The 257,251-nt window shown below is 33.6% G+C and overlaps 10 protein-coding genes across 20 annotated transcripts; 4 read left to right on the top strand and 6 right to left on the bottom strand.

Moving 5' to 3' along the window:
• Nucleotides 1-2,700: 2,700 nt before the first annotated feature.
• LOC135137016 (Golgi apparatus protein 1-like) lies at nucleotides 2,701-4,689 on the bottom strand. The gene is made up of 3 exons (XM_064066550.1): nucleotides 3,352-4,689; nucleotides 3,191-3,291; nucleotides 2,701-3,142 (listed from the first exon to the last, which is right to left on the bottom strand). The coding sequence occupies exons 1-3, from the start codon at nucleotides 4,205-4,207 to the stop codon at nucleotides 2,975-2,977; spliced, it is 1,125 nt and encodes a 374-aa protein (XP_063922620.1). The 5' UTR covers nucleotides 4,208-4,689; the 3' UTR covers nucleotides 2,701-2,974.
• Nucleotides 4,690-8,814: 4,125 nt separating this feature from the next.
• On the bottom strand, nucleotides 8,815-12,644 carry Glg1 (Golgi complex-localized glycoprotein 1). Its single transcript, XM_064066453.1, has 4 exons — nucleotides 11,349-12,644; nucleotides 9,465-11,268; nucleotides 9,304-9,404; nucleotides 8,815-9,256 (listed from the first exon to the last, which is right to left on the bottom strand). Exons 1-4 carry the CDS (start codon nucleotides 12,492-12,494, stop codon nucleotides 9,089-9,091), a joined length of 3,219 nt encoding a protein of 1,072 aa, XP_063922523.1. The 5' UTR covers nucleotides 12,495-12,644; the 3' UTR covers nucleotides 8,815-9,088.
• Nucleotides 12,645-12,695: 51 nt separating this feature from the next.
• LOC135136959 (activating signal cointegrator 1 complex subunit 1-like) lies at nucleotides 12,696-14,120 on the top strand. The gene is made up of 3 exons (XM_064066463.1): nucleotides 12,696-13,043; nucleotides 13,092-13,182; nucleotides 13,235-14,120. The coding sequence occupies exons 1-3, from the start codon at nucleotides 12,860-12,862 to the stop codon at nucleotides 14,073-14,075; spliced, it is 1,116 nt and encodes a 371-aa protein (XP_063922533.1). The 5' UTR covers nucleotides 12,696-12,859; the 3' UTR covers nucleotides 14,076-14,120.
• On the bottom strand, nucleotides 14,065-15,586 carry LOC135136960 (zinc finger protein 239-like). The gene is made up of 5 exons (XM_064066464.1): nucleotides 15,227-15,586; nucleotides 14,930-15,179; nucleotides 14,677-14,881; nucleotides 14,365-14,631; nucleotides 14,065-14,315 (listed from the first exon to the last, which is right to left on the bottom strand). Exons 1-5 carry the CDS (start codon nucleotides 15,353-15,355, stop codon nucleotides 14,090-14,092), a joined length of 1,077 nt encoding a protein of 358 aa, XP_063922534.1. The 5' UTR covers nucleotides 15,356-15,586; the 3' UTR covers nucleotides 14,065-14,089.
• Nucleotides 15,587-15,700: 114 nt separating this feature from the next.
• Nucleotides 15,701-20,621, top strand: LOC135136956 (TBC1 domain family member 25). 4 transcript variants are annotated; one of them, XM_064066455.1, is made up of 8 exons: nucleotides 15,701-15,815; nucleotides 16,194-16,267; nucleotides 16,316-16,521; nucleotides 16,567-16,941; nucleotides 16,991-17,260; nucleotides 18,085-18,322; nucleotides 18,368-19,462; nucleotides 19,544-20,621. In XM_064066455.1, the coding sequence occupies exons 2-8, from the start codon at nucleotides 16,217-16,219 to the stop codon at nucleotides 20,129-20,131; spliced, it is 2,823 nt and encodes a 940-aa protein (XP_063922525.1). In that variant the 5' UTR covers nucleotides 15,701-15,815; nucleotides 16,194-16,216; the 3' UTR covers nucleotides 20,132-20,621. The 4 variants fall into 4 exon arrangements, with proteins under 4 accessions (XP_063922525.1, XP_063922526.1, XP_063922527.1 ...); XM_064066456.1 differs by lacking the exon at nucleotides 15,701-15,815 and having other exon boundaries at nucleotides 16,008-16,267; nucleotides 19,544-20,085; nucleotides 20,358-20,621; XM_064066457.1 differs by lacking the exon at nucleotides 15,701-15,815 and having other exon boundaries at nucleotides 16,009-16,267; nucleotides 18,368-19,055; nucleotides 19,110-19,462.
• Nucleotides 20,622-20,724: 103 nt separating this feature from the next.
• Nucleotides 20,725-26,669, top strand: LOC135136957 (BRCA2-interacting transcriptional repressor EMSY). 3 transcript variants are annotated; one of them, XM_064066461.1, is made up of 6 exons: nucleotides 20,726-21,087; nucleotides 21,138-21,312; nucleotides 21,364-21,726; nucleotides 21,781-22,378; nucleotides 22,555-22,918; nucleotides 26,361-26,669. In XM_064066461.1, the coding sequence occupies exons 1-6, from the start codon at nucleotides 21,027-21,029 to the stop codon at nucleotides 26,531-26,533; spliced, it is 1,734 nt and encodes a 577-aa protein (XP_063922531.1). In that variant the 5' UTR covers nucleotides 20,726-21,026; the 3' UTR covers nucleotides 26,534-26,669. The 3 variants fall into 3 exon arrangements, with proteins under 3 accessions (XP_063922529.1, XP_063922531.1, XP_063922530.1); XM_064066460.1 differs by having other exon boundaries at nucleotides 20,733-20,760; nucleotides 20,811-21,087; nucleotides 21,364-22,378; XM_064066459.1 differs by having other exon boundaries at nucleotides 20,725-21,087; nucleotides 21,364-22,378.
• Nucleotides 26,670-26,756: 87 nt separating this feature from the next.
• On the top strand, nucleotides 26,757-29,354 carry LOC135136958 (TBC1 domain family member 20). Its single transcript, XM_064066462.1, has 6 exons — nucleotides 26,757-27,279; nucleotides 27,340-27,459; nucleotides 27,507-27,945; nucleotides 27,994-28,320; nucleotides 28,561-28,770; nucleotides 28,823-29,354. Exons 1-6 carry the CDS (start codon nucleotides 27,138-27,140, stop codon nucleotides 28,836-28,838), a joined length of 1,254 nt encoding a protein of 417 aa, XP_063922532.1. The 5' UTR covers nucleotides 26,757-27,137; the 3' UTR covers nucleotides 28,839-29,354.
• An 11,629-nt stretch (nucleotides 29,355-40,983) lies between these two features.
• Nucleotides 40,984-124,376, bottom strand: LOC135137017 (probable serine/threonine-protein kinase nek3). 4 transcript variants are annotated; one of them, XM_064066551.1, is made up of 7 exons: nucleotides 124,242-124,376; nucleotides 105,937-105,979; nucleotides 59,352-59,489; nucleotides 50,419-50,873; nucleotides 49,955-50,367; nucleotides 42,548-42,702; nucleotides 40,984-42,501 (listed from the first exon to the last, which is right to left on the bottom strand). In XM_064066551.1, the coding sequence occupies exons 3-7, from the start codon at nucleotides 59,478-59,480 to the stop codon at nucleotides 41,167-41,169; spliced, it is 2,487 nt and encodes an 828-aa protein (XP_063922621.1). In that variant the 5' UTR covers nucleotides 59,481-59,489; nucleotides 105,937-105,979; nucleotides 124,242-124,376; the 3' UTR covers nucleotides 40,984-41,166. The 4 variants fall into 4 exon arrangements, with proteins under 4 accessions (XP_063922621.1, XP_063922622.1, XP_063922623.1 ...); XM_064066552.1 differs by lacking the exon at nucleotides 124,242-124,376 and adding an exon at nucleotides 115,443-115,527; XM_064066553.1 differs by lacking the exon at nucleotides 105,937-105,979.
• Nucleotides 124,377-133,199: 8,823 nt separating this feature from the next.
• Nucleotides 133,200-219,567, bottom strand: Tet (Ten-Eleven Translocation (TET) family protein). 3 transcript variants are annotated; one of them, XM_064066355.1, is made up of 9 exons: nucleotides 219,523-219,567; nucleotides 217,605-218,984; nucleotides 161,249-161,320; nucleotides 142,693-142,905; nucleotides 142,269-142,338; nucleotides 137,059-138,078; nucleotides 136,874-137,013; nucleotides 135,556-136,292; nucleotides 133,200-135,503 (listed from the first exon to the last, which is right to left on the bottom strand). In XM_064066355.1, the coding sequence occupies exons 2-9, from the start codon at nucleotides 218,832-218,834 to the stop codon at nucleotides 134,645-134,647; spliced, it is 4,341 nt and encodes a 1,446-aa protein (XP_063922425.1). In that variant the 5' UTR covers nucleotides 218,835-218,984; nucleotides 219,523-219,567; the 3' UTR covers nucleotides 133,200-134,644. The 3 variants fall into 3 exon arrangements, with proteins under 3 accessions (XP_063922425.1, XP_063922426.1, XP_063922427.1); XM_064066356.1 differs by having other exon boundaries at nucleotides 137,059-138,075; XM_064066357.1 differs by lacking the exon at nucleotides 161,249-161,320.
• An 8,043-nt stretch (nucleotides 219,568-227,610) lies between these two features.
• LOC135137003 (blood vessel epicardial substance-B-like) lies at nucleotides 227,611-243,908 on the bottom strand. Its single transcript, XM_064066529.1, has 6 exons — nucleotides 243,550-243,908; nucleotides 238,386-238,676; nucleotides 237,990-238,341; nucleotides 228,850-229,176; nucleotides 228,370-228,800; nucleotides 227,611-228,311 (listed from the first exon to the last, which is right to left on the bottom strand). The coding sequence occupies exons 3-6, from the start codon at nucleotides 238,331-238,333 to the stop codon at nucleotides 228,136-228,138; spliced, it is 1,278 nt and encodes a 425-aa protein (XP_063922599.1). The 5' UTR covers nucleotides 238,334-238,341; nucleotides 238,386-238,676; nucleotides 243,550-243,908; the 3' UTR covers nucleotides 227,611-228,135.
• Nucleotides 243,909-257,251: the final 13,343 nt, after the last annotated feature.

Genomic DNA, 257,251 nt, shown 5'->3' with positions numbered 1-257,251 from the left:
TTTTTTATTTTTCGTTTTCTATATTTTGTATGACAATCTTTCGTTTTTTCAAATCTTTTATTTTTTCAATGTTCCTTTCGTTACGTAATTTTTCGTTAATTTGGTATCTCAAATCTTCAAACTTTGATTTTTCAATTCCGCGATTTCCCAATTTTTAGATTTTTCAAGTTTGCAATTTTTGGATTTCTCACTTATTCGATTCTTCGATTTCTTTAGTTTTCAATATTTCGATTTTTCAATTTTTTTCATAATTTTTTATTTTTCAACTTTAATTTGGTCAATTTCTCGAGATCCAAATTTGTCAATTTTTTCTTTCAATTTTGCAATTTTTCGGTATTACATTTTTCATTTTTAAATTTTCACTTTTCCGTTTCCTCAATTTTTCAAGTTCTTCATTTTTATATTTCATTTGCTCAATTTTTTCAATGTTTCTTGGTTTTGTAATTTTTTGTTTATTTGGTTTTTCAAATTTTCCATGTTTGTTTTTTCAGTTTTGCAATTTTTGGATTTCTGAATTATAATAAATAAATAATAAATAGAATTTATTTTCCGACTTCCAAATTTTCGATATTACATTTTTCATTTTTAGATTTTTCACTTTTTCGATTTTTTTTAATTTCTTAATTATCCTATTTTCTGATATGTTTAATTTTCAATAATTCAATTTCAGAAAATTTCGTTTTTTCGATCTTTTAAGTTTCTCAATTTTTATTCCGATTTTTCAATTTTTCAAGTTCTTCATTTTTATTTTCCAAATTTTTTCATTTTTACTATCTGATTTTCTGATTTTTTTTTAACTTTCAATATTTAGATTTTACAATATTTCGTTTTTCGATCTTTCAGTTTCTCGATTTTTTAGTTTTTCGATTTTCAATTTTGCAATTTTTCGATATTATATTTTTCATTTTTAGATTTTTCACTTTTTCGTTTCCTCAATTTCTTCATTTTTATTTTTCATTTACATTTTCTGGATTTTATGTCACAATTTTTCGTTTTTCCAATTCCCTTATTTTTTCAAAGTTTCTTTCGATTTTATTATTTTTCGTTTAATCAATTTTTCAAATTTTCCATCTTTGTTTTTTCAATTCCTCCATTTTCCAATTATTAAATTTGTCAATTTTACAATTTTTGGATTTCTGAATTATCTGATTTTCCGATTTATTTAATTTTCAATATTTCAGTTTTACAATATTACGTTTTTTTAATTTTTTTTTTTCACAATTTTTCGTTTTTTCCACTTTAATTTTTTCAATTTCTCGACTTCCAAATTTTTCAGTTTTTCGTTCTTTTAATTTTTCAATTTTTCATTTTTCGAGTATCTATTTTTTAAATTTTGCAATTTTTGAATTTCTTAATTATCCGATTTTCTGATTTCTTTAATTTTCAATATGTAATTCAATTTTAGAATATCTCGTTTTTTCGATCTTTCAGATTCTTAATTTTTATTCTTCCGATTTTTCAATTTTTCGTTTCCTCAATTTTTCATGTCCTTCATTTTTATTTTTTATTTTCCGAATTTTTTCATTTTCATTTTCTATATTTTATATGACAATTCTTCGTTTTTTTCAAGTCTTTTATTTTTTTCAAAGCTTTTTTTGTTTTGTAATTTTTCGTTTATTTGATTTTTCATTTCCGCGATTTCCCAATTTTTTGATTTTTAAGTTCCTCATTTCTATTTTCGCGATTTTTTAAAGTTTTCAATTCACACTTTTGCTTTTTTTTATTTTTGATTTTTCAATTTTACAGTTTCGCAGTTTTTCAATTTTTTTTTTATTCGAAAAATTGAAAAATCGAAAAAACTTGTAAATTGCAAATCGAAAGACTAAACAAACGAAAAATGTTAGTTTCAAAAAAAAAAAACTAAAAATCGAAAAAAATTAATGAAACGATAACCTGCAAAGAAAAAACGATTCGAATCGTAAAATGATGGAATCGTCAAAATTGCAAAATCAAGAAGTTTAAAAATTCAAAATGGAAAAAGTAAAAAATCGAATAAATGAAAAGGCTTTCAAATCAGTAGTTGTAAAATGGAAAATTTCCAAAAGCTTAAAATTGAAAAAGTGAGGAATTTAAAAATATTAAATATTGCAATTGAAAACTAGAAAAACTGGATATCAAAAACTGAAGAAACGAAAAATTGAAAAATCCAGAAACTGAAAAGTGTCAAAGTGGAAAACCGAAAAAGTGCCAATCGAAGAATAAACAAAATCAAAAATTGCAAATCGAAAAATTGAAATATCCAAAAGTTGGAAATTCGAAAAACTGAAACATTTAACAATCAAAAGTAGAAGAGTTACATATCGTAAATTGAAGAAACAAAAAAAATTCAAGTTGAAAAAACAAAAATTTAAAAAATTGGGACCTTGAAAAATCGAAAAATTTTGAAAACAAATTTAAAAAACTGAAATTGTAAAAACGAAGAGTTATAAAATCGGGACAGTGAAAAATTTCAAAATGTAGACAATAAAAAACCGAAACGGAAAACTGCAAATCGAAAATTTGAAGAAATGAAAAACTAAAGAATCTAAAAATTGAAAATTTCAAAATTTGGAAAATTGAAAAACTGAAAACTTAATTTTGAGAACTCGAAAAACTGAAGAAACAAAAAAATTAAAAACTGAAGGATTGAAAAATTCACGCCGCCCGACTATAGTTAGTACGAGTCACCGTGCAACCAAAGCGGCAAAACCACACACCCTCTCCAAAATTTCTTACACTTTATTATTAAAACCTTTTTATGTATAAACAATTTAGAAAGCACTAGATGACATAGTGTATCTCTCTTATCCTAGCTAACTAAAATGGCAAATGACTCCACAATATGTACAATTCTCGTGACACTCAAATTTATAAATTTAAACAATATAATACATTTTGGCCTTGCAAAGACAATAAAATCTGTATTCATCTTTGAAAATATTTTATCACAAGTCAATTTGTTACAACCTAACTTAGCCTAAACCCTCCTCGACGATCATTTATTTTTAAGAGTCATCTGTCTCCTGAAGGCCCGTCCGAACAGTATCCCCACCACGAAAATCGACCCGAACATCATCAAAAACATCAGAAAGAAGTAGTGTTTGGCGGGCGACGCCACCACTTGGTGGTAGAGCTCGTGGAAGTCGCCGGGTGGGGGCGCCACCTACGAAAAAAAAATTAAACCCGACTAGCGACACCCGCGCCGACTTACCAGAGCCGCGTTCTCGTACATCCTCAGTCTTTTGGTTAGCATTTCGCCGCACTCGGGCGACAGCTGGTGGTTGTCCATGGAGATTCTCAGACACTTTATATCTGAAAGAAACGATTATTGTATTAATTTTAAATCCGACGCTATTTTGTGGGTTAACTTACGTCTGCCGTTCCCTTGCGGCACGTCTTTACAAAACTTGAGTAAATCCAAAGCGCACACTTGCTGCAGCAACGGATCGACGTGAATATCCGCCTGAGATTCTTCAATCATATTCGCGACTTCGACTTTACACACTGGTGTCATTATTCGATTTTCGAGGAGAGCGTTCTTCAAACACTCTTCGGTCTTGCCTGAGTCTTCGTCGCTCAGTTTACAAATCGTCTCCAGCTCGTTTTTACAAACGACTCGTATCAGAGGGTTTAAACTGACGTCTAAAGCCTGTTCTCTTAACATAGACACCATTTCGTTCTCGCACTTGTGCGAAAGTACCCCTTTTTTAAACGAACCCTTGAGACACTTGAACACCGCTTCGTTCAAGTCCTTCCCATGATTAGTATTGATGACGTTCGAACAAAACTTGTTTATATCCATCTTACAATTTTCTTGTAGCGATGGATTCAGTTGGTAATTCGAGTTTTGTTCGATCATCCTGTGTATAACTATCGATCTACACTTTTTGCTGAAGCCTTTCTGGTCTTTGTTAACCTTCAAACAATCCAGGATCGTTTCCCTATCGTGGTGTGCGCAGAACTGCTCGATTGCGTCTGCGCACATCGTAATCAACGCGTAATCGATGGAATTGTCGTAGACTTCTTGTCGCTTAACCTTGAAGACTTTTTGTTCGCAGAGTGGCGACAATTTGTCGCGCACGGTTTGCAGACACTCGAGAACTTGCGCATTGCCTTGCTCCACGTGTGGACAATACTTGGTGATGTCGGGTAAACAAACACGTTTCAACGTGGGGTCAAAATCTATATTTTCTCGTTTTAGAGATAAGAGACCCAGAGTAATCTGCATTTTCTTGGAAATTTGAATACTCAAGCACTTTATTTTTATTTATCGACGGCGATTGTGTTAGACGAAATTTAGATATAGGCGAGTGTGTTTCGTACTTGAGTAAAAGCGATCGATGTGACTAAACAATCAATCATATCTCGTCAGAGGTGATGTTATTTGTGGGAACAAGAGTTCCAATGTTAACAGTGGCCTTAAACAAATATCTGAACTTTTTGAACATTTAATTATGAGAAATTTACTGTAGATACGGCAATTTGTTCCGTCACTTCTACAGGAAAACTCGGAAACGGTGACGTTAAATTCACATTGCCTTTCAATGCATCACTGTAAACAGAACTGTCAACGTGGCGATTGTATCGGTTCATCTAATCTGTTGAGTACAAACGATTTTATTTTAAATCTTATAGATTCTTTTATAAGTTTTAAAGTAAAGTTACGACGATTAAGTTATGTTTTTTTGATTTAAAATCATTGTACAGTCATATATGTTATTTAGTAATATATTCTTACGATTAAGATTTTATTAATATATTATAAATGTATATTTATCCATTATTTGTGTATTGTGTGAATTTTATTTTCAAATAAGCAATATTTTATATGCCTCCTCACATTTATTTCACACTTTTTTTCTAGTTAACGGACCTTTGTTAGGTTAGGTTTCATCGGACCAAGGTGATTAACCGGGTTTGGTTTTTATAGAGAAGCAATAGTACAATGTGGGGCGAAGCGTGGAGTATTTAGCTAATTAACATTATTTTTTACAAAATAATCTAATTTTGTTGTTGTAGAGAATTATAATTACTGCTTATGTTGATATATAGTATACTTGTACATTAAACACTTGTACAAAATGAGTGTTTTCATATATTTGTCATGTGAATACATATGCCTTGATTTGTAAATAAAAGCCTGTCATTTATACCCAAAGGATGATTTTTTTAATCATGTATTTGTAGTGCCGCCTCGTCGAAATCGTTAAATTGGTGACATCATCTCAAAAAAACTCACTTGAAACAATGCGTAGCATGCTGCTTTACATTTACTTTCATATTTTTATTTTAAGTTATAAAAGTAATCATAAAAACGACAAGTCAAAATCATCAATTTTTCGTTTCCACAACTTTATTTCGCTTCCTCAATTTTTCAAGTTCTTGTTTTTTTTTTTTATTTTAATTTTCTCCAGGTTACACCGCAGTTTTTTGTTGCTTCATTTCCCTTCTTTTTTAATGTTTCTTTTGATTTTATTACTTTTCTTTTACTGAAATTTTCAATCTTCGTTTCTTCGATTCCTCCAAGTTTTGGATTTCTGAATTATATGATTTCTTTAATTTTCAGTATTTTTAATTTTTCGATTTTTCAATTTTTTTCATCATTTTTTGTTTTTCAACATTAATTTTTTCGATTTCTCGAGGTCCAAATTTTTCAATTTTTCGATTTTCACTTTTTCGTTTCTTCAATTTTTTAAGTTCATTTTTATTTTTCATGTTCTCATTTTTTCAGTTCCTTTATTTTTTCAAGTTTCTTTCGTTTTGTAATCTTCATTTATTTAATCAATTTTTGGATTCCTGAATTTTCTGATTTTTTTAATTTTCAATATTTCGATTTTACAATATTTTTCTCAATTTTTAATCTTTCGATTTTTCTGTTTTGTGTTCCCTTTTTTTCATAATATTCTGTTTTTCAATTTTAATGTTGTTAATTTTTGATTTTCGTTTTTTCATTTTTAGATTTTTCACTTTTGCGTTAACTTAATTTCTTCATTTTTATTTTTCATTTGCATTTTCTGGATTTTATATCACAATTTTTCATTTTTCCAATTCCCTTATTTTTTCCACGTTTCTTTCGATTTTATTGTATGTATTAAATTTTTATATTTTTCAATTTTTGGATTTCTGAATTATATCTGATTTTCCGATTTTTTTAATTTTCAATATTTCAGTTTTACAATATTATGTTTTTTCGATCTTTAAGTTTCTCAATTTTTAACCTTTCGATTTTTCTTTTTTTTTTTTCATAATTGTTTGTTTTTTCAACTTTAATTTTTTCAGTTTCTGGACTTCCAAATTTTTCAATTGTTCGTTCTTTTAATTCTTCGATTTTCACTGTTTCATTTTTCGATTTTCTAAATTTTAAATTTTTCAACTTTGCAATTTCTGAATCTGTTAATTATCCGATTTTCTTATGTCTTTAATTTCAATATGTAATTCAATTTTAGAATATTTCGTTTTTTTAGTTCTATAAGATTTTTCAATTTTTCAAGTTTTTTATTTTTCATTTTCTATATTTTGTATGACAATCTTTCGTTTTTTCAAATCTTTTATTTTTTCAATGTTCCTTTCGTTACGTAATTTTTCGTTAATTTGGTATCTCAAATCTTCAAACTTTGATTTTTCAATTCCGCGATTTCCCAATTTTTAGATTTTTCAAGTTTGCAATTTTTGGATTTCTCACTTATTCGATTCTTCGATTTCTTTAGTTTTCAATATTTCGATTTTTCAATTTTTTTCATCATTTTTTATTTTTCAACTTTAATTTGGTCAGTTTCTCGAGATCCAAATTTGTCAATTTTTTCTTTCAATTTTTCGATTTTCAATTTTGCAATTTTTCGGTATTACATTTTTCATTTTTAAATTTTCACTTTTCCGTTTCCTCAATTTTTCAAGTTCTTCATTTTTATTTTTCATTTGCTCAATTTTTTCAATGTTTCTTGGTTTTGTAATTTTTTGTTTATTTGGTTTTTCAAATTTTCCATGTTTGTTTTTTCAGTTTTGCAATTTTTGGATTTCTGAATTATAATAAATAAATAAATAATAAATAGAATTTATTTTCCCACTTCCAAATTTTCGATATTACATTTTTCATTTTTAGATTTTTCCCTTTTTCATTTCCTCAATTTCTTCATTTTTATTTTTCATTTACATTTTCTGGATTTTATGTCACAATTTTTCGTTTTTCCAATTCCCTTATTTTTTCAAAGTTTCTTTCGATTTTATTATTTTTCGTTTAATCAATTTTTCAAATTTTCCATCTTTGTTTTTTCAATTCTTACATTTTCCAATTATTAAATTTGTCAAATTTACAATTTTTGGATTTCTGAATTATCTGCTTTTCCGATTTTTTTAATTTTCAATATTTCAGTTTTACAATATTACGTTTTTTCAACTTTAATTTTTTCAATTTCTCAACTTCCAAATTTTTCAGTTTTTCGTTCTTTTAATTCTTCGATTTTCAATTTTTCATTTTTCGAGTTTCTATTTTTTAAATTTCGCAATTTTTGAATTTCTTAACTATCCGATTTTCTGATTTCTTTAATTTTCAATATATGTAATTCAATTTTAGAATATCTCGTTTTTTCGATCTTTAAGTTTCTCAATTTTTATTCTTCCGATTTTTCAATTTGTCGTTTCTTCAATTTTTCAAGTTCTTCATTTTTATTTTCTCAATTTTTTCATTTTCATTTTCTATATATTATATGACAATTTTTCGTTTTTTTCAATTCTTTTATTTTTTCCAAGCTTCTTTTGTTTTGTAATTTTTCGTTTGATTTTTCATTTCCGCGATTTCCCAATTACTCGATTCTTCGATTTCTTTAGTTTTCAATATTTCAGTTTTACAATATTTCGTTTTTCTCATTTCGTACTTTTTGGATTTATAGGTTTTTCAACTTCCGATTTTTGAATTTTTCGTTTCTTCATTTCCATTTTCAAGATTTTTTAAAGTTTTCAATTAATACTTTTGCTTTTTTTCATTTTTGATTTTTCAATTTTACAGTTTCGCAGTTTTTCAATTTTTTTTTATTCGAAAAGTTGAAAAATCGAAAAAACTTTTAAATTGCAAATCGAAACACTAAAGAAACGATTCGAATCGTAAAATTATGGAATCGTCAAAATTGTAAAATCGAGAAGTTTAAAAATCCAAAATGGAAAAACTAAAAAATCGAATAAATGAAAAAGCTTTCAAATCCAGTAATTGTAAAATGGAAAAATTCCAAAAGCTTAAAATTGAAAAAGTGAGGAATTTAAAAATATTAAATATTGAAAATGAAAACTAGAAAAACTGGATATCAAAAACTGAAGAAACGAAAAACTGAAAAATCCAGAAACTGAAAAGTCTCAAAGTGGAAAACCGAAAAACTGCCAATCGAAGAATAAACAAAATCAAAAATTGCAAATCGAAAAATTGAAAGATCCAAAAGTTGGAAATTCGAAAAACTGAAACATTGAACAATCAAAAGTAGAAGAGTTACATATCGTAAATTGAAGAAACAAAAAAAAATTGAAAAACCGAAAAAATTCAAGTTGAAAAAACAAAAATTTTAAAAATTGGGACCTTGAGAAATCGAAAAATTTTGAAAACAAATTTAAAAAAGTGAAATTGTAAAAACGAAGAGTTATAACATCGGGAGTGAAAAATTTAAAAATATAGACAATAAAAAACCGAAACGGAAAATTGCAAATCGAAAATTTGAAGAAATGAAAAATTAAAGAATCGGAAAATTGAAAATTTCATAATTTGGAAAATTGAAAAATTCACGTCGTCAAATTCCACCGCCCATGTTGTAGTACGACTCACCGTGCATCCAAGCGGCAAAACCACACACCCTCTCCAAAATTTCTTACACTTTATTATTAAAACCTTTTTATGTATAAACAATTTAGAAAGCACTAGATGACATAGTGTATCTCTCTTATCCTAGCTAACTAAAATGGCAAATGACTCCACAATATGTACAATTCTCGTGACACTCAAATTTATAAATTTAAACAATATAATACATTTTGGCCTTGCAAAGACAATAAAATCTGTATTCATCTTTGAAAATATTTTATCACAAGTCAATTTGTTACAACCTAACTTAGCCTAAACCCTCCTCGACGATCATTTATTTTTAAGAGTCATCTGTCTCCTGAAGGCCCGTCCGAACAGTATCCCCACCACGAAAATCGACCCGAACATCATCAAAAACATCAGAAAGAAGTAGTGTTTGGCGGGCGACGCCACCACTTGGTGGTAGAGCTCGTGGAAGTCGCCGGGTGGAGGCGCCACCTACGAAAAAAAATTAAACCCGACTAGCGACACCCGCGCCGACTTACCAGAGCCGCGTTCTCGTACATCCTCAGTCTTTTGGTTAGCATTTCGCCGCACTCGGGCGACAGTTGGTGGTTGTCCATGGAGATTCTCAGACACTTTATATCTGAAAGAAACGATTATTGTATTAATCGAAAATCCGACGCTATTTTGTGGGTTAACTTACGTCTGCCGTTCCCTTGAGGCACGTCTTTACAAAACTTGAGTAAATCCAAAGCGCACACTTGCTGCAGCAACGGATCGACGTGAATATCCGCCTGAGATTCCTCAATCATATTCGCGACTTCGACTTTACACACTGGCGTCATTATTCGATTTTCGAGGAGAGCGTTCTTCAAACACTCTTCGGTCTTGCCTGAGTCTTCGTCGCTCAGTTTACAAATCGTCTCCAGCTCGTTTTTACAAACGACTCGTATCAGAGGGTTTAAACTGACGTCCAACGCCTGTTCTCTTAACATTGACACCATTTCGTTCTCGCACTTGTGCGAAAGTACCCCTTTTTTAAACGAACCCTTGAGACACTTGAACACCGCTTCGTTCAAGTCCTTCCCGTGATTAGTATTGATGACGTTCGAACAAAACTTGTTTATATCCATCTTACAATTTTCTTGTAACGATGGATTCAGTTGATAATTCGAGTTTTGCTCGATCATCCTGTGTATAACTATGGACCTACACTTTTTGCTGAAACCTTTCTGGTCTTTGTTAACCTTCAAACAATCCAGGATCGTTTCCCTATCGTGGTGTGCGCAGAACTGCTCGATTGCGTCTGCGCACATCGTAATCAACGCGTAATCGATGGAATTGTCGTAGACTTCTTGTCGCTTAACCTTGAAGACTTCTTGTTCGCAGAGTGGCGACAATTTGTCGCGCACGGTTTGCAGACACTCGAGAACTTGCGCATTGCCTTGCTCCACGTGTGGACAATACTTGGTGATGTCGGGTGAACAAACACGTTTCAACGTGGGGTCAAAATCTATATTTTCTCTTTGTTGTAAGAGCTGCGCTTTCAGTTGTTGTCGACACTCTTTCGATATAGCGCTCTTCATCCCGCTCACCGTATCATTAGTGACTTTCTCGCTCAAACAAGTCACGACTTCGCTCTTAGTCTTCGCTTTTTTGCAAAACCGCATGGCGAAGCTTTTGCACGTCATTTTAAACTTATACGTGAACCTGTAGTCTTTGATTGAGATGATCTGGAAGTGCTCTATACTGACCCGGCACGCTTGATTAGCTTTAACCACTGGGTCGTTCTTGTGACTTATCAAACACTCCATGATGTCTCCTTCGTCGTTCTTTAATTCGGCGCTGCATAGCGTCTCCATTTCTTTTCTACAGTTCTGCATAATGTAGGGGTTAAGCTCCGCGTGCTGCGCTTCAGCTTCAGTGAATAGTTCCACCGCTTTTCTGCAGTCCTCCTTGAGTTGTTCTAGCTGCTTCTGCAGACAAAACATTTCTTCGCCACGCTTGGTCTTGTCGAAGCAGAAGAGGGCTAAATCGTCTAGACACACCTCCTCGATTTCTGGTTGTAAGTCTACACTGATGGCGCGCTGCCGCATCACTCTTTGTATCTGCTGGAGACACGCAGGCTTGATTTTCAACGACTCGTCTTCTTGGTAGGCGTGGCGGTACAAACACGGGAGGATTTGCGGGTCGTTCGAAGGTTGCGTCTCCTCCCAGTTGGAACTGGCGCGACAGTGCTTAATAGCGTCGTCGCGGCACGACCTATACAACTTCGGGTCAAGCTTGAAGTCGCGCCCTATGAAGTACTGGATTTGGATTAGGGCGTCTTCGCATTCCTCAGTCATGTGATCGGCGCCGATGTTATCCATCAAACACGACATGACGCGAGCGTCGCCCCCTTTCACGTCCCGACACACCGACTTGACCACCGGGTAACACGCTTGGTGGAGCACCGGGTCGACGCGCCAGTCCTCCCCAGCGTCGGTTTCCTTGATCAGAGTCTCCAGCTACCAACACAGTTTTAGTAGGTTGCGAAAGTGGCGCAGTCGGGTGGATTAAATTTTACAAAACGAGTGACAATACTTACCGCTCTTAAGCAAGTATCCCTGAGTCGCTTATTCACGTTTTTGAACCTGGCGTGGTCCATCAGGCAATGGATGGTTTTTCCACCGGTCTCGAACCCGGCACAATACGTCCGGATTTCCTCGCTGCACCCATCGACGATTTCCGGCGACAAACTAAAATCCTCCATCAACATCCTCCTGTGCTCTACCAACTCGGCTTCACAACCTGGCTCGATTTTCGTCCCGTTTTTAGACATGTTTTCTAAACACAGGAGAACTTGGGCCAACCGGATGATCTTATCGCTTGACGTTTGTTTCTTGCAGTGCGTCTTTTTTATATCATCGCGGCACGCTTTCATCAAACCTTTACTGATTCTGTAGTCTTGTGAAATCAACTTCTGTCTTTTTAGCAGTTGTTTGTGGCACTCGGTGGTGATCCGCTCCTGCGGCTGCTCCATCAAACAAGTGAAAACTCGGCCGCTACCGGCCGGGAACTGCTGACAGTACCGTCTGTGGTCCTCCACGCACGCCATATACAGCTGTCTGTCAGTCTTGATATTTTCGGCTTGCAGCTCCGACAATTTAAACACCTCTCTCCTGCAGTCATCCTGTACGTTTAAAATGTTGTTTTGCAGGCACTTGATGGTCTCGAATTGGTTCCACGACGACGGGTCTATCCTCCCACAGTGCAACTGGTCGATGTCCAACTTACAATGATCCAAAAAGCTCGAAATCCAGCGGAAATCCTGAAACGCGACGTTCACCAGCCGCCCGATCACGCTATTACACGTACTATCGTCAATCCGGTCCTTGCTATTCACTACACATTTGAGATATTCGCCCTCGCTCGAAGAATCACAGTTCAAATCCCCCAGTAACGTGCTAGGGCAATAACGGTTCAAAAAATCCCGCACTTTGCTGTTACTAATCAGGCTGCTGGTGTGATTCCAGATCACATGCTGGCACTCTAGCTTCAACCCAGTGAGTCTGGTCGGGTTCAGCGACTGCAGGCACTCGAGGATTAGGATGTCGTCGTTTTCGCTCAAGTTGTTACAAATGACTTTGACTTCCGCGCACGCGGGGTCGTCGATGATGGTTCGCGAGGGGGCTGCTGAGGCCAGGACCGCAGTTAATAACCCCACAAAACACAGGCGGCGCAATGCGGACATTTCATTCGTGGTGGACTGGAAAGTGCGGGACACGCCTCACTGCCGCGGTGCTGATAGTGATAGTGGTAATAAACAAATATTTGATGTTTACTTTCGTTTGTACCGGGTTTCTAAATAAAAAATAAAACGAACCCTCAAGGTGGACGTCAGTTTGACAGGTATCAAAACAGCAGGGCGGGCATCGACGGGTGAAAAACCCCAGAAAAGTGAGGTTATTTCCGTGAAAACTTTTACAACAACGAGTATTTTAAATCACAAACAGCGTGTACGTATTTAGTAGTAATAAATACAGCAAAAGAGGGTGACAAATAATCGGACAAACTACTCCGTTTGTACAAGTTCAGACATAACCTCAGTGTTTCACGATGGGTGACGGCGACGCCTTTCCACCTTTTTTCTTCTCGAAAGCCCCCTTACCCGAAAAGGTGAACCTAATCAACTTAAAAGACGGCAGAGATAAGCTCTACTGGATGCTTTCAGTCGACAACAAGTCGCGACTTAGCGAGCAAACAACGGGGGCTGTGTTGGCCCCGTACGACGACAACGACGGTAAGTCTCGCTTGCCGTTACTATTTCAACTAACATTATCTATAATAGCGGAAATGCTCGACTGCGGCGACTTGGAGGACAATTACGAAATCAACCCCACAAAATCTGGCAAGTTTATCACCACTTTCTACGTCCCGTCGTACGTATGCAAGTCACCTTCGCCCCAATTTTCACCCACGGTCTTCTTTCAGGTCGTTGCATTCCGTCATTGTGGGGGCCCGCGGCTCCAAACTACGCGAGTTACAAAACACCACAAATACTCTGATTAAAGTTCCAAGACCCAATGAAGAGCCCATTGTCAAGATAACGGGGCACAGTGAGCGCAGCGTGGCTTCCGCGAGGACTCAGATCGCCCTCTTGGTGCTCGCCCGACGGGAGCGACTATCCATAACCCATTTTGTGTCAATTCAAATTTACTCAGACAATATTAAACGCAACTTTTTGAACTTCAAAGATTCAATCCTCAACGGTCCGTCAACAAGGGGCATTGACGAAACTATTTTCCAAAAAGTGGAAAAGTTTCACTTAACTATAGTCACTCTAGCGTTACTAGATGAGAAAGAAATTGAAGACACCAAACAACTATTAAATAGGTGCCAAAGCACCGTTCAGAAACTCTTTCTGGGTAAAAAACCCAAAATCGTTGTAAAAGGGGTGGAAATCATGAACGACGATCCCTCAGAAGTGGATGTTTTATATGGGAAAGTCTCGCTAGACAGTCGCGAGGACGTGGAAAGTCTCCAAGAAGCGGCTGACGAGATCTTAGAAGCGTTTTATCGCAACGGTTTAGTGAAACGGCAGTTTGACAGCGTCAAGCTTCACGTGACTTTAATGAATTCGTTGTTCCGGAAAAGCGACGATTTTCAGAGGGAGCCTGGAGCGAAACGGGAGTCATTTGATGCCACTTATATCCTTGACAAATACAAGGACTACTATTTTGGGAAAACTAGTCTTGAAAAAATACACTTGTCAGTCAGATTTACTACAACTCAGAGTGGATATTACCAATCAGCTGCTACCATTACTCTTTAATTTTTTATTTTTGTTTATTTTATTAACAACTGGTGCTGTTTCAAATGCCTCTGGTAATTATTTTTCCTGTTGAAACCTTTCCCGCAGGTTGTACAACAAAACGGAAAATTCCCCGTGTGTATCACCAAATGTATTTCCAAATCTTTGTCTGTGCGAAACTGGCGATAACATTCGCCACATTGGTATCTGAGCAAGCTGTGTTCCAATTTGTGTCGGTTTAAGCCGCTTTTAGAGCTATAACTAATAAGTAAGATTGAGTTTTAATCAAGTCACAACAAGTAGTACTAACTTTTTGCCGCAATAATTACACATTTCGGTTTTTAATTTCTCTTCTTTCACTCCAGAGTGTCTGACTTCATGCTGCCCCAATTCCGACTTAGTTTTAAAGCGCGAACCGCAAACTGAACACAAAAATGGCGCTTCTCCTGTGTGTTTTCTCAAGTGGAAGTGGAGAGAAGCCCTTGCAGCGAACCTCCGGTCACAAATTGGACAACTAAGCAAGTTTTCTTTAGTGTGGATTTTTAGATGAGTCTGGAAGGAGTCGTGGACGTGAAAACTACAACCGTTTGATTAGTAGTAGAAAAATGGTTTACTAACCTACCCTTTTTCACAGTATGGGCAAAGGTACTGTTTGACCAGTGAATGGGTCCTCATGTGTTTTACCACCGCGCTTTTTGATTTATAAGTTCTCGCGCACGTGTGGCACTTAAATAAAGCACTGTTTGTGTGTCTGGATTGGTGGATTTTTAAGTCCTGTCGCGTGGTGAAAGTCTTAGGGCACGTGTCACACTTATGGGCTTTCATTTCTTCAAAAAGTTTGATTTTTCAACAAAATAAATAAAACAAATACTTACTCCGGTGTCTTTCCAAATGTATCTGCAATGACGTGTTTCTGGTGAATGTTTTGTTACACAAGTTACACAAAAATTGTGACTGGGTTCCAACTGAGTCACAAGCGTCTTCACTTAGTTGGGAGCAAGTGGTTAACAGTTCCCTTAGAAATTTGTCCACTGATTCACACTTTTCTTTGAAAGTGAAGCAATTTTGGAGTTTTTGGCTACAAAGCACGCACATGTGTTGCATTAAACCATCTTCGGTAGAAATCTGAAACGATTAGAACTGTCGGGGGGCTTAAAACGCTGCGAACTTACCGAAATCGTGGTGCACTGAGACAGCATCGTCGGGATATTTTCGTCCCCATACAAGTATATTTTGGAGTCGCTGAGTTCGTTTAAACATAGACGACAGTGGTTGGAGTAGTCTTCGAGGGATGACTGCATCGTGGGGGTTTTGTGTAACAAATTTGAGGTTATATTTATGAGTAGTTTGAGTGTCAAAAACGAATAAATAATCTACCCAAAAAACCTATTGATAGTGTGATAAAGTTGGCAGTCCTGGTAATATAAATCTGCAACTTTTTTTAACTGCGATAATGTTTTTAAAACTTGAAATTAATTCGCTTTTGTTTGTACTTTATCATTTTTGTTATCGCTTTTTCCACCATTTAAGTTCGTATAATTATTATCATTATTATTATTATTATTAATCGACCGATAGTAAATGCAAGCAATGGTTAATTAACGAGGAATTTCACGCTTTGCGTAATCTCCTGAGTGGGAAGAAAAGAAACTCCGGCTCAGTAATCGTAAATACATTATTGCGTATAAAATTCTCGTTCCACCGCCTCCGACTAACCCACTGAAAATTCGTCTAGAAATTTTCCACGAAAAACTAAATCAGGTATGTTTAGCCTCCACATTCCTAAAAAAGCCTAAAAACCGCAAATCCGTTGCGATAATCCCTTCCTTCGCCAAGTATCATGACCCACAAATCATGAAATATTCATAACCACCGCAACAGCTATTAAAAGAACACTTAAGGAAGCAGATAATTCCGTTATCGCCGCCTTTCCTGCCACCAGTCCGTTCCGAGCCTCGCTCCTCGCACCGCAAGACTCCAAATTCAAACTTCCCTCTCCACCCTTAAGTTGCCACCCCTGTGTTTTGACAATTGATAAAATGTCAGGCATATGTCACCGCTAAATGTCAACCCTTTTATTTATAATGAAACTGTTTACACCGTTTCGTAATTAACTGCTTAATGATGTTCCTGTGAAAGTACGTAAGAACAAAAGCCGAGACATGTCCGGAGTTTTCGGCTACAGCCGAGAGGCTGTCCGTGTCAAAGTCAAGGTAAACCCCGATTTAAATTTATGGCACTTTCAGACCGTCATTTTGCAGAAAATCGAAGGGTCGCAGCCCCCGGAGCTCCGCAAGTTCAGCGTGGACCCGCAAATTACGTCGTTCGAGGTGCTGCAGAGTATTTTAGCGAAAGCGTTCGACTTGAAGGGGGATTTTGCAATATGTTATCGATTGTACGATGTGAACGGGCACGAAACTTACATGCCTCTGCTGTCGGACTGGGACTTGGACGCGGCGTTTTTAAAGTATTACTCGTTGTGTGTAATTTCGTGTCTAAATGGGGTTTTTAGGGCCTACAATATGTCAGTGGGCAGCAGCTCGGAGCCTTGCTTGTGCCTCCGCGTCGACCTCAAGCCCTTCGAGGAGTGCTCCGACGACTGGGAGCTCAAACAGAACCTCCCCATCATCACCCAGATCCGCACTGCCACCTGCCAGGAAGCCAAACCGTCGCCGCGCCTCCACGGGATTTTCAACCAAATGGGCAAAACGCTGAACTTGGTTCAGAGGGCTTTCCTAGGGGACGACAGTTCGGCGCCGCTGCAGCCCCCGCGACCCCCGCTCTCCGACTCGGAATTCCGGACATTCCTCGACCCCGTGGGGCAAATCGTTTACGGAAAAGAACTAAGGAACGTTATTTATTTCGGAGGGATTGATCCGAGCTTGCGGTACGTTCATTACTGAGATTATGTTTACGCTGAGCCGATGTGGTTACAGAAAGGTTGTGTGGAAGCATCTCCTGAATGTTTATCCCGACGGAATGACGGGTCGGGAACGGATGGACTATATAAAGCGCAAGGCGGCGGAGTATGTGACGTTGAGGGAGACGTGGAAGGCGGCGATCGCCCAGGGGCCGGTGGCGGGGGAGTTGGCGTACACCACGGGGATGGTGCGCAAGGACGTGCTGAGGACGGACAGACACCACCCGTTTTATGCAGGCAGCGACGACAACCAGAACATCGCCTCGCTTTTCAACATTCTGACGACGTAAGTAGGCCGGCCAATCAGGGCGAGGGGTTTCGGCGGCGAGTTTGAGTCGGCGAATCAAAGACGTGGGTTTTGCGGGTGACGTGGCAACGTTGCGCGGTTGGACGAATGAAAGACGATTGTTTTCGCGCGAACTTTTAAATGCACCAGACGATTTAAAATAAGTTTGAAAATGTGTTTTTTATTTTCCTTTGATATACAACCACAATTAAAATTACAGTCATACAAAGTGGGTATTAAAAAGACTATATTTAGATATACAATCGCATTTTTGTACTAATTGTCATAAATTAAAAAACAGATTCTTTTTTTATCAACTGCATATAAATTGCATATTTGGCGATATTTACGATGTTTCGCTCTACATAATTCTTGTCCTTATCTGACCTTGAATGCCCCAAAAAAACTTCATTTTAGACATACTTAAGTACAAGATATGGGGGCTTTTGGTATTCCATGGACTAATGAAATGTATGAAAATGATTTTTGTATACAATATTTTGTCAACAAATTCTTTCGTTGTCACAATATTTTCAGTCGTTATCAGAATGCTTTAAATTTTAGTCAGGTTGGCGCCACCGATTTTTCTTATCTAACCTTGCCTATTCACATAAAAGGTATTTAGTTTTATCTGTTAACCAAAATAGCGCATATTTTTATACTCTTGACCTAATGCAAGCTGCAGACAGTTGCGTTACGTAAATAAACAACCTCAATAAAACGTATCGAGGGCAATTGTGGACGCGGTCAGTTGCGCCAATCAAACTTGACGATTTTGGCGGCAAATCCGAAGCACCCAGTAGTATCAGACCGTTTTTCGCTAGATACGCCCTCAACCACCCCAAAGTCAGCTACTGTCAAGGCATGAGTGACCTCGCCTCGCCCCTCCTCGTCACAATGAACGACGAAGCCCACGCTTATATCTGCTTCTGCGCCCTTATGCAACGCCTCAGCACCAACTTCATGATCGACGGCATCGCGATGACCCAAAAATTCACTCACCTAGCCGAAGGTCTCATGTACTACGACCCGGAATTCTACAACTACTTAAAACTCCACCAAGTACGTCCCTGAATTCACTATCAACCATAAAACCGAGTTTTTCAGGCCGACGATTTACTGTTTTGCTACCGCTGGCTTCTGCTCGAGATGAAACGCGAATTCGCCTTCGAGGATTCTTTGCGCATGTTGGAGGTGCTGTGGAGCTCCCTGCCCCCGTACCCCCCCGACAAGGAGCTCAAGCTCTTCGACGTACAATTCCAACCGGTGCAAGCAACGCCACCTATCAGCCCGTTGCTGAAAACTCCGCGCGAGAACGCCTACACCAAAGTGTGCGCGTTGCGCAGACAAAGCTCCTCGATTTCTCTCAGCAACTACACGTCGAAGAAAACCGTCACCGTGAAGCGCCAGAACCACAGCCTCGACGAGACTCTCACCAGATCCAAAAACAACATTTTAGACATTAAGCTGAAACACCAAAGTCTGGATGACGCGGCGCTGTCGCGCCAGCGACTGACGAAGAGCAACGAGACGTCCCCGAAGAATCCCGAAGTGTCGCCGAGGAGCGAGTTGCGGCCGCGCAGCGTCTCGCCGCTCGAGGCCAAGTCAGACTCGTTCATTTTTTGCAACGGAGTCAACAACAATCGAAAGTCGAGTTTGTCGTCAAGTATGACGAATCTGATCAAGAGCACGAAGAAGAGCGGGCACTTCAAGGAGCTGAAGGATCGGATAGCGGCAGCCAAGTTGTTTTCGTCGTTGGAGAGGTTGGATCATTCCATTAAAGAAGAAATCGAGAGTAAGCCGAAAGGGAAAATGGTGAAGAACTTGAACGAATTTTTGAGTTTTGCAGCCGTGAATAAGAATAAGATTTCGGATAAATTGGCGAAGATGGGGGGGAGCGTGGGGGATATGGATAAGCCGAAGATCTTGTTGACGAAGTCGAGCTTCGACGAGTCGGAGAAGTCGCGGCATTATTCGTCCACGTCGAACGACGACACGTTCGATGAGTACAGTCCAGACGACTCGCAGGAGTACTTTCCTCTGACGACGTCAGTAACGAGAGAATTGAGGCTGGAATTGGAGAATTTGGACCGGAAAGTTTTCGGGGATAAGTACATCGAGAGGTTGTCGGAGTCGCCTTCGACGGACTGCAGCAGCGACGTCAAGGCGGAGGAATCCGTGATGCCGAAGACCCCTCAAGAGGTAACCTACTCATTTACTAAAAATTAAATCCGTTCGACTGCGCCACTTTCGCGTCACTCTTTATAATTAAATTTCTCTAAGGTGATCACCGAGAAGCCTCCAGTCGACGCCGAGAAGCGAAAAAGCGACGACATCTTCCTCTGGGAGAACCCTCTCCTCACCAAGAGCCCCAACACCATGCAGACCCCCGACGAGCAAGCCGACATAGAGTACGACAGCGAAATGCCAACCCTCGTCAACGAAGTGTCAGACACTAAGGTCGTCACTCCTATTAAGATCATCAACACCACGTCGAAGCCGCTCAAAGTCGTTCTAGCGAAGAAGGAAGAGCCGAAAGAGGAGGAACCTCCGAGGGTGCCGCTGCCCGTCGAGGCGCCCCCAATGACGAATTCCTGCGAAGAAGTGACCGAAACCAAGTCGTCCTCTTTGCTTCCGCCGCCTCAGGAGTTCGGGGGCGGCAACCCCTTTCTGATGTTCTTATGTATAACTGTGCTGCTGCAGCACAGAAACCATATTATGACTAAGGCGATGGACTATAACGAAATGGCGATGCATTTCGACAAGATGGTGAGGAAACACGACGTCACCAAAGTACTGAATCAGGCAAGGCAGATGCACGCCAGGTACATCAAACAACACACTATAGCTCAACAGAAACAGGACTGTTAGGAAAAATCTCGTTTTATTTATTATGTACGCTGTGATATTTTCAGTTGGTTATTTATTTTCTAATTTTAGGTGGAATGTGCCTAGTACTTATAGGTCTGAGGGTGGACTCTGTTCTCGTTCCTTGTCACGGCGCGACTGTCAACGCGTGATTGACCGTCGCGACGGTGATTTTAGTTTATTTGGGCGATTTTTGGAAGGGATTGTACTCAGTTTCATTTTGTTACAGAGGGAACGAGGTGGATTTGCATTTTTTGTTGCATTTGTAAACGAAATGACTTCCAAAAAAGCCAATTATGTCATTCCCATGTTATATTGAAGCACCAAGTACGACATAGGCGGGATTGGTGCGCCTATGAGTACATCCTACCATAGCATTGTGCACAAGGAGGACGCGTCCTCAGCAATACATAACATACAGAGTTATTTATTGTCAATTGTGGTTTCATTCGATGCGATTAAGTTTCACGATGATAATAAAATTAATTCAGTAGGGATGTGTCTTATTTCTGGAGTGAAGCCGGTCCTGGAGTGTCGCAAGTCGCGGCAACGGTGCACGTGAATGTCATTCGACCACGTGGCAACCGCGCCGACTTTTTAAATCTCGAAGTTGGCGCCGTTCTCGCGATCAGGTTGTCAAACTTTCGCAGCGAATTTTTCCAAAATAAGAAAATCTTTTTAGGAAAGTCGCCGAAAAAAGCATCGACGATGTGCTTTTCCGCAATTTTCCCAACAAGCACGCGAAAACCGTGAAATTCGCCGACTGTCGCCCCGAGAAAGTAGCCTGTCGTGAACATAACCTCAAAAAATAAGACGCTGTCATTACAATAAAAATTGATTTTTTCGTCTATTTTCCATTAGGTATCGTTAAATATGACTTTAATTTAAGCAACCAACAATGTGGCCAGTGCTGTTGGATATGACAAAAGAAGAATCCATGCAGAGTTTACGAAATTTAGGTATTTATGCAAACCCTTCCGAGTCCCTAAACCCCCTCGCGCCGTTCCAGAATTGGAAGCGTACGCCCATCTGGTGTCAGCGTTGCGTGCACAAGGTCCCCTCAACCCTGACAAGCGCAAACTCCTGAAGGACACCAGCCAGGTACTCAACATCCCTCAGGACCGACACAAGGCTGAGATACGCAGAGCCGTGAACGACGAAAAGCTCAATACGATCGCATATCAGTAACTAGCGCCGTACTAACGATTCGCACTTGATATCGAGCTCAATTGTAGCGTCACGGGGTTGACGGAGTCTCTCGAAGACTGGGCGCAAGAGGGGCGCCGATCCGTGCCCCTGATTCCTAGAATGGCCCCCCAGACCGCCTACTCCGCCATCGCGGACGAGGTGGCGGAGTCCGCCAACCTGACCAACAAACAACTGCCACATCCAGCGAGCACGGAGCGCAAGAGGCCCCCGTCGCAGCCCGCTCTGCAGCTAGTGCCCGAGACGAGCAAGGGGGCCTCCTTCCGAGTTCCCGACACGCCGAAGAGCGACGACAGCAAGAAGCGGAAAATGCCGATCTGCACCGAGAACAGCAGCCTGGCGCAGCACCTGCTGGGGGCCCCCAAGATGAGCCGCACCCAGCAGATTTACAGGCAAGAATTTGTGTCTTGGACTCGACAAACGAGCGGAACTAAAAAAAATTTCAGGCAACGAACAAAGAGCGCCTTTTTGAAAGACCAAATGAAGCTGAAGCCCCAGCCCAAGCTGCCCTTCAGCCCGCTCATCCAGACGTCGAACGGGCCCAAGATCAACGTGGTGCAGAACGTGGTGGTGCCGCCCCCCGGGGGCGGCGAGGAGACCATCGAGCAGATCCAGAACGAGATCAACAGCTACAACGTGCAAAAGTCCGAGACGCAGCCGAGTTGTTCCAACGAAAATCAAGCGCCGCGCCCCAAGGTGCTCACCCCCATCAAGCCGTCGCCCCTCACCTTCAAGCAAATCACGACCACCGCCGCCAGCCCCACCGACATCAAGACCGTCAAAGTCTGCCCTAAGAAGACCATCGCCAAGTCCGGGACCCCCCTGGGCCAGAAGCTCATCGTCGTCTCCAACGCTCAAACCATCCCCAGCAGCAGCATCCTCCAGAAGACGTTGTCCATTCCCCTGGTCAAGAACATCTCCGTCAAGAACCTGGAGAAGTTCAAAATCGTGACGACGAGCACCCCACAAATCGTCACTGCCGGAAATAATATCAACTCGTTCAAGCATAAAGTCGTCACGGTGAAGACTAACCCGACCAAGAAGGTAACCACGATAATGATTATTACTATTATTATTTTATAAATGTTTGATTGGTGACGGTATCAATAAGTGATTCCTTTCTATAGCGCTGCATTGCGAATGTTCCGCGTTTGAGCCTTTCCATTTCCAGACGGCTCTCGACCGTATTCAGTATAAGTCGAAAACGTGACAATTTTTAGGTGTTCCCTTTGAGCCTGCTGAATTCCAAGGGCGGGATCAAGGTGCTGCCGATCGGCGGGAAGATCGTGGGGAAGACGACGACGACGACGGCGTCGTCGCCCCTGTACATCGTCAACACGGTGGGCCCGAGGTTGGCGGCGCAGCCGGCCGCCGAGCCGCCCCCAAGCCCCAGCAAGGAGAACGGGAAGAGTTCGGTCTTGGGGGATATCCTGAAGGCGTCGGGGGTGACGACGGACGATTTCGACACGCAGATCGAGGAGTTCCGGATCCCGAACAACCACGCGGGGGACGGGGACGGGGAGGTGCAGGAGCAGGTGGAGGAGGAAGAGACGGGCACGGAAAAGGAGGATTTTATAATTTTACGTGAGTTTTTTAATAACTACTACACTTAAAAAAAACATTGGGGCCCCCGAGACGGTTTTACATTTTTAAAAACGACAATTTAGGACCCCCGAGAAGGTTTCACATTTTTAAATAAATACATTTGGGGCCCCTGAGAAGGTTTTACATTTTCAAAACAGACAGTTGGGACCCCCGAGAAGGTTTTACATTTTTAAATAAATATATTTGGGGCCCCTGAGAAGGTTTTAAATTTTTAAAAAAGACAGTTGGGACCCCTGAGAATGTTTTACATTTTAAAAAAAGACAATTGGGACCCCCGAGAAGGTTTCACATTAACAAAAAACCATTTGGGCCCCCCCGAGAAGGTTTCACATTAAAAAAAAAAGACATTTGGCGCCCCTGAGAAGGTTGTACATTTTTAAATAAATATATTTGGGGCCCCTGAGAAGGTTTTAAATTTTTAAAAAAGACAGTTGGGACCCCTGAGAAGGTTTTACATTTTTAAAAAAGACAATTGGGACCCCCGAGAAGGTTTTACATTTTTAAAAACGACAATTGGAACCCCCGAGAAGGTTTCACATAAAAAAAGACATTTGGCGCCCCTGAGAAGGTTTTACATTTTTAAAAACGACAATTTAGGACCCCGAGAAGGTTTCACATTTTTTTTAAATAAATACATTTGGGGCCTCTGAGAAGGTTTTACATTTTTAAATAAATACACTTGGGGCCCCTGAGAAAGTTTTACATTTTGAAATAAATACACTTGGGGCCCCCGAGAAGGTTTTACATTTTTTAAACAGACAATTGGAATCCCCGAGAAGGTTTCACATTAAAAAAAAAGACATTTGGGGCCTCTGAGAAGGTTTTACATTTTTAAAACAGACAGTTGTGACCCCCGAGAAGGTTTAACATTTTTAAATAAATACACTTAGGACCCCCGAGAAGGTTTCACATTTTTTTAAATAAATACATTTGGGGCCCCTGAGAAGGTTTTACATTTTTAAAACAGACAGTTTGGACCACCGAGAAGGTTTTACATTTTTAAAAAAGACAGTTGGGATCCCCGAGAAGGTTTCACATATTTAAATAAACACATTTGGGGCCTCTGAGAAGGTTTTACATTTTTAAATAAATACACTTGGAGCCCCTGAGAAGGTTTTACATTTTTAAAACAGACAGTTGGGACCCCCGAGAAGGTTTTACATTTTTAAATAAATATATTTGGGGCCCCTGAGAAGGTTTTAAATTTTTAAAAAAGACAGTTGGGACCCCTGAGAAGGTTTTACATTTTTAAAAAAGACAATTGGGACACCCGAGAAGGTTTCACATTAACAAAAAAATATTTGGCCCCCCCGAGAAGGTTTCACATTAAAAAAAAAGACATTTGGCGCCCCTGAGAAGGTTGTACATTTTTAAAAAACACAGTTGGGACCCCTGAGAAGGTTTCACATTTTTAAATAAATACATCTGGGGCCACCGAGAAGGTTTTACATTTTTAAAAACGACAATTTAGAACCCCGAGAAGGTTTCACATTTTTTTTAAATAAATACATTTGGGGCCTCTGAGAAGGTTTTACATTTTTAAATAAATACACTTGGGCCCCCTGAGAAGGTTTTACATTTTTAAAAACGACAATTTAGAACCCCGAGAAGGTTTCACATTTTTTTAAATAAATACATTTGGGGCCTCTGAGAAGGTTTTACATTTTTAAATAAATACACTTGGAGCCCCTGAGAAGGTTTTACATTTTTAAATAAATACACTTGGGGCCCCCGAGAAGGTTTTACATTTTTAAAACAGACAATTGGAATCCCCGAGAAGGTTTCACATTAAAAAAAAAAAACATTTGGCGCCCCCGAGAAGGTTTCACATTTTTTTAAATAAATACATCTGGGGCCCCTGAGAAGGTTTTACATTTTTAAAGCAGACAGTTTGGACCACCGAGAAGGTTTTACATTTTTAAAAAAGACAGTTGGGATCCCCGAGAAGGTTTCACATATTTAAATAAACACATTTGGGGCCTCTGAGAAGGTTTTACATTTTTAAATAAATACACTTGGGGCCCCTGAGAAGGTTTTACATTTTTAAAACAGGCAGTTGGGACCCTCGAGAAGGTTTCACATAAAAAGAAGACATTTGGCGCCCCTGAGAAGGTTTTACATTTTTGAAACCGACAGCTGGGACCCTCGAGAAGGTTTTAGATTTTTAAAAAAGACAATTGGAACCCCCGAGAAGGTTTCACATTAAAAAAACGACATTTGGCTCCCCTGAGAAGGTTTTACATTTAAAAAGAAAACAATTGGGACCCTGAGAAGGTTTCACATTTTTAACCAAAATACATTTGGGGCCTCTGAGAAGGTTTTACATTTTTAAAACAGACAGTTGGGGCCCCTGAGAAGGTTTTACATTTTTAAAACAGACAGTTTGGACCACCGAGAAGGTTTTGCAATAAAAAAAAAGAAACAAAAAAATACACAATTGGGACTCCCGAGAAGGTTTTACATTTAAAAAGAAACAATTGGGACCCTGAGAAGGTTTCACATTTTTAACCAAAATACATTTGGCGCCCCTGAGAAAGTTTTACATTTGTAAAAACGACAATTTAGAACCCCCGAGAAGGTTTCACATTTTTTTAAATAAATACATTTGGCGTCCCTGAGAAGGTTTTACATTTAAAAAAAAACAGTTGGAACTCTCCACAAGGTTTTACATTTAAAAAGAAAAAGAACTGGGATCCTGAGAAGGTTTCACATTATAAAAAAAAAATTTGGGGCCCCCGGGAATGTTTTACATTTTTCAATAGAAAGGGCCGTATTCACACCTTTTCAAAAAAGTGCGGTAATTTCACCAATAAAAATTTTGTTATGACGTCAAAAACATAGATAATAGGTACACCATACGAGGGAAAAAAAGAAAAAAAAAACAAAAAAACTCATGGCCAAGGTTGGAATCGAACGCGCCACGTCTGGTCCGCATTGCTGACTCGTAACCACTATACCCCGACCGGGATGCTTTACGAATGGTAAACTGTTATTATACCGTGTATTATGTTTTAGTAAAAATGTAGACGGTTAGGGAAAAACTCAAAGCAGATTCGTACACCATACTTATGCCATTCATTGTTGTATAAAAGTTAAATCAAATAATCATAGAATTCTTTGAAATAATGTCATCAAATTGTTGGTGGGGATGATGAGCAAAATTTTAGTTAGCATTAAACCATCTACATGATATGTCTAATATACATACAAAATTTGACAACAGACAGTCCAGTAGTTTCGGAAATTACGTGTCTAATAAAAATGGATACAGACACCAGACAGACAAATAGACGGAAACGGAAGACTACTTTTTCCTTACTCTTGGGGTAATGAAACGTGGTGAAAATGTAAAAAAAAATCAGTTTGTATTTTAAAAAATTATATATTCTTGAAATTTAACATTGACGTGTGTTTTACGCAGATGAGAGTGAAGAAATCGTGGAAGACACGGAGGTGAAAAACGAAGAGATCAAAGAAAACGACGAACAGTTTTCGAACGTGGAAACAGAAATCCAGAGCGAAGACAGTGAGACAGTGATTTTCCAAGTTCAAAATTCGGAATTGACAAGTGTTAGTGATGCAACTGGTAACTGATATTTATTTATTTTCTAATTTATTCTCATTAAATTAATTAAGCCGTTATTATTTTTTTAATTAGATGCACTAGTTATTCATTTGTACATCCACTATTTTTAACGGACATGTTTTGCTCAATAAATGTTCAACTTTTTTATTCTGTGTTACCAATCAAAATTCGTCGTTCATGTATAAAATTTGTATATTTTAAGCCATTTTAATGGAGGTTTTGTACATACGATAGATAAATAGCGAAAATTAATTGAATATATTCTGTACCTTGAAATAAAAGCAACTTTTATTGACGGCGTGTTTCTGGGGTTAGGTCACCTGAGACGTCACGTGATCCATCATAACATCAACACAGCAATTAAATCGGTAAAATAAAAACGCTACTTATCTGCGTCGCTTGTGGTCGACGGACCGTTCTTATCACCACTCGTGTTGTCGTGTTATCATTATCAACCCCCACTTTGCGTCCAGTCGCCCCGCAACCTTTCCACTGCGCCGCCTCTGACATTCACGACCTGTCAAACGTCAACGACGTCCCGAAATTGAGGTTATAATCAAAATTCGTTATTTTCCGTCAATGTAAAACCCAATAAACAGCGAAATAGACGCGATGGAGTGCGACACGAGCAGCCTGGACGAAGAAACTTCATCCTTGTTGAACAACGGCTCTTCCGGCGATTTCGAGAAACAATCAGAGCTGAACGACTTCGACGAAAACGAAGACACCAGGTCCGAACTCAAGTTCGACAGAGGTAAACGCGACAATTTAGTGTTTCGTGTGTTAATTGTCGTGTGTTAATTGTGACCTGTAGAACTCGAGACGGAGGCCGAGCGCACAAAACGAGCCAAGATTGAGGAGGCCCTCAGCAACAACAACTCCGGTTTGAAGACCTGGCAGCAGCTGGCGATTGACGAGTTCGGGCTGGTTGGAGGTGAGTAGAGTCACGGTAGCGGCGTTGATTGACTGGGGGTTGTTTAGATGACTTGCGACGTAAAGTGTGGCCTTTGTTGCTTGAGTTGGACCCGGATGGGGTTGAGAAGACTCCGCTTTTGGAGGAGTTGTCCAATCATAGTGAGTACGAGCAGGTGGTTTTGGACGTGAACCGGTCGCTGAAGAGGTTTCCGCCGGGCATTCCATACAAGCAGCGTCTGGCGCTCCAAGACCAACTCACTGTGCTTATTTTACGGGTTATTATTAAGTATCCACATTTGCGTTACTATCAGGGTTATCATGATGTCGCGATTACGTTTTTGTTGGTGGTGGGGGAGGCGCTGGGGTTTAGTATCATGGAGAGGTTGAGTACTGATCATTTGCGGGAGTGTATGGAACCCACTATGGAGAAGACGTCGTACCGGTTGACGTATATTTATCCGTTGTTGAGTAGGGTGGACCCCAAGTTGTATGAATTCATGGATAGGTAAATAAATCTCTCCTGAGACTGTTTAGAATTGAGAGAAAATTTTAGAGCAATGGTGGGTACAATGTTTGCTTTGCCCTGGTACCTGACTTGGTTTGGGCACTCCTTGAACCAATACAAAGACGTAGTGAGACTGTATGATTTCTTCCTTGCGAGTCCGCCTCTGATGCCGTTGTACGTAGCGGCGTCACTAGTAGTGGAACGAAGAGAGGAAGTGTTTGAACAAGGATGTGACATGGCTAGCATCCACTGCCTTCTGTCGCAAATTCCAGATAATTTGGACTTCGAGGGTATCCTGCAGAGGGCGCTGGGGTACTACAAGAGTCACCCGCCTCAGAAACTCGAAAGTGAAGTGAAGAAACGCGTGAAGAAAGAGTATGTATATTTAACGTTTTTTAAGAAGTTGTTTTCGTTGCTTAGAAGCTTGTTTACTCTTCGCTTTTATTGGTTTTTAATATCTTCTCTGCTGTCTCGTAGTAATAAGATGAAAAATTTGTAGATTAGTGTAGATGTTTGAATAAAACTTGTGTTACTAAAATAAAAACCTGCACCTTTCCAGCTTTCTCGTGCACGTTATCGTTGTTTACATTTCTTCCATTTATCATTTATTTTAAGAGCGGAACAGCGCAAGAAAGAAGAAATGAGAATTAGGAAGAGACTGAACAGGAATAACACGATTTGGGTGAGGTTTAGTAACCGAGTGCCGTCGTGGCTGATGTTCAACTATCGAAGCAAATACGGATTGTTGTTTGCCACGGCCACGATTCTTCTTGGATATTACGCCTACTATCTGAAAACGACCAATTCCAAGCAGACCTTCCTTGGGTGAGTCTTCAACGCCACTTCCAGCTGTAATTTTTCACGATTTTCTTTCCAGGATTTTTAACACATGACATTTAATGCCCGTGGGACCCATTAAGACGATGTTACACAATAGATTTTATACAAGTTTTTAGTTTATTTATTTTTGTATCAGTCAACGTCAACTAATCGTCGCTTTCGTTTCAATAGATTAAGTTTATTCAACCACGAAATGATCGTGTTCAAGGTCACTGTAAATACACCACTATCGCTCCATGTAAATAAGAGGTCTAGGGATTGTTATGTTTTGGTCAATTCTATGTATATATGTATGGTGGTTGTGATAAGGATGGGTCGCCGGTTCTGATGAGAGTTGCATGCCAAAACCGTTAGTGTGATATTATTTTTGAATTCCAGTTGTTTATTTTTATACTGTGCGTCGAGGCAAGCTTATTTATTATTATGTTCCAGTTGTGTCGTTTCGTGTATAGGTGAAAATACAATCAGTATTTTTGTATCGTTAATTAAGTGCGCAACGCTATGTATTTAAGTGCAATCTTTTGTATAGGTAAGGTGTATACACAGTTGCAAATAAAAATTTTATTATTTGTTGTGGTTTGATTGGGAGCGCGTGAAGTCGTACCGGTTATCGGGAAGCGATAACCTGGTGTATCAAGGTCGGGGGGGAAGTGGGTGGACTGTGTGGTAAGAGTTGTTGCTAAAGGTGGCCAATGTTGTTGTTATTATCAACGGTTCGTTTTTGATGTTATTTTTATTTTGAAGGTTATCTCGGGGGTTTCCGACATTTAAGGGGACTCGCTAGACGAGGTATAACATTTTTTTGGTTTTTTGTATGAAAAAATTATATTAATATAGATGTATCATACCTCAAACTGCAGCTTTTTTCATATTCTAGGGCGCAGAGACCAGTTCAATCAACTAAAAAATTATGGCTGAGAAATATCGTAAAAAAAGCACCATTGCATGTTTTCTTTTCAAGTTTTTTGAGTCATAACCATCATAGAATCGCTTGAAAATTCGCACATGGATAAAACATCACTTTTTACAGGGCGCAGAATCATTAAATGTTTGTCAGTGGTACAATTTGTTTAAATAATAATGTGTTTATTAAAATCAAAATATACCACAAATTAATGCAAAATACGTCGAATAATTTTAACAGGAATATCAGAGGAAAATTAATGATCTATTGGTTAGCAGAGTTTTTAACTAAAACTAACAGTTATTGAAAAAAATGGGTATGAATTCGACAGAATTTGAGCAGTTAGTTCAGTACTTTGCCGATAGGAGCGCCACTAAAATTTACGGAAGCTACTTTCAGGTAAAACCCTTATCGCCTGCTTTACCATAAGCTGATTGTTAGAGTTCTCGGCTGATTTTTCTAATTTATGGCCAGGGGACTCAGTTTTATAACAAGCCGCCAGGACCGGCCGTAGTAATCTATTGTTAAGGAAATTAACTTTTACGCAATGAGGTACTATCATAAAACCGAATTAAAACTGGAGAACTATAATATTTTTACTCCACTCAGGATTCTGTATTCAATACACATGATTACTAAAAATTCATTGTAATATTATTGTTAATATATATTTTGCTTTGTTAATTAATAAAACCCATAAACATATTTATAATAATAATAAAAAATATATAAAATACAGCTTTTGTTTAACACGTATAAGTAGCTAAGTGTATCTACTACTTATCCCAGAAAGGAGGTGTTTTAAAAAAGCCCTACGCCCAGTAACTTCTCCCTTCATTGTTTACTAGAAAAAAGTGCTCGTATATGTTTTCATTTGCCGAGAGATCATTTTCAAAATATATTTATAATAAAAATATGCAAGTCTTGGTGATGAAAAATGTACTCCTAATAAATTATTAAAGTACATAAAAAATAGAAACAAATTTTATTTATTTTAAAAAAATCTCTCGCAAAGGCAGGTTCCTCTTTCTTCTTGAATCAATTATTTCGGGCAATAATGCGCCAAAGCAAAATCTGCCAAGTTTATCTGCCATCTTTTTACATATATTTCTTCGTCTTTATAAATTTTTTCTATATTTATTCCATTAGGTGTCCATACAACAAAATAAACTTGTGAAATACCCGTAACAAGCATTTGTCCCTGGACTTGAAAGTAGTAATCATGATTCTTTTTTTAGTTTCAATTCTCTGTCTGTCAATGTACAAAATTTGATTACTTTTTTTCTAACCGCTTCTTCGGGAGACAAATCTTGCGATTTTGAAGGGCATTTAATTTCGACTAATGCACTCCTATCCTCTAGAACCCTGTCTGGACTAGCCCCAAGTAAGAAAATTGTTTTGAAATAAACAAGCCACACCGTTCAGTTTTTATATTTTTATTTATTTCAAAACACTTGACAGCTTTTTCCTCACTTTGCTGTCCATAGTATGTATAACTGTTACCTCTAAATGTACTGTACAACAGAGACTCCACAGTTTTAGCTATTGCTGTAGTTGGTCTAAGTTTGTAAATACGTCCAAAATTTGAAGTCGTAACCCTAATTTCTCTTTCTTTAGCCCAAATGCGCCTGTTGCCTAGTGTCTATTTAAATTTGATGTAAATTCAAAGATAATTTTCTCAAAAAAACCTCTTTCGCTGTCACAAATGTTTCTACATCCGTGACAGGATTTTCTAAAAAATATTTAAACTATAATCGCAGTCGGGACCAGCATACGTAAATTTTTTTACGACATATTTTTTTACGAATACTTTGTCTAAAACGAACTTGTTTTATAGACGAACAATATTTTTTTGTTATTAAACCAGGACTGTTTTAATCACAATATATTTACTTATCCCCTCTAAAAAATTGATGACGTCACCTCAAAATTTTGCTGAATAAATCCTATCTAAATTGTATAAAATATGATGAGTCTCTTCTTGTGATTTATCATTCCATTGATGTTTTTTGGATTTGCATATACAGGTGACCCCAAAAATTAATGAATGCGTAAATTTATTTTATTGATTTAACTAGGAACTACAGAACCCAATGCTTTGAAATCTTGTAAATGTTTTAAGGTTATAAAGAACATAATAAATTTTTAGTCCAAATATATTTGCTTATCCCCTCCAAAAAATTGATGACGTCAGCTCAAAAGTTTGCCGTATAATCCTATTTAAAATTTACAAAATATGATGAGTCTCTTCTTGTAATTTATCATTCCATTCATATTTTTTGGATTCGGATATACAGGGTGACTCAAAAAATTTAATGAATGCGCAAATTTATTTTATTGATTTAATCAGGAACTACAAAACCGAATGCTTTGAAATCTAATGTGAAAAAAAAAACATAGCGAGGGAAGTACTGCCTAAACTCTTTAGACTAATTTTTTTGATTTTCCCATTTTTCCATTTCTCAATTTTTCAATGTTTCAGTTTGGGATTTTTTCACTGTTTCGATTCTTTAATTTTCCTTCCATTTTTAGGTTTTTCAATATTTCAGCTTTGGAATTTTGCAATATTTCGTTTCTTCAATTTTTCAAATTTTTGATATTGTGTTTTCTCGGTTTTTAAATTTTTCGATATTTCAATTTTTCAGTTTTTAAAGTTTTAGGCTTTTAGATTTCTCACTATCTCGACTTTTCGATTTTTCAGTTCCATGATTTTTCAATTTGTCGAATTTTTAAATTTTAGATTTTTTGTTCTCGATCATTCAATTTTCTGAGTTTTCAGGCTTAGATTTTTTTTGTTGTTCAATTCTTGGATTTTTAAAATTTTTGTTTTTTAAATTTTCCTATTTATCAACTTACTGGGATTTCAATGTTTTGATTTTTTGATTGTTCAATTTCTCGATTTTTTGAATTTTTAGTTTTTGATACGATTTTTTTTTCAAAAATTTTCAGTTTTTCAATTTATTAACTTCACGATATTTCAGTTTTACGATTTTAAATTTTTTTTATTTTTCAGTTTTTAATTTTTGACGTTTCTAAATTTTTCGATTTTTCAATTTTTCGATTAACTGATTTTTTGATTTTCCCATTTCTCTATTTCTTGATTTTTCAATTCTTTCTTCAATTGTGATTTTTCAATTTTACGATTTCTGGATTTTTCAATGTTTCAGTTTTGGATTTTTTCACTTTTTCGATTTTTCAATTTTCCTTCCATTTTTCAGTTTTTCAGTATTTCAATTCTGAGATTTTGCAATGTTTCGGTTCTTCAGTTTTTCCATTTTTTGATGTTTCGATTTCTCGGTTTTTCAATTTTTCGATAGGTATTTTAATTTTTCAATCTTTAGGTTCTAGATATTCCGTTAATTTTTTGTTTCCTTGATGTTTCGATTTTTAAATTGTTTAATTTTTAGATTGTTCAATTTCTCGATTTATAAATTTTTCAATTTTTCGGTTTACCGATTTTTTTCATTTAAAATGTTTCAATTTTTCAATTATTAAGTTTTCGATTTTTCAATTTTGGTGTAATTTGAAAACGGTATTAATAATACATTTAGGCGAAGAAACTAATAGACGGGCTTGATAAGCCTTGTTTGCTCTACAGTGTCTAAATTGTGTTTGAATAACATAATAATTATCTCGAATATTAAAATTAATATGTCAAAAGAATACAAGAAATGATTATTCTGTGCTGAAAGTATGTTGTGTCATAAATTATCATTATTCTTCATTATCGGCTTACGATGTTTTTATGACCCACGTCCGGTAGTCGTCTATCCCAGGTAGATTTAAAGAAGAATTGCTGGTTGCGTTTAAGGCAACAAATGGCACCCAATTCAAACTTGTGTCTCGTCTAGCGTTCCCCCTTAATAAGTCCAGCGATAATGAAGATTGAAGAAAAAGTTGGACTTGTCTGGTTGTGCTTCGGAGTTGAGGGAAGTTCTATCGAAATAACTTTGGATCAATGTTTACGTGTTGCTTATCTACAATTCTACAAATAAAAAAGATTTTTTTAAATGTATTTTAACGATTTATGATTCGGAGCCAAAAATGACGTTATAGGCAACACACAATTCACCTAAATTGACGTTAGATAAATATTCAAGTGTTCATTTCCAATATCATAGATCTAGGGAAAACCATACGATTTGTTTTTATTGTTATTATTGTGTGGGAGCATTTTTTTTTTAATCGACACCAATATGTTAATTTTACAGATTCTCCAGTTTTCGATTTTATAATTTTTTGAGTTTTAAACCTTTTCGATTTTTAATATTTCATTTTCGTGTTTTTTTATTTTTCAGCAAAAGAACAAATCTATCCAAACTGAAATAATGGAAAATCGGAAAATTCTATCTTTGAAACAAAGAAGAACACACAAATTTTAAAATGAAAAATACAAAAATTTCAAAATGAAAATCGAAAAACTAGAAAATCGAGACACCGAAAAATTGAAAAATTGTGAGAACATGGAAAAATTGAAGATAAAACTGCAAAATCGGATAATTGAAAAATTGGAAAAACGAAAAAATAAAAAACTCCGAAATTGAAACATCAAAAAATCAAAAACTAAACTATTTTGCAGTTTTTCAATTTTAAAGTTTTCAAGTTCTTGATTTTCAGTTTTAATCAAAATGAAATTTTGCAAAATCGAATAAATTTGACAAACCGAAGCAATTCTGTGATTTTTCGATATAAAATTTTTCAAATTCTCGATTTTTATTTCTTTATTTTCTCGATTTGTTACTTTTTAGTTGTTCAACAAAAGGACAAATTTATTCAAACCGAAATTTTGAATTGAATTGAAAAATCAAGAAATTGAGAAATCGAAGAATTGAAAAAATAAAGACTTGAAAAAATCGAAAAAATGAGACTTAAAAACTTGAAATATCGAAAAATTGTAATATTGAAACCTGAGAACCAAAATCGAGAAAGCGAAAAATTGCAAAAACCAAAAACAAGAAGTTCTATAAATTAAATAGTCAAAAATAAAAAAAAAAATAATTTCAAAATCCAAAAATTTTAAAATGAAAACCAGAAAACTAAAAAATTAAGAAATTGTAAAAACGAAACATGGAAAAATTAAAAAATTGTTACATCGAATAAACGAAACGCTGAAAAACCGAAAAATTTAAAAGTTGAGAAATCGAAGAATTGAAAAAATACAGAAACTGGAAAATCGGATAATGGAAAAGCCAAGAATTGTACAACTGAATAACAAAAATCCTAATAATTATTTGAAAAAAGTGAACAATCGACAAATTTAAAAATGAAACAATTACAAAATTGTAAATTTGAAAAAAAAAATGGAAAAGTTGAAGAAATGAAAAATTGAAAAACCAAACTTGAAATATCGAAAAATTGAAAAAACTGAAAACTGGGTAACGAAAAAAACAATAAAAAATGGAATAACTGAGAAAAAGACAGAAATTGTAAAATCGAAAATTTCTAACAGGGAAATTTGAAAAAGTAATAAATTAAAAATCGAGGAATTGAAAAATCGAAAAAACGAAAAATTGTAAAATTCAGCAAATAGAAAATCGAAATATTAAAAATCAAATTAGAAAATCGAAAATTTAAAATATCTACAAATTAAAAAATCGAAAAATACAAACATTTTACTGAAAATCCAACAATTTCATAATGAAAATCGAAAAACTAAAAAATGGAGAAATCGAAAAATGTAAAAACGAAACACGAAAAAATCGAAAAATTATCAATTAAAACGAAAAATACAGAAATCTCGAATTGACAAATCAAAAAATCGAAGAAATAAAATAATTTGGAATTACCTACTTGAAAGTACTTTATTTTTAATTTTTCATTTTCTTAATTTTTCGTTTTATAATTTTTCAACAAAAAGACAAATTTGTTAAACTGAAATTTAAAAAAATCAAAAAATCGGAAAATTATAACACTGAAAAATTGAAAAATCAAAAAATTAAAAACTGAAAAATCGAAAAAGAAATACTGAAAAACCCAACAATTTAAAAATTGAGATATCGAAGAATTGAAAAAATAAAGAAACTCAAAATCGAATAATTAAGAATTGGAACAGGAAAAATTGTTACCTTAAAAATGAAAAACTGAAAATTTAAAAAACAAAAAAATCCAACAATTGCAAAATCGAAAATCAAATATAGAAAAAACTGACAACTTCGACAATTGAAAAAACAACAAAAAATTTGAAAAGTTGAAAAAAAGGAAACTAAAATCTAAAAACTGATTACATGCCTACTTAAAAATCCAGAAATAGAAAAATACGGAAAACAAAATTTTCTTGGAATAGAAAAATCGACAAATTAATTGTAAAATTCAAAAGTTGAAGAATCGAAAAATTAAAATATCTAGACACTAAAAAATCGAAAAATACAAAAAATTTCAATTGATAAATCCAAAAATGTCAAAATAAAGATCGAAAAACTGTAAAATTAAAAAATTGAAGAAAAAACGAAACATTGAACAATAAAAAAAATTGAACAACCGAAATGTTGAAAAATAGCGAAATTAAAAAAATCGGATAACGAAAAAATCAACAATTGAAAAATCAAAAAATAAAAATATCTTAAACTGGAAAGATTTATTATTAATGAATATTATTGAAAATATGTTGTGTTGGTGCTGTGAACACGAATGAAAATGGATATTTTTCCGAAAAAAACTGAAAATAGGGCAAATCCGACTTCAGTTTTAATTTATCGGGTTCCGTGATTCGTTTTCTCGACAATGTTTAAATTTTGGAAAAAAAATCGAAACGGTTGAAGTTAATCGGCCAAAGCTATACATTTTCACGATAAAATTAAATAAAATTTAGACATAATTAATATTATTTATAATGATCAAATATGGTAAATAACTATTAATATATGATAATCAAACCGAAAACCGTTTTACTAAAAACAAGATGGTATTAAAAACAAAGCAATTTGTTTAAATATTGTTAAGTTAATCCTGAAAATGTCTAATTTCCCGGCCAAAATTTGAAAAATAATTTTTGCAATCTTATCGTAACGTGCGATGACGTCACTGTCACGTGAGCTACCTGTCCAAAGGTCACGTCTTTCGGTCCTTTGTGTTCAGTTATAATTTCTGTTTGATGGCGACAAGATCGTCGCGTCCTTTTGGCGTAAAAGTAGAGCAATTTCGCGAATTTCTAATTTATTATTAACAAATATTAGAGAAAATGTGTTGTGTTATTGCTGTGAACATGAAAGAAAATGGATATTTTTCCGAAAAGGACCGAAAACAGAGTTAGTAGGACTTCAGTTTTAATTTATCAGGTTCCGTGATTCATTTAGTCGACAAGTTTAAATTTTGGGGAAATTTTCAAAACGATTGAAGTTGGTCGATCAAAGCTATAAATTTTCACGATATAATTAAATAATATTTAAATATAATTAATATTATTTATAATATATAATAATTAAACCGAAACTCGTTTTCCTACAAACCCGAAATTATTAAAAACAAATCAATTTGTTTAAGCAATGTTAAATTATCCCCGAAAATGTGCATTTTCCCGGCCAAAATATGAAAAATAATTTTTGCAGTCTCATCGTGACGTACGATGACGTCAATGTCACGTGAGCTACCTGTATAAAAGTCACGTTTTTCGGTCCTTTGTGTTCAGTATTAATTTCTGTTTGATGGCGGCAAGATCGTCGCGTCATTTTGGCGTAAAAGTGGAGTGTTTTAGCGAATTTCTAGTTTATTATTAATACATATTACGGAAAATTTATTGTGTTAGTGCTGTGAACACGAACGAAAATGGATATTTTTCCGAAAAGGACCGAAAACAGGGTAAGTACGACTTCAGTTTTAATTTATCGGATTGCGTGATTCGTTTATTCGACAATGTTTAAATTTTGGAAAAATTTTCGAAACGATTAAAGTTGATGGGTCAAAGCTATACATTTTCGCGATATAATTAAATAAAATTTAAACATAATTAATATAATTCATAATGTTTAAATATGACAACTATTAATATATGATAATTAAACCGAAAACCATTTCCCGAAGAACACGAGGTTAGCAAAAACAAATTAATTTGTTTAAACATTGTTAAATTAACCCCGAAAATGTACAATTTCTGAGCTAAAATATGAAAAATAATTTTTGCAATCTCATCGTGACGTACGATGACGTCACTGTCACGTGAGCTACCTGATAAAAGGTCCATTTTCCGTTCTCTGTGTTTAGTTTTGATTCCGGTCTGGTAGCAACAACACTGGAGCTCTATTTTGGGTTAAAAGTAGCACGTGTTCGCGAAGTTCTAATTTATTGTTGATAAATATTAGCGAAAATGTTTTGTGTTAAGTGCTGTGAACACGAAGGAAAGTGGATCTTTTTCCGAAAAGGCCGAAAATCATGGTAAGTACGATTTGAGTTTTAATTTATTGGGTTCCGTGATTTGTTTACTCGACAATGTTTAACTTTTGGGAACATTTTCGAAACGATTGAAATTGGTTGATCAAAGCTATACATTTTCGCGATATAAATAAATAGATTTTAAACATAATTAATATTATTTATAATGTTTAAATATGATGAGCATTCATATGTGACAATTAAACCGGACCTCGTTTTCTTGCAAACCCGAAATTATTAAAAACAAATCAATTTGTTTAAGCAACGTTAAATTATCCCCGAAAATGTGCATTTTTCCGGCCAAAATATGAAAAATAATTTTTGCAATCTCATCGTGACGTACGATGACGTCACTGTCACGTGAGCTACCTGTCCGAAGGTCACGTTTCTCGGTCCTTTGTGTTCAGTATTAATTTCTGTTTGATGGCGGCAAGATCGTCGCTTTATTTTGACGTAAAATTGGAGCGTTTTAGCGAATTTCTAGTTTATTATTAATACATATTACGGAAAATTTGTTGTGTTAATGCTGTGAACACGAACGAAAATGGATATTTTTCCGAAAAGGACCGAAAACAGGGTAAGTACGACTTCAATTTTAATTTATCGGATTCCATGATTCGTTTATTTGACAATGTTTAAATTTTGGAAAAATATTCGAAACGATTGAAGTTGGTGGGTCAAAGCTATACATTTTCGCGATATAATTAAATAAAATTTAAACATAATTAAGATAATTCATAATGTTCAAATATGATAACTATTAATATATGATAATTAAACCGAAAACCATTTTCCTAAGAACACATAATTTTTGCCATCTCATCGTGACGTACGATGACGTCATTGTCACGTGAGCTATCTGATAAAAGGTCACTTTTTCGCTCCTGTGTGTTCAGTTTTGATTCCGGTTTGGTGGCAGCAACATCGGAGCTCCGTTTTGGGTAAAAAGTAGCACGTGTTCTCGAATTTCTAATTTTTTGTTAACAAATATTAGCGAAAATGTTGTGTTAAGTGCTGTGAACACGAAGGAAAGTGGATATTTTTCCAAAAATGTCCGATTTTTTTTGAAATTTGATGTTAATAACATGCATTCAGCACTGATAAAGTACGGCTTTAGAATATACAAAGTACTGCGTTCATAATTCACAAAATACCGTATGCATCATTTTTAAAATACGGCGTCTAAATTTACAAAATACGGTGTCCTTCACGCATGCTATCAAACCCTAGTCCTCTCTTTTAATGGCAAGACGCACTCCAGACCTCCTCGTATTGTTTGGTTCTTGCTGGGTAACAGCAACGAGCGAGCAGAGTCATCGCTCTTTGTTGGCAAACGTGGAGACATTTGTATATTGTAACTTTTGTAATTGAAGCATTTTGTACTGTATATTTTATGTGTTACTAACTTAACTTGGGTCTTGCCAATTTAGCTCCTGTGGTGCAAATGCTTTGTTTTCATGGTGCACTTGCTTGGGTATTCATTTTGCAACAGTGCATTCTTTGGTTCCGGGTCTGAATTCTCCATGTCGTCGGATGCTCTGGCCTGGGGGGTTCTGTTGGCCCTTAGATGCTGGGTCATCATCCTAAACGGATGAGGTTCATCATCCTAAATGGATGAGGTCAGTCGGCCCTGTATTTATGCGGCTGCGTTATTCCTTGGGCGTATGAGCTCTGCGACCTATAGATTTCGTTCCGGGTTCCATCGGTGTGCTTGCTTGGGTATTTTTTTTGCAACAGTGCATTCTTTGGTTCCGAGTCTGAATTCTCCATGTCGTCAGACGCTTTGGCTTGGGGGGGTTCTGTTGCCCTTAGACGCTGGGTCGCTTCATCCGATAAGGATGAGGTCAGTCGGCCTTGGATTTATGCGGCTGCGTTCTCCCTTGGGCGTGTGAGCGCTGCGACCAATAGATTTCGTTTCGAGTTCCATCGGTGTGCTTGCTTGGGTTTTCATTTTGCAACATTCTCAGTTTTTGGTGCAATTTCTTCCGGTGGTGTATTGGGTACTAACTTTGCATTTGTATTGTATCTGAATTGTATCTGTATCTGTAGTGTATTCTGTATTGTAGTTAGATTATAGGTACCTGTATTGTATTTCTATTGTATTGTACTGTATAACGTTCTATCCCTCATTAACAAATCCTAGCCCTCTCCTTTCCTAGCGAGATCTGCTCCAGACCTTCCCGTGGTTCTTGCTGAGCATCAACTATCGAGGACAGAAAATTCGAATTCAAAACCAGCAAACTTTCAAAAAAATCGTGAAAATCGCTCGTTGGTGGCCAACGTGGAGCAAAAGAAAATTTTGTAACTGAATTAACTTTGTTAACTCTATATTCTTAAGGAAACAAAAATATATTACATTTAATTTATTATTTATAAGGACAAATGTGAAGACAAGTTATTAACAAATTTTTCCTTCATTTTCCTTTTTTTCCTCGGCAACTTCTACCTTTGATAGGAGTCGTTTCTTTGACACTTGTCATCACTAAATTAGCAATGTTAGTATTTTGTGACATTACGTTAGCACTATTGATAATAAAACCTATGCTGCCAAAAACATGTTTCTGAGCATAGTTTTGTTCAAAGAATACAATGCATATTAAGAAAAAAAGGCGACATATGAAGCCCGCCCACCCACCCCATCTCAATTGTGATGATTTTTTTTATTCGTCGCCAACCAAGAGGGCGAAGATTAACTGCAAAATACTTATTTCTTTACAAGACATTAAAAAATTGATTTTAAGGAAGGCCTAAATTTTACTTCATTTAAAAGTATGTAAAACTTGGATTCGGACACCAGTTTTCCAGATGGTCCCATCCGCTCTTGGTGTGTAGTCTTCATGGTACTCAGCCCAGATCTCCCATTTCTAGGTAATTTCGCGTACACATCTAGCAGTTAATCTACAACGTCCCATTAAATGAACCCATGCATGTTACGTAAATATTATTTATTATTCATAATTACATAAAAACGTATATAAAATATTAAATACATGGTCAGTTGCATAACTGAAAAGCCATACAGTTACTCTAACAATAATACATATATTACAACCGGTCATTACTCCTTTAAAACCGACTTTCGAACAAAGCCAGCAAAAAGAACTCCAGATTTATCAAAACATCCCGAAATCAGTGTGAACCACATCACAGTTATTCTGCTTATCAACATTCGTCATGTTCAACTCGACCAAAGTATCGACGCTGTTCAAGCCCACACCCTTCAGTATCTTCTGCGCAGCCAAACTCGTAAAGTTGAACGACAAGTCATTCAAGCTCGGAAACTGCTGGTCCCGGTTATCCTTGTAGCTGATATTGGGCTCCGACCCCAGCATGTTCTTCTCGAGCTTCTTCGACGTGTCGAAACTCGAAAGAGACCCCATCTCGTTCTTGGCGTACATGTTCCCGATGGAGGAAATCGAGAGGGCGTCCGAGCTCTTCGTGGGACTCGGCGGAGTGCTGTTGTACCCCCCTTTGGGACTCTCGTGGGCTATCACCGGAGAGTCCGGGTTCGACGTGGAAGAAAACTTGTGCGAACTCGTCGACACGTTCTTGATCAAGTTGTGGAAACTCAAGCCTTCTTTATTCGGGAGTTGGAGGGACAGCTTCCGGTTGTTCTTCAAGTCTTCACCGTTCGGCAGGAGGTCGCGCGAGTTGTTGAGAGTGGTTTCTTTGGACTGGTTGGTGTTCTTGGGCACTTTTGACTCGTACTGCGAGCTTTCCGTGTCGTTGATGATCACCAGATTCGGGTTCCTGTCGTCGCCTTGTCCGTTCTCGAACGTGATCACCGACCGCACTGGCGAGTTCTGAACGAAGATCTTCGTACTGCTGCCTCCTTCCCCGTTTATGGTCGTCGTCGTCGTAGCGTTCGGCTTGTTGTTCAACTTGGAAACCCCCTGGTTCGTCGTCACTTGCAACGTAAACGAGTTACTCTGGGGAATACTCGTCGACACTCTATTATTCTGCTCCCGTTTCTTCTTCACCTTCGTGTCCTTCGTGTTAATCACCGTCTTGTGCGACTCCAAGCTTGACGGCCCGCTGTTGAACGAACTCTCCGTCTTGCTGCTGCTCTTGTGCGACTCAATACTCGAAGGCCCGCTGTTGTCCAAAGCCGGCGGCTCCAACTTCTCGCTGCTCTTTTGACTAGGTTTCACTGGACTATCACAAATTCTATTTACAAGGTCGCTCTTCTGCTCGTCGCTGTGCTGCCGCACCAAACTGCTCCTGCTGGTCTTCCGGGAGCTCTCCCGGCTCTTCTGCTTGTTGCGCGGGAGGGTGCAGGACACGTAGCTGCTGGGCTTGCGGGAGACGGGGGAGCTCTCGCGGGAGATGGGGTACGGGGGGTAGGGGAGGTCGGGGTACTGGCGGCAGCGGCGCCGAGGTAGAGTAGCCGAACGGGAGGAGGCTTTGATTTCGCACTTTTCCAGATACGAGGTAATTGAGGCGATTTCCTGGAAAACAGACAGTCAGTGGGGGCTGGAGCAGATGGGGGTTTACCTTGTCGGATGTGGAGGTTTGCGTTCCGATGCTGTGGAGGTGGACGGCTTTGGAGTTGAACCACTCGGTGGGGGGGAACTGGGCGCTGAACGAGCTTATTTGGCACTGGGATCTTTTGGTTTTCTTGAAGAGGCGCGAGAGGAGGGACTCTTTCTCTGCGGGAGGAACGTTTCGATTAAACTTCAGTATTTGTTCATCAGTATTTGCGTTTTTGAGTTTCAAAATGGGTACGAAAAAAGGTAGGGGTGTTTTTTAGGGACGTTGGAGGACGAAATGAAGCTGTGGAGAGAAAAAAGGTTACAGAAGGGACAAATGAGGATCTACAAGTCAGAGAAATGGAAAAAAGTGTGCTAGAAGGGTCAGGTCAGGTCAGGTCAGGTCAGATCAGGTCAGGTCAGGTCAGATCAGGTCAGGTCAGGTCAGATCAGGTCAGGTCAGGTCAAGTCAAGTCAGGTCAGTTCAAGTCAGGTCAGTCAAGTGGCTAGAAGGAAGGCTAAAGTGCTATAACTGGATAAAATACACTACTGTTTTGTTTTTGTAATAGTTTGAAAAGATCCCGGGGATCTTTTGTTTTGTTTTTGAAGTAATTTGAAAGAATCTCGGGAATCCTCTGTTTTATTTTTGGAGTAGTTTGAAAGAATCTCTAAGTCCTGTAATCCGTGATGTTTTGTCTTTGAACTAATTTGAAAAAAATTCTGGGATCTTTCTGGGTATTGTTTTTGAAGTCATCTATTAGAATTTTGGGAAACCCTTGTGCTTTGTTTTTGAAATATGTCATTTGAAAGAATTTCGGGACCTCTTGTCATGGTCTTAGCAATATCATGTAGATCGTAAAACACTCACCAAAATTTGTCTAATCATCCCCACTAATAATGTGATGACGTCACAAAATACTTGCTAAGATAAGACTGATTTTGGAAAATGACATTCTTTCTAAGAAAATAGGGGGCGGGTGGGCGGGGCTAGTACTTGCTAAGATACGACTGATTTTGGCAAATGATATACCCTCTAAGAAAATAGAGGGTGGGTGGGCGGGGTTAATACTTGATAAGATAAGACTGATTCCGGCTAATGACTAGCCCCACCCAGATAGAATCTTGAGGACTATTTGTGTTTTTTTTTAAGTAGTTTGTAAGAATATGGAAGTTCCTTGGTCTGTGATTTCTTGGCTTTGAACTAATTTGAACAAATATCAGAGATCTTTCTGTGTCTTTTTGAAGTAATTTTGAAAGAATTTAGAGGATCTTTTGTCTTGTTTTAGAAGTGATTTGAAAAAGTCTTGGAGTCTCGTTGTGTCTGCTTTTTGAAATAGTTCAAAAGAATCTTGGAGATATCTTGTCTTGCTTTTGAAGTAATCTGAAAGAATGTTTGGGACCCCTTATGTTTTGTTTTTGAAGTAATTTTAGAGAATCTCGGAGATCCCGTGTACTTTTTTAAGTACTTTGAAAAGATCTCAAAGATCTCTTGTCCTGTTTTTACAGTAATTTGATAGAATCTTTGGGAACCTTTGTGTTTTTTTTTATGTAGTTTGAAAGGATTTCGAAGTCCTATGGTCTGTGATTTCTTGTCTTTGAACTAATTTGGACAAATATTAGAGATCTTTCTGTGTCTTTTTGAAGTAATTTTGAAAGAATTTAGAGGATCTTTTGTCTTGTTTTTTAAGTGATTTGAAAGAATCTTGGAGACTCGTTGTGTCTGCTTTTTGAAGTAGTTTAAAAGAATCTCGGAGATATCTTGTCTTGCTCTTGAATTAGTTTGAAAGAATCTCGGGGACCCCTATGTCTTGATTTTGAAGTAGTTCGAAAGAATCTCGAGGATCTTTTGTGTTTTTTTTAAGTAGTTTGAAAGGATCTCCAAGTCCCATGGTCCGTGATTTCTTAGCAATATCATGTAGATGGGAAAACACTCACCAAAATTTGTCTAATCATCCCCACTAATGATGTGATGACATCACTTCAAAATACTTTCTAAGATAAGACTGATTTTGGAAAATGACATTCCCTCTAAGAAAATAGAGGGTGGGTGGGCGGGTCTAGTACTTGCTAAGATAATATTGATTTTGGCAAATCATATATTCTCTAAGAAGATAGAGGGCGGGTGGGTGGGGCTAGTACTTGCTAAGATAAGACTGATTTTGGAAAATGACATACCCTCTAAGAAAATAGAGGGTGGGTGGGCAGGGCTAATACTTGATAAGATAAGACTGATTCCGGCTAATGAGTAGTCCCACCCATACGCCCCCTCTTTTCTTTGAGGATATCTCATTTGCCAAAAACCAGTCTTATCTTAGCAGGTACTAGCCCCGCCCACCCACCCTCTCTATTCTTGGAAGGTATTTCATATGCCAAAATCGGTCTTATTTTAACAGTTATTAGCTCCGCCCCACACTCTCTTTTCTTACAGAGTATGTCATTAGCCAAAATCAGATTTATCTTAGCAAGCACTAGCCCCGCCCACCCGCCCTCTATTTCTTAGAGGGTATAGCGTCTGCCAAAATCAGATTTATCGTAGCAAGTACTAGCCCCGCCCACCCACCCCCTATTTTCTCGTAGAATTATGTCATTTGCCAAAATCAGTCTTATCTTACAAATACTAGCATTTTGGCAAATTACATACCTTTCAAGAAAATAGAGGGCGGGTGGGCGGGGCTAGTACTTGCTAAGATAAGACTTATTTTGGAAAATAACATATCCTCTGAGAAAACAGGGGCGGGTGGGCGGGGCTAGTACTTGCTAAGATAAGACTTATTTGGCAAATGACATATTCCCTGAGAAAATAGAGGGTGGGTGGGCGGGGCTAGTACTTGCTAAGATAAGACTTACTTTGGCAAATAACATACCCTCTGAGAAAACAGGGGCGGGTGAGTGGGGCTAGTACTTGCTAAGATAAAACTTATTTTGGAAAGTAACATACCCTCTAAGAAAATAGAGGGTGGGTGGGCGGGGCTAATACTTGATAAGATAAGACTGATTCCGGCTAATGACTAGCCCCACCCGCCCGCCCTCTCTTTTCTTTGGGGGTATCTCAATTGCCAAAAACCAGTCTTATCTTACCAGGTACTAGCCCCGCCCACCTACCCTCTCTATTCTTGGAAGGTATTTCATATGCCAAAATCGGTCTTATTTTAATAGTTATTAGCTCCGCTCCACACTCTCTTTTCTTACAGAGTATGCCATTAACCAAAATCAGTTTTATCTTAGAAGGTATTAGCCCCGCCCACCCACCCTCTCTTCTCTTAGAGGGTATCTCATTTGCCAAAATGCAATTTAATTTTGAATCTGCAAACCGACTGCTTTGAAATTTTGCAGATGTTGTAAGGTTATTGTAAACATGTAATCAAATATATCTGTTTATTCCCCCTAAGAAATTGATGATGTCATCTCAAAATTTTGCTTAATAAATTCTACCCAAAATGTGCAAGATATGATGAGTTTTTACTTGTGATTTATCATTGCATTCATTTTTATTTAGATTTGCCCCCTATTTTCACAGAAGATATATCGTTTGCCAAAATTAGTCTTATCTTAGCAAAGACTAGCCCCGCCCACCCACCCTCTGTTTCTTAGAGGGTATAGCGTCTGCCAAAATCAGATTTATCGTAGCAAGTACTAGCCCCGCCCACCCACCCCCCATTTTCTCGTAGGATTATGTCATTTGCCAAAATCAGTCTTATCTTACAAATACTAGCATTTTGGCAAATTACATACCTTTCAAGAAAATAGAGGGCGGGTGGGCGGGGCTAGTACTTGCTAAGATAAGACTTATTTTGGCAAATAACATACTCTCTGAGAAAACAGGGGCGGGTGGGCGGGGCTAGTACTTGCTAAAGTAAGACTTATTTTGGCAAATAACATATCCTTTGAGAAAACAGGGGCGGGTGGGCGGGGCTAGTACTTGCTAAGATAAGACTTATTTGGCAAATGACATATTCTCTGAGAAAATAGAGGGTGGGTGGGCGGGCCTAGTATTTGCTAAGATAAAACGTATTTTGGCAAATAACGTACCCTATGAGAAAATAGGGGGTGGGTGGGCGGGGCTTGTACTTGCTAAGATAAGACTTATTTTGCCAAATGACATTCTCTGAGAAAATAGAAGGTGGGCGGGCGAGGCTAGTACTTGCTAAGATAAGACTTATTTTGGCAAATGCCATAAATTCTGAGAAAATAGGGGGCGGGTGGGCGGGGTTAGTACTTGCTAAGATAAGACTGATTTTGCCTCTATTAATCTTGTAAAAACTTGTTAAATTTAAAAGATGTTAAATTGCAAATTTCCATAGTAACGAGTTAAATTACTAAATCTGATTGGGTATTTATTTTTTATGGTCCATTCTACTTCAGGAGCGAGGGAAGTTCTGTTGAAACAACTTTCGACCAATTTTTTTTTTTGAAGTAGTTTGAAAGGATCTCGAAAATCAGTTGTCCTGTTTTTAAAGTAATTTGATAGAATCTTGAGGACTATTTGTGTTTTTTTTAAGTAGTTTGAAAGGTTATCGAAGTCCTATGATCTGTGATTTCTTGGCTTTCAACTAATTTGAAAAAATATCAGAGATCTTTCGGTGTATTGTTTTTGAAGTAATTTTAAAAGAATTTAGAGGTTCATTTGTCTTGTTTTTGAAGTGATTTGAAAGAATCTTGGAGACTCGTGTCTGCTTTTTGAAGTAGTTTAAAAGAATCTTGGAGATATCTTGTGATCTCTTGTCCTGTTTTTACAGTAATTTGATAGAATCTTGGGGACCCTTTCGGTTTTTTTAAGTAGTTTGAAAGGATCTTGAAGTCCCATGGTCCGTGAGTTCTTGTCTTTGAACTAATTTGAACAAATATCGGAGATCTTTCTGTGTCTTTTTGAAGTAATTTTGAAAGAATTTAGAGGATCTTTTGTCTTGTTTTTGAAGTAGTTTAAAAGAATCTCGGAGATATCTTGTCTTGCTTTTGAATTAGTTTGAAAGAATCTCGGGGACCCCTTATGTTTTGTTTTTGAAGTAATTTTAGAGAACCTCGGAGATCCCGTGTATTTTTTTAAGTACTTTGAAAGGATCTCAAAGATCTCTTGTCCTGTTTTTAAAGTAATTTGATAGAATCTTGGGGATCATTTGTGTTTTTTTTAAGTAGTTTGAAAGGATCTCGAAGTCCCATGGTCTGTGATTTCTTGGCTTTGAACTAATTTGAACAAATATCAGAGATCGTTCTATGTCGTGTTTTTTGAAGAGATTTTGAAAGAATGTAGAGGATCTTTTGTCTTGTTTTTGAAGTGATTTGAAAGAAACTTGGAGACTCGTCGTGTCTGGTTTTTGAAGTAGTTTAAGAGAATCTTGGAGATATCTTGTCTTATTTTTGAAGTAATTTGAAAGAATCTCGGGGACCCCTCATGTTTTGTTATTGAAGTAATTTTAGAGAATCTCGGAGATCTCGTGTGTTTTTTTTGAAGTAGTTTGAAAGGATCTCGAAGACATCTTGTCCTGTTTTTAAAGTAATTTGATAGAATCTTGAGGACTATTTGTGTTTTTTTTAAGTAGTTTGAAAGGATATCGAAGTCCTATGATCTGTGATTTTTTGGCTTTCAACTAATTTGAAAAAATATCAGAGATCTTTCGGTGTCTTTTTGAAGTAATTTTGAAAGAATTTCGAGGATTTTTTGTCTTGTTTTAGAAGTGGTTTGAAAGAATCTTGGAGTCTCGTTGTGTCTGCTTTTTGAAGTAGTTTAAAAGAATCTTGGAGATATCTTCTCTTGCTTTTGAAGTAATTGGAAAGAATCTCGGAGATCTCGTATGTTTTTTTTAAGTAGTTTGAAAGGATCTCAAAGATCTCTTGTCCTGTTTTTAAAGTAATTTGATAGAATCTTGGGGACCCTTTGTGTTTTTTTTTTAAGTAATTTGAAAGGATCTTGAAGTCCCATGGTCCGTGATTTCTTGTCTTTGAACTAATTTGAACAAATATTAGAGATCTTTCTGTGTCTTTTTGAAGTAATTTTGAAAGAATCTTGGAGATATCTTGTCTTGCTTTTGAAGTAATTTGAAAGAATCTCTGGGACCCCTTATGTTTTGTTTTTGAAGTAATTTTAGAGAATCTCGGAGATCCCGTGTATTTTTTTAAGTACTTTGAAAGGATCTCAAAGATCTCTTGTCCTGTTTTTACAGTGATTTAATAGAATCTTTGGGACCCTTTGTGTTTTTTTTAAGTAGTTTGAACGGATCTCGAAGTCCCATGGTCCGTGATTTCTTGGCTTTCAAGTAATTTGAAAAAATATCAGAAATCTTTTTGTGTCTTGTTTTTGAAGTAATTTTGAAAGAATTTAGAGGATCTTTTGTCTTGTTTTAGAAGTGATTTGAAAGAATCTTGGAGTCTGGTTGTGTCTGCTTTTTGAAGTAGTTTAAAAGAATCTTGGAGATATTTTGTCTTGCTTTTGAAGTAATTTGAAAAAATCTCGGGGACCCCTTATGTTTTGTTTTTGAAGTACTTTGAAAGAATTTTGGGGATCGTTTGTCTTGTTTTTGAAGTAATTTTAGAGAATTTTGGAGACCCCGTGTGTTTTTTTAAGTAATTTGAAAGGATCTCGACGATCTCTTGTCCTGTTTTTAAAGCAATTTGATAGAATCTTGGGGACCCTTTGTGTTTTTTAAGTAGTTTGAAAGGATTGTCAGGTTTGTGATTTCTTATCTTTGAATTTGAACAAATATCAGAGATCTTTCTATGTCTTGTTTTTGAAGTAATTTTGAAAGAATTTCGAATTTTTGTCTTGTTTTTGAAGTGATTTGAAATAATCTTGAAAACCCGTTGTGACAGGTTTTTGAAGTAGTTTAAAAGAATCTCGAAGATATCTTGTTTTGCTTTTGAAGTAATTTGAAAGAATCTCGGAAAACCCTTGTATTTTTAAGTAGAAACAACAATGAAATCAAGTCAGTGCTTAAATTTCTATAACCCGTTATAATTGAACGGACAACAATAAGATAATGAAGGTTTTTTTAGTTTTTTTTTTAGTTATTATGAATGCACATTCTTCAAGATCACTCTTTTGTTGTAACTGTTTTTAGGTTTCTCCGATTTTAAAATAAACTAAATTAATTTATAAGCCACTGAATATATCTATAGTAAGGTACACATTTTTTAATGTCTCTACTCAAGGTGATAATTAATTACAGTTATATCATTTGTACTAAACTAATTAATTAATTGCAATAATTATTTTAAATAGTCCAGCCAAAAAAATTAATAAGCTCACCAGCCAACCTATTTCTAGAATCTAGGCCAGAAATAAGTATTTAATTGTAGATACTAATTTAACTTAATTCCTTGCAACGCAAATTTTCGCTTTTTATAGCCAGAATTAAGTAAGGTGAGCACACTCTTTCTATTTTCTCCTTGGAAGCAACCTCGCCTTGAAGAAGACTCAAAACAGTTAAAACCCACTCACTAGGACTAGGCGTCGACGGCGCCGACGTCTCCGTGCTACTGCTCGTCGTGTCCACGTAGTGCTTCGCTATCGTCCTCGTGGACGCCGACCGCCTCAGCCTCCGACTCGACCTCCACAGCCTGAAGGAGCCCCTCCGGTCCGGGCTCCTCGGCACCGACAGCGACGACGCCCTATACTTGCTGCTCCTAGGATACAACACCTTGTCACTCGGGTTCCCTCCACATATAACATCGGCCAGATTAGTCTGAATCAGCTGGTGCGTGACATCTCCGTCTCGTATAGTGGCCATGTCGCCGTGAACCATAACCAGAGCTTCTTCGGTTGACATGAGCATCGTCTTACCGGAAACTGGATCCGGCTCGGGGTCGTCGACGCGCTTGCGGCCTCTGGAGGCGCTCCGGGACCTCCTGCGTCTAAACCACGTTATTAAACTGAAGACTCTAACATACAAAGAAAGTACTTACTCCGGAGTTACGATGAAGTAGCCGTTGGAGGTGTGGTAGAGCTTGCGCTCGGTGGTGAGCTGCACTAGGGTGTCGTAGAGGGCTTGCTCACTAGGCGGGGACACGTGAGGGAAGGTCATGATGAGGGCTTCCCGGATGGTTTCGATTCCAGCGGGTCTGCCTTGACGCGACAGTTTGAGAATGACGGCGCACACGGCCTCTGGTAGGGGCGTCCATTGGGTCTGCGCCACCGGGATGCCGTAGCAGTTCTCGATGTCTTCGAGAGCGACGATTTGGTAGCCGGGGGGCGGCTGCAGGACCCTTCGGGCCCACGCGTTTTTGACTATGTCGATGGCGCAAGGCTCGGACCCTACGAGGAGGGCGCCAGGGCTGATGTAGCCATGGTAGCTGAGACTCTTGGTGGCGCCGTTGAGGCCGGTGTTCCACCAACAGACGCTGTTGGATGAGAGCAGACCCTGCAAACAAATCAGGGATTAAAACCGTCTTATACCGCAGATACTGGTCAAAGTTGCAGGAAAGGTCAAGGATGTGGGTCTAAGTTCGGGGACAAAAAGTCACAAAGAAAGGAACGGGGATGGTCGAAAGGACCCAAGCAACTTTATCGAGGATTGAATACTTAGTAGAGCGCTCGAAGCAATGAAGGAAGACGGCGATTTTGTGTGGAACACCCATCGTGGGTGGTACTGGCGGTGTTTTGGAAGATTGCACGAGAGCTCTTTTTTCAGAACATGACGTTTCCGCCCAGTGAAACCCACCAACACGCTACTTTAGAGAGAATCCTTCCGACAGCCACAAATTACAATAGGTAACTGTTTACCATCTAGTGAAACCGCAGTTGTATACCTCTAATAACAGCAGTAATTTTCATAATGCCTTACACCTCACCGTCCTGAGACATTTGCATGAAAGTCTCGTACAATGAACCCTGCATGAAATTTTCTTTCAAAAATACACACCATCATCGAAAAAAGGTAAACCATTACGAATCAGGTCCTTCAACGCTCCACTCGTTCTAGTTTCCATTGCATTCAATTAATATAATATTAGTCTGGTCGTAGAGAGGCTCGAAAAAAGTTGTGAGTAACGATTTCAATTTTCTTCAGACACTCACTAAAATCAATAATAGATTTACTGTGTCAAGGAGTCGGGAATCGTCGCACCTGCAGAAAAATTGAAAGCGGCGAGTGTTTAAGGACAGGGTCATTTACACGGTCCACTAACAGATTACCAAATACTTACCACGGAAGAATGGCTGGTTCATAATTAAAGAAACTAGGATCCGCGCAAAAAATCGAACCTTGTTGGACTCATCCAAAGATTTATAGCTGTCAGGACTGGGTTCAAATCCCCGAATCTTGATAAGCCGGCTCCCATTCGCAACACAATGAAGGCCGCTGTGGTAATAAGCCTAATTGCAAGCCGGCGCTAATGAGCAATAAATTTCTCCACAAAGATCCACAACATCCACTTTTCTTGCGTAAGGTGGTTTCGACAGTTTCACACCGCGTCCGAACAATTAGCAGCCCCCGGGTACGAGCGAAGTGAGTGGGTGTAGGCGAGCTGGCTCCGGGCTCTCGAAAGCGGTAATTTTTCGAGTCATTCACTGGATTATTGACCGTTCTAATGGCTCTTGATTTTATGCCTCGTTATGATTACTTGAGTGGATAAATAAAAGAAAGATGGATTTGTGGACATGCGACCTTCACTTGTGTGCACAGTTGTGTTTGCCAAGACTCGGACAGGCGTGTCGAAACTGCAAGTGATTCAATCGGTGCGACTATTTGATGGCTAATTTTAGAACGGGTCATCATCGAAAGTGCGTCAAGAACGGGTTTGGACAATGATGTCAACGAAGAAGTGCTGTTATTCGGGGGCCGGCGAAGGACCGGGGGTTATCGAGACAGGATTTTGAGGAGGTTCAAGAAAACAAGAGCTCTGTTGGTCGTCGTTTACTCTAAATAGGTGGAAGTAGATGATTTGGTCTTTCACTGAAGACATGTGATAGGACGTGATTGATGTTGCTTCGTTAAACTAATGATGGTGTCATGAGAGCCAATCTGCAGGATGAGCGAAATTAAAGATGAAAGGACAACTCGGAGTGGTATATGGGCAATACCTTATTTGGAATGGCTTTCCGGTCTTCTAAATTGTGGACAGTGTAATAACACCTTTCTGTTCTTTGGGGAGTTATTGTAAGATAGAAGGGAAGAGAAGTCGTCAAGTCGCGAAGTCTGGATGAGGGTCGACTCGACTGATGACTAACATTATACAATAATTTATTTAGTGGGTGTGTTAAGAACGCTATAAATATTCGTTCTTATGTTAAAAGTATATTTCCAAGACTATAAAGAATAAATCTTTATTGTAACATGCATGCAGCATTACGTAAGCATCCTGAATTGGAATCGAAGCGAGGCGCGACTCATATAAAGAAATTTTTCGCAGGGTAAAGAATTTGTTCATCTTTATAATTATATAAATTTTTTGAGGTTAACTTAAAATAGATATTTTAAAAAATGTCGATAAATATTTTCAGTTTTTTAGATCCGACTAAAAAAAAATTATGTCGAACACAGAACTTAGGGTTTTATTGTGAAGTGAGGGTCGTCATGTTTCGGTACCTACTTGTACCATTATCAGAACTAAATGATGAGCAGGAAATTAGCGTATAAAAACATTAACGTTAACATACTTATGCAAAACTTATAATTACGTAATTAATGCACAAATTAAGCTTGATGGCTGCTGTTGACAGCAACCTCAAGGTCTAACTAGGAAATTAAAGAAACTAAACATACGCAATACAAATGTAAATTAAACACATCTAGGGAATGTTCTAGAAATAAAAAGGTAATTGGCGTCATCTACCGAGTATTCTAGAAATGAAACAGTAATTGGCGCATTGGATCTTCGAGAAGGTTTCATATTCTTAAAAAAAAGAGATTTGGGTCCCCGAGAAGGTTTTATCTTCTTAAAAAAAGACCCTCTTGAAGCCAGAGAAGGTTTCATATTATTAAAAAAAACTAGTTGGGGTAATTGACAAGGTTTCATTTTCTTTAAAAAAAGACGCTCTTGAACCCCGAGAAGGTTTCATATTATTAAAAAAACCAGTTGGGATCCCCGAGAAGGTTTCACATTCTTAAAAAAAGAGATTTGGGTCCCCGAGAAGGTTTTATCTTCTTAAAAAAAAGAAAGTTGGGTTCCCGAGAAGGTTTCATATTATTAAAAAAAAATCAGTTGGGATCTCCGAGAAGGTTTCATCTTCTTAAAAAAAGACCCTCTTGAAACCCGAGAAGGTTTCATATTATTAAAAAAAAACAGTTATGGTCTCCGAGAAGGTTTCATATTACTTAAAAAAAAAACTAGTTGGGGTCCCCGAGAAGGTTTCATATTATTAAACAAACCAGTTGGGGTCCCCGAGAAGGTTTCACATTCTTAAAAAAAAGATTTGGGTCCCCGAGAAAACTTTATCTTCTTTACAAAAAGAGATTTGGGTCCCCGAGAAGGTTTTATCTTCTTTAAAAAAAAGAGAGTTGGGTTCCCGAGAAGGTTTCATATTATTAAAAAAATCAGTTGGGGGTCTCCGAGAAGGTTTCATCTTCTTGAAAAAGTGAGTTGGGTCCCGAAAAGGTTTCATCTTCTTCAAAATAAAGATCCTCTTGAACCCCGAGAAGGTTTCATCTTCTTTAAAAAAAAGGCCCTCTTGAACCCCGAGAAGGTTTCATCTTCTTAAAAAAAGAGATTTGGGTCCCCGAGAAGGTTTCATATTCTTTAAAAAAAAAGAGAGTTGGGTTTCTGAGAAGGTTTCATATTATTAAAAAAATCAGTTGGGGTCTCCGAGAAGGTTTCATCTTCTTAAAAAAAGACCCTCTTGAAACCCGAGAAGGTTTCATATTATTAAAAAAAAACTAGTTGGGGTAACTGACAAGGTTTCATTTTCTTTAAAAAAAAGACCCTCTTGAACCCCGAGAAGATTTCATATTATTAAAAAAACCAGTTGGGATCCCCGACAAGGTTTCACATTCTTAAAAAAAGAGATTTGGGTCCCCGAGAAGGTTTTATCTTCTTAAAAAAAAGAGAGTTGGGTTCCCGAGAAGGTTTCACATTATTAAAAAAATCAGTTGTGGTCTCCGAGAAGGTTACATCTTCTTAAAAAAAGAGATTTTGGTCCCCGAGAAGGTTTCATATTATTAAAAAATCAGTTGGGGTCTCCGAGAAGGTTTCATCTTCTTAAAAAAAGACCCTCTTGAAACCCGAGAAGGTTTCATATTCTTAAAAAAAACTAGTTGGGGTAACTGACAAGGTTTCATTTTCTTTAAACAAAAGACCCTCTTGAACCCCGAGAAGGTTTCATATTATTAAAAAAACCAGTTGGGATCCCCGAGAAGGTTTCACATTCTTAAAAAAAGAGATTTGGGTCCCCGAGAAGGTTTTATCTTCTTAAAAAAAAAGAGAGTTGGGTTCCCGAGAAGGTTTCATATTATTAAAAAAACCAGTTGGGCTCCCCGAGAAGGTTTCATTTTCTTAAAAAAAGAGATTTGGGTCCCCGAGAAGGTTTTATCTTCTTAAAAAAAGACCCTCTTGAAGCCAGAGAAGGTTTCATATTATTAAAAAAAACTAGTTGGGGTAACTGACAAGGTTTCATTTTCTTTAAAAAAAGACGCTCTTGAACCCCGAGAAGGTTTCATATTATTAAAAAAACCAGTTGGGATCCCCGAGAAGGTTTCACATTCTTAAAAAAAGAGATTTGGGTCCCCGAGAAGGTTTTATCTTCTTAAAAAAAAGAAAGTTGGGTTCCCGAGAAGGTTTCATATTATTAAAAAAATCAGTTGGGATCTCCGAGAAGGTTTCATCTTCTTAAAAAAAGACCCTCTTGAAACCCGAGAAGGTTTCATATTATTAAAAAAAACTAGTTGGGGTCCTTGACAAAGTTTAATTTTCTTTAAAAAAAAAAGACCCTCTTGAACCCCGAGAAGGTTTCATATAATTAAAAAAACCAATTGGGATCCCCGAGAAGGTTTCACATTCTTAAAAAAACAGATTTGGGTCCCCCCGAAGGTTTTATCTTCTTAAAAAAAAGAGAGTTGGGTTCTCGAGAAGGTTTCATATTATTAAAAAAATCAGTTGGGGTCCCCGAGAAGGTTTCATCTTCTTGAAAAAGTGAGTTGGGTCCCGAGAAGGTTTCATATTATTAAAAAAAAACCAGTTGGGGTCCTTGAGAAAGTTTCATCTCCTTAAAAAAAGTTCCTCTTGACCCCGAGAAGGTCTCATCTTCTTAAAAAAAAAGAGAGTTGGGTCCCCGAGAAGGTTTCATCTTCTTGAAAAAAGACCCTCTTGAACCCCGAGAAGGTTTCATATTATTAAAAAAACCAGTTGGGATCCCCGAGAAGGTTTTATCTTAAAAAAAAAGAGAGTTGGGTTCCCGAGAAGGTTTCATATTATTAAAAAAACCAGTTGGGCTCCCCGAGAAGGTTTCATTTTCTTAAAAAAAGAGATTTGGGTCCCCGAGAAGGTTTTATCTTCTTAAAAAAAGACCCTCTTGAAGCCAGAGAAGGTTTCATATTATTAAAAAAAACTAGTTGGGGTAACTGACAAGGTTTCATTTTCTTTAAAAAAAGACGCTCTTGAACCCCGAGAAGGTTTCATATTATTAAAAAAACCAGTTGGGATCCCCGAGAAGGTTTCACATTCTTAAAAAAAGAGATTTGGGTCCCCGAGAAGGTTTTATCTTCTTAAAAAAAAGAAAGTTGGGTTCCCGAGAAGGTTTCATATTATTAAAAAAATCAGTTGGGATCTCCGAGAAGGTTTCATCTTCTTAAAAAAAGACCCTCTTGAAACCCGAGAAGGTTTCATATTATTAAAAAAAACTAGTTGGGGTCCTTGACAAAGTTTAATTTTCTTTAAAAAAAAAAGACCCTCTTGAACCCCGAGAAGGTTTCATATAATTAAAAAAACCAATTGGGATCCCCGAGAAGGTTTCACATTCTTAAAAAAACAGATTTGGGTCCCCCCGAAGGTTTTATCTTCTTAAAAAAAAGAGAGTTGGGTTCTCGAGAAGGTTTCATATTATTAAAAAAATCAGTTGGGGTCCCCGAGAAGGTTTCATCTTCTTGAAAAAGTGAGTTGGGTCCCGAGAAGGTTTCATATTATTAAAAAAAAACCAGTTGGGGTCCTTGAGAAAGTTTCATCTCCTTAAAAAAAGTTCCTCTTGACCCCGAGAAGGTCTCATCTTCTTAAAAAAAAAGAGAGTTGGGTCCCCGAGAAGGTTTCATCTTCTTGAAAAAAGACCCTCTTGAACCCCGAGAAGGTTTCATATTATTAAAAAAACCAGTTGGGATCCCCGAGAAGGTTTTATCTTAAAAAAAAGAGAGTTGGGTTCCCGAGAAGGTTTCATATTATTAAAAAAATCGGTTGGGGTCTCTGAGAAGGTTTCATCTTCTTGAAAAAGTGAGTTGGGTCCCAAGAAAGTTTTATATTATTTAAAAAAAAAAAAACAATTGGGGTCCCCGAGAAGGTTTCATCTTCTTGAAAAAGAGAGTTGGGTCCCCTAGAAGGTTTCATATTATTAAAAAAAACCAGTTGAGGTCCTTGAGAAAGTTTCATCTCCTTAAAAAAAGTTCCTCTTGACCCCGAGAAGGTTTCATATTATTAGAAAAAAAAAACCAGATAGGGTCCCCAAGAAGGTTTCATCTTCTTAAAAAAAAGAGAGCTGGGTTCCCGAGAAGGTTTCATCTTCTTGAAAAATAGAGTTGGGTCCCCTAGAAGGTTTCATATTATTAAAAAAAACCAGATAGAGTCCCCGAGAAGGTTTCATATTCTTGAAAAAGAAAGTTACGTCTCCGAGAAAGTTTCATATTATTAAAAAAAAACAGTTGGGGTCCCTGAGAAGGTTTCATCTTCTTAAAAAAAGAGATTTGGGTGCCCGAGAATGTTTCACATTTTAAAAAAAACCAGTTGAGGTCTCCTAGAAGGTTTTATCTTTTCAAAAATACAAAGTTGGGTCCTGGAGAAGGTTTCAGATTCTTAAAAAAAAGACACTTAGGAACCACGAGAAGGTTTCACGTTATTAAAAAAACCAGTTGGGGTCTCCCAGAAGGTTTTACCTTCTTTAAAAAAAAGAGAGTTGGGTTCCCAAGAAGGTTTCATATTCTTTATAAAGAGACACTTGGGAACCCCGAGAAATTTTCATCTTCTTTAAAATAAAGATCCTCTTGAACCCCAGGATGGTTCCATATTATTAAAAAACCAGTTGGGATCTTAAAAAAAGACAGTTGGGTCCCCGAAAAGGTTTCACATTCTGTAAAAAAAGATACTCTTGAAACTAGAGAAGGTTTCATCTTCTTGCAAAATAGAGTTGGGTCCCCAAGAAAATTTCACCTTATTAAAAAAACCAGTTGGGGTCACCGAGAAGAATTCGTCTTCTTGAAAAATAGAGTTGGGTCCCCAAAAAAATGTCACATTTTTAAAAAAACCAGTTGGGGTCACCGAGAAGATTTTATCTTTTTAAAAAAAGGGAGTTGGTTCCTCGAGAAGGTTTCACATTACTAAAAAAAAAACAGTTGGGGTCCCCGAGAAGGTTTAATCTTCTTAAAAGAAAGAAAGTTGGGTCCCCGAGAAGGTTTCATATTCTTAAAAAAAGACACTTGGGCACCCCAAGAAGGTTTCATATTATTAAAAAAACAAGTTGGGGTCCCCGAGAAGGTTTCATCTTCTTTAAAATAAAGACCCTCTGGAACCTCGAGAAGGTTTCATATTATTAAAAAAACAGTTGGGGACCCGAGAAGGTTTAACCGTCTCGAAAAAGAGAGTTGGGTTCCCGAGAAGATTTTAAATGATTAAAAAAAACCAGTTGGGCACCCCGAGAAGGTTTCATATTATTAAAAAAACAAGTTAGAGTCCCCGAGAAGGTTTCATCTTCTTTAAAATAAAGACCCTCTGGAACCTCGAGAAGGTCTTTATTTTAAAGACCTTCTCTGGGACCTTTTATATTATTAAAAAAACAGTTGGGGACCCGAGAAGGTTTCATCGTCTCGAAAAAGAGAGTTTGGTTCCCGAGAAGATTTTAAATGATTAAAAAAACCAGTTGAGTTCCCCGAGAAGGTTTCAACTTCTTAGAAAAAAGACAGATGGGTCTCCGAGAAGGTTTCACTTTAAAAAATTAGATATTTCGACAGAACTTTCCTCGCCCTTGAAGTATAATAATTCGATAAATCCAACCAAAATTATAAAATTTGATTTTACGACTTTCGTTTTGAGATACCTCTGTAAACTGAAAACCAGCGGCATAAATAACATCCCCAGAGCCCCTGCACCGTACGGACAATGTAAAATATATTTAAAGCAATAAACTAACGTGACAAAATATCCTTCAGCACTAGGTAATAGCAATCTACTCAAGTATTTTGCTCTATGTTTATTCATGTTATCGAAAGGATGTCATGTAGAGGTTAGTTTGATTTGAATTAGTATGTTTTCTCAAAACAGAGGACTAAAGTTATGAATTAAACCACAATCGGACAAAATGTTCTGAATATTATAATTCTTATTTTATCATTATGAAATAAAGATGTGCGTATTCTCACGTAAAAAATTTGTCGTGACGTTATAAACATAGATAATAGACAATGCAACTTGTGCGATCCAGCGAAACTCGAACTGATTTAAAGCGAGAGTTACCTTCAATGTGAGTACGATTTCTTTTTATCAGACTCAATAAGTTACTAACTTGTTGGTCACATTTGAGTGTGATTGGGAAGTATATAATTGTTTGGATTAGCATTAACAAATCGTAGAAAAATCAGAATCCTTATCACTTGTGTCAACCGCATACTGCTGTTGAGTCTTTGTTCAGGAAACTAAAGAGAGCTTTAGGATAAGAAAAATCAGGACCAAAAAGAAAAAAAGAAATGCTTATGGTCATTGAGATGTCTTACCTGGAAGAGCAAGTACCCATTTTCATACATCCAGAAGTCCCCCGGATCCCCCCTGCACCCCTCCTTGCGCACGATGATTGCCAGGCATTGGTGGAGCAGGACCCTGCACTTGTGGCCCTTTGAGCTCATGGTTCACTCCTGCAACAAAAAACGGAATACATAAACACTGCTAAACGCTGGCGCTTCGTTCAGGTCAGCGCAATCGCCCCCAAGTGTCCTCCACCGGCCCTTATCCCCGCGGCCTCGGGCGCTCAACTGCACCGTTTTTTGCGCTCATGCAGCAAGTGCTTTCATTTCGCTTAATAGTCATACATGAAAGTCCGTTAAGAAATTTAGCTCGCAGCGTACGCACAAGAGATGACTCTCTCTCGGGTAAATTGCCGCATACAACCGCAATAAATTAAGCACGGTCGCTCGGAACGAGAGTAAATTCGATCGCCGACAACCCAATTTTCATTAATGATCTTGAAAACGCATTTTCGCGGTCGGTAAGAGGCCGGCTTTTCGTTTTGCCTGAAAAAAGCGTGAAAGCGGTGATTTATCGGGCGCTCGTGTGGTGCCAGATCCGAAAAATGGCTAATTGTGGGGCCGATCCGGCGATTTCTAATGGAGGTCGCGGATTACCATAAAAATGAGTTTTTTGCCGGTGGATCTCGGGGTTTTAATCGCGCATATTTGATCGCGCGGTTATTAATTTCGCGGCTTTCTAGTTAGCATTTTGCCTTTTTTGCGCGGTAATAAATAGGTGCCGGTTGCGGGAAACGGCGCAGTGGCGGAGATGCGCTTAAGGCGCGCTTGCACATCTTCAGACTGAACAACGCGAGCTTAACCAAGTGGCTTGCCGAAAAAACGGCTGCGTAAATCGCGCTTCAGTACTGACTGGAGCAAGGTTGAGAGAAATTTTTTATTCTTTTACCAAGAACCTGTTTTCTATATTTAGACCAGACCACAACGAAATTATTCTAAACTCAAAAAGTTCGTATTTGTTCGCACTCACTATTTTAAAACGTCTACTAGACTGAATTTACAAAATCTGCGACAACATAAAATCCCGTTACTGCTCTAACGGATCCCGCATCTACGCCACTGGGCGCGGTTTTTGCAAGGAAACCCGAGAAAAGAAAGTGGACAAGGATGGGCGGATGGTATATCACGAAATGTCGGAATTTGACGGCTGTTGCGTCACCGTGTTTTACCTTGTCTGCTTAATGACAATAACAGAATTAAAGTCTCATTAAAGCTGTCAAGGATAATTAGGTTTTTTGCACAATGGAGCCAAAAATGAGCGGTAATCGAATTTGGAAAAAATCGCGTTTTCTTGCTTCCTCGGTGTATTGTGTCTGTGTTTCGTGACAAGTAACTGTTGCATGAACTTTCGAGTGACATAATTTCGTGTGCTTCCTAATACGATAATTAGCTGTAATTGTTAATATGGTCATTATGTCTTTCACAATGGCCGGGACAGATTTTAAAAAGTTGCTGCTGCTTAGTGGCCTGCTCTGTTCTGTGTAAAGGAAAGATTGCATGAAGGAAAGTTAAATTGTTGTGTAAGGAGTACAATGGAACTTGCTCGAGGCGTGACATTCATTCGTTATAGTTCCAAATTTTGAAATGAAAAATGTTGGGTTATCGTGTAGAGTTGGACGGTTAAAGCGGGGTTTTTAGTTCATGGGAGATTATTTATCGTGTTTTTTAAATAAGTCTACTTTCAAATTATACTAACACGATCATTTATCTGATAAATCATTAATAAATTAATAAATTCTGACGTTTATTTATTTTTTTCTACATTTTATAAATTTTAATGTGAAGAAAAAAATAATGAAGCTTTTAAGGTTCTAATCACGGAAATCTGTATTTTAGATTGCAACCGAATTTGGGAGAAAGTAAAACAAAGGGTGAGTAGATGCTATTTAGGTAAACAAAAATATACAATGTGTTTTAGTGTCATTTATTTATATTTTAATTAAGATCCCTTGTTTATTTAGTCGAAACGGCAGTCGATATTGCTAGTGATCAAGCCCTGAAGTCAATAAAGTACCCGATGAGCTTTATTCACGGATTTATAACAAATGTAATTAAAAAAATAAAAATCGAAAACTGAAAAATTGAAAAATCGAACAACTGAAAACCGGAAAAATAAAAAAATTTTAAAATTGAAAACTTGAAGAACCGAAAAATTGAAATCCAAAAAATCGAAAAATTCAAAAATGCCCAAAATTGAAATGTTGAAAATTCGAGAAATTTAAAAATTGCATGTCGAAAAATTTTTAAAATCGAAAAACCAAGATGTCAATAAATCGATCATAAAATCGAAAAATGTAAAATTTAAAAAATCGGAAAACTGTAAAGTCAAAAATTTAAAAATTCGAAAAATCAAAAAATTGAAGATCGAGAAAATGAAAAATCGAAAAATTGAAAAATTCCAAAACTGAAATAACGAAAAATTGGGTAGAAATCGAAAAACTGAAAAAGCGGATCATCGAAAAATTGAAAAATCGAAAAGCCGAATAATAGAAACATCGAAACATTGAGAAACAAAATATTAACAAATCGAAAGGTTCAAGAAGTCGAAAAATCCAAAAATTCAGAATTCGAAATCGTCCAAAATCGAAAATTTAAAAATTAAATAATTAAAAAAAATCGATAAATCGAAAAATTGAAAAATTGAAAAATCGGGAAAGTCAAGAATTGAAAAATCGAGAAATCGAAAAATTGAAAAACCAAAAAATCGAAAAATTTAAAAGCCGAAAAATTGAAAAATCGAAAAATAGAAAATTGCAAAAATCAGAAAACCTAAAACCAAGAAGTCTAAAACCGAAAAGACGAAAAATCGAAGTTGAAAAATCGAAGTCGAAAAACCGAAAAGTCGAAAAATCGAAGATTCGAAATACTGAAAGATCCCAAAATTAAGAAACCGAAAAATTGAAAAATCGAAAAATTCAAGCCGAAAAACTGAAGTTGAAAAATCGAAAAATAGAACAACTAAAAACCTGAAAAATTGAAGAATTGAAAAACTAAAAAATTGAAAAATCGAGAAATCGAAAACTTAAGAAATCAAAAAATCGAAACCCCAAAAATCGTTTAATGGAGAAAATGGGAAATAGAAAAAATCGAAAATTTAGAAGCGTCAAAAATTTGAAAAATCGAAATATGGAAAAAATCGAGAAATCGAAAATTTGAATAATCGAGAAACTGGAGATTCAAAACAATGGAAAATCCCATAATTGACATATCGAACAATTGAAAAATCTAAGAAAGATTGAAAAATCGAAAAATTGGAAAATGGATAAATCGGAACATCAAAAAATCCACAAATTGAAAAATTTGACATAAAATCTAAAAATTTAAAAACCAAAAAACTGAAAAATCAAAAAATTAAGAAACCGAAAAAGAGAAAATTTCCAAAATTAGAAAAGCTAAATCCGAGAAGTGGAAAAACCGAAAAGTCGAAAAATCGAAATACTGAAAAATCCCAAAACTGAAACATCAATAAATGGGGAAACTGAATAATTGAAAAATCGAAAATTCGAAGCCGAAAAACCGAAAAATTGAAGAATTAAAAATTTGAAAAATAAAAAAATTGAAGGATTGAAAACCTTAAAAATCGAAAAATCGGGAAATCGAGAAGTCGGGTAATCGAAAAGTCGTAAAATCAAAAAAATCGATAAATCGAGAAAATGTGAGATAGAAAAATTAATTATTATTTAGAATTTAGAAGCATCAAAAATTTGAAAAACCGAGAAACTGAGGAATTGAAATAATGAAAAATCAAGAAATCGGAACATCAAGAAATCCAAAAATTGAAAAATCTAAAATTAGAAAATAGAAAAATTGAAAAATCAAAAAGTAAACGAGAAATCGAAAAATTGAAAACTTTCTAAAACTAAAAAATAAAAAATTTGAAAAACCAATAAACTGAAAAATAAAGAAGTTAAAAATTCAAAAAATTGATAAAACGAAATATCGAAAAATTGAGCAATTAAGAAATGGAAAAATCTAAAATTTAAAAAATTGAAAAATTGAAGAATCAGAATAAAAAATTAGAAAATTGAAAATTGGAAAATCTAAACATAGAAAAGCAAAACTCGAGAAACTGAGAGAGCGAAAAGTCGAGAAATCGAAAAGTAGAAAAATTCAGAAATCCAAAAATAAAAAATTGTAAAAACAGAAAATTTAAAACCGAAAAATCGAAGAATCGAAACACTGAAAAATCCCAAAACTGAAAGATCAATAAATGGAGAAAACGAAAAATTGAAAAATCGAGAACTTGAAATCGAAAAGTCGAAGTCGAAAAATCAAAAATTTAAAAAATCGAAAAATAGAGAAATTAAAATCCTGAAAAATCGAAAAATCGAGAAATCGAGAAGTCGAGAAATCGAAAAGACGAAAAACCAAAAAATAGATTAGTCGAGAACACGGGAAACCAAAAAATCGAAAATTTAGAAACATCAAAAATTTGAAAAATCGAAAATGAAAAAATCGATAAACCGAAAATTTGAAGAATCAAGAAATTGAAGAATTGAAATAATAAAAATCCCACAATTGAAATATCGAAGGATTGAAGAAACAAAAATTTGAAAAATCGAAAAATCGAAAAGTCGAAGACTCCAAATATTTAAAAATTCCAAAATTGAAATTTCAAAAATCGAAAAATTAAAATACCGAAAAATTGAAATGTTGAAAAAGTAAGAAATGGAAAATTCGAAAAATGAAAAACCTGAAAAATCGAGAAATCTAAAAAACGCAAGTCGAAAAATCTAAAATTAAAAAAAATTGAAAAATTAATAAGTTGAAAATACGAAACATGGAGAAATTGAGTAATCATGAATTGGAAAAATCTAAAAATTAAAAAATCGAAAAATTGAAAAATTGGAAAATCGAAAAATCTAAAAACCAAGAAATCCAAAACTTGAAAAACTGAGACATTTAGAAACAAAACATCAAAAGATCGAGAAATTGAGAAATCGAATAGTGGAAATTAAGTGGAAAAATCGAAAAACAAAAAAATTGCAAAATTCAGAAAATCTAAAACCCAGAAGTCGAACAATCGAAAAGTCAAAAAATCGAAGAATCCAAATACTGAAAAATCCCAAACCCAAAACACCAATAAATTGAAAAAATGAAAAATAGAAAAATTCAGAAATTGAAATCGAAAAATCAAAGTGGAAAAATCGAAAAATAGAAAAATTATAAAAACCTGAAAAATCGAAAAATTAAAGAATTGAAAAAAATAAAAACGAAAAATCGAGAAATCGAGAAGTCCAGAAATCAAAAAGTCGGAATACAAAAGAATAGATTAATCGAGAAAACGGGAATTCAAAGAATCGAAATAATGAAAAATCCCAAAACTGAAATATCGAACAATTGAAAAATCGAAGACTGAATTGAAGAAACAAAAATTTGAAAAATTGAGAAAAGAAAAATGAAATAATCCAAAAATTGAAAAATCGGAAAGTTGAAAAATCGAAAACTCGAACTACATATTTAAAAGTTCCAAAATTGAAATATGAAAAAATCGAAAAATTGAAAAATTCCCAAAACTGATATGCTGAAAAATTAAGCATTAGAAAACTTGAAAAATCGAAAAATCTAAAAAAACGCAAGTCGAAAAATTTGTAAAATCGATAAACCGAGATGTCAAGAACTCAAAAAAAATATCGTAAAATCGAAAAATGTAAAATTTAAAAAATCGAAAAATTGAAAAACCGAAAAATTGAAAAATCTATAAACTGAAAAACCAAAAATTTAAAAATTCGAATCATTGAAAAACGAGAAATGGAGTAATTGAGAAATGTAAAAATTTTAAATTTTAAAAAACTTAAAAATTGAAGAATCAAAACGAAAAATTGGAAAATCAAAAAAGGCCAAAAGTCGAAAAATCGAAAAATCAAAATATTGAAAAATCCCAAAACTGAAACATCGGTAGATTGAGAAAACCAAAAATTGAAAAATCGAAAAACTGAAATCAAAAAATTAAAAACCTGAAAAATCGAAAAATGAAAAAAATATGGAATCGAAAATTTGAAGAATCGAGAAACTGAAGAATCGAAACAATGAAAAATCCCAAAACTGAAAAATCGCAGAAAGATGGAAGAAACGAAAATTTGATGAATCGAGAAATCGAAAAATCAAAAAAACGAAAACTTGAAAAACTGAGAAATCGAGAAGTTGGAAAATCAAAAAGTCGAAAAACAAAAAATCAATTTATAGAGAAATTGAAAAATTGCTACATATCTACAAAAAATCTCAATGTTTAGGATAAAAATTCAAAGTGGATTAATAAACCACAAATGGAGTACGTGCTTTTATAAAATTTAAATAACACTTTTCGGGAAGTAAAAAATCGAAGGGAGCCACAACACGACAAACTTTGAAGCATGTTCTTCAAGGGTAAAAAAATAATTCCTGATTGTTGTCCCAATAACACTGTTCTCAAATATAAATGAGAATAATACACCAATCGATCGATATGAAGAAATTTGAAAGTTGCTTAAGGAAAAATAAACAATAAAATGAAATATTAATAATATAGTTCCGGTTTTGAAACAGTGGACTGTTACAACAAGTACAAAAATATTTGCAGACCTTGTCACAAAATCTTTTTTCACTCAGGGTTCTACCGCATTCCTTGAACTACGAGTAATTAGATCTACAAATATATTTATTTGCACACCGACTATGTTAATAAGGAAGATTTTATTGTTTTGCATTGACTGACCCAGTGAGCAGCAGACGGAAGCTCTCCTTTACAAATACAGAATTTTAAAACACCCTGTATTAAACCAGCAAAACTTTCTCACTTCGGAAAAGTCACAAAAAGCGATTTTACACCGAATTTCCTCAAACCGTAACGTAGATAATCCGTCAATAGAGCCATAACCGATTTTTCTGTCCGTTCGAGTCCACCGCCAAACAAAAAGCGCCCACAATAGCCTTCCCAAAACCCGGCAAAACCGGCTCTCTAATCACAATTGTTTGCCTACATTAACACCGATTTGTCACTAATCAATCACACATTTCCCCGAAAAGCCCGCGTTTTCGCCGTTATAACGGACCTGTGAAATTACCACCGATTCGCTTCACACAGGTCGCCGAAATCGCGTTTCGTCTTTTTCGTCCGCATCTTCAGGAAGCGGCCCGCACGCGATTGTTCGCCACAAGTCGCGGGAAAAATGTGAATAGGAGCAGTGCACGGAACTGCAACTTCCGTTACACGTCGAAGGCAAATATTTACATTTTTCGAGTGGCGTAAACGAGAGGAATGTCTTTGTTGCTTAATTGTGTGTTGTATGCACAGCGGTTAGCACCGCCTCCGTGGAAATGTACCTGTTTTTCCGGTAGTCGGACGACCGAGAGGAAAACGCTGATTCGAAAGTCGATTAAGGCGGCTTGTAATTGCCGGTTTTAAATCATTTTATTATCGATATGGGTTATTAATGCGAGTGACGGTGTAATTTACGAGAGTTGGCCGAATTTGGTTGTGTTTACAGCGATCGGGCGGGTAATTGAGGTGGACGTGAGCAGTTAGCGGCGAAATTGGGCAGAATGTTGTAATTTCGGCAAGTGGCCACTATGTAGCAACATGAGATAAATTCACGTGCATACAAGTTTTTGTGCCACATCGAGGCTTAAAATACTTAGCTATATACAACCGATACGATTAGTACAAAAATTTACCACGCAAAAATTAAGTCGGATTCATAAACCACAAGTACAGAAATATGCCACTTTAGAAACTTTAAATAACATTTACCATCAAAATTTTGAACGTTTAGCGTTTTAGAATCTACACGCTATTTCTGGAATACGTATAAAAGTTGACAACAATCGGTCCAGTATTTTCGACCGACGACAGACAGATGGAAATGGGGACCTATTTTTTCAAATTCTAGGGGTCATGGAACGTCGAAAAAACGTGAAGGTGGCAAATCGCCAGATGGACCCTATACACCCTCGGGGAGTAAAAATCGACTATGTAAGTTCATTTGCAATATTTCTAGAATTTTTAATTAAGTAATTAAATTAAATTTAAAAATTAGGATTGAAAAAATTGAAGTCGAAAAATCGAAAATTTACACAACAGAAAAATTGAAAAATTAAAGAATTGAAAACCTAAAAAATCCAACAATCGAGAAGTCAAAAAATCGAAAAGTCTAAAAATCAAAAGACTAAAAATTATTCGAGAAAACAGGAAATCAAAAAATCGGAAACTTAGAAGCGTCAAAAATTTGAAAAATCGAAAAATGATAAAATGGAGAAATCGAAAATTTGAAGAATCGAGGTAACCAAAACTCCCAAAACTGAAATATCAGACAATTGAAAAAGTCTCAAAATTGAGATGGTGAAAAATTGAAAATTGGAAAACTTGAAAAATCGAAATTTTGAAAAATTGAGAAACCTAAAAAACGCAAGTCGGAAAATATTTAAAACCGAAAAACCGAAGTGTTAAGAAATCGATTGTAAAATCGAAAAATGTGGAATTTAAAAAATCGAAAAATTGAAAAATCAATAAACTGAAAAGCAAACAATTTTAACTGCGAATAATTGAACAAAAATCGAAAAACTGAGCAATCGAGAAGGGGAAAAACCGAAAAATTGAAAAGTAAAAAAAAATCGAGAAACCAAAAAATTTCAAAACTGAAACGTCGAAAAATTGGGAAGAAATGCAGAAATTGAAAAACTAAAAAACCTGAAAATTTAAAAAGTGAAAAATTGAAAAATCGAAGAATTGAAATACTGAAAAATCTCAAAATTGAAACGTCAATAAATTGAGAAATCGAAAAATTGAAAATTTAGAAAATCGCAAATTGAAAAATTAAAAGCCAGAAAAATAAAAAAAATTGAAGAATTGAAAAACTAAAAAAATCGGAAAGTTGAGAAATCGAGAAGTCGAGAAATCGAAAAGTGGAAAAGCCAAAAAAACGACTAATCGAGAAAATGGGAAATCGGAAAATCGACTATTTAGAAGCATCAGAAATTTAAAAAATCGAAAATTTGAGGAATAGAAAAATTGAAGAATCGAAATAATGAAAAATCTCAAAACTGATACATGTATATCAAACAACTGAAAAATCGAAGAAAAATTGAAGAATTGAAAAATTGAAAAATCGAAAAAGCAAACGAGAAATTGAAAAAACCGAAAAATCGAAGACTCGAAACATTTAAAAGTTCCAAAATTGTCTAGAAATGGATTAAATAAGTAAAATTTAAATAACTGAAAAGTTTTAAAATCATGTAAGCCGAGAAGTCGAAAACCGAAAAACCGAAAATTTGAAAAACTGAAACATCGGGACATCGAAACACATCAAAAGATCGAGAAATTGAGAAACCTAAAATGAGAAACCTAAAATTCTTAATTTTAAAATAAAAAATCGATGATTCGATAAAAATTGAAAAAATGGAAAAACGAGAAACTGAACAATAAATTCGAAACATCAAACTCTCGATAAATCGAGAAATCGAAAAATTGATAAACTGAAAAATCGAACAATCGAAAAATAAAACCGAGAAGTCGAAAAATCGAGAGATCGAAAAACCGAAACATCAAAAACCTGAAAAACCTAAAATTTAAAAGATTCGAAAAATTGAAAAATAGAACTATTGAAGAACTAAAAAACTCAGAAATCGAAAAATCTAAAATTTTAAAAATCGAACAATTAAAATATCGAAACATTTAAGGATGGAAAAAATAAAAAATCGAGAAATCGAAACATCACAAAACCGAAAAATTGAAAAATCGAAAAAATAAAAAATCGAGAAATCTAAAAATTGAAAAGTCGAAAAATCTAATAAACGAAATATTGAAAAATCCCAAAACTGAAACATTAAAAAATTCAGATATCGAAAAATTGAAAACTCGAGAAATCGAAAAGTTTTAAAATCAAAAAACTGGGATATCAAGAAATGGAATAAAAACATAAAGTCGAAAAACTGAAAAAATCGGAACCAAAAATTGGAAAATCGAAAAACTTGAAAAGTCGAAAAATCGAAAAACCGAGAAATCGGAAAATCGGAACATCGAAAAATTGAAAAACTGAAACGTCGAGAAACAAAACATCAGAAGATCGAGAAACTGAGAAATCGAAAGGTCGAGAAGTCGAAAAATCAAAAAAAAGTTAAAATTTGAAAAATTAAGAGATTTAAAATAAAAAATCTAAAAACTGAAAAATTTTAAAAACCAAAAACCGAAAAATTGAAAAATAGAAAAATTAAAAAGCCTAAAAATAAAAAATTGCAAAAATCTAAAACCGAGAAGTCGAAAAATCGAAAAATCGAAGAATCGAAATACTGAAAAATTCGAAAACTGGAAATTAAGAAATCAAAAAATTGAAAAATCAAGAAATCGAAATGGAAAAGTCGAAAATTTAAAAAATCCTAGAATTGTAAAATTAAAAACCTGAAAATTCGAAAAATTGAAGAATTGAAAAATAAAAAAATAAAAAAATCGAGAAATCGAAAATCCGAAAATCCGAGAAATCGAAACATTAATAAATCAAACAGTTAAAATATCGAAAATTTGAAAAATTCCCAAAACTGAAATGTTGAAAAATGGGAAATGGAAAACTCGAAAAATTGAAAACTTGAAAGAAGAAATCTAAAAAACACAATTCAGAAATTGACCCAAAAACGCAAAATTTAAAAAATCGCGAAATTAAAAAATTAATAAACTAAAAAATCAAAAATTTTAAAATTTGAAAAACTGAGAAAAGGAAATTGAAAAATTGAGCAATCGAGAAATGGAAAAATCTAAAATTTAAAACATCAAAAACTTGAAGAATCGAAAAGCTGAAAAATCGAGAAATTGAAAAATTGGGGGAAATCGAAAAACTGAAAAATCGATAAATTTGAAAATCGAAACATCGAAAATTTGAAAAACTGAAACATCGAGACATCGTGAAATATGAAAAGATCCAGAAGTCGAAAAATTGAAAATTTAAAAAAGATTCAATAATTCGAAAAAATTTAAAAAACGTCGAAAAATCTAAAAAACGAAATACTGAAAAATCCCAAAACTGAAGTATCAGTAAATTCAGAAGTCGAAAAACTGAAAAATCCAGGAATTGAAAAGTCGAAAAATTGAAGTCAAAAAATCGAAAATTTAAAAATCGAACAATTGAAAAATCAAAAAACTGAAAAATCGAAAAACTGAAGAAGTGAAAAACTGAAAAATCTAAAAATCGAGAAATCTTGAGGTAAAGAAATCGAAAAGTGGAAAAACCAAAAAATCGATTAATCCAGAAAATGTGAAACATTAAAAATTGAAAAACCGAAATATGAAAAAATCGGGAAATCTAAAATTTCCAAAATCAAATAGTTGAATAATCGAACATTGAAAAATCTCAAAACTGAAATATTGAAAAATTGCAAAATCGGAGAAAGACTGGAAGAATTGAAAAATCGATAAATCGAAACATCAAAAAAAATCTAAAAATTGAAAAATTGAAAAATCTTAAAACTGAAACATCAGTAAATTGAGAAATCGAAAAAGTGTAAAATCGAAAAGTCGAAAAATCTAAAATTTAAGAAATTGAAAAATTCCAGATATGAAAAAGCCCATAAGTCGCAAAAAACAAAAAACCGAAACTTCGAAAAATTGAAAAACTGAAACATCCAGAAATTGACAAATCTAAAACTCGAGAATAATCGAAACATTACAAAATTTAAAATAAAAAAAATCCATATTCGAAAAATTGAAAAAACGGAAAAACGAGAAACTGAACAACCGAAAATTCGAAACTTCAAACTCTGGATAAATCGGGATATCGGAAAATTGATAGACTGGAAATCGAAAAATAAAGCTGAGAAGTAGAAAAATCGAGAGATCGAAAAACCGAAACATCAAAAAACTGAAAAATCTTGAATTTAAAAGATTCGAAAAATTGAAAAATAGAACTATTGAAGAACTAAAAATTGAGAAAAATTAAAATTAAAATACCGAAAAATTTAACAATCGAAAAAATGAAAAATCGAGAAATCGAAACATCAAAAAACGGAAAAATCGAAAAAGTAAAAAATCGAGAAATCTAAAAATTGAAAAATAGAAAAATCTAAGAAACGCAATATTGAAAAATCTAAAAATTGAAACATCAGTAAATTGAGAAATCGAAAAATTGTAGCCGAAAAATGCAAAATTTAAAAAATCGAACAATTGAAAAATCAAAAACCTGAAAAATCGAAACACTGAAGAAGTGAAAAACTGAACAATCAAAAAATCGAGAAATCTAGAAGTCGAGAAATCGAAAAATCGAAAAACAAAAAAATAGATTAATCGAGAAAATGAGAAATCGAAAAGTCGAAAATTTAGAAACATCAAAAATTGATAATTCGAAAAATTGAAAATTTCAAGAATCAAAACATCGAATCGAAATATTGAAAAATCCCAAAATTGAAATATTGAAAAATTGAAAAATCGGAGACAGATTGGTAGAATTGAAAAATCGATAAATCGAAACGTCAAACACAAAAAACGAAAAATTAAAAAAATTAAAATTTAAAAATTGAAAAATTAAAAAGAAAATATCGAGAAATCGAAAAATCGAAAAACCGAAGAATCGGAATATTGAAAAATCCCAAAACTGAAACGTTAATAAAATAAAAAATCTAAAAATTGAAAAATCTAGAAATCGAAAAGTCGAAAAACCGAAGAATCGAAATATTGAAAAATCCCAAAACTGAAACATTAGTAAATTGAGAAATTGAAAAACTGAAAAATGGAGAAATCGAAAAGTCGAAAAATCGAGATCGTAAAATCGAAAATTTAAAAAATAGACAAATTGAAAAGTCAAAAACCTGAAAAATCGAAAAACTGAAGAAGTGAAAAACTAAAAAACTTAAAAATCGAGAAATATAGAAATGGAGAACCCAAAAAATCGATTAATCGAGAAAATGACAAATCGAAAAGTCGAAAATTTAGAAACATCAAAAATTGAAAAATCGAAAAATCGAAAATTTCAAGAATCAAAAAGTTGAATCGAAATATTGAAAAATCCCAAAACTGAAATAATGAAAAATTGGAAAATCGGAGAAAGATTGGAAGAATTGAAAAATTCGAAAACCTAAAATTTAAAAATTAAAAAAATCGAGAAATCGAAAAATTGAAATGTCGAAAAACCGAACAATCGAAATATTGAAAAATCCCAAAACTGAAGCATCAATAAATTGAGAAATCGAAAAATTAAAAATCGAGAAATCGAAAAGTTGAAAACTCAATGTCGAAAATCGAAAATTTAAAAAAATGATGGAAAATTGGCGGAAATCTGAATAGCGAAAAATTTGAAAATCGAAAAAGCCGAGAAGTCGAAAAATAGAGAAATTGAAAAATCCCAAAACTGAAGAAGTGAAAAACTGAAATCTATAAATCGAGAAATCTAGAAGTCGAAAAACAAAAAATCCATTAATAGAGAAAATGAGAAATCGGAAAGTCGAAAACTTCAAAAATCGAAAATGTAAAATTCCAGAAATCGAAAATTTCAAGAATCAAAAAGTTGCCCAATCCAAATATTGAAAATTCCCAAAACTGAAATATCGAAAAATTGAAAAACTGAAACATCAGTAAATTGAGAAATCGAAAATCTGAAAAATGGAGAAATCGAAAAATCGAAAAATCAGAAACCTGAAAAATCGAAAATCTGAAGAAGTGACAAATCTAAAAATCGAGAAATCTAGAAGTCGAAAAATCGAAAATTTGAAAAACCAAAAAATCGGTCAAGTTGAAGTATTTAAAATTTGGCATTATTTATGAGCTTAAAAATATAGTCAAATATCTAAAAAAAAAACTTCGAAGATCTATTTCTTCTACATTTAGGCCCAAGGATTTTTTAAATTATTTTTTCTCTGCTCAGTAGAGAGACTTTAACAACATGTTATAAAATTAGACGCCATTTTTTGATCACCCTGTATAAAGTTTTTCAAGGGTTGCCGATTTAGAATGTTGAAAATTATTTAGTTATCTTTAAATGGTCGCATACAGTACGAGTTTTGTATTTCACTATATTAAATAAGTGAAATATTTTTAAGCGTTTTTGACTTTTTTCCATTTCTTTTTTTCGAAAATACAGGGTGTCCAGCACTAAAAAAATCATACCTACATTTTATAAAAACTCTTTTAGAACTATTTACGGTTATTAATGTACTAAGTGTTCCATTAATGTTTAAATAAAAAACAAAATAAAATATATTAGATGCACCAATAATAAAAAATCAATCTGGAAAGCCTCGATAAATTGGGCTCAAAATTAAATTAAAAAGCGAGCCGAACCGTGAAATTAATAATAACTATATTAATAATTAATGATTATTTAAATAATTACAAGATAAATATGACCAATAAATTTGCACTTATCTTATCAGAGCCAAAAACTTTACGATTTAGTCCATTGTTACGAACCCACACCAAAGCCCACAGATCATTTAGCGTCCAATTTTCGTCCGATTCATTCCACCCGAATTTTCTTCCGGACGATTTGCAATAATTTGCATTTATATGGTAATTTTTGCTCGAAATGAATCTAATTTTACAGTCGAATTTTTTCAGTGACGATTTTAAATCAAGTAAGTACATCAATTTCACGAAAGATTTAGTTTTTTGTTCAACGGATAGAAAAACCGCGGTTGACATTTTCGCAAACGTAACCAGTGGAAAAATTTCAAACGGTTTAAGAAAATTGTAAACAATCCGATTGAGGTGAAACCATCTCGTCTGGCAGTGCGGCTATTAAGGACACACAAATTAAAATTTTTCAGGTATAAAAGCGTGACGATTTTATCTTACGATCCGTATTTGCATACTAGTTCCAGCTTCGGGTGACACGAAACTGAAAAACGGTTTAAATGTTTATCGTTCGATTGGCATCTGAGCGAAGTTACGAGTATGTTTCATCGTTTTTAACCGCGACTTTAAATATCGCTCTCACTTCCTTTTCTCCCCGAGCTTTTGGTTAAAAAATCTCTTTAACTTCCCGCGCCGTGTCAAATTTTCGGCTTCTAGTTTTTCGACCTTCGTAGTTTTTTAACTCCTGTTAACTCCATTCCGCACCGTCACCGTCCTCGGCACGAAAATACGTGCTAAGAACAAAACGCGCTCGAATTCGGCGTAACTCACTTTCTTCACTTTCCCTCATTCGTCTACTTGTCCGTTTTTTCCTCTCGTGTGCGTCCACGTTTTCCTCCTGTTTTTCAGGGAATCACCCAACCGTGAACAATAAAATCCTGTCGACGTTTGAATGCGTGGACAATTCGGGCGATTACGGTCAAATTAAGAATTCACCTCGTCATAAATGACACAATAATTATTGAAGTGAATGTAATAAGAGAAATTACAATGTTATTGTGCATTACGCTACCTCTGGCGTAAAAATATGAACTAATTGACCGCACGCCGCCAAATCTTTAATTAGTTGCTCAAACCCACCCGAATTGCGCGACTCTCGGTGAAAGCGAGATAAAGCCCTGTTCACAGCGTCGTCAATGGAGCCGTCGTCGTTGAGCGGTTTTCGACAAAAGAGTCGATGCAAATTCACCCGATACGGAAGTGGATTTTTTCGCTTTAGAACGTTGGCGGCTATTGATTCGATCTTTGCATTGTCGGTAAAAATGCGAAGAAATGCCAAACGGCGCTTTGAGATCGCTAACGAGTGTAAAAACGGGCATGAAATCGCGCCTTAAAAATCGCCAATTATTGCTGTCGAAATTACATGTATCGAGCGCCGCTTTAACGACTCGACAATTGACCGTGGTTGCGCTGGTAAAAAAGAAAATTCTACGCTGGAGCACTTTAATTAAATTTCATGCAAATTGCTGTTTTTAGTTTCTAATTAAACGAATTTTAATGGCGCTAAATTTTCTCTAACAAATTATCGCACAATTTCCGTTCGATAGTTGCGGACGATCGTTTTTTGCGCTGAGTAAATTGTCAGCTTGTTTTCCTGTCGAGACGACGAATTGTCGCGTCGCCTGCACTTGTTCACACTGGGAATGTGTGGAGATATTTTTTTCGTGTTTGACGTTTCCGCATTTACTCTTCGCTTCCTCATTAGTTACGTGATGAGTTAAGTATCATCGTTTCCTCGTAAATGCAATATTTTATGCTGAATACTCATCGTTTTGTAGACGATTTGCTTATCTCATGCTAATCGTTAGAAACATCATATATTTAAGTGTTTTTCGATATTCTTGATTTCGAGATCCGTTCTTTCCCAGCAGTTTGTACTTTCCATGTTGATGCAGTTGAATAGAATTTATATTCCGAGTAATTCCCACGACTTTCAGTAATTGTGGAGAATTCGCAATAATTTCGCTCCTTCGAAATTGTCACAATTTGGTAATTCCAGTGTACTAGAGCAGTTCCAAGAGTTCGTAAAATTTTATGAAACCAATAATTCTGAAAGTAGTGTACGATGGAACTGCATTTAATAATGATACTAGAGTGGAAATACCACAAGAACAACATGTTGAGTCACTACTACTTACGGTGTGAATAATGATAGCATTTCAAAAAAATATATATCCATTGAAAATGGAATATTCTCTAGTTCACGGATTAATGGAATTATTTAAAGTTAAAATCTTGCATGTTTAACATCAATAGAAAAACTACAGCCTAACTTATTTACTTTTTCAAATTTTCCATTTTTTTTTAGAATTTTATGGCAACTTTGCCAAAAGCTCAATTTTTCAACATCCTCCTATATGGAATTTTTGGCCTTTCCCCAACATCCTCGAAAATGACCAGAAAAGATTTATTCGTTGATTTTAACCTCCAAAAGTTTCTTCGACTTAATTTTTTCGAAAATTCTACCATTTTTTTAAAATCGTCAAAATGAAATAAACGTGGAAATTTTTGAGATATTCTAAAAATTAGATTTCGAAAATCTTGGTCTAATGCTATCAACTCGCAATGTTTTTCGATTCAATGTCCCAGATTTTTTGAGAATTTTATAACAATTTTGCCAAAAGCTCAATTTTTCAACACCCTCCTGAATGAAAAATTCGACCTTTCCCAAGCAACCTCGAGAATTATCAGAAAAGATTTATTCGTTGATTTCGACTTCCAAAAGTTTCTTCGAATTCATTTTTTCGAACATTCTACCATTTTTCTAAAATCGCCAGAATGAAATATGACAATTTTTGAAATATTCTCAAAATTTTATTTCGAAAATCTTGGTCTAATGTTATCAAGTCGTAATCTTTTTCGATTCAACTGAGATTTGTATCCCAGAATTTTTTGAAAATTTTCTGGCAACTTTGAAAAAAGTTCAATTTTGCAACATCCCCCTGTAAGAAAATTTTGATCTTTCCCGAACATCCTCGAGAATTACCAGAAAAGATTTATTCGTTGATTTTGACTTCCAAAAGTTTCTTCGACTTAATTTTTTCGAAAATTCTTACATTTTTCTAAATTCGCTAAAATGGAATATGGCAATTTTTGAGACATACTAAAAATTTTATTTCGAAAATCTTGGTCTAATGCTATCAACTCGCATATGTTTTTCGATTCAACTGAGATTAATGTCTCAGATGTTTTTGAAAATTTTATGGCAACTTTACCAAAAGCTCAATTTTTCAACACCCTCCTATATGGAATTTTTGACCTTTCCCGAACATCCTCGAGAATCACCAGAAAAGATTTATTCGTTGATTTTGACTTCCAAAAGTTTCTTCGACTTAATTTTGTCGAAAATTCTACCATTTTTCTAAATTCGCCTAAATGAAATGTGGCAATTTTTTACATATTTAAAAAAAAATATTTCGAAAATCTTGGTCTAAAGTTATCAACTCGCAATGTTTTTCGATTCAACTGAGATTAATGTCCCAGATTTTTTTGAGAATTTTATAGGAATTTTGTCAAAAGCTCAATTTTTCAACACTCTTCTGAATGAAAAATTCGACCTTTCCCGAGCAACCTCGGGAATTATCAGAAAAGATTTATTCGTTGATTTCGATTTCCAAAAGTTTCTTGGAATTAATTTTTTCGAAAAATATGGCAATTTTTGAGATATTTAAAAAAATTTATTTCGAAAATGTTGGTCTAAAGTTAAGTTATCAACTGAGATTTATATCCGAGAATTTTTTGTGAAATGTCAGGAAAATTTGCCAAAAGTTCAGTTTTTCAGTACGGAAATTTGCCCTTTTTCCAAGCACATTTGAAAGTTACTAGAAGTTGATTTCCACGTCCATCAGAATTTTTTTTGGCCTCATTTCTTCGAAAATTTCTAATTTGCCCAGAATCACCAAAATGGAAAATCTTCCAGGACCATCAACATGCTATTTTTCGACTTAGCTCGTCGGGATTTAGATCCCAGATTTTTTTGTGAATTTTTTGGCAATTTTTGCTAAAAGTTCAATTTTTCAATACTCATCTACAAAAATTTTGCCTTTTTTTTAAGCACCTTTGAAAATTCCCAGAAGTGATTATTTTGTTCATTTTGATTTCCAGGTTTGTTTTTCGATTTCGAAAAATTGCTACAAAAATTGCCAAAATGAATTACGATAATTTTTCGATTGAGTTGGAGCCCAAAATTTGTTGTGAATGTTTAGGCAACTTTTCCAAAAGTTAATTTTTCATTACCCTCCTGTATGAAATTTTTGACCCATTCTTGAGCATCTTCTATATTACCACAAGATTCCATTAATTTTTTTGAAAATTCAACCAATCTTAGAAAGTACTAGTATTTTACACTCCACTAACTATCGTGATTTTTTCAGGTTGGCAACATGGGTATTTAAAATTTTATGATGGCATACCCGATTTTCAAAAATATATTTGCTGTTAACAGAAAATGTAAAACCAGTAAAGTTTCCTCCCCCTAAATTCACAAATGGATCCGTCTGGACGCTTTTACCTCTACGGAGTCCCGTTTTCGGGTTCTTCTCAAAGCATTTCCACTCTAGTTGGCTTTTTTACTCTAATTTTGGGTGCTTAGGTATTTTTCTGAACGCTACATTATTGATTATTTTTAGTTTTTCCCACTTTTATTTCTTTCTTAAAACATATACAGGATGAGCCACTAAAAGCTCGTTCCTGGACATCTCATTAATTATTACAAAAAGAAAAAAATCTGAGAATAATGTTGTGCAGTTCTTTGAAGACCGTATATTAAAATTATTTTCAACTATACAGAGTGTTCTGTTTTTAAGACGTGACAGACTACTTGGTTTTATAAAATGGAATATCCTATACAGGGTCGAAAAAAAATCCCTACAACAAATTTTTGAAAATTTAAACTCAAAGTAGAAGAATTAAGTTCATAATTTTGATTTGATTTAATGAATTGAACAGAATACAATCCACAAAGTCATTTTTTACTGTTGACGGAGTTCGTTTTTGGCAATTTTTATCGGAATTTTAGACTATCAAAATTACAAAGTTTAATATTTTCAAAAATTTGGTTCGGGAACTTTTTTCGGGATCTTCAGAGCCTTCTTAACAATGTGCTATCGCGCTTATCCGTCTTTTTTTGATCTCCCTGTATGTTTTTGCGTACTATGATTGGCTTTTTCTTAGGCCTTATAACCATAGTTTATTTTCGAAATTCCGATGCAACGTTGCCTAGTTATCCGAATTTTCTTGAATTTCTTAAACAATGGAAGGGTTGAAAAAAATGCAGTAGGATTTATTTTTAAATCTGTGTCACAATATTTTTGGGAAAAATAACTAGAGATGGACGCTTTAGTTTGCTATAGATAAAACTGAGTTTTCATTTGCGGAGGGTACTATAAAAAAATATATACAGGGTGCTGAAAAAATGGCGTACCAACTCTATCACACGTTGTTGAGGACTGTTTATAGAACAGAGAAAAATAATTTAAAAAGTTCTTCGGCTCAAAATTTACCTTTTATTTTGATATTTCAGCATATACATGGAATCAGTTATACTTCTATTATTCGAAATAATTTTGGAGGTATCGTGTTTTCATCCCCAGTTTTCTTCATTTTATAATATAACAAAAAAAAATAAAATATTGTTTAGGTTGAGTTGGAAAAATGTGGCTAATTTTTAGAATTTTTTGTCAAATTGACGTAAGGAATTTTTAATGATTTTTCCCGAACTTGGACTTGTGAACTTGTACCGTTGAGTTGGTGCGCCATTTTTTCAGCACCCTGTATAAATTATATCAATTTTCAAATATCCATATTTTAGTTTTTTCAAATAGAACACTCTGTTTTTTGTTCGTTTCCGTTTTTGTTAGGTATTTAAAGTTGATAGTTAATGAGATTTTTTACTATTTTAAGGGACACACCGCCATATTGAGAGAAAGAGAACAAAAAATAGAATAAGATGCAGCAACAAAATACAAGTGATCGGTTTGAAAAAACTGAAATATTGATATTTGAAAATTGTAAACTTTACAAATGTTTATAAACACTCTGTATATTAAAATTTATATAAGTAATTGACAACATAATAGAGCGTGTACCTCTGTTTATCTCTCTAAATAATATTGCATCAAAATTCTCAAAAATAACGTTATTGCGATTGTTTTCTTGAAGTCTTCAATTAAAAAAAAAATGAAATAACTTGGCAACGTGGCACAGAAGTCAGTTTACTTTTCATTCGTCTTTTTTCTTTCCCTTTGGCCATGATATTTTCATAATTATTATTACAGTGACACACATTATATTTTTTTGGATTTCATGGAGCTTTTAGCTTTTCCAAAAATCTTTTTCTAATCATTCGACGATTTTTTTCGTAACTTCAAAAAGCTCAAGTAAATAATTATTCAGGTAACTTTTACCTGTAAAAACTGAGGAGTAATCAAAAAGTTTTTAGGTTAGAATTGGCCATGGAAATATTTGGCATGTCCTTGATTACAATGCAAATGTCAAAAATCTAAACATGATAAATATTTCCACGGCCAACTCTAATCTGAAAACTTTTTGATTCCGTTATACTACTATATCTTGCCTGTCAAACTTGGGACATCCTGTATAGTATAAAGTGTCGTCCCCTGTATACATGTATTTTAAAAATAACCAATTGTATTTGTTTAAGCAGGAATGATGAGTCCGCAAGTTCTTAATTTACGTTCATGTCTACATTATTTCATATTTTTTTCTGAGAAATTACATCTTTAAATGTCCTTCACTGTTTACGACTAAGTGACTCATTTTGTGTTTTTCGCTTACATAAAATAAAAAAAAGTTAATCTTACCATTAAAAATTTCCATTGATTATTGTTATTTTTATTTCATTAGACGATTCTTCGACGTTCTTTAAAAATTGTTTCTTATGATTTTCCTCTTTTTTTGAGTAATTTTTTGCGAAAATTTATTTGATTTTGGGTATAGTCCTGGTCTGAAATAATGAACTGTGTGACTCCAACTCTACATTAAATTCCAAAGTTTATTTAAATATATTCTGAGAATGCTTTGCTTAAGTGTGGCGTCTCCACATTAGTAAAGTCGAGAACTACGGAATTTTTTTTAATTTCGAGGAACCCGTCGCCGAGGTTTCGCACGTGTTAATGTGTTATTTACTGTAATATTTGTTCAGTGTTTCAAGTGTCACGTTTACTTCTTCAATTAGGGTTAGCCGAGGCCTCTGTCGTAATGTTTAAACCGAATAAAAGACCTTTGTTGAGTCAAAAAACAAAATTATTACGAAACCCCCAGTGAAAATCCATACAAATAAATACAAAGTTGTCGAACTCGTTGCCTCAGCTCGCTTATTTCACACACACTGCATAGTTTCCCCCATTATTCCGCCGTTCCGCTAAATTTCTCTAAAACAAACCAACCCGTGCGAACCCGACATTCTTGCACCACAACGACCCCATAAACGCCCAGAAAAATCCGACAACCCATGCCATAAAACCGCCAGACCCAGTCGACCATACACCGGATTTTTTCCACGGGAAAACGCGTGGGTACCGCATATTTAGTACCGCTTTATCACTGGGAATTTCGCATTTTTCCGTCGTGCAGATCGGTTTCTCGTATCCAGGTCGTCATATTACGGAAGCTATTAGATTGCCGATAATCTAACAAGCTTGAATAATTGGGAACTCGTGTGAATTTTTTCTGCTCGTCTTCGGCCGTCAAAAGGCTTTGTTCGAGGAGTAATTGCGGAATGGCCGGTGGATATGCGGCTGGCCATTCAAGGAACTCCGCTCGAGAGAGAACGAGGAAAAAACGGTAGTCGGAAAAAATCGACAATGTGTTGTAAATCATCGGGAGAATGATGGGTTATAAATAACGGCAGGAAGAATCTCGGGCACTCGAGTTATGCAAGAGGCGGCGGCGGAAATCGGCGACAGTTTTATTAATCAGTTTTGGATAACTTCACCATTTGTAGAGATCTCGGCTGCGATTGGTTAATTCAAGGTCAGTTCTGACCAATTATGAATAATTCTGCAAGCAAGCCTCAGCACACTATGTTTAAGGGGGAACACTAGACGAGAGACAAGTTTGAATTGGGCGCCATTTGTTGCCTTAAACGCAACCAGCAATTCTTCTTTAAATCTACCTGGGATAGACAACTACCGGACGTGGGTCATAAAAGCGTCGTAAGCCGATAATGCAGAATAATGATAATTTATGACAGGCGGCCCACAACATACCTTCAGCACAGAATAATCATTTCTCGTATTCTTTTGACATATTAATTTTAATATTCGAGATAATTATTACATTATTCAAACACAATTTAGACACTGTAGAGCAAACAAGGCTTATCAAGCCCGTCTATTAGTTTCTTCGCCTAAATGTATTATTAATACCGTTTTCAAATTACACCAAAATTGAAAAATCGAAAACTTAATAATTGAAAAATTGAAACATTTTAAATGAAAAAAATCGGTAAACCGAAAAATTGAAAAAACTATAAATCGAGAAATTGAACAATCTAAAAATTAAACAATTTAAAAATCGAAGAATTGGAAAACCAAAAAATCTAAACCGAGAACTTGAAAAATCGAATAATCGAGAAATCAAAACATCATCAAAACAAAAAAATTAACGGAAAATCTAGAACATAAAAATTGAAAAATTAAAATACCTATCGAAAAATTGAAAAACCGAGAAATCGAAACATCAAAAACTGGAAAAATTGAAGAACCGAAACATTGCAAAATCTCAGAACTGAAATACTGAAAAACTGATGGAATGGAATGGAAGGAAAATTGAAAAATCGAAAAAGTGAAAAAATTCAAAACTGAAATCTTGAAAAACTGAAAAATGGAAAGAAAATTGAAAAATCGGAAAAGTGAAAAAATCCAAAACTGAAACATTGAAAAATCCAGAAATCGTAAAATTGAAAAATCACAATTGAAGAAAGAATTGAAAAATCAAGAAATAGAGAAATGGGAAAATCAAAAAATCAGTTAATCGAAAAATTGAAACATCGAAAAATTTAGAAACGTCAAAAAAAATAAAAAAAAATTTTAAATCGTAAAACTGAAATATCGTGAAGTTAATAAATTGAAAAACTGAAAATTTTTGAAAAAAAAATCGTATCAAAAACTAAAAATTCAAAAAATCGAGAGATTGAACAATCAAAAAATCAAAACATTGAAGTCCCAGTAAGTTGATAAATAGGAAAATTTAAAAAACAAAAATTTTAAAAATCCAAGAATTGAACAACAAAAAAAATCTAAGCCTGAAAACTCAGAAAATTGAATGATCGAGAACAAAAAATCTAAAATTTAAAAATTCGACAAATTGAAAAATCATGGAACTGAAAAATCGAAAAGTCGAGATAGTGAGAAATCTAAAAGCCTAAAACTTTAAAAACTGAAAAATTAAAATATCGAAAAATTTAAAAACCGAGAAAACAAAATATCAAAAATTTGAAAAATTGAACAAACGAAATATTGCAAAATTCCAAAGCTGAAATATTGAAAAACCTAAAAATGGAAGGAAAATTAAAGAATCGAAACAGTGAAAAAATCCCAAACTGAAACATTGAAAAATTGAGAAATGGAAAAATGGGAAAATCAAAAAAATTAGTCTAAACAGTTTAGACAGTACTTCCCTCGCTATCGGAAACGTGACGACTGCATGCCTATTATGTTTTTTTTTCACATTAGATTTCAAAGCATTCGGTTTTGTAGTTCCTGATTAAATCAATAAAATAAATTTGCGCATTCATTAAATTTTTTGAGTCACCCTGTATATCCGAATCCAAAAAATATGAATGGAATGATAAATTACAAGAAGAGACTCATCATATTTTGTAAATTTTATATAGGATTATACGGCAAACTTTTGAGCTGACGTCATCAATTTTTTGGAGGGGATAAGCAAATATATTTGGACTAAAAATTTATTATGCTCTTTATAACCTTAAAACATCTGCAAGATTTCAAAGGATTGGGTTCTGTAGTTCCTGATTAAATCAATAAAATAAATTTACGCATTCATTAATTTTTGGGGTCATCCTGTATATGCAAATCCAAAAAACATGAATGGAATGATAAATCACAAGAAGAGACTCATCATATTTTATACAATTTAAATAGGATTTCTTCAGCAAACTTTTGAGGTGACGTCATCAATTTTTTAGGGGGGATAAGTAAATATATTGTGATTAAAACGGTCCTGGTTTAATAACAAAAAAATATTGTTCGTCTATAAAACAAGCTCGTCTTAGACAAAGTATTCGTAAAAAAATATGTCGTAAAAAAATTTACGTATGCTGGTCCCGACTGCGATTATAGTTCAAATATTTTTTAGCAAATCCTGTCACGGATGTAGAAACATTTGTGACAGCCAAAGAGGTTTTTTTGAGAAAATTATCTTTGAATTTAGACCAAATTTAAATAGACACTAGGCAACAGGCACATTTGGGCAAAAAAAAAGAGAAATTAGGGTTACGGCTTCAAATTTTGGACGTATTTACAAACTTAGACCAACTACAGCAATAGCTAAAACTGTGGAGTCTCTGTTGTACAGTACATTTAGAGGTAACAGTTATACATACTATGGACAGCAAAGTGAGGAAAAAGCTGTCAAGTGTTTTGAAATAAATAAAAATATAAAAACTGAACGTTGTGACTTGTTTATTTCAAAACTATTTCCTTACTTGGCTGCTAGTCCTGACAGGGTTCTAGAGGATAGGAGTGCATTAGTCGAAATTAAATGCCCTTCAAAATCGCAAGATTTGTCTCCCGAAGAAGCGGTTAGAAAAAAAATAATCAAATTTTGTACATTGACAGACAGAGAATTGAAACTAAAAAAAAAATCACGATTACAACTTTCACGTCCAGGGACAAATGCTTGTTACGGGTATTTCACAAGTTTATTTTGTTGTATGGACACCCAATGGAATAAATATAGAAAAAATTTATAAAGACGAAGAAATATATGTAAAAAGATGGCAGATAAACTTGGCCGATTTTGCTTTGGCGCATAATTGGCCGAAATAATTGATTCAAGAAGAAAGAGGAACCTGCCTTTGCGAGAGATTTTTTTTAAATAAATAAAATTTGTTTCTATTTTTTTATGTACTTTAATAATTTATTAGGAGTACATTTTTCATCACCAAGACTTGCATATTTTTATTATTAAATATATTTTGGAAATGATCTCTCGGCAAATGAAAACATATACGAGCACTTTTTTCGAGTAAACAATGAAGGGAGAGTTACTGGGCGTAGGGCTTTTTTAAAACACCTCCTTTCTGGGATAAGTAGTAGATACACTTAGCTACTTATACGTGTTAAACAGAAGCTGTATTTTATATATTTTTATTATTATTATAAATATGTTTATTAGTTTTATTAATTAAGAAAGCAAAATATATATTAACAATAATATTACAATGAATTTTTAGTAATCATGTGTATTGAATTCAGGATCCTGAGTGGAGTAAAAATATTATAGTTCCCCAGTTTTAATTCGGTTTTATGATAGTACCTCATTGCGTAAAAGTTAATTTTCTTAACAATAGATTACAACGGCCGGTCCTGGCGGCTTGTTATAAAGCTGAGTTCCTTGCCATAAATTAGAAAAATCAGCCGAGAACTCTAACGATCAGCTTATGGTAAAGCAGGCGATAAGGGTTTTACCTGAAAGTCGCTTCCGTAAATTTTAGTGGCGCTCCTATCGGCAAAGTACTGAACTAACTGCTCAAATTCTGTCGAATTGATACCCATTTTTTTCAATAACTGTTAGTTTTGGTTAAAAACTCTGCTAACCAATAGATCATTCCTGTTAAAATTATTCGACGTATTTTCCATTAATTTGTGGTATATTTTGATTTTAATAAACACATTATTATTTAAACAAATTGTACCACTAACAAACATTTAATGATTCTGCGCCCTGTAAAAAGTGATGTTTTATCCATGTGCGAATTTTCAAGCGATTTTATAATGGTTATGACTCAAAAAACTTGAAAAGAAAACATAAAATGGTGCTTTTTTACGATATTTCTCAGCCATATTTTTTTAGTTGATTGAACTGGTCTCTGCGCCCTAGAATATGAAAAAAGCTGCAGTTTGATGTATAACACATCTATATTAATATCATTTTTTCATACAAAAAACCAAAAAAATGTTATACCTCGTCTAGCGAGTCCCCTTAAGTCGTACAGATATTTTCCGCGTTATTTTCGTGTTCGTGGTGGAAAGTGGAGCGGTGTTTTAGTAAGTTTACGCTGTCACAAATATGTTAATTGTTGCAATCTGTGGCGACGAAAATTTACGTGACGTATGTCCGAGATGTGTGTCCTGATTAAACGCCTCTGTTTCTGCACATAATGTCCACGATAACATCGGTTTAGAAAGTGTGCCGATGCGATACGAAGGAGGTTTTTGGACACCAGGGGAGTTTACGCTGGAAAACGATCGATTCCGTCCACCAGCCGGTCAAAGCGCCTCCAATTAACCTTTCGAAAACAGCGATATTTATCGCAGCTATTAACCCAAAAGTGCGAAAATAAAAAAGTAAAAGTTTTCCATAAACATCTGTTTTTCCATTATTTTAAATGTGAGCGCGTCCTTCGGGGTTTCGTCACCGGCATTGTCATTTAAATTTCCTGGAGTGCTTAACGCTGTTTCAGGCTGTAAGCCGGTGTAAGTGTGATGAAGCCGAGGCGAGGGAATTTATCTGGTTTGAATTCATAAAAAGATGCCACACCTATGGCTTTTTTCAGTCGCCGGCCGATTTTTGCAGAATTTTAAACGAAAACATTAACATACCTGCACCACTGTCACGCTAACAACAATTCCGTGTAATTAGTTTCGATTTCAACGTAAAAGTGCTATTTTGGAGCACTTTCCAAATTCCGGCGAGGTTTCAATGGTCCATTGAAAGGAAAAATGAGGGTTTTTTTGGCGGAGAGGAGGGCGTGTTCGAACGAAAGGAAAAACGTGTCGAGTTAATGAAAAATCGTAACTAGATGGTGAGAGGCAGCAAGTTTTTTTTTGGAAAATTTTACACGATGTGTAGAACCAATTTTGTCTCTTTCTCCTTTCTGGTTAAAATGTGATCATGACAAGTGTCTTATTTTTCGTCAGCTATTGTTGCTTAGGTGACGCTAATCACGTCATCGAATTTTATAAGCTGACGTTATCACCGCCCATGCGTAATCCTCCCTCATTCTTATTCAAATGTGTAACGAATTTTAATATTTTAGTTAGCATTTTTTTGCCATTCCGTTTAACACATTCTACTTAGTATTCTTCTAGCTCCTAATGCTAAAATTTTTATGGTCTCTTTCTCATTTCATTACTTTTCGAGTTGCAATTTTTCGTTTCGGTTTTTGGAGTCGTTATCAGTGTCGGTGTCGGTGTCGGTAATAAAATGTGTTCGTTTGACTGTTCCAACGACTAAATTAGGTACAATTTTGTTAAATTAAATTTAATTCTGCGTTTATTTGCCTTCTTTTTTCAACGATAAAATTTTTCAATTTTTGGATTTTTCAATTTTTCGGTTTTTCAACTTTTAGAATTTTTGATTTGCAGTTTTTCTAGTTTTGATTTTAAATGTGTAATAATAATCACTTTTTCAATTTTACGATTTTAGAGCTTTTCCATTTATTCGATTTTTCAATTATCGATCTTCTAGTATTATAGTTTTTCGACTTTAGAGTGTTTAGATTTTCCAATTTTTCGATTCGATTCGTTTTTCCTTTCCAATTTTTCGTATCTTTTGCATTTTTCCCATTTTTTTAGCTTTCGATTTTTAATGTCTCGAATAAAAAAAAATGGAAACATTGCAAAATCGTAAAAAAGGAAAAATAGAAAAATCGAAGTGTAAAATCGTAAAAACCATCGAAATATTGAAAATTAAGGAAAGCGGAAAATCGAAGAATTGAGAAATCCAACAAAATGTAAAATTGTAATATTTAGAAAATAGAGGAATTGAAAAAGCGATAAATTATAAATAAAATCGAAAGAAACATTAAAAAAAATTATGGAAATGAAAAGGGAAAAACTGTGATATAAAATTAAGAAAATGAAAATTAAAAAATCGTGAAAATGGAAAATAAAAATCAAGTGTGGCCTAAATGAAATTAAATTTTCATATACACAGTGTTCATAAAAAATATTACAATTTTCAAATGTCGATATTCCAGTTTTTTCAAATAAAAATCCCTACTGCACTTTATTTTAGTTTTTATTTTCTATGCTTTTGTTATTTATCCTTCTACGAAATATGGTAACACAGATTTTAAAATATTTCTAGTACCTATTTCAAATTTCAAGAAAATTGATACAACGTGTCAACGTCTCATCGGAATTTGAAAAGTAAACACTAGTTATAAAAGACTAATGAGAATATGTAAAAATATATAGGGTGTTTCAAAAAACTAATTTGTGTGTTACGCCTTAGAAACAGAACATTTTGTAGGTATAGCTAAAAATAATTTTAGAGCATATTAGTCCTTAAAGAATCGTACAAATTTGGTCTTTGGATTTTTTTATACCTCTAATATTAAGAAGAAATCGAGGACCGTACGCTTAGTGACTCACCCTGTATATGTCTCCACTAAATAGTTCCTGACGCAACAAAAAATATATAAAGTAATCTTACTTGAAACATTATGTACTCAGTTTAATAACCCACTTCTACTTTTCTTTTTAGAATCAAATGTTGTAAACAGGAGCGAGGTAAGTTCGATCTAAATAACTTTCCGGTTTTTAATAGATATTATTTTTTTTAATATTAAATATCAAGAAACGACAAAAATGGTGACAATAAAAAGGGCTTCAAACAAACAACAATATAAAAGAAAAACCAGAAAGCAAAACATAAGCGAAACAAAATGTGATAAAGGAGAGGCAAAAACAATGCGCGAAAAAAGTGATAAAACTCAAACTGAAGAAACGGCAATAAAAAAAGCGCAAAAAGACAAAAAAGAAAAACTCCATCAAAAAGGCGACAAAAAGGCAGTGAAGAGAACAAAAAATGTCGAAGAAACGGGACGAAACAGGGCAACGAAAATGGAAAAAGAAGCGAAGGAAAAGGTGAAAAAAGAGACAAAAACGGTGGGACAAAAATATGAAAAAAATTGATGAAAAGAACGGCAAAAATGCGTCATATCAAAGGAGATAAAAAGGATAAAAAAGCGACGAAGAAAATGGGCAAAGAAAATAAAAAAAATAGATTAAATATAAGCGAAAGAAAAGGTAATAAAAAAGTGCCAAGAAAACTCGATACATGAAAACGACAAAAAAAACATAAAATAAAGGGGAGAAACACAAGGAAAAGAGAAAAAAATGGGAATGAAAATGCATTAAAAAAAAAGATTAAACAAAAAAGGCGGTAAAAAGACAAGAAAATGACGAAGAAGGGGGTCAAAACAGGGCAGCAAAAATGGGAAGGAAAAAGTGAAAAAAGAGACAAAAAACGGTGGGACGAGAATATCATCAAAAGGGGCCACAAAAATACAGAAAAATGGCAAAAATGCGTCATAAACTAAGGAGATTAAAAGGACAGAAAAAACAGGGATAAAAGGGGCAAAAAAATCGAAAAAAAAAAAACGATTAAAAAGGAGCTAAAGAAAAAGTGATTAAAATGTGGCAAAAAAACTCGATACATGAAAACGACAAAAACACAAGAAAAAAGAGAAGAACTACCAAAAAACGTAAAAAACGAAACAAAAACCCATTAAAAAATTCAGAAAAATAGAAAAGGGGGAAAACACAAGGAAAACAGAAAAAATGGGAGTGAAAACGCATTAACAAAAAGATGACAACAAAAAGGCGGTAAAAAGGACAAGAAAATGATGAAAAAAGGGGATAAAAAGGTAAAAAAAAAAGTAAAAAGAAACGAAGGAAAAGGTGAAAAAGAGAAAGGAAATTAAAACGACAAAAAAGCGACGGAGAAAAGGGGCAAAAAATTGAAAAAAAAAACGATTAAAAAGAAGCTAAAGAAAAGGTGATAAAAAAGTGGCAAGAAAAACTCGATACATGAAAACGACAAACAACACAAGGAAAAAGAGAAAAACTACCAAAAAAACGTAAAAAACGAAACGAAAACCGATTAAAAAAAATCACAAAAATAAAAAGTGGGGGAAAACAAGGAAAAGAGAAAAAATGGGAGCGAAAACGCATTAAAAAAAAATTACAACAAATAAGGTGGTAAAAAGGACAAGAAAATGAGGAAAAACGGGGACAAAAAGGTAAAAAAAAAATGTAAAAAGAAACAAAGGAAAAGGTGAAAAAGAAATAAACGAAGAAAATTAAAACGACAAAAAAGCGACGGTGAAAAGGGGCAAAAAAATAAAAAAAAAACGATTACAAAGAAGTTAAAGAAAAGGTGATAAAAAGTGGTCAGGTCAGGTCAGGTCAGGTCAGGTCAGGTCAGGTCAGGTCAGGTCAAAAACGTAAAAAACGAAACGAAAACCGATTAAAAAAAATCACAAAAATAAAAAGTGGGGGAAAACAAGGAAAAGAGAAAAAATGGGAGCGAAAACGCATTAAAAAAAAATTACAACAAATAAGGTGGTAAAAAGGACAAGAAAATGAGGAAAAACGGGGACAAAAAGGTAAAAAAAAAATGTAAAAAGAAACAAAGGAAAAGGTGAAAAAGAAATAAACGAAGAAAATTTAAACGACAAAAAAGCGACGGTGAAAAGGGGCAAAAAAATAAAAAAAAACGATTACAAAGAAGCTAAAGAAAAGGTGATAAAAAGTGGTCAGAAAAACTCGATACATAAAGACGACAAAAAACACAAAAAAAAGAGAAAAATTATCAAAAAAACGTAAAAAACTAAACAAAAACCCACTAAAAAATTCACAAAAATAAAAAAAGGGGGAGGGAAACACAAGGAAAAGAGAAAAAAACTGGGAATGAAAATGCATTAAAAAAAAAGATGACACAAAAAAGGCGGTAAAAAAGGAGGAGAAAATGACGAGGACAGGGGACAAAAAGGCAAAAAAAAAATGTAAAAAGAAGCGAATGAAAAGGAATATCATAAAAATATAAGAAAAATGGATGAAAAGAACGGCAAAAATGTGTCATATCAGAGGAGTTCAAAAGGACAAAATAGCGACAAAGAAAATGGGCAAAAAACTCAAAAATATACGAAAATATAAGCGAAATAAAAGGTGATAAAAAAGTGGCAAGTAATCTCGATATATGAAAACAACAAAAAATACAAGAAAAAAAGAGAAAAACTACCAGAAAACGTAGAAAAAGAAACAAAAACGCAATAAAGGGGAGAAAACACAAGGAAAAGAGAAAAATGGGAATGAAAACGGATTAAAAAAAGGCGTAAAAGGACAAGAAAATGACGAAGATAAAAAGGCAAAAAAAAACGAAAAAAACAACACCAAAAGGAAGCGAAGGCAATAATAAGGCGATAAAAGTTAAGAAAAATTGGTGTAAAGTTGTTTCGACAGAACTTCCCTCGCTCCTGAACCAATGATAATTTACACGTAAAACTCATATTTTGCACATTTTGGGTAGAATTTATTCGGCAAAATTTTGCGATGACGACTTGGGCGGAATAAACACATAGATTTTGATTACCAATTTACCATGCTTAAATAACTTAAAAAAAAAAATTGACTGATGTATTAATTTTTCTGAGTGACCTTATATAAGCAAATCTAAAAACTGAGGTTCTTAATTTGATCAATAATCCGACAAATCCAGCTCTTTAAAAAATGATAAAATTTGATTTTAGGATTTTCGTTTTGTGATAACCGCTGTAAAATAAAAACCAGAGGCAACCCTTGTCCTTCAGCACTAGGAACTAGGAATCTGAAGCTTAATTGTTTATTTATGTTTATACATCGAAAGAATGTCACGTAGAAATTAGTTTGATTTGAATGGCTTTGTGTTCTTAAAGCAGAAGACTAAAATTATTAATTAAACCACAATCGAACATTTTTCTTTTCTATGAGAACTCCGCCGTCTAGTTTTATTTAATATTTAAACACATTATTCCTCAAGTGAAAAACCAACACACTTAAAAATAACAAAAAAGTCAAAATGCGTTCAATTTTCAAGTTCCTCTGACAACATTAAATTCAATCGTGGGTGTTAATAGATCTTGTCCTTTTAACAAATAAATACAAACAAGTTCTGCAGCTAATTAAGCAATTTATTTACAATCTAGTCAATTATTTCCTGGAATGCAAAACGATAACGCAAAGCAAATTTTATTTTTAAAATTGCCAAAATAGTTCAAGTTCGAACTGTAATTATTCTTATTCCGCCTCGGTTTCTCCCTCATGCCAGTTATTTCGCTCAAACAGTTCTAAAATACTTTCTATTAGCGATAGGAGGTGTGTTTAATAATTTACCAGCCTTATTTATACGAGTCAGTTTCTACATATTTCCACGTTTGAATAAGCGATGAGCAGGGTGCTGTGGCGGCGGTGTTGCCACAGGGAGCCGGACGCGGGATCACCCGAACAATATCATCCTCTGTGTATATTCCGCAACTATTGATTTCTTACCGATTTGTTGCACCCAGCACACTCTGACGCTTTCATCTAAACTGAGTGCGTTCGTCAAAGTTTGCCAACAAGGTAGCAACCGCAGAAACGTCCTTTGTTCCATCTACTTGTAAGGCGAAGTTTTTTGTTCTAAATCCGTACGGACTGATATTAATTTTCTCACGTCTATCTGCGTGCTTGTAATAACATCAGGCTAATCTTGTACGCGTTTTTATCAAAATGTATGAATAATTCAATCTCGCACCTTCGGAAAAATTATCAGACCACGTTGTAGATTTTCTCTCGATTTTCGCGCACGCACTTTTTTCGCTTAATCGCCGATTTCCTTTCCATCTCCGCAAAAACAAAAGTTTTCCACTTTTTCCATTTTCTCATTGACACTCTCTCGAAAAAAACGCGATCTTGAGTGTGTCAGTCGTAGAAAACGCGTTTCCACACTCTCAGCTCAAGAAATCGCTAATAAGCCATAGCTGCATTAATCTCGGGATTACCTCAACAAAGCCGACAAAACAATGGACATTGTTATCATGTGACCCAGGTCAGTACTGAAAAAGTCGGCCGATTTAACGCTCGATCGCAAACGTGTGAAAAGCGGAGTCCATCTCTGGCTAACGGGACGGATAAAGCTGTCATTACGTTCTTTGGTGCACGTCCATCGTGATCTTTGCACCGCCAATTAAACGAGGTTTCAATATTAATGGCGCGGATAATCGGGATTACGTAATACTCTAATTAAAAATAATTACTGCGAACACCGGTGCGGCATTTTTGAGAGGCTGGTCATAATTCGGGATTGCGAAAATGATAAGCTTTGTGTTTTTAATGGGGCGACGGTGCAACCGAATTTGCATTGTTGATAGGAACTATAATAACCGGGTTGCTGTCCATTATTGAGTTCAAGGAGAGTTCATTTTCGCTTAAGAGCTATGTAAATGGAGCGGTAGTTTTTTCTGCATCCGTATTGGCTAATTTGAATGCGAAATTGGAGTCCGCGATGTAGGAAAGTCTGGTTGGGTAGTTGAAATGTCCCGCCGTAGGGTGTTTTTGTTTTCCCGGTCGCTGATTGGACAGGGAGTGTTTCATCCCGTGCCGATTGGATAGCGAAATGTTTCACACGCTTTTCCCGAGCGTTCATTGGATAGCGGGGCAAGGTGAGAATAAACGCCAAAAAAAGAATCTAAACAAAAATAAAAAAAAACCTGACGAAAAAAATGCACCAAAAAAACGACCAAAAAAACGAAAAGAAAATGAAACAAATATGTCATTAAAAAAACAGCAAAAAAGTCGTTTTTTTGTCTAAGAAATTACGAAAAATAGATTTCAAATAGAAAACAATAAAGGAATCGAAGAAAATGAAATTAAAAAATTTCCAAAAAAAAACACAAAAAATCCTTTAAAAAAAGGCACAAAAACACAAAAAAAGAAGAAAAGAGACAAAGAAAACTATTAAAAAACGAAAGAATAGGTGATCGAAAAAAAGACAGAAAAAACTCGATAAAAACCAAGAAAAAAAAACCAAGGCATAAAAGAGGAGGAAAAAAGGCGGCAAAAATAGCGATAAAAAAAGACTAAATAGGGAAAGGGGAAAAAGCAAAAAAAAAGCAAGCGGAAGAAAAAATGATAAAAATGGGGCAAAAAAAAACTGTAAAAAAGACCATAAATAAACGGTGATAAAGAAACAAGAAAAAGAGATAAAAAATGTATCATAAAAAATCAGCAAAAAAAAGGTGAATAAAACGAAATTTAGAATTTAGAATTTAATTTAAAATTAGACAGACAATAAACAACAACATAAGACAATAAAACAAACACAAAAAAAACGGAGATAAGAAGGCGATAAAAAAAGCCAAAAAATTTCGGAAAAAAATCCGATAAAAAAGGCAAAAAATAATATATATTGATAAATAAAACAGGAAAAAATGCTACATCAGAAACGATAAGAAAGGTGACAATAAAAAAGGCGATAAAAACAATCATATAAAAACGAAACAAAACAATCAAAACAAAAACGAAAAAAACGAAAGTAAATATCATAAAGAGGCTAAAAAAAAGGCCCCAAAAAAGCGGACAAAAAACATGACAAGAACTAGAAACAAAAATTTACAATCAAAAATAGGCAGCAAAAAAGTCCTTTTTTTTGTCCAAGAAACTACGAAAAATAGATGGTAAACAAAACACAAAAATCATAAAAAAGGAAAGGAAATGCAATAAAACAGAAGCAAAAATCGCCAATAAAAGCCACAAAAAATCCCTTTAAAAGGGCCACAAATATACAAAGAAAAAAGACAAAAAAACTTAAAAAACGAAAGAATAGGTGATCAAAAAAACATACAGAAAAACTCGATAAAAACCAAAAAAAATAAGAAACAAAAGAACCGGAAAAAAAGGCGAGAAAAAAGACAAAAAAAGGGAAAGAACAAAAAGCAAACAAAAATAGTGCAAGAAAAAAATCACAAAAAAAACATAAAAAATTACCATTAAGAAACAAAAAAAAAACGCAAAAAAATTACAATTAAAAAACGACTAAGAATAGAAAAAAATGATAAAAAAGGGACGAAAGAAAAGATGACAAAAAAAGAAGCGAAAAAACTAGACTATAATTAAGAACAAAAGGCGACAAAAAAACGACGACTAGAATAAGGCGATAAAAAGAGGTGAAAAAAATTCGGAAAAAATGCGATAAAAAGGGCAAAAAATCGACTAAATAAAACACGATAAATAAAAAAAGGGCACAAACAAAAACAGCGATATAAAAAAGGATACAAAAAAAGCAAAACAGAAGCAAAAAAAATTGCAAAAGTAGATATACTAAAGTAGGGGAAAAAACATCAAAAAAAGCAGCAAAAAAAGTCCTTTTTGTCAAACAAACTTCGAAAAATAGACGACAAACAAAACACAAAAAGCAGTAAAAAAAAATTAAAGAAAACACATTAAAAAAAACAAAAAATCTCCAATGAAGGCCACAAAAATCCCTTTAAAAGGGTAACAAAAACACAAAAAAAAAGAAAAAAGACAAAGACAACTATTAAAAAACGAATGAATAAGTGATCAAAGGACAGAAAAAACTCGATAAAAACCAAGAAAAATAAGAATAGAAGGCAGAATAAGGTAAAAGGGAAAATAGCAAAAAAAAAACAAGCGGAAGAAAGGATGACAAAAACAGGCAAAAAAAACTAAGTATAGAGAAACACCATAAAGAAATGGAGACAAAAAGAAAGAAAAAAGAGACAAAAAACAGCAAAAAAATGTAATAAAAAAAGTCAGCCAAAAAAAGGCGATTAAAAAGATAAACAACGACTAAGAAAAGAGAAAAAAAGATAAAAAAGACGGCAAAAAGAAACCACAAAAACTAGTCAATAAACAACATAAAATACGATAAACAAAAGACAAAAAAAGCAACAAGACGGAGGCGGTAAAAAGGTGCTAAAAAATTTTGGAAAAAATGCAATAAAAATGGCATAAAATTGACTCAATAAAGCAGACAAAAATGCTACATGAGAAATGACAAGAAAGGTGACATTAAAAAAGACGAAAAAAAACGACACACAAAGATTGAAAAAAAGCGAAAAAAGATATCATAAAGAAGAGGCTAAAAAAACTCGACGAAAAAAAGGGGCCAAAAAATCGGACAAAGAAACGACAAGAAAAAGAGATAAAAAAATCCGACTAAAAAAAATTTAGAAAAAAAGGCGGCAAAAAAGTCCTTTTGTGAAAAATAGACTACAAACACAACACAAAAAACAATAAAAAAATTAAAGAAAATGCAATAAAAAAGAAGTAAAAAAAATCGCCAAAAAAGGCTACAAAAAAAATCCCTTTGAAAAGGCAACAAAATAAAAAAGAGACAAGGCAAAGAAAACTATTAAAAAACGAAAAAATAAGTGATCAAAAAAGACACAAAAAAAACTTGATAAAAACCAAAGAAAATTAGACATAAGGCGATAAAACAGGAACAAAACAAGTGGAAAAAAGATGAGAAAAAAGGGGGCAAAAAAACTATAAAAATGTTTAAGAAATGGGGACAAAAAAAAACAGAAAAAGACACAAAAAACGCAAAAAAGTGTGATTCAAAAATCCGCGAAAAGGCGATTAAAAAAGGACTAAAAAACGACTAAGAAAAAAAATCTAAAAAAGGGACGGAAGGAAAGATAACAAAAAGAAGCCAAAAAAAACTAGACCATAAATAATAACAAAAGACCATAAAAAAACGACAAAAAACGGCGACAAAAAATAAGGCGATAAAAAAGATGCCAAACAATTTCGGAAAATAATGCGATAAAAAAGGCACAAAATTGACTAAATAAAACACGAAAAAATGCATAAGAAACGGCGAGAAAGGTGACAATAAAAAAGGCAACAAAAAACAACGATATAAAAAATACCTAAAAAAAGCAAAACAAAAGCAGAAAAAACGAAAGAAGATATCACAAAGAAGAGGCCAAAAAAACGCGATATAAAAAGAGAAAAAAAAAAACAATGCGCGAAAAAATGATAAAATTAAAATAGGAAAAAAGGCAATAAAAAAGAGGCAAACAAAATCGACAAAGAAAGGCCACATAAAAAGGGGGACAAAAAAGGCAATGAAATGAAGAAATGCCGGAGAAAAGGGATAAAACAAAAATGGAAAAATAAGGGAAGGAAAAGATGAAAAAATTATACAAAAAATGGTGGAATTAAAAAAATCATAAAAAAGGGACACAAGAATATAAAAAATAGATGAAAAGAAGGCAAAAAAGCGTCATGAACAAAGAAGATAAAAAAGCGACGAAGGAAAGGGTTAAAAATTTTGAAAAAAACGGTCAAAAGAAGCGAAAGAAAGGGTGATAAAAAGAGATAAGAAGAACTCGATACATGAAAACGACAAAAAACTCAAGAAAAAGAAAAAAAAAACGTAAAGAAGGAAATAAAAACTTATCAAAAAAGGGGAAAAAGATAAGGAAAAGAGAAAAAATGACAATGAAATCGTCAATAACAAAAGATGACAACAAAAAAGACAGTAAAATAAGAGAAAAAACAATAACAAACAAGAAGCGAAAGAACACAGGCAAAAAAACTGCGAATAAACCAAAAACGGAGGCTAAATAAGGCGATAAAAATAAGCATTATAAAAGTTAAGACAAAATGCAATGAAAAAAAGATAAAAAAGTGGCCAAGGAAAAGTACAAACAAAAGCAAAAAAAGATTAAAAAAGGTGACGACAAAAAGGCGACAAAACAACGATGAAGAAACGGTGACAAGAATAAGGCGAAAAAAATACACTAAAAAAGAGCAAAAATTTGACAGGTAGAGACATACAAGAAACAAAAAAGACGAGAAAAATGCTGCAAAATGTGGCAGTAAAGAGGGGATAAAAAAGCAGACAAAAAAGAAAAGAAAGAAAGTGACAAAAAAAGACGAAAAAAGCGAAAGCAAAATAATGGGATGAGAAATAATTCAGAAAACTCAGCAACAAATAGGCGGCAAAAGACAAAAGCGCGAAAAAATGATGAAACAATAACAAAAAGAAAAGACAGTGAAAAGACGCCAAGAAAATCGATAGAAAAAAAGACCGAAAGAAATATTCCATAAAAGAGGCCACAAAAAAATTGCAGAAACAGATATGAAAGGGATAGCAGAAAAAGCATAATAAAAAAGGCGATAAAAAAAGATTTAAAAAAAAGTCGAAAAACAAGACGTAAGAAAGGGTAATGAGTAGAGGTGACAAAAAAACTAAAAAATGCGACAAAAGAAGCGACAAAGAAGGACAAAAAGAAAAAGATGACAAATAAAGGAAGCAAAATATCGACAAGAAAGACACAAAAAAAGCTACAAAAAAACATAAGAAGCGACTAAAACTAGGGAAAAAGAGTAGATAAGTAATGAAAGGACCACAAGGTTATAAAAATAACATAATGGGGATCTAAAAGGCACTACAAAAAGAAGAGTTTTTTGTAATTGTAATAAGTATTTGACAATTAGATTTTTATTTCGAACTTTTGAGGAAAACTTAGTTTACGTTGGCTAAATTAAAAGCAATGATTTCTTGCAGAGAGGAGGTAAAAATAAGACCATGTGCACAAATGTTCTTGCATAAACAACGTTTCAATGTTTCACGTTCTATATTAATATAAAAAAAAATTGAATATTAAAATTTTGAGTTGTAGTTATGTTACGATGAATAATTTAGCTATTTTGAACTTCAACAAACAATTTTTTTTTAATTAATTCATCGTAGTATAATCGATTTTATGTTTATTTCCCCGGCTCGTGCTAACTTTTGTCCAAATATTTTTGTCTCCGTCCCCCCGGCGGCGGCGACCGTGCTCCGTCCGTTCCCACGTCCCGCTTGGTCAAGCGCTTCAATTTCGCTTTTGCTGTAGGTCAAACTCGCCGAACGTCCTCCAGCTCGGCGGTCGTGGGGCCTCGATGCCTCATAAAGATGAATATTAAATACCAACAACGACGAAACAATGAGAGTCATTATTCCGAGATAGCATGCTAGAAATCTTGTAAGAAAGTCATAGGTCACAGTGCGATTTCTCTCCGTATACAGAGTAATTGCTCGAGCGATATGAGAAAAATGTCGTGCGACGTCTTATCCCCCCGGTTGCAAAATCGCTTATTACCGCACAAGTTCGCTAAAAGTGGAAAAAACGGGGCACTCGCAATAAGCGATCGACTCCTCCACACGTTTAGAAAGTAGGTTGAGGAGTTGATGGCGATTTCTTTGCAGATTTGTGCGATTTTTAATAGCGGCGATAAATAAGCTCGGCGCGCTGGACCCGAAGAGGCCATTAAGGCTGTGGCGGTGCTCTCACGCCGAGGTAGTCGCGGTTACGTTTTGACGAGATTAAATCGGGGAAGGAGATGTTCTCAAGGTGTGGCAGGGCTTGTAGACAGTTTTAGACCAGTTGTGAGGAGATAATATCCGAGAGCGGAGACTCTCACGACCTGGTGCTATTTGCAATTATTCTTGTTTTGTATCGGGAACGATGGAATTTGAAAAGTGCGATTTTGCTGCACGATGCGATTTGTCAGCTGTTTTCGACATCGTTGCTAAAGTTTTGGCTTTATATTAAAGATAATTGTTTAGCAAATCGCGTCAAGTTGGCCGCCGAAACGTTCACATAGGGTTCGTAATTTAATTACATATTAAATGATGACACATTCCCGGTGCTTTGTTCCGATACCGGTCGGAAATCCTGATCAGATGAAGAAATTTGGACTATTAAGTGTTGTTTTTGACATTTGTTGCACTTTATGAACAAATTTTATTTTGTCTTATAATCAATACGTTAATGATAAAATTAGATAATAGAAAAAAAATTGTTTGATGAAATTGTGACTTTCGACATTTGCTTTTAAGATTAACGGATATATTATAGACGAAACAGGAAAATTAAACTGTATTAAAAAATTAAATATTTAATTTGTTGTAAATGACTTGTATTAAACTGGATTTGTAAATTTTTAACACTCTGATTGGTTAAAATTTTAGTAGATCCATTAACAGGATTTACACTAATGGCAAAAAAGTGAACTCTAATTGTATATTTTTTAAATTTTTATCAGCAGACTAAACTTGTTTGGTTATAATGAGTACGTAACCAAGTGATTAAAGTAATAAAAAACGACAACACAACCGAAAAAAAAAATGCAAAAAAAGTAAGCAAAAAAGTGACAAAAAAGACGATTACAAAGGGACGATTAGAAAGCGAACAATAAGAAAAAAAACGACAAAAAACAGGAAAAAACTCACAAAAAAGCAAGAAAAAAATGCGGCACGAAACCGACAAAAGAAGCAACAAAAAAGGCCAAAAGAACAAGCAAAAAAAGACGTTTAAAAGAGGACCAAAAATGGCGACAAAAAACATCAATACGAAAAAAGAACCACAAAAATAAAACAAGCCAAAAAAGTAAAAAAAGATGTGAGAAAGAAGAGTCTAAAAAATTTTGAAAAATGCGTGACATAAAAGAAGCCAAAAAACAATGCGCGAGAAAAATGATAAAACTAGAAATTAAGAAAATCAATAAAAAGGAGGCCAACAAAATTGACAAAAAGGCCACAAAAAAAGGCAAACATGGAAACAGAAGCGAAGGAAAAGGGTAAAGAGAGACAAGAAACAGTGGGATAAAAATATTAAGTATGGAAAAAAAGGGGACAGAAAAACATGAGAAAAATAGATGAAAAGTACGCCATAAACAAAGGAGTAAAAAAAGGACAAAAAGCGAAGAAGAAAAAGTGAAGAAAGGAAAAGGTGATAAAAAGAGGCAAGAAAAACCCGATACATGAAATAGACAAAAAAAACACAAGAAAAAACAAAAAAAGCGACAAAAAAACGAGATAAAAAGGCTGAAAGGAAAAGCAAAAAAAAACGTTTAAAAATGGACCAAAAAATGACACAACAAAGGTAAAAAACTATTAAAAAAGCTACAAAAAAGGTCAGCTGAAAAAAAGGTACACAAAAAACCCGACAAAAATAAAGACGGTAAAAATTGACAGAAAAAGGCCAACAAAAGCGACAAAAAACAGACATAAAAAGACTCCAACAAATAAAAAAGAAAAAGGAAAGTAAATAAAAGCAACAAAGAAAGAAAACAGAAATTACATAAAAAGTTCACAAAAATTGAAAAAAAAGGAAGTAAAAAGGGCAACAAAAAATGACAAAAATAGCTACAAAAAGTTACAAAAACTGGGACAAATAAAAAAAGCTTAAAAAACGACTAAAAATAAAGTAAAAAAATCGACAGAAAAATCAACAAAACGAGCGACAAAAAAGAAATGAAAAAGGTAACAGAAAAGAGACAAAAAAAGAGAAGACAAAAAAAAGAAAAAAGAAGGCAAAAAACTTGATTTAAAAAATATCGTCAAGAAATCTGATGAAAAGGGACCAAGAGAAAAGGGATAAAAAAAACGATAACAAAATGGATCGTATAAAAGGCGGTAAGAAGAAAAAGAAGAATAAAAAAGTGACCAAAAGAATAAAAAAAATCAAACAAAAAGGCGACGAAAAATTATGAAAGAAAAAGGAAAGTAAATAAAAGCAACAAAGAAAGATCAAAAAGAAGTTACGATAAAAAGTTCACAAAAAATTGAAAAAGAAATCGATGAAAGAAACGACAAAAAAGAAGGTAAAAAAGTGCAACAAAAGCGACAAAAAAATGACAAAAATATCTACAAGAAGCTACAAAAACTGCGACAAAGAAAAAAAACTTAAAAGAGACGAATAAAATTAGCGTAAAAACTCCGATAAAAAAATCAACAAAACGAGCGACAAAAAAGTAAAAGGAAGAAAAAAGAGGACAAGAAACATGACGGAGAAAATAACGTCAAGATATCTGATAAAAAATGGGAGTAAAAAAACGACAACGAAAGTGGCTCATAATAGAAGGCACTAAGAAGAAAGAGACGAATAAAAACGCGACAAAAAAGATCAAAAAAAGTTACAGAAAAACTCAAGAAATATCGCCAAAAAACGACAAGAAATCGACAAGAAGAATGGAAAAAGGAGAATAAAAAACTAGCACAAAGAAATTCGACAAAAAAAAACAAAAAAAATCGACCAAAAAAATTAAAAAGTGAAAATAAAGTGAACCAAAAAAACCAAAGAAGAACAAGAAAAGTGGAACAAAAAAAGGCGAAAAAAAACGATAAAAAAAACAAAAAATCACATAGAACCTAAAAAAGTTACGCATGAGAAACCCTAGAAAAAATTCGATAAAAACCACAAAAGGGGCGACAAAAAGGAGCAAAAAATAAGCGATAAAAAATACATAAATATCTTTGTATAAATAAGCTACAAAAATTTGTAAAAAGACAGTTGAAAAAAAAGCAACTAAAAAATAGCTATATAAAACGATTAAAAAAACATCACAAAAAAATTTGATAAAATAAGAAAAAAAAAACGACAACAAAAGAGGCGAAGAAAAAAATAAAAAAGTGGAAAATGATGACTAACAGCCGACAAAGAAACGACAAATAAAAATCAGAAAAGGTGGGACATACAAAAACGGCCAAAAAAAGTAGAAAAAAAGCAACAAAAAAAGTCAAACAAAAAACCTAAAAAAATGCGATATAGTTTCAACAAGAAAGATGGAAAAAAATTCGCAAATTGAAAAATCAAAAAATCGAGAACTAAAGAAATCAAAAAATCGAAAAGTAAAAAAAAATAAAATTAAAACAGAACAATGGAACTGAAACTTTGAGAAATCGAAAACTAAAAAAATTGGAAAAGTCCTAAAAAATGAGGAATGCAAAAATCGAAAAAACGAAAAATCAAAATTTGAAAGGTAGGAACATTGAAAATTCGAGTACTGAAAAGTCGAGAAATTGAAAAACCCAAATCTAAAATCATCCAGAAAATAAAATATGTAGTCCTAAATTGAAAAATTGAAAAATTGTAACTTAACAAAAATCGAAAAATTGGAAAATGAAAATGTCGAAATAGCGGAAATCTAAAGCTGAAAAGTCGAGAAGTCGAAAAAAAAGTGAAAAATCGAAAATTTAGAATGCCAATATCGAAAAATTTAAGGATTGAAGAATCGAAAACTGAAAAATTGTAAACTGAAATATCGGAAAATAGAGAAATCGAAAGAAAAAAAAAATTGCAGAATCGAAAAATTTAAAAATCGGGATATTGAAAATTTCAAACCTGAAATGACGGAAAATTGGGGAAAATCGAAAAATTGAAAACCGAAAAGGAAAAAAGAAAAAAATTGAAAAATGAAGCATGGGAAATCGAAACATCAAAAGATCGAGAAATCAAAAAGTCGAAAATTTGAAAAATTGAAAAATTCAACAATCTAAAATCATCGAGAAAATAAAATATGTAATACTAAATTGAAAAATTAAAATTCAAAAAATTGGAAAATCAAATCAAAAAACTAGAAAATTGAAAATCTGAAAATCGAAAAATCCAAAAATTAGAAAATCAAAATATCGAAAAATCGAAAAATCTGAAGTTGAAAATTCGAGAAGTCGAAAAATCGAGAAATCGAAAAGTGAAAAATCAAAAAATCTAAAATTTACAACGCCAATATTGAAAAGTCGAAAAATGTAAGGATTGAAGAATCGAAAAATTGATAAATCGTAAAACTGAAATATCGGAAAATAGAGAAATCAAAAGATGAAAAAATCGAAAAATTGCAGAATCGAAAAATTGAAAAATCAAAAAATTGAAAAATTCGTAAATTCAAATAACGAAAAGTTGGGGGAAATCGAAAAATTGAAACTCGAGAAGGAAAAAAGGATAAAGTCGAAAAATTGAAAAATCCAAAAATCTAAAATCATCGAGAAAATGAAATCATGTAATTCTAAATTGAAATATTAAAATTCGAAAAACTGAAAAATTTAAACTTCCATAATCACAAAATTGGAAAATCAAAACATCGCAAAACTGAAAAATCCAAAAATTGGAAAATCAAAATATCGAAAAATCGAAAAATCTAAAGTTGAAAAGCCGAAAAGTCGGAAAATCGAAAAGTGAAAAATCAAAAAATTTAAAATTTAGAACGCCAATATTGAAAAATCGAAAAATTTAAGGACTGAAGAATCGAAAAACTGATAAATCGTAAAACTGACATAACGGAAAATAGAAATCAAAAGATAAAAAATCAAGAAATTGCAGAATCGAAAAATTGAAAAATCAAAAAAATTAAACATTCCAAAATTGAATGACGAAAAATTGGGGGAAATCGAAAAATTGAAAATTGAGAAGGAAAAAAGGAAAAAAATTGAAAAAATTGAAACATGGGGAAATCGAAACATCAAAAGATGGAGAAATCCAAAAGTCGAAAAATTGAAAAATCCAAAAATCTAAAATCATCGAGAAAATGAAATATGTAATCCTAAATTTAAAAATTAAAATTCGAAAAATTAAAAAATTTGAACATACAAAATCAAAAAATTGGAAAATCAAACATCGAAAAACTGAACAATTGAAATTCTGAAAATCGAAAAATCCAAAATTTGGAAAATCAAAATATTTCAATAGCGAAAAATCTAAAGTTGAAAATTCGGGTACTGAAAATCGAAAACTAGAGCAATTAAAAGATCGAGAAATCAAAAAGTCGAGAAATTGAAAAACCCAAAAATCTAAAATCATCCAGAAAATAAAATATGTAGTCCTAAATTGAAAAATTAAATTTGGAAAAATTGAAAAATTGAAACTTAACAAAATTCGAAAAATTGGAAAATCAAAATGTCGAAATAGCGAAAATCTAAAGTTGAAAAGTCGAGAAGTCGAAAAAAAAGTGAAAAATCGAAAAATCGAAAATTTAGAATGCCAATATCGAAAAATTTAAGGATTGAAGCATCGAAAACTGAAAAATTGTAAACTGAAATATTGGAAAATAGAGAAATCGAAAGAAAAAATAAATAAATTGTAGAATCGAAAAATTGAAAAATCGAGAAATTGAAAAATTCCAAAACCGAAATGACGAAAAATTGGGGAAAATCGAAAAATTGAAAAATGTAAAATCATCGAAAAACTGAAGAATTGAAAATCTGAAAATCGAAAAATCCAAAAATTGGAAAACCAAAATATCGAAAAATCGAAAAATCTGAAGTTGAAAAGCCGAAAATTCGAAAAGTCGAAAAGTGAAAAATCAAAAAATTTAAAATTTAGAACGCCAATATTGAAAAATCGAAAAATTTAAGGACTGAAGAATCGAAAAACTGATAAATCGTAAAACTGACATAACGGAAAATAGAAATCAAAAGCTAAAAAATCAAGAAATTGCAGAAGCGAAAAATTGAAAAATCAAATAAATTAAACATTCCAAAATTGAATGACGAAAAATTGGGGGAAATCGAAAAATTGAAAATTGAGAAGGAAAAAAGGAAAAAAATTGAAAAAACTGAAACATGGGGAAATCGAAACATTAAAAGATGGAGAAATCGAAAAGTCGAAAAATTGAAAAATCCAAAAATCTAAAATCATCGAGAAAATGAAATATGTAATCCTAAATTTAAAAATTAAAATTCGGAAAATTAAAAAATTTGAACATACAAAATCAAAAAATTGGAAAATCAAAACATCGAAAAACTGAACAATTGAAAATAAATAAATAAAATCTGAAAATCGAAAAATCCAAAACTTGAAAAATCAAAATATCTCAATAGCAAAAAATCTATTGAAAAGTTGAGAAATCGAAAAACAAAAAATCAAAAATCGAAAATCATCGGGAATAAGAAATATGCAATTCTAAATTGAAAAATTAAAACAGCGATAAATGTAAAGTAGAAAATTCAAGAAATCAAAAAGTGGAGAATTAAAAAATCGAAAATTTAGAACGCCAATATTGAAAAATCGAAAAATTTAAGAATTGAAGAATCGAAAAACTGAAATATCGGAAAACAGAGAAAGAGACAAAAATCGAGAAATTGGAGAATTGAAAAATTAAAAAATTCCAAAAATGACTCAAAAATTGAAAAAAAAATTGAAAAATTGGAAAATCGATTTCATAAACCACATGTACCGGAGTAACTTATTAGGTTAATACACATATATAATTTGACATTGCGACAAAGGGATGTCAAAAATGCGAAAAAAGGTGCCAAAAAAGGGTGAAAAACATCCTTAAATGCCCAAAAACGATGACATTGTGACATTTCTAACATTTTATAGTATTCTAATCATTTGTTGACTGTTTCTCACTAAAAAAAAACGTATATTCTCAACTGAGGATAAAAGTGGGAGTTGTTTTCGACGTTTCAATTTATATTTCCAGTTTTTATTAACACACTTACCGATTTTAGCTTGCAATGACGCGGCAAAACATCATAAAGGCACCTGCAAGCAAATTTAACGATCAATTTTGACGATTTTCAGCTAAATAATGGAAAAACAAAATTGAACAATTCAACGCAACCCAGAAAAAATCGGTTGGAATTTTCGTATGAGTCGATTTCCGATATTTTCGACAACTGGCAGGACCACCAACAGAGTGCAACCTCTCAATTTCAGTCCATTACATGGTCACTAAAACATCTGATTGATATTTCTTGTTATGAGCCTTTATTATAACGGAATAGCACGACGTACAATAAACTTGTTCACATTAGCCATTAACCGAGATTTATGTGCCAGCTTCCCACTTAAAAAATCACTAATTAATAATGGAAATGATTATCTTCCCAAACAATAATAAAAGTGTTAACGCTGGGATTAATCATCCTGCGACCATTGTTATTTTTACGACCCCTTTAACACTTTTTACCCAATTTGGAAAAGTCGAAAACATTGTTTTCTGTATTTTTTTACGTTTTTGGTGATTACCTGTGGGAATTGGAACATTTTCCATGCTTTAGTTGTCGTATTGATTGCAGTGTTTTACAACGTATTGTGGGCACGTTTTTACACTCCGGAACCGTTTTCGGATTTATGTTTGTGGTGTAAGGTTAAATGATCTACGAGCCATTCAAAGCCTGCATTGTACCTAGTCACAATTCACTCGTCTGCTGGGTCCTTGGACGTTGGAAAATTTATCATTATCGTTTTTTATTGTTTTCCGAGCGCAAATCGTGCGTTATTGTTGTTGTTGTTTGTACAGGCAATTAGAAGGTTTACGTAACGCTGATTGCCCTTAGAACTCTGCTGTGGCATCCAAAGTTCAATGAATTATTTATTAGATCGAGTTCGCAAATTGGCCGCTGCCAATTTCGGCAGCGATCAGATCGGCTTTTAAGGTTCGCGCACACGCGACTAACGGAAGTCTGAAAGCTGTCGGTAAAATTGCACGTATTTAACTAATAATTTGCGACTTTGATATTAGAACACGTGCCGCAAGACACGCCTTTAGAATATAAACCAGACCGTAGTTATGTAAAGAATCGAGAAAACGTTACGAGTGCGGACTGGTAAAAATGCCGTTTCAGGATTTCATTTGAGGGATTTTGAAAAATTTTAATCGCCGCGGTTCCGTTATGAAATACGGCTGACCTTAAACAAGTTTCGCCTAACGCGAACTATAATTTTTCCGGAATGAAATTATGAATTAATGGACGGACGCAATCGATTACTCACCGATTTGAATAAAAATGGCGGGTTAGGTAATCGCTCCTGAAAAAATGGATGGCCATTAAAGGCCGATTCGCAGTGTAAATATTTATGAGTGGTGTTCGTCTGAATAGCACACGTACGGCGAAATTATACCTTAACAGAATCGGCACCTGATTTTTCTCTCTAAGGTCGCGACCCACAAGTTTCGTTCGCACATAATTATCGGCATCATTATTTTTAATTGGCGTCATTAGGATCGTACAATATCACCAGATAGCGCCGCGGTAATGGACGTGAAAATTAATTGGTGTCACGCAAATACCATCTCTGGCGGCGACAATTAATCGACGATTTTTCCGAAATTAGATGAATTAGAGAGGAGAAATCGATTATGGGAATCTAGATCCGCGGGGGCGCCGAAAACGCGAAAGAGTTAGTTTTGGAGCTTTCGTTTTTAATTTCTTCACGATGGAGAAAAACGACACTCGGAAGTCAACATTTCTTCAAATGGTGTTACTTACGTTTCTTTATTACTCAGTTTTACGGTTATTTACGCTTTATTGTGACCACAAGTAGCTAAATTTTTCCTTTTTCACTTTTCCCATTTCTCGATTTTTGTCATTTTTCATTCTTCTGATACTCAAATTTTACAATTTTCCGTTTTTTCATAACTTTTTGACTTTTTCAATTTTTTTGTTTTTCAATTTTTCCGTTTCCCGATTTTTATTTTATAATGTTTTGTTGTTTCAGCTTAATAATTTCGGGTCTTCAAAATTGTACAATTTTTCAACTTTTCGATATTTCGATGTTGTAATTTTCCGTTTTTTTCAAATTTCCAATTGTCAGTACATACTTGTTTGATTTTTCAATTTATATTTTTCGACTTTTTTAACTACTAAATTTTTAAACATATTTATTGATTTGTCAATTTTTCGATTGTTCAGTTTTTCATTTTTCCGATTTTTGATTTTCTCGACTTGTAATTTTTCAATTTTTGATTTTACAATAAACCGTTTTTTTTTTTTAATTTACTATTTTTGGAGTTTCAGTTCTTCCATGTTTCAATTTTAGAATCTTTCGATGTTACAATTTTGGTTTTTCAATTTGTCACTTTTACAATTTTTAGGTTTTTCAAATTTTTAATTTTTTTTTTTCAATTATTCGATTTTTTAATGTTTAATTACTCAATTATTCACTTTTGCAATAATTGATTTTGGAATTTATAGCTTTGTCAATTTTTTGATTCTTCAATTTTTTCATTTTTCCGATTTTTGATTTTTTCCATTTTTAATTTTTCAATTTTTCAATGAGCTAATTTTTAATTATTCAATTTACGATATTTTATTCTTCAATTTCTCGATGTTTCAATTTCAGATTTTTTTTTTTTAATTTTTTGATTTTCCTGTTTTTCTACTTTTCGATTTTTCAGTTACTCGATTTTTATTTTTTCAATATTTGGATGTTTCAATTTTACAGTTTTGGTTTTTCAACTTTGTGATTTTTCAGATTTACATTTTTACAATTTTTCAGCTTTTCGATATTTCGGGGTTGTAATTTTCAATACATATTTGACTTTTTTTGATTTAGATTTTTCAACATTTCGGATTTTTTGGGATTTTGCATTTTTTTCAAATTTTAGTTAATTTTTAAATTTTTAATTTAATTATCGATTTATCAATCTTTTGATTGTTCAGCTTTTTAATTTTTCCCATTTTTGATTTTCTCGATTTGTAATTTTTCAATTTTTGATACAATAAACCATTTTTTTACTATTATTTATTTTCCAGATTTTCGATGTTTCAATTTTAGAACCCTTTGATTTAAAATTTTGGGTTTTTCAGTTTTTCAACTTTCGATTTGTCGGTTTCATAATTTTGTATATTTTTTTCCAATTATGTATTCGATTTTTCAGTTCTTTAATTTTTCAATTTTCCGATTTTTAGTTTTCGCCACTTTTAGTTTTTAATGTTTCGATTTTACAATGAGCGAATTTTTAGTTTTTCATTTTACGATTATTGTTTTTTCAATTTCTCGATGGCTCGATTTCAGAATTTTTGGTTTTTCTATTTTTCTACTTTTCGATTTTTCAGTTACTCAATTTTTATTTTTTTAATATTTTATGTTTCAACAGTTTCAGTTTTTCAACTTTTTGATTTTTCAAATTTACAATTTGGCCATTTTTAGATTTCGCAAATATTCGATTTTTCATTTTTTCGTTGTTCGATTTTTCCATTTATAATTTTTTTATTTTACGCTGTTTCCATGTTTCAATTTACCAATTTTGTGATTTTAAAATTTGCCAATTTTCCAATTTTTCGATATTTCGAGGTTGTAATTTTTCATTTTTTCAAATTTTCTGTTTTTCAATATTTTATTCTTCAATTCTGCAATGTTTTGAATTCTAGTTAATTTTCGAATTCATATTTTTTTTGATTTTTCAGTTTTACTATTTCGTATTTTTCGATTTTACAAATATCAAATTTTTTATTTTACCTTTACAATTTTTGATTTTTCATCTTTTCGATGTCACAGTTTTAGAATTTTTCGAATTTAATTTTTTTTTTCAATTTTTCAACTTTTCGATTTTTCAGTTTTACAATTTTGATTTTTCGATTTTAGATTTCGATCACAATTTTGAGATTTCTCAATTATCCAATTTTTCAATTTTAATTAATTCTCAAGTTTTTAACTTACTTTTTTCATTCTGTCGTTTTTAAATTTATCGATTTGTTAATTTTTCGATTGTTAAAATTTTCTTTTTCCGATTTTTGATTTTATCGATATTTTATTTTACAATAAACAATTTTTTTTTCAATTAAAATTTTTTTATATTTCAATTTAAAAATTTTGGTTTTTTCAATGTTTCACCTTTTCGAATTTTCAGTTTTTCTTCTTTTTGACTTCTCGATTTTCATTTTTCATTAGTGGATGTTTAATTTTCAAAAATTTAGTATTTTTCGACCACATTAAATTTACAATTTTCAATTTTTAATTTTCTCAATGATCCGGTTTTTCAATTTTAGTTGATTTTCAAGTTTTAATTCTCCTTTTATCAGTTTTTCGATTTTTTCGATCATTTAGTTTTTCAATTTTTCAGTCATAGAATTTACAATTCTAGATTTTTTCGAATTTAAGATTTGTCGCTTTTTCATCTTTTTGAGTTTTTCAATATTTCCGTTTATCCATTTTTTATTTTATGCTCCAGTTTTCAATTTAACAATTCCGTTTTTTATAATTTTCGATTTATTAGTATTAGATAACATAGATTTTTCAATTTTACAATTTTGTAATTTTTCGATTTTACAATTTCAAAATTTTTAATCTAAAATTTGCCAATTTTCAATTTCGACTGCATTTTTGAGATTTCTCAATTATGCCATTTTTCAATTTTAATCAATTCTCAAGTTTTTAATTTACTGTTTTCATTTTTTAGATTTTTCAATAATTGAATTTTGATTTTGCAATTTTTGGATGCTTCGATTTTAAAAATATAAATTTTATAATTTTTCGTTTCTTCTCAAGTTTTTCAACTTTTCCGTATTTTAGTTTTCCCATTTCAGTTTAACGATTTTTCGATTTTAACTCCGTTTTTTCAAATTTCAATTTCTAGATTTTTCAACATTTCGGATTTTCTATTGACTGATCAATCTGTCAATTTTTCGATTCTTCAGATTTATCATTTTTTCGATTTTTGATTTTCCTGATTTATAATTTTCCAATTTTGGATTTTACAATAATTATCTAATTATTAATTTTTCAATCTATGATTTTTGATTCTGTTTTTCGTTCATTACAGTTGTCTAATTATTAATTTTTCAATTTATCATTTTTGATTTTGCTTTTTTCGATGTTTTAATTTTGGAATTTATAGATTTAAAAATTTTTGGTTTTTTCAATTTTTCAACTTTTCAATTTTTCAGTATTTCCGCTTTTCGATTTTTCGCTTTTAAAATTTAGCAAGTCTTAAATTTTTCAAATATCAATTTGAATTAATTCAAATATTTAATGTTCCTTTTTTTCTTTGATTTTTCAATTTTTAATTTTTGATTGATAAATTTAAAATCATCAATTTTTCTATTTATCGATTTATCAATTTTTCGATTTTTCAGATTTTCCAATTTTCCTATTTTGAATTTTCCCTATTTATAATTTTTCAATTTATGATTTTTGATTTTTGAATTTTTCAAAGTCTCATTTAAGAATTTTTCGATTTTAAAATTTTTGGTTTTTCCAATTTTTCAACTTTTCGATTTTTCAGTTTTTCTGCTTTTCGATTTTTTAATGTCTTCATTTTACATTTTTTTATAGATTTCTCAATAATTATCCGATTTTTCAATTAGTTAATTTTCAAATTTTTAATTTTCCCCTTTTTTCAACTTTTAATTTTTCAATGAAGAATTGAAAATCATTCATTTTTGAATTTATCGATTTTCCAATCTTTCAAATGTTCATTTTTCACATTTTTCAGAATTTCGATTTTTTAATTTTTCCAATTTCCAGTTTTTCGATTCGTCGATTCTTGAGTTTATTGATTTGCAACCTTAGAACTTTTCCTTTTTTGTTTGCTTAATTTTTCGATTTGCAATTATAGTTTTTCAATTTTCATTTTTCGAATTTTCAATTTCTTGATTTTTAATTTTTCAAATTTTACAATTTTTGGAGCTTCAGTTAATGTTCAATTCCGAAATTTTTCATTTTTTCGATTTTTCTATTACTCGATTTATATTTTAACAATATGTTAATTTTTCAACTTCTTGATTTTTCAGTTTTTCTGCTTTTCGAGATTTCGTTTTTAAAATTTTGCAATTTTTAAATTTCTCAATTATCCGAGTTTTCAATTTGAGTATAATTTTCAAATTTTTAATTTTCCATTTTTTTTCGACTTTTAAATTTCTTTCAGTGATGAATGTTTCGATTCTTCAGTTTTTTCGATTTTTGAATTATAGAATTTTCAATTTTTCATTTGTTCAGTTTTTCTACTTTCCGCTTTTTTATTTCGCCATTTCATAATTTTGTAAATTTTTAGATTTCTCAATATTTATCCGATTTTTTTAATTAATTTTCAAATTTTTAATTGTCTTTTTTTTTCAATGCTTCGATTTTCGACTTTCAATTTATCAGTTGTTCTATTTTTCATTCATTTTTTAATTTATCGATTTGTTAATTTTTGGATTTTTAAAATTTTTCATTTTACCGATTTATCATTTTCTGGTTTAAAATTTTTTAATTTTTGATTTTACAGTTATCTAATTTTTCGATGTTTTAATTTTAGAGTTTAAAATTTTTGGGTTTTCAATTTTTCAACCTTTCATATTTTTTAGTTTTTCCGCTTTTTGATTTTTCGCTTTTAAAATTTTGCAATAAAATTTTTAAATTTCTTAATTATCCGACTTTTTTTTTCTAATTAAGTTAATTTTTAAATATTTAATTTTTCTTTTTTTCTTCGATTTTTCTATTTTAATTTTTCATTGATGAATTGAAAATCATCAATTTTTCTACTTATCGATTTTTCAGTTTGTCCAATTTTCCTATTTTGAATTTTTCATTTTAGAGTTTTTCGATTTTAAATTTTTTTTTTAGATTTCTCAATAATTATCCGATTTTTCAATTAGTTAATTTTCAAATTTTTAATTTTCCTCCTTTTTCAATTTTTAATTTTTCAATGAAAATCGATTTTTGAATTTATCAATTTGCCAAATTTTCAATTTTTTTATCTTCAATTTTCGCATTTTTCAGAATTCTGATTTTTTAATTTTTCCAAGTTTCAGTTTTTTAGTTCGTCGATTTTTGAATTTATTGATTTGTTAATTTTTGGATTCAGTTTTTCGATTTTGCAACCTTAGAACTTTTCCTTTTTCGTTTGCTTAATTTTCGATTTGCAATTATAAAGGTTTTCATTTTTTCGAATTTTCAATTTCTTGATTTTTAATTTTACAATTTTGCAATCTTTAATTAATGTTCAGTTCCGAAATTTTTCACTTTTTCAATTTTTCTATTACTCGATTTTTGAATTTAACAATTTGTTAATTTTTTGATTCTTGAATTTTTCGGTTTTCCTACTTTAGAATTTTCAATTTCTGTTTGTTCAATTTTATGATTTTCAATTATGCGAATTTTCCTTTTTTCGATTTTCAATTTTATAATTTTTCAGTTTTACAATTTTACAAATATTCGATTTTAATTTTTTTTGTTTTTTCAATTTTTCAGTTTTTTCGTTTTACGATTTTTCATTTTCCGACTTTTATTTCTTCCATGTTTCGATGTTTCACTTTTACAATTTTGGTTTTTCAATTTTTTTATTTTAATTTTTCAATTTTTCGATTTATAGCTAATTTTAAATTCCCCGTTTTTTCAGTTTTCTGATCTTCAATTCTTGAATTTGGGATTCTAGAATTTTTGAATTTTCGTATTTCGTCTGTTCAATTTTTGAATTTGTAATTATGCGATTTTCATTTTTTCAATTTATATATTTTCAACGATTCCTCAATTTTTGGATTTTTCATTTGTTCGATTTTTAATTTTTCCAGTTTCAATATCTGTCTTTTCCCCATTTTTTTCAATTTTTCAACTAAGAGAACCAATTTAAACAGAAATTTTGAAAAATTGCTAACAAAATTTTAGATTATACTTATTCTCCCCGGCATTTTCTTCGAAAAATAAAAAAATTGAAACCTAGAAAAATTCAAAAATCGAAAAAATCAAAAATTTAAAATTTGAAAATGGTGACAAAAAAAGACCAAAAATTAGTGCCAAAAAAGCAAGAAAAAAGTGACCAAAAAACACAACAAAAAAAATGTTTCGATTGCAAAAGTTTTGCAATTTTTAGATTTCTCGATTATCCGATTTTTCAATTTTAGTTAATTTTCAAATTTTCAGTTTTCTTTTTTTTGGATTCTTCAATTTTCTAATTTTTAATGTTTCAGTGAAGAACAGAAAATCATCGATTTTTGAATTTATTGATTTGTCAATTTTTCGATTCTTCAGTTTTTTGATTTTTCAATTTTTCGATTTTTTGTTTCCAGTTTCAATTTGTCCTTTTTTCAATATCTCAATGTTCCATCTACTATAACAAATTCATTCAAACACTAATTTTGAAAAATTGCGAAATTTTGGATTGATTATATTTCCTGATAGACGTAGCATTCCTACACAAATAAGATTTTTTTGTCTTTTCAGGAAAATCAAAAAACTGATCGCTGGAAAAATTAAAACAACGATTATTTGAAAAATCTAAGAAATCTAAAATGGAAACATAATAAATGGGGGCAAAAAAGACTAGAAGAAAACAGCAACAAAAACAGCGACAAAAAAAGCAAAAAACTTGACTAAAAAATGCAAAAGCTAAAATAAAACTACAAAAAAGGCGAAAAAGGGGACAATTACTTACATATTGTTTGTTAATAAAAATTCGAAAAACAAGGTCATAAAAAGAGACAAAAGAACTAATAAATACAATATAAAAACACAAAAAAAGTGCAAAAAAATTACTTACAACAAAAAAAACAAAAGAAGTTAGAAAAAAGACGGTACAAAATTGACGTAAAAAACCAAAAATTTTGAAAATCTGTATTTTGGGCCAATTTATTCATAAAATTCACTAAAATCTTTCTGTATATTTTTTTCTTTAAGATGACATCTGATCGGCATCGGAACGAAACCTCAGTAATGCGCTATCATTTAAAGCGAAATCACGAAACCACTGTGATCGATTTTCTCACTATATGTTATCGGATTTTGGCGTCAATTAGTGGCCGATTTTTCCAAAACGAGATTAGAAATCGGTCATGGGAACCCAAACCCGCGCGAGCGCCACCGGCGCCTCGCCCTCTCCATCTCACTACCGCCTCGCTTCCACTCCGCTTCAAATACCTTCGCACCCCGCGTGGGCGCGGCCGCATGCACTCTTCGAAGAAATTTCGTCTCACGTCTCCAAAACCGTTACTTCACGTCCGCGCTTCCGGTCTTCCGGTGGGAACGACGCTTTCGTCCGAAGAAAGTGATTAGTCTGAACTTGGCGATCTTCAAGGTGAGATTTCTTCATCTGCCTACCGCAGAACAATGCCATTATTACGATCGGCTCGAAACCGTACACCGTTGTCCAAATTAAAATCGAATCAGGCGGTTCTGTGGGAAGCTCGGCTCCCATTGTTCGAATTTGCGGGAAACGCGCGTTTTGGCCCGATTTTTCGGTTAATTGACACCCCGCGGCCAAGAAATCGCTTAATTAATCGGAGGTCAACGGACGCGGCATTACCTGTTCATTGTTTCGGCGGGCTGCGGCGTCTTCACTTCGACACTTAGTTTTCCCGACCGGATCGATACCGCCCGATCCGCACGCGTTCGGAGTAATCACTGAACATCGCCAAAGAGTTTCCCCCTGTTGGGGCACGTGACGAAATTGCCAATTGAACGTGAAGGAGATGTTCACCGAATTAACTGGACGAAAATAAATTCCCATGCGTGGAGACGGCGGCAATCGATGGAGAGGCTCCAGGCGGTCTGCTCTTAAAAGGCTTGAGGGTGTTGTTTTTCATGGAAAATTCACGCTAAGCGGCTTTGGAGCCGGCGACGATCGATTTTTATTTTTGGAAGGGTCTGGCGCTTATCGGTTATTTTTTTCAAGTGGTTTGGAGTGCGGGGAATGTGGACAGGTGGCTTGTAGGAAGTTCAGGTGTGGAAGTCTCATTAACATGCATTGCTGAGCAGCTGAATGCCACTTGAGATATTTATGCTACTTCCGACTTGGTCGACCTTCGAAATTTTCAAATTGTATGCTAATTTTGATAACTGTGTTTGGGTGTAGGTGGCGCAGAGAATGGGTTTTCTAGGGTGGCTAGATCTCACGTATGACATTTAGTGCATATTTGAGACAGAATATATCTCTATTCTTTCTAATTTGCTGCTTTTTAGACAGCAGGGTTTTTTTGTCGTCATTATAGCGATTCTGCACCTGTCATTAGGCTGTTTTTTGACAGTTTCCACAATGGTACCAAGCTCACGTTAAATAAATTACTATTCTCGTACCATTTTTGTCTAAGTTTTTTAAAAGTACCGCGTGATCAGTAATTGTGTGACGGATATGTCAGTCGTGACATGCGATGAATTTAGGTTATGTTTTGGACATATTTGGCAAATTACAAATGTCAACAATCTGTCAACCGTGACAGCTGACAACCGGAAATTACAGAAAACATCATGATACCAATTTCGATTCAAAATCCAAGATTGCCAACAGACTCAGTCGTTTCTGGTCACGCGGTAATAAAAGATCTAGTTCCTTTGTTTTTCTCGGAACACATTAACTCCGCATGGGTCACACCAATCACAATGAAGCAAACTGGCGCATTCCAATATTATTGGTTTCATCGTGTTCGATGTTAGAATTTTTGGTTATTTTAGTTTTTTGAATTTTCAGTTTTGCAGCAAATTTTTCAGTGTTTCGATATTTCCATTTTACATTTTTCATATTTTACAGTCCACAACTGAATTTTCAGATTTTTTTAATTACTTTATTGTTGGATTTTTATTTTGCAATTTTTCCGTATTTCAGCTTTTGAGTTTTTCATTTTTTCCACCTTGCAGTTTTGGTTTTTCGATCGAAAAAGTAAATATCGAGGAACTAAAAAAACAATTATCGGATTTTTCAAACTGAACCAACGAAAATTCAATCCAAGAAACAAAAAATTTTATAAATTGAAACACCGAAGAACTGAAGAATCGAAAAATTGACCAGTGGATAAATTCAAAAATCGAATAATCGAAAAATGGAAAAACTGAAAACTGAAACATTGAAAAAACCGGAAATGTTAAAATTTCTAATTTTTCACCTTTTCAATGTTTCAATTTATATAATTTTTCGATTTCAGAATTTTCGGTCTTTTCAGTTTTTCAAATTTTTTGTTTTTCAGTTTTTCTGTTGTTTAATTTTTAATTTTTTAATTTTTCGAATTTTCGGTTTTTTGAATTATTGATATGTGTATTTAGGTTCTTCGATTTTTCAATTGTTGTATTTATTGAATAAATCTTCGAATCATTTAAAAATTAAAAGTTGAGAAAGTGAAAAAGCGAAAAACGGAAAAATTGAAAAATCGAACCGTTGAAAAACTGAAAAAATTAAAAAATTAAAATCGGAAAATTATAACAATTCAAACATTGAAAGTTTCAAAATCGAAGAATTGATAACATTAAAAATCGAATTGATTGAGAAATTTAAAATTTTCAAATTTGTAATACTGAAAAATCAAAAATTGAAAATCCGAAAAATTGAAAAACACCATAACTGAAAACGAAAAACTGAACAAATGAAAAGCGAAAATTAAAATTAAAAATTCAAAAATCGAAAAACTGAAACATCCAAGAATGAAAAAATGAAAAAACCGGAAATGTTAAAATGTTTCAGTTTTTCAAATTTTCAATTTTTCAGTTTTTTTGTTTTTCAATTTTTGATCTTTCCAATTTTTAATTTTGTAATTTTTCGAATCTTCGGTTTTTTACTTTTTTGATTTTTTTGATTTGCAATTATAAGTTTTAATTTTTTCGATTTTTCAATTTCTTTATTTTTAATTTTTAGAATTTCTCCATTGCTAGCTAATTTTCAATTCCCAGATTTTGTAATTTTTCAGTTTACGATTTTTGGTTTCTCAATTTTTCGATGTTTTGATTTTTCCGCTTTTCAATTTTTCAATTTTTCGGATTTTCGATATTTCATTTTTTCGAATAAATTGTAAAATTGAAGCATTGAAAAATTAAAAATCGAGAAAGAGAAGAACCGAAAAATGAAAAAATTAAAAAGTTGAAAAACTGAAAAAATTTAAAACCGAAAAATTGTAAAATCGCTTATTTGCATATAAAAAAATTAACCAAACGAAAATTGGAAATTCTAAAAGTAGAAATTTAAAATTTACAATTCCGTAAAAAAAACATCAAAAATTGAAAAAGAAAAATGTAAACTGACAAACTGAACAACAAAAAAATCTGATAATTGTAAAACCGAAAAATTGAAAAAATTAAAAATCAAAATATTGAAAAAGTGAAACGTTTATAAATTGGACAATTGTAATCCAGAAAAATCGAACTAACGAAAATGTGAAAATTTTAAAACTCCAGGATCGAAAAATCGGTTTTTTGAAAATTGAAAAATTGGAAAACCGAAATGTTGAAATATTGAAAAATTTAAAATTTTATCCCTGAGTAATCGAAAATCTGAAAAATGAAAATATTGAAGAATTGAACAATTGACAAATCGGTATTTTCAAAAATTGAAGGATCGAATAATGGAAAAATTGAAAAATTTGAAAAGTGAAGAATCGATAAATTGCAAAATTGTAAAATTGAACAACCAAAAAATTAAACAATCTTGAAATTGAAAAATTAAATATTAAAAAATCAAAAAATTAAAAAAAAAATACAAAATCGAAATACTGAAGTGTAAACATTTCAAAATTTTAAAATAAGTTAATTGGAAAATATAATATTGAAAAATTAAAAACTTATAAAACTGTAAGATGGAAGCATTGAAAAATTAAAAACCGAGAAAGTAAACACCGAAAAAAAGAAAAATTGAAAAATCCAAAAGCTGAAAAAATTAAAGATCTAAAATCGAAAAAATGAAAAAATTTTAAATCGAAATTTATAAAATTGAAGCATCAAAACATTGAAAGCTTCAAAATAGAGGAATTGACAACTTTAAAAATCGAATCGATTGAGAAATCGAAAATTAGCAAAATCCTAAAACTGAAAAATCAAAAAATGGAAATTCGAGAAATTGAAAAATCGCATAATTGCAGATCGAAAAATTGATCAAATGAAAAATGTAAATTCTGAAACTGAAAAGCGAAAAACTGAAGAAGTGAAAAATTGACAAATGGATAAATTGAAAAATCGAATAAATTTGCAGCATCGAAATATTGACAATTTAAAAACGGATGAATTGAAAAATTAAAAATCAGAATGATAATTGAAAATCTACAAGATTTAAAAAATGAAAAAATCAGAAATTGAAAAACGAAAAATTGTCAAACTGAAAAATAAAAAAATCGAAAAATCGAAAAATTACAAAATAGTAAAACTAAAAAATCGAAAAATTGAGTAACTAAAAATTGAAATATTGACAAAGGGAAACATTGAAAAATCGGACATTTGCAGCCTGAAAAATTGAACAAACGAAAATATGAAAATTGAAAATATGAAGAATCGGAAAATCGGATATTTGAAAACTGAAAAATTGGAAAATCTCAGATTCGAAAAAAGGAGAACTCAAAAATTGAAAAAACTAAAAACTTACTAAAATTCGAAAAATTAAAAAATTGAAAAATCAGCTAATTTGTAAATCGAAAAATCACCAAACTGTAAAAATGTAAAATTGAAGCATTGAAAAATTAAAAATCGAGAAAGGAAGAACCAAAAAATGAAAAAATTAAAAAGTTGAAAAACTGAAAAAATTTAAAACCGAAAAATTGTAAAATCGCTTATTTGCATATAAAAAAATTAACCAAACGAAAATTGGAAATTCTAAAAGTAGAAATTTAAAATTTACAATTCCGTAAAAAAAACATCAGAAATTGAAAAAGAAAAATGTAAACTGACAAACTGAACAACAAAAAAATCTGATAATTGTAAAACCGAAAAATTGAAAAAATTAAAAATCAAAATATTGAAAAAGTGAAACGTTTATAAATTGGACAATTGTAATCCAGAAAAATCGAACTAACGAAAATGTGAAAATTTTAAAACTCCAGGATCGAAAAATCGGTTTTTTGAAAATTGAAAAATTGGAAAATCGCAGATTCAAAAAAAGGAAAACTAAAAATTTACTAAAATTCGAAAAATCAAGAAATTGAAAAATGAAAAACCGAAATGTTGAAATATTGAAAAATTTAAAATTTTATCCCTGAGTAATCGAAAATCTGAAAAATGAAAATATTGAAGAATTGAACAATTGACAAATCGGTATTTTCAAAAATTGAAGGATCGAATAATGGAAAAATTGAAAAATTTGAAAAATGAGGAATCGATAAATTACAAAATTGTAAAATTGAACAACCCAAAAAATTAAACAATCTTGAAATTGAAAAATTAAATATTAAAAAATCAAAAAATTAAAAAAAAAAAATACAAAATCGAAACACTGAAGTGGAAACATTTCAAAATTTTAAAATAAGTTAATTGGAAAATATAATATTGAAAAATTAAAAACTTATAAAACTGTAAGATGGAAGCATTGAAAAATTAAAAACCGAGAAAGTAAACACCGAAAAAAAGAAAAATTGAAAAATCCAAAAACTGAAAAAATTAAAGATCTAAAATCGAAAAAATGAAAAAATTTTAAATCGAAATTTATAAAATTGAAGCATCAAAACATTGAAAGCTTCAAAATAGAGGAATTGACAACTTTAAAAATCGAATTGATTGAGAAATCGAAAATTTGCAAAATCCTAAAACTGAAAAATCAAAAAATGGAAATTCGAGAAATTGAAAAATCGCATAATTGCAGATCGAAAAATTGAACAAATGAAAAATGTAAATTCTGAAACTGAAAAGCGAAAAACTCAAGAAGTGAAAAATTGACAAATGGATAAATTGAAAAATCGAATAAATTTGCAGCATCGAAATATTGACAATTTAAAAACGGATGAATTGAAAAATTAAAAATCAGAATGATAATTGAAAATCTACAAGATTTAAAAAATGAAAAAATCAGAAATTGAAAAACGAAAAATTGTCAAACTGAAAAATAAAAAAATCGAAAAATCTAAAAATTACAAAATAGTAAAACTAAAAAATCGAAAAATTGAGTAACTAAAAATTGAAATATTGACAAAGGGAAACATTGAAAAATCGGACATTTGCAGTCTGAAAAATTGAACAAACGAAAATATGAAAATTGAAAATATGAAGAATCGGAAAATCGGATATTTGAAAACTGAAAAATTGAAAAATCTCAGATTCGAAAAAAGGAAAACTCAAAAATTGGAAAAACTAAAAACTTACTAAAATTCTAAAAATTAAAAAATTGAAAAATCAGCTAATTTGTAAATCGAAAAATCACCAACCTGTAAAAAGGAAACACCGAAATGTTGAAAAATCAAATAGTAATAAGTCGAAAAATTTAAAATTTTATCCCTAAATAATCGAAATTCTGAAAAATAGAAAGACTGTAGTGGAAACTAGCAAAAAAATGGAAGAATTGGAAAAGAAGAAAAATAAAATTTGAACAAATTAAATTTAAATAAAAATTTTTAAAATTTGACAACAGGAGTCGAAAAATTTAAAAATTGTAAAATTGAAAGCCAAAAAATTGAACAATCGGGAAATTGAAAAATTGAAAACTTGTAAAATTGTAACATCGAAACATGGAAAAATTAAAACTGGAGGAAATGAAAACTTGAAAATCGGTTAATTACAGAAAAATCAAAAGATTGCAGAATTGTAAAACTGATAAATCAAAACTTGAAAAATGGAAAAATTTTAAAATCGAAGCTTCTAAATTGAAAAAAGATCAATGAACCGAAAAATTAAAAATTTGATAACTGAAAAATTAAAAAGATAAAAAATGAGATAATTGCAATTGGAAAAATTGAACAAACGGAAATTTGTTAAAAACAAAAATTGAATGATCGGTAGACTGAATAGTTAATTGAATACTGAAAAATCGAAAAATTACAAAAATTACAAAATCAAAAAACTGAAAAGTCGAAAAATTAAAAAAATTTTTAAATTAAAAAATTGAAATATTGCAACAGTGCAAAAATTAAAAAACTGTAAAATTATAAAATCCAGAAATAGAAAAATTAATATTGGAGGAAATGAAAAATTAAAAATCGGATAATAATTGACAAATCGAAAAATTGAAAAAATGATTAAATTTGAAGTATCAAAACTTGAAAGATTAAAAAAACGCTAAAATCGAAAATTCTAGAATCGAAACAACGAAACAAATCAAAAATCTATAAACCGAAAAATTAAAAATCGGATAATTGAAAAGTCAAAAAAGTTAATACATAATCGAATAATTACAATTGAAAAAATTGTAAAAACTGAGGAATTAGAACATCGAGTAGCCAATAAATTAAAAATTGAAAAATGAAAAACTGGAAAATCGAAGATTAAAAACAAATTGCAAAATTGTAAAACTGAAAAATTAAAAAGTTGAACAACCTGGAAATTGAAAAATTAAATATTGAAAAATCAAAAAACTAAAAAAAAAACAATTAAAGAATTAAAAACCGAAAAATGGAAAAATTGAAAACTTGTAAATTGAGAAATTAAAATTGGAGGAAATGAAAAATTGAAAATAGGTTGATCATTATAGAAAAATCGAAAGATTGCAAAATTGCAAAATTGTAAAACTGGTAAATCAATACTTGAAAAATGGAAAAACTCTAAAAACGAAACTTCCAAATTCGAAACATTGAAAAAAATAAAAAGTCTATAGACTGGAAAATTAAAAAAATTAAAACTGGATAACCGCAACTGGAAAAATTTAACAAGCGTAAATTTGAAAATTCTTAAATTGAAAAATCGAAAAATTGAAAATTCTATAACTAAAAATTCAAATTGAGAAATCGAAAACCGCAAACTGCGAAACTGACAAACCGAGCTTTCAACTGAACTAAAAAATAAGAAAACCGAAAGCTCCATCGTGATTGGCCGCCACTGGTGCGGAAATTAACATATGCCGCTTTTCTCGTGTATGGATAAGCCGACTTCTTTTTATAGACCCGGGGAGCAATAGCATGAACGCGGAAAGTGTGTTTAGTTAATTGCTACGTGCTTTTAATTAGGAATACAGATTGAGTCAATAGTGAGAGATTGTACGACGTTTCCTAGTTGTTTAATCAACGTACACAAACGCGTCTTAAACCCACACTTTCGGCAAATAGGAGTGTTTTCGGCACACAAGGCGAGATTTTTGCGAAAACAGATAACGAACAAATATCAAGTCGTCACTATGGAACGGAAGATACCGGATGTTTTCCATAAATATATCCCTCAGCATCACTATAAACGACTCTTTAGCACTTCTGGAACTGTTGGAAGAGTTTCAAAAAATTCTTTTGATGTTTTTATTTTTTAATCAATAATAAAAAACGTTCTTTATTTATATCTTTGCAACGTTTCGAGGGTCATTGTTCTCATTTTCAAGGCTAATAAAATTAATACCAGTGTACAGATCAATTGCAAAATCATTAAATAGACGTTAATCACACGAACCAACATCGACCATAAACGCATAGGCGGGAAACAATTGCAAATAACCTCACTTTTATTGACATATAAAGATCGCCAATCTGATTTACGAAGTGTGCAATTGAAGTGACAGTTTTATTCTTTAATTAATTTTATTTTAATGGAGATATTTTCTTCGAGCTTATAAAAAGCTTCAAAATATGTTATCGTTCTCAAATTAAAATTGTGAGAATTGTTGATCCTTGAACTTTGCAAAAATTTTCTCCAATCTCTTTCGTCTCTTCAAAATCTGCAGATGTTTGTGTAAATCGGATTTTCGCCACTCTTGGCAACCTTACCAGATTTTGTGGCTGGAATTTCGGCAATGGTGTGTCAAAACGCGCACCCTACCCATTTCGCCATTTAGATTTAGGAATTTAGATCACCGCCTTGGTCCTTCCATTTTGGGCCCCCATTTGAAAAGTCGTCCGAAACAACCGAAGACCGGAAACGTCTGAACGCAGCCTCCCATGTCTATTTAAGTCTTTTATTCTTCAAGCGGTGCATCTCTCCGCTTTCGTCAGCCTCCCTCAGTCAAAATCTCGGAAGAATTTTAGCGAGCGTGGGTCGCAAACCAGAAAAACGACCTATGCATTATGCAAAAACTCTAACCCGAGTGTGGGAGCTCTTCGCCACCTGTTGGAGATGACATTCGCCAGTAAATCGGAATTCGCATGATTTACATGGCAATTATGCCTTATAAGCCGCATGAATCATGTGTGTCAATGCTGGCTGGAAGGCCCCGGCCATCTGCATCTCACCGTTTGTCTTGAAGACGCCACCGAATCAGTTCCGGTGGTACCGAAACCCGCGTACCCCGACTTACCGGTCTTTGCTCGAACATCCCCACAGACGAAGTCGCGACGAACAAACTCCAAGCACTAACAACAAATCTAGCACAGAGCGTACACCTGTTACATCCTTGAAAGTAGAACCAAGACTAAAGAAATCGGTGTGGTAGCAGCGAGACTTGCGTAGCAAGCGCTCATTGGAATCTGTATAATTTTTGAGAGAATGTTATGCAGGTAACCGGTTTCGCTAAGATTCTATTGCGTCCGTTTGTTGGTGGTTGGATTAGAGTTCATTTTTTCGGCAATGGGATGTAAACATTTGATCTGGAGGCTCTCGGGTCGCCAGTTCGCCGGCGCGAGGCGAGCGTCGGGCCCATTATGGGCATGGAGGTGCAACCTTGCAGTACCCGGTTATCATAATTCATACGTGGATTTTTTTTGCAAATTGCTGACTGTCAATGACCTTACGTCCAAGGTGATGGTCGGTGCGTGCAGATGGGTGCTTTATCTGCATGGGACACCCTTGGGCACTTCCGCGTGCAATGACAACTATCAAGTCGGGAATCAACGGTGCTTGGGATAAGGAATGCTGATTACGCAGGATGGATGCGGAAAAAATTGGTGCAGCTGAGCAGCCATGGGGTAATCCCTACTAGATTCTTATTACATCCAACAAATCAAAAAAGAACGTAATCACCAAGAGCTTTGGTACAAATTTCACCCTGTCAACTCGTCTCGTCTTGGTCTATTATTATATTCGTACTTTATTCCCCTTGGTGTTTTTTTCCACCATTTTTTCAAAATTTTAACACAGCCATGTGAGTTGTGTGAGCAGTAGCATCATCCTGCCGAAAGCTACAATTTCGGTATCATTTCCAAGTCTAAAGTCCGTGACTTAAAGCAGATGATGAGAGTCCGTTAAAATCCAAAAACTGGCGGAACTGAGAGCCAGGTCAAGACATGTCAGTCGTGGACGCCGGAAGTCCGAAATTAGAAGATGTTTATTTTATACTGAAGAGCAACCGGCTACCGTTATACTAGAAGGCGTGATTAAAACCGGAAGAATGTCTATGAACCTGAAGATAGGCAACAGAAAATTCACCTCTTGTAATGTTTCACACAAAAAAGGTTGCTTCAAAGAAATTCAGAATAGGCCCGCCCACCCACCCGGTTTTCTTTCCGATCGGTCGTTCTATTGGACAAAAAGGTGATTTTATGGTGACAAACAATGAAATCTGGACAAAAAGTTTAGAACTAATCCCACCCACGACCGCTTTTGAATTTCATTGGTTTCTTTTGATTAAGTAGATGAAGACTGAATTTTACTGTGTCAAGCGGTGAACTTGAACCCGGTTTTCTTTTGGTCACTCATTTTATTGGACAAAAAGTGCAGTGGAATGTAGACAAAAAGCTAAAACTAATTCCACCCGTCTTCGGTTTTGAATTTCATTGGCTTTTTTGATTAGGTGGAAATTGAATTTTATTTTGTCGTGTGGCCGAATCTAGCTCGTAAAATTTGAAATGGCCCCACCCACCCACCCGATTTTCATCTTGATCACTCATTTTATTGGACAAAAAGTGGATTTTATATTGATACACAGTGGAATGTAGACAAAAAGGTAACACTAACTCCACCCACCTCCGCTTTTAAATTTCATTGTTTTTTTTTTTATTAAATGAAGATTGAATTTTATTTTGTCAAGTGGTCGAGTGTACGCTTAAAAAAATCAATATTTTCCTAAAATTCGGAGTGAAATGCGAATTTTTTGGAATTTTTAAAAATTGTTTTGTTTTTGAAACGGTTTGAAAGAATCTCAGGGACCACTTTTGTTTTGTTTTTTAAGTAGTTTAAAAGAATCTCGGAAATTCCAGAGTAATTGGAAAGAATCTCAGGCGCCCCTTGTGGTTTTTTAAATAGTTTGAAAGAATTTCGAATTCACGTGATTCGTGATCTCTTGTTAATTTGAAAGAATCTCGGGGATTTCTTATCATGTGTTTGAAGTAGTTTGAATGAATCTCGGGGACCCCTTGTGGTTTTTCAAGTAGTTTGAAAGAATTTCGAATTCGCGTGATCCGTGATGTCTTGTTAATTTGAAAATATCTCGGTGATTTCTTACCATGTTTTGGAAGTAGTTTGGAAGAATCTCAGGCACCCCTTGTGATCTATTTTTGAAGTAGGCTGTAGAAATCTCAGGGACCAATTGTGGTTTGTTTTCGAAATAATTTGAAAGAATCACGGGAATCTCTTGTCATGTTTTTGAAGTCGTTTAAAAAAAATCACGGGGTTTCTTGGCATGTTTTTGAAGTCGTTTGAAAGAATCTCAGAAACCAATTGTGGTTTGTTTTCGAAATAGTTTGAAAAAATCTCTGGGATTTCTTGTCATGTTTTTAAAGTAGTTTGAAAGAATCTCAAGGACTATTTTTTTTTTCGAAATAGTTTGAAAGAATCTCGGGAATCGCTTGTCATATTCTTGAAGTAGTTTGAAAGAATCTCAGGGATCAATTGTGGTTTGTTTTCGAAATAGTTTAAAAGAATCACGGGAATCTCTTGTCATGTTTTTGAAGTAGTTTGAAAGAATCTCAGGGATCAATTGTGGTTTGTTTTCGAAATAGTTTGAAAGAATCTCGAGAATCTCTTGTCATGTTTTTGAAGTCGTTTAAAAAAATCACGGGGATTTCATGACATGTTTTTGAAGTACTTTGAAGGAATCTCAGAGACAAATTGTGGTTTGTTTTCGAAATAGTTTGAAAGAATCTAAATGACTAATTTTGTTTTTTTTTTTTCGAAATAGTTTGAAAGAATCTCGGAAATATCTTGTTGTGTTTTTAAAGTAGTTTTGTAAGAATCTCGGGGATTTCTTGCCATGTTTTTGAAGTAGTTTGAAGGAATCTCAGAGATCAATTGTGGTTTGCTTTCGAAATTATTTGAAAGAATCTCGAAAATCGTCTTGAAGTAGTTTGAAAGAATCTCGGAGATTTCTTGTGATGTTTTTGAAGTAGTTTGAAAGAATCTCCGGCACCCCTTGTGATTTATTTTTAAAGTAGGTAAGAATCTCAGGTATTAATTGCGGGTTGTTTTCAAAATAGTTTGAAAGAATCACGGGGATCTCTTTTCATGTTTTTAAAGTAGCTTGAAAGAATCTCGGGAATCTCTTTTCATGTTTTTGAAGTACACAGTTTAAAAAAATCGAAGGGATTTCTTGGCATGTTTTTTAAAGTAGTTTGAAAGAATCTCAGAGGCCAATTGTGGTTTGTTTTCGAAATAGTTTGAAAAAATCTCTGAGATTTCTTGTCATGTTTTTGAAGTAGTTTGAAAGAATCTCAGAGATCAATTGTGGTTTGTTTTCGAAATAGTTTGAAAAAATCTCTGAGATTTCTTGTCATGTTTTTGAAGTAGTTTGAAAGAATCTCAGAGGCCAATTGTGGTTTGTTTTCGAAATAGTTTGAAAAAATCTCTGAGATTTCTTGTCATGTTTTTGAAGTAGTTTGAAAGAATCTCAGGGATCAATTGTGGTTTGTTTTCGAAATAGTTTAAAAGAATCTCCGGAATCTCTTGTCATGTTCTTGAAGTAGTTTGAAAGAATCTCGGAGATTTCTTGTCATGTTTTTGAAGTAGTTTGAAGGAATTTCGGGCACCCCTGATGATTTATTTTTAAAGTATGTAGAAATCTCAGGTACCAATTGCGATTTGTTTTCGAAATATTTTTAAAGAATCACGGGAATATCTTGTCATGTTTTTGAAGTAATTTGAAAAAATCCCTAGGATTTTTTGTCATGTTTTTGGAGTAGTTTGAAACAATCCCGGGCGCCCCTTCTGATTTAATTTTAAAGTAGGTAGAAATCTCAGGTACCAATTGCGGTTTGTTTTCGAAATATTTTTAAAGAATCACGGGAATAACTTGTCATGTTTTTGAAGTAGTTTGAAAAAATCCCAAGGATTTCTTGTCATGTATTTGAAGTACTTTGAAAGAATCTCAAAGACTAATTTTCGAAATTAGCCTGAAAGAATCTCGGGAATCTATTATAATGTTTTTGAAGTAGTTTGTAGGAATCTCCGGGACCAATTGTGTTTTGTTTTCGAAATTAGCCTAAAAGAATCTTGGGGATCTCTTTTCTTGTTTTTTAAGTAGTTTGAAAGAATCTCGGGGATTTCTTGTCATGTTTTTGAAGTAGTTTGAAAGCATCTTGGAGATCCTTTGTCTTGTTTTTGAAGTTACTCAAAAGAATCTCGGGGATTTCTGATCATGTTTTTGACGTAATTTGAAAGAATCCAATAATTGTGGTTTGTTTTCTAAATACTTTGAAAGAATCTCGGGGATTTATTGTCATGTTTTTGAAGTATTTGAAAGAATCTCGGGCACCCCTTGTGATTTATTTTTGAAGTAGGTTGCAGGAATTTCAGGGACCAATTGTGATTTGTTTTCGAAATAGTTTGAAAGAATCACGGAAATATCTAGTCAGTTTTTGAAGTAGTTTAAAAGAATCTCGGGGATTTATTGTCATGTTTTTGAAGTAGTTTGAACAAATCTCGGTAATTTCTTCTCATGTTTTTAAAGTAGTTTAAAAGAATTTTGGGGATTTCTTGTTATGTTGTTGAAGTAGTTTGAAAAAATCTCGGACACCCCTTGTGATTTATTTTGGAAGTAGGTTGTAGGAATCTCAGGGACCAATTGTGGTTTGTTTTCGATATACTTTGAAAGAATCACGGGAATCTCTTGCCATGAATTTAAAGTAGTTTGAAAAAATCTCAGGAATCTTTTGTCATGTTTTTGAAGTAGTTTAAAAAAATTACGCGGATTTCTTGGTATGTTTTTGAAGTAGTCTGAAAGAATCTCAGAGATCAATTATGGTTCGTTCTCGAAATAGTTTGAAAGATTCGAATCTCGGGGATTTATTGCGAGTTTTTGAAGTACTTTGAAAGAATCTCGGGCACCACTTGTGATTTATTTTTAAAGAAGGTAGAAACCTCAGGTACCAATTGCGGTTTGTTTTCGAAATAGTTTTAAAGAATCATGAGAATCTCTTGTCATTTTTTTGAAGTAGTTTGAAAAATTCTCAAGAATTTATTATCATGTTTTTGAAGTAGTTTGAAAGAATCTCAATGACTAATTTTGTTTTTTTTTCGAAATAGGTTGAAAGAATCTCGGAAATCTCTTGTTATGTTTTTGAAGTAGTTGTAAGAATCTCAGGGATTTCTTGTACCATGTTTTTGAAGTAGTGTGAAAGAATGTCGGGAACCAGTGTGATTTATTTTTGAAGTAGGTTGTAGGAATTTCAGGGATTAATTGTGATTTATTTTCGAAATAGGGAGTTCGGAAATTTCTTGTCATGTTTTTGAAGTAGTTTGAAGAAATCTCGGTAATTTATTGTCATGTTTTGAAGTAGTTTGAAAGAATCTCGGGGATTTCTTGTCATGTTTTTGAAGTAGTTTGAAAGAATCTCGGGCACCCCTTGTGATTTATTTTTGAAGTAGGTTGTAGGAATCTCAGAGACCACTTGTGATTTGTTTTCGAAATAATTTTAAAGAATCATGAGAATCTCTTGTCATTTTTTTGAAGTAGTTTGAAAAAATCTCAAGAATTTATTGTCATGTTTTTGAAGTAGTTTGAAAGAATCTCAATGACTAATTTTGTTTTTTTTTCGAAATAGGTCGAAAGAATCTCGGAAATCTCTTGTTATGTTTTTGAAGTAGTTTGTAAGAATCTCAGGGATCTTGTATCATGTTTTTGAAGTAGTGTGAAAGAATGTCGGGGACCACTTGTGATTTATTTTTGAAGTAGGTTATAGGAATTTCAGGGATTAATTGTGATTTATTTTCGAAACAGGGAGTTCGGAAATTTCTTGTCATGTTTTTGAAGTAGTTTGAAGAAATCTCGGTAATTTATTGTCATGTTTTGAAGTAGTTTGAAAGAATCTCAATGACTAATTTTGTTTTTTTTTTCGAAATAGGTTGAAAGAATCTCGGAAATCTCTTGTTATGTTTTTGAAGTAGTTGTAAGAATCTCAGGGATTTCTTGTACCATGGTTTTGAAGTAGTGTGAAAGAATGTCGGGGACCACTTGTGACTTATTTTTGAAGTAGGTTGTAGGTTGTAGGAATTTCAGGGATTAATTGTGATTTATTTTCGAAATAGGGAGTTCGGAAATTTCTTGTCATGTTTTTGAAGTAGTTTGAAGAAATCTCGGTAATTTATTGTCATGTTTTTGAAGTAGTTTGAAAGAATCTCGGGCACCCCTTGTGATTTATTTTTGAAGTAGGTTGTAGGAATCTCAGAGACCACTTGTGGTTTGTTTTCGAAATAATTTTAAAGAATCACGGGAATCTCTTCATGTTTTTAAAGTAGTTTGAAAGAATCTCGGAAGTCTCTTGTCATGTTTTTGAAGTAGTTTGAAAGAATCTCAGAGACCAATTGTGGTTTGTTTTCGAAATAGTTTGAAAGAATCTCGGGAATCGCTTGTCATGTTCTTGAAGTAGTTTGAAAAAATCACGGGGATTTCTTCGCATGTTTTTGAAGTAGTTTGAAAGAATATCAGGGATCAATTGTGGCTTGTTTTCGAAATTATTTGAAAGAATCTCGAGAATTTCTTTGAAGTAGTTTGAAAGAATCTCGGAGATTTCTTGTCATGTTGTTGAAGTAGTTTGAAACAATCTCGGGCACCCCTTGTGATTTATTTTTGAAGTAAGTTGTAGGAATTTCAGTGACCAATTGTGGTTTGTTTTCTAAATAACCTGAAAGAATCACGGGAATATCTTGTCATGTTTTTGAAGAAGTTTGAAAGAATTTCGGGGATTTTTTGTTATGTTGTTGAAGTAGTTTGAAAGAATCACGGGCGCCTCTTCTGATTTGTTTTTAAAGTAGGTTGTAGGAATCTCAGGGATCAATTTTGGTTTGTTTTCGAAATAGGTTGAAAGAATCACGGGAATCTCTTGTAATGTTTTTGAAGTAGTTTGAAAATATCTCACGGATTTCTTGTCATGTTTTTGAAGTAGTTTTTAAGAATATTAGGGATCCATTGTGATTTGTTTTCGAAATAGTTTGAAAGAATCTCGGGAATCTCTTGTCACGTTTTTAAATTAGTTCGAAAGAGTCTCGGAGATTTCTTGTCATGTTCTTGAAGTAGTTTGAAACAATGTCGGGCATCCCTTGCGATTTATTTTTAAAGTAGGTAGGAATCTCAGGTACCAATTGCGGTTTGTTTTCGAAATAGTTTTAAAGAATAACAGGAATCTCTTGTCATGTTTTTGAAGTGGTTTGAAAAAATTTCAAGAATTTCTTGTCATGTTTTTGAAGTAGTTTGAAAGAATCTCAAGGACTAATTTTGGTTTTTTTTCGAAATATTTAGTTTGAAAGAATCTCGGAAATCTCTTGTCATGTTTTTGAAGTAGTTTGAAAGAATCTCGGGGGTTTCTTGTGTTTGGTTTTTGAACTAGTTTAAAAGAATCTCGGGCATCCCTTGTGATTTATTTTTGAAGTAAGTTGTAGAAATCTCATAGACCACTTGTGGTTTGTTTTCGAAATAATTTTAAAGAATCACGAGAATCTCTTGATATGTTTTTGAAGTAGTTTAAGATAATCTCAGGGGCCCATTGGGTTTTGTTTTTGAAGAAGTTTAAAAGAATCTCAGGGACCAATTGCGGTTTGTTTTCGAAATAATTTGAAAGAATCTCGAGGATCTCTTGTCTTGTTTTTGAAGTAATTCGAAAGAATCTCGGGAATTTCTTATTTTGTTTTTGAAGTATGTTGAAAGAATCTCGGGGATTTCTTGGTATATTTTTGAAGTAGTTTGAAAGAATCTCAAAGAGCAATTGTGGTTTGTTTTCGAAATAGTTTGAAAGAATCTCGGGGAACTCTTTTCATGTTTTTTAAATAGTTTGAAAGAATCTCGGGGATTTTTTGTCATGTTTTTTAAGTGGTTTCAAAGAATTTCAGGGATCAATTGTGGTTTGTTTTCGAAGTAGTTTGGAAGAATCTCGGGCAACCTGTGTGATTTATTTTTAAAGTAGGTAGGAATCTCAGGTATCAATTGAGGTTTGTTTTCGAAATAGGTTGAAAGAATCTTGGGAATCTCTTGTCATGTTTTTGAAGGAGTTTGAAAGAATCTCGGGCACCCCTTTGATTTATTTTTGAAATAGGTTGTAGGAATCTCAAGAACCAATTGTGGTTTGCTTTCGAAATAATTTTAAAGAATCACGGGAATCTCTTGATATATTTTTGAAGTAGTTTAAAAGAATCTCAGGGGCCCATTGTGTTTTGTTTTTGAAGTAGTTTAAAAGAACCTCAGGGACCAATTACGGTTTGTTTTCGAAATAGTTTGAAAGAATCCCGGGGATCTCTTGTTACGTTTTTGAAATATGTAGTGTCAACTTGTCTTGTTTTTGAAGTAATTTTAAAGAATCTCGGGGATTTCTTATTTTGTTGCTGAAGTAATCTGAAAAAGTCTTGTCTTGTTTTTGAAGTAGTGTGAAAGAATCTCGGAATCTCTTGTCTTATTTTTGAAGTCATTTGAAAGCATCTGGGGGTTATCCCTTGTCTCGTTTTTGAGGTAATTTGCGCCTTATAGCCTTAAATTTTACTTTATTTAGAATTATATAAAAATTGGATTCGGGCACCGGCGCTCTGGTATACCACGGGTACTCTGGCAAATTCCCGACTTCTAGATGGCTTCATCCGTCCCTAGCTTTACCATGAACCAGAACCATTCGAAATTGTCTTAAGGTACTTAATTGAAGAATCAGGGCTATGTCCAAGCTCTTTTACGTTTCGATTTCTTACCTTCTTCTTTGTTTTCTTCAGGTCTCACTTTCTAAATATATTATCAATTGATGAAAAAGGCATTACTAGATTCTGTGGTGTGCCAGTTACGGTTTACACCAGACTACTTTCGAGTAAGAAGTTATCTGGCTGTAAAAATTAACAAGAATGACAATGTGAAGAGTGAATGGTATATAAATGGGATGATGGATGGATGTGTGTTTGAAAGAAATCGAGAATGTCTAAGTAAGAAAGACATTTATGTTATATAAATGTATTCACAAGACAATACACATATTAATTTGTTTCTTAATACTAAACTAAAAAATCTATAACTAGAAATACAAATGATTTTGTTCTTTCATCAAAGACATATTAGTGAGCGGGTACTTCCATGTGATATGAATTGATCAATATTGCTTCATTAAACTAATGGTAGTCGTCATGATAGTCAATTTTACAAGATGAGCGAAATTAAAGATGAAAGAACCCCCTCAGTGGCAATATGTACAGTATTTAGGATTGCTTTTCGGTCTTCAATTTAATAAATATTCACTAAAAAATTGTGTAAAAATATATGTACAATGTAATAATATTTTTTTGGGTAATGGAATGATTTTGTTAAAGAACCTTTCTGTGCGAGACGGTACGCTTTGGGAAGTTATTGCACGATAGAAGTGAAGAGAAGCTGTCAAGTGGACGAAGTCTGGATGAAGATTTGGCTGAAGATGCACAAAAAGATTTTTAGCAAAACCACAAGTCAAAAAAGCCCTACAAGTTAAAAGATGCTATGCTATTTTTTACATAAAAAACCGTGGCTGCCTATACTGGCCTGGAAGAAAGGTTTTCATCGAATAAATAATAAATTACGAATTTTTTAATAACTAGCTTAAAATATTTGGCATCATTTTGTTTTTTCTCTTTATTATCGTTAACATAATTATAAAATTATTTTTTTTTTAGGATCAAGTTGACTGATGACTAACACTATACAATAATTTATTTTGTAGGCATGTTAAGAACACTATAAATATTCTTTCTTTATGTCAAAAATATATTTCCAACACTACAAAGAATAAATCCTATATCGTAAAATGCACACAGCATTACGTTAGCACACCTGAATTAGAATCGAACCGAGGTGCTACTCAATCTATTATACAAATTTTTCACAATATAAAGAATTTGTTCATCTTCAATACCATGTTCACGTGTGTGGGCAAAAATATATATCTTTAACGTGAAGCAAGGTTACAAAAGGCAAAACTCCGGAACCGCCGTTCCAAATAAATCTCTATTCACAAACATGAAAACAACATTTAGGGATTACTAAAGATGCTTTTCATTCACTCTCTTCGGCTTTGATTCGTGTGCAAAACGCGTGGACCAACAATACCTACACACATCATACGGGGGGACAAAACCTACGACTCGGTCACAAACTAAACCCTAAATATATAAACAAATCCGCACTTAAAGTATGGCAGTCGTATCATCACTAAAACAACAATTTACAGGATAAATATAAATTAACTAAGAATAAATTAATAAAATCATATAAAAATGCGAACATTCGATTGTTTGTAGAACGGAATACTATATTTGTACTTGTGGGAAATTTACACTCGACTTTTGAGATCATAGAGGCACTGTTAACTTGAATTTAGTCATAAACTTAAAACCCGGTCAAAATCTCATACCTCCAAACGTCATCTTTCCATAGGGACCTGTAACTATGCAAGGGTACATCGGAAAGAGGGTCGTCAGACTCATCGTCGTCAGCGTGGGCGACCTGATCATCACCTCCGCGGGACACCAATACCCCGCGTCCACGTCCACCTTCTCGATCTTCATCTTCTCGATATACTCGTCCCACCCGTGCCGCGTCTTGTTCAAATTCCTGTGCTGGTAGAAAACCAGCGAGATCCTCGTCGGATTCTTCCTGTTCGGCTTCTTCAGCGCCGTCGTCGCGTGCAACTCGTGCCTGGCGCACTCGAACAGCACGCTCCCGTGCTCCAGCGCGATCGCGACCCCTCCCATGTTCGAATCCCTGAAGCAGTCCGTGTTGTCGCTGAAGGTTTGTACTTGATTCAGTTTCGATGATGACAACAAGTTCTCTACTTTTGTACTAAACGCGTAACTGTCGTCGAATGGATTGCAGACGTTGTAATATGGCAGGTTTGAGAATCCTGAAGAGTAACAGCCGTTGGCTTCATTTGGAGGTATCTTGTAATCACAAGGTTGTTGCTGGCCGTCGTTGAACAGCTTCTTCTTGGCGTTGTTCAACTGGTTCACGTAGTACGGGTCGGAATACTGATACAGACTCCCATTGACTAAATAATTATTGGAACTGAACGGAAAGTAAGGATAATTGTTGGTGTAGCCCCAGTTTACTTCGTTCGGTGGCGTGTCGAAGACCGTGCTCGTTATCTGGTGGTTCTGGATCTGGTCCGGAGGCGTGGACGAAACGCTCTCGTCCTTGCGCTTCTTGGTGCGTTTGCAAGGCGGCGTGGGGTTCGGGTTGGCTCTGATCTCCGTCTCGTATCTGCAAAACATCAAACTTTATCGAACGACCACCCAAAACACCGAGCGCTTACTTGTTCAACACCTCGATGCTCCCCATCCTGATCTTCTCGTCTTGGCTCTCCTTCGAGTCGAACTCGTCGGTGTTGTCCACCACGTACAGCGGCAGCACGTGCAGCTGCTCGTCCTCCGGCTTCTGCAGCTTCCTGTGCTTCGTCAACGTCACCACCACCGTACACCCGTTCACCATATTGTGCGAATCCTTGTGGGAATGAGCGCAGAAATCCAAGCAAGCCGTCACCCCCGAGAAGGGTCTACCAGGCCTAAGGCCCAATCTACAATCCGCGGCGATATGTTCATAGAAACACTGATTGTGGAAGGACTGCGGCGCTAAACATCGATAAATCGGGCTGAGGTGCGAAGCGAGCCGTTGCAACTTCTCCTCGATCACTTGCTCCTCGGACTGGACGCTCAGCCGGAACTTGCGCACCATCTTCGACCTGGTGAACTTGCAGCCGTTGTAGTACATGGACCACGAGCAGCCGAAGGAGAAGCTCGCACCGCAGTTGTCGGGATCGAGCCCTTGGCAGGCGCAGCTCTTGAGCTCGTTGGTTCCGCAGCGCCGCTTCGTGGCGATCCCGAACTTGGTGAGCTTGTCGGTGAGGAGGGAGTAGAGGTCGTCGGCGGTGGGCTGCTGGACGCCGTCCCACATCACGATGCAGACCACGATGAAAGCGGAACGGCAGAAATGGCCGGTGCGGTGTTTCACGATTATCAGATACTTCTCGTGCACGCCGGATCTTCGGATTATCTAAACGAGAATCGGTGAGGAAGGAGGCGGCGGCGTGGGGCAGTTTGCGGCAGATCGATCACCGAAGAGGGACCAGAGGGAGCTAAGGGCCGATTTTTAATCCTAAATGCGACGTTTCGGGCACCGGGCGAGATTTTATCGGTTTGTTTCGCTTTCGAAGCGGTACGGGCTTTCCCATGACGGTGAGACGCCATACATTATTGAGCGGAAATCGTCGCAAGAATAAAACCCAAATGGGAGAAATATTTAGGGTCCCAACTAAAAGAGGCAAGACCAAGTCGGTATTACAGACGGCATAGCATCCGTTTTTGGATGAAAGACAATCAAAAGGTTACAGGACTGCGTCCCTGGAAGGGCAGTTCTGGGAACTAAAACCCGGCTTGTCAAATAGGGGACCAACAATTTTCGGTCCAAATCTTTTTTACAGAAAGTATAGCATCCTTTTTTGGAAGAAACGCAAGGAAAAGGACAATTCTCGGAAGTAAAACCTGGCTTGTTAAATAGGAGCCAAGTCGGGACGACAATTTGTTCTGGAGGTGCGACTTCACCGATCGATCTGCATGGGCCGGCCCGGGACTTACCCATTTGGCGATGGGGCATCCCTGCGCCGTTTTCCCCTCCTTTCCCGTGTATCGTATTTTTTCGATGCGGATCGCTCGTCCGGTGACTCCGGTTCGGTTCTCCAAGTCGTGTCGTAAGTTGATCAGATTGTCCGAGCAGCCTGCAAGTCTCCGTGAGTTTGTGCGACCAGAAAGTACCGCCTTACCTAAATGCGTGTAGTACGTTCCGGGTTCGGCCGGGAGTTGTTCCAGGTGGTTGAAGCAGTTGCATCTGGGTATTTCCGTCTCGCTGATTTTATTAGGACTAGGATTATCGTGTTTTGGTTTGGGAACAGGCTTTGGTTTGGGTTTGGACTGAATCCGGGGAGTGAAGCCACCACCATCGTTCACTTTATCGAAACGATGATGGTGGCTATACCATAAAAAATGACCGGTGGCATTTTGTTGCTCCGCCTTCTTCTCGTCCGCGCTCTCCTCCACTTGCTGCTTGCTTAATATCATCGTCTTGATGCGCGTGTTCAAGTTTACCCTGTCTGCTTGCGAGAACTCGCTTTGTGCCTCGTGCTGCGCCTTGCTTTCGAACTGCTCGAACTGCTCCTTCATCTCCCCTCGCTCCCACATCATCCCATCTCCCCACATTTGATTCTGACTAGCTCCGCTGTATTGTCCGCTGCCTGGGTATCCACTAGAGCTGTGTGAAACTAGCTGCGGGCTGCTGTTCACTTGTGGATACCCAGGCTTGGCGTTTCCCGAACTCACGTTCACGTAGTTGGGCGAGTTGGGGCTGAAGGCCGCCGAAGACACCGCCGTGAAGCCGGCGCCGCCCTGGCCGAACTGGTTGTTTTGATTGTTCGCCGGGTTGCTGATGGTGCTGTTGACGGAGCTCGGCCGGGACACGCTCTCGGCGTTCCCGGACGGCGTGGTGGCGGGCGAGACGAAGTTTTGATTCTGCTGGTACTCGGAGTACTGCCGGCCGGAGGCGGACTGCGCGGGCGGCGCCGGGCTCGGCGTGTGCGAGTAGTTGGAGTTGGGACGCGGCGTCAACTGCCCGGCCTGGCTAGGCGCACTAGGGGGCCGCGCGTTGGTGAGCACCTGCACGGCGCCGGTGTAGAAGGTGTTGGTTTCGAACGCGGGCTGCTGGTACGTCGTCTGGTAGATGCCGTTGGGGTACTGCTGGTAGCCCTCGGCGGGGATCTGCTGGATGAACTGACCCTGTGGCCACGCTGCTGCAAAAAGAAAACAATAATTAACGATTTCGTCTAATACTAATAGTAGATTGTCAGCCTCAATGGGATGATGATGGAACATGAGGTCGGGTTGAGTCAGGTTAGGTCAGGACAGGTTAGGTTAAGTCAGGTCAAGTTCAATCAGGTTAGGACAGGTTAGGTCACGTCAGTAAAGTTTTAGAATTTTTATAAAACGTAGAGACAGTTCTCAGCCTACATTCATTAATTTTTAACCTCAACTTAGAGAAATTGGATATAGTTTTTGAACAGGGTTAGGCAGTTTTATAAAAGATCCAAACTCTGTTATTTACTTCGTATTCTGAAAGAGGATACATACTTTCACTAACAATAACCAGGGTTTTTCTATTCACTATCGATGGACACTTTATATCGATAACAACGGCCACCTACTTTGAATATTTCTTTCATCTTTCTAAGCAGAGGTTTTAAAATACACTTAATTTGTCATTACTAAGGTCCAGATTCTACGCAAAATGCACACTACAAGCGTATTTAGCATATTTTGCCACTTTTTTCCATTTTTTTCATATTTCGAAGCAAAAACGCGTCTCCGATCGGACAGTAAAAATAATTTGGTTTTATTCGCTTAAGATAAGTCAAGACTAATATTTCTTTATTTAAAATCATAATGAGTGTTGAAAACCGTGCACATTTTTTAAAATGTATGCATATTTCTGAATTTGTGGGTGCATTTATATGCGCATATCTCAAAAAAATTGTGTGCATATAAATCCGTACTTGGTCATTATTTATCCGATGAAAGATAAGTTGGTTGCCTAATTTCACAAAATGTAGGGGAAAAGTGCCTAAAATGATCCCCTCAGGTCAAATGATTCCCATCAATTGTAAGAAAATTTGTGGCTCCATCTACCAAACATAACTGTCATTTGATTAAGCGCTCTGTAATTAGTAGCTTCTGAAAGTTTGATGGCGTTCTGTGTATTCTGCACAGTTTTGTGCCAAAATATGTAAAATAAGCACCTCTGATCTAAGGTAAGATATATTTCAAAAGTCCATTCTTCCATTTGAAAGGTCTTATAGCGGTGTAGTTGTTTTGACAGAATTAGATACATTTCAGTCGTAGGTTAGTTATGATCTTTTTACCGCATGTAAAAATTGAAGGTTAGTTTACAATTTTTGAATGCGGATATGCTACCTAAGGCGAAATGATCCCTTGTTCGTGAGGCAAAATGATCCCGGATCATTGGGCGGGGCTAGTACCTGCTAAGATAAGACTGATTTTTGCAAATCATATACCCTCTAAGAAAAGAGAGGGTGGGTGGGCGGGGCTAGTACCTGCTTAGATAAGACTGATTTTTGCAGATAACATATCCTCTAACCCCGCCCACCTACTCTTTATTTTCTTTGAGGGAATACCATTTGCCAATATCAGTTTTATCTTAGCAAGTACTAACCCCACCCATCCGCCAGTTATTTTCTTAGAATATATGTTATTTGCCAATATCAGCCTTATCTTGCCAAGCACTAGCTCGGCCCATCCGCCCTTTATCTTGTTAAAGGGCTAGTACCTAATAAGATAAGACTGATTTTCGCAAATGACATATCCTCCAAGAAAAGAGAGGGTGGGTGGGCGAGGCTACTACCTGCTAAGATAAGACTGATTTTTGCAGATGACATATCCTCTAAGCCCGCCCACCCACCCTTTAGTTTCTTCGAGGGAATACCATTTGCCAATACCAGTTTTATCTTAGCAGTTACTAGCCCCACCCACCTACTACCTGCTAAAATAAAACTGATTTTCGCAAATAAAATACCCTCTAAGAGAGGAGAGGGAGGGTGGGTGGAGCTAGTACCTCTTAAGACGGGGAAATTTAAATAATTTAAAAGAATTTTAGGGATTTTCGTGTTCTATTTTTGGGAAATTCTCAGTCTTAAGGGCCGGTTTATCAATGCTCAGTTAAAAGTGTCTCTTAAGTAACTGTCAGATAAGGGTAACTAGCAGTTAACGGAGGTAAAGTGTTTGTCAATGCACGATGTTTCTTCCAGTTTCGTAGCTCGAAGTTTAGCTGTTACTCTCTTAAGTTGGTAACGTTCACCCCACTGGAAATGAGTTGTGATTGGTCAGTTCAAAACTACCCCGACCTTGAAAGTTCCATCAGATTCGATCCGCATTCGGTATTCAACGATTGTATATCGCGTTTCACGTGATCAATCATGAAAAAGCAAAATTTAGCATTAGAAAAAAAGTATTGGAAATTAAAAATGAAACAAGTAGGTACACCTATAAATAAATACAGAGAGATCGAAAAAGAAATTAGTCAAAGTTGGCCATGCACAAAAAGGCGTTTGTCTTAGTTTAAAATATTTTTTTATTAATCGTCACGTTGACAAAAGTAATTGCACTGTTACCAAACGAAATTAAAGCTTTTTTGTTATTAGAATCTTCAGAAATGGGATAAATTTTAGACAAAATTGGAAAACGGTGATTTTAATTCATTCTTATGTGTTTTAAAAGTAGGCGTCTTAATGCTAATTTTAAACTGTCAATTTGACATTTAATAAAAAAAATTAAATTACCCTACCACCGTGATTACGACAAACGGCTTGTCGTGCATGGCCTACTTCGATTAATTTCTTTTTCGATCTCGCGGTATTATTAGATAGGTTTTTAATTTTTGGTACCTACATTAGACCTGGAAAATAATCAGCTAATAATAAGTGTTTTTCTCATCTTTTCTCTGTCAATTTGTTGCACAACATAAGTCCTCATCAAAATATTGTTAAATTCATAACAGATTTATTTGGATTTGTTAGGTTATGTTGCCACTAACTGGTGGATAACGCTTTAACTGACAGTTTGAACTGTCAGTTAATTTATCAGGCACTTTGACCACCAGTTTTGAGCTAGCGGGTAATGATAAACAGGTTAACTCACAGACAAGCTTTAACTGCCAGTTACTTTAACTTAACTGCGTATTGATAAACCGGCCCTAAGAGGTACTAATCCCACCCACCCACCCTCTCTTTTCTTAGAGGGTATATCATTTGCCAAATTCAGTTTTACCTTAGCAGTTAGTAGACCCGCCCACCCGCCCTCTCTTTTCTTAAAGGCTATATCATTTGCCAAATTCAGTCTTATCTTAGCACTTACTAACCCCACCCACCCACCCTCTTTTTTCTTAGAGTGTATGTCATTTGCCAAATTCAGTTTTATCTTAGCAGTTACTAGCCCCACCCACCCACCCTCTCTTTGCTTAGAGGGTATATCATTTGCCAAATTCAGTCTTAACCTAGCAGTTACTAGCCCCACCCACCCACCCTCTCTTTTCTTAGAGGGTATATCATTTGCCAAATTCAGTTTTATCTTAGCAGGTTGTAGGCCCGCCCACCCGCCCTCTCTTTTCTTGGAGGGTATCCCATTTGGCAAAATTAGTCTTATCTTAGCACGTATTGATGACTAAAGTATTGTCTCAAACTCTTCCAGAAATTATAAACCCCGTATTTTCGGTGCTTTTCAAACTTTTTTTGTTTATTTTTTTTAAGAATTTATTTTTTTGTTAATTTTTGAAATAAAATATTTATCAGTTATGTCATGATTTGATTTTTCTTGTTGATGCTGTCCCCTTATGGTCAAAATTCAAAGGGATCATTATGCCCATGCCGAGGGATCATTTTACCCTTGGGGATGCCTAAAATGATCCTTTTGTAAGGTCCTGGAAAAGCGTTAATAACTTTTTTTATATTTATCGAATCACCAATTCGCTTATACTGTTACCTAGATAAATCAATGTTCTTACAAATAATGCTACAGTTTTACAAGAATAATAATAATTTGTATTTGTTAAAGAATTTTTCCCTTAGGGGGATCATTTTAGGCACCTTTCCCCTACTATTTAAATTGACTTGCTTTAACAATAATAAAAAGATGATAGTTTAACAAAAAAATAAAGACATCTTCTGATAACACGTTATAGTTTTGTCTTAAGAAAGTCGTTTTTCGGTTTTTGTTAATTTATTTTTTTAGTGATTTTTTTTCTTTTGATATAAAAGTAACTCTTTAAGTGTTGTCATAAGGATAAAACTGGAATGTTGTTTTGCCTTATTTTGGCATCTTTCAGCGCGCGTAAGTAGATGCCTTAAGGTAAAGCACGTTACGTCATCAATGGCATTCCAAGAGGTCGGGATATTTGGGTCTCGTCCCTACTCACCCTGCGTGGGGTCGGCCTGCCAGACGGGCGTGGGGAACCTGTTGGGGTCCGCATAGAAAGGCATCGGAGTCTGCAAAAAGAATAATAAGGTGAAGGGCGGCGGCGTAAATATCGGAAGCAACAAGTCCTCCGTTTTGGGAGAAAATGGCGAAATTGTTGTTGTGATGTCGAGACGGGAGTATTGAGGCGTATATTTGGTTGTCTATCCCGGAGGGGTGCCTCCGTCTTGTCTGCATCAACCTTGCTCCGTTTGCGCCCCAATAAAGAGGGAATTTTGTGTAATCCACCCGGAGCGGGATCAGATATACCGCCCCCGCCGTTGAGGCAGGTCAGTGCGGCGTCACCCTCCCCGAATGGTCTTAAATCAATTCCCTTTCTGTCCTCTCGACACAACATTTGCCTTCACGAACGTTACCCTACGTACCATTGGTGATTGTTGCTGGACGGGTAGCGCTTGTTGTTCGGGTTTCAGCATGTGCACGGCGCCCGCCGCCGCCGGCTGGGGGCTGGGCCGGGCCACGGGCTGCTGCTGGTTCGAGATGATGGTAACGTTACCATTGGGTTCCGTCGGGACGACGCTGGGCGGGCCGGAAGGCACCGACGAGATGGGGCCGCTGGGCTTCCTTCCACGGTAACTCTGCAAACAAAACCACCCATATACATCTACACAGACACGCTTAACTCCGTTATCACTACGACCCGTGTGTTCCGAAATATCGCCATAAAAGCAAAATGGAGACTCAACGCAAACCACTATCAACAGTATCAACACAACTTAATTTAATTTATTCAGTGCATTTCTTACCATTTCGGGTTAAATTCCAAACGCAAAACGTCAAAACGGGTGTTATTTTTGGGTCTGCACTGTACGCGGTCGCTCAAAACGCTCAAATTTGGCGACGTTTCAGTTGCAATGTAATCTTCAAGAAACAAACAACGATAAGGAAATAGGAAATCAATCGGACGCTAGCGAAGCCTCCGACCAACTGGGTCAGGTACCTGCGAGACCTTGGGTACCATCCCATCCAAAAATCCCATACTCATCGCGCGCTTATAGATTTATCGATTCCCAGAGCGTGTTTACTACACGTATCGCTTGTACTCGGCACGTTTACAACCAGATAAGACCCACTCGAGCCCGACCAAAACAACATACTTACGTCCATCGCTCTCTCCAGACCTGAACCTCGTCGACACGTTATGTAATTTTCATGAATGAAACCTAGCGACTTGGTGTCTTAGGTGGTCGCTGCGAATCGAAAAATTCCGAAAAAAATACGCACTATACACAAATAGCCCCTACATTGACTAAACCCAAACCTCCTGCCTAGCCCCTCCCACAACGCCTTATGTAACGATTAAGGTAGGCCCCGAAACCTAGCGCTCCACTTGTTTTTTCACGTGGCACGCCAATCACGCACTTCTGTGCTTGAACCGTCGGCGGAGCACACCGACGGGGGCCGACCTTTGACGAGGCGAGGTTGTTATCGCGTTATCACGGCACATACGCACGGCTCGCTCGATTTTCATTATTTACAAAGCAATTAAAATGATATATTGTCGAATATGGAGCATTTTCATATTTCGTCGATAGCGGAAAGTCGGCCATCGGAAGTGCGGGCAGTGGCGTGCGGAGGGGGCGGCCCGAAAAAATCGAAAAATCCATATTTCGGGGAATTTCGCTTTGAGGGAAAGTGACGGGATGACGAAAGCGAGTTTCCGGAAGTTGGAAGAGACGCTCGCGTGACCAATATAACGGCGATTACGTGGGAGGGAAGCCCTTAGCCCTTAGGACAAGGTGGATGCACGTCTGCGAGGCGGGTTAATGCCGCAAATGATTACGGGGTCGGTGCGACGACATATATCGACTGAGGGAATAATAGATGCCGATTGGGGGAGGGGGCGCGGAGAGAGACATTTTCAATTTACAGGACGCCGACCAAGGGGGCGGTTTTTAAGTTTATCGCGAACTTATTGTTGGTTTCTTTGACGGTTGCGTCAAAGTAGATAAAATAGATGCGTGACGTCATTGCGATTGACAAGTTGAAAAAATGTTTTTACGATTTAAAAGCGCCATTGCTTCGATAGTGACGCCGATAAACTTCAAGGCGAGGAACGTTATCACACAGTTCGTGGAAAAACAAAGAATCACCGGTAAGTCCAGACGTGGACTAACTTATTACGACTAAAGAAAACGACGGGTTTTATTTTAGGCACGAAATTTACGGAGTCGACCCTGTGGAACGATCGCACAACTTTCAAGGATTTGTTTTAATGTTGGTAGATATCTAAAACATGTGCGAAAAGTTATCGTTTAAAAGTCTGACAGTTGGGAATACTGGCGACAGTTGTCTATGACACGAAGGGACTAACAGAAGTAACCATGAGAGAGCGGCAAATCAATAGAATTGAACGACTCATGACTCCGGATTAGAGATAGGATTTGTGTCGATTTATAAGAGAAAAAAACTTATTTACAGTGATGTAACATACAGGGACTAAATATTCCACGCTTTTATTTCCAGATTTATGTGACAACTAGATCTAGACATATATGCAGTGACGTACATCAAGACTTGCAAATTTTTATTCTACGCACACTATTTCTATAACACTCTAACAAGAACAGATAGGTACAGCTTTATACGGTTTTGTTCAGCGTTTGACAACCAACAAATATCGAAAAAGAGTTATGTGCTTATAATTTTATAGATTCGGGGCTTTGACGCTTTAAACTTTATGTTGCAAAATTTTATTAGTATACAAAAATAATATAGTTGCATAGTTTCTATTTAATGATTTAAAATACAATTGACGAGTCCTACGATCATAAATAATCTAAGGCTGAGATCCTTTCAAACTACTTCAAAAACCACACACAAGAAGTCCCCAGATCTTTTCAAACCGGTTCAAAAATAAAACAAAAGTGGTCCCTGAGATTCTTTCAAATCAGTTCAAAACCAAACACAAAGGAGCTCCGAGATTCTTCAAACTACTTCAAAAACAAAACAAAAGTGGTCCCTGAGATTCTTTCAAACTACTTCAATAACAAAACACATGGGCGCCCCGAGATTCTTTCAAACTACTTCAAAAACCCAACACAAAGGTGCCCCGAGATTCTTTCAACCACTTCAAAAAACAAACACAAAGGAACCCCGAGATTCTTTCAAACTACTTCAAAAATCAAACACAAGGGCGCCCCGAGATTCTTTCAACCACTTCAAAAACCAAACACAAAGGAACCCCGAGATTCTTTCAAACTACTTCAAAAACCAAACTCAAGCGCGCCCCGAGATTTTTTAAACTACTTCAAAACCAAAACAAAAGGGATCCCCGAGATACTTTTAACCACTTCAAAACCAAACGCAAAAGAGCCCCGAGATTCTTTCCAACAACTTCAAAAACCAAACACAAGGACGCCCCGAGCTTCTTTCAAACTACTTCAAAAACAAAACAAAAGGAATCCCCGAGATTCTTTCAAACTACTTCAAAAACCAAACTCAAGGGCGCCCCGAGATTTTTTTCGAACTACTTCAAAAACAAACAAAAGGGATCCTCGAGATTCTTTTAAACTACTTCAAAAACCAAACACAAAGGAGCTCCGAGATTCTTTCAACTGGTTCAAAAACAAAACAAAAGTGGTCCCTGAGATTCTTTCAAATTACTTCAAAAACGAAATAAAAGGGATCCCCGAGATTTTTTTAGCCTACTTCAAAAACAAAACAAAAAGGATCCCCGAGATTCTTTTAAGTACTTCAAAAACCAAACACAAAGGAGCCTCGAGATTCTTTCAAACTAATTCAAAAGCAAAACAAATGGAGTCGCCCAGATTCTTTCAAATTACTTCAAAAACAAGATATCAAGCTCAGGGGAGTATGGGACCTCCTGGATATCAGAAATTTTCCAGAGGCACCAGTAGCCGTGATATCCAAATCCAAATTTTATATAATTTTTCCCGGACTTTCAAATACTTTAAACACGAGAGAAGAGATAATCGAAATTCTTTTAAACTATTTAAAAAACAAAAAGCAAGAGGTTCCCGAGAATCTTTTAAATTAACAGGACAAGGAATTCCTAAGATTCTTTTTCAAATTACTTGAAAAACTGGGCACAAGGGGTCTCCCAGACTCTTTAAAATTACTTCAAATATAAGACAAAATATCCCCTAGATTCTTTCAAACTATTTCAAAAATATGACAAGAAATCCCCTAGATTCTTTCAAATTACTTCAAGAACAAAATAAGAAATCCCTGAAATTCTTTCAAACTACTTAAAAAGCAAGAAAAGAGATCCCAAAATTACTTCAAAAACAAAACAAAAGGGATCCCCGAGGTTCTTTCAATTTACTTCAAAAACCAAACAAATGAGGCCCCCGAGATTCTTTCGTTACTACTTCAAAAATAAAACAGCGGAATTCTTTCAAATTACTTCAAAAATAAGATATCCAGCGCAGGGACGTATGGGACCAATAGCCGTGATATCCAATTCCAAATTTAGATACCTACTTTTAAATGAAGTAAAATTTAAGCCTTTCAGGTGCCGGTCCAATTTTGTCAGGGCTTTCAAATACTTCAAAAACGGGACAAGAGATAATCGAAATTCTTTCAAAGTATTTAAAAAACGAAAGGCAAGAGGATCCCGAGAGTCTTTTAAATTACTTCAAAAACAAGAAAAGAAATCCCCAAGATTCTTTAAAATGACTTTAAAGACCGGGCACAAGAGGTCTCCGAGATTCTTTAAAATTACTTCAAAAACCAGACAAGATATTCCTTAGATTGTTTCAAACTACTTGAAAAACATGACATGAAATCCCCTAGAATCTTTGAAATTACTTCAAAAACAAAATAAGAAATCCCCGAGATTCTTTCAAATTACTTCAAAAACAAGATATCAAGCGCAGGGGAGTATGGGACCATCTGGATATTGGAAATTTTCCAGGGACACCAATATCCATATCCAAACTTTATATACATATTTTTAAATGAAGTAAAATTTAAGCCTTTCAAGTGCTAGTCCAATTTTTCCTGGGCCTTCAAATATTTCAAAAACGAGTCAAGAGATAATCGAAATTCTTTCAAACTATTTAAAAAACAAAAGGCAAGAGCTTCCCGAGATTCTTTCAAACTACTTCAAAAACAAAATGAGAAATCCTCGAGATTCTTTCCAATTACTTCAAAAACAAGATAAGGGATCTCCGAGATTCTTTCAAACTACTTCAAAACATGATAAGAGATTCCCGAGGTTCTTTCAAACTACTTCAAAAACAGAATATAGCGCAATTCTTTCAAATTACTTCAAAAACAAGATATCCGGCGAAGGGGAGTATGGAACCATCTGGATAACGGAAATTTTTCAGGAACACCAGTACCCGTGATATCCAAATCCAAATTTTATATACTTTTAGATGAAGTAAAATTTAAGCCTTTCAGGTGCCGATCCAGTTTTGTCTGGGCTTTCAAATACTTTAAAAACGAGACAAGAAATAATCGAAATTCTTTCAAACTATTTAAAAAACAAAAGGCGGGAGGTTCCCTAGATTCTTTCAAAATAGTTTAAAAACCCGGCGCAAGAGGTCTCCGAGATTCTTTAAAATTACTTCAAAAACAAAATAAGAATTCCCCGAGATTCTTTCGAATTACTTCAAAAACAAGACAAGAATCTCCGAGATTTTTACAAGCTACTTCAAAAATATGACAAGAAATCCCCAAATTACTTCACAAAAGGGGTCCCCGAGATTCTTTCAAACTACTTCAAAAACAGAACACAGTGGAATTCTTTCAAATTACTTCAAAAACAAAATATCACGCCTAGGGGAGTATGGAACTATTTGGATATCGGGAATTTTCCAGGAAATCAGTAGCCGTGTATCCAAATCCAAATTTTACATACTTTTAAATGAAGTAAGATTTAAGTCTTTCAGGTGCTGATCCAATTTTTTCTAGGCTTTCAAATACTTCAAAAACGAGACAAGAAACAATCGAAATTATTTCAAACTATGTATTTAAAAAACAAAAGGCAAGAGGTTTCCGAGGTTCTTTCAATCTACTTCAAAAACAATATAAGGAATCCCAAGATTCTTTCAAATTTCTTTAAAAACCTAGCACAAGGGATCACCCAGATTCTTTAAAATTACTTCGAAAACAAGACATGATATCCCCTAGATTCTTTCAAACTACTTGAAAAACATGACAAGAAATCCCCTAGAATTTTTGAAACTACTTCAAAAACAAAGTAAAATATCCCCGAGAATCTTTCAAATTACTTCAAAAACAAGACAAGGGATCTCCGAGACTCTTTCAAATTACTTCAAAAACAAGATATCACGTCTACGGGAGTATGGAACCATCTGGATATCGGGAATTTTCCAGGAAATCAGTAGCCGTGTATCCAAATCCAAATTTTACATACTTTTAAATGAAGTAAGATTTAAGTCTTTCAGGTGCTGATCCAATTTTTTGTAGGCTTTCAAATACTTCAAAAACGAGACAAGAAACAATCGAAATTATTTCAAACTATGTATTTAAAAAACAAAAGGCAAGAGGTTTCCGAGGTTCTTTCAATCTACTTCAAAAACAATATAAGGAATCCCAAGATTCTTTCAAATTTCTTTAAAAACCTAGCACAAGGGATCACCCAGATTCTTTAAAATTACTTCGAAAACAAGACATGATATCCCCTAGATTCTTTCAAACTACTTGAAAAACATGACAAGAAATCCCCTAGAATTTTTGAAACTACTTCAAAAACAAAGTAAAATATCCCCGAGAATCTTTCAAATTACTTCAAAAACAAGACAAGGGATCTCCGAGACTCTTTCAAATTACTTCAAAAACAAGATATCACGTCTACGGGAGTATGGAACCATCTGGATATCGGGAATTTTCCAGGAAATCAGTAGCCGTGATATCCAAATCCAAATTTTATATACTTTTAAATGAAGTAAAATTTAAGTCTTTCAGGTGCTTATCCAATTTTTCCTGGGCTTTCAAATACTTCAAAAATGGGACAAAAAATAATCGAAATTATTTCAAACTATGTATTTAAAAAACAAACGGCAAGAGGTTTCCGACGTTCTTTTAATCTACTTCAAAAACATGATAAGGAATCCCAATATTCTTTCAAATTACTTTAAAAACAGAGCACAAGGGATCTCCCAGATTTTTTAAAATTACTTCGAAAACAAGACATGATATCCCCTAGATTCTTTCAAACTACTTGAAAAACATGACAAGAAATCCCCTAGAATTTTTTAAACTACTTCAAAAACAAAGTAAAATATCCCCGAGAATCTTTCAAATTACTTCAAAAACAAGACAAGGGATCTCCGAGACACTTTCAAATTACTTCAAAAACAAGATATCACGTCTACGGGAGTATGGAACCATCTGGATATCGGGAATTTTCCAAGAAATCAGTAGCCGTGATATCCAAATCCAAATTTTATATACTTTTAAATGAAGTAAAATTTAAGTCTTTCAGGTGCTGAACCAATTTTTCCTGGGCTTTTAAATACTTCAAAAACAGGACAAGAAATAATCGAAATTATTTCAAACTATGTATTTAAAAAACAAAAGGCAAGAAATTTCCGAGGTTCTTTTAATCTACTTCAAAAACATGATAAGGAATCCCAAGATTCTTTCAAATTACTTTAAAAACCGAGCACAAGGGATCTCCCAGATTTTTTAAAAATACTTCGAAAACAAGACATGATATCCCCTAGAATCTTTCACACTACTTGAAAAACATGACAAGAAATCCACTAGAATCTTTGAAACTACTTCAAAAACGAAGTAAGAAATCCTCGAGATTCTTTCAAATTACTTCAAAAACTAGACAAGGGATCTCCGACATTCTTTCAAATTACTTCAAAAACAAGATATCACGCCTACGGGAGTATGGAACCGTCTGGATATCGGGAATTTTCCAGGAATTCAGTAGCCGTGATATCCAAATCCAAATTTTATATACTTTTAAATGAAGTAAAATTTAAGTCTTTCAGGTGCTTATCCAATTTTTCCTGGGCTTTCAAATACTTCAAAAACGGGACAAAAAATAATCGAAATTATTTCAAACTATGTATTTAAAAAACAAACGGCAAGAGGTTTCCGACGTTCTTTTAATCTACTTCAAAAACATGATAAGGAATCCCAATATTCTTTCAAATTACTTTAAAAACAGAGCACAAGGGATCTCCCAGATTTTTTAAAATTACTTCGAAAACAAGACATGATATCCCCTAGATTCTTTCAAACTACTTGAAAAACATGACAAGAAATCCCCTAGAATTTTTTAAACTACTTCAAAAACAAAGTAAAATATCCCCGAGAATCTTTCAAATTACTTCAAAAACAAGACAAGGGATCTCCGAGACTCTTTCAAATTACTTCAAAAACAAGATATCACGTCTATGGGAGTATGGAACCATCTGGATAACGGGAATTTTCCAGGAAATCAGTAGCCGTGATATCCAAATCCAAAGTTTATATACTTTTAAATGAAGTAAAATTTAAGTCTTTCAGGTGCTCATCCAATTTTTCCTGGGCTTTCAAATACTTCAAAAACGAGACAAGAAACAATCGAAATTATTTCAAACTATGTATTTAAAAAACAAAAGGCAAGAGGTGTCCGACGTTCTTTTAATCTACTTCAAAAACAAGATAAGGAATCGCAAGATTCTTTCAAATTACTTTAAAAACCGAGCACAAGGGATCTCCCAGATTCTTTAAAATTACTTCAAAAACTAGACAAGGGATGTCCGAAATTCTTTCAAACTACTTCAAAAACAGAACACAGTGGAATTCTTTCAAATTACTTCAAAAACAAGATATCACGCCTAGGGGAGTATGGACCCATCTGGATATCGGGAATTTTCCAGGAAATCAGTCAAATTTTATATACTTTTAAATGAATTAAAATTTCAGCCTTTCAGGCGCCGGTTTAAATTTTTTCCGCCCATCCACCCCTGTACTTCTGGGTCTGTGTACACAGGAATACAATTTTTCGTCATAGTGAGACATATTATTATCATAATGGAAAGCGGATATTTAAATTATTAATTATTTAATAATGATTAATTATGTATTTATTTCCAGGTGTGAATTCCGTGTACATTTTTTGGCTGTACGCAACTGTCGTGGGGAATGAATATGCATCGTCACTCATCAGTTGTTCTTATTGTTTTTGTTTTTTTTTCCTGACTTTGTAGTATATGTTGTAGTTATATTTACAAGAACTCAATTCTGACAAATAAATGATGAAAATACGTTATTCTATCGTCACTCTATGCAAATTTTGACGATTTTTTTAAATTATCAGCTCCAATTTGTTCTTATTGCCCGACGTGTCTGAGTTATGTGGGTACGTCATTAACATTTTACACCGATAATGATAAGCAAAGCACTGTGTATCATAGTTGGCTCTGCATTTAAAAGCACGTCCTGTATAAGTAAATTTCTTGTTTTTGACACCAGTGTCGAAAATAACGAAATTACTGGACGCAATAAAGCGAAACCCGTGTTAATTACAAAATTTAGAATCACAAAATCGTGGTGCAGTGCAGCAAAACAGAATTAACGCAAAGTCGTATAAAAGCAGAACCGACAAAAACCATCACTGGAAGGATTAAGTAATAACAGATGGCGCACCGAGCGCACCCGCGATTAAACTAACCGTTGCACCTTAATAAATTTTTGAAAATAGAAGGATTTTGCAAACTATATAGGTGTATTAATTTTCATTCGTGATGAAACATTCTGTATAATATACAGTTCCGAGATTGTTCGTTGAACTACAACTATAAATAACAAGTTGAAAAGCGCACAATAAATACATTTGTGGAAACAAATAGACATCGCCACCGTACGATCCGGCCTAAAATTAGTCTCATCAATAATTAAAACAAACGAGCGACGTCCAATTAAAGCTACATCAGGTTTGTCTGTGTTAATTTTTTGTGTGAGTCGCTGTGTATAATTTATTCGGGTAAGTCTGACCAAAAAACGAATCGTAATGACATTTGACAAATGTCACCGAATTGTCAAACAGCGCCATCTGCATCGCGAACCGCCGCAGCCTTAGAAATTTCAAGAACTGTATCTTAATTAGCATTTTATGAATCAATTACGTCGTTGGTCATAGATTTAAGGCGCTAAACCTGTTAGCCAAAACCGCCTGATATTTATGAGTGTTTTTCGAAAGCTCGCAGCCCACTAGTCATGAAATATACATAAAAGCGCCATAAGTCCACGATAATGTGGAGCAAGAAAAATAGCCATTGGAAATCGTAGTAATAAAAACCTCCACGGTCATAATAAAACATCCTCGCGCGATCAATCTCCCGCCTCCGGTAAAAACTGCGGCATAAAATGCATGCACGTTGCGCGTTTATTTATTGTAAAAATGTGGCGCGAAAGCATGAATGAACCCGGAGTGGAGTGTTTGGGTCCGGGTATCCTCCAGGGTGCAAGAGCCGCTTCCGCAATTTTTCGAAGGGTTGCTTGTATCCGTCTTCGGCAAAACACAGCCAGCCCTGTAGGTACATTTAGGAGCGTATTTATCGTCATTTCGTTGTATGATGTTCGTACCCAGTGTGAGTATTGATTAATGTAGTGCGCATGCTCGATGCTTGAACACATTTTCTACAAAATTTACAATTACCGTGTACAGCTCATCACAAAATTATTCTCTCGTACAGCTCTGATAACGTTTTTAATAACATTTTAACCTCGGCGAGGGGCTGCACGAGATTTGATTAAAAACAAATTGCTCTCATAGTGCGAAATCACGTAATGCATAAAATTATGCCCTCGCGCGAATTATTTCGGACGCTAAGTTGGCAATTAGGTTTTTAATTGAAAGGACGCAACCGACAGATCGGCTGAAACGGAAAACGAACGCTTAGATCGGCGGTTTCTTAAAGGTTTTAAATAAGTTTTTGGGTTTACAGGTAATTTGGGATTTTTGGAGTTACATGTTTTTGCTATTAGGGTGGTGTAGATGACACTATGGTTAATATTCGCACTTGTTTCACAATTTATTTATATAAATCGTGATTGTAATCTAATTATATCTCAGTGCGTTGACAAAACACGATTTCGAGTATGGAATTTGCTAGTGGTAGTTTCGGAAAACGCCAATTCTAGTTTTAAATACGAAACTAAAGCAAATCTAACACTTTGGAACCTCACATTTTTTTTATTTTTTCAAATGTACGCAGTTTTTGTACACATTTATTTGTGTTTAGCAAATCGCGTCAAAATGGCTTCCCAAAGTTTTTTTAATTATGGCGTTGAAATTTCACGGATATTTTAAATTATAAAAGTTTGTATATATAAAATGATGAAACATTTCTGGTGCTTTGTTGGATACCTATAAGAGGTTTTTTTGAAAAGAAATGCAAAATTGTTTGTGAAAAACATAACCTGAATTTTAAAATTGGGTATTTTACTTATTGTTAGAAATATTTAAGCCATTTTACGATCAGAGAAAATTTTTCTGGCTAATTTTCATTTGTTGCGATATTTTTTTTATTTATGGAGAATTGTGGTGAAAATCCTGATTTCAATTTAAATAAAAGATAAAAAATATATCCATTCCACAATAGCAAGTCAAATATAAGACTACAAAATACAAAAAGTCACTTAATTTTCTTTGGAAAAACGATTTTTTTGTCAAAATTCCTTTTTATTTTTCAAGAACAGTAGCGAAAAAACTAAACACAATTTAAATAAAAGAGGCTTAAACATGAATTCTTTTCAAAAATCGTAAGTCAAAAATTATACTACCAAAATTAAAAAAAATTATCTCATGCCAATTTTTGGACAAAACGATAATTTTTTTCAAAATTCATTTTTCACTCTTCAAGGATTTCGACGCAAAGCTGAATCCAATTTGAACAAAAATGGTTTAAAAAAAATTTGTTCCAAAATCGTAACTTCGAAATAATCAAAAAAATAAAAAAATCTCATGTTAATGTTCTTTGAATAAATAATAATTTTTCCAAAATTCGGTTTTGTTTATGGAGAATTGTGGTGAAAATCCTGATTTCGATTTAAATAAAAGAGAATTAAAGAAGATTTCCATTCCAAAATCGTAAGTCAAATGTAAGACTGCAAAATACAAAAAGTCACTTAATTTTCTTTGAGAAAACGATTTTTTTTTCAAAATTCATTTTTATTTTTCAGGAACAGTGGCGAAAAACTGGAAACAATTTAAATAAAAGAGGTTTAACATAAATTCTTTTCAAAAATCGTGAATCAAAAATAATACTACCAAAATTAAAAAAAAAAATATCTCATGCCAGTTTTTGGACAAAACGACAATTTTTTCCAAAATTCATCTTTTTTTCATCAAGGATTTGGATGCAAAGCTGAATCCAATTTGAACAAAAATGGTTTAAAAAGGTTTTGTTCCAAAATCGTAACTTCGAAATAATCAAAAAAATTAAAAATATCTCATGTTAGTTTTCTTTGAATAAACAATAATTTTTCCAAAATTCGGTTTTATTTATGGAGAATTGTGGTGAAAATCCTGATTTAGATTTAAATAAAAGAGAATTAAAGAAGATTTCCATTCCAAAATCGTAAGTCAAATATAAGATTACAAAATACAAAAAATCACTTAATTTTCTTTGGGAAAACGATTTTTTTTTCAAAATTCCTTTTTTTTCAGGAACAGTGGCGAAAAAACTGAACAGAATTTAAATAAAAGGCTCAAACATGAATTCTTTTCAAAAATCATAAGTCAAAAATTATACTACCAAAATTAAAAAAAAATTATCTCATGTCAATTTTTGGACAAAACGATAATTTTTTCCAAAATTCATTTTTTACCCCTCAAGGATTTCGATGCAAAACTGAATCCAATTTGAACAAAAATGGTTTAAAAAAATTTTGTTCCAAAATCGTAACTTCGAAATAATCAAAAAAATAAAAAAATCTCGTGTTAATTTTCTTTGAATAAATAATAATTTTTCCAAAATTCGGTTTTATTTATGAAGAATTGTGGTGAAAATGCTGATTTCGATTTAAATAAAACAGAATTAAAGTAGATTTCTATTCCAAAATCGTAAGTAAATGTGAGACTACAAAATACAAAAAATCACTTAATTTTCTTTGGGAGAACGAAGTTTTTTTTCAAAATTCCTTTTTATTTTTCAGGAACAGTGGCGAAAAAACTGCACAGAATTTAAATAAAAGAGGCTTAAACATGAATTATTTTCAAAAATCGTAAGTCAAAAATTATACTACCAAAATTAAAAAAAAAATTATCTCATGCCAATTTTTGGACAAAACGATAATTTTTTCCAAAATTCATTTTTTACTCAGTAAGGATTTCGATGCAAAGCTGAATCCAATTCGAACAAAAATGGTTTAAAAAAATTTTGTTCCAAAATCGTAACTTCGAAATAATCAAAAAAATTTAAAAATTTCATGTTAATTTTCTTTGAATAAACAATAATTTTTCCAAAATTCGGTTTTATTTATGGAGAATTGTGGTGAAAATTCTCATTTCAATTTAAATAAAAGAGATTTAAAGATTTTCATTCCAAAATCGTAAGTCAAATATAAGACTATAAAATACAAAAAGTCACTTAATTTTCTTTAGAAAACGCTTTTTTTTTTCAAAATTCTTTTTTATTTTTCAAGAACAGTGGTGAAAAAACTGAGCACAAATTAAATAAAAGAGACTCAAAAACGAATTCTTTCCAAAAATCGTAGGTCAAAAATAATACTACCAAAATTAAAAAAAAAAAATTATCTCATGCCAATTTTTCGATAAAACGATCATTTTTTCCAAAATTCATTTTTTACTCATCAAGGATTTCGATACAAAGCTGAATCTAATTTAAACAGAAATGGTTTAAATAAATTCTGTTCCAAAATCGTAATTTCGAAATAATCAACAAATTTAAAAAATCACATGTTAATTTTCCTTGAATAAACAATAATTTTTCCAAAATTTGGTTTTATTTATGGAGAATTGTCGCGATAATCCTGATTTTAATTTAAATAAAAGAGAATTAAAGAAGATTTCCATTCCAAAGAGAATTAAAGAATAATTCCATTCCAAAATCGTTAAGTCAAATATAATTTTACAAAATAGAAAAAGTCATTTAATTTTCTTTGGAAAAACGATTTTTTTTCCAAAATACTTTTTCACTTTTCAAGAACTTGCTGAAAAAATTTAAGACAATTTAAATAAAAGAGGTTGAAACAAGAATTTTTTTCAAAAATCGTAGGTCAAAGATAATATGTATTACTAAAATTAAAATAAAAATATGTCATGCCAAATTTTGGACAAAACTATTTTTTTTTTAATTCATTTTTTACTCATTAAAGATTTCGATGTAAAGTTGAACCGAAATTTAAAAATCACATGTCAGTTTTTTTTGGATAAGCGATAATTTTTCCAAAATTTTGTTTTATTTATGGAGAATTATGGTGATAATCCTGATTTTTATTTAAATAAAAGAGAATTAAAGATTTCCATTCCAAAATCGTAAGTCAAACACTCGTACTACAAAATAAAAAAAGTCATTTAATTTTTTTTGGAAGAACGATTTTTTTTCCAAAATCCATTTTCACTTTTCAAGAACTTGGTGAAAAAATTGAAGGCAATTTAAATAAAAGAGGTTGAAACAAGAATTTTTTCAAAAATCGTAGGTCAAAGATAATATGTATTACGAAAATTAAAAAAATATGTCATGCGAAATTTTGGACAAAACTATCTTTTTTTAATTTCGATGTAAAGTTGAATCGAAATTTAAAAATCACATGACAATTTTTTTTTTTGGATAAACCATAATTTTTCCAAAATTTTGTTTTGTTTATGGAGAATTGTGGTGATAATCCTGATTTTCATTTAAATAAAAGAGAATTAAAGAAAATTTCCATTCCAAAATCGTAAGTCCAATATAATACTACAAAATAAAAAAAGTCATTTAATTTTCTTTGGAAAAACCATTTTTTTTCCAAAATCCTTTTCCACTTTTCAAGAACTTGGTGAAAAAATTGAAGGCAATTTAAATAAAAGAGGTTGAAACAAGAATTTTTTTCAAAAATCGTAGGTCAAGGATAATATGTATTACGAAAATTAAAAAAAAATATATGTCATGCCAAATTTTGGACAAAACTATTTTTTTTGAAAATTCAGTTTTTACTCATTAAAGATTTCGATGTAAAGTTGAATCGAAATTAAAAAATCACATGTCAATTTTTTTTGGATAAGCGTTAATTTTTCCATAATTTTGTTTTATTTATGGCGAATCGTGGTGATAATCCTGAGTTTAATTTAAATAAAAGAAAATTAAAAAGATTTCCATTCCAAAATCGTAAATCAAATATAATACTACAAAATAAAAAAGTCATTTAATTTTTTTCTTTGGAACAACGATTTTTTTCCAAAATTCATTTCCACTTTTCAAGAACTTTGTGAAAAAATTGAAGGCAATTTAAATAAAAGAGGTTGAAACAAGATTTTTTTTCAAAAATCGTAGGTCAAAGATAATACTACCAAAATTAAAAAAAAAATGTCGTGCCAAATTTTGTACAAAACTTTTTTTTTTATTCTTTTTTACTCATTAAAGATTTCGATGTAAAGCTGAGTCGAAATTTAAAAATCACATGTCCAATTTTTTTTTGGATAAACGACAATTTTTCCAAAATTTGGTTTTATTTGTGGAGAACTGTGGTGATAATCCTGATTTTAATTTAAACAAAAGAGAATTAAAGAAGATTTGCATTCCAAAATCGTAAGTCAAATATAATACTATAAAATAAAAAAAGTAATTTAATTTTCTTTGGAAAAACGATTTTTTTCACAAACTCCAGTTCCATTTCTTAAGAACTATGGTGAAAAAACTGAAGGCAATGTAAAAAAAGAGAATTATTTTCAAAAATCGTCGATCAAAAATAATACTACCAAAATTAAAAAAAAAATTATCTCATGCCAATTTTTTGACAAAACGATATTTTTTTCCAAAATTCATTTTTTGCTCATCAAGGATTTCGATGCAAAGCTGAATGGAATTGAAATAAAAGCGATTTAAAAATTTGTATTCCAAAATCGTAACTCTGAAATGATACAACAAAATTAAATAATCACATGTCCATTTTTTTTGGATAAGCGATAATTTTTCCAAAATTCGGTTTCATTTGTGAAGAATTGTGGTGAAAATCCTGATTTCAATTTAAATAAAAGAGAATTGAAGAAGATTACCGTTCCAAATGGTAAGTCAAATATAATACTACAAAATAAAAAAAGTCACTTAATTTTCTTCGGAAAAACAATTTTTTTTTCCAAAATCCATTTCCAGTTTTCAAGAACTGTAGTGAAAAAATTCAAGACAACTTAAGTAAAAGAGGTTGATACAAGAATTTTTTTCAAAAATCGTAGCTCAAGGATAATATTACCAAAATAAAAAAAAAAATTATATCATGCCAACTTTTGAACAAAAAGTTTTTTTTTTTAAATTCACTTTTTACCCATTAAAGATTTCGATGGAAAGCTAAATCGAAATTTAAAAATCACATGTCCATTTTTTTTGGATAAGCCATAATTTTTCCAAAATTTGGTTTTATTTATGGAGAATTGTGTTGATAATCCTGATTTTAATTTTTATAAAAGAGAATTAAAGAAGAATTCCATTCCAAAATCGTAAGTCAAATTTAATTCTACAAAATAGAAAAAGTCATTTAATTTTCTTTGGAAAAACGATTTTTTTTTTCAAAATCTAGTTCCATTTCTTAAGAACTATGGTGAAAAAACTGAAGGCAATGTAAAAAAAGAGACTTAAACAAGAATTATTTTCAAAAATCGTCGATCAAAAATAATACTACCAAAATTAAAAAAAAAATTATCTCATGCCAATTTTTTGACAAAACGATATTTTTTTCCAAAATTCATTTTTTGCTCATCAAGGATTTCGATGCAAAGCTGAATGGAATTGAAATAAAAGCGATTTAAAGATTTCTATTCTAAAATCGTAACTCTGAAATGGTACAACAAAATTAAATAATCACATGTCCATTTTTTTTTTTTTTGATAAGCGATAATTTTTCCAAAATTCGGTTTCATTTGTGAAGAATTGTGGTGAAAATCCTGATTTCAATTTAAATAAAAGAGAATTGAAGAAGATTTCCGTTCCAAATGGTAAGTCAAATATAATACAACAAAATAAAAAAAGTCACTTAATTTTCTTCGGAAAAACAATTTTCTTTTCCAAAATCCATTTCCAGTTTTCAAGAACTGCAGCGAAAACATTGAAGCCAACTTAAGTAAAAGAGGTTGATACAAGAATGTTTTTCAAAAATCGTAGGTCAAAAATAATATTACCAAAATTAAAAAAAAATTATGTCATACCAACTTTTGAAAAAAATCGTTTTTTTTTTAAATTCACTTTTTACTCATTAAAGATTTCGATGTAAAGCTGAATCGAATTTTAAAAATCACATGACCATTTTCTTTTGGATACGCGATAATTTTTCCAAAATTTGGTTTTATTTGTGGAGAACTGTGGTGATAATCCTGATTTTAATTTAAATAAAAGAGAATTAAAAAAGATTTCCATTCCAAAATCGTAAGTCAAAAATAATACTACAAATTAAAAATAGTCACTTATTTTTCGTTGGAAAAACGATTTTTTTCCAAAATCCAGTTCCATTTGTTAAGAACTGTGGTGAAAAAACTGACGGCAATGTAAATAAAAGAGGCTTAAACAAGAATTATTTTCAAAAATTGTCGGTTAAAAATAATACTACAAAAAAAATATATATATCTCATGCCAATTTCTTGACAAAACGATATTTTTTTCAAAATTCATTTTTTACTCATCAAGAGTTTCGATGCAAAGCTGATTAGAATTGAAATAAAAGCGATTTAAAAGATTTCTATTCCAAAATCGTAACTCTGAAATTATACAACAAAATTAAAAATTCACATGCCCATTTTTTTTTTTTTTTGATAAGCGATAATTTTTTGAACGCAATTTAAATATAAGTAGCTTAAACAAGTTTTCTATTCCAAAATTGTAAGACAAAAATTATACTACAAAATAAAAAAATCATTGTCAATTTTTTTGGACAAACGATTTTTTTTTACAGTTTACGAAGATATATATTATATTTTTTTGAATTATAGCACTTTAGAAGCAAAGTCAACTTAAAACAAAACATTTTTCATTCACAAAAATTTATATTTTTGTTACCAGAACATTACAACTTTTATTTTGAAATTGAAAGAAATTAAGTGCAATTTTGGACGTAGAATGGTCACTGCGAAAAATTATTGCATTACGTAATACTTACTTTTTTTAATAAATAAATAAATTTCTTTATATTACGTAAAAACCTATACTTTAAAAGTCATTTGTTCTATGATACTTATCGTCAAATTAAGCTTTTATACCACGCTGACGTGCAGAACTAATGTCCGAGAAAAAAATCAGACACCCGATATATAAGAAGTAAATTGGTGTTCGTGCGCAACTTATTTTCAAACCTTTCATTCCATATAACAATTTTCTCGAAGGTTCGCAGAACTTCTAGAAAATTATCTACTACAGAATTCTGAGAACTATCGCGACGAGTGTCTCATATTTGATTGGTTCCTTTTTTTTTGGTCAACTGTCATCTGTTAACGTCACTTAAAAACTAACCACAATCTCATCTACAGTGACTTATTACAGACCACAATAACGGTATAATGTAGAAGATAATAATATATAATATTATAAATAATTTGCCCCAAAACGCCACCTAGGCGTGACAGCTTTATTTTAGCGAGCGTTTTAAAAAACGATATAGTCACTGCAGCTGAGAAGGAAGAGAACAGCAGCGCCCCGCGCCGCTTCCGTTAACTACCGAAAAAACTATTCCATACACGAGTGCGCTATCGATCGGCAGCGGCGTGCGTTCCGAATTAAATGCAATAAATCACCAATAATTTGAGTGAGTCATGTGTTAGATCCAGTTGCAACCTACCCCAGCGCCTCGGCCCTTTCCCCGTCCCCGTCTTGACTCTCCACGAAGGTAACTCGCATCTCCGTACAGATTCTAAAACAAAATAAAAACGAAAAATAAATCAAAACAAAATCAAAAAAATAAAGCGAAAGAGCAGCCCCCGTGGCGGCCGGGCGGGCGGGCGGACCGCCTCCCCCGTCACCATGGAGACCGATTTAAGCCTAATAATTCGAGAAATAAGCGCGCAGCATCGATCTTGACACATGTCAAAGATCGCCCAATCGAAGTCTGACAAGCGGGCGATCGATGCGTGACCTTGGCGCGATCGACCAATCGCGCCTTGACATGTGTCAGATCGCGCGAATCGATGCGTTCGGTTTGGCGTGTGACCTTGAGAGGGCGAATGCGCTTCCGTCGCGACGTTCGGGCGAAATAAAGTTGTCAATAATGACATTGGCTGGTGCGAGCTCAGACATGACTTAAGCAGAAATGTAAGCGGAGATTTCGGAGGTGCGACGGCTGAATGGCGATGGGAGTTCGCACTGAGCTGCGAGGGCGAAATGAGGAATTTTAGCGTCGTCTTCTCCCCCGTTTCCGATGGATATAACCATTGATTTTTAAGTTTTTTGGGATAGATGGACACATCCGCGCTTTTATGGGGCCTGCGTCGGGTTTTATTGCGGTTAATAAAAGTGCAGCGGCGGGTTGGAGAGGTGGGGCGGGGGCGGCTGGCGTGGGAAAGTCGAAGAGAGAAATTGAGGATTGGATTTGGCGGTTTCGAATTTTATTAAAAAATTGGGAGGAGAGTGGAGAAATGGTTAGGAGATATGGCATACGTACTATATGGGATACGTGACGATAAGAGAAATAAAATTTTTAACATTTGGGGTTCTTCTTATTCGAAATTAGTGTAGCACACAGATTCGTTGTCAAATATAGGTAAGAATAAATTAAACAAAATTTATAAGTAGAAGCTTTAAAAGTCCGTGTCTTGAAGTTCGCAGCCAAGCTTCTGGATCTAAAACACCAAAATTTCACAATGAATATTAAAATTTTGAGACATAAAGTGGAATCTTTGAGATAGATATATGTGGAAACTTCAAGCTTACATTCACACATTGAAGTTTCAAAATTTAAGCATTACGCATTCAGATGGTAAAGCTAAAATTACGTGCATTAACAATGAGTTATAAGTAAGTTGTAAGCAAAGTTTTGCTAAAGTTTCCATTTTTGTTGAAGCTTTCAACTTGAAAATCATAGGTTATGTCGACACTAATGTCAGTAGTCAGTAATTAAAACCGAAAGAGATTTTGTAAAATTTTTGGAATTTTAAATTGCAAGCTTCGAGATAATAGAGCTTTTCATTTTGGACTCATAGTTCTATATTTGAAAATCGATGCTTGAACATTGAGTGAGCTTGATGTTGAAATCACCGTTGAATGTAAAGCTTTCGAAATTTTAAGGTTAATTATAGCATCCTAACATTGAAAAATTGGAAATGTTCTAACTAAAGCTCAGAACTATCAAATTAAAAGCTCATTAATTAAAATCGAAAACTTCAAAATTTAAAACTAGAGCGTCTGTTTTTGAAGTAAAATTGGGGAAAAATTTGATAGGTTCAGAAAAAAATATCAAGATTTAGTAGTCAAAAGATTGGAACTATAACGAAATCCTATAACTAAATATTCAGATTTACTGACTACTACGCCATTTTCGCAATTTTAAGGGAAAAGCTCTAAAATAATTGTGGGAGCTTTTAAATTATAAACTTAATTAATCTTTTCCCATCTAAAATCGGTTATTTAAAAATTGGAACAATGAGAGACTGTCAACATTTTAAATTTAAAGTGTAACCTGAAAAATTAAAATTAATAACAAATCTTCAGATCCATGTGACCATTTTAGAAATTGGAATCGAAGATTTCCAGTTGTAGGTGGAAATTAAAAACTAAATAACAGTTAAAACAGAAAATTTCAATATTTAAAAAGTTTCTAGATTTCGAAGCTGATGTTTTTTCACTTAAGCAAATATTTGAAAATTCGGCTTAAAACTTCATAAGTTTTCAGTTTATTGTTTAAAAAATTGGGTTATTACGTCGTTATTAAGATTAAAATTTCAAATTTAGTAAGTATTGTAAAATTTTTGGAATCTTAAATTGCAAGCTTCGAGATAACTAATCGAGCTTTCACTTTTGGACCAATAGTTCTATGTTTAAAAATAGATATTTAAACATTCAGCGAGTTTAATGTTGAAATCACCAATAAATGTGAAGCTTTCGAAATTTTTAGGTTAACGAGAAACATTAAAATTAATTGCCAAAATTTTGAAAGCTCTAGCGACCCTATACATTGAAAAATTAGAAATGTTTTAAAAGAACTTGAAACTATCAAATTAAAAACTCAGTAATTAAAACTGAAAGCTTCAAAATTTAAAACTGATGTATAATAGCGTGTGTTTTTGAAGTAAAATTGGGGAAAAAATTGATAGGTTCAGAAAAAAAAATCAAGATTTAATAATCAAAAGACTGGAATTATAAAGAAATCCTATAATTAAATATTCAGATTTACTGACTACTACGCCATTTTCGCAATTTTAAGGGCAAAGCTTCGAACTAATTGTGGGAGCTTTTAAATTCTAAACTTATTTAATATTTTCCCACTTAAAAACGGATATTTAAAGATTGGAACAATGAGAGACTGTCAACATTTTAAATTTAAAGTGTAACCTGAAAAATTAAAATTAATAGCAAATCTTCAGATCCATGTGACCGTTTTAGAAATTGGAATCGAAGATTTCCAATTGTAGGTAGAAATTAAAAACTAAATAATAGTTAAAACAGAAAATTTCAAAATTTAAAAAACTTTTAGATTTCGAAGCTGATATTTTTTCACTTACGCAAATATTTGAAAATTCGGCTTAAAACTTCATAAGTTTTCAGTTTATTGTTTAAAAAATTGGGTTATTACGTCGTTATCAAGATTAAAATTTCAAATTTAGTAACTATTGTGAAATTTTTGGAATCTTAAATTGCAAGCTTCGAGATAACTAATCGAGCTTTCACTTTTGGACCCATAGTTCTATGTTTAAAAATAGATATTTAAACATTCGACGAGCTTAATGTTGAAATTACCATTAAATGTGAAGCTTTCGAAATTTTTAGGTTAACGAGAAACATTAAAATTAATTGCCAAAATTTTGAAAGCTCTAGCGACCCTATACATTGAAAAATTAGAAATGTTCTAAAAGAAGTTGGAACTATCAAATTAAAAGCTCAGTAATTAAAACTGAAAGCTTCAAAATTTAAACCTGATGTATAATAGCGTCTGTTTTTGACATAAAATTGGGGATAAATTTTATAGGTTCAGAAAAAAATATCAAGATTTAATATTCAAAAGACTGGAATTATAACGAAATCCTATAATTAAATATTCAGATTTACTGACTACTACGCCATTTTCGCAATTTTAAGGGCAAGCTTCGAAATAATTGTGGGAGCTTTTAAAGTCTAAACTTATTTAATATTTTCCCACTTAAAAACGGATATTTAAAGATTGGAACAATGAGAGACTGTCAACATTTTAAATTTAAAGTGTAACCTGAAAAATTAAAATTAATAGCAAATCTTCAGATCCATGTAACCGATTTAGAAATTGGAATCGAAGATTTCCAGTTGTAGGTAGAAATTACAAACTAAATAACAGTTAAAACAGAAAATTTCAAAATTTAAAAAGTTTCTAGATTTCGAAGCTGATATTTTTTCACTTAAGCAAATATTTGAAAATTCGACTTAAAACTTCATAAGTTTTCAGTTTATTGTTTAAAAAATTGGGTTATTACGTCGTTATCAAGATTAAAATTTCAAATTTAGTAACTATTGTGAAATTTTTGGAATCTTAAATTGCAAGCTTCGAGATAACTAATCGAGCTTTCACTTTTGGACCCATAGTTCTATGTTTAAAAATAGATATTTAAACATTCAGCGAGCGTAATGTTGAAATCAGCACTAAATGTGAAGTTTTCGAAATTTTTAGGTTAACGAGAAACATTAAAATTACTTGCCAAAATTTTGAAAGCTCTAGCGACCCTATACATTGAAAAATTAGAAATGCTTTAAAAGAAGTTGGAACTATAAAATTAAAAACTCAGTAATTAAAACTGAAAGCTTCAAAATTTAAAACTGATGTATAATAGCGTCTGTTTTTGAAGTAAAATTGGGGATAAATTTGATAAGTTCAGAAAAAAATATCAAGATTTAATAGTCAAAAGACTGGAATTATAACGAAATCCTATGATTAAATATTCAGATTTACTAACTACTACGCCATTTTCGCAATTTTAAGGACAAAGCTTCGAAATAATTGTGGGAGCTTTTAAATTCTAAACTTATTTAATATTTTCCCACTTAAAAACGGATATTTAAAGATTGGAACAATGAGAGACTGTCAACATTTTAAATTTAAATTGTAACCTGAAAAATTAAAATTAATAGCAAATCTTCAGATCCATGTGACCGTTTTAGAAATTGGAATCTAAGATTTCCAGTTGTAGGTTGAAATTAAAAACTAAATAATAGTTAAAACAGAAAATTTCAAAATTTAAAAAGCTTCTAGATTTGGAAGCTGATGTTTTTTCACTTAAGCAAATATTTGAAAATTCGGCTTAAAACTTCATAAGTTTTCAGTTTATTGTTTAAAAAATTGGGTTATTACGTCGTTATTAAGATTAAAATTTCAAATTTAGTAAGTATTGTAAAATTTTTGGAATCTTAAATTGCAAGCTTCGAGATAACTAATCGAGCTTTCACTTTTGGACCAATAGTTCTATGTTTAAAAATAGATATTTAAACATTCAGCGAGTTTAATGTTGAAATCACCAATAAATGTGAAGCTTTCGAAATTTTTAGGTTAACGAGAAACATTAAAATTAATTGCCAAAATTTTGAAAGCTCTAGCGACCCTATACATTGAAAAATTAGAAATGTTTTAAAAGAAGTTGGAACTATCAAATTAAAAGCTCAGTAATTAAAACTGAAAGCTTCAAAATTTAAAACTGAAGTATAATAGAGTCTGTTTTTGAAGTAAAATTGGGGTTAAATTTGATAGATTAAAAATAAAATCAAGATTTAATAGTCAAAAAACTGGAATTATAACGAAATCCTATAACTACATATTCAGATTTACTGACTACTACGCCATTTTCGCAATTTTAAGGACAAGGCTTGGAAATAATTGTGGGAGCTTTTAAATTCTAAACTTATTTACTATTTTCCCACTTAAAAACGGATATTTAAAGATTGAAACAATGAGAGACTGTCAACATTTTAAATTTAAAGTGTAACCTGAAAAATTAAAATTAATAGCAAATCTTTGGATCCATGTGACCGTTTTAGAAATTGGAATCGAAGATTTCCAGTTGTAGGTGGAAATTAAAACTAAATAATAGTCAAAACAGAAAATTTCAAAATTTAAAAAGCTTTTAGATTTGGAAGCTGATATTTTTTCACTTAAGCAAATATTTGAAAATTCGGCTTAAAACTTCATAAGTTTTCAGTTTATTGTTTAAAAAATTGGGTTATTACGTCGTTATTATTAAAATTTCAAATTTAGTAAATATTGCAAAAGTTTTGGAATTTTAAATTTCAAGCTTCGAGATAGAATTAATGGAGCTTTTATTTTTGCCTTCATAATTCTATATTTGAACATAGACGCTCAAAACATCAGGAAGCTTAAAATTGAAATCACCATTTTGAAGCTTAAAGGTTAATGTCAATGTTTTCAGATCAATGAGCCATTTTATGGAATTAAAAATCAAAGCTCCAAAGTATCAAATTTAAAACTCACTAATTATAACCGAAAGTTTCAAAATTTAAAATTGAAGATTAGTTAACGTCACAGTTTAGATTTAAAATAGCGAAAAAATGTTCTGGTTTTGTTAACTATTAACAAAAAAATTTCAGTTATCGAACATTTTTGTTAAAAAATATCAAGATTTCTATCTAAATCTTGAAATCAGATACTCATATTTACGTCATTTTCGCAACTTGAAGGGCAAATCGTGGGAGCTTTTAAATTCTATATTTAATTAGTCTTTTACTACCTAAAAATGGTTGTTTAAAAATTCAGGTTCACCATTAATATTGAATTCGTTGGTTCTAAACTTGGAACAATGATACAATGTCAAAATTATTAAATTTAAAGGTTAACCTGACATAGTTAAAACAGAAAATTTCAAATTTTAAATTATTAAATTAAAGCAAGAATAAATCCAGAGCTAAAAGTTCAGCATTTAATAATAATTTATCACTTCAGGATAATACATACATTTCCAACTTAAGAGGACGATTTGGAATAAAAGCTTTGAGATTAATGTAGAAGTGTTCCGAAATTTACGTGCCGAAAAATTTCATAATTACATATTATTGCCAAAGTTTTCAAGTTAATTTTGAATCTTCCGTTCAAAAGTTAAAATTACAATATTAACATCAAAACTGCACACGTCAAGTTGTGAGAATTAAGTCCCGAAGAACTTCAACTTTAATTAAAATTTAAATATTCAGCCATCGTACCGGCGAAACCCAAAATTTCGCCCTCATTACGTGAACAAAAATGCCAAGATTTTTTTACACAATTTTCAAAATTTTTTCATGTAATTTAAAACTAAAAATCACGCAACATCACAACGTTGTGCGATATTTCGCAATCGCCACCCCACCCATAAAATAATGAATTCTATCAAACAATTACGTTTTATCTTGAACAGGTTTTAAGTGTAAACAGCAGGGTATAAACGCTGCATGACTATAATATGCACTAGGGGAGATAGGGTTAAGCTCATAATACGTCGAGATTGCCGCAAAAACTGCACCCACAACCTCTTCCGAATTCGTTCTTCCTCAAGCTCGCACCTCGAGCCGGGAGCGCCACTTACGCCCATTTAAACCGTCTAAAATTAGCCCCGTCCATAATTTAAACAAACGAGCGTCGTCCAATTAAACTTGCATCAGGTTTGTCTGCGTTAATTTTTCCGTCGACACCCTGTATGTATAATTCATTGCCCGTCCAGACGCCAAGAGTGCGAGTGACCGCCGGTCGTCCTCCCGGCTACCAGTACTCACTTTATGCAACAACATGGTTTCCAGCAAAAAAATCCAATAGGCAGTTGCGGTCCAGCGCCATCTGGCGGCGCGTTTTAATTGCGGGTATTTTTATCCGCCGCCCCGCGTATAATTTATTAGATCACAATTTCGGAAAAAAATAGGAACCATAAAAACGCATACCATATTGGGTGCAAGAGAGTAGAGAACGAGAACAACCGTCTGTCTGCTCGTATATCCGGTAGCAATAACCAGGTGCGCGTGTTTCCAGGGGTGTCCAAGCGGCGGCACGCCAGGCCCGGCGGCAGGGCCGTTCGGCCCCGATCGATGCCCGCCCGACCGAGACGGAGCGCCGGAAAATCGGGCCGCCGCCCGGACACCCCTGACGAAAAACACGTGGTCTATGTATCGCTGACAGCTGGCCTAAACTCCACCCACCGTGGATCTTGCCGTTATACTAATTCACCACGCTGCCGGGCGACAATAATCATTTTTACATTATTAAAAGTCTCATTTGCATTATTATGGCGATTACGGGGATGATTGCGGGCGCGAGATGGAATTATTCAGGGGCGATCGCCGATACCGCGGATTCGGCGGCTAGTTTCGCTAGTTCGGGGTGGTTTCATTTTTTAAATATGGATGCTTCATTCGGTTGGTATAGTGGAAATGGCGTAATAAATTGCTGGGCTCGACAGGAAATGTGTGAATTTTTGTAGTGTTTCATATTTCAGAGAGTCACGCAACTTCGGGCCCAGCCAGGTCTACTTTCCACTCGGGTTTTTGTCGCTGAGGAAATAGGGTTTGGAGTGACTTTTTTGTGCAAGTGTGCGGAAATTTATTAAAACGGAATGCTGGGTGACTGCGTGGTTTGGGTTTGGGGGGCGCGGGTGACTGCGATAGCACCCAAAACTAGTACAAGGCACTTGCGAAGGAATAATCCCTTTGACCCGGTTATTCAAATAGTTTATGGTCTGTTTACGATTATGTATTCTCCACCCAAAACATACATTTCTTCAAGTTAAAGATCTGCTAAGGCGATTATTCAAATTCTATGGACCTATTTATACGACTCGCTGAATTAAGATACTTTATACAGTGGTGTTTAGTGTTTAGGGTAAAAAGAAGCACTTCCAAAAAATAAATCACGATGTCTCTCTATGGTAATTCGATATCACTAGAGTATTAATTTTATCACCAAAATGAAATTATTTTTTATACCAAACTCGTTGTAGTAAGCTTATAAGCTTTAGATACAAGGAAGTATTATTATTAATATTACTATTATCTATGGTTCTTATATTTTTTCAAAATTGGTGACACGATTCTCTCTCGATATTAGTTCAGCGAGCGAAGTGAGCTGGATACTATGACACCCTATAAAGAATAAGAATCCTGTTATACCATCTATAAAACGATAATTCAGTTCTCCCGCAATATATTTTCAGCGAGCGAAGCGAGCTATATTATTTTGTTTTTGTAAAAATAAATTTGCAAAAATTCTTTCTTGAAATTCTTCCCCGAGGTTCGTTTTGTATTCCAATTACTTCTAAAAATGATGCAATAGTTTTCTCCGAAATACATTCACGAGTATGACAAACTCAATTTATTACCTCTAAAAATGATGATTCAGGTGTCAAGTACATTTATTTCGCATGAGAAGTGTCCTAAATTAACCTACTTCAAAAAATAGAAGTACAAATTGTCCTCACGAGATTCTTAATAGAAGAAGACGGACAGTATTGACATTACTTTTAAAAATGATGCTCCTATCCTTTCCCGAATTCTCTCAAGAAGTAAAATGAATTGAATTATATAACAAGTACTTCTAAAATGATACTTCAGCTTCTCCAGTATTCTTTTAACAAGCGAAGCAACTTTTATTCATAGTACTTCTAAAAATTACGTAACATGATTCTTCCCCGAGGTTCGTTTTGTATTCCAATTACTTCTAAAAATGATGCAATGGTTTTCCCCGAAATACATTCACGAGTATGACAAACTCAATTTATTACCTCTAAAAATGACGATTCAGGTGTCAAGTACATTTATTTCGCATGAGAAGTGTCTTAAATTAACCTACTTCAAAAAATAGAAGTACAAATTATCCTCACGAGATTCTTTCTAGAAGAAAATGGACTGCATTCACATTACTTTTAAAAATGATGCTCCTATCCTTCCCCGAATTCTCTCAAGAAGTAAAATGAATTGAATTATATAACAAGTACTTCTAAAATGATACTTTAGCTTCTCTAGTATCCTTTTAACAAGCGAAGCGACTTTTATCCATAGTACTTCTAAAAATTACCCCACATGATTCTCCCCCCAGGGTTTTTTTGTATTCCAATTACTTCTAAAAATGATGCAACAGTTTTCCCCAAAATACATTCACGAGTATGACAAACTGAATTTATTACCTCTAAAAATGATGATTCACGTGTCAAGTACATTTATTTCGCATGAGAAGTGTCCTAAATTAAGCTACTTCAAAAAATGGAAATATAAATTACCCTCACGGGATTCTTAATAGAAGAAAACAGACTGTATTCACATTACTTTTAAAAATGATACTGCTATCCATCCCCGACATTCGCTCAAGAAGTAAAATGAATGGAATTGTATAACAAGTACTTCTAAAATGATACTTCAGCTTCTCCAATATTCTTTAAAAAAGCGAAGCGACTTTTATTTATACTACTTATATATTTCCCCTAGAAACGACGAGTTAGGTTTCAAGTAACATTTATTTCGCATAAGACGCGATCTAATTTACCCTACTTCAAAAAATAGAAATATCAATTGTCCTTACGGGATTCTTACTGGAAGAAAACTGGTTGTAGTCACACTATTCTTAAAAATGATGCTGAAATCCTTCCTCTACATTCTCTCTAGAACTAAAACGAATTAAAAGTACTTCTAAAACGATATTTCAGCTTCTCTAATATTCTTTAAAAAAGCGAAGCGACTTTTATTTATACTACTTCTAAAAATTTCGCAACAGGATTCTTCGCCGAGATTCTTTTTGTAATCCAATTACTTCTAAAAATGATGCAATAATTTTTCCCCAAAATGTCTTGGCAAGTAAAACAAACTGAATTTATTTTCCCTAGAAACGACGATTTAGTGTTCATATAACATTTATTTCGTATACGAAGCGATCTAAATTACCCTACTTCAAAAAATAGAAGTATCAATTGCCCTCACGGGATTCTTACTGGAAGAAAACTGGTTGTAGTCACACTACTTTTAAAAATGATGCTGAAATCCTTCCTCTACATTCTCTCAAGAACTAAAACGAATTAAATTGTATTACAAGTACTTCTAAAACGATACTTCAGCTTCTCCAATATTCTTTAAAAAAGAGAAGCGACTTTTATTTATACTACTTCTAAAAATTTCGCAACAGGATTCTTCCCCGAGATTCTTTTTGTACTTCAATTACTTTTAAAAATGATGCAGTATTTTTCCCCAAAATGCCTTTGCAAGTAAAACAAACTCTATTTATTTCCCCCAGAAACGGCGAGTTAGGTTTCAAGTAACATTTATTTCGCATAAGACGCGATCTAAATTACCCTACTTCAAAAAATAGAAGTATCAATTGCCCTCACGGGATTCTTACTGGAAGAAAACTGGTTGTAGTCACACTACTTTTAAAAATGATGCTGAAATCCTTCCTCGACATTCTTACAAGAACTAAAACGAATTAAATTGTACTACAAGTACTTCTAAAACGATACTTCAGCTTCTCCAATATTCTTTAAAAAAGCTACATTCTCTCAAGAACTAAAACGAATTAAAAGTACTTTTAAAACGATATTTCAGCTTCTCCAATATTCTTTAAAAAAGCGAAGCGACTTTTATTTATACTACTTCTAAAAATTTCGCAACAGGATTCTTACCCGAGATTCTTTTTGCACTCCAATTACTTTTAAAAATGATGCAATAATTTTTCCCCAAAATGCCTTTGCAAGTAAAACAAACTCTATTTATTTCCCCCAGAAACGACGAGTTAGGTTTCAAGTAACATTTATTTCGCATAAGACGCGATCTAATTTATCCTACTTCAAAAAATAGAAGTATCCATTGCCTTCACGGGATTCTTACTGGGAGAAAACAAAGTATATTTACAGAACTTTTAAAAATGAGACTGCAGTTCAACATGATTTTCTTTATGTACTTCAATTACTTCTAAAAATGATGCAAATATTTTTCTGCGAGATGCCTGTATAAGTAAAGTAAACTTGATTTATGGCCTCTAAATATTATGATCAAAGTATGATTAACATTTATTTCGCATGAAAAGCGATCTAAATTATCCTACTTCAAAAAATGGAAGTATCAATTGCCCTCACGGGATTCTTACTTTGAGAAAATGAAGTAAATTCACGCTACTTTTAGCAATAGGGCTGCAATTCAACATGATTCTTCCTCGAGTTTCTTTTTGTACTGCCATTACTTCTAAAAATGATGCAATGATTTTTCCCCGAGATGCACTCATAACCAAAGCAAAGTCGATTTATGACCTCTAAAAACGATGATCAGATTTCGACTAAAATTTATTTCGCATGAGAAGCGACCTAAATTAACCTACTTCAAAAAACGGAAGTATTCATTACCCTCGCGGAATTCTTGCTGGAAGAAAACAAAGTATAATTACAGAACTTTTAAAAATGAGACTGCAGTTCAACATGATTTTTCCTTCAGTTTCTTTATGTACTTCAATTACTTCTAAAAATGATGCAAAGGTTTTTCCGCGAGATGCCCTCATAAGTAAAGTAAACTCGATTTATGACCTCTAAAAACAATTATCAAGTTTCGATTAACATTTATTTCGCATGAAAAGCGATCTAAATTAAGCTACTTCAAAAAATGGAAGTATCAATTGCCCTCACGGGATTCTTACTTTGAGAAAATGAAGTAAACTCACACTACTTTTAGAAATGAGGCTGCAATTGAACATGATTCTTCCTCGAGTTTCCTTTTGTACTTCGATTACTTCTAAAAATGATGCAATAATTTTTCCCCGAGATGCCCTCATAACCAAGGCAAAGTCGATTTATGACCTCTAAAAACGATGATCAAGTTTCGACTAAAATTTATTTCGCATGAGAAGCGATCTAAATTAACCTACTTCAAAAAACGGAAGTATCAATTGCCCTCACGGGATTGTTACTGGAAGAAAACAAAGTATATTTACAGAACTTTTAAAAATGAGACTGCAGTTCAACATGATTTTTCCTTCAGTTTCTTTATGTACTTCAATTACTTCTAAAAATGATGCAAAGATTTTTCCGCGAGATGCCCTCATAAGTAAAGTAAACTCGATTTATGACCTCTAAAAACGATGATCAAGTATCGATTAACATTTATTTCGCATGAAAAGCGATCTAAATTGAGCTACTTGAAAAAATGGAAGTATCAATTACCCTCACGGGATTCTTACTTTGAGAAAATTAAGTAAATTCACACTATTTTTAGAAATGAGGCTGCAATTCCACATGGTTCTTCCTCGAGTTTTCTTTTGTACTTCGATTACTTCTAAAAATGATGCAATAATTTTTCCCCGAGATGCCCTCATAACCAAAGCAAAGTCGATTTATGACCTCTAAAAACGATGATCAGATTTCGACTAAAATTTATTTCGCATGAGAAGCGATCTAAATTAACCTACTTCAAAAAACGGAAGTATTAATTACCCTCACGGGATTCTTACTGGGAGAAAACAAATTATATTTACAGAACTTTTAAAAATGAGACTGCAGTTCAACATGATTTTTCCGTCAGTTTCTTTATGTACTTCTATTACTTCTAAAAATGATGCAAAGATTTTTCCGCGAGATGCCCGCATAAGTAAAGTAAACTCGATTTATGGCCTCTAAAAACGATGATCAAGTTTCGATTAACATTTATTTCGCATGAAAAGCGATCTAAATTGAGCTACTTCAAAAAATGGAAGGATCAATTACCCTCACGGGATTCTTACTTTGAGAAAATTAAGTAAACTCACACTACTTTTAAAAATAAAGCTGCAATTGAATATTATTTTTCCTCGAATTTCCTTTTGTACTTCGATTACTTCTAAAAATGATACAATAATTTTTCCCCAAAGCAAAATACCTTCCCGAGTAAGGCAAACTCAACTCATTACCTCTAAAAACGACGATGTAGGTTTCAAGACGGGACTTAAATTACCCTACTTCAAAAAATAGAAGTACCAATTACCCTCTCGGGATGCATTATGGGACGAAGTACTTCTAAAACGAAGCTTCAGCTTTTCCAACGAAGCAAGTTTTATTCAAACTACTTCTAAAAACCTTCAAACACGAATTTTCTCCGAGATTCTTTTTCGTGTAAAGTAAGCTGTATTTTATTAAAAATTTAAAAACCGTATCTTAGATTTCTATGAACATTTGTTTAGCGAGTTGTATTATGTCACTTAAATAAACTTTATCACCCTCCCGAGATCGTTATCAGGAGCAAACCGAGCCGAATTTATTCTTCTTCTACAAATGAAGTCACAATAATTCTTTCCCGAGATTTAATAATTCCTTCTAAAAACGATGATTCTGGAAGCTCAAGCATTCACTTAATGCTGCAGGCTTGAACCTCTATGTTTTCCTTTATCATGTAGTCTTCACAGAAAATTCCTCAAGCCAGTTTTATCGTGCCAAAAATGTAACACGATGGAAAAACTAGGCAAATTTATCACCAGCTTGTCAAACTTTGTTTGATGATTTTCCATTATCATTCCAAAGTATATTTTTAAACCTAAACAAAAATTAACCCATTTTCCTTAGTTTCTCCCCGAGATCCTTCCACCGATACCCCAACTTTCCCCCATTCCACGTCCAAAACAGCCACATTAAGTGCGTCGGAGTGACCCATCACCCAGGGCACGCGCTCGCCCGGACCCATCGCACCCATCCCACCCATCCCCCGCCCATCGCCCTCGTGTCCAACACGTGGTCGCCGTCCCTCGCCGCGCGCTCGTCTATTCTCCTAACCCAAATAAAGCATCGCCCGTCTGGCACGTCTGCACCACCCTTGATTGCGTGAATCCTTTCGGGTAAACAGGGCGAGATTTCCCGGAACAGGGAACAGCAGAGCAGACAGAGCCGCCACCGCCGCAAAGTCATATCCCCGAGCGGCCATCCGAGCGCTCGACGGTCGGCCGTCTGGTCCGCGTCTAGCCGGCCCTAACGACCCAACTGACCGCCGCCGCCGCCTCCGCTCGCCTCGGAGGACCTTTACCTCAGACAACGCACACACGCTCTCGCACTCCACCCCTTCATTTTCACGTCAACCGACTTCATAGATCACTGTCAATCTTTTTGCGGTGCGGCACGAGCGCGACGAGGGGTCAAGGGGACCCTTCGGCGACGATGAGACGATTTAATTTCCGGGCGGAGGGAGGGGGACTGACCGGAAGGGAGGGGGTGAGAGGGCGGCGCGGGGCGACGGGAGCGCGGAGGGTTTTTCGTGGACGACGGAATTGCTACACATACTCGCTTTACATGACAACATAGCTGCGAACATTATGCAGAGGATTTTATTACATTTACGTATTTTTTTTTAGCTGGTTAAACCTCGGCTTTGTGAGCTTTACTTAATTCAGTTTTCCGAGCTTGGAAGCTGCTTTATGATTTCAGTTCTATTGTCAAAAGGCCACACTAAGATGCTACAGATTACTAAACGTATTTTTCGTAACAGTCGGATTCTCAATTCCAACAATATCAAATTTCTCATTATTGTTCAGTTCTGCAATAGTTCTTGCGAGAAATGGCATCCAGAAATCTGGTATTTGTGATACTTCCGAGATGAGGAACTATTCAATTTTTTTTTAAATTTGATTTTTACGAGTAAAAATTGCGATGGTCGTGGTTATTGTGAATCTATAAATATCTAGATTTCTTGGAAAAAACCGGTTGATGAATTTCTTGGAATTACCGGACGTCTCGATTCTTAGAATTCGCCGACTCGAAAATGGGTCGCCGAGGGGGGCGGGAGGGGGTATGTAATGCATTGAAACCAGTATTAACGAGTTCTCGGAAGTGGATGTATGTCTTCGATTGTGAATTAATTAGATGGACTTTGAGACATTTTTGAAAAGATATTTTGGTTTTTGGTGGACGGAGTGTTTAAATGAAGTTTAAATAGTTTTTGAAAAATTTCTTTTGGTTTTTGGTTGTGGTTGAAGTGGTGGTGGAAGGAGGCTGTGTTAGAGGCAAATTTGTAGTGTTGGAACTGTAAGTACAATAGTTTCCACATAATTTTTTTTTACTGATTTCCACGTTTCTCATCCCGAATCGGCGGAATGTTTCCATGACGTCACGTACAGATTTCCGCCAATTTTAAGCCACTTTATTAATTTTGATAGGAGAAAATTTCATGATTATGACACCTTCTGAGTGTTAAAATACGTCTAAACCATTTTCTGTAACTATGAAAAAATTACAGGTAAAAAGCGATACGGCTCTGTATGGGGCTCCCACTGACTTAGTGGCTTCCGGTTTATGGTGATAAAATATCGATTGATATCAGATAAATTCAAGGAGTTTCCTGTTCTAAGTTTGGTGCAGAAATCTGATTTCAAAGCTGGCGTTTCAAAAAATCAAAACTGGCTTAATTCGAAAATTTTGACCGGAATATTTCCGAATTTTTTTCCAAAAAATAAACGTGTTTCAATCTGCGTCAAATTAACCCTTGAGACTAATTTTGCCCAGCTGATTGCCTTTTTATCACAGATTGTTGAAAATTTTCGATATTGTAAACGAAATCCTCTTTAAACTAAAACTCAAAAAACCAAAATTGTGATCTGAACTAACAATGAGAGCGTATTTAGGCTTCCACCACTGGATTTCCTATAGTTTTCTGGGTACAGAAGTGTATTTTTAGCTATGTATCTATGTCCTTTTAGAATCTATGTACACATATATCGAAGGGTGTCATTTTCGGGAGACTCGAATATTAAAAAATTAAAAAAAAAATCAAACGCTCTTCTACAAATTTTCTGGTCCCAGATTCTTATTCAGGAGGATCGACTTAGGGAAAGGAGTAATTTTCAGACAAATCGAGATCCGTTTAACCGAGATAGCTTGATTTGACCGAAATTCGAAAATTTGACCGGAATATCTCCGGAAAAATTTCCCAAATAATAAACGTGTTTCGATCCGCCTGAAATTAAGTCCAAAGACTAATTTTGCCCAGCTGAGTTCATTTTTGGCATCGGTTATTGAAAATTTTCCTTATTTGAAATGAAATCTTTCTTTAACCAAAACTCAAAAAACCAAATTGTGAGTATGACGGTCCATAACTTTTGAACTGACAAAGAAAGCGTTTTCCGACTTTTACCATTCGATTTGCTATATTTTTCTAAGCATAGAATTATATTTTCAGTCAGCTATCTACGTCCCTTTTGAATCTATGTACACATTTATCGAAGGGTGTCATTTTCTGGAGACTCGAATATTAAAAAATTAAAAAAAAAATCAAGCGCACTTTTACAAATTTTCTGGTCCCAGATTCTGATTCAGGAGGATCGACTTAGGGAAAGAAGTTTTTTTTGCAGACAAATCGAGATCCGTTTAACCCAGATAGCTTAATTTTACCGAAATTCGAAAATTTTGACAGGAACATCTCCGGAAAAATTCCCCAAAAAATACACATGTTTTAATCTGTCTGAAATTAAGTTTCTAAGCTAATATTGCCCAGCTGAGTACATTTTTAGCATCGGTTGTTGAAAATTTTCCCTATTTTAAACGAAATCCTTCTTTAACCAAAACTCAAAAAACCAAATCGGAAACATGACGGTCTATAATTTCTGAACGGACAAAGAAAGCGTTTTCCGACTTTGACCATTAGATTTGCTATATTTTTCTAGATGTAGAATTATATTTTCATCCAAGTATCTGTGATCCTTTGGAATCTATGTACACATTTATCGAACGGTGTTATTTTCCGAAGACGCGAATTTAAAAAAAAAAAAAAAATCAAGAGCTTTTCTACAGTTTTTGGGTTCCAGATTCTTATTCGGGAGGTTCGAATTAGGAAAAGGAGTAATTTTCAGACAAATCGAGATCCCTTTAACCCAGATAGCTTAATTTTAACGAAATTCGAAAATTTTGACAGGAACATCTCCGGAAAAATTCCCCAAAAAATACACATGTTTTAATCTGTCTGAAATTAAGTTTCTAAGCTAATATTGCCCAGCTGAGTGCGTTTTTAGAATCGGTTGTTGAAAATTTTCCCTATTTTAAACGAAAACTTCCTTTAACTAAAATTCAAAAAAACCAAATTGGAAACATGACGGTCTATAACTTTTGAACGGATAAAGAAAGCGTTATCCGACTTTTGCCATTCGATTTGTTATATTTTTCTAGCCATAGAATTATATTTTCAGTCAGGTATCTATGGCCTTTTAGAATTTATGTACACATTTATCGGACGGTGTCATTTTCGGAAGACGCGAATTAAAAAAAAAAAAATAAGAGCTTTTCTGCAGTTACTTTGGTTCAAGATTCTTATTCGGGAGGTTTGAATTAGGGAAAGGGATTATTTTCAGACAAATCGAGATCCGTTTCACCGAGCTGGCTTGATTTGACCGAAATTCGAAAATTTTGACCGGAATATCTCCGGAAAAATTTCCCAAAAAATATACATGTTTTAATCTGCCTGAAATTAAATTGCTAGATTTATTTTGACCAGCTGAGTGCGTTTTAGCATGAGTTGTTGAAAATATTGACTATTTTAAATGAAATCCTTCTTTAATTAAAACTCAAAAAAACCAAAATGTGAATTAGACGGTCCATAACTTTTGACCGGACAAAGAAAGAGTTTTCCGACTTTCCCATTCGATTTCCTATATTTTTCTAGATATAGAATTATATTTTCAACCAGGTATCTATGTCCCTTTAGAATCTATGTACATATTTATCGAACGGTGTCATTTTCGGGAGACTCGGGTATTAAAAATATTTAAAAAAATCAAGAACTCTTCTACAATTATTTTGGTCCCAGATTCTTATCCGGGAGGTTCGAATTAGGGAAAGAAATGATGTTCAGACAAATCGAGATCCGTTTCACCGAGCTGGCTTGATTTGACCGAAATTCGAAAATTTTGAGCGGAATATCTCCGGAAAAATTTCCCAAAAAATATACATGTTTTAATCTGCCTGAAATTAAATAGCTAGATTTATTTTGAGCAGCTGAGTGCGTTTTAGCATGAGTTGTTGAAAATATTGATTATTTGAAATGAAATCCTTCTTTAATTAAAACTCAAAAAAAAACAAAATGTGAATTTGACGGTCCATAACTTTTGACCGGACAAAGAAAGAGTTTTCCGACTTTTCCCAGTCGATTTCCTATATTTTTCTAGATATAGAATTAAATTTTCAACCAGGTATCTAAGTCCCCTTAGAATCTATGTACATATTTATCGAACGGTGTCATTTTCGGGAGACTCGGGTATTAAAAATATTTAAAAAAATCAAGAACTCTTCTACAATTATTTTGGTCCCAGATTCTTATCCGGGAGTTTCGAATTAGGGAAAGGAATGATTTTCAGACAAATCGAGATCCGTTTCACCGAGCTGGCTTGATTTGACCGAAATTCGAAAATTTTGACCGGAATATCTCCGGAAAAATTTCCCAAAAAATATACATGTTTTAATCTGCCTGAAATTAAATTGCTAGATTTATTTTGACCAGCTGAGTGCCTTTTAGCATGATTTGTTGAAAATATTGACTATTTTAAATGAAATCCTTCTTTAATTAAAACTCAAAAAACCAAAATGTGAATTTGACGGTCCATAACTTTTGACCGGACAAAGAAAGAGTTTTCCGACTTTTCCCATTCGATTTCCTATATTTTTCTAGATATAGAATTATATTTTCAACAAGGTATCTAAGTCCCTTTAGAATTTATGTACATATTTATCGAACGGTGCCATTTTCGGGAGACTCGGGTATTAAAAATATTTAGAAAAATCAAGAACTCTTCTACAATTATTTTGGTCCCAGATTCTTATCCGAGGAGGTTCGAATTAGGAAAAGGAATGATTTTCAGACAAACCGAGATCCGTTTCACCGAGCTGGCTTGATTTGACCGAAATTCGAAAATTTTGACCGGAATATCTCCGGAAAAATTTCCCAAAAAATATACATGTTTTAATCTGCCTGAAATTAAATTGCTAGATTTATTTTGACCAGCTGAGTGCGTTTTAGCATGAGTTGTTGACAATATTGACTATTTTAAATGAAATCCTTCTTTAATTAAAACTCAAAAAAAACAAAATGTGAATTTGACGGTCCATAACTTTTGACCGGACAAAGAAAGAGTTTTCCGACTTTTCCCATTCGATTTCCTATATTTTTCTAGATATAGAATTATATTTTCAACCAGGTATCTATGTCCCTTTAGAATCTATGTACATATATATCGAACGGTGTCATTTTCGGGAGACTCGAGTATTAAAAATATTTAAAAAAATCAAGAACTCTTTTACAATTATTTTGGTCCCAGATTCTTATCCGGGAGGTTCGAATTAGCGAATGGAATGATTTTCAGACAAATCGAGATCCGTTTCACCGAGCTGGCTTGATTTGGCCGAAATTCGAAAATATTGACCGGAATATCTCCGGAAAAATTTCCCAAAAAATATACATGTTTTAATCTGCCTGAAATTAAATAGCTAGATTTATTTTGAGCAGCTGAGTGCGTTTTAGCATGAGTTGTTGAAAATATTGATTATTTGAAATGAAATCCTTCTTTAATTAAAACTCAAAACAAAACAAAATGTGAATTTGACGGTCCATAACTTTTGACCGAACAAAGAAAGAGTTTTCCGACTTTTCCCAGTCGATTTCCTATATTTTTCTAGATATAGAATTATATTTTCAACCAGGTATCTATGTCCCTTTAGAATCTATGTACATATTTATCGAACGGTGTCATTTTCGGGAGATTCGGGTATTAAAAATATTTAAAAAAATCAAGAACTCTTCTACAATTATTTTGTCCCCAGATTCTTATCCGGGAGGTTCGAATTAGGGAAAGAAATGATTTTCAGACAAATCGAGATCCGTTTCACCGAGCTGGCTTGATTTAACCGAAATTCGAAAATTTTGCCCGGAATATCTCCGGAAAAATTTCCCAAAAAATATACATGTTTTAATCTGCCTGAAATTAAATTGCTAGATTTATTTTGACCAGCTGAGTGCGTTTTAGCATGAGTTGTTGAAAATATTGACTATTTTAAATGAAATCCTTCTTTAATTAAAACTCAAAAAAAACAAAACGTGAATTTGACGGTCCATAACTTTTGACCGGACAAAGAAAGAGTTTTCCGACTTTTCCCATTCGATTTCCTATATTTTTCTAGATATAGAATTATATTTTCAACAAGGTATCTAAGTCCCTTTAGAATTTATGTACATATTTATCGAACGGTGCCATTTTCGGGAGACTCGGGTATTAAAAATATTTAGAAAAATCAAGAACTCTTCTACAATTATTTTGGTCCCAGATTCTTATCCGAGGAGGTTCGAATTAGGAAAAGGAATGATTTTCAGACAAACCGAGATCCGTTTCACCGAGCAGGCTTGATTTGACCGAAATTCGAAAATTTTGACCGGAATATCTCCGGAAAAATTTCCCAAAAAATATACATGTTTTAATCTGCCTGAAATTAAATTGCTAGATTTATTTTGACCAGCTGAGTGCGTTTTAGCATGAGTTGTTGAAAATATTGACTATTTTAAATGAAATCCTTCTTTAATTAAAACTCAAAAAAAAACAAAATGTGAATTTGACGGTCCATAACTTTTGACCGGACAAAGAAAAAGTTTTTCGACTTTTCCCATTCGATTTCCTATGTTTTTATAGATATAGAATTATATTTTCAACCAGGTATCTATGTCCCTTTAGAATCTATGTACATATTTATCGAACGGTGTCATTTTCGGGAGACTCGGGTATTAAAAATATTTAAAAAAATCAAGAACTCTTCTACAATTATTTTGGTCCCAGATTCTTATCCGGGAGGTTCGAATTAGGGAAAGGAATGATGTTCAGACGAATCGAGATCCGTTTCACCGAGCTGGCTTGATTTGACCGAAATTCGAAAATTTTGACCGGAATATCTCCGGAAAAATTTCCCAAAAAATATACATGTTTTAATCTGCCTGAAATTAAATTGCTAGATTTATTTTGACCAGCTGAGTGCGTTTTAGCATGAGTTGTTGAAAATATTGACTATTTTAAATGAAATCCTTCTTTAATTAAAACTCAAAAAAAACAAAATGTGAATTTGACGGTCCATAACTTTTGACCGGACAAAGAAAGAGTTTTCCGACTTTTCCCATTCGATTTCCTATATTTTTCTAAATATAGAATTATATTTTCAACCAGGTATCTATGTCCCTTTAGAATCTATGACATATTTATCGAACGGTGTCATTTTCGGGAGACTCGGGTATTAAAAATATTAAAAAAAATCAAGAACTCTTCTACAATTATTTTGGTCCTAGATTCTTATCCGGGAGGTTCGAATTAGCGGAAGGAATGATTTTCAGACAAATCGAGATCCGTTTTACCGAGCAGGCTTGATTTGACCGAAATTCGAAAATTTTGACCGGAATATCTCCGGAAAAATTTCCCAAAAAATATACATGTTTTAGTCTGCCTGAAATTAAATTGCTGGATTTATTTTGACCAGCTGAGTGTGTTTTAGCAAGAGTTGTTGAAAATATTGACTATTTTAAATGAAATCCTTCTTTAATTAAAACTCAAAAAAAAAACAAAATGTGAATTTGACGGTCCATAACTTTTGACCGGACAAACAAAGAGTTTTCCGACTTTTCCCAGTCGATTTCCTATATTTTTCTACATATAGAATTATATTTTCAACCAGGTATCTATGTCCCTTTAGAATCTATGTACATATTTATCGAACGGTGTCATTTTCGGGAGACTCGGGTATTAAAAATATTTAAAAAAATCAAGAACTCTTCTACAATTATTTTGGTCCCAGATTCTTATCCGGGAGGTTCGAATTAGCGAAAGGAATGATTTTCAGTCAAATCGAGATCCGTTTCACCGAGCTGGCTTGATTTGACCGAAATTCGAAAATTTTGACCGGAATATCTCCGGAAAAAATTTTCAAAAAATAAGCTTGATTCAAGCTGCCTCAAATTAAGTTTCTGGACTAATTTTGACCAGCTGAGTGCGTTTTTGGTAACGGTTGTCGAGAATTTTGAGTATCTTAAATGAAATTCTTCTTTAACCAAAATAAAAAAAAAAATTGTGAGTTTGACGTACCATATATTTTGCGCAGGAGTGGATGCCACTTCTTGAGCAATGGAAGATCTTATCAGTACATGAACGTAGGATCACTATAAGCAGTTTTAAAACTCATTCGAGCATATTTGTTTACTGTAACAACTAGACTCAATGCTACAATGTCGTCGCTTTTTTGTATCAATGCCATTAAAACGTGTCGTAATAAATTCGTATGGTAAACCAGGATCTCGAATTTTAATAATTTCTATGAACCCATTTGCGTCCCCCGTCTCAATCCCATCCGCTCACTTAGCAACAATTCGGCGTTTTCAGTTTCAACCCAACTAGATAATGGACAAACATTACGTATTATGTAAATACGCCATCATCGCGCGTATAAATTTGAATTTTCCTAATGTAAATTGAGTCATTCATTTAATGTAAATTAGCGGCCACCGTGCGTGACAAAAATCCAAAGAATCCTCCGGCGCAATGGCGACCAACGAGCACCATCCGCACGATCCGCGCTACCATCACCCATCCAGCCAGTCAAAACACACCCCCCTTCCACCCCAGCACCCTCGAGCCAATTCACCAATCTACACCTCTCTAAAAATAACCAAATTGATTCGCAGCGCAATTTTTATATCTAGAACATTATATAATTTATGAGAATACTTTTACAGAGGAAGTACCCAGTCGGATGCAAGTTCAACTCTGTTAGATTTAACAATCTATTTCCTAAATTAAGCCCGACTCGGCTACTTTGAAACGCGAGATTGCTTTGTTGACGGCTGCATCGGCCATTTTCCACTGCGGCGGCGATTTTTAGCGACTGATTCTGCTTACATCTGGACTTAAATTCGAAACAACTGGGCTGAGAGGAAATATTTTGAAAAAATGGGGGCGTGGGGTGCTTTTTGCGGAATAATGGGGCCAAATTGGGGCACCGGTGGAAAGTTTTTGTTTTTGTGGTGGCGGAAGTGGCGCATCCGCCATTTTGTGTCACTGAAGAAGGATTTTTGAAAAGAATTGAGTCTGTAACAGTTACAAGAACAGAATTTTTTCACACATAAATATATATTAAAATGTCGTTAGTTTTAATGTTCTCCTTATTAAAAATAATTTAAAATTTATCGTTGTCTTCATGTTCTCTCGACGTTTAATAGCTTATAGAAAATGAAAAGTAGGTCTTCGGTTTCCAACTCTCGTAGTCTGTTGATTATTTTCCCAAAAAATGTGAAATTTATACGTAAAATGGTTATTCCATTCTGGTTGTCTGTGCTTAAATAATGGGATATATTTGTCTTTCCGTATGTCCAAATTTTTTTGGCGACCGAAGCGAGCTATATTTTATATTTTTAAAAACAAGACATATTTTGAGGTACCAGATTTTTTCAAATGATTGCAAAGCCAACTGTCAAAGGATCTCAAGATTATTTCAGATTATTAAAAACAAAAATTACAGAGATTTTCAAATTAAAATTTTTCCAAAAATAAAACACCAGGGGACCCTAGATTTTTAAAAATTTTTTTTGCAAATCAAACACCGGGGGTCCTCAAGATTTTATCATTTTCTTTCTAAATTTGAAGAGCGCTCGATATTCTTTAAAATTCTTTCAAAAACAAAACACCAGAGATGTTCAACATTTTTTCAATTTCTTTAAAAAATTAAAGCACCAGGAGGGCCTAATGTTATTCAAATTTTTCTAGAATTAAAATCAGACCTCAAGTCTTTGAAATTCTTTCAAAAATAAAACACCAGGGGTCCCCAAAACTGTGTAGATTTTTTCTAATATAAAACACGAGGGACTCTCGAGATTCTTCCAATGTTAGAACACCAAAATCTCCCAGATTTCTTCAAATTTTTCTAAAATAAAACACCAAATCCCATCAAATATTCCTTCAAATTCTTTCTATAACAAAACACCCAGAACTTTCAAGATTTTTTTCAAATTTAAAGCGCCACAACTGTTAAGATTACTTTAGATTTTTTCTAAAATAAAACACCAAGCCTTCCAAGATTCTTTCAGATTCTTTATAAAAGTCTCCAAGATTCTTTCAAGTTCTTACTAAAATAAAACATCAAAGGCCTCGGAAATTCTTTCAAATTCTTTCTAAATTTGAAGAGCGCTCGATATTCGTTAAAATTCTTTCAAAAACAAAACACCAGAGATGTTCAAAATTTTTTCAATTTCTTTAAAAAATTAAAGCACCAGGAAGGCCTAATGTTATTCAAATTTTTCTAGAATTAAAATCAGACCTCAAGTACTTTGAAATTCTTTCAAAAATAAAACACCAGGGGTCCCCAAAACTGTGTAGATTTTTTCTAATATAAAACACGAGGGACTCTCGAGATTCTTCCAATGTTAGAACACCAAAATCTCCCAGATTTCTTCAAATTTTTCTAAAATAAAACACCAAATCCCATCAAATATTCCTTCAAATTCTTTCTAAAACAAAACACCCAGAACTTTCAAGATTTTTTTCAAATTTAAAGCACCACAACTGTTAAGATTACTTTAGATTTTTTCTAAAATAAAACACCAAGGCTTCCAAGATTCTTTCAGATTCTTTGTAAAAGTCTCCAAGATTCTTTCAAGTTTTACTAAAATAAAACATCAAAGGCCTCGGAAATTCTTTCAAATTCTTTCTAAATTTGAAGAACGCTCGATATTCGTTAAAATTCTTTCAAAAACAAAACACCAGAGATGTTCAAAATTTTTTCAATTTCTTTAAAAAATTAAAGCACCAGGAGGGCCTAATGTTATTAAAATTTTTCTAGAATTAAAATCAGACCTCAAGTCTTTGAAATTCTTTCAAAAATAAAACACCAGGGGTCCCCAAAACTGTGTAGATTTTTTCTAATATAAAACACGAGGGACTCTCGAGATTCTTCCAATGTTAGAACACCAAAATCTCCCAGATTTCTTCAAATTTTTCTAAAATAAAACACCAAATCCCATCAAATATTCCTTCAAATTCTTTCTAAAACAAAACACCCAGAACTTTCAAGATTTTTTTCAAATTTAAAGCACCACAGCTGTTAAGATTACTTTAGATTTTTTCTAAAATAAAACAGCAAGGCTTCCAAGATTCTTTCAGATTGTTTATAAAAGTCTCCAAGATTCTTTCAAGTTCTTACTAAAATAAAACATCAAAGGCCTCGGAAATTCTTTCAAATTCTTTCTAAATTTGAAGAGCGCTCGATATTCGTTAAAATTTTTTCAAAAACAAAACACCAGTGATGTTCAAAATTTTTTCAATTTCTTTAAAAAATCAAAGCACCAGGAGGGCCTGATGTCATTCAAATTTTTTTAGAATTAAAAGGAGACCTCAAGTCTTTGAAATTCTTTCAAAAATAAAACACCAGGGGTCTCCAAAACTGTGTAGATTTTTTCTAATATAAAACACGAGGGACTCTCGAGATTCTTTCAATGTTTGAATACCAAAATGTCCCAGATTCCTTCAAATTTTTCTACAATAAAACAACAAATCCGATCAAATATTCCTTCAAATTCTTTCTAAAACAAAACACCCAGAACTTTCAAGATTTTTTTCAAATTTAAAGCACCACAGCTGTTAAGATTACTTTAGATTTTTTCTAAAATAAAACACCAAGGCTTCCAAGATTCTTTCAGATTCTTTATAAAAGTCTCCAAGATTCTTTCAAGTTCTTACTAAAATAAAACATCAAAGGCCTCGGAAATTCTTTCAAATTCTTTCTAAATTTGAAGAGCGCTCGATATTCTTTAAAATTCTTTCAAAAACAAAACATCAGAGATGTTCAAGATTTTTTCAATTTCTTTAAAAAATTAAAGCACCAGGAGGCTCTAATGTCTTTCAACCTTTACTAAAATTACAAGGGAACCTCAAAAGTTTTTGAAATTCTCTCAAAAATAAAACACCAGGTAGATTTTTTTAATATAAAACACGAGGGACTTTCGAGATTCTTTAACGTTAGAACACCAACATATCCCAGATTCTTTCAGATTTTTCTAAAATAAAACATCAAAGACCTCGGAGATTCTTTCCAAATAAAATATCAGGGAACGCAAAGATTCCTTCAAAATTTTATAACTTTTCGTGTACTAATACCATCAAACCCATCACTATGTTTTTTAGTCAAACTCCCGTTACCAAGCTCCCAAAACCCCATCCCTTTTCTTCCCGTTATCACGAAACGTTTCAATTTTCCGAATGGCGGAAAAAATGACCAGACATATATTCTCCACATACATCAACCCCGAACCCGTGGGCCGATTGCGCCAAACGCCGCCAAGACAATTTATTTATTTTCCGGCACGTTCGATCGAGCAGGCCGCGGGTCATAGGTGACCGGAAGTGGAAGTTTTCTCCGCATGCTGCATCCGCCGCACATGGAGGCACCCCCGGCAGCCCCGTGACGTCACGTCCGGCGCGCTCTTTATTGGATGCTGATGGCGCGGCGGCGGCTTCAAACGCCGAAACGCGGCCTTGGGCGAATTGCGATGCAATGGGGTGAAGGGTGAAGGCACGAGCGAGCCACTTTTGTTTTCGTTGCCCCCGACCGGCAAGGTGGGGGCGGAGGGTTGGCTGGGTTGGGGACCGCACGACCTTGGGCCGATGTGCCGTTAGGGAGTGCGAATGTAACGGGACGGCGCGAGAGGCCGAAAATTCGGCAGGTGGGGTGGGCCCGTTATGGGTGACCTAAATTGGGGCGGGCGAGATTTCCTGAGGTGGACGGGATTGAGTCGGCGACGTCGGCTGGCGAAACGGAGGGTTTTTGTGCGGTCGCAGCTTGTTAAGTAGGGGGTGTTTTCGTGGGTGCTTTACGATGTTTGGGGTTTTACGTTTTATTTAAATTTAAATTGGGTTTTTACAAAAAAAAAAAATTGAGGAAACGCAGCAACTGTCTATCAAATTAGTTTCAATAAATAGTAATTACTGCATATTATGTTATTATAATTTTGATTTTTTACTTCCTGAGCGTAAACTAAGGACGTCTAGAGTACGAAAAAAGTGGTCCCCCGTTTCCGTTTGTCTGTCTGTCTGTGGTTTGTATCAATTTTTGTTAAACACAGTCTCCGAAACTATTGGACCGATTGAATTTTACAACAGTAATGTTACTTAAATTTTATAAAGTAACATATTCCTCAATCCATTCTGATTTATTTTTACCCTTGACATCCAGAATTTTGGAAAACATTCAAAACTGAATAACAATATTTTGCAATAACTTTGAAACTGCAAAACCGATTGCTCTGAAATCTTGTAAATATTTTAAGGTTATCATAATCGTGGTAAATCATTAAGCAAATCATTTGTTTACACCGTCTCAAAAAAATTATGAGGTCATCTCAAAATTTTGCTGAATAAATACTATCCAAAATGTGGTATGTCTCAGTTGTGATGATTTTTTCAATCGTTGTCAGATCGAGAGGCGGGGCTTAATTGCAAAATCCATATTTCTTTACAAAAATGTACCATTTTAAACACGGTATACGTTCCTAAGAATAAAAAAATCATCACAATTGAGATGGGGTGGGTGGGCGGGGTCTATATTTTGCCTTTTTTCATAATATACATAGCATCCTTTGACCAAACAATATACTCAAAAACATTATTTTAATTTCTTGTAAAGAAATAAGTATTTTGCAGTTAAGCTCCACCCTCTTGCTTCACGGCGAATAAAAAAATCATCACAATTGAGATTGGGCGGGTGGGCGGGCTTACATTTTGTCTTTTTGTTTTAATATGTGTAGACTTCTTTTCACAACATGAAACATAAAATATGTTTAAAATGGAAAATTTGTACGAGGACATATTAGGCTCCGCCCTATAATTGCAAAATCCATATTTCCTTGCAAAAGGAAAAATGTACCATTTTGACCATGTTATAAGTTTCTTGTTGTGAAAAGAAGGCTATGTATATTAAGAAAAAAAAAAAACAAAATATAAATCCCGCCCACCCGCCCTATCTCAATTCTGATGATTTTTTTTTATTCGTCGTGAGCCAAGAAGGCGGAGCTTAACTGCAAAATCCTTATTTCTCTACGAGAAATTAAAAATATTTTTTTGAGTATTCTGTTCAAAGAATGCCGTGTATGTATATTAAGAAAAAAAATAATGAAGTTTTCATTTGTTGGCAGACCTAGGGGCGAAGTCTATTTGCAAAATCGATATTTCCTTACAAAAATTTACCATTTTAAACGTGTTTTAAGTTTCTAAGAATAAAAAAATCCTTGCAAAAATGAAAAATGTACAATTTTGACCATGTTCTAAGTTTCTTGTTGTGAAAAGATGGCTATGTATATAAAGAAAACAAAACAAAATATGAACCCCGCCCACCCACCCTAACTCAATTCTGATAAATTTTTTTATTCGTCGTGAGCCAAGAAAGCGGAATTTAACTGCAAAATCCTTATTTTTCTACGAGAAATTAAAAACATGTTTTTGAATATTGTGTCCAAAGAATACTATGTATGTATATTAAGAAAAAAATAATAAACTTTTCATTTGTTGGTAGACCTAGGGGCGGAGCCTAATTGCAAAATCGATATTTCCTTACAAAAATTTACCATTTTAAATCTGTTTTAAGTTTCTAAGAATAAAAAAAACATCACAATCGCGACGGGGTGGGTGGGCGGGGTTTATATTTTGTCTGTTTTTCTTAATATACCTAGTATTCTTTGAACAACACGATACTCAAAAACATGTTTTTTATTTCTTGTAAAGAATAAGTATTTTGCAGTTAAGCTCCGCCTCCTTGGTTCACGGCGAATAAAAAAAATCATCACAATTGAGATAGGGCGGGTGGGCGGGCTTACGTTTTGTCTTTTTGTTTTAATATGTGTAGACTTCTTTTCACAACATGAAACTTAAAATATGTTTAAAATGGAAAATTTGTATAAGGACATATTAGGCTCCGCCCTATAATTGCAAAATCCATATTCCCTTGCAAAAATGAAAAATGTACCATTTTCACCATGTTCTAAATTTCTTGTTGTGAAAAGATGGCTATGTATATTAAGAAAACAAAACAAAATGAACCCCGCCCACCCACCCTAACTCAATTCTGATGATTTTTTTTATTCCTCGTGAGCCAAATAGGCGGAGCTTAACTGCAAAATCCTTATTTCTCTACGAGAAATTAAAACATTTTTTTGAGTATTGTGTTCAAAGAATATTAAGTATGTATATTAAGAAAAAAATAATGAAGTTTTCATTTGTTGGCAGACCTAGGGGCGGAGCCTAATTGCAAAATCGATATTTCCTTACAAAAATTTACCATTTTAAATGTGTTTTAAGTTTCTAAGAATAAAAAAATCATCACAATCGCGACGGGGTGGGTGGGCGGGGTTTATATTTTGTCTGTTTTTCTTAATATACATAGTATTCTTTGAACAACACGATACTCAAAAATATGTTTTTTATTTCTTGTGAAGAAAAAGTATTTTGCAGTTAAGCTCCGCCCCCTTGGTTCACGATACTCAAAAACATGTTTTTTATTTCTTGTAAAGAGTAAGTACTTTGCAGTTAAGCTCCGCCCCCTTGGTTCTCAGCGAATAAAAAAATCATCACAATTGAGATAGGGTGGGTGGGCGGGGCTTACATTTTTCCTTTTTTTCTTAGTTTGTGTAGTCATCTTTTGGCAACAAACAACTTAAAATATGTTTAAAATTGTAAATTTGTATAGCGAAATATAGATTTTGCAATTAGGCTCCGCCCCATAATTGCAAAATCCATATTTCCTTGTAAAAATGTACCATTTAAACCATTTAAACCATGTTTTAAGTTTCTTGTTGTGAAAAGATGGCCATGTATGTTAAGAAAAAAACAAAACAAAATATGAACCCCACCCACCCACCCTGACTCAATTCTGGTGATTTTTTTTATTCGTCGTGAGCCAAGAAGGCGGAGCTTAACTGCAAAATCTTTATTTCTCTACGATAAATTAAAACATTTTTTTGAGTATTGTGTTCAAAGAATACTATGTATGTATATTAAGAAAAAAATAATGAAGTTTTCATTTGTTGGCAGACCTAGGGGCGGAGCCTAATTGCTAAATCGATATTTCCTTACAAAAATTTACCATTAATCATCACAATCGAGACGGGGTGGGTGGGCGGGGTTTATATTTTGTCTGTTTTTCTTAATATACGTAGTATTCTTTGAACAACACGATACTCAAAAAGATGTTTTTAATTTCTTGTAAAGAAATAAGTATTTTGCAGTTAAGCTCTTATATTTTGTCCATTTTTTCTTAAAATGCGAAGTCTTCTTTTCCCAACAAGAAACTAAAAAAAATGTTTAACTATCCTGTTGTTGAAAGAAACCTGTATATTAAAAAAAAAAAACGGAGATTAAGCCCCACCCACCCGCCCCAAAATTAATTGTGATGAATTTCATATGGTAATGTTTTGTAAAGAAATCAGGATTTTCCACTAAACTCCGCCCTTCAACTCACGATGAATAAAACATTCATCGCAATCGAGAAGGGGTGGGTGGGCGGGGCTTATATTTTGTCCAGTTTTTCTTAATATACGAAGTCTTCTTTTTCCAACAAGAAACTGAAAAAAAGTTTAACTATCTTGTTGTTGAAATTAAACTCCGTATATCAAAAAAAAACGGAGATTAAGCCCCACCCACCCGCCCCAATCTCAATTGTGATGAATTTCATATGATAATTTTTTGTTAGAGAAATGAGGATTTTGTACTAAACTCCGCCCTTCAGCTCACGATGAATAAAACATTCATTGCAATTGAGAAGGGGTGGGTGGGCGGGGCTTATATTTTGTCCAGTTTTTCCTAATATACGAAGTCTTCTTTTCCCAACAAGAAACTGAAAACATGTTTAACTATCCTGTTGTTGAAAGAAACCTGTATATTAAAAAAAAGACACGAAGATTAAGCCCCACCCCAATCTCAATTGTGATGAATTTCATATGGTAATTTTTTGTAGGGAAATGAGGATTTTTCACTAAACTCCGCCCTTCAACTCACGATGAATAAAACATTCATTACAATCGAGAACGGGTGGGTGGGCGGGGCTTATATTTTGTCCATTTTTTCTCAATATGCGAAGTCTTCGTTTCCCAACAAGAAACTAAAAAAATGTTTAACTATCCTGTTGTTGAAAGAAAACTCTATATATTAAAAAAAAAACAAAAATTAATTAATTAGCAAATTTGGGATAATTTAAAAATTTTACTTTAAAACCAAAAATTACGTAAATGTTGGTTCAGGAAAGTCAACACGCTGTGTTTTTCGATTCAGCTCTTTCAGGTATATTTCCTATAATTTTTTGCAAATTTTTGGGCAACTTCACTAAAAGCTCAATTTTTCAAGGTATGAAATTTTTGAAATTTTCCAAATTTTCGCGAGTACCTCCTAAAGTGACCTTGAAAGATTCTTTTGTTGATTTCTGTCCTACAGAAATCATTTTAGATTCATTTCTTAGCTATTCAAAATCGCCAAAACAAAATTTATCAATTTTTTGAAAATTTTAAATATCTGAGTTTGGAACTGAATGTTTAGAAAATTTTAGTTCGAGATCATCAACACGCTGTTTTTTTTTTTTTCGATTTAGCTCGTAGAAATCTATCTCTCAGTGTTTGTTCCTTACGTATGAAATAAACACTTACAAAAAGCCGAATAACTGTTTTAAATAGCGTAAAGTTTTATGCTTTCTAAGAAATGGATACCGTTAACTTGGTCATTGCTACTGAAAAACGAAAGTATCGGCAACAATGTTTATATTTCTGCCATACTTTTTAATTTAACCTTTAATTTAATAAAACATAACCTAACGAAAAAAGTTCAGGGAATTTTTATTCTTCAGCATCGAATACCAACAAACTCACTAGATTTTCATTTTCAGCTAGGACCTGCTAAAATCAATTTTATCTTACCAAATGACATACCTTCTAAGAAAAGAAAGGGTGGGTGGTCGGGGCTAGTTGCTGTCAAAATAAGACTGATTTTGGAAAATGAGATCTCTCTAAGAAAATAGAGGGCGAATGAAAAAAATCCTCACAATTGAGATTGAGCGGGCTTACATTTTGCCTTTTTGTGTTAATATGTGTAGACTTCTTTTCACAACATGAAACAACATATTGAAAATGAAAAATTTGTATATATTTTAACAATTTGTATAACTTTTGACCAATTTATTAATTTTCGTTCAGAACTAAAGCAATTAAATCAGAAAGGGCTAAATAATCTCGACGGATATCTTTCGCTTTAACAGAAAACGTGACTTTTGCGTGTCAGGTGAAGGAAATAGACCATAAAAAAAAATTGTGGAATATCAATGTCGGCACTTTAAACACTGCTGAATTTTCTCCAAGTCTGTATCCACAAGCATCCTTTCATTCCCCAGCCCTCAATGTCACCGAAAACCTATCCCCATCTCGTCGCTAACTTCATCCGCCATTCAGGCAATAATACCTAACACCAACACAACCTTAATATTCCGCATATTAAACACCGATACCCCGACCATCCCCACAATCGCCCTCCCATCCGGCGAAACCTGCAATCGCCGCCGCCGCTCTCCCCGCCGTGACATTTCCATCCACCTCAGCGGAATCCCCAAACCCGTCTAAACGCCGCCGTTCAGACTGTGGAAACTCCCAGTCCCGGTCCCGGTCCCAACAGCATGTAATCCCCCCGAGCGGGGCTGTCGAGCGGCAAAAGCACGTCCCGACCGTCCGATTCTTAAATTTGGCAACATTTGGCATTTGCTCGTGCCAGCCGGGATTGATTTTTTCGTCGCGAAGTGCGTGCCGGGCGAGGGGGTGAGGCAATGGGGGTCGAGGGTGTCGCATGAGTCATCATTGCACTCGTATTCTTATCGATCTGCTGTACGCTGCCGCGGTGTTTGCGGCTCTGCCTCGGCTCGGAATCGGAGTCGGATGTCCCTAGACGTTGTAAATGCGCCCGGTTTATGGAGGTTCGGCCGCCGGTTCCGTGCCATGAATGAATGAGAACCTGGACGGACACTCGCCGCTCACGCCATCATTGCCCAACTTTTTCCTCAATGAATTGCGAATGCGATGTTTACTTCGCGGCGACGGAAGGAACGCTCGGAGCCGGCCCGGAGCACAGACGATGCGGCTGCATCGGGGCGGGTTTTCGGTAACGATCTCGTGATATGATTTCATTTAGGGGTTGTTTTCTGCGATGCGCTATTTTTAGACCCGTACGGGATAACGTCCAGCAAATATCTGTCTGTCTATTTATTCGACAGATAATTACTAGTTAAATAACATATTCATCTACTTGTGGTTTATAAATCCGCCTTGAGCTTTTTCGTAAAAAAATTGGTTAAAGGTGCAGATTTTAGAATTTTTCGTTTTTTCATTTTCAATTTTTTCAGTGTTTCGTTTCTTCAATTTTACGATATAATAATAATAATAATAGTTGTTTATTTTCCCACACACAAAGGTCCTTATAGAAATAAAACTACAGGTACATGCGAAAGTCCCTAAAGATTTTCTCAGTTCTTCTCTATAGTAAAACACAGACCTTGAGATATTCTTTTAAAGTATTTCTGAAATAAAACACTGGAAACCCCTAAGATTCTTTCAAGCACTTTCAAAATAAAAACACCGCAGCCCCCAAAATGATTTTAGGTTATTTCTACAATAATAAAACACCAGAGAACCTTGAGATTCTTTCAAATTTAAAACACCACAGCCTTCAAGATTATTTCAGGTTTTTTACGAAGTGAAACACCACTCAAATTCCTCCCAAGTCGTTTCTGAAATAAAACACCAAAGATCGTGGAGATTCTTTCAAATTCTTTTAAAATAAACATCACGATCTTGAAGATTCTTTCAGATTCTTCCAAAAATAAAACACCAGGGGTCCCCGGACTCTTTCAAAGTCTTCCAAAAGTAAAACACTAGGAGTTCTCAAGATTCTTTGAAATTCTTCCAAAAATTAAACACCAAGAGGCTCCAAGACTTTAATAGTTTCATTCTAAAGCAAAACACGGACTTTCCAGTATTCTTTCAAATTCTTTCAAAATTAAAACACCACGGCCTTCCAGATTATTATTTCTGGTTATTTTAAATACTTTCAACAATAAAACACCAGAGAACCTCGAAATGTTTTCAAATTTAAAACACCCAAGATCTTTAGAAATTTTTGAAAGGTGTTTCTAATATAAAATACCAAAGATCGTGGAGATTCTTGGTATTTTATTTTAAATAAACATTACGTTCTTTAAGATTCTTTCAAGTTCTTTTTAAAATGAAACCCCAGAGAATCTCCCAAAATTTTTGCAAGGTGTTTCTAAAATAAAACACCAAAAAATTGTCGAGAATATTTCAATTTTTTTTAATAAAGATCATGTTCTTTAAGATTCTTTCAGATTCTTCGAAAAATAAAACACTGGGGACCCACAAGATTTTTTTCAAATTCTTTCTACAATAAAACACCAGAGAACCCCAACATTCTTTCAAATTTAAAACACCATGACCTTCAAGATACTTTCAAATTATTTATAAAGGGAAATTTCCAAATTCCTTTCAAGTTGTTTCTATAAAACACCAAAGATAATCGATATTCTTCCAAATCCTTTTAAAACAAAACCCATGATCTTCAGATTCTTTCAGATTCTTTGAAAAATAAAACACCAGGCTCTTTCAACATTTTTGCACGGTGTTTTTTGATATAAAATACCAAAGATCGTCGAGATTCTTTCAATTTTTTTAAAATGAACATCACGTTCTGTGAAAGATTCTTTCAAATTCTGTCTAAAATAAAACACCGAAAACCCCTCACATTCTTTCAAACACTTTCAAAATTAAAACACCACAGACTTCAAGGTTATTTGAAATTCTCTCTACAATAAAACACCTTTTTTTCAAATTTAAAATCCCACGGTCTTCAAAATACTTTCAAATTTTTTATAAAAGGAAAATTTCAAATTCTTTTTAAATAAACGCCAGAATTTTCAAGATTTTTTCAGATTCTTTGAAAAATAAAACACTGAGGACTCCCAAAATTCTTTCAAATTCTTTCTAAAATAAAACACCGGAAAACCCTAAGATGCTTTCAAGCACTTTCAAAATTAAAACACCACAGTCTCCAGGATTATTTTAAATTCTCTCTACAATAAAGCACCAGAGGACCCCGACATTCTTTCAAATTTAAAACACCACGGCCTTCAAGATACTTTCAAATTCTTTATAAAGGGAAATTTCCAAATTCTATTAAACTTGTTCCTATAAAACACCAAAGATAATCGAGATTCTTTCAAATCCTTTTAAAACAAAAGCCATGATCTTCAAATTCTTTCAGACTCTTTGAAAAATAAAACACCACGATTTTTTCAACACTTTTGCAAGGTGTTTCTAACATAAAATAACAAGGATCGTCGAGATTCTTCAATTTTTTTTTATTGACATCACGTTCTTTATGATTCCTTCAGATTCTTCGGTAAATAAAACACTGGAGATCTCCAAGATTCTTTCAAATTCTTTCTAAAATAAAACTCCAGAAACCCCTCAGATTTGTCAAGCACTTTCAAAATTAAAACACCATAATCGCCAAGATTATTTTGAATGCTCTCTACAATAAATCACGAGAGAATCCCGACGTTCTTCCAAATTTAAAACACCACGGCTTTCAATATACTCTCAGATTCTTTATAAAGGAAAATTTCCAAATTCCTTTCAAATTGTTTCAATAAAACACCAAAGATCATCGAGATTCTTTCAAATTCTTTTAAAATAAACGCCACGATCTTTAAGATTCTTTCAGATTATTTGATAAATAAAACATCAAGACACTTTCAACAATTTTGGAAAGTGTTCTAATATAAAATACCAAAGACCGTCGAGATTCTTTCATTATTTTTTTTTAATAAACATTATGTTTTTTGAGATTTTTTCAGATTCTTCGAAAAATAAAACACTGGGAACCCCCAAGATTCTTTCAAATTCTTTCTAAAATAAAACACCGGAAACCCCTCAGATTTTTTCAAGCACTTTCAAAATTAAAACACCACAGCCTCCACGATTATTTTAAATTCTCTCTACAATAAAACACTAGAGAACCCCGACATTCTTTCAAATTTAAAACACCACGGCCTTCAAGATGCTTTCAGATTCTTTATAAAGAGAAATTTCCAAATTTCTTTCAAATTGTTTCTAAAATAAAACAACAAAGATCATCGAGATTCTTTTAGATTCTTTGGAAAATAAAACACCAAAGCTTTCCAGGACTCTTTTAAATTTTACCAAAAATAAAAGACTTGGCACCCTCAAGATTCTTTGAAATTTTTCTAAAAATAAAACACCAAGGGGACCAAAGACCCTAAGATTCTTTCAAACACTTTCAAAATTAAATCACCACGGCCTCCAATAAATAAAATAATAAAAAAACACTTTAAATTTTGTTTTTTTTTTTTAACAGAACACTTAGGACCCTCAAGATTCTTTCAAGTTCTTCGTAAAATAAAACACCAAAGATCCCAAAATTCTTACAAAATTAAAAAAAAAACACCATAGGCCTTAAGATTCTTTGTAACTCTTCCAGAAACGAAACATCAGAAGCTTCTATTTGTCTGTTGCTTCTAGTTTTGTCGGAAATGAACACAAATTTATTTTTTGAAGTGTATACATACAAAATTTGACCACAATCGTACTCTAGAGGTTACGAAACGTCGAGCTTGGCTCAGGAAGGAAAAAGAAAGTCGTAACAAAAAAAAAAGCAATACATACTTGTTTAAAAATTGCTTGAAAATTTGAAAAAATTTAAAAAATGGTTGTCCGTTTTATCTCTTCGATAACACGAATATCTCGTAGATAAGTCGCAAACAAGTCAAAAGCAGCTCTGTTCGGTAGCGAGCGGCGCTCCATCCCGGTTAATCGCGTGTTGATTGAAATGTGCCTAATTTACCACCTCCGACCCGATCCATTCTTGTAATTGGTGAACCTTCACAAAAACAGCGATTCGGCCAGTGCCGATCGCCTCATTAGAAAATTACCATTCGTTTTTTCGTCCAATTTTTCTTCGCCTAATTGACAGGAAAACTCAAAACGGCTTGTTTCCATTTGACAACGGCTCTTTATCTAATTACTATCCATTGTAAATCCGGCTCTACGCAGACGACTCCCCGGCGCCGAGGGGATGTTTTTTCCATCTTTTGTTTCGTCTGTTTTGTATACGCCGCACTTGCAAAATTCCTCGCGTAATTTATTGTTACTTTTATCTTCATTAGGCGCGGACCGGCGCTGCCGAAAAAACCTATCTGGCACTAACCCAGCATTGATTATTCAAATTTTCAAATAAATTTTGAGAAAACAAAGACGCCCAAAACGCGGAGAAATTGGATTTAAAATTACCGACTTCCCTTAGATAATGGTCGAGAACCTTTTTCGCGATTTCCTCGCTTTTATTGATTCCGCCGGTTCGAATGGCCGTTTGTGTTAATGGCGAAAAGTTTGCATTTTAGAGGGCGGCGATTAAAATCGATAGAGTAAACGGCGGCGAAGTGAGGAACTGTACCACATGGTGGATTTTTTAACAATGGGTAGTAGGAATGGTCGATAGAGGCCGACTTTTATATGGACTTGCTGCTGGTTAATGATCATTTAGTGGCTGTTTTGTGCCGAAAAGATAGCGGAACGCTGGTTTTTAAAGGGCGTTTCATCTTCATTGATCACTTCGAAACTACCACTGTAACGCATAGATTTCTTAATCTATTTCAAACTTTACTTGAATTTTTAACACTAACTACATATAATCTAAATATTTATAGCCGACTGGAAAAAAGCAATTTTTTGTTTTATTTATCTTACTATATCTAAATTTTGAGGTTACGTCATTGAATTTTTGAAGGAATGAATAACTGGATTCTAATTACCGACATAATATATACATGCTCTTGTGGTCTATGAATCCGTGTTGAGGCCAGGACATCCCGATTTTTTTAAACAAAATCAAAATTATATAACATTTTGCAATTTAACTTTGAAACTGCAAAACTGAATGTTCGTTTATCTCCTCCCAAAAAACTGATGACGCTATTTCAAAATTTTCCCTATTCTCTCTGAAATATGTAAAATATTATGACTACTTTGACTCATATAATTTTTACTTTACTTACACAATTTTTCCATTTTTCAATATTTCGGTTTCAGAATTTTTGTTTTTTTCAATTTTGCTATTTTTCTACGTTGCAATTTTTCATTTCCATAATTTTTTCAATGTTTCTTTCAATTCTATAATTTTTCGTCCTTTCAATTTAATGACCATTCTTTGAGTTTTCAATTTTTCAATTTTTATATTTTCCAATTTCTTTAATTTTCAATATTTCGACTTGACAAACTTCGTTTTTACAATTTTGATTTTTTTTTGTTTGGAGAAGTTGAAAAATTTTTTTTTAATTTTCGTTTCTTTAATTTTTCGATTTCTCAATTTCCCAGTTTTTACTTTTTCGATTTTTCATATTCCCGTTTTTTTAGTTTTCATTTTACCGATTTTACATCAAAATTTTTCCTTTTATAGTGTCCTTGATTTTTTCAATGCTTCTTTCGATTTTATAATTTTTCATTTTTGTTTCAAATTTTCCATTTTTGATTTTTTAATTGCCCGGTTTTACAATTTTTAAATTTTTCAAATTTGAAATTTTTAAGTTGCCAGTTGTCCGATTTTCCGATTTCTTTAATTTTCAATATTTCTATTTTACAATACATAATTCATTTTTTCGATTTCTAAGTTTCTCAAGTTTTAATTTTTCAATTTTTCTATTTTTCGTTTCTTCAGTTTTTCAATTTCTTGATTTCCCCAACTTTTACATTTTTCAAAGTTTAAATTTTTGTGATTCGAAAAGTTGAAAAATATTTTTCAATTTTCCATTTTTCGATATTTTTCAGTTTCCCAGTTTTTACTTTATCGATTTTGCAATTCTTCGTTTCTTAAATTTTTCAAGTTATTGATTTTTATTTTTCATTTTGCCGGTTTTTTAATTTTCATTTTCTCGATTTTACTTCACAATTTTTCCATTTTTCGTGTCCTTTATTTTTTCACTGCTTCTTTGGATTTTATAATTTTTCATTTTTGTTTTACAATTTTTGAAATATTTGGATTTCCAGTTATCCGATTTTCCGATTTCTTTAATTTTCCATTTTATAATACATAATTCACTTTTTCGATTTTTAAGTTTCTCAACTTTTAATAATTCGATTTTTGAATTTTTCGTTTTTTCAATTATTCAAGTCCTTTATTTCCATTTTTTCGATTTTTTGAAATTTTCATTTTATACTTTTTCGTTTTTCCATTTTTGATTTTTCATTTTACAGTTTTGCAATTTCAATTTTTCCAGTTTTTGATTAAAAAAATAATAAAAATCGAAAAATAAAAAAATCGGAACCGCTTTAAAAATCGAAAAACGGAAAAAACCAAAAATTGCAAAATCGAAAAAGTGGAAAATCCACAAATTACGAATCGAAGAACGTTTCTTCAGTTCTTGAAACATTGAAAAACAAAAAATCGAGAAACTTAAAAAATGAATCGAAAACTCAAAAATTGTAGCATTGAAAAATCGAAAAATTGAAAAATTAAATATGGAGAAATTGAAAAATTAAAAATCAAAAAATCGAATAAAATTAAAAAGTCTTAAAAATAATAAAATAAAAATGGAAAAATTTGAAATCGTACAATTGAAAAAGTAAAAAAATGAAAATTGCAAATATTATTACATATTTGAAACGAAAACTAAAAACATTGCGAAGCAAAAATTGAAGAAACGAAAAATTGAAAAATCATGAAGTTTAAAAGTTGACGAATCGAAAAATTGCAAAATAAGTATAAAAATTGAAACAACCAAAAGTCGAAAATTTAAAATCGTAAACTCGAAGAAAAAAAGAAATAAAAATTGAAAAAAATGCAATCAAAAAACGAAAAAATTGAAATGGAAGTATAAAATCGGAACACTGGAAATCGAATAAATCAAAAAAGTTTTAAAATTCAGTAATTAAAAAATGGACGAATTCTAAAATCGTAAAACTAAAATTAAAACTGAAAACAGAAAAATTGAAAAACATTTAAATAAAAAAACAAAAAATTATAAAATCGGAACATTGAAAAATGGAATAGTTGATATTCAAGAACTGAAAATTCCAAAAATTGAAATTTTCAAAATTCAAAACTCGTGAAATTGCACATCGAAAAATTGGAAAATCTTTAAATTGAAACATTCAAAAGTTGGAAAATTAAAAAACTCAACATTTTGAAACTGAGATCTCGGAAAGTTGCATATCTATTGAAGAATAAAAAAAAAATGAAAAATTGAACAATGGGTAAACGAAAAACAGAAGAAAGGAAAATCTCAAGAAAATTTAAATAAAAAAACAAAAATTATAAAATTATCAAAATCGGAACATTGAAAAATCGAAAAATTGTAAAAATAAAGAAAACAAAAAACCGAAATGAACTTGAAGAAGAAATAAAAAATTGAAGAATTGGGTAACTGAAAATTCTAATATTGAAAAACGAAAAATTAGAAAAACTAAAATTGAAAAATCGAAAAGCTTAAAATTGTAAAATTCAAGAATTAAAAAATCCAAAAATATTTTCAAATGAAAAAGTAAAGAAAATATAAAACCGAAACGAAAAATTGAAGAGGTGAAAAATCGAAAAACTCCAAAATCTAAAAACTGAAATATCAAGACGTTGAAAAACTGAAAAACTAAAAAATTTGAAAAGGAGAACCTGAAGAGTTGGATATCCCAAAACTGTAGGAACAAAAAAATAAAAATTGGGAATCCAGACATTGGAGAAACGAAAAATTAAAAAAAAACTAAAAATAAAGAATCCAAAAATTGTAAAATCTAAAAATTGAAGAAACAAAAAATTGTAAAATTAAAAAATCGTAAATTGAAAAATTGAAAAATCGTAAATCAAAAAATTTAAGAAATGAAAAACTGAAAAAATTTCAATGAAAAAAAAACAAAAAAATTAAAATTGGAACATTGAGAATTCGAAAAATGTAAAAAATAAAGAAAATAAATAACCGAAACGAAAAATTCAAATAAAAAATTTGAAGAAATGAAAAACTGAAGGATTCAAGAATTAAAAAATCCAAAAACTGAAATAATAAAGAAAATAAACCGAAACGAATAATTGCAAATCGAAAAATTGAAAAGGTTAAAAATTAAAAAACCGAAAAATTGCAAAATCTAAAAACTGAAACATCAAAAAGTTGGAAAACTGAAAAACTGAAAATTTTGATTGAAAACACGAAGAGTTGGATATCATAAAACTGAAGAAACAAAAAAAATCAAAAATTCCGAATCCAAAAATTGAAGAAATGAAAAATAGAAAAAATTTAAATTGGAAAAACAAAAAATCGAAAATTTGAAGAAGTGAAAAATTGAAGAGTAAAAAATTGCAAAGTCTACAAATTGAAGAAACGAAAAATTGAAAAAATGGCAATTGAAAAAACAAAAATTTATAAAATCATAATACTGAAAAATCGAACAATCGAAAAAATAAAGAAAATAGATCTGAACGAAAAATTGCAAATCGAAAAACCGAAAAAACAACAACAAAAAATGAAAAATTGAAAAATTCAAGTCCGAAAGTTGCTGGTTTTTACTTCATAGAGGTTAGTGCTGTCATTAATTTAGCAAATTAACTCCCGCAGTAAAGCTCAGTTGACATAAGTTACAACCTAAAATAAATGACAATTTTTCATAGATAACGCGAATTTGAAACAATCGTGAACGGTTAATATATAATAAATTTTTGCGATGACGTCAATACTTTTCTAGAGGGGATGATTGATGATATTTTAAAAACATTATAAACAAAGACTTTCTTTCTAGTTTGAATTTGATCAAGACCTAGAAAATTTCTCTTCTCGAAATAACCTTCTCAGTCTCCCTCACGCCTGCCCTCGATCCGGTCTCACTTTCACTCTCCCGACCACACCCCCAAATCCCCTAATCCGTCCCTGTCAGGCGCGTCTCGACGCCTCTCCGAACTGTCCACGAACGCTCTCCCAAGATAAACCAACAATTGAACCAGATAAAGAAATCTTGTCGCGTGCCCAACACAACAGCAGCTGCCGCCAAACCAACACATTTCAAATAACGTTCGATAGAATAAACACGGCCCATTCATCTCCTCAACGCCAGTCCACCTCTGCGCGGCTGAAACAACGCTCCGTTCCGGCCCTGGCCGCCGATTTTTTTCGGCAATATTTTATAATCAGTATCATCTAAGTCCTATTGTAAGTGTTCTCAATGCATTTCGCCATTATGGCCCGCACCGAGCGGCCCAGCTGGGTCGTCGGCGGGAACGGCTCGGCCCCATGGCCGCCCTTCGCACGGTCCGCTGTACGCAAACAGCTGGCAAAAGTTTATTCTCCAAACGCAGCTGTTGGATCTAGGCCCATGGCGTACTACCTGGTATGCGAGCATAATATGGCATATGCGGCATATATGGACGGATCAAATTAATGGATGGAAATTCGGCTTTGGTGGGAAATGGCCGTTTTTGCGGAGACGGAGCGCGGGCCGTTACGAGAAGATGCGGATTGGGCATTTTGGGTTCCGGTGGTTATCAGATTGGAATATTTCGGTTATTCGCAGGTGGGCTGGTGGCGGAAAAAATTCGAACGGGAAGCTCATTAGGCGAGGTTTGGCTCGAAATATTCAAATAGGCAAATTTTCAAAAATTTCGGAGCATTTTTGACGGTTGTTCGAAAACGATTAATCATTCTGAAGGGGACAATACCACAATCAGGACCTAAATTTCCACAATCAAGAGAACTATTCACGATTTTTAGTAATAGTGGAACATTCTTTCGTTCTTTGTTGCCGTTTCATGGTTTGTCGTGTTTAGAAAGCTTGCTGTTCTCAAGTGACTGCTAAATAACTTATTCCATACGTACTTAACATATTTTTCTTAAAATTATGTAACTTTCAATGCAAACATTTGCGTAACGAAAAGAAGTAAATATTTTAATAATTTGAGACTGCAACAACTAAATTTTATTAGTCTGTAAAATTTACAGGAAAACTTTCTTCGTCATAAAATTTGACGAATATAGAGACGATACAAAGATTGAACGAAATAAAATTAATTTCGTGGTTTTAGGTCGACTAACTAGGTGGGTCAAAGTAATTTTTTTATTGTTGCGGTGATTTTTTCCGTTCTAACTATTGCTATTATCAGAATCGAACGAATTTACTTAGTTTCACACCAAGATATTTACTTAAAAGGTAGACGTTATCAGGGCAAACAATCAGTGTTAATCTTAACAGATTTTTGTTACTGGAAACCAAAATAAGTCGTGTAACATATACACGAACAGTTTTTAGAGAGCGAGTGACTGAGTTTACGAAAATTAAAAATATATTATCGTCTTTAAAATTTCTTTTTTGGTTTATAATTCATACATTTATATTATGTTTGGTTTTCAAATAATTACGAAACAAAAATACGATTCCGTAATTAAGCAAAGAAATAACAATAAAAATATAAAATAAATGTGTATGTCTTCGGATTGATTGATTCCAGAATCGCAATTTTTCGTTTTTTAAAGAAAATTGATTTTCAAACCGAATTTTTTTAAATCTTGCCCCGGGATCAATTTTTGAAATTAGCACATCGAAATTTGTATTCCCGAATTTTTTGGAATTTTTTTGAGAACTTTTTTTACAGCAAAAATTTTCAATATGGGAACTTAGAGCAGTTCGAAACTTAATTAAACACATTTGCTTTTAGATTTCGACCCACAGACGTCACATTAGACCTTATTGCTTAGAAAATTCCCCACTTTTCTAAATTGGAATATTGCAATTTTTTGTATTTTAAAGAAAATTTATTTTCAAACCGAATGTTTATAAAACCTTGTCCCAGGACCATAAATTTGTATATTTTTGAAATCAGCATAGCGAAATCTATATTCGTTAATATTATGGGAATTTTTTGACTTTTTAAAAAGCAAAATTTTTCGGAAGCAAAATTTTTGATTATGAAAATTTCTGCCAATTTTAGACCATTTTCGAAACTTAACTAAACATATTTTTATATAGATTTAGACCTACAGAAGTCACTTTCGGCCCCATTTACTTCGATAACTTGTCATTTTTCCAAAATCGCCCATTGTAATTTTACCATTTTTTTGTATTTTATAGAAAATTGATTTTCAAACCTCATATATTTATAAAACCTTGTCCCAGGACCATAAACGTGTTATATTTTTGAAATTTGCATAGCGAAATCTATATTCGTTAATATTATGGGAATTTTTTGACAACTTTTTAAAAAGTAATATTTTTGGAAAGCAAAATTTTTCGTTATGGAAATTTCTGTCAATTTTAGACCATTTTCGAAACTTAAATAAACACATTTTTATATAGATTTAGACCTACAGAAGTTAGTTTCGGCCTCATTTCTTCAATAATTCCTACTATTTTTCCAGAAATCGCCTTTGGAATATTCCATTTTTTTTTAATTTTAAAGAAAATTGATTTTCCAACCAAATTTTCTATAAACCTTTTTCTTTTCTTTTTCTTATAGAAATTTTCTAATAGAGATCGACCTACAGAAGTCAATTTCAGCCTCATTTACTTCGCTATGGAAATTTCGGCTATTTTTCGAAACTTAACTAAAGACATTTTTTTGTAAACTTCGAAATTCAGAAGTTGGTTTCGGTTTAATTTCTTCATTTTTCCAGAAATCGGCTTTGGAATATTGCAATTTTTTGTATTTCACGTAAAATCTATTTTCAAAACCGAATATTTCTAAAACTTTGTCTCGGGGTCATAAATACGCCAGATTTTTGCAATCGACACATCAGAATCTATATCCCTGATTTTTTTTTTTTGACAATTTTAAACCAAAATTTTTCATTATGAAAATTTTTGTCAATTTTATCCCTTTTTCGAAATTTTACCAAAGACATTTTTATATATAATTCGACATTCAGAAGTTAGTTGCGGGCTCATTTCTTTGATAACTCCCACGATTTTTCCAGAAATCGCCTTTGAAATATTGCAGTTTTTTGTATTTTAAAGAAAATTGATTTTCCAACCAAATTTTCTAAAACCTTTTTTTTTTCTTTTTCTTATAGAAATTCTCTAATAGAAATCGACCTACAAAAGTCACTTTCGGCCTCATTTACTTCGATAATTTTTCTAAAATTGCCCATTGTAATTTTACAATTTTTTGTATTTTATAGAAAATTGATTTTCAAACCGAAAATTTCTAAAACCTTGCCTCGAGTCTATAAACACGCTATATTTTTGGAATCACCACATTTTAATTTATATCTACGAATTTTTTGAAAATTTTAACACCTTTTTCGGAAGCAAAATTTTTCAATATCGCAATTTCGGTTATTTTCGACCATTTTCGAAACTTCACTAAACGCATTTTTCTTATACTTAGATTTCCACTCATTTTTCCAAAATATTGCAATTTCTTGTATTGTAGTCAATAAACACGCTTATTTTAGGAATCAACAGCCCGTAATATAAATCCCTGAATTTTTTGACAACTTTTTCAAAAGCAAAATTTTTCGCTATGAAAATTTCGGCCATTTTTCGACTAGTTTCTCAAAGAAAATCTATTTTCAAAACCGAATATTTTTAAAACTTCGTCCCGGGACCATAAATACAGAATTTGCGTCCCTGACGTTTTCTGGATTTTTTTTTGACGAAGCAAAATTTTTCAGAATGAAAATTTTTGTTGATTTTAGCCCATTTTCGAATCTTAACTAAAGACATGTTTATATAGATTTCGACCCAGAGAAATTAGTTTCGGTCTCATCGCTTTTGGAATACTGCAATTTTTTTTGTATTTTAAAGAAAATTTTTGTGTTATTTTTTTGAAAATTTATTCAAAAGCAAATTTATCAATGTGAAAATTTCGGTTAATTTTCAACCTTTTCCAAACTTAACTAAAATGAGTTTCTTATAGACTTCGACTTACAAAAGTTTGTTTCGACCTCGATTCTTGAATCAATCCTAGCATTTTTCCGGAAATCGCAATTTTTTGTATTTCGAGGAAAATCTGTTTTCAAAACTGAATTTTTCTAAAACCCGACTCCGGGAGCATAAATACGATAGATTTTTGCAATTAGCACATCAAAATCTATGTCCCTGAATTTTTTGGTATTTTTTTTGACAATTTTTTCGAAATCAACATTTTTCAATATGAAAATTTCTGTCAATTTTAGACCATTTTCTAACTTAACTAAAGACATTTTATACAGATTTCGACCTACAGAAGTTAGTTTCGGCCTCATTTCTTCGATAACTTCTACTATTTTTCCAGAAACCGCCTTTGGAATATTGAATTTTTTTTTGTATTTTAAAGAAAATTGATTTTTAAACCAAATGTCCCTAAAACCTTACTCTAGAACTACGAACACGCTATATTTTTGTAATCAGCACATCGAAATCTATATCCCTAAAAATTTTAGGGATTTTTTTTTGACAATTTTTACAAAAGCATTTGAAAATTTCCGACCAATTTTTGACCATTTTTGAAACTTAACCAAAGACACATTCTTATAGAATTCGACCCACAGAAGTTAGTTTCGGCCTTATTTCTTTGATATCTCGTACCATTTTTCCAAAATCACTAACTGGAATTTTGCAATTTTTTGTAGTTCAAAATAAATTCATTTTCGGACCGAATATTTCTAAAACCTTGCTCCGAATCCATAAACACCGTATATTTTTGGAATCAGCACGACGAAATCTGCATTCCTGAATTTTTAGGGGATTTTTTGATAACTTTTTAAAAATCTATATTTTTGCTATGAAAATTTCGGGCAATTTTCGACTATTTTCGAAACTTAACTAAAGACATTTTCTTAGAGAATTCGACCTTTAGAAGTTAGTTTCTGTCCTAATTATTCGAGAACTCTTACCATTTTTCCAGAATCGCCCATTTGAACATTGCAATTTTTTTGTTTTTTCTCTTTTTTTTTTGAAGAAAATTGATATTGAAATAGAACATTTCTAAAAATTTGTCCCGGGACCCTAAATACACTATATTTTTGGAATTAGGACATCGAAATCCATGTTCTTGAATTTTTTGGAAATTTTTTGACAATTTTTCCAAAACAAAATTTTTCAATATGAAAATTTAGGCCAATTTTCGACCATTTTTGATACTTTACAAAAGAGAGTTTTTTATAGAATTCGACCTACAGAAGTTAGTTTCGGCCTTATTTATTCGATATCTCGTACCATTTTTCCAGAATCACTCACTGGAATTTTGCAATTTTTTGTATTTTTGAATAAATTCATTTTCAAACCGAATATTTCTAAAACCTTGCTCCGAATCAATAAACACCCTATATTTTTGGAATCAGCACGACGAAATCTGCATTCGTGAATTTTTAGGGGATTTTTTGATAACTTTTTAAAAATCTATATTTTTGCTATGAAAATTTCGGACAATTTTGGACTATTTTTTGAAACTTTACAAAAGAGAGTTTTTTATAGAATTCGACCTACAGAAGTTAGTTTCGGCCTTATTTCTTTGATATCTCGGACCATTTTTCCAGAATCACTCACTGGAATTTTGCAATTTTTTGTATTTTAGAATAAATTCATTTTCAAACCGAATATTTCTAAAACCTTGCTCCCAGTCAATAAACACCTCATATTTTTGTAATCAGCTCGACGAAGTCTGCATTCCTGAATTTTTAGGGAATTTTTTGATAACTTTTGAAAAAGATAAATTTTTGCTATGAAAATGTCGGGCAATTTTCGACTATTTTCGAAACTTAACCAAAGACATTTTCTTAGAGAATTCGACCTTTAGAAGTTAGTTTCTGCCCCATTTATTTGAAAACTCGTACCATTTTTCCAGAATCGCCCAATTCAACATTGCAATTTTTTGTTTTTTCTCGTTTTTGAAGAAAATTGGTATTCAAATAGAATATTTCTAAAACTTTGCCCGGGACCCTAAATATACTATATTTTTGGAATCAGGAGATCGAAATCTATGTTCTTGAATTTTTTGGGAATTTTTTGACAATTTTTCCAAAAACAAAATTTTTCAATATGAAAATTTAGGCCAATTTTCGACCATTTTTGAAACTTTACGAAAGAGAGTTTTTTATAGAATTCGACCTACAGAAGTTAGTTTCTGCCTTATTTCTTCGATATCTTATACCATTTTTCCAGAATCACTCACTGGAATTTTGCAATTTTTTGTACTTTAAACAAATTCATTTTCAAACCGGATATTTTTAAAACCTTTCTCCGACTCAATTAACACGCTATATTTTTGGCATCAGCACGACGAAATCTATATCCCTGAATTTCTAAGAAATTTTTGAAAACTTTTTCAGAAGCAAAATTTTTCATTACATATAGGTATAGTATATCAGCCAATTTTCAACCATTTTCGAAACTTAACAAAAGATATTTTGTTATAGATTTCGAACTACAAAACGTAGTTTCGGTCTCATTTCTTCGAAAACTCCTACCATTTATCCAGAATCGCTTATTGGAATACTGTTTTTTTTTTTTTAATTTAAAGAAAATTCATTTTAAAATCGAATAATTATAAAACCTTGCCCGGGGACCATAAACACACTATATTTTTTGAATCAGCACATCGAAATCTACATCTCTGAATTTTTAAGAAATTTTTTGATAACTTTTTCAAAAGTATAATTTTTCAATATGAAAATTTATACCAATTTTTGACCATTTTCGAAACTTAATTAAAGGCATTTTCTTAGAGAATTTGACCTATAGAAGTTTGTTTCGGTCTTATTTCTTCGATATCTCGTATCATTTTCCAGAATCACTCACTGGAATTCTGCAACTTTTTGTTTTTTATATTAGTTCATTTTCAAACCGAATATTTCTAAAATCTTGCTCCGAGTCCATAGACACGTTATATTTTTGGAATCAGCATGCCAAATCTATATCCTTGAATTTTTAGGTAACTTTTAACACATTTTTCAGAAACAAAATTTTTCAATATTTTGAAAATTTCGGCCAATTTTCAACCATTTTCGAAACTTAAACTAAAGACATTTTCTTTGAAAATTCAACCTACAGAAGTTAATTTCTGCTTTACTTCTTTGAGAACTCCTGCCATTTTTCCAGAATCGCGTATTGGAATGTTGTATTTTAAAGAAAATTGAATTTCAAAGAGAATATTTCTAAAACTTTGTCCCGGGACCATAAAAACGCTATATTTTTGGAATTAGCACATCTAAATCTATATCCCTGAATTTTTTGGGAATTTTCTGACAATTTTTTCAAAAGCAAAATTTTTCAAAATGAAAATTTCGGCCAATTTTCGAGCATTTTCGAAACTTAAGTAAAGACATTTGGTTGGAAAAGTCAACCTACAGAAGTTAGTTTGGGTCACATTTCTCCGATTGCATTTTTTCCTATTTTCAAAAAAATTTATTTTCAAATCGAAAATTCCCAAAACCTTGTTCCGAGTCCATTTTTTGGAATTAGCCCGTCGAAATCTATATCTATGAAATTTTTGGCAATTTTTTGACAACTTTTATTTACCCCATGATTATTGATTTTGACCTTTTTTTTATTAATAATTTGTTATATAACTAGTTATAAGTCTTGATGCGTAGTATGATAATATTAAATTACCACATTTTTAAAAATATCTCCATATAATAAATCGCACTTTATTTTCATACCGTAATTTTGTAGTTCTTGGTTATATTGTGAGTGAAGTTCACGGTCGTATGCTAATAACGCTTTTATCTCACTTGTAATGTAAACAACTATTAAGACTTTGTTCCTAGTTTGTTTTGTGTCATTCCGACTACTTTTGTAAACCGATTTTGTCCTTCACGTTTTCAAAAAAATAAAACTGAATTTGAGTACAGCTGGAGACGTTTTCAAATTTCTAAACCAGCGATCGTCGTACTAATAACAAGTTCCACCCAAAAACCCAGCAGATGTAAATGTGACCATTTTCCGTACCACGACGCGCCACATAAAGTGCCAAGGTGTCGAACAATGGACACTGACCATGTTTTTCAGTGTCAAACTTTTTTCAACATGGTTGCCCAAGCACCACGCCCCCTTTTGTGTATATGGAAATGAAGGAATTAAGTTACACCGCAATAGTGCCAGAAACTCTACGCGATTCCGGCCCACCATAAATTTCGCCCGAACATTCTCAAATTGCGGCCAAAACATCCCCGAACCCAACCAGAAAACCAAATTTTAATCAAGCACCCGTGCGACTCCTCAAGGCTCCACTCTCCTTTTCATTGTTTTCGTTTTTCAAAAACGACATACTTGTGAATCGGCTCGCTATTATTTAGTTGTAGCGCTCGAAAGGGACGCTCGTACCCATTCACTCCGTATAAATTTAGAGCCGGTGACTCACATCTGTTTATATGATAATCACAACATAATCCAGTCCATTATTGATTTCTTATACGTCACCGCAATTCGGCGTAAATCTCTCGCGTTTCTGGAACTGGTCTCGATTGCTGTTTGTTTTCCCGTCTGCCAGAAGCATAAACAACGGCGTCGTTGTCATCCGAAATCGTCCGGTAGCGCAGAAGAGCCAACAAAGGAAGCCGTAACCGTTGACAGACGTAATAATAGCCGGTATACGGTGACGTCATCCGTTCGCGCCAATAATGCACTTTTGCCGCGAAGATGCGCATCTTAACAGCGTTTTTTGATAAATGCGAAGGGCGTACATTGTACTACAAAGTAGACGAACTTGTTTCGCTTGTCTACGAGCTCCTCGACTAGTTTAGGCAGCTTTATTCAAATGAGCGGAGTCAGTGCGAGCTTTCGCTGGGAAAAGCTTTGGGAGATTTTCTCGATCGCGACCGTTGCAGATGCACAAAGGACCGCCACAATGGGCCATTTTCGGGGTATTGTACCCAATTACGCAAGATGCGCCAGACTGACATGGATCTGAGAGAGAGATCTTTACGAGCTTTTTTGAGCTTCTGGGTTGGTCTGAGTTAAAAGTGGCAGAATTGCGTAAAATTGAGGGCTCAAGGGTAAGGTGGAGGACAAAAAATTGTCACGAAGGCCCTTTGAAAATTTTTGTTCTAGTGCTTAAAAATCAATTTTGGAGATTTTTGAAACACTTTGGAAAATACCGGAGTTCTAAATATAAGAAAGTTAGTATAATTAATTGTATTATCCAGGGATGTGGACAATAATTTTTGATAACAAAAAATTGGCGTAAGTGCGACCCAAGAAATTCTGCTTCTTTGAAAATCATAAAAAGTGTTTGTGATTTTTGTTTTCTGATAAGCTCTACATTGAGTTGTATTATTCAATTTTTCATTTATTTGTTTCTTCAGTTTTTCGATCTGCAATTTTTCAAGTTTTACTTTACTTTGTCAATTTTATTCGATTTTTCAATGTTCTGATTTTTAAATTTTTTCTTTTTTTTTTGTCTTAATTGTATGAGTTTTTTATTTTTTCAGGTTTTCGATTTACGATTTTTCACTTTTTCACTTTTTTTTTTGTTTTTCAATTTTACGATATGCAACTCTTCGAATTTTCATTTTTAAATTTTTCATTCAGGTTTTTTATTGTCTTTATTTCTTCAATTTTTCGATTTTTCAATGTTCTGATTTTATAATTTGTCTTTTTTTAATGTGAGATTGTTTAGTTTTTGGATTTCTCAATTTTTCGTTGGATTTTTTAACTTCTAAATTTTTTGCTTTTTCGTTTTTTCAATTTTAGATTTTTCAGTTTCATGATTTTTCAATTTTTTGTTTCAATTTTGAATTGCAATTTATCTAGTTTTTTTGTAAATATGTAATTATAATTATAATTTTTTAAAATTTCCACTTGTTTAGATAAGACTGATTTTGGAACATCACATACCCTCTAAGAAAAGAGAGGGTGGGTGGGGGGGCTAGTATGTGATAAGATAAGACTGATTTTGGCAGATGACATAGCCACTAGGAAAATAGGGGTGGGTGGGCGGGGCTAGTACTTGTTAAGATAAGACTGATTTTGGCAAATGACATACCCTCCAAGAAAATACATAGTGAAAAATTTCATTTCCGAAAAAGTTGTTTAAAAATACTACAATTGAACTACTGAAGTATTGGATTTTAAAATTTTTCATTTACATATTAGATTTTTTAATTTTTCAATTCCTCGACATTTAATTTTTCAAATTTCCGATCATTCATTGTTAATTTTTCAAGTTTTCGATCTTCCAGTGTTAATCTTTCGAATTTACAATTCTTGTACTTTCCAGTTTTTCGATTCGATTCGTTTTTTATTTTTTTTTTTCTCGCTAGGATGTGATAAGATAAGACTGATTTTGGCAGATGATATAGCCGCTAAGAAAATAGGGGCGGGTGGGCGGGGCTAGTACTTGTTAAGATAAGACTGATTTTGGCAAAGGACGTACCCTCCAAGAAAATACGTAGTGAAAATTTTCATTTCCGAAAAAGTTGTTTAAAAATTCTACTATTGAACTATTGGATTTTAAAATTTTTCATTTATTAGATTTTTCAATTTCTCGATTTTTAATTTTTCAATTCCTCGACATTTAATTTTTCAAATTTTCGATCATTCAGTGTTAATTTTTCAAGTTTTCGATCTTCCAGTGTTAATCTTTCGAATTTACAATTCTTGTACTTTCCAGTTTTTCGATTCGATTCGTTTTTTAGTTTTTTTTCGATGAAAAATCGGACAATTAAAAATTGAAAACCTGACAAATGGGAAAATGAAAAATTGTAATATCAAAAAATTGCAAATCGAAAAACTGAAGAAATGAAAAATGAAAAAATCGAAAGAATAAAAATTGAGAAACAAAAAAAACGAGATATTGAAAATGAAGGAAATGGGAAGAACGGACAACTAGAAATCCAAAAAGTGCATAATTATTCGAAATTGTAAAAGTTGGAAAACCTAGAAACTAAAATGAAAAAGTCAAAGATTAAAATTTTGGAAAATTTAATAAACGAAAAAATTACGAAATCGAAAGAGACAATGAAAAATAAAAGGGATGAAAAATAAAAATTAAGAACTTGAAATACTGGGCAAACGAAAAATTGAATAAAATCGAAAAATTAAAATCGACAATCTCAAAAACCGGAAAATGAAAAATTGTAATACATATCAAAAAATTGCAAATCCAAAAATTCAAGAAACGAAAAATTCAAAAATCGAAATAATAGAAATTGCAAAGAAAAAAGGAAATATGTGTCTAATGTAAAATCGAAATATTCAAAATTAAAGAAATCGGAAAATCGGATAACTGGAAATCCAAAATTTGCAAAATTGGAAAATCGTTGAATTGAAAAATCAAAGATGGAAAATTTGAAAAATTGAATAAACGAAAAATTATAAAATCGAAAGAAACATTGAAAAAATAAAAGACATGGAAAACAGGAAAAATTGTTATATAAAACCGAGAAAATGAAAATTAAGAAACCGAGAAAATGAAAAATAAAAATCAACAACTTGAAAAATTGAGGAAACGAAGAATTCAAAAATCGAAAGAATAAAAATTGAGAAACGAAAAGACGAGCGACAAATGTATTGTAAAATCGAAATATTGAAAATTGTGGAAAAGGAAAAAATGGAAAACCAGAAATCCAAAAATTGCAAAATTGGACATTTTAAAAATTGAAAAATCGAGGAACTATTTAAAATAAAAAAATCAAAAGTTGAAATTTTGAAAAATCGAATAAAGGAACAAATTATAACATGGAAAGAAACGTTGAAAAAATAAAAGGAATGAAAAATAAAAATTAAAAACTTGAAAAATTGGGCAAACGAAAAACTGAAAAAAAAAATTGTAATATGAAAAATTAAAAAATCGAAAGAAAAGAAATTGAGAAATGTAAAATCGAAATATTAAAAACTAAAGAAATCGGAAAATCGGATAACTGGAAATCCACAAATTGCAAAATTGGAAAATCGATTAATGAAAAAATCAAAGATGGAAAATTTGAAATATTGAATAAACGAAAAATTATAAAATCGAAAGAAACATTGAAAAAACTAAAGACATGGAAAAAGGGAAATTTGTGATATAAAATCGAGAAAATGAAAATTAAGAAACCGAGAAAATGAAAACAAAATCAAGAACTTGAAAAATTGAGGAAACGAAGAATTCAAAAATCGAAAGAATAAAAACTGAGAAACGAAACAACGAGCGACATATGTATTGTAAAATCGAAATATTGAAAATGAAGGAAAAGGAAAACCAGAAATCCAAAAATTGCAAAATTGGACATTTCAATTGTAAAATCGAGGACCTATTTAAAATAAAAAAATCAAAAATTGAAATTTTGAAAAATCTAATAAAGGAACTAATTATAACATCGAAAGAAACATTGAAAAATAAAAGGAATGAAAGATAAAAATTAAAAACTTGAAAAATTGGGCAAACGAAAAACTGAAAAATCGGAAAATAAAAAATTGGAATATTAACAAATTTCGATCCGAAAAACTGAAGAACGAAAAACTGAAGAAATGAAAAATTAAAAAATCGAAAGAAAAGAAATTGAGAAACGAGAAAACGAAATATGTATACATATAACGTAAAATCGAAATATTCAAAACTAAAGAAATCGGAAAATCGGATAACTGGAAATCCAAAAATTGCAAAATTGAAAAATTTCAAAATTGGAAAATTTGAAATATTGAATAAACGAAAAATTATAAAATCGAAAGAAACATTGAAAAAATAAAGGACACGAAAAAAGGAAAACTTGTGATATAAATCGAGAAAAATAAAAATCAAAAATTTGAAAAATTGAGGAAACGTAGAATTCAAGAATCGAAATATTGAAATGAGGAAAATGGGAAGAACGGATAACTAGAAATCCAAAAAAATAAAAAGTCAAACATTGAAATTTTGAAAAATTGTTTAAACGAAAAAGTTATAAAATCGAAAGAAACATCGAAAAAATAAAAGAAATGAAACATAAAAATAAAGAACTTGAAAAATTGAGGAAACGAAAAATTCAAAAATAGAAAGAATAAAAACTGAGAAACGAAAAATGTAATATAAAATCGAAATACTAGAAATTAAAGAAATCGGAAAATCGGGTAAATGGTAATCCAAAAATTGCAAAATTGAAAAATTTCTAAACTGGAAGTCGAGGAACTGAAAAATCGAAAATTTGAAAATTTAAAAAATTGATAAACGAAAACGAAAAATAGTAAAATTGAAAGAGGCGTTGAAAAAATAAAGAAAATGAAACAACGAAAAATTGTGATATTAAATCAAGAAAATGAAAATTGAGAAATTGAAAAAACGAAAAATTATGAAATCGAAACATTGAAAAGTGGGAACTGAAGAATGAAAGAAAATGAAAAAAGAAAAATTGTGGTATCAAAAAATTGGTCGAAGGTAAACAATTAATAAAATAAATTGCCTGATTCAATTTTTTTTTTGAGTGTATACTATGAGTGTATTCATAAACCACAAGTATAGAGTAATAATATTTTGCATATTTCAGAGAGGATTTATTAGCCAAAATTTTGAAATGATGTCATGACTTTTTTGGAGGGAATCAACGAATAAACTTTATTAACGTTTTAAGATTATTATCGTAATCGTGGTAAATCACGATTACGACAACCTTAAAACGGTTGCAAGATTTCAGGGCATTCGGTTTTGCAGTTTCAAAGTTAAATTGCAAAATGTTACACAATTTTGATTTTTTTTTTCAAAAATCTGGATGTCTAGGGTGAAAATTCAAGATGGATTATCCATGATAAGGGCCGGGGTATCTTATTTTATAATTAAAAAAGAAACAATTATTGGACGCTTAGCAATTAAAGTGCAAAATTGTGATATGGCTTTCGACAAGTCCTGATCTTAACCCTATTGAAAATGTATGGGGCAATATCGTTCACGAGGTAGTTATCTAAATGCTGTATTCAGCTGGACGCTAAAATCGTGATCGTGATAATTTTTTGTCCCTCATCTCATTTGTTTAAGAGTGTTGATTTTCGAGTAGTACTAGACGTAGCACCGAGTAGGTCCTCCGCATCAGTTATAGAAATGTCTGTATTGAAGGACTCACCTTCTTCTCCGTGAGCTTCTCGCACCTCCTCTGCTTGCAGATCTGGTGGCTCTTGTCGTTCCTGCACGGCGCACAGTCACCACAATTGTCCTTCCGCTGGCACCCGATGCATTCCCCGCACCGCTTCCGCTTCTTCTTGACCTGCTTGTCGACGCCGCCGCCGCCGCTGATCTCGTCCATCTCCACGTTGTTGGCCATCTGGTGCTTGAACCCCGCCGTGCTCGAGATCGCCGCCACCTGTCCCGAGTTCTCGGAGGCGGCGATCTCCATGTTGCTCGAGGCCCCGTCGCTCTCCGCCGAGCTCTCCAGACTCGAGGCGCGCATTTTTCGGCGCTCCTTCTTCCGGAAGTCGTTCCTCGTCGGAGAACTCATCGTCGCACTGATACCGTTCAGTTTTTTGTCGAGTCCGTTGTAAATACCGTTATCACTGGCCATCGGGTTCTGGAACTGCGGGTGCACCATCTTCAGCGTCGGGTCCTGGATGGCCGCCAGCTTCAGCTCGGGCTCCGACTTGAGCACCGTCACCACGGTGGGCGACGAGATCAGCGGCGCGTTCTGGATGATGGCGCCGTTCTGCGCCGGGAAGATGCCCATGGTGTTGGCCGGGTGGGTGTAGAGCTGGATGTGGCGCTCGTCGAGGAACTGCTGCTGGATGGAGGGGATCTCGCGGGCCTGGATGGGCGCCGGCACCAGCGGGTAGCCGCGGTTGACGGCGCTCAGCGCGTGGAAGTTGGAGTTGAGGGGCGCGGACGAGTTGGGGGACACGGGGGTGAGGTTGGTGAGCGTGGTGAGGGTGGTCTCGGCGGCGGGCGGCGCGTCCGAGAACGACTGGAACTGGCTCTGGAACGACGGCAGCTTCGACACGCCGTTCTGCTGGTTGAACGAGTCGGCGAAGGTGTTGATGGGGGTGGTGGCGGTGAACGTGGAGGTGGCGTCCACCGACTTGGACTCCCATGGTCGGTACTGCGGCTGCGACGAGATGATGGACAGCCCGTTCTCGGAGCGGTCTAGCAGCCGGGCCTCGGTGTAGTAGTCCCAGTTTGATATGTCCAGGAGGCGGGTGTCGCTGAAGAGGCGGTCGGCGCCGGGGTCCATCTCCGCCGAGAAGGTGGAGAAGGGCGGCAAGTGGGGCCCATCTTGCACCGTCGAGCTGGGGGTGGCGGGCGTCGGGGGGTAGGAGGGCGCCAAGTTCGTGTACCCCTCGGGGTCTTGGCTGAGGGTCTCGCTCATCTTGTCATCGTGTTACGTTATTGTCATTTTCCTGAAGTTCGCTGAGTTCTGGTCTGGTTTGTACTCTTCTCAATTTGTACTGTACGGTTTTCGGTTATCGTATAAAAATAGCGCTCTTACTTGTACATCGTCTCTTATAAAAAATAATATCTGGAAAAGAACACAACATGAGGGTGAGAGTGAAAGTGTGATAGGCGATACTGTACTGGGGATTTTTGCGAGATTGTCGCCGATTTTGTCACAACGCAGCCGCGCTGTAATGCATTTCCTAGTTGCCTGTGGGGTCACGGTCGCTGTTCGCGGGTTGTTGCTTGTGAATACAAGGGAAAGTAAAATAGGGCTTAAAAAGCGCATGCGCCTGCAATTTTGTCGATCCTGGGACGCTCCGCGAAATGAAAACAATCCGATTCGCAAAATCAATCGGAATTAAAAAAAAAAAATCAAACACGCCACCCCTTACCCACACCACCCTTTCTCGAAAAAAAACAAAAATCCGCCGGCAGCCCCGTCACGGGGTTTCCCCCTTTCCCGAAACCCGACAACAACAACAACAATCAAAACAATAAACAAAAACAGCGACACGCACAAATCAGCCGGTTTATTTACCTACGGCTAGCAAAAGTTTGAGGGGAGGTGATAACAGGGCGATAGTGCGTAACAAGTACGTAAAAAAATCGTGGACACTGACCATGTGTAAATAAAAAAATGTTCGCACACACACCACCAAGCACGCACGATGTGAAAATACAACTGACGACGCTACGCACACTTTGAAGCTTTCATGTCTCGCGCTTCGCATCTGTCGTGCTTTAAGCCAATCACAAGCTTTACTTTCCACCGGTGACACTGGAAGTTCCGCTGTGTATGACTAGCGAAATGTGCCTCTATTTTTGCGTAATTATTAACGTCTTCGCCTGAAGACTTCCATTTTTAGCCTTATTTGCTCGCTCCGATAAGGCGCGTGGGTGGATTTTTTCGATAAAGCGAACAACGAGCTTTTGCCACTTCCTCCTATTTACCGAAAAAGCAGCTTTCGCAGCTGGACTCCACTCTCCCGTCTCCCGTCTCCCGTCTCCCGTCTATTTGTTTTTGTTATTTCGTTGCCGGGCTCGCCATCTTCGGCAGGAAGTCCGCCTGCGGAAGCGGCGGCCACATTCGCAACCCCTTTTAGTTTAAATAACTTTTTGTCTTTTCGTCGCCGGTTTCGGACGTTTCCTTTTCGCGTTTTCGCCTCCCCGACCTCGACCAAAGCCGCTGCTCATTTTGCAACTCCCTCCCGCCGGCTGTCCTTTGTAAATAAAGGAAACATCGACGGGGAGGTGGCACGGCATAACAATTTCCTTTTGTTTCCTGGACGGTTGTCGATGGCGCCATCTGTGCATCGTTCGGGCGTAATTTATGGCCTTAATCTCGTTTTCTACACGTTTAATTAAAAAATGATTTTTTTAATGACGGGGTCTGGGGAGCAATCGAGAGCGCATTAAGGATCGGTTGCGACCGTGATGAGCTTTTTAATCAGCTTAAGTTGACGTTAAACCGGTTCTTCGAGCTTGAGTGCGCTTTCGAGGCGCGAAATGGAGACGGCGCCCGGAGACAGGCAACCAGCAATATGCCACTGCAATACTGGTTGTCTAACGTACAGAAAACTGGATAAACTGGAAGAATTGATACACAACTTCAGATAAACCGGACTTTAGAAGAATAAACATGAAAAGAAGTAAACACATGATAAAATATTCACGTTCCACTCAAAAGGACGAAGAAAGTGGGTTGATTTGATTTGATTATTTCTATAAAATGGAAGCCAAAAATAAATATTTTTTTTATCTTTCTCATATACACGGTGAGTCACTAAGCGCGCGATATTCCGTTAATTTTATTATATATTTTTATTTTATTTTTTAATATTGGTATTATTAAAAATCATAAGCTGTTAGAATGGTACTATGCATCTAAAATGTTAACTGTATCATATCTGGAAACACATACGTTTTAAATTTGGTACCTTAAAATCCACCAATCGAATGTGCTAATTGATTTAAAAAATTCATTGTTGCCAACCTAAATTTGAATGCGGATAAATACATAGTATAATTTTTTTCATTTGATCGGCGGTCACTCAGTCGTACAACAGGTACGTAAGGTTATTTTTAGAGTCCATCTTACAATATTTTGTGGAAGGATAAATAATGCTCTGGTATCGATTAAATCATATTTTAATATACAGGGTGTTTATAAAACATTCTAAATGTAGAAAATTCTCAGCAAAAAAGATAAAGAACAAAAATAGAATCATATGCAGTAATAAAATGCGGGGTTTTCTATTTGAAAAATTGAAATATCCATATTTTAAAATTCTAATAATTAAAACAAATGCCTTTTTTATTTCTCCACAAAATGTTATACATAACACAAATTTTGAAAATAATCCTATAAGTCCCCTGTGTTTCAATTTCAGATAAATTTAAAGGAATCTGGTGTTTTGTTGCTTGATGAACTTAAAAAAATCTTATGAGGTATTGGTGCTTTATTTTTTTTGAATTTGAAAGAGTTTAGAGTGTCGGAGTGTTTTTTTTTAATTCGGGAGACTCTTGGATATCCACGGTGTATTATTTTGGGACCCCATGGAGATTCTTTTGTAAATTATTTAAAACAATTTTGAGGGACTTTGGTATTCTATTTTTGAAAAATTATGATATGACCTGTTTTTGAGTTAATTTTGGGACCCCGTTTTTTTTTTGAAAAATTTAAGACAATCTTGGGCTTCTAGGTATTCTTGTTTGGGAAGAATTTGAAAGGCTTTGGAGTCTCTAGTGTCTTTTCTTATAATAATTTAATTAAATTTCTTAGAAGACACGTCATTTGCCAAAATCAGTCTTATCTTAACGCCTTCTAGCCCCGCCCACCCACCCTCTCTTTTCTTAGAAGGTATGTGATTTGCCAAAATCAGTTTTATCTAAGAAGGTACTAGCCCCGCCCACTTTTCTTAAAGGGTATCTGATTTGCCAAAATCAGTCTTATCTTAGCACGTTCTAGCCCCACCCACCCACCCTCTCTTTTCTTAGAAGATATGTGATTTGCCAAAATCAGTCTTATTTTAGCAACTACTATTAAAATAATCGAAAATTCGAAAAATCGAAAAATCTAATAACCAAAAAATCAAAACCTTAAAAAATCGTAAAACCGAAACATTGAAAAATCGAAATATCGAAGAACTGAAAATCGAAAAATGAAACATCAGAAAATCGAAAAAATGTAAAATTCAAAAATCTAAAATTTAAAAACCGAATAACGAAAAATCGAGAAATCGAAACTCCCAAATTTAAAAAATCGGATAACTGAAAAATCGAAACATCGAAAAACCGAGAAATCGAAAAATCAAAATATCAAGAAATCGTGGGGTCGAAAAGTCGAACAATTGAGAAACCGAAATAGGCCAAAATCGAAAATCGAAAAGTTAAAAATTGAACAATTTATAAATTGAGAAATTGGCAATCAAAATAACGAAAAATCCAAATCTCGATAAATCGAGAAACAAAAAACTTAAAAATTCGAAAAATTGAAAAATTGAGAGATTGAAAGATCAAAAGAACGAGAAATCGAAAAGTGATGAAGTCGAAAAATCGAAAAATAGAGAAATCGACAAACAAAAAGTTAAAAGTTGAAAAATTGGAAAAGCGGAAAAATCAAAAAACGAAAAAATGGCAAACTGGAAAAACTGAGAAACCGAAATAGGCCAAAATAAAAATTGAAAAACTGATAAATCGAAAACCTGAACAATCAAATCTCGATAAATCGGGAATGAAAAATTAACAAATCGAAAAATTGAAAAACACAACATCTAAAACCAGGAAGTCGAAAAATCCAAACATTAAGAAATATTGAAAAATTAAAATATCGAAAAATTGAAAAATCTAAAATTTGAAAATCCAAAAATTGAAAAAACGAAAAATCCAGAAGTCAAAAATAGAGAAGCCGAAGAATTCAAATATTGAGAAATCTTAAAACTGAAATATCTAAAAAATGAAAAATCGAAAAATCAAAAAACTGAAGTCGAAAAATAAAAATATGTATTGAAAAATCGAAAATTGAAAAATCAAAAACGTGAAAAATCAAAAAATTAAAGAACTGAAGAACAGGAAAATCGAAACACTCAAAGGTCAGGAAATGGGAAAATCAAAACATCAATTAATTGAAAAATCGAAAAATTGAGTTTGTGAAAGTCAAATTTGAAAAATTAAAAAATCGAAAATTTGACAAAATGACAATTGAAAAACAGAAAATTTAAAACCAGGAAGTCGAAGAATCAAAAGATTAAGAAATCGAAACATTTGAAAAATTGAAATATCGAAAAACTGAAATGAAAAATCGAGAAATTGAAAAATCTAAAATTTTAAATATTAAAAAATCTAAAATCGAAAAATTGGATAAATAAAAAATTGTAAAATAATAAAATTGAAAAATCCGATAATGTTAATATGGACAAATTACAAAACAATAAACTGAGACATTAAGTTGAAAAATCAAGAAATTGGAAAATCTGATAACTATAGAGCGAAAACTTAAAAAATCTAAAAACTTTGAAACCGAAAACCTTCTAAAATTCAAATATCAAAAAATTGGAAAATCGGGAAATTGCAAAATTATGAAACTGAAAAATCTTGAAACTTGAAAAATTAGAAATAAAAATTTTGAAATAGTAAAAATCAAAAAAATTACAAAATGGAAACAACAAAATTCGGGGATTGAAAAATCAAAAACTTGAAAAATTAAAGTCAAAATTTTAAAGAACTGAAAATCAAAAAATTGAAAATTTGTAAAATTCCAAAATTGAAAAATTGGATAACTGTAAAAACAATTAAATTTCAAAAATAACAAATTGTAAAAGTATAAAATTTAAAAATTTAAAAACTTTGAAATCGAAAAAATTCAAATATCAAAAAATTGAAAAATCGAGTAATTGTAAAATTATGAAACTTATAAATCAAAAACTTGGAAAATTGGAAGTCAAAATTTTGAAATATTAAAAATAAAAAAAAATATAAAATGGAAACAACGACATACGGGGACCTGAAAAATAAAAAATCGGCAATTTTGGAAACGAAAAACTGTAAAATAATTAAACCGAAAAATCAAAAACTTAGAAAGTTCAAATCACAATTTTAAACAATTGAAATCCAAAAAATTGAAAATTTGTAAAATTGCAAAATTGAAAAATTAAATAACTGTAAAAAAAAATTAAATTTCAAAAATAAAGAATTGTAAAAGTATAAAATTGTAAAATCGAATAGCGGTAATATCGAAAAATTACAAAACGTATTATTGAAAAATCAAGAAATTGGAAAATCTGTTAACTGTAGAGTCAATACTTGAAAAATCTAAAAACTGTGAATCCGAAAAACTTACAAAATTCAAATATCAAAAAATTTAAAAATTGATACATTGTAAAAATATGAAACTGATGAAACCGGGAAGCCGAAAAATCAAAAGATTAAGCAATCGAAAAATTGAAAAATCGAAAAAGTAAAAAAATCGACACATCGAAAACTCCATAAGCCAAAAATCGAAAAGTCGAAGAATCCAAATATTGAAAAATCCCAAAACTGAAATATCGAAAAACTGAAAAATGAAAGAAAAACTGAAAAATGGAAAACATGAAAACTCCGAAAACTGAAACATCCAAAAACTGAGAACCTAAAAAGTCGAAAAATTGAGCAATAGAAAAATCCAAAAAGTTAAGTCGAAAAATTGAAACAAAAAATAAAAAAATCAAAAATCAAAAACCTGAAAAATCGTAAAATTAAATAATTGAAGAACAGGAATATGGAAACGCTCGAAAATCAAGAAATGGGAAAATCAAAACATCGATTAATTGAAAAATAAAAAAATTGACACTTTATAAATGTCAAATTTGAAAAATTGAAAAATCGAAAATTTGATAAAACGACAATTGAAAAACAGAAAATCTAAAACCGGGAAGTCGAAAAATCGATTGATTAAGAAATCAAAACATCTGAAAAATTCGAAAACTTGAAAAACTGAAATATTAAAGAACTGAAATGAAAAATCGAGAAATCGAAAAATCTAAAATTTAAAAATCGAAAAATTGAAAAATCGAAAAAGTAAAAAAATCGACACATCGAAAAATTCAGGAGTCAAAAATTAAGAAGTCGAAGAATCGAAATATTGAAAAATCCCAAAACTGAAATATCGAAAAACTGAAATATCGAAAAACTGAAATATCGAAAAACTGAAAAATGAAAGAAAAACTAAAAATGGGAAACTAAATCGGGAAATCAAAACATTGAAAAATCGAAAAATTAAAACGACAATTGAAAACAGAAAATCTAAAACCGGGAAGTCGAAAAATCGGAAGATTAAGCAAACGAAAAATTGAAAAACCGAAAAAGTAATAAAAATCGACACATCGAAAACTCCAGAAGCCAAAAATCGAAAAGTAAAAGAATCAAAATATTGAAAAATCCCAAAACTGAAATATCGAAAAACTAAAAAATGAAAGAAAAACTGAAAAATGGAAAACCTGAAAAATCCGAAAACTGATATCCAAAAACTGGAAACCTAAAAAGTCGAAAAATTGAGCAATAGAAAAATCCAAAAACTGAAATATCGAAAAACTAAAAAATGAAAGAAAAACTAAAAATGGGAAACTAAATCGGGAAATCAAAATATTGAAAAATCGAAAAATTTGAAACGACAATTAAAAACAGAAAATCTAAAACCGGGAAGTCGAAAAATCGAAAGATTAAACAATCGAAAAATTGAAAAACCGAAAAAGTAAAAAAATCGACACATCGAAAACTCCAGAAGCCAAAAATTGAAAAGTCGAAGAATCAAAATATTGAAACATCCCAAAACTGAAATATCGAAAAACTGAAAAATGAAAGAAAAACTGAAAAATGGGAAATCTGAAAAATCCTAAAACTGAAATATCCAAAAACTGAGAACCTAAAAAGTCGAAAAATTGAGCAATAGATCATCCAATCCAAAAAGTGAAGTCGAAAAATTGAAACCTTAAAAAAATTAAAAAATAAAAAATCAAAAATCTGAAAAATCGAAAAATTAAAGAATTCAGGAATATGGAAACCCTCGAAAGTCAAGAAATGGGAAAATCGAAACATCGATTAATTGAAAAACCGAAAAATTGAAAAAACAACAATTGAAAAACAGAAAATCTAAAACCGGGAAGTCGAAAAATAGATTGATTAAGAAATGAAAACATTTGAAAAATTCGAAAACATGAAAAACGGAAATATCGAAGAACTGAAATAAAAAATCGAGAAATTGAAAAATCTAAAATTTTAAATATTGAAAAATTAAAATACCAAAAAATTGAGAAATCTAAAATTTAAAAATCGAAAAAGTAAAAAGTCGACACATCAAAAATGGAAAAATCCAAGATTAGAAATATTGAAAAATCCCATAACTGAAATATCGAAAAACGAAAGAAAAACTGACGAATCGAAGAACTGAAAAATCCCAAAGCTGAAATATCCAAAAACTGAGGGTCTAAATTATCGAAAAATTGAGAAATCGAAAAATCAAAAAAGTGAAGTCGAAATATCGCAACCTTAAAAAAATCGAAAAATTGAAAAATCAAAAACCTGCAAAATCGTAAGATCGAAAAATTGAATAATAAGTAAACTGAAAAATCCCAAAACTGAAATATCCAAGAACTGAGAAATTAAAAAATTGAAAAATTGAGAAATCGAAAAATCAAAAAAGCGAAGTTGAAAAAATCGAAACCTGGAAAAATAGAAAAAAAACAAAAAACCTGAAAAATCAATTAATTGAAAAATCGACAAATAAAGGGTTTATAAAAGTCAAAAATTGAAAAATCGAAGTATTTAAAAATCGTAAAATTAAAGAGAAAAACTGAAAACCCAGAAATTGAAAAATTGAGAAAATGTAAAACCCAAAAATTGAATAATAAATAGAACTGAAAAGCCCCCAAACTAAAATTTCGAAAAACTGAGAATTTTGGGGGAGTTTGGTGTTCTGTTTTTGGAAAATTCTGACCTGACTTGTTTTTGAGTTAATTTTGGAACCCCTTTTTTTGGAAAATTTAAAACAATCTTGACGTTCTAGTTTTAGGCTCTAGTGATTAGTAATTTCTTAGAGGATACGTCATTCGCCAAAATCAGTCTTATCTTGGCAGTTATTAGCCCCGCCCACCCACCCTCTCCTTTCTTAGAGGGTATGTGATTTGCCAAAATCAGTCTTATCGTGGCAGCTACTAGCCCCGCCCACCCACCCTCTCTTTTCTTGGAAGGTATATCACTACCAAAACGATTTTATCTTAGCAAGTACTGATGACTAACTTTTAAAAAAGGATCAAAATTTGGAAACATCTTCTCTAGTGTTTAGTTATATAGCTACAAATAATTTCTTACAATTAATGAGATTAATTTAAGAGTTTTGAGTTCGAACTCCACATTTATGAATTTGTTGTTTTATTAAATTATTAAATTTGAAACGATAAATAAAATGTAGGGCAACTTTACCAAATAAAATTAAGTTTTTAACAAAAAAAAAGATTCTGTTAGGTATTGAAAGTATAAATGGCAATAATGTTATGCTGCTTTTGCTGTAACATGGTTTCTAGTGTTGGTATTATGGATAGTCGGAGAAAGTGAGGTTATGTTAGGACATGAGATATCAAGGAACGAGAAAGAAATCAAGATAACTTTGAAATATTTAAAAACCGGCTAGTTTTTGGCGGGAGTTTCGAATGATACTCGGTTTAACAGTGGTAAAAGAAACAATTTTATTAATAACTTATAAACACGACAGATATAAACATACAAATATAAATATATACACATATAAATATCGCTAACATTTATAATATAATATATTACAGCAGTTTATAAAACATTCGTAGCAAACCCTATAGGTAGTCTCCCTTAAACCGCTACAGTTAAAATTGAAGTTTTTGATTGGAAGGCAAATTTGTGGAATTACTGATAATAATCTGGTTTGATTGCTATTTCCGAGATGAATGCGTGCTGTAAAACGATGATACTCCACTTAAACCGAAACATAACCTCTGAACGTCTCCCTTATGCGCACCAAAGGCACAATTTTGTGGTCAATTTCATGTAGCTTATATGAATCAACAACTCTTGAATAAAGAAAGATACGATCGATATCTAGCATGAGAGTGCACGAAATTAAGGCCTGATTCGTGTTATAAAACGAACGCAAACATCGAGTAAATTTTAACACTATTACCAACGTCAGAATGTGAAAATTCCTCTGCAACCCCGCACGCACTAGAGTCTCATTTGGCTGGCTTCTCGAACTTGACCTCGCGCTCTTTCCGCCGCAACGAGCGCTTGTTGGAGTGCACCTCGGGGATGCGCAGGTTCGACTGGCCCATGAAGGGCGACGTCGCCGGGAACTGGTTGGCCACCAGCGGCACCCAGCACTGGGTCTGCAGCTTGCCGAGGGACCCCACTAACAAACAAAACAGTCAGTCAGCTATACACCCGTGTATTGCTGGTTGCCTACTCACTTTCGGTGGAATTCAGCGAACTCTTCCTGTGGGAGACCTTGTAAGCCTGCGAGCGCACCAGGCCGGTGGTGCCGGTGTTGACGGCGTCCATGGACATGCTGCGGTTGTGGGCTTTGGCCCAAATTTCGTCCCTACGGCCCCTGCTGCGCTCGTCGCTTAGCCCGGTTAAATGCTCGTTCAAGGCGTAGAGTTTCTGCGTGATGTCTTTACCTATGATGGAGTCCAGGATGACTTTGAGCACCGGTCGGTGCCTCAAGACCCGCTCCAGCTTCATCCGAGGCCAGCATAAGTACACACTGTCTTCTTCAGCGGTGATGGTCACTTGGAAAACGTCGTCGGATTGTTCGTGGTTCGACTCCCATTCGGGGGAGTCGACGAACTGGTGAACGTTGATGAAATGCAGGTGTGTGTCATCACAAGTTACGCGCAGTCTGGAAATTGGTTGGTTATTTTGTGGTTTTAAGTGTGAAGGGTACTCACTTTCCTTTGAGCAAAATAGACAGTCTTTCGTCGGCCGGGCTGACATCCTCTACTGCGTAGATGTCTCCCCGCTCTAGCGTCATCACTCTGGCTTCTTTGACCAGTTCTTTGAAGTGTTTGCGGCTTACTCGCAGCGGCTTGAAGACTTTCATGTATAAATCGGTTAACTCGAGGGTGAGAGTGGGTGGAAGGAATCTCCAGGCTAGTAAGGCGGTGTGTGTTAGGTTGAGGATGACGAGAAGAGAGTTCCAGAGGAGGATGTCGGGGGCGCAGACTTCTACTCCTCCCCAAACTGTTAAGAAGAAATAACCAATTGACAGGAGAGCCCTGAAATTAAAAAAAAAAACAGTTGTAATATAAATGGAATAGAAATGGTGTCTAGACAAAAAATTAATAGCTGAAGTTAAACAATTACCATTAGTGTCATTTTCGGGAACCCTTTATTGACGATGGAACAATAAGATAGAGTAACCACTGTGTATGTATTAATCAAAGAATCGCGTGTCTTTAAGTAATTCTTGTTATTATTGTCACTCAACTGTCACGATTGTTGTCCATCAAGTTGTTATGATATTTATTTATTTTCGCCGCTTTTAGTAATAACATGTTTTGATTTTTTTTTGCTTCCACGGGTCGATGTTGGTTTACTTTATTTTAAAATAAATACGATAGAACAAAACGTTCTCGTTTTCTCTCTCTCTTTCTCTCACTCTCTTTATCCTGTTCGCTAATTGTTAAAGAGAGAGTGTTAGATCAGGTTAGGTTCGGTCAGGTCAGGTCAACTTAATTTAAGTTGGGTTAAGTCAAGATAGGTCAAGCCAAGTCAGTCAGGTCAGAGAATTCAAGTCAGTTTACGCTAGTTAGGTCAGGTCAAGGTCAGGTACCTATTTGACATTTTGGTTAACGCCATTTTCTTGCAGATTTCGACATGCAGAAGTCATTTTCGATTTCGTTTTGTCGAAAATTCCCATCGTCAAGATTTTATAATTTTTTGAGATTTTTAAGACAACTTTTTCAAAAGCTCAATTTTTCAAAATTCCTCATTTTGACATTTTCGACCATCTTACGACAACGTTTGAAATGTAGCCAAAGACATTTTCTTCCAGATTTTGGCGTACAAAAGTCATTTTCGCCTTCGTTTCTTTGAAAATTCCTCCTGTTTTCTGAGAATCGCCAATTGAAATATGGTACTTTTTCGAGTTTTAAAATCTCGCTTTCAAAGCGAATATTTCGCAAATTTTGGTCCACGACTATAAACACGATAGATTTTTCAAAACACTACGTCAAAATCTATATTCCAGAATTTTTTGAGAATTTTTTGACAACTTTTCCAAAAGATCAAGTTTTGACATTTTCAACAATTTTTCGACCACTTTCAAAAATTAGGTAGATATTTTCTTGTAGATTTCGACAAGCAGAAGTGATTTTCGGTTTCGTTTCTTTGAAAATTCCTACCATTTTTCCAAAATTGACAACTGAAACATTGCTAGTTTTAAGACTTTTGAAAACATTCCATTTTCAAACCGAATTTTTCTGAAAATTTTGATTTTTTGAGAATTTATTTGGCAACTTTTCCAAAATTCCAATTTTTCGATACTCTCCTTTTTGATGTTTTCGACCATTTTACGACCAAGTCATTTTTGGCTTCGTTTCTTTGAAAATTCCTCGTGTTTCCTGAGAATCGCCAATTGAAATATGGTAATTTGTTAGACTTTAATAGCTCACAAATTTTGGCCCAGGACTATAAACACGCTATATTTTTGGAAACAATAGTTTAAGACCTACATTTCAGAATATTTAGAGAATATTTTGCAAACTTTTCCAAAATCTCAATTTTTCACATTTTCGACAATTTTTCGACCACCTCCGAAAACTAGCTAGATATTTTCTAGATGTAATTTTTGGCTTCGTTTCTACGGTTTTTTTTTTCAAAATCGATAATTGAAACATTGCAATTTTTAAGATTTTTAACAAATTCCATGTTCAAATCGAATTTCTCTGAAATTTTGATCCAGGACTATGAATACTATATTTTTCCAACCAGTAGGTCAATAATTCCATAATTTTTTGAGAATTTTTTCGCAACTTTTTCAAAACTCCAATTTTTCAGTATACTTTTTTGACATTTTCGACTATTTTTGGCCACCTTCGAAAATTAACCAAAGACATTTTCATGTAGATTTCGACATCCACAAATCAGTTACTGCTTTGTTTCTTTGCAAATTCATTCCGTTTCCTCAGAATTGCCAACTGAAATATGGTAATTTCTAAGACGTTTTAAATCCGCTACATTTTTCGAAACAGTACGTCAAGATCTACATTTCTGGATTTTTTTGAGAATTTTTTGAAATTTTTTCCAAAAATTCAACTTTTGACATTTTCCATAGTTGTTCGACCACTTTCGAAAATTACGTACATATTTTTCCTTGTAGATTTCGATAAGCAGAGCTGATTTTCGGCTTCATTTATTTGAAAATTCCTACCAGTAATTGAAATATTGCAAATTTTGAAAGATTTTTTGAAAAGTCAGTTTTCAGACCAAATTTTTCTGAAATTTTGATCCGGGACTATGAACATTATATTTTTGGAACCAGTAGACAAGATCTATATTCCATAATTTTTTCAGATTTTTTTCAACTTTTCCAAAATTCCTATTTTTCAATACTCTTTTTTTTGACATTATCGACCATTTTTGGCCACCTTCGAAAATTAACCAAAGACATTTTCATATAGATTTCGTCATCCAAAAGTCATTTTCTGCTTTGTTTCTTCGAAAATTCCTATGATTTTTGCGTAATCGCCAACGGAAATATGATAATTTCTAAGACGTTTCAAATCCCATTTTCAAGCCGAATATCCCACAAACTTTGGTCCGGGACTATAAATCCGCTATATTTTTCAAAACAGTACGTCAAGGTCTACATTTCAGGATTTTTTGAAAATTTTTTGACAACTTTTCCAAAAACTAAAATTCTGACAATTTTGACAATTTTTCGACCACCTTCGAAAATTAGATAGATATTTTCTTGTACATTTCGATACCCAGAAGTAATTTTCGGCTGCATTTCTTTGAAAATTCCTATCCTTTTTCCAAAATCGACGATTGAAATATTTCCATTTTTAAGATTTTTAAAAAATTTCATTTTCAAAGTGAATTTTTCTGGAATTTTCGTCCGAGACTATGATGAACATTATATTTTCCAAATCAGTAGGTCAAGACCTGTATTCCATATTTTTTTGCGAATTTTTTCGCAACCTTTCCAAAATTCCTATTTTTCAATACTCCTTTTTTGACATTTTCGACCATTTTTGGCCACCTTCGAAAATTAACCAAAGATATTTTCATATAGATTTCGACATCCAAAAGTCATTTTCTGCGTTGTTTCTTCGAAAATTCCTATAATTTTTGCGGAATAGCCAATTGAAATATGTAATTTCTAAGACGTTTCAAATCCCATTTTCAAGCCGAATATCTCACAAATTTTGATCCGAGACTTTATATCCGATATATTTTTCGAAACAGTACGTCAAGATCTACAGTCCAGAATTTTTTGAGAATTTTTTGACAACTTTTCCAAAAAATAAAATTTTGACATTTTCGACAATTTTTCGACCACCTTCGAAAATTAGATACATATTTTCTTGTAGATTTCCATAACCAGAACTGGTTTTCGGTTCGTTTCTTTGAAAAGTCCTTCCGTTTTTCCAAAATGTATAACTGAAATATTGCAAATTTTGAAAGATTCTTTGAAAATTCAGTTTTCAGACCAAATTTTTCTGAAATTTTGATCCGGGTCTGTGAACATTATATTTTTCGAATCAGTAGATGAAGATTCCATAATTTTTTGAGATTTTTCTTGTAGATTTCGACTTCCAAAAGTCATCTTCGAAAATTCCTATAGTTTTTGCGGAATCGCCAACTGAACATATTGCAATTTTTAAGATTTTAATTTCGAGCAAATTTTTCTGAAACTTTGGTCTTGGACTATAAACACGCTATATTTTTCGAATCATCATGTCAGTATCTACATTACAGAATTTTTTGAGTATTTTAGAACAACTTTTTCAAAAGCTATTTTTTTCAATACTCCCAATTTTGACATTTTCGGCCATATTACGACAACGTTTGCAAGTTAGTTAAAGACATTTTCTTCCCGATTTCGTCATATAGAAACCATTTGCGGCTTCGAATCTTCGAAAATTTTCTTACATTTCCACAGAATTGTCAATTGAAATTTGGTAATTTCTAATAATTTTAAAATTCCAGTTTCAAACCGAAATTCTCACAAATTTTGGTCAGGGACTATAAACACGCTATATTTTTCAAAACACTATGTCAAGATCTAAATTGCGGAATTTTTTGAAAATTTTAGGATAACTTTTCCAAAAGCTGAATTTTTCAAAATTCCAAATTTTGACTATTTGACCATTTTACGAAACCGTTTGCAAGTTACTTAAACACATTTTCTTCCAGATTTCGTCATACAGAAGTAATTTTCGGCTTCGTTTTTTGAAAATTCCTCCCGTTTACTGAGAATCGCTAATTAAAATATGACAATTTTTTTTAGACTTTTAAAATCTCACTTTCTATATATATATAAAGACGCTACATTTTTCGAAATAGTACGTCAAGATCTACATTTCAGGATAGTTTGAGAATTTTTTGCCAACTATTCCAAAAGCTCAACTTTCGACAATTTCGACAGTTTTTCGATGACCTTCGACAATTAGCTAGATATTTTCTTGTAAATTTCGACATCCAGAGGTAATTTTCGGCTTCGTTTCTTCGAAAATTCCAATCGTTTTCCCAAAATCGTTTACTGAATTATTGCAATTTTTAAGTTTAAAAAAAAAAAATTCATTTTCAAACCGAATTTTTCTAAAATTTTGGTCCTGGACTATAAACACGCTATATTTTTCGAATCAGCACGTCAATTTCTACATTCCAGGACGAAAATGACGAAAAATACGAAAAGGACGAATAAGGATGAAAAATTACGAAAAGGACGAAAAAGGACAAAGAGGATGAAAAAGGAGGATAAAGGACGAAAAGGACTAAAAAGGACGAAAAATACGAAAATGAAAAATACGAATAGGACGAAAAAGCACGAAAAAGGACAAACACGACGAAAAGGACGAAAAAGAACGCAAAGGAAGAAAAAGGACGAAAATGACGAAAATGGACGAAAATGACGAAAAAGGACGAGACAGGACGAAAAAGGACGGAAAGGAAGAAAAAGGACGAAAATGATGAAAATGGACGAAACAGGACGAAACGGGACGAAAAAGGACGAAACAGGACGAAACAGGACGAAAAATGACGACAAGAATGAAAAATACGAAAACGATGAAGGACGAAAAAAGACGAAAAAGGACGAAAAGACGAAGAAGGACGAAAAGGACGAAAAGGACGCAAAGGACAAAAAAGGACGAAAAGGACAAAAAAGGACGAAAAATGACGAAAAGGACGAAAAAGGACAAAAAGGAAGAAAAAGGACGAAAAGGACAAAAAGGGACGAAAATGGACGAAAAATTACGAAAAGGACGAAAAAGGACAAAAAGGAATAAAAAGGACGAAAATGACGAAACTGGACGAAACAGGACGAAAACTGACAAAATAAGACCAAAAAGGACGAAAGAGACAAACATACGAAAAAGGATAATAAGGACGAAAAAGGCCGAAAAAGACGAAAAAGGACGGGAAGGATGAAAAAAGGACAAAAAAGGACGAAAGAGGAAGAAAAAGGATAATAAAGACGAAAAAGGACGATAAGGACGAAAAGGATGAAAAATACGAAAATGACGAAAAATACGAAAAGGACGAAAGAGGAGGAAAAAGAACGAAAAGGACGAAAAGGACGAAAAAGGACGAAAAGGAACAAAAAGGACGAAAAACACGAAAATGACGAAAGGGACGAAAAAGGACGAAAAGAAGGAAAAATGATGAAAAAGCACGAAAAGGAAGACAAGGACGAAAGGAGACGAAAAAGGACGAAGAAGGACCAAAAGGGCGAAAAAGGACGAAAGACGAAAAAGGACGATAAGGACGAAAAGGGAAGAAGATATTTTTTTGTAGATTTTGACTTCCAAAAATAATTTTCGGCTTCGTTTCTTCGAAAATTTTTACCATTTTTTCAAAATCGCCCATTGAAATAGTGCAATTTTTGATATTTTAAAATATTTTACATTTCCAACCGACTTTTTCTAAAATTTTGATCATGGACCTAAACACGTTATATTTTTCGAAAGACCACAAGAAAATCTACATTCCAGAATTTTTTGAAAATTTTTAGACAACATTTCTGAAAACTGAAAGTTTGACATTTTCGACAATTTTTCAACCACCTTCGAAAATCAGGTAGATCTTTTCTTATAGATTTCAACATACAGAAGTGATTTTCGGCTTCCTTTCTTTGAAAATTGCTACCGTTTTTCGAAAATAGACAATTAAAATATTGCAACTTTTAAGATTTTCAAAAAATACCATTTTCGAACCAAATTTTTTTGAACATTGTATTTTTCGAATCACTGGGTCAAAATTCCATAAGTTTTTCAGAACTTTTTTGCAACTTTTCCAAAATTCCAATTTTTCAGTACTCCCCTTTTTGACATTTTCGACCATTTTTGACCACCTTCGAAAATAAACTAAAGATATTTTCTTGTAGATTTTGACTTCCAAAAGTCATTTTCGGCTTCGTTTCTTCGAAAATTTTTACCGTTTTTTCAAAATCGCCAATTAAAATAGTGCAATTTTTGGTATTTTAAAACATTTTATATTTCCAACCGACTTTTTCTAAAATTTTGATCATGGACTCTAAACACGTTATATTTTCCGAATGAGCACATGAAGATCTACATTCCAGAATTTTTTGAGAATTTTTAGACAACTTTTCTGAAAGCTCAAAGTTTAACATTTTCGACAATTTTTGAACCACCTTTGAAAATCAGGTAGATATTTTCTTATAGATTTCAATATCCAGAAGTGATTTTCGGCTTGGTTTCTTTGAAAATTTCTACCGTTTTTCCAAAATAGACAATTAAAATATTGCAACTTTTAAGATTTTCAAAAAATTCCATTTTCAAGCCGAATTTTTTTGAAATTTTGCTCCGGTACTATGAACATTGCATTTTTCGAATCACTAGGTCAAGATTTCATAAGTTTTTGAGAATTTTTTTGCAACTTTTCCAAAATTCCAATTTTTCAGTACTCCCCTTTTTGACATTTTCCACCATTTTTGACCACCTTCGAAAATTAACTAAAGATATTTCCTTGTAGATTTTGACTTCCAAAATTCATTTTCGGGTTAGTTTCTTCGAAAATTTTTACCGTTTTTTCAAAATCGCCAATTGAAATAGTGCAATTTTTAATATTTTAAAACATTTTAGATGTCCAACCGATTTTTTCTAAAATTTTGGTCATGGACATACAGAAGTCATTTCCGAATCGTCAACCGATAGTAAACAAACCGAATATCTTGCAAATTTTGATCCGGGACTATTAACACGATATATTTTTCGAAACAGTATGTCAAGATTTACATTCCAGAATTTTTTCAGCCATTTTTGACGACTTTTCCAAAAGTTCAACTTTTGACACTTTCGAAAATCAGGCAAATATTTTCTTGCAAATTTCGACATCCAGAAGTAATTTTCGAAAATTATATCTTTCGAATCAGTAGATCAAGATCTATATTCTATAATTTTTTGAGAATTTTTTCGCAACTGTTTCAAAATTCCAATTTTTCAATACTCTTTTTTTGACATTTTCGACCATTTTTGGGAATGAATCATGTAGATTTGGAGATCCAAAAGTCATCTTCGGCTTTGTTCCTTCGAAAATTTCTATCGTTTTTGCGGAATCGAGACCAACTTTTTCTGAAATTTTGATTATGACTGTAAACACGCTATATTTTTCGAATCAGTTCGTTAATATTTTGAGAATTTTTGGACTTAATTTTAGTGACAGCTGTACGAAGTGATGTTAAGTACACTGGCGGTTTTAAAAACCAAACGTTGAACCACTGAAGTGCTTTAGAAAATGTAATAGTTAGGCAACCATATATACACACCGTAGTGGTTCATCTACTTTATTACTGTTGCTGTCCTATTCCGATTCAGAAGGCTCCAGTATTGACTAAAGAAAGAGGAAGAGGGAGCACGAAAAGGACATTACCACATTTTAAAAATAGAAAACAAACAGTGGGAACGTAGACAAAACAAGAAAAACGCCATGAAACAAGGCAGACCAACCAATTTAATAGCGAAATAGACGTCAAGCTAAAGCTTTGGGAGTTATGGATCATACACAGAAAAACGAAAATGGTGTAAAAAGAACACCGTCTTAGCCAAGATTAAAGCATCTCTTGAAAAGGAAAAATCTAAGAAAGGAAAATATTAGCAGTGGACATGAATAGTGAAATTTTTCACATCGTTTCACAAAAAAAAAATGACATCTGATTTATGAAAAAAGACCAAAAGTTTGTATCACCACGAACATCACATGTCTTTCAGCTAAAAACTTCCAACAGATCAATTTAAAACTTTCCTCGTCTATATCAACCAGAGTTCTCCCAAAAAACTACCTTTCAATAACTCAAGAAGATGCTTTCTTTAGTTCTCGGTCTCGGTATTGATCTCGCGATTTTCTTTCGTCGAGTGTTGAAAGTTGAAAGCTTTACAATTTATTTAAACCGCGGCTTTGACGAAGTACTTAATCACGCTTTATGTGCGAGGCGGGAAGACATATCTTCGTGGGATCAGCAAAGAAAAAATGGGTCTTTTCCTGCCTCACAGATTTTCCTTAGAACTAGGAATGGAAAAAAATCAGTCATCATTTAATGGATTATGTTACTGTTTTGAGTGTGTCGAAATAGGCCAGCAATATTATGCCAAAACACCCCAGGACTCCTTCAGGTCATTATTGCGTGACCGCGATTGGCAAACCCGAGCCACGCTTTTTATATCAAAGCATACAACTTTATGTTTACCTTTTACCGAAAACCCGATAATGACGCCACAAAAATAACAGTCTTCTAACGATTTTTGGCTTCGTAGCCCCGGATTACGCATTATGTGCTATGTTTATGTTCTGCGTATCTCGAAATGACTTAAAAATTTACGACAAAGCACCTTCGACGTACCTGACGATGAGAACGCTCTGTTTAAAGCTACTAGGCACTAAGAAAGCGGCAGCGAAGAAGAAGTTCGCCGTCTGGAAAAGCGGGTGCTGCGCCGGAGTCCACTCCTTGCAGAGGGCCCAGGAATCCCCCTCCGCCCCTGCGCTCGTGTTGAACGTCTGGAAGTCGTAGTCGTAGTCCGAGGTGTTGGTCAGATTGTAGATCTCCGTGCTGCTCCAGGTGGCGTTCTCCGGCAGATACGTGAAGTTCTTCGGTGGTGTCATCGTCGACGGCTTCTTCGTGGAGTAGTTGGTTTTGATGACGATTTTGGACATGTGAGTCCTCGACTGGATCAAAGGAACTTCCATTGTGCTTCCTAGAATGAGAGTTGAGCCGAAATCACCTCGATGGGGCACTCACCTTGGACATATTATTATCAGGTCTTCTCGATGGTTCTGGTTGATGATATGCTCGGTGACGGCTTCGGTAGGTGCATCGTCGCGGATTGTTGTTTTGCGCTCAAATATTTAGGAGAAAATTGGAACGGCGTGCGGTGTAACCTCATCGACACGCCCCATTCTACTGTTTCCCAGAAGAACACACAGGGATTTTCTCGAGATTAGAGGAAAAGCGCCCGAATTGGACGACTGCCTCATTGTATTCGTCCAATCGATAGCGGGCTGTTACGTCGGCGTTGGGGGCAGGGACGGACTAGGGATGACTTGAAATGAAGCCGCCGTTATTGCACACTAAGTGCCATAAGACGACTTAATTCGTCACAGCCGTGCAGGGGCAATTTCAGATATTTGACTCAAGGTTTGCTTCGTAAAACGTAAAAGTTTCACGTTAGCATCTGCTCAATAATTTTACAGTCTTAAACTTAAAGATGTCAGAGCGAATTCACAATTTTGCCCGTCTACACATTTAACTTCCTAGGCAAAATTTAAGCCCCGCCCACCCACCCCATCTCAATTGTGATGATTTTTTTTATTCATCATACTTAAAAACATGTTTCAGATGGTAATTTCTTTTGTAGAAAAAAGGATTTAACAATTAAATTTCGTCCCCCGACTCACGACGACTAAAAAAAATTATTACAATTGACATAGGGGTGGGTGGGCGGGGCTTAAATCTTTCCTTCTTTTCTGAACATATGTTATCTTTTTTCTCGACAAGATACTTAAAACTTTTTTGAAATCGTAAATTTTTGTCGGGGAATATCGATTTTACAATTAAGCTCCGCCCACGCTTTGACAACGAATGAAAAATTCGTCACATTTGAGGTTGGGGCGAGCTGGTGGGGCTTATTTTTTTCTTGACTTATATAGTGTTCCTTCAAAACGAGTTCCACATGATAGATTCTTATGGACAAATAAGCATTTTGCAGTTAAGCTTCGCCCCTCGGCTCACAACGAATAAAAAATGTCATCACAATTGAAATGAGGGTGGGTGGGCGGGGTTTTTATTTTGTTTTTTTTTCTCAACACATGTACGTAGTTTTCTTTGCACGACAAGAAACTAAAACTATGCTTAAAAATGGTAAATCTCTAGGGAAGTTTGGAGTATAAAATTTACCATTTTAAACATGGTTTCAGTCTTTTGTTGTGAAAAGAAAACAATGTATATTAAGAAAAAAAAAAAAAAGAAAAATAGAAGCCCCGCCCACCCGCCCCATCTCAATTGTGATACAATAAATCACCGTACTTAAAAACATGTTTCAGATGGTAATTTCTTGTGGAGAAAAAAGAATTTTACAATTAAATTTCGCCCTCCGACTCACGACGAATAAAAAAAATCATTACAATTGAGATGGGGGCGGGTGGGCGGGGCTTAAATTTTGCCGTTTTTTCTGAACATATGTTATCTTCTTTTCCCGACAAGATACTTAAAACTTCTTTGAAATCGTAAATTTTTGTCGGGGAATATCGATTTTACAATTAAGCTCCGCCTATGCTTTGACAACGAACGAAAAACTCATCACATTTGAGATTGGGGCGAGCTGGTGGAGCTTATTTAAAAAAAAATGTTTGACTTATATAGTTTCCTTTCAAAATGTGTTCCATATGATAGATCCTTATTGAGAAATAAGTATTTTGCAGTTAAACTCCGCCCCTCGACTCACGACGAATAAGAAAAGTCTTCACAATTGAAATAAGGGTGGGTGGGCGGGGTTTTTATTTTGTTTTTGTTTCTTAACACATGTACGTAGTTTTCTTTGCACGACAAGAAACTAAAAATATGCTTAAAAATGGTAAATTTCTAGGGAAGTTTGGGATATAAAATTTACCATTTTAAACATGTTTTCAGTATTTTGTTGTGAAAAGAAGATTATATATATTTAGAAAAAAAAAGAAAAATAGAAGCCCCGCCCACCCAGCCCGTCTCAATTGTGATGATTTTTTTAATTGCCGTGAACCCAGAGGCGGAGCTTAATTGCAAAATCTTTATTTACTCTGCAACAAATTACCATGTGAAACGTTGTTGTTGTCATAGTAGGGGAGGGGGATACACAGTCTCTTTTTCCCACCATACGTGAAACCATGTTGTTGGCGGCGGCTGGGTTGGGCTTAAATTTTGCCTTCTTTTCTGAATACATGTTATCTTTAAGCTCCGCCCACACTTTGACAACGAATGAAAAATTCATCACAATTGTGGTTGTAGCGAGCTAGTGGGGCTTATTTAAAACATTTTTTTTCGACTTATATGGTTTTCTTTCAAAACGTGTTCTATATGATAGATTCTTATGGACAGATAAGCATTTTGCAGTTAAGCTCCGCCCCTCGGCTCACGACGAATAAAAAAAGTAAGCACAATTGAAGTGAGGGTGGGTGGGCGGGGTTTTTATTTTGTTTTTGTTTCTTAACACATGTACGTTGTTTTCTTTGCACGACAAGAAACTAAAAATATGCTTAAAATGGTAAATTTCTAGGGAAGTGTGGGACATAAAATTTACCATTTTAAACATGTTTCAGTCTTTTGTTGTCAAAAGAAGACTATGTATATTAAGAAAAAAAAAAATAGAAGCCCCGCCCACCCACCCCGTCTCAATTGTGATGATTTTTTTTATTTGCCCTGAGCCCGGAGGCGGAGCTTAATTGCAAAATCTTTATTTCTCTACAATAAATTAGCATGGGAAACATTGTTGTTGTTGACATACTAGGGGAGGGGCCTAGTATGTCAACAACAACAACAATGTTTCACATGGTAATTTATTGTCGAGAAATAAAGATTTTGCAATTAAGCTCCGCCTCTGGACTCACGGCAAATAAAAAAATCATCAAAATTGAGACGGGGCGGGTGGGCGGGGCTTCAATTTTGCTTTTTTTTCTTAATATACATAGTCTTCTTGTCACAACAAAAGACTGAAAACATGTTAAAAATGGTAAATTTTATACCCCACACTTCCCTGTTGACATACTAGGGGAGGGGGATACACAGTCTCTTTTTTCCCACCACACTTGAAAACATGTTGTTGATGGCGGCTGGGTGGGGCTTAAATTTTGCCTTGTTTTCTGAATATATGTTTATCTTTAAGCTCCGCCCACGATTTGACAATGAATGAAAAATTCATCACTTTTGAGGTTGGGGCTTATTATTTGGCTTTTTTTCTTGACTTTCTTTCAACAACATGATGCTTAAAAACCTGTTCCACATGATATATTCTTGTAGAGAAATAAGCATTTTGGAAATAAGCTCCGACTCGAAACACAACGAATAAAAAAGTCACCACAATTGAGACGAGGGTGGGTGGGCGGGGTTTTATTTTTCAATTTTTCCTTAACATATATATGTATTTTTTTTTTCATGACAAGGTATTAAAAATATGCTTAAAAATGGTAAATTTGTAGAGAAGTATCCCCCACACTACTCGTGGGATTACATGCCTATGTTCAGATCAGTGTCGGTGTCGGTGTCGGTGTTAAAAAAATTTGGACTTTCAGAAGTTTCAGGAATAAGAGGTAGAGGTTCTAATGAGGTAGAAATACCACCCTTCCCTGCTGAATTGAAGTCTTTTGAAGGTTCCCTCTCCTCAAATATGTAAATAAAGTCATACAGTAGTAGTTATATAGTGGGGGTTCTAGACCAGGTCAAATGAGGTCAAACTGGTCCAGCTCCCCCATTACTTTTCATCGAGCGGTCATTGACCTTTCATTTGTTGTCGAGCTTGTCGGTGCACGTGGCTGACCTTGCCAGCTGGTCCAGCTCCCCCATTACTTTTCATCGGGCGATCGTTGACCTAGTCGTTGCTCGACCTTGGTCGTTTATTGCCCTCGTTCATCTCGAGATCTATCCCCTCTTTTCGTTTAGGTCGGGGAGGGATCTCGGACGCAATCTCGCATCCCCACTTCCGTTTTATACTTGTATAAAAGTCGATGGATTCGTGTGTAAGAATTAATTAGTTTTTTGAATTCAATTATTTAACACTTAGAAATGTCATCTTTCATTTCTACCTTGAATAAAGAGTCTCACTTGCAAGCTTTTGTGAGTGCGAAAACTTTAGAAGAAAATAAAAAATTTTTAACAAAAAATTTTAGTAAACTGTCTACAAAGTACGGTGACAAGATATTTGTGCAACTTGAAGAGTCTAGAACGATACTTCCACAGAGATTTACCGAAAAATTCACCGACTCAGTGATCAGCGATCTGAACCAGAAGATCGTGAACGGCTTGAAATTGTACTTGGTAAATAGAGGTCCGATCGGTCGAACCATCAATATCGAATTTATCGAAGAATGAAGAAGGCATTGGTTCATGTGGAAAACAAATCAAGTGCAGTTAGACTGCTTCGTCGTAGATTAGAATTACATTTAAAACGAATTAGTTATTTAAAAGAAGCAATTAAAATGTATGAAATAAGAACTAAATTGAATAATCTTAAGCTGTAATAGAAATTATAATAAATATTATTTAATTCGTTCGGTGTATTATTTTCCCCAGTCTCATGTAAAAAATATTTGATTGCAAACTGGCATGAATAACAGACGTGTTTGTTTCGACAAAGTTCCGGTTATTTTCTTAATAAATGATAAAGAAAGCCGAATTAATACTTGGTTATACGATGTTAAAAGATTTCAAATGAATGTGGAACGTTTCGAATTGCAAATAAAGCCCTTAATCGAAAAAATGATGGAGAAGAAGCGAAAATTTAGAGAAACAATCGAAAAATTGGATTCAGAATTGAAAATTATTCAGCAAAGAAAATCAGTTAAATAACTGTGCACATTGCGGTTAAACCACTGCGTCGTAAATTAGATTTAAATTTAAAACTTATTAGTTTCTTAAAATGTATAAAATACGAACTAGTTTGTATAATCTTAAGCTGTAATTGAAATTATAATAAATATTGTTTATTTCGTTTGGTGTATTATTTTCCCCAGTCTCATCTAAAATTATTTAATTGGGAATAACAGCAACGAATAAAAGCCGTGTTTGCTCCGACAAAACTCCTGTTATTTTCTTAATAAATAAATGTTCATCAGCAACTTTCTGCCGATTTAAGCTTATTTGTCCGTGATTATTAGAATAAAATCTCAAATGTCAGAAGGCGAGTGTGTTGTTAAAAATTAAAAAAATTGTTACTTACGACATTGAAAACAGGCAATAAAATCATCCGTTCTCCCTCGAAAACATTCAAATACACGCACACTTCACAGAAGCCACCATTTAGTTCAACAAAACCACCTTTTTCCCAAATCTTTTCACGGTAAAATTCATAAACCGAAACACGCCGCCCGTCATTATTACAACACAGAATGAAATAACGCGATGCTGTTTCAGCAAATTCTTACGGAACTGGACGCTTTTGTCGCAATAGACAGGGACGTATTCGGAAATATTAAAAAAAAAGAATTATCGCTTGAGGGTGATAAAGGGCAGAAAGTTTGTTAAAAAAATAAAAATGCATCCCTATAAACTAATGACACATTTGTGTAAAAATAAATGTGGGTTGGAGGTGCAATAATTGTTTAAATATAAAAAAAAAATGTTTTACTCGAAGACGGTAAGAGATACGAGGTTCGTGCAAAGAACAAAAAAGTTCCTAAAATACGAAACACATGCACCTGTGTCGACGGTTTTTAGTTTGAGTTTAGCATTTCGGAGAAAAGGGCAAAAGTTTGTGGTGACCAAACGGAATTAGTTAAAAATTTGTTTTTTGTGTCAAAATATTTTTGGATGAATAATCAATAGGTCCATGTAATTAAATATGTGAAAATTTGAGTTTGGGGCGCAACAATTTTTGTCAAAAAAGGTTGTCAAAATTCGAAAAAAAGTTTTCCTTGAGCAGTAGGAAAGTAAATTAGAAGTTTTGGTGAAAAAAAAAATTTAAAAAATTCAAAGAATCCAAAGAAAAATTAAAACAAAAAAAATCTCAAAAAAAAAATCCAAATTTTGAAAATTTTGTTTTTCCACAAAATCAAATGCATATTCATGAAGTACTATCTAATCGTGTGTAAAAATGATTATGACTCATAGGTGTATCTACCGTTTAAATAGAAAAAATTTTTGTTACTCGAAAATGGTAAGAGATAGGAGGTTCGTGTATAGAGCAAAAAAGATTGACAAAAACAAATAATATCGACAGCCGTCGACGGTTTTTCGCTAACTTTTGACATGACTGTGAAAAGGGCAAAAGTTTGTGGCGCCCAAACGGTAAAACTTAAAAAATATATTTTTGTACCAAAATATTTCTGAGTGAACAGTCTATAGGTCCACTTAGCAAAATAAATATTTTTTGCTACCGTTTAGTAGTAATAACGAAAAAACGTCATAGTTCGTAAGCGGTAAGAGGTAGCATGTCGGCTCAGGGGAACGGGGAAAAGCTAAAAAAATTAAGCCATATGTTGAGCAAAAAAAATTTTCAAAAAAGTTGAAAATAAGGGAGAAAAGGGCAAAAGTTTCTAGTGTCCAAATGGTAAGAGATAGAATATCGGTTGTATACATCAAAACCTTCTTCTGGAACGAACGCATAAGTTTGCTCAAAAAAATCGATTCTGTCCACATCGACCTAGATACAGGAGCCATTTCTAGTTTTTTCGAGGTCGCTACGTAAAAATTTTTTCAGGTCGAAAAAAAGACCATCGAAAAAGGATTCGAATAAGCCCAACATGCAACACTTAAAAAAAAAAAAAAAAAAAAAAAAAAGCGAAATAAGTTGTTCTTTATATGTATTGTTATATGACTACTACCATCACAACTAAATATACTAAGACATTAAAAAAAAAAAATTTCAAGTTAACCAAAAACGGCTTTTTGTTGAATTTTATATGAAAACAACAAAACATCATTAAAAAACGAAAATCAAAAACCTATAAACAATCATCAAAAATCACTGCTGTGGTGGTGGATCATGATGAGTCATATCGTGCAGCTGGACAAATAATTTAAAACATATTAAATAACTTATTGTTGTATTAAATCGTAGTACTGATGCTGTTAAATAAATATGTTAAAGGACATTAAATAAAACTATTAATAATAACTAATTGTTTTATTGAATCATACATTTGTTTGAGTATTGTATTTACTAAAATAACTGAAACAAATTAGTACTAAATAAAGTAACAGACAAAATACGATTGCAAAAATAATTGCTCCTACTGAAGTAAATATCCATATCCATGGTTTTGCCAAACAATATTCTGTAACATTTGCACCTGTAGAATTCTTGTATCCACTATAATCGTTAAAGATGGTGTAATTCGGAGACTTGCATCGAGTGTTGTCTTTGAAGACTAATTCTAGCCGATATTGCAGTTGGTTCGAGGAAGATACATATTTTGAATAAAACATACGTAGTTGTTCATGCCCATTTTTAATTTCTAACATTTTTCTAACAGTACATTCTTTACTACTATCAATAGTTTGTAGATAGACATCAGTAACATTGCTATCAGTCAATAAATAAAAATCTTTCTGAATTAGAATGGTTGATAGAACAAGTGTGCAGTTTAAGCCGAACATTGTTTGGATGAAATGAATAGTTTGTTGTTGCGGAATTCTATATATATAGCAACAACCATCACCACCACCATTAACGAGCAGCCAGGTCCCAACATCCCACTATTACAGTCATTATCGTGAATATGACAAAAAATGAAGCAAACCATACACGATCGTTTCTTAAACAAAAATCAATGACCTCCTTTGAACTGCGACTGTTCTTAGTATTTTCTATTATTAACCAATTGGAAAATTGGTGATTTTCTTCTTCCGTTTTTATCTTGTACGTCAAATGATTCTGCATTGTTATATTTTTCGCATAGAAGAGGTGATAACTGGTTTCGATTAGATTGATCGGAGTCATTTTTTCCCAAAATTCTTTTTCGTACGTCTAAATATACAGCAGACTTATATTTGAAGTGGTGTAAATATTCAAGTTGTTTTCAACTAGCACACTTAATAGTATTAACACATTGCTAGGCAGACACATCTTAGACTTATCTTCTTGTACACAGACACAAATACTTAGTTGTGGTCGTTGATATTTGTAGGGAAGAAGTTTTTAGAGGTGGTAAATGATGGTGTGGTAAATGATGGTGGTGGGGTGATAGCGATAGAAATAACAAATTATTGTTTTCTTATATATTTGTTAAATGTCGCATGGTAGGCGTTTAAGGCTGTTCTATCTAAAAACAGGGATCTATCTAACTTTGGGACATAGGTCCCTGAGAATTCGTTGTCCCAGTTTTCCACTTGCGGTGGTGTTGGTGGTGGTTGGCTGAACCACTTTGATGGTGGTGGGGGTGGTGTAGATGGTCTTGGAAGTGCATTCTCCCAGAGTTTTCGCTCCCTTTCCCAGGCATCCCGGTGGCATTTGAAAATATGCTTTCTCAGCCTATTCTCTAAAAGCCTGTGGCTGACATCATAGGGGCAGATAACAAATTTCTCTATACAAAAAAAAAAAATAAATACTACAAAAAAAATATATATATATAAGCTTACCCATTTCTGTCGTTAATTAATTTTTATGATATGTACTTGCAGAACACTTATTAATCTGTTCTTTTGTGTGATCTTTAATTTATACACTATATTAATCCCCACCCCTACTTTTTTCCCTCCTTCAGTTGCTTTCCTCATGTTTCATTTTTCGCTGACTTGAATTTATTTTTTACGACCACGTTTTCAACTACGACTTGCAAGTTGTAACTTGCAAATTAATTCTCATATAAACAAGAAACTAGTCAACGGGAAATAGTAGTGTTTCTTTTTTTCTGCTGTGGTGAGCAAGTTTCACGACAAAAAATGAAATCACAAGAATCAGTGACGGCTATATGTAAAAACTCTCTTAAGCTAATTCATGAATACATAAGTAAAATCAAAACAATCGAAGAAACTAAACATTTTTTAGTTTATATCAATACCAGTATTAGAATAATTAGAAAAGCACTCAAATGTAAAATCCATCGAGAAAATATGTTGGAAAACGCAAATTCCTTAGAAACAAGTTTGGCGTATTTGAAATTTTATCGCCTAAAGCTTTTAAATAAGAAAAAACAATTATCTATAAAAACTGGTGAAGGCTATATTAAAACAGTCAAATTTAAACCGGTGACTAATGTAACATGGCAGGATGTCGAATCCTGTTTTCAACAACGAATTCGTACAGGATTTATAAGTAACCACCACATTAAAGATCCTCTTCAGTTTTTTCAACAATCTTTTAAATGCTTTATGTTTAGAATTAAAAAAGAACGGAAAAACTCAATGCTTAAGGTAAATGTAATTTTTTCCGCAAATTTTATTCAACCGCACTCTGGTGAAACAGACATTAAAACATTTTCAACAAAAAATCAGCACATTGATCAATACACAAATTTAAAAGAATGGTACGAAGAAAACGTCATTGATAAAATCATGAAAAAATTAGAGGAATTTGCAGAAAAGGATTCCGGTTGGGCGTTGTATGAAATTTTAGGATTGAAAATTAACATAAATAAATACGACCCAATTAAATTCGGCTATTCAACTTTTGTATCCACACCAGATTTTATAAAAAAAAAACATGCAATAATTAATGTACAAAATAATGATGAATATTGTTTTCTTTGGGCCATAGTTTCGGCTTTATTTCCTACCGATAAACATTCAGACCGAAAATCATCGTATCCTCATTTCAAAAATGTGTTGAAATATGATAATTTAGACTTCCCAATCACAATTAAAGACATTCAAAAATTTGAGGAACTCAACAATCTTGCCATTAATTTATACTGCATCGAGAAGAAAAAAATTTTACCTTGTCGTTTAAGCACTAGATTTTCAAATTCTTATAAAGCAATTAATTTGCTTATGCTACCCGCTGAAAGACAAATACAAAATACTAATAACAGTAATGATAACTTTGAAGATCAACAATTGCTCTATCATTTCGTATGGATCAAAAATTTGTCAGCTCTTTTAGCTACGCAACTTTCCCTCCATAAATGTAAATTTCATATATGCGAAAGATGCTTAAATCATTTCACCACAGAGGAATTGCTCCAAAAACATAAAACTTCATGCCAGAGTATTAATAAATATTCCATAAGACTGCCAACAGAAAACGAAAATTACTTGTATTTTCAAAATTATAGACATCAAGAAAAAGTACCTTTTACTATTTATGCAGATCTCGAGAGTATTCTTCTTGATTGTACCAAACAGCATATGTCCACCACGAATAAGACCGAAACTTATCAAAAACATATTGCGCACAGCATTGCTTACTATTTTCACTGCTCATATGATAATTCATTTTCTAAATTTCGTTTGTATCGAGGTAAAAATTGCATTCAATGGTTCGTTCAGGAGTTACATCGAATGGCTCATTTCTGCAACGATAAATTTCAGAACGTTATTTCTATGGAAACATTAACTACGGAAGAACGTGAGCAGTTTGAATCCTCCCAAATATGTCATATATGTAAAAAAGGATTTTCGGAAAAGAACATAAAAGTACGCGATCATAGTCATTTAACTGGAATGTATAGAGGCGCTGCCCATCAAAGTTGTAATTTAAATTATAAAGATATTTGTGTTATACCCGTGGTCTTTCATAATATGAGCGGATATGATGCCCATTTTTTTATTAAAGAACTTTCAAATTCAATAAAAGGTGATATTAAGTTACTTCCCATTAACAAAGAAAGATATATCTCGTTTACTAAATTTGTCGAAGACACGAAAGTTAGTTTACGGTTTATTGATTCTTTCAGATTTATGCCACATAGTTTAGACAAACTTTCCTCTAATTTAGATAATTCTCAGAAAATTATTACGTTGGCAAATTGTAATAATATGGAAGAATTTGATTTGTTAAACAGAAAGGGAGTTTTTCCTTACGATTATATAAACTCCTGGGAGAAACTACTTGAAACAAAATTGCCCGAAAAGGAGGATTTCTATAGTCGCTTATACGATGAAAATATTAAATATGAAGATTATTCCCATGCTACCAATGTATGGAATACTTTTAATATTCATACATTAGGAGAATATTCTGATTTATATTTAAAAACTGATGTGCTTCTTCTAGCCGATGTATTTGAAGCTTTTCGAACTACTTGTTTAAATACTTATCAACTTGATCCGTTGCATTATTATACTGCTCCGGGCCTAACATTTGATGCTATGTTAAAAACAACAGAAATTAAACTAGAACTTTTAACGGATATAGATAAAGTTCTATTTGTAGAAAGAGGTATTAGAGGTGGAGTTTCGCAGTGTTCCAATAGATACGGTAAAGCCAATAACAAATACATGCCAAAAGAAGAATATGATCCTTCGAAAGATAGTACCTATTTAATGTATTTTGATGTTAACAACCTTTACGGAGCGGCAATGTCTCAATATTTACCGTATGGAGAATTTGAGTTTGTAGAAAATTTCAATATAGCTGATATCTTAGATACCCCAGAAAATTCAGCAATCGGTTATATTATTGAATGCGATTTAGATTATCCAATAGATTTACATGAAATTCATAGTGATTTACCATTAGCTCCAGAGCATATGATACCGCCCATTTCAAGATCTAAACTTAAGAAGTTATTGTTGACTTTATATCCCAAGAAAAATTATATTATTCATTATCGGAATTTAAAAATGTATACAAAATTTGGTATGAAAATAAAATGTGTACATCGTGTTATGAAATTCAAACAATCTGCGTGGTTAAAGGAATATATAGATTTAAATACAAAACTTAGGCAGCAAGCAAAGAACGATTTTGAAAAAGATTTTTTTAAATTAATGATTAATGCTATTTATGGCAAATGCATGGAAAATGTAAGAAAACATCGCGATATTCGATTGGTTAGTAAATGGGAGGGAAGATGGGGAGTTCGTTCTCTTATATCTAAACCAAATTTTCACAGTTCTGTTGTATTTGACGATGATTCAGCAATAATCGAAATGAGTAAATTAGAAGTATTTTTGAATAAACCAATTTATGTTGGTTTTTGCATTTTAGATATTTCTAAAACTTTTCTCTATGAATTTCATTATGACTATATTAAAAAAACATTTAAAAATAATGCTAAGTTACTTTATACCGACACTGACAGCCTAATTTATGAATTTCACGTAGACGATATATACAAATATATTAAGAAAGACTCACATCGATTTGATACTTCTGACTATGATTTATATAATATTTATGATATAGAACTGAAAAATAAGAAAGTACCAGGTTTAATGAAAGATGAAAATAACGGTAAGATTATGCTAGAATTTGTGGGTCTCAGATCTAAAATGTACGCATATAGAATTGCAAGTGACGATTTCAATAAAAAATTAGTTAAAAAATCCAAAGGTAGTACAAAAGCATCACTTAAAACAATAACGTTTGAAAATTACAAAGAATGTTTATTTAATAATCGAAGTTACGAAAAATCACAAAGACTCATCAAGTCCAAACATCATACTGTTTACACAGTAAAACAAGAAAAAGTAGTTCTCAGCCCAAATGATGATAAAAGGATTGTCACAAGATTTGCAACGGATACGAAACCTTGGGGATATCATATTTCGCACGTAAGCTAAAAAAAGTGGGGATTACCATATATAAGCAATTAAATTTCACAGATGATTTATTCGATGTTGGTTATTTTATGATTACAACAATGTCTGACTTGAGACAATTTGTTGATTTACAAGCATTTTGTGCATCCGAAAATGTGTACAAAACATATCTTAAAGCCGCTGCGAGTGATCGAACGAAATTAAATTTATTCCTTCATCTCATCGATAAAAAAGATTTTATTGTACCGGACGAAGTGTTTAAATGGATTGCCGAAAGTGAAAGTGACTTTTATACACTTGATATTTGTATTCTGCTACAAAGAAAACAATGTGTCGATGGTTACATTGATGCATTTCTACATGTGTGCGAAAGAGACCAAATTGAAAATTTAAATTATGCTGCATTGGAGTTTTTGATGACCACCAACTATTTGGACAATACTCTAACGTATAAATGCTTTATTTATAAATTATTGAGTGATAATCGCTGGCAGAATCTTGGAGATATATTTTATCCTGTTGAGAATATCCGGAAAAATTACCGAAGGATCGACCAGTGCGTGGATGAATTTATGTGTCGGGCTGCGTATTTGGCAAACCATAAAGCGCTCAGTACTTTCTATGAGTCTTTAGAAATAATAAATTACGATTCTTTCGCATTTCAACCTTCTCAAAATCAGGAGCATCGAAGAATTTTCAACTGGATCAAAAAGAACATTGTCAAAGGAGAAGCCAATCCTGAAATACCATTAGGATGGACTGAGGGACCGGATTCAACAAAATGGCCCTCGATTAAGTTAGATGATTATAAGAAAACTTTACATGTAATTTCTGGTAGCCATGAATAAAACACACAGAAATATGTTATATGTAGTTTTATTTACCCCCAAACATAATAATAATACAATAACAGGTTAAATTATTTACAACACTCTGACGACATCTTGTGCAGGGATGTATTTTACCATTCGGTCGTGAAGAATAAGACAGTAGGCTGTAGTGTCTGCAGGAATACCAGAGATCGTCTCAAACCACAAAGTGATTGTAACGGGGCCTCTCTTCAAAGCTTCCGTTTGTTTAGAACAGTCGATTACTATTATAGGCGTCTTTTCTTTAAATTCATCCTTATCGAATAATGGTTCGCTGGTTTGTTTGGATAAGAACGATGTCTGGAATTCTTTAAACATATCATAGAGAATTGCATACCGATTATTTGTGAAATCAACATTCAGGTTGTCGTAGGGATACATGGTATCATTAAGGTACAATTTTACATCTCTCAGATTACAATGATCAAACTGACTGTAGTTTTTCTTCAATTGGTTTTTTCTTCCTTGCTGTAATGCAAAAAGTATGTACTGAGGTTTTTCTAAGGAAGTTTTAATAGTCCAAGTATTTGTTATCGATTGTACTGGTGGAGCAAATTCATGTAATTCTTTACTTCTAAACATAATATCCAATTCCCTGTTGCTTCTTACAATATCGATTAATGCGATCCTTTCGGCATCGGACACGGACAAGTGATGCATTTTCCAGCATATTTTACTAAGTTCTACTTTAATTTTGTATTTATCATTTGAGGAAATTAAAGCATTCACATCGGTATTAGAACGAACCAAAACAAGCTCCTGTCTTACATTCAAAATGGTCTTTTTAAAATCTTCACAAAAACCAAAAATCATTTTTAATGGAATCGAAACTTCAAAAGTTCCATTTTCCTTAATTATATTCGAATCTTTTTTGGGAAACCATCCAGCATTCTCTAGAGCTACGCTTTCATTACTGTTATACGTTACATATCCTTTCATGGTAGACGCTAACCCAGGATTTCTAATACTATCCACAACGACTCCAGCAATTTCATATCTTATTTGATTAAACATCAGCAGAACGCCATTATTTACAAATTTGATTTCTGGTTTCTGTACAATTTCGTCGATTTCATTCTTCACAATAACCTTACCCTCTATATGCAATGTACTCAAATGTGGAAAAGTGTATAAATCTTGATGTTCAATAGGAATTCTTATTTCATCATCGTAGTTAAATGAACTGTTAGAATAAGGTAGGTGTGTATGTCTTTCTCCATAATAAATTGAATGATCATAGGCAGCTTTTTCGCTTACGTTTAATATTTCAAAATTCATTGCTGATTTATATATTCAATAAAAATATTATTTCAAGACCGTTAATCCTAGAGATTCAAGAAATTTACGATTGCCTAAAGTTAAACGTTTGACCCTTCTCCAAGGACTGACTGATCTCTTTTTCATTGCCCTACTTATATATACCGAATTTCGGTTTTTTAGATTTTCATTAAATATAATACCCATCACGTGACCTTCTTAAGATGCAACCGTACACCTACCTCTTCACCTCTGAAACTAACAATATTACCTTCTTGATCTGTTATTTTAACGATTATTTCATCTATTTGTTTCGTATTAATTGGTAGATATATCACATTTAATGGTCGTTCCACTATTTTGTAACCGGGTGGTACTGTTGGAAAAAATTGATGGATAACGTGAACGGGACTTCCGTTCTTGTATGAACCAGTTACTATATTGCAATAAACGCAAAGAGCATTTACCTTTAAAATTTTTGCTGGAAAATCTGATATATGAGTTTTATGCGCTTTCAGAATGGTATCCTTAAATCCCAATAAATTCCCTAACGAATCCTTTCTTGAAAAATTTATATCAAGAGTACATTTAACTTCCGATTTTAAAGTATTATTATTTCCTCTAATTATTAAGCTTGGTGTTAACATTTTAAATTTCTTTATTCTATTTCCGTGTTTGTCAATTTCGTATTGAAAATAATGTTCCATATAGTTTTTGATTTCTTTATTTAAATACGACTCAATGTCTTCTATCTCGTAAGAACCCTCGGGAATTTCTATGTAATGCTCTTTTTTGTCTGGTGTAAAAAAATAAAATTTGTTGTTATTGCTATCGATATTTGGAAAAGAATTCCAAGTAACCAAACTTTCTAATCCTAAAGCATAGTTATAATCTTCCAAGATAATTGGTGGATAGTATCTGCTCGAAAGTACAGAACTGTTTCCATCCAATGAGAATACGTTGGACATCGTGCAACTTACTTCGACGACACTAACAGTTCAACTAAAACGCTCGAATTTCAAACAATTTTATTTGTAGCAGTTATATAGGAATCTTAAACACAAATGTCCACAATTAATACTATTAAAAGTCTGTAAAGATTCATAATTATATACTATATTACAGAAACCGTTGCTTTGTAAATATTTGATCAGTTCAAGAGGTGGTCTCAAATCTCCATAACTATCAAAGTATATAACTTCGTTTCGAGTTTTTTTATAAGCTGTCCAATGTGTTCCAGGACCTTCCTTATTGTCTAAATTTAATATACCACACTCATTAAGGCGTACTTTATTTGGAAGTGAATTTATCATAAAAACTCCTCTGAAGAGGGGAATTTTCAAACGCTTTACATATTTGTAAATGTCGATGTTGGTGAGAGCATGTTTTGGAATATTTATCGGGAGTTCTTTTGAAATTTTGATGGAGCTAAAAAAAGACCATATCCTCTTTTATATGGTTTCAAATATAATCCACTTCCTGACTTTCCTACAGCTATCGACTCCATTTTCTGATTGTGTCGTTGATTTTCTTTCAACTGTTCTTTAGCTGATTTAGCATCGTTAACAGCTTTTGCAATGGCTGCTGCGCCACCACCTAGAGATCCCAGAGCGCCTAAAGCGGCAAATATTGGTAGTAGAGGTAAAAATCCACCACTTTTCGGTATGGGTATTATACGTCTGTGACGAACAGGTCTCACTCTCTTTTTTCCTTTTGATGATTTTACTGCTCTCATGGCCACTTTTACAGCATCGTTCATATTCTTAAATTTCTTATTTTTTAAAGCAAGTCTGGCGGAATTTCTTAAATCATTAAAATTCAAGACTTTTCCACGTTTGCTAGTTTGTCTTTTGACTCGACAACCCATACCGAGTTTTATTTTAGCTTTCATCGCAGCCGCAACACCTAAAGCAGCAGCTTTTTCGCCCAAAGAAGCGTCCGAAGAACGTAGTCTAAGTTTCGCTTTATCTAACAGAACTTTATCGGCCTTATGTCGATTTTCCAAATCTTTATGTTCACCATAAGCTATATCGTGAAATTTGCAAGCTTCATCTAATTGATTCCGGCCTTTATCTCCTCTTGCTAATCGTTTTTCTAATTTAGTTCCTGGTCCACAAAAGTTATAACCGGGAATATGAAGTTCAAACGGTAATTTATTAATAACCGAATTTACGATCCCACGTCCACAATATCTCTTTCTGTAGGTCTCAATCCGACGACTGTTCCTTTTTCGCTTCGTAATCTTCATTTATACTCAAACTTTCGGATCAGCTAAACTACTAACGGAAACGTAGAAAAATTTAGTATTTATACCCCCCCACATGTCAGTTTCTTAATCAGATGTCGAAATGCGTTTGACACCTCAAAACCTCAAATTGCCGATAAATAATAACGATATCAAAATTAATAGTGGGAATAAAAGACATGGGGATCTTTTACCATCTACAGTAAGATGTATTATTGTCGGACCGTCTAACTGCGGAAAGACTAATGTTATGATAGGTTTAATCGAACATCCAAATGGTTTAAGATTTGAAAATGTCTATGTGTATTCTAAATCTCTTTTCCAACCAAAATATCAATATTTGGAAAATCTTCTAAAACCTATTAAAGGTATAAATTTTTATAGTTTCAGCAATTTCGACAATAACAACATACCACCACCGCACAAAGCTAAAACTAATTCTGTCTTTATTTTTGACGATGTGGCATGTGTCAAGCAAAATTTAATGAAAGAATATTTTAGCATGGGACGACACAGAAATATAGATTGTTTTTATTTATGTCAAACCTACACATGTATTCCTAAGCATTTAATAAGAGACAACGCAAATTTTATCATTTTATTTAAGCAAGATAATTTAAACTTGCGCCATATCTATGATGATCATATCGGCACTGATATCTCATTTGATAAATTTAAAGAAATGTGTTCATTTTGCTGGCAAAACAGTTATGATTTTTTAGTAGTCGATAAAGAGAACGAAATTCGTAGTGGTCGGTTTAGAAAAGGATTTGATAATTTTATTGATCCATTTTCATAATTTCAGTCTATAGAAGTATGTTGAACATTCAACATGCCAGTTCCTGTAAAATATAAATGTCCAAAATGTGGAGGTGAAACAGATACTCCTAACTTACCATGTATATACTGCTACTATAAAGATCATATAAGAGATCATTGCAAAACAAAACATGTGCATCTGTACTATTGAATAAAGTATTTTTATAGAATGTTTGTGAAATTTTGCATAGGTATATAAGCCTATCATTCAAATAAATAGATACAGTTTATTTGTATTTTCGGAAGCCTTAGGAGACATGGATTCAAAAATATCAGATGTGGTTGATTTAAAAAGGAAACTGATTAAGAAAAGAAAAGATTTACAAAGAAAATTAGAACTAATTAAAGCAACTCAACGAAATGAAGAGAAAAAGTATGAACCCCTCACTAAACATTTGGAAACATTAATTGAGAGACGGAGTGAAAATCCAATAAAAAGTAATCAAGATGTGAAAACAAAAAATGTGTCGAACATTGAGCACAGTACACCTACAAAGCGAAAGTTAGAAAATACAATTCTGTCTCCTGTTCGTGAGAAAAAAACTATTGTTACTACACCAAAGCAAGCAGAAATTTTCACGCCAAGACAAAAAAGAATTGCTACAAAAGTTGCTAACCTTGTGAAAAGAATCGATGCCATCAAAAATGAAAAAGAAGATCGAATGAGTCCGATTAGTTCAAAATATGATGTTTTATCACAGGAAGATTTCGAAGAATCAATAAATAAAACAGATGCACAGGACAATGTGTTCCAATACATTCCCGAGGAAGACAATGATAATTATAACTTCAATGAGGTTCTTGAAAAATCTGTTCAGTTAAGTAAAAATTATATTAAAAACATCGTTGATACAGACGTTTACAACGAATATTTAAATGATTTTGATGAATTACCCAGAAAATATATTGACGAAATGCATCACGATGCAGAAAGTAAATTTGATCACAGAACAGGCGTAAGACATGACACTTTCTCAGAGAAATTTTATATTGGTTCGAAGGAGGTACAATTTATAGGTCCAGATATAAAAATAGACAATGAAATCTTTAAAGGGACTCCTGGAATTTATGAACTTATTTTTAAAAAG

The sequence above is a fragment of the Zophobas morio genome, unplaced genomic scaffold, assembly GCF_036711695.1.
Source record: "Zophobas morio isolate AGI-343-1 ecotype UQ-CSIRO unplaced genomic scaffold, CSIRO_AGI_Zmor_V1 ptg000028l, whole genome shotgun sequence".
NCBI lineage: Eukaryota > Metazoa > Arthropoda > Insecta > Coleoptera > Tenebrionidae > Zophobas > Zophobas morio.
The sequence above is the reverse complement of the archived record's forward strand: the minus strand, read 5'-3'. Positions and strand labels throughout refer to the sequence as shown.

What these genes read in the sequence shown, in the direction of transcription:
- LOC135136959 (XM_064066463.1), top strand. Translation starts at nt 12,860, where the DNA reads ATGGGTGACGGCGACGCCTTTCCACCTTTTTTCTTCTCGAAAGCCCCC. An exon ending in CCCGTACGACGACAACGACG is followed by an intron (nt 13,044 to 13,091) that starts GTAAGTCTCGCT and finishes TATCTATAATAG; the next exon opens with CGGAAATGCTCGACTGCGGC. An exon ending in ACCACTTTCTACGTCCCGTC is followed by an intron (nt 13,183 to 13,234) that starts GTACGTATGCAA and finishes GTCTTCTTTCAG; the next exon opens with GTCGTTGCATTCCGTCATTG.
- LOC135136956 (XM_064066455.1), top strand. Translation starts at nt 16,217, where the DNA reads ATGTCCGGAGTTTTCGGCTACAGCCGAGAGGCTGTCCGTGTCAAAGTC. An exon ending in CTTTTCAACATTCTGACGAC is followed by an intron (nt 17,261 to 18,084) that starts GTAAGTAGGCCG and finishes GTTTTTCGCTAG; the next exon opens with ATACGCCCTCAACCACCCCA. An exon ending in TGCCGAAGACCCCTCAAGAG is followed by an intron (nt 19,463 to 19,543) that starts GTAACCTACTCA and finishes AATTTCTCTAAG; the next exon opens with GTGATCACCGAGAAGCCTCC.
- LOC135136960 (XM_064066464.1), bottom strand. Translation starts at nt 15,355, where the DNA reads ATGCAGTCATCCCTCGAAGACTACTCCAACCACTGTCGTCTATGTTTA. An exon ending in ACATTTGGAAAGACACCGGA is followed by an intron (nt 14,882 to 14,929) that starts GTAAGTATTTGT and finishes AACTTTTTGAAG; the next exon opens with AAATGAAAGCCCATAAGTGT. An exon ending in TGTAATTATTGCGGCAAAAA is followed by an intron (nt 14,316 to 14,364) that starts GTTAGTACTACT and finishes CTTACTTATTAG; the next exon opens with TTATAGCTCTAAAAGCGGCT.
- LOC135136958 (XM_064066462.1), top strand. Translation starts at nt 27,138, where the DNA reads ATGGAGTGCGACACGAGCAGCCTGGACGAAGAAACTTCATCCTTGTTG. An exon ending in CGAACTCAAGTTCGACAGAG is followed by an intron (nt 27,280 to 27,339) that starts GTAAACGCGACA and finishes TGTGACCTGTAG; the next exon opens with AACTCGAGACGGAGGCCGAG. An exon ending in AAGAAACGCGTGAAGAAAGA is followed by an intron (nt 28,321 to 28,560) that starts GTATGTATATTT and finishes ATTTATTTTAAG; the next exon opens with AGCGGAACAGCGCAAGAAAG.
- LOC135136957 (XM_064066459.1), top strand. Translation starts at nt 21,027, where the DNA reads ATGTGGCCAGTGCTGTTGGATATGACAAAAGAAGAATCCATGCAGAGT. An exon ending in AGACTAACCCGACCAAGAAG is followed by an intron (nt 22,379 to 22,554) that starts GTAACCACGATA and finishes GACAATTTTTAG; the next exon opens with GTGTTCCCTTTGAGCCTGCT. An exon ending in GGAGGATTTTATAATTTTAC is followed by an intron (nt 22,919 to 26,360) that starts GTGAGTTTTTTA and finishes TGTTTTACGCAG; the next exon opens with ATGAGAGTGAAGAAATCGTG.
- Glg1 (XM_064066453.1), bottom strand. Translation starts at nt 12,494, where the DNA reads ATGTCCGCATTGCGCCGCCTGTGTTTTGTGGGGTTATTAACTGCGGTC. An exon ending in GCCTCAAGGGAACGGCAGAC is followed by an intron (nt 9,405 to 9,464) that starts GTAAGTTAACCC and finishes CGTTTCTTTCAG; the next exon opens with ATATAAAGTGTCTGAGAATC. An exon ending in TGTACGAGAACGCGGCTCTG is followed by an intron (nt 9,257 to 9,303) that starts GTAAGTCGGCGC and finishes TTTTTTTCGTAG; the next exon opens with GTGGCGCCTCCACCCGGCGA.
- LOC135137017 (XM_064066551.1), bottom strand. Translation starts at nt 59,480, where the DNA reads ATGAGCTCAAAGGGCCACAAGTGCAGGGTCCTGCTCCACCAATGCCTG. An exon ending in ATGGGTACTTGCTCTTCCAG is followed by an intron (nt 50,874 to 59,351) that starts GTAAGACATCTC and finishes ATTTGTTTGCAG; the next exon opens with GGTCTGCTCTCATCCAACAG. An exon ending in AAACCTCCACATCCGACAAG is followed by an intron (nt 42,502 to 42,547) that starts GTAAACCCCCAT and finishes TCTGTTTTCCAG; the next exon opens with GAAATCGCCTCAATTACCTC.
- LOC135137003 (XM_064066529.1), bottom strand. Translation starts at nt 238,333, where the DNA reads ATGGAAGTTCCTTTGATCCAGTCGAGGACTCACATGTCCAAAATCGTC. An exon ending in CAGAGCGTTCTCATCGTCAG is followed by an intron (nt 229,177 to 237,989) that starts GTACGTCGAAGG and finishes TTTTAATTTCAG; the next exon opens with GGCTCTCCTGTCAATTGGTT. An exon ending in TTCGCTGAATTCCACCGAAA is followed by an intron (nt 228,312 to 228,369) that starts GTGAGTAGGCAA and finishes TTTGTTTGTTAG; the next exon opens with TGGGGTCCCTCGGCAAGCTG.
- LOC135137016 (XM_064066550.1), bottom strand. Translation starts at nt 4,207, where the DNA reads ATGCAGATTACTCTGGGTCTCTTATCTCTAAAACGAGAAAATATAGAT. An exon ending in GCCGCAAGGGAACGGCAGAC is followed by an intron (nt 3,292 to 3,351) that starts GTAAGTTAACCC and finishes CGTTTCTTTCAG; the next exon opens with ATATAAAGTGTCTGAGAATC. An exon ending in TGTACGAGAACGCGGCTCTG is followed by an intron (nt 3,143 to 3,190) that starts GTAAGTCGGCGC and finishes TTTTTTTCGTAG; the next exon opens with GTGGCGCCCCCACCCGGCGA.
- Tet (XM_064066355.1), bottom strand. Translation starts at nt 218,834, where the DNA reads ATGAGCGAGACCCTCAGCCAAGACCCCGAGGGGTACACGAACTTGGCG. An exon ending in GAAAGGGCCGAGGCGCTGGG is followed by an intron (nt 142,906 to 161,248) that starts GTAGGTTGCAAC and finishes TTTTGTTTGCAG; the next exon opens with AGTTACCGTGGAAGGAAGCC. An exon ending in AACGTACTACACGCATTTAG is followed by an intron (nt 137,014 to 137,058) that starts GTAAGGCGGTAC and finishes GGAGACTTGCAG; the next exon opens with GCTGCTCGGACAATCTGATC.